Here is a 252,091-nt window from a genome sequence, read left to right on the forward strand (position 1 = left end):
GCCCGCCGGGGGTCGGCCCGGGCGCGGGGGGCGGCCCCGGGCCCAGCGCCAACGCCGCCCCCGCCCCCGGCAACGCGGCCGCCGCCGCCGCCGCCGCCGCCGTCCCGGCCCCCGCCGCCCCGGGGCCGCCCCCCGCGCCCGGGCCGGGGCCGGGGCCGGGGCCGGGGCCGGGGCCGGGGCCGGGCGCGCAGGCCGCGGCGGGCGGGGAGCGGGCGGCCGAGGAGCCGGGGGCGGCGGCGCTGCTGCGCGAGCCCGCGTACAACTGGCAGGCCACCAAGCCCACGCTGAAGGAGCGCTTCGCCTTCCTCTTCAACAACGAGGTGCTCTGCGACGTGCACTTCCTGGTGGGCAAGGGGCTCGGCGCGCAGCGCATCCCGGCGCACAGGTGGGCCGCGCCCCGGGCCCCGCCGCCGCCCCCGGGCCCCGCCCGCACCCCGGCCCTGCCCCCGCAGCCCCGCGGCCCCGGCCCCGCCGCGCCGCTCCCCGGGCCCCGCCCTCCCCCGACCCTGGGACCCCCCCCCCCCAACCATCCCATCGCGGGGACCCAACCGCTGCAGGGACCCGCCACCGCCGTGTCCCCTGAGCCCCAGCGCGCCTGGGACCCACCTTGCCCCAGGCCTGTGACCCTGCCAGGCCCGCCCTCGCCCTCCACCCGTCCGCCCTCTGATACTGGCCCTACCCTGGCCCTGGGACCCCACCCCCAGCCCCCCAGCGGACTCCTGCCCTCCAGACCCACCGTCCTGCCCCAGTGGCCTGCTGCACCAAGTCCCCCATCCTCCCCGGCTGGGGACCTTCAGGCCCCCACCAGACCCCCCCACCAGACCCCCCACCTCTGGAGCCCAGGAGCCAGATTCCTAAACCGCATAACCCCCTCAGTGATCCCAGGTCTGTGACACCGCAGCCCATGTCTGCCCCGGTCTCCAGGCCTGGTCTCTGTAAAAGGGACCATTGTTGGCCAGGGTCGGCCTCCCTGCCAGTCTCCTGGGTGCAGCCCCCAGACCCCCAGCCGGCCCGGGGCGGGGGTGGGGGGGCTGATGTCAGAGCCCTGTTCAGTCCTGGTCTTTCTGCCCTTTGCACTCCAGGGGGCTGGGGCAGGGATGGGGGGGGGCGGCTGGGAGGCCTCCGTCGGGGGAGGGGGGCGGGGGGTGTCTTGCCACTGGCCTGGAATGTTCCACAGCGAGCGGTCCTCCAGCCTTCCTGACATGTGGCCTTTATTTAACCTGGGTCTTTGAGATGTTTCTTTCTGGCTTTTTCTTGGTTATTTATGTGCAGCTGGATTTAGATTTCTGTCTGCAGAAGGTTCCAGGCCTTTGGTTGGGTCCCCGGGACCTCCTCCGCCGTGTGCGTGCAGCTACATGGGCCTCTCCCCTGCCTGGAGTAGGGGACTGATGCGTGTGCGGGTCCTTCCCAGAACCCCCCCTCCCGCCCCAGGCCTCCTGCATGTCCATCTGATCCACTCAGCCCGGTCTGGCCTTTAAAGCTGTTCCCCCCAACCCACCCAGCTTTGGGGAGCGCACAGAATGAGCAAGGTGGGGCCTCATGAGCTCCTGCCCGCCTGACCCACGCCCTTTGGGGATGGGGCCCCGTGGATGCAGCTGGAAACCCCACGAGGTGGGGGGGCCTCAGGGTTTCTGCTGCAGGGGAGTGACCGGCCGCCCCGCGTGCCCTTAACCTTAGGACATATACTCCAGGGTGCGTGGCTGTTGGTGATGAAGAAAGGATGGGGAAGGTGGGCGTGGGACCCCCAGAGGAGTCCGGGAAGGGTGTGGCGCGGCTGGAGCTCCACGGATGGGCTCTGGTGGGAAGGTCAGCCTTGTGTGGTTTCTGGTGAGCTCTTCTGGGAGCAGGAGGGAGTTGTGGCCCGGGAGAGGACGGGCGAGGACAGCAGGGATCCTAGCCCTGCGCGGGTGGTGCCAGTGCCCAGCGGGACGAGGGGGAGGGGAGGCCTGGGGACCAAAGGGGCTGGGCCTGCAGCAGGTGCAAGGGGGCGCTTTGGGCAGAGGGACAGCGGCTGCTTTGAAGGGGGGGCCTGGCTGTGGATGCAGCCTGCACGCGCTTGGTGGGGACCCTCGAAACAGCAGGTGCAGGTCCTCTCCCTGGAGGGCTTGGGGTGGCGGCTTGGTAGGGGAGGAGGGGGTGGGCTGCAGTGGCGGGTCCCTGGACCCTGGCTCCAGCATCCTGCGGAAGGACAGGTGTGGCAGGGATGCGTCCAGGGCCGAGACACCTGGCGGTGGGGGGAGGCGGCTGGAGGCCCTGTGGGTCTGGGGTCTGCAGCGTGCGGGGACAGAGCCGTGGGAGGGGTGGGGTAGCCTGGGAGAGGTGTGGGGTGCGGAGCGGCGTGGTGCTGAGGAGTGGCTGTGAGGAGCCACCCCGAGAGGGGTCTGGGCACAGGCGGGGCGGCAGGCACTCCCCTTCAGACCGGCCTCCCGCTGGACCGTGGCTTCGTGCACGGGCGGCCACACGAGTCCCGAGTCCCCAGGGAGCCTGGGCCCGAGACTCCCGGAGCCTGTGGGTTTGATTGCCAGCCAGGGTCCGGGTCCGGCTGACGGCACTTTTCTCGTCCCTGTGCCGTGGCACTGACGCCCCACTCTTTGGCCGCTACTGATAGAAGGTTCTAGTTCTTTTTCTTTCTTTTCAGCCTTTGGGTTGTGATTTTGGACGCGGGGGTGAAATTTGCCCGCAGTGATCATGTGGATCACTGCCCGGCGAGTGGCCCGGGGCGTTCTGGGCCTCGGTTTCCCTACCTGTGAACTGGGTCTGACAGCTCAGATGCCTCCACCCCGGGACTTCCAGGAGGACAGACTTGGTGACCCCACCAAGTGCTTATCGCAGGGGTCCAGGGTGAGCGTAAATAGAGGTGGGGACGTAATCCAGGGCGTGAGGTCAGCAGGCCAGGGACCCTGTAGGGAGGGGCAGAGGCTCGGTACCCCGGGGCCCCACTGGCGTGTGCCGGGGCTCCCCACCTGGGCCCAGATCCTAGGAGGTGATGGTAGCCTCATTGTGGGGAAACCTGGCACACCCCCCTGAGCCAGGGGCAAGGTCAACTTGAGTGTGATGGTGAGCGTCCGTCAGGGACTCCGGGTGGGTCAGGCCAGAAGGGCACCTCGCCTCTGTGTTCTTCCCCAGCGTTGTGGGTTGAATGGTGGCCCCCGAAAAGGCTTGTCCACACCCCAGTGCCTGGTACCTGTCAATGGGACCATATTTGGAAAAAGGGTCTTTGCAGATGTGGTGAAGTTCAGGGTGTCAGAGGTCACCCTGGACTGTCTGGTGGGCTCCAAACCCAGTGACAGGTGTCCTGGGAGACAGGAGAAGCCCCCGACCACCACAGAGGCAGGCACTGGAGCCCTGGGGCCCCCTGCTGCTGGAGGACGCAGGCAGGACCCTCCCCTGCAGCCTTCCAAGGGCCCTGCCGCCCCTGCACCGGGACTTCTGGCCTTCAGGACTGGGGGACGGTGGGATTCTGTTGTCGAGAGCCACCCAGCGCGTGGGAGACCGGGGTCTCCAGGCTGACCCCAGGACAGACCCCAACAGACCCAGATCAGGCTCACGCGGTGGGACGCCTGGCCAGGCGTCCTGGAGACTGTCAAGGTCACGAGAAGCAAGGAAAGGTGGAGATCTTGCCGCACGCTAGGGATGCCTAAGGGGGTGGCCAGACGCCATGTGGGTCGCTGGTGGTGTCCTGCCACAGAGGGCAGGTTCGTGCCCCTGCTGAGGCCCACGGCAGAAGGCAGACTGGGGGAGGGGCTTGTGCCAACCACGAGGAAGGCCCCTCGGGCTGGCCCACCCCCTGCCCCAGGCTCCGGTGGGCATGGGTTGGCCGGGGGTGGGGGACAGCAGGGCCCTGGGCCCTCGTCTGGGGGCTCTGCTTGGCCTTCACCCTGTCCCCTTCCCCTCACGTGTACATACAGTAGATGCATTCAGTAGGTGCTCAGTCACTGCAGGGCCGCTGACCTGCCCGAGTCAGAGGTCTCGTCGCTGCGGAAGCCCTGGGTGTCTCCTACTCCCGCAGTCGGTGGCTCCGATGCCCCAATTCCTCCCGTCGTGGAGAACGGAGCCCTGCAGGGGGTGCCCACGGGGAGCGGTGTGTGGGGTCCCGGGGCATCGACTGTTCTGCTCCCAGATCTTGGCGATGACTGGCCGTACCGTTTGTTTGGGGCACTGCCGAGGCCCTTGTCCTTTGTTGAGACTCTGGGCTGGTCTCCCCCTGACGCTGACCCTTCTGTCGCTGATCCCGGCCCCGCCCTGTCCCCCCCCTCCACCCCCGGCAGACAGTCAGGGACGCGAGGCGCCGGCGGGATGCACCCCTGGGCCACCGACACTCCGGCCCTGGCGCCGGCAAACTGCGGTGAACGGCCACACGGCCTCCGTCTCAGGTGCTTGCTTCTGCCCGGCGGGACAGGGCGGTGCGGGCAGCGCCATCCGTGAAGGGGTGCGGCCGTGTTCCGAGAAAACTTCATTTGCAGAAACGAGCGGTGGGCCGGTCTGCCGTCCCGGGCCGACTCCTGGTCCCTTGGGTTTTCAGCTGCCGAAGGAGTTCGCGGCGAGGCCGGGTGCACCGGCCGCACCAGGCTGGGGAGCGCGACGGTCAGGCTGGGCGCGTCTGGGCCCGGGAGCCCTCTCCGCTGGCTCAGGCCGTTGTCCGGGTTCGCGGGACGGCTGCGTGGTTTTCCACAACGACTTTTGCACATTTATTGCCGATTTTTGTTCACTTTTTTTTTTTCTCTGTCATGAATAATCTTCGTTATATTTTTCCAGCTGGTTCTTGCTGGGAATCATGTTTATTTCTGTCTGATTTGAGCGATGTCTGTCCGAGGCCTTGTTCCTGCTAATCGTCGGGCGGATTCTGTGGTCTGGCACCGCCGATAGGTTTTCCGGTGGTGACGGGCGCCCAGAGTCCCACTGTCCCACGCCAGCTGCCCGTGGCCGCCGAGCCTTTGAAATTCAGTTGTCGCAATGGAGGGATTGAATCTTTAATTTCTTAAAAAGATTTAATTTGTTTGTTTGAGAGAGAGAATGAGCAGGAGCAGGGGCAGGAGAGGCAGACTCGCCGCTGAGCAGGGAGCCCGACGCGGGGCTGGATGCCAGGACCCGGGGTCATGGCCTGAGCCGGAGGCAGAGGCTTCACCCACCAAGCCCGTAGGTGCCCCAGCGAAATCTTCAGATTTAAAAAAAAAAAGGTTTTGGGGGATTTCTCTACGCTGTTGTGTTCAGTACACTGAACCCTTGAGTCATGGCGGGGCGGGGGCTTGCCTGCCCCCGGCCAGAAATCCACGCGCCACTGTCCACCCTCCAAACCGCCCCTGCTGGTAGCCTAGTGGGGGCCACAGGCCGTGCGACGCCCGAGCGGACGCTTTGTCCGCCATGAGCCGTGCTCTGAGGATCGGGAGGAGAGAGGACGTTGGCAGCCCCGGCAGCGCTGGCCGAGGGACACCCGCCCGGGCGTGGGCCCCTGTTGGAGGCCCAGCGACAGCTCTGTTACCTGTTCTCAGGTTTAATTTTATTTGTTTATTTATGGACGGCAGAGGGAGAGCCTCCAGCAGGCTCCTCCGCTCCTGTGCCGCCCGGGGCGGGGCTCGATCGCATGACCCTGGACCTGAGCCGAAATCAGCCCGAGGCTTAACCCGGCGGAGCCCCGGCTCAGTCCGGGTGTGGCCGGGGTAACTCCGCAGCTACTGAATTCCGTGCGGGGGCAGACGGCGCCGCGTCCATGCCGGGGCCGCGTCCAGCTGCCCTGGCTTCTGCGCGGCCGGGCGCGAGGCTGCGGGTGGAGACCCAGGTTCTTAACTCCGGGGTGGACCTGGGAGCGGACAGCTGGGACTCGGGGGGAGCCCTGACGTTTGACAGTTGGAGAAAGCGCCCGCCTGGGGCTCCCCGGCTCTCCGCTGCTCCACTCGGGGATCCCCGGGTCGTGGATCGATCCGCGACAGGCTCCCTGCTGGGCGAAGTCTGCTTGTGGGGCTCCCTCTGCCGCCCCTGCGTGTGCGCGCTCTCTTGAATAAATCAGATCTTTCGTAGAGAAGGAAAGCGCCGGCCTGCTTCCCGGCGCCGCCCCGTCTGCCCCCGTGATCTCGGCCTGGTGGCTCCGTGGCTCCCTCCGGTCTGCGGGGGCGCCGGGGGTCGCCGTGGCTTCCCTTCAGGGAGGGGTTCGCAGGGGCTCCCCTCTGCTTGTGCGGGTCCGCAGCTCCTTCTCCGTCTGCGCTCGTTTGTTGGTGTAAAACCGTTCCGAACTTCATCTTCTCGAGGGTCCGCAGCGACTGCCCGCCTGGCCGCTGAGTCCCGCGGCTTGCGTCTCCTCCGGGGGCGGCGGGCTCACGAGGTCCGCCGTCCCCGTGTGCACCTGCTTCTCGCCTTGGGTTGGGTCGGCTCCGCGCTCGCTGGGCGCCGGGGATGGGCGCTCCCTCGCCGAGTCCCGGGCTTGGCCTCACGGACGCGCGGCCCTTGGTCCCGGCGGCGCCGGTCGTCCCCGTGGCCGGTGGTGGTCTCCCCCAGGCCGGCCGGGGGCCCTGCTCGGCGGCTGCGGCGGCCCTCCTCCGCCCGTGCGTCGCTTCTGGCGCTGCTCTGTTCCCAGCGCGTGGCCCTTTCTCGGCGTGGCTGTGGCTGTGGTCATCGGACTCGTGTTTGGAGAGCGCGCCCTGGCTGCTGCCAGCCCCGCCGTGTGCCCGACGCGCGACCGTGGCGTGTGCGCGTGGAGGCCCCCAGATACGCTTCGGTCAGGCCAGCCGTAGCGCAGTCTGCGCGCCGCTCCGCCAGCCTCCTAGAGCAGCCTGAAGGTCCGTCCGGTTGTCTCTCCGTCAGCGCTCGTGGTCTCCGGCGAGAGGCTCATCGGGACGCCCATCGTGCGGGCCTCCTGCGGCTCTGCCTGTGGCCTGTGCCTGCCTCACCCGCAGCCCCTCCCGCTGCGTCCCAGGGTGCTGGCCGGGAGCACTGTCCACTCTAGGGGCTCTCCCCGGGGGACACTGAGGCTCTGCACACACCCCGTGTCTTCTCCGTGCTGCCCACTGGCTGTCGCGTTGGGGGACGAGGAAGCCCACCAGATGCCGGGCGGTGGTTTTCCGTGGTCGTGAGCTGGACTTCTAAAGGGAGAGCCGTCCCTTCCTCCTGGCCGCTTACTCGGTTCTGTGCTTGATCTGTCTTTGTGGACGTGGATACGTGCTGTGTCCCGCACACGTACTCTGTTGAGGCTCACGGCGCCCCAGATTGGGCCGTCCCACAACCCCCGCTCCATGACCCTGTCCCACGTCCTTGTCCCGCTCGGAGCCTTTCTCTGCTTCCTGTCCCCACGAGACACTCGGAGTGTGTCTCGTACTTTCCCTGCTCCGGCCCTGGAATCCACCACGTCTCCGAGGAGCTGGTCCCGTTTGTCGACACCGAGCTCGGGCGCTGGGCGTCCCCTCGCTGCCGGGTGTCCGAGCGTGGAACCCTTCCCAGTGGACGAGCTGCGCCCCCGACCTGTGTGTGCGTCCACCTGCCCAAAGCACAGGGTGACCCAGTGCCCCAGGTCAGCACCCCAGAATCCGTCCCTCCACCGCACCTGTTGCCCCTTTATCCTCGGAGGAGAACCTGGCACACCCCTTCCATGACAAGCCCGCTTCGTGGCACAACCCCAGGACCCGCGGCTCTGCTCAGGAGTGAGACAGGACGCGCAGGGGTGCGGCCCCTCCGGAGGCCCCGCTCCTTAAGCGGCGCCTTGCCTTTGTGCGCGGCTCTCTTGGCCTGCACCCCCTTTCCCGAAACGGGGTTCCTCACGCCATCCGGGGGTCTTGTCCGTGTTCCGTCTTCTTTAAAGCTTTTCAATTGGGGTAGAACGTGCACAACACGAGGTCACCACCTGACCGTCTGTGCACAGCTCCGCGGCGGGAAGCTCACACCCCCACCCTCCGGCTCCAGAACTTTCCATCTCCCCACACGGAGGAGACTCCGTCCCCACGAAGCACGGACTCCCCAGCCCTGCCCCAGCCCCGGCTCCCACCCTCTCCTGTCTGTGCGGACGGGACTCCTCCGGGGCCCTCCTGGGAGTGGGGACCTGCGGGACGGGTCCTTCTGGGTCTGGCTCCTCTCGCTGAGCCCAGTGTCCTCGGGTCAGGCAGGGGTCAGGGTCCCTCCCTTCCTGAGGCTGCACCGTGTTCCCGTGTGGGGATGGGCCGCGCTGCGTGTGTCCTTCACACACTGAGGACACTGGGGCGCTTCCCCTTCCGGCCGCTGTGACCCACGCTCTGTGAACACAGGTGTGCAGCGTGTGTGGACACGTGTGCGGCAGGCGTGAAGCTGCTGGGTCCCGTGGTAGCTTGTGTCCAGCCCGCAGAGGGCCCACCGGACCGTCTCCACAGCGACCCTGTGACCCGCACGTCCCGCGTCGGCGTCTCATCTCGCTGCGGTCCGCGTGGCTCACCCCCACCCCGTCTCTGTGGGCCGCGGTGGCGTCCCCCGGGGGGGCAGACTGGCGCTTGGAGAAGGAAGGCCGGCGCGGTGACGAGGGGCTGGAGGCGCGAAGGCGTCTGAGCCCGGGGACGGGAGACGGGCCGACCCCCCTCAGACCCGGTGACCTCTCTAGGGCGCGTCTTGTGGCCGTGCCTGCTGGCAAGGGCGCGTGAGGTCCGGGGCCACAGGTGTCCGGCACGCAGCGTGGACACACGAGGTGCCGTCCGGGCCTCTCGCTGCGGCGCCCGACCGTCTCCCGGCCGGGACTGAGGTGCTTGTGTACAGCTGGGGCGTGGGAGCAGGAAGGCGCTCGGTCACAGGGCGCGGGAGCGCAGCGAGGGCCGGGGCCGCCGCCGTCGGGGACGTGTCCGAGGCCAGCAGCTGCGGAAGCCAAGCCTGCAGGCTGCGGGACCACAGACGTGTTTCCTGTCCCCGTCCTGGGAGCCAGACATCCGAGGTCACGGTGTGAGGAGGAGGTCCCTCCTGCCTCTCCTAGCTCCGGGGGTGTCCGGGTGTCCCCAGGCTCGTGGCCGTGCCCCTCCCATGTCTGCCTCTCACCACGGGGCTTCTCCCAGAGTCTGTGTCCCAAAGTCCCCCTTACAAGGACTAGGTGTGGGACGAGGGCAGCCCTGCCCCCCTGTGACCTCATGCGAACCAGTCACATCCACCAAGACGATTTCCAAGTGAGGTCCTGTTCCAGCTTTCTGGGGGACGTGACTTTTGAGCGAGCTGTTCTCCCCCGTAGACTCGGTTTCGCATCCGGTCCTCTGTCTCGGGTCCGGGCTCTGGATGGGCTCAAGCCCCGTGCCGTGTGGTGGCCCCTATGAGGGCCTGGGAGGTGTGGCCCGGGGTGGAGGGGACGGTAGGAGCCGGGGAAGGAGGTCCTTCTCCCCGTGAAGAGTCGGGGGCTGCCCGGCCTGGGACTCGGGGGGGTCTGTGGGCAGAGGCTGGAAGGGGGGTGTGGGGGCCACTCTGAGCCCCGCATGCGTCCCGATGGGGGCCCCAGGACTGGGTGTGGCGCGGGGGCCTTGGGGGCCTTGTGGGCCCAGGGCAGGCGCTCTGTGGCTGATGGGTGGCGGGGTGAGCCCTGGATGCTGGGAGTGGACAGCACAGAGCGGCGGCCCCGTGGACGGCTCCGGCTGGGGGTCACAGCTTGGAGGACGGCGGGGGTGCCGCGCTGCTTGTCCTCAGCCAGTGGGTCTTCCGGTCTTTATGCTGAGAAGTCGCAGGCAGGTGGGTCCCCCGTGGTCCCGTCACACTGGATGAGCCCTTCGGCCTCACAGCTCCCGCCTCCTAACGCCGCCCCTGCGTCGCGCGCCCTCCCCTGCAGCCTCAGCTCCACTCCCCTGCCCCTGCCAGCCTTCCTGGACCCTCGCTCCCACCCCAGCCGGCGTGCGTCCAGCCCCACAGTCAGGCGGTCCGTGCACCAAACCTGTACGTGCCTCCCTGCAAGACGGCCGGGACCCTAGTGCCCACAGCCCGAGCGGGGGCGTGTGGGGGGTGACGGAGGGACCCTGACAGCCCGAGCGGGGGCGTGTGGGGGGTGGACACGGAGACACTGACGGCCCGAGTGGGGGCGGGGGACGGGCGCACAGGGGGACAGAGCCTCAGGGCACGGGCTGCATAGCCTCCCTCCTCCGCCTCTCCGTTCGGGAAGCGTCTGCTCCCGCAGCAGCTCCTGTGGGGACAGCCGGGCCCCCGACAGCCCAGACTCGGGGGACGGGCAGAGGCAGAGCGGCGTGAAGCGTAACTGGGCTCTCCTGTGCCGCCAGGTTCGTGCTGGCCGTGGGCAGCGCCGTCTTCGACGCCATGTTCAACGGCGGCATGGCCACCACGTCCACCGAGATCGAGCTGCCCGACGTGGAGCCCGCCGCCTTCCTGGCGCTGCTCAAGTAAGACTCCCGGACCCTTCCCGGCGGGGCGCGGGCGGGGCGGCGCCGAGACCCCGACGACCGCGCCCCAGAGCCCCCCTTCCGTGCGTGGAGGGGCCTGGTCTGGGCGTGTCACACGCGTGGCCTCACACACCGCGGGGCCTCCTGCGTCTGGTCCCTTCCCTGCGCGTCATGGGCTCCGGGGCCGTCCCCAGGGCTGCATCCACGTCCCCGTTCTCACGCCCGGCCGTCAGCAGGGTTTGTGGAAAAGCAAGATAACGGAGAACCTTCCACCCGCCTCCAGTTGGCTCTGTGAGCCTGGAGCTCCCTCTCCACTGCGTCCACCTTGGAGCCCTGAGTGCTGGGTGCGGGATCATGACCTTCGCGGAAGGCAGAGGCTTAACCTGCTGAGCCCCCCAGGAGCCCCTAGGGCGCCTTTTTAAATGCAGTTCGTCTTCTCTCTGCGAGTGTGAAGAGAGCAGAGTCTCACGGGAAATCCGGGGCGGGGAAGGAAGAGGAAAGACTGGAAGTTCCAGCAAGTGTGAAGGACAGAGCACGCGGCCCCATCTGCTGTGTCCGAGCCCCGCGAGTGCTGGCCCAGCTCCAGCCCGCAGCCCCTCTGCCCCTTGGGGCCACCCTTGCTCCCTCCCGCTGCCCACCGCTCACGGACGCTCGGTCCCTGGATGCCCCTTAATCCCTGACTCGGACACGGTTGGTCCTTCGCGGGTCCCGGCGACTTCCCCACTGGCAAGCGGCACTGTGGGGAGCGATCTCATGGATTCGTCATCGTGTAACTTCTCCGATCGCTCAGCCCGGCCGGCGGGCTCGGTCTCTCCGTCTGCACCCACCCCCCCCACCGCCGCTGGGAGTGTAGAAGCAGCTGGGGGGGTGCCGTGTGCCAATAAAACTTTATTTACAAATACAGGTGACAAAACCATGGTGAGCTCTCACCCCGTACCTGGGTAACTATTATGAAAAACACAGAAAAACGCGAGAGCTGACAAGAAGTAATGGGGAGTGGGGGTTGGGACCCCCGTGCAGGCCCAGTGGGAATGTGAGACCTGGCTGTGTCCCCAGGAGACGCGCCAGAGGTTCCTCAGGAGGTTTCCACTTGGAGCCACCATGTGACCCAGCAGTTGAGCTGCGGGATGTCTGTGCGGAAACCGAGAGCAGGGACTCGGACGTGACCTGCGCACCCGTGTTCACAGCGCGAGTGTCCACCCGTGGGTGCAGGGGAAACACCACGTGTCTGTCCACACGCTAGAATGTTAACGCGGAGGGACCCCGAGGACACGGGTCAGCGAAAGCGGCCAGACCCACAAGGACCCGTCCTGCAGGACCCCACCCAGGAGGGCCCCAGAGGAGTCGTGTCCACACAGACAGGGCAGGGTGGGGGCTGGGGCCGGGGCTGGGGCCAGGGCAGGGGGTGGGGAGTCCGTGCTTCACGGGGACAGAGTCCGCGTGGGGGGGTGGAAGGTTCTGGACCCAGGGGGGTGGTTGCAGGACAGGGTGAGTGAGCTTCCCGCTGCTGAAACGTACACCTCAAAATGGCGCTGGGGTGGGAGGGGCCGCGCGGCCACCTGGGGCCACTGCTGGCCGGCGGGTCCAGGTGTCCTCAACCCCCCGCTGCTGGCCTGGGGGCCGCTGGGCGCCTGCCCTCCTCGGTCCGGGGCTGACCCTATGGGACCACAGCTGCTCGTGCATGGGGCTCTTCGGCTTCTGGCACATTCTTGGGGGACAGGGAGGGGGGCCGCACTCGGGCGCAGCCCCCCAGATCTGGCTCTTGGGGCTGCGTCCCTGTGCATCCGGCGGGCTTCGGCCAGTTCCGACCTCTCCATGCCTGGGCCTGCACCGCAGGCCGCACGTCCACGTTCAGAGTGCAGAAGTGGCCGCAAGGCCCAGAACCCAAAGCTCTGGCCGCCCCAGGGCAGACCCCACCGCGGGGACCTCGGGCAGAGTCAGGGGGCTTCCGTGCTGGCGCTCCGGCATGGGGCCGGCCCCGGGGCCGGAGGGGCCGGACTGTGGGTACGTAGCCCCTGGCTGGTCCAGGCGGGTAAGGGTCTTGGGCAGGTCGTGTGTGCAGGTCACGGGGTGACGACAGCCGCTCGTTCCGGAAGGCTCCTGGGGCTGGAGCGCTGCTGCCCGCCCGTCTGACGGTCCTGGTGTCCTGCCTTAGGTTTCTGTACTCGGATGAGGTTCAGATCGGACCCGAGACGGTCATGACCACGCTGTACACGGCCAAGAAGTACGCGGTGCCCGCGCTCGAGGCCCACTGCGTGGAGTTCCTCAAGAAGAACCTGCGGGCGGACAACGCGTTCATGCTGCTGACGCAGGTGCGCGCGGCGCGGGGTCCGGGGGGCTCCGGCGTGCGGGGCGCGGCGCGGGGCAGGTGAGGGCGCGGCGCGCGAGGGCGGGATGGGCCGGGGCAGGTGAGGGTGATGGGACCCGGCGCCGAGGAAGGCTCCCGGGGCCGCGGGAAGCGGGTGCTCGGGAGAGGCCGCGGGTGTGCAGGGGAGAGGGAGGCCGGGGGAGGGCGCGGGTGCAGGGGGGCTGGGGGCGCGAGGCCGGATCAGAAGGCCGGCGTGCGGGTGCCGTCCCGCGAAGGCCGGGGCGGGGAACCAGGTGAGGCCGCGGGTGTGCGGTAGGGCGCGGCGCGGAGGGCGGCGGGAAGTACGGACGCGGGGGCGCAGGGGTTAGGCGAGGACACCGTGCGGGCGCGTTAGGGCGCGGATGCAGAGGGAGGCGGTGAGAACGCTGGTGCGCGGGGGCGGGGCCGGGACCCTGAGACTGGGCGCGGGTGGGCTGCTGGGGGGGCGGGGGGCCGCTGGGACGGTGCCAGGACCTGGGTGGGCGGGGACGCTGGGACCAGGCGACACTAAGGCGCATGGGGCTGGGGGCGGCGAAGGCGCGGTCGGGGGAGTAGGTGAGGAGGGAGGGGCGCGGGGGCGGGGGTGCGCGGAGGGTGCGCGGGACGCGGGAGGGCTGGGCGCGAACGCAGGCGTGGGAGGGTGCGGGGAGGGCGTGGCTGGGGGCGGACCTGAGTGTTCCTTAAATATTGCGGCTGAAGGAGAGCTTTCCTAGGCTCATCCTGGCCTGGACCTTTCAGACAAGGTGCCTGCACGTGTTTGGCCAGAGATTTCCCAGCTGCCTTTTGATGCCCGTTTTCAGGGCTCAGGTGTGGGGAGAGGGGCTGTTACCATCATGAGAGCTTCTTGGAGCAGGTCCCTTTCAGGGTCTGTGGTCCCCGGCGTGGGGGTGTGGCTGGCGTGGCCACAGGGACTGGAGGCAGGGAAGGCCCTGGACCCAGGCGGGTAGGGGACAGGGCCGCCCCCTCCCTGGCTGGCCTGGGCTCAGCCTCGTGTGGGCTGTGGCAGGGCCAGAGCCAGGCCTGTCGGGTGGCACGGAGAGCCGTAGCGCTGTGGGTTGTGCCGACCAGGCCCCAGCAGGGAGAGCACGTACCACGTACCGGGGGCAGGGCTGGTGCTGGGCAGGAGCCGGGACGTTTTTGGCTCCGGTTCCCGCACCCTGCGAGCAGGTTCCTGACGGAGCAGTCTTGGCTGGTCGAAGGGCAAGGCTTCCCGGTCCGCTGGCCGTGTGTGGCCCTCTCCCGGGCCTTCGGCCTTCCCTGGGGCCTGGCCCGCCCGCGAGCCCCATGTCTGCCTTGGAGGCACAGGCATCGTAGAGCCCGAGTCTCTGCGGCCCCCGTGGCCCCGAGACGTGGAATTCAGGCCTGCGTCTGGGCCCGAGGGGCGTCCGGGGTTCCCGGGTCGGCCGTGTGCTGACGCCCGCCCTCTCGCCAGGCGCGACTCTTCGACGAGCCTCAGCTGGCCAGCCTGTGTCTGGAGAACATTGACAAGCACACGGCGGACGCCATCACCGCCGAGGGCTTCACCGACATCGACCTGGGTGAGGCCTGGTCGCCGGGGCCTGGGGCCGCAGGTCCGGGGAGGGCGGCGCGGCGACCCCCCGCCGAGCTGGTGCCTTCCCCCCACAGACACGCTGGTGGCCGTGCTGGAGCGGGACACCCTGGGCATCCGGGAGGTGCGCCTCTTCAGCGCCGTGGTCCGCTGGTCCGAGGCCGAGTGCCAGCGGCAGCAGCTGCCCGTGACGCCCGAGAACAAGCGCGAGGTGCTGGGCAAGGCCCTGGCGCTCATCCGCTTCCCGCTCATGACCATTGAGGAGTTCGCCGCAGGTGACGGGGCGGGGGCGGGGGCTGCCCGGCAGGAGCACGACCCCCCGGGTCCCCAGGTGTGACCCTGAGCCAGCTGTGGGAGCCGGGGTGGGGGGTGCTTCTCCACTGAGGACACCCTGGCCGGGTTCACGGGGACAGTGTGGCCCGCATGCCAATGTGTAAAGACCAACGGCCCCTGGACGGCACCCGCCGGGCATCTGGGCTCCCTCCCCCCGCGTCCCGTGTGTCCGTCCTGGACAAGCCCGCACTGGGCGGGAGGAGGCTGCCCCACCGTGTGGACATGTGGGACACGGAGCTGCCGGCCTCCCCTCCGGGGCTGGCGGGTCCCGGGTGAGGCTTCCGGTCCCGGCCGCGCAGCTAGTGCCGATCACAGCCCCGGGTCCCCGTGTGCCCCGCACCGTGCTTGGCTTGCCAGGTGGAGCAGCTGCGGTGAACTGTTAGCGCGCGTGTCACGCACGCGCGAGCCAGGACCGCCGTCTCCTGCGGAGTAGTGGTCTTGAATGTGGGGTTCAGGGCTGGCTGTGACGTCCGAGCCCGATTGCCCATCATCAAAGGCGTAGTGAGTGCCTCTCGTGTGCCAGGCACCGGCAGTCCGCGGTGACCAGGGGGGCCTGGGCGCTCTGGATGGCGCCAGGCTGTTGTCGGGTGGGGGTGGTCAGCGGGCCAGGCCTTGTCCCGTCCCCATACCTGCGGGAGCCTTGTGGGGGCTCCTCCTGCTGCAGCTGGGCTCACCCCCCCAAAACTGCTCTCCTGGAGGTCCCCCTGCCCACCGGGCCGCTGGAACCCCTAGGTGACAACCCCAGCTAGTGCCGCCCACTCCCCTGGGTGTGGGGTCTCGCTGCTTCCCGTATCCCTACCTCTCGTGAGGCCCCCCCAGGCCGCCCTGCTCTGCCTGATGCCTGTGGTCCCTGGGAATGATCTGTGTCTGCGCCCTGGGTCGGGTCCAGCCTTGTGGCCCTTTGTCGCTCAGCGCGTTTTAGAGAAAGACGGCCCCTGCTTCTGTGTCCCACCGGAAAACAGGAGACCAGAGACAAGTGGGGAAACACCGTGCCCGGAGACTCGACGGCCAAGCCCATCGCGGCCGCGGCCTGGTGTTCTTTTCCTCCTGCATTTCCTACGCAGAGATTAAAAAGAACCGTGTCAACTCTGTCCATGTTGTATCTTCCTTGCTCCCCCAGAGCTGTCCCCACGGGTCCCAGGGCTGCGCGCAGGCCTGTCACCACCAGACCAAGGAGACCAGCCCCGAGGCCCGAGGCCATGGATGGGACTGGGCCGGCTCCCCGCCCCCACCCCCGCCGGCTGGGGCAGACAGCGGCACCTCTTTAGCCTGAGCAGGGCGGCTGCGGCTCCCTGAACCAGGGCTGCCCCCCAGGGCGGCTGGTTGCCCGGCGACCCGGGGGCGGGAGGGGCTTGTGGCCCCGGGAGCCAGCGGATCGGAGGCCCCCGCAGATGCCAGGGCTGCCCGGACCCCCGGTGTCCTCACCTCTGAGGGCCCCCGCCGCGGCCCGACCTCCGCCCCCTGTGCCTGCAGGGCCCGCGCAGTCCGGCATCCTCGTGGATCGCGAGGTGGTCAGCCTCTTCCTGCACTTCACCGTCAACCCCAAGCCGCGCGTGGACTTCATCGACCGGCCGCGCTGCTGCCTCCGCGGGAAGGAGTGCAGCATCAACCGCTTCCAGCAGGTGGAGAGCCGCTGGGGCTACAGCGGGACGAGCGACCGCATCAGGTGGGCCGGCGGGGGCGGGGCCGGCGGGGGCGGGGGCGGGGCCGGCGGGCCGGGGGCGGGGCCGGCGGGCCGGGGGCGGGGCCGGCGGGGGACACGGCCGCAGCTTGACACCTGCTCTGTTCACTGCCCAGGTTCTCGGTCAACAAGCGCATCTTCGTGGTTGGCTTTGGGCTCTACGGCTCCATCCACGGGCCCACGGATTACCAAGTGAACATCCAGGTGCCCACCCCGTACCCCCCACCCCCCCGCAATCAGCCAACTCGTGGGGGCACAGGCCGACTCTGGGCCTCCGTGGGGTCTTGGGGGAGGCGCGGGGCGGGGGGGGAGGGGTTGGTGAGCAGCGCCTGCTCCCCCCGCCCCCCCAGATCATCCACACGGACAGCAACACTGTCCTGGGCCAGAACGACACGGGCTTCAGCTGTGACGGCTCCGCCAGCACCTTCCGAGTCATGTTCAAGGAGCCGGTGGAGGTGCTGCCCAACGTCAACTACACGGCCTGCGCCACGCTCAAGGTGTGCCCCTCCCAGACCCCAGACCCAGCCAGGGTCCCGACCCCCAACCCCCGTTGTGGGGCTCTAGGGTCATTGTGGTCATGGCCCCGGGCAGGGGGCTGCCGCCCCGAGGCCTCCAGTAGGACCCACTCCCTTGGGAGGGGCCTTGCTGGGGCCCCGGGGTGCCTGACTGCCGGAACCCCATCCACCCCCAGGGCCCCGACTCCCACTACGGCACCAAGGGCCTGCGCAAGGTGACCCACGAGTCCCCCACCACGGGGGCCAAGACGTGCTTCACCTTCTGCTACGCGGCCGGGAACAACAACGGGACGTCCGTGGAGGATGGCCAGATCCCCGAGGTCATCTTCTACACCTAGGCCCCCGGGCCCCCGAAGTCACCTGAGGCCAGCAGGCCGCCCCCCGTCCCAGGCCGTGCCCCCGCGGCCCCCATGCTGTGGGCGCGCTCCCTGCCACGTTTCTGGGCGTCGCGAGAGGGTCACTCCCTGAGGGGAGCCTGGCCGCCTGCTCCGAGGAGCTGGGCAGGAGCCGGCAGGCCCTCCTGCGGGTGTCGGGAGGCAGGGCTGGCCTGGACCCGCCCCGAGCGGAGGGGCTGCCGGGTCCTGGGGCGTGGGAGCCCTGCACGCTGTCCCTGCAGCTCGGGGCTGCCTGACCGACGTCCGTCCCCCGGGCTTCGGCCAGGACCCCGTCTCGTGTTTGTTCCGCCCCCCCCACCCCGCACACGGCAATGCATTCTGGGTTCCCATGCCTCGCGTGGGAGGCGTTCAGCAGGGGCGCCCCTAGTGCATCGGCTTGGGGTCTCGTGTTCCGGTCTGGTCACGGGATGCTCAGGCCACCCCGACCCCGGGCCCCAGCGCACTGGCCTTGGTCCCCCCTTGAGGTCCTGCGGGCTGGCGCTCTGCCAGGCCCAGCGCAGCCGTCCCGCCCCTGCAGCCACGGGCGCAGACCACAGGCCCTGTCTGCCGGGTGATGCCGTGGGTCTGCAGTGGGTCCGCCGCGGCGGCCAGGTCCCCGGCTGCCCCCCGCCCTGTACATAACGCAGCCCTGCTCCTCCTGCAGCCACCTCTGAGCAAACACCCTGCGCAGAGGTGCGGGGGGGCGGGGCCCCGCCCCCAAACCCTGCTGCACCCCCACCACGTGTTCCCACCCCGTGATTCCTTCTGGAAACTGTCTTCCCCAAAGCCATGGAAGGTGTGCCCTCCTCACACCGTACCCCCACAGGATTTTTTTAAATAAAGGAAAGAAACGTAATGGCCCTGACGCGTGGGCGTCTTCCTGCCGGAGGCGGCCTGGGAGCCCAGCTGGCCCTTCTCTGCAGCCGCGTCCCCACCTGAAGACTGGGTGGCTCGGGGAAGGTTCTGCCCGTGTCTGGAATCACGGTCTCCTGACACAGATGTCCCCGCCCTCCCCATTCCCTCTGTCTTCTGCACGAACTTCTGGTCTGCCCATTGGGGGACCCCAAAGGGGCTCTGCCGGAGCACCCTGACCACGCCTTGTCGTCTCTGCCCTCTGGACCCTGGAGCGGGGCGGCACACAGTAGGTCCCTAGGCTGTGCCATGCAGTGCAGGCAACCTGACCTGGGTCCCTTGCTTGGCTCTGCCCCATGGGTCAGATGATCCCCAAGAACAGGCAGAAAGAGAAGGGCCCGAGAGCGAAGAATTTTCCAGAATGAATACATGCATCGATCCCTGCATTTAAAGATCTCAGAAACTCTGAGATTTAAAAACCACACATACTCAAAAGTGCTAGAAACCAAAGGAAAATAGAGCAGGAGAGGGGCACCTCGGCTCCGCCGTTTAAGCGTCTGACTCTTGGTTTTGGCTCAGGTCATGATCTTGGGGTTCTGCGATCGAGTCCTGCGGCGGGCTCTGTGCTCAGTGCGGCGCCTGCCAGACATCGTCTCCCTGCCTTGGCCCGCCCCTAACGCGTCAGCAGGCGCTCTCACTCTGTAACATGAATAAATCTTAAAAAATGCACACAAAGGAGCTACCAAACTAGAAAATGCGCCCTTCAAAATTGAAAGACAAATGAACTCAAACAGCAAAACGGGACCCAAACTCTGTCAATTATGTTAGACACACACAGACCTCCACGGAGGAAGACGGTCAGGCTGAGTAGGAAACCGAAACTAAACTAGTTCCTGATTCCAAGAGTCTCACTTAAATTAGAAAGAAACAGAAAAACTGAAGATAAAAGGTAGTCAGTTTCAGTACACAGACCCCGACCTTGCCAGAAAGACGTCAAAGCCCTGAGGGCAGCAAGTGGCCCTGGAAGCGAAGCCCAGCGACGGGGTCCGTGCAGCAGGGAGGAGGAGAGGCTGCGCGCGCGGAATAAATGCGGAGACAGAGACGCAGTCGGGCCCGACGGGAGGCTCTAACACCAACGCGGCACCGGCCGGCACCGAGGGAGGCCGCCCTCCCACGGCAGGGCAGTCAGACTGGAAACCAATCCAGGGGGATCAAAGCTTGTTTCCATAAACACAGGCTAAAAAGCCATATGGAAATGAAATACTCTGAACTGAATGATACTCTGATCACACTAGAGCAAAATCGTAAGATCCCGTCAAAGTGGACTTGGGGAAATTTATATTGTATGCACAGGTAGAAAAACCAAAGGTCTAAGTTTTCATCTTAAGAAACTAGAAAGTGAACAGCAAACTTGATCCCCAAAGTGGGAAACAATATGCTGAGACCAAAATTGAAGCAGAAAACGTGAAATACCAACAAAACCATTAGCTGGTTTCTTGCTGGAATCCTAGCAAAACCCAAAAACTTTTCTTTTTTTTTTTTTAAACACAAAAATCCAAGAGCGATGTCCAGACTGAGAAGGAGACAGCACTTCGCACCCCACAGATCGTGAGGACACAGCACGAGGGGTGTTCTGGTTCGGGTACGGACCGTGTGCACGCCCGCATCCCGTGCGGCCTCACGGGCGCCACGGAAACGAAGCGTCCTGAGTGCAAGACGGAAGAACGCGTGTGCAGCGCACGACGGTATCAGCCCCGTCTCCTTTCAAAGGGAAAGTTCTGCCATTTGCAGCAACGCGTGGCCTCACTCACGCAGAGGCTGTGCGCGGCCCTCCGTGTGACGTCTGAACTACAGCCGCTCCCGTGGGATCAGGCTGGGCGAACGGGGCAGAGGCCGGTCGGCGTGTGTCTGAGAAGATCTGCACGTTCTCGGGGCGCACCGTGCAGCCCAGTGACGACCGCGCAGGCCGGCAGAGCTACTACAAGGGGCCCCGTGTCCTCACCATGCACACACCGTCAACTCTGGGAGCTGAGGGGTGTGTTAGTCACCCTGGCCCGGGGTGGGGGGTGGGGGGCGCTGCGCATCAACGTCCTCTTGTCTGCATGCCATCGGGTCACAGCGGACAGCCTGAAGTTAAAGTTGGAAGAAAACCTATCAAAGGCACACGGATGCGAGAAACCTAGAGGGGCTGGGTTTCAGGAAGAGACACTGCCCGGCAGGCAGAGGCCAGCAACTGACCCCCCAGAAGCATGTGCCGAGCTGGGCACGCCATGGGCAGGGCACACTCTGCCCGAGAGAAGCCAGCTGGGGCTGGCATCTGTGCGCCAGCAGAACCAACCAGAACCTGGAGGAGCTTGGAAAATGGTGGGTTTTCTCCCACGGGACTGTGCTTAGTGCTGGGCGTCTGGTGCAGGGTGGGTGGGGTGGAAATCTGCGGTCTCTCCCTGCCTGGAAATCACAGTCTGCAAGAACTCGGGGCTGGCAATAAAAACAAGCTCAAGACATGAACAAAGTTCAAGACCTGTGAACTGGAGGCGAGCCAAAGCCCAAGTGGAAACGCAGCCTGATGAGCCCGGCCAAGGCCCCATCCAGGCCGGCAGTCTGGGAAGGAGCGCCCCCGGCTCTGCGGTGCTCGAGCACAGTGTCTGCGACGCAAAACAATTCTGAAACGTGGAGGAGAAAAATGAAATCTATAATCAAGAGGGAAAAACCACCACAGCCTGCAGAAGCGGACCTACAGGGGCCCCGAATGTTGAAACGAGAGGTCAGGGGGGCCTGGGGGCTCAGTGGGTTAAAGCTTCTGCCTTTGGCTGAAGTCATGATCTCAGGGGCCTGGGATCGAGTCCCGAATCCGGCTGTCTGCTCGGCGGGGAGCCTGCCCCCTCACCCACCCACTCCTGCCTGCCTGCCTGCCTACTTGTGATCTCCGTCAAATAAATAAATAAAATCTTTAAAAAAAAAAAAAAGAATATATTGGGGGCGCCTGGGTGGCTCTGTCGGTTAGGCGTCTGCCTTCGGCTTGGGTCATTCATGATCCCAGGGTCCTGGGATGGAGCCCCATGTCGGGCGCTCTGCTCAGCGGGGAGCCTGCTTCTCCCTCTGCCTGCCGCTGCGCCTGCTGTACTCTGTCATATAAATAAAATCGTAAAACAGAACAATTAATAAATTGGATAGCTTAAGAACACACAAAGCACAACAAATAAGTCAGGACTAGTAAATCCAAAGACATGTCAAATTACCCAAACTGGAAGCACAAAAGAAAAACAGAGGAGGAGGAGGAGAAAACCGTAAAACAGAACCCCGCCGAGTATCAGGGCCCTCTGGGGTCAGGGAAGATGAGAACCGGACACCTGGGGGTGAGGCCCTGGGAAAGCACGCTCGCTAACAAGGACACCGGCCAGAGCTGATGCAGGACACAGACCCCCAGATCCAGGAGCCGAGCCGGCAAGCCCTCGAGACAACCACGTGCCACTGCCATGCGGCTCACACGCGCTGCTGCAGGCGGCCAAAGAGGTGCAGGAGTTGGAAGGAGCAACGGTGACTCACATCAGCACCAGCCGAACGACATCTGTGAAATGCTGGAGGCAAAAAAACCAAAATGCCCCCACAAAAACCTGAACCCACCTGCCCACCTGCAATCGCATTCCCAACAGCCATGCTAAGGCAGGCAGCATGTTCTCCGGCGGACACATGTGGAGACTTTGTTGCAGAAACCCACACTCCCAGCACCTTTAAACGCAGCTCCCCCGGCGGGAAGGAGAGGCCGAGCAGCGGAGGCAGCACACACGCGCGCGCACGGAACGCACACACATAAGCGTGTACTCACAATTACGTAACGGAAATATACCAGGGACCAGGACCCAGTGACTCTGCTCAGAAACACACAGCAGACACCGCACCGGAGGAGGGTGGGCGGGACCGGGCCCCCCTGTGCAGCCAGCAGCGCCTGCGCGACCCGCCGGCTCCATCCCCGGGGCCACAGGCTCTGACCCGACAGCCCAGGGCGCCGGCGGCAGGTCACCCAGACCAGCGGCGCCGCTCAAATCGTCACCGGGCCAGGAGATGCCTGGTCGGTGGCTGTTCTCTGCGTCCCCCGGGCGCCCGTTCAGTGTGGGGTTGGTGAGGTCTCTCCAGCAGAGGCTCTCCAGGTCGCTCCGACGTGCTTCTTCAAAGGCTCTGCCGACGCGGCGCTCCCTGGCGGCCCGGTCTTCCTCCCGGCGCCCCGCGCACTCCCTGTCCCGCTTCCAGGCCCTTCCGCGGAAGCCCGGCCCCGTGGACTCTTCCTCGTTCCTGAAGTCTTCTTCCCCCTCCATTTCCTTCTGAATTCAAGCTGTTTCCGCTCCTAGTTCTGTCCATTTCCGTCTTTAGTTTTTGAATTTCTGATCCAAGATGACTTTTCGCAGAAGTCTTCGAATGCGGTCGGGAGTGTCTCGCTGTCTTCACCGGCGTCGAAGTTACCTGTCCGGGGAGGCTGGGAGTCCCCTGGCCGAGCTCCCTGGTCTGCAGTGGACAGGGTCACGTCCTGGTTTCGCTAAGATTCACTCCCTTTGCTTTCGGCCACATCACTCCAAGACCCTTCACAAGGGCATTAGCCCAGCAGGGGGAGACCCCCCCCAACATGAGCTCACCGACCCTCACCACATCCAAAGATTCCGTCCCCAACAACGTCCCAGGCCACGGCGGGGTCAACCTGGTGAGCGCTGGGTGAACACGGGCAGCCCAGCAGCCACCGAGACCTTGTCCCTCTGTGCCGCATTCAAGGCACCACGAGAGGCTGTCCTGGGCCCCCACTTTGTCAGGTGTGTGGGGACCCCGTGCGACTGCCCCAGCCCCGCCACTTCTGCAAGCAGCCGCTTTGCCGGGGTTTCTGACATGTCGGTGTGAAGCCAGGCCCAAGGAGACCCGGCCCGTACCTGTCCTCCACGCTCATCCCGACGAGGGCAACAGCGGCGTCCCCAGCCCGCAAACACAGCCTCGCCCAGCTCCGGCACTGACCGGAGCTCTGACGCCCTCTTGGGAGCAGGGGGTCGCGCCCCGGGCCTGCCCCTGCTAGGGATGGGTGCACCTGTGCTGACTCAGCCAAGCCTCTCGCAAACACCGCACACCACACTCAGGACTGCTTTCATTTTCCTTTATTTTTTTTAAAAAAGCCCCTAAACTCTATGGCTTCCAGGAAGCGTCAGAGAAACCGAAGTGCCGTTTCTGTACACGGTGTAAAGCAAGGCCTAGACGCACACCCGCTGCCAGGCCGGCCCCACCGCTCCAGCCCAAGGGCCAGCACAGGCCCTCCGGGGACCTAGGGGGACGGCTCCCGCCAGGGCTGCCCAGCCCGGACGCGCCCGTGGGGCTGGGACCGGGCTTTAAGGCGCTTGTCTCCTGCCGCTGCACCGGGGCATGGAGCCCGGCCGCGAGGAGCCCGCGAACGCCCGGGCACAGACCTCAGCCCCAGCGCGAGCAGGGGCCGCCCCTGGGGCTCTGGGCCCTGGACTCGGCTCCACGAGCAGCAGCGGCAGGAGACCCTGCGGGGCTGTGCCCGCCCGCCCAGGCTGGGCTGCAGCATGTGGTCGGGGCCTCCCCCACCCCACCTTCCCCTGTGGCGTGGGGAAGCCCAGGGTGGGCTCGCCCCCGCAGCGATGCCCACGGTGCCCCCTCGAGAAAACGGCCTTTGGATCGAGGGAGACAAGCTGAACTTTATGAGACTAACAGGGCGGGCGGCGCGGGCGGCCCACTACTCACTCCGGCGGGCGGCGGCCCCGCCGCTTCTTGTTCCGCTGTCACTGCTCTCGGAGGGAAGGACTAGACATGGGTGTAGGAACGTTTGGCCAAAGTCTCGTGTGAAGGAAGTGAGCCCGCGAGGGGCAGGCGGGCAGCTGGCCAGCCCTGCAGTTTGTGTCCTGGCTGCGGCTGCGCCGCGGGGCCAGACTGCCCCCGGGGGGGGCGGTGGCAGGAGGGGTTGGGGCGCCTCGGCCCCAGGATCACTTGTGACGCTGCACCGCTTTTCTCTTCCTCCTTTTGAAGAAGCAGCAGCACCTGCACAGGGAGGGCAAGGGGACAGGGACATGGGGCATGGGGTGGGAAGGAGGCTGGAGGTGCCCCCGTGCCCGGCTGCTGCCCAGGGCCTTACTTGGTGTCGTCGGCCACCTCCACCTCCGCGGGCGCTGTGATGGGGGCGTTGGAGTGCCCAGCCGTGGGGTCGTCCGCGTTCAGCTCCCCGTTGGTGGAGTTCAACGCCTGGGTGGGGGCGCAGCAGGCGGGTCAGGTGGGCCCTGCCCCACCCCCTCATGTCGGGGTCGTCGGCCCCGCCCCTCACCTGGTTTTTGCTGTGTGGCTGGGCTTTGTCCCGAGGCTGAGGCTGCGAGGGCAGGTCGGAGTGGACCGTGCCGATGGGCGTGGGCTGCAAGGGGTGCGGGGCGCACTGCTGAGGCCGCCCACCACGCGCCCGGGCCCCGCCCCTTGCCCCCGCCCCGCCGCCCGGGGCCCCGCCCGCCGCAGGAACCAGGACTCTGGGCCCACGTACCAGGGGCTTCCCTGCCCAGTCGTACTCGTAGTCGAACACGAAGCCGCTGCGGTCAAAGAGGTCGGTGAAGAGCTTGCGCAGATAGTCGTAGTCCGGCTTCTCGAAGAAGTCCAGGCGCCGCACGTAGCGCAGGTACGTGGCCATCTCCTCTGTGGGGAGCCGGCGGGGGCGCGGGGTCAGCGGGGCGGGGTGCGGTCAGCCGGCCCGGGGCCGCGGGGCGGGGGCGGCCCTCACCTGGGAAGCTCTCGCAGAGCACCTCGATGGGCGTCGCCCGCTTGGTGTCCCCGATCTTCTGGTAGCGCTCCTTGAGCGTGTCGGCCTGCGGGGACAGCGGTCAGCCGAGCCCGCGCCGCCGGCTCCCGCCCCCGCCCCCACCCCCGTGCCCACCTTGAGCCCCTGCCAGGGCAGGCTGCCGCGCAGGAAGTACATGAACATGTGACCCAGCGCCTCCAGGTCGTCGCGGCGGCTCTGCTCTGCGGGGGGAGAGCAGGTCAGCGCGGCCCGCGCGCCCCCCCGCCCAGCCCGCGCGCCGCTCACCCTTGCCCAGGTGCGTGTTGATGCTCATGTAGCGCGCCGTGCCCGTGAGGCTCTTGTGCTCCCGGTACGGGATGTGCTTCTTGGTCTCCGGGTCGATGTACTCCTTGGCCAGGCCGAAGTCGATGATGTGGATGGCGTGCTGCCGCTTGCTGCCCGGCCGGCCCACCAGGAAGTTCTCCGGCTTCACGTCGCGGTAGATGAGGCTCTTGGTGTGCACGTACTCCATGCGCGTGATCTGGGGCGGGGGTGGGGGGCGGTGAGGGCCCCCCGCCGGCCGGCCGGAGCCCCGAGCCCTGCTCCGCCCGCCCAGGCGCCCCCAGCCCGCACCAGCTGGACGGCGATCATGAGCACAGTCTTGAGCGTGAACGTGCGGTCGCACAGGTCGAACAGGTCCTCTAGGCTCGGCCCGAGCAGCTCCAGCACCATGGCGTTGTACTTCCCACACGGACCGAAGTAGTAGACCTGAGGGACGCCCTCTGCAGCGGGCAACACAGACTCCTGTGGGGCCTGCGGGGCACCCTGGGCACCGCCCCGCACTGCGCGCGCCCGGCTCCGGCCGTACCTGCGGCGTTGAGCTGCTTGTAGAAGCGGTACTCCAGGTGCAGCTGGGGCGCCCGCGACTTGATGGGCTCCTGGGAAGGGCAGGTGGACATATGGCCAGGTGACCCCCACCACCCACGGTGTGCAACACCGCCACCCAGGACACCCACTGGGCCAGTCTGAGCTCAGGTGACACCCCCCTCTCTGCGTGCCCACCACCCCCCCCAGACTGAGCCCGGACCAGGCGACGACACAAAAGTCCCAGACTCACCAGTTTAATAGCCACGTACTCATTTGTGTAGAGATTCTTCCCTGCAGGAGAGACGAGCGTCAGAGCCGCAGCGCCCCGGCAGGGGGCCCAGCGGACCCAGGGGCCTCCGGGGGCCACCTCCGATTCCCCGGCAGACCCCCTTGAGCTTGGCCACGTCCTGGGAAGGAAAAGAACGCCTACCCGGCCCCCTGCCCCGCCGCCCCCCCATCCTCCAGGTCCCCCCCGCAGGCGGCCCTCTCCTCCCGCCACCAACCAGGCCCGCCCACTCAAGCAGGCCGCTCCCAACTCCTCTCTAGGGACTCCTTCCTGCCAGCACACCAGCTCGCTCCAATCTCTCCCATCTAAAAAGACAAAGAGAGAAAACGTAGACCCATGGTGACCCCAAGGCCCCTCTTCAGCTCCCACGGCAGCAAAGCAGGAGAGAGCAGCGTTCCCCTCGGCCGGTGCCATCTGACTGCCGCAGCCCCTCGGGGCTCCCGAGAACACCCCCACCCCTTCCCCTCTGACAGCGGCTCGGCCTCTCCCCAGGACCAGCCCCAGCGCAGGCCACGCCCCCGCCGGCCCGTCTCCTTCCGGCCGTCCCGCCAGCAGACCCCAGCCCTGTGGAGCACAGCCCCCTGGCAAGAAGCCACGTGGAGAGGCCTATCCAGGTCCTGTCTTGCAGGGGACTCACCGAAGGGGCCCCAGCCCGGCCACCGGCGTGGGGAGCTCCCTCGCGGTGCAGAAAGGAATGAGGCCCCAGGTTCCAGCAAGACCCTGCCCGCAGCGGCTCTGGCTGCCTTCCCAGCACACCTGGGGCTAGGGTCTGTGTGCCTCGCAGGTTCGAAAGAGCCTGGGGGAAGTGGTCTTCCCGAGCCCATCACTGACCCGCAGGACCTCCAGAAGCCCATACAGAAAGAGCCCACACACCCGACCCCAGAGACCTGCTAACATGTGAGTTCCAGAACCAGCCGCAGCCCAGGTTTCACCTGCTAGAAACCCCAGCTGGGGCTCCTGGAGAGCCGGCCTAGCCCAGCAGCTCCGGGCTTCTGCCAAGGCGTCCCGCACCCTGTGGCTCCGAGGTCGGGTGAGCTGCGGCACCACGGAGGGCTGCCCGGTGCTCGGCCCCACTCCCCAGCCCCTCCGGGAGCCACTGTGCCGCGGGGAGCCGGGCTGCCCTCTCCCACAGAGCAGCTCCTCCCGGCACGACCCTGGCCTATGCCCTCGCACCGGCCTCACGGGACCCGGAAGGCCACGAACACGGCCCCACACGCTATACCTGCTCCTCCGGGAGGCCGCGCGTCTGTCCCGCTGTCCCGGAGGAGGATCCGCTGTGGGGAGAGGCCCCAGCTTACTGCCCCCATCATGGTGTCACCCGCACCACGCTGTCCCTGTGAACCAGCTCCCAGGCTGTTGCGGGGGCTCCCCGGCCCACCAGCCCCTCCCCCAGGTCCCCGCCCCATCCCAGGCGTGCTCGCGTGGTCTGTGGCACCAGCGGCCTCCGCGATCCTAGGGCCCTGTTCCCAGGGGCGGTTCGAGAGTCCACAGGTCCACTTCCCTGACACGCTGCGCAGGCCCTCAGGAGAACCCGAGGAGGGGACACCGGACCCCCCAACCGCCAGCCGTCACGTGTGAGGTGACTTCTCACGGGGGTCTGCAGCTGTCACTGGGAGCGCGTGACAGCCTGTCCGAGTCACTCTGCGGCCCCGGCCGGCTTCGGCGCGCGGACAACCGGCAGCATGTTTCTGTTTTTCTTCTCCAGCTGTTGCCCAAAGAGAACAGCTCACTTCTGATGGCGCCTCGAGAGACCACGTGGCCGCCACGGGCCTGTGCCCGCGCCGTGCAGGGGCGCCCAGCCCGCTCTCTCCATGCTTTCCCGTCTTCGCCGTGGTGGGCCATGGTCAGGAAGGGGTGGACTGCAAGACCCCGTGTCCTCGCAGACCCTGTTCACACCGCAGACGACCAAGAGGCTTATCGAACGCTCTCTTGAAGCCCCGCTTCCTTGTTTTTGATGAAAACTAGCTTTTGCCTCTTATGTTCTTTCTTCAACGTTTTACGAGAAGTCTCAATATAAACGGAAGCGCCACGCGGGGAAGACCCACACCCTCAGGCCCCAGGTGACCTCAGTGAACCTGCTCCTTACCCCACTGACCGGCCGTGCACCTGTCACCAGATCATCTCCTTTATTTACTTATTTTTAAGATTTTATTTATTTGAGCGAGAGTGAGCACAAGCAGGGAAGCAGCAGAGGCAGGGGAGAAACGGGCTCCCCGCGGAGCAGAGCCCGCTGCGGGGCTCGATCCCAGGACCCTGGGATCATGGCCTGAGCCGGAGGCAGAGGCTTCATCAACAGAGCCCCCGGGCACCGCACCTTCCTTCCTTCTAGTACGAGCAGAGCCCTGCGAAGCAGCCGCAGCAGCACCCGCGGTGCCTGTTTTCACTGGAGGCATTTCCCGGGGATGCACGCACCCGCCGGGCCCACGCGATGCGCTCAGGCAGACATGGGGTGCCGCCGGCTCCACACGGACGCAGCAGCCCGCCTGAGGCAGCGACCAAGGGGCACCACTGTGCCCGACCCCCTTCCCGGCTCCAGCCGTGTTTCTCCGAGGACGCCGGTGGGCTCCCAGGGCGCTCTCCCACGCACCGCAGGGCTGGGTACCACGCCGAGCAGCCCGGCCCGGTCCGCTGCTTGTGCTGCAAACGTGGCGTGCGACTCACGTGGCGCCTTCACTCGTGGCCGCTAAGGCCGAGTGCCTTCTGCGCCCCATGGCGACTCTCTCCACGCCTGCCGTTTCTAATGTGGTGTCTCCCCGCCCTCCCAGCAGAACGGGGTTCCGGCTCATGGCTCCGGGTCAGGACTCGCACGCCCTGCCGGCGAGCTGGCTGGGCACCCCTCTCCTGCCCGTCTGGACTCCCGGCGTCTTTTTACACGTGTGCGACACCGGGACTCTGTCACACAGTGCTTGGCAGCACCACCTGTCTGTAGCCTGTCTGTCCACGCTCCTAACCGGCTTCCTTGTGAAAACACGGGTCTTTCCAAAGACTTCAAAGACAGAGCGAGCAGGCAAGCGCCCGAGTGGGGAGAGGGGCAGGAGAGTCCCCAGTGGCCGCCCGCGGAGCGCAGAGCCGGACGCGGGGCTCGATGCCACAGCCCAGAGATCATGACCCAAGCCGAGACCCAGAGTCAGACACTCAACCAACAGGGCCAGCCAGGCGCCCCTCACAGCAGGAGTCTTTAACTCTGAGGGTTCTGACCCTTTACAGTAACTGATCACTGGGTCTTGCTGAAGAAACTGGCGTCTGACCGCCTGCGTGAGCCCTGGGACAGCCAAAGTCCTTGAAGGCCAGAGTGAGTGGAAGGTGAGCGTGTGCCCACGTGCCCACTTGTGTCTCAAGTGGGGAGTCGCACACAGCTGGAGGCGGTCAGGGCCTTGGCCTCAGAGGGCCTCACCAATGTCAGCGGAGTCACTGGTGCTCCCGAGGGCGGCGAGCAGAAGGAAGATCCGTGGGGGCCACAGGAGGCTCAGCGGCCGCTGTCCGGGTGCAGAGGTCCCCTGAGCTCCCCCGACCCCTGGCTAAGAAGCCAGGACGCCCTCGCCACGGGTGACTCCAGCCCGAGTGAGGTCTGCTCTCAGCCGAGTGCCCGCCCCCAATGATGTCAAGATGAGCCTCCACGGCAAAGTGTCACACAGATGCCCAGCGCGGCGGAGAAGGCAGTGCCGGGGTGTGCGGGACGCGGCGAGCGAGGCGGGGACTAGGAAAGCGGAGCCAGAGGTGCTGGGTGCTCAGTGTTGAACAGTCACGAGGACGCGTGAGGCTCAAAGGACGAGACGCGGGACACGAACACGCAGATGGGAAACTCCGAGGGGGAAACGGGGCGTCCAGAGAAGTGAGAAACGCCGAGCGTGGAAGGAAACATTCACCCCCCGCGGCTCCGACAACAGGCCAGACGCGGCGGAGGGAAGGAGGGTGAACGGACAGATGAGCAAGACCGAATGGGACGGACGCAAAGGGGGGCCCCGGGCCCTGGGAACACCCGCCGCCAGCGTGAGCACCTCGTGCGCCGCCGGGTCGGGGGACGCAAAAGGCCGGAAGGCGAAGGCAGGAAGGAGCCGGCGAGAGGACCGGAGCGGCTCCGATGTAGCGGACAGGAGTCACACAGGTCTGCAAAGCGCACTCAGTCCCACGGACAGACACAAAGAAACCTGCCCTAAACCACGCAGAATCGCGGTCTGAAACCAGAGGCAAAGAGAAAACCTCCGAGTTGCCCGGAAAAAGGACGCACGACGGACAGGAGGGCAGGGGTCATCGGGAAGTGCACACGGAGACCAGCCGGCGCCCCCGAGCGCGCTCCAAGCAGAGAGGCCGGACAAGCCTGAGCTCGGACAGGGCCGTGGGACTCCCGGGCCCTCGGACGCTGCCCACGGGAGTTTAGAAATGTCGCCGTGCCTGCGGGGGCCAGTCTGGCACTTTCTCGTCCGCAACCCAGTGCTTTAACAAAACATCTGCACACGACTTGGGGAGGGCGCACGGAGCGCGTGCACCATAGCGGCGGGAATCTGTGTGCAGCTGCTCGTCCCCGCGTGGGAAGACGGACAGGGACAACGGGGCGTGGCCACAAAGACCGACAACCAGCTAGCTACACACGCAGCAGCAGGGACACGCAAGACCATGTGGGCAGAAAACACCAAGCCCCTCAATTTGGAAAAGGCTCGAAGTCCAAACCTGCGGCACCCCACAGCCCCGACGTGCACACCCGGACTGTGAGGCTGCCGACCCCAACACCCCAAAAGATAGGCCTGTGTAGCCCCTAGGCTGCAGGCCAGCACTGGGCCCGGTCTGTGTGAGCACGGGTGTGCACACACGCACACGCTAACAGGGCAGCGGGACGGGGACAGGGTGGCTCCGTCTGGGGTCGGCCGCGGAACAGACCGCAGGCTGTCGGGAGGGCCGGACGCCGCTGCCCTCTGCTCTCTGCCGCAAGCTCGGCGGCCTGGGTGCCCGAGTGGCTCACGCACCGGCCGTTCGAGCCCAGCACCAGCCCCGCCTGCCCCCTCAACCAGCACCCAGAGATCGGACCCCAGCCCCGACAGTCTGCTCGTTCACAAACCCCGAGCCCTGGGCTTCCTAGAGCCACAGACAAGCAGTGAGACTCCACGGCCCAAGCCCAGTGCTGATGCGAGCAGCTGCGCTGTGCCTCTGGCTCCGGACGGCCCCCCAGCCTCCCAGGGCCGCTGGCTGGGGGAGGGCTCGGGCTCTGCTGGCGGCTCCAGGGCTCAGCCCAGGGCTCAGCAAGAGCTGAGCACACATCTCACCGGCTAATGCCCCTGTCCCCGCCAGCTAGAAACTTCCACGTGGGCACACAGCTCCCCGACTGACAGAAACACAGGTCAGGTCGAGGCTAGGGCTCCATGCGTCCGGCAAAACCTCCCCCTTGGGGAGCAAATCTCACACTTACCTGCATTCCCAGGCCCAACCATCTGTAGCCCCGTCGGGCAGCCTCCCCCTCCCTGTGCCCCAGAACGTAACAAGGGGCTCACCTAGCCGGAGTTCCCCGAAGTTGCCACAGCCTATCTTCTTCCCGACCCGGAAGTTGGGTCCCACCATCAGGACCCCTGAGCTGGTCCCCGAGCTCCGGACGCCGTGGCTGGTCCGGCCGCCGGCCTTGGACATCCTCCGACCCTCCTCCGACTCCCCTTTCCCGCCTTTCTTGTCAAAATCCATAAGTTTGTGGTACCCTGGCCTCTCCACGGTGACTCTGCTGCCGTGCAAATCCCGGGTCCGGGCAGACCTGAGGCTGCGGCCGGCTCTTCGGGGCTAGTACACCATGGTGGCCCGGCGGGCTCCCTGCTAGTGAGACGCGGGCGCTTGCCAGGGCCCGGACGTGGCGCTCATCTCGGTGGCCTCGGGGTCGCATGCAGGGGGAGGACACATTCTGTTGACAGGTCCCGCCGCCTCAAATCTCGTAGCTCCCAGCTGGTAGAGAAACAAAGACAGGGGTTAGGAGGCCACAGGTGTCCACGACACAGTCCCAGACTGGCGAGGGGACCCACGGGTAGCGCCACGAGAGGCTTGGGCAGTGAACCCGCACGCTGGAAAGACTTCTAAAGGTGAGAGTGCGACCCACGACTTTCTGGGAGACAGGAGTACAGTGACTCACGCCCCTGTGAATGCCACAGGTCAGGTGGTGGGGGGTGGGCTCTGTTGAGGGACCCCAGCCCCATGACTCGAGGGCAGAGCCCCTGGCAGAGAAGGTGGCCAGTCACATGACTGAGGCCTCAGAACCCCAAAGCCAGCTATGGAGCCCCAAGCCTGGGTGCAGAGAGACCAAGGCTGATAGACCCTTACCACGGACCTCGGATGCCTCGGGGCCGTCCCACCGAACCCCCTGCACCCCACCCTGAGCTGTGCAGGTGGGCCTAACCACGCAGAACTGTGGCCTGTGGTCAGGCGGGGCTGGAGGAAACCTTGACCCTGGCAAGGCTTCACTCGGTCCGCAGCTGCCAAAGCCGGCACAGGCTGTGTGCGCCACTGGAGTGGGCCCAGCCTCGGCCGGAGGGACTACATGGGAGCCATGGAGGGCTGAGGAGGAGGGTGGGTACCGAGCAGCGCCCAGGATACAGGGAGGAAGGGGCCGGCCACCCAAGCTGGCTGTGGCAAGGGGCAGGTACCCACAGAAACAACCCCGGCCAGCGGCCTACAGCCCCGTGTCCCCAAGGCCCTCCCAGACCTGCGCCCACCCAGCAGACTCAGCCAGACCCGGCCTCTCTCTCCAACCCTGCCAACCGCTCACACCAAAGCCAAAGATCTCCTCAAAGAGAAAGCACCAACTCCGCCAGCCAAAGCGGCCCCCTCTCAAGTCAGGGTGGGGCGCCCGGGCGCCTCCGGGGGCTGATGGAGTGTGACCGAGGACACTGGGTTTCAGCCCAGGTCGCGATCCCAGGGTCGTGACCGAGGCCCCTGCGGGCGCCTGCCCTGGGGGCGGAGCCTGCTTGACGTGCTCTCCCCCACCCCGCCCTCCCCTCCCTCCCTCCCTGGCCTCTCTGCGCTGCGGCCTCCGGGCGCTACCCAGCTCACACCCATCCACGTCCAGTACTCAAGGCCTGCCACACCCGCCTGGAATGTCCACGCGCGGCTGATGGGACCAGGTGACGGAAACAAGGCAACGGGACACGGTGGGCTCACCGTGGAGGGAGGCAGCCGGCGTTTTTAACAGAGTGGGCAGGGGCTGGCAGGCAGGACACGGAGAGAACAGGCTGCTTCCCCGGCGCCAGCGCTGCTGCCAGCTCTCCCGGGCAGGGGCACCGGCGGCACAGATGCTGCTGCCTCTCCCTCGGGGGGGCCCCAGCACCCCTGCTCCGCGATGGCCCAGGGCTGTGGCGCGCACACACCCCCTTCCGGGCTCGCACACAAGCGTGCACACCCACATCACCCAGAAAGGCGAGCTGCCCTGGGAGCCTGGGCGGGGCCTGCTCGGGTCCCCTGCCCCCGTGGGAAGGAGCTCAGGCCGGTGGGGGGTGGGGAAGGCCCAGGGAAGGCCCCGCCCGCTCTGGGAACCCTCCCTCCAGCAGGCCCTGGAGGCCAGAACCAGCGGGGTGTGCTGGGCCCCCCAGTCAGCAACAGGGCCCAACACGAAGAAGGGGGCGTGCGGGGGTCCCCCGCCTCCCTGCTCCGTCAGTGGTGTCTCACATACCCCTGGGCAGAGCCTAGAACATGCAAGGGACGTGGGGTCTTGGGGACAGTGGCTGGGCTCCCCCAGGAGAGAACACAGCCATGTGAGACTAGCAGAGCCAAGCCGCTCCGTCGTGGGTGCCTGGAGACCCCGCAGGGGCCCCCCGAGTGCACCCCGGCTCCGCCTGCAGGTGACCCCACAGACACCGTCGCCCCAACTCTGCTATGAACACTGCCCTCGCGCCTGTGCCCCAGCGTCCACAGGAGCCACACTGTGGCAAGAACCCGGATGTCCCCCGACAGACGAGCGGGTGCACACGAATATCGCGTCATCGGGAAGTGTGCAAGGACGTGGACACAACTAGAGCCGGTTACGCGGAGCGAACTCGGCCAGACGAAGACGCCTGTCACGGGCATCACGGATACGAGCGTCCGAGAAACAGGACGGCGGCACAGGGGCACCAGGAGAAAATGAAACCAAGATAACACCAGACGCGGAGACAAACCGGAAGAAACTCTTACCCTCAGAAAACAAACAGAGCTGCTGGCGGGGAGGGGGTTGGGGGGCGATGGGGCACCCGGGGGACGGGCATCGGGGAGGGCAGGTGCTGCGGGGGGCGCCGTGAACTGCGCAGGACGGGAAGTCGCACGTCCTACGTCTGAAGCCAGTAATACATTAGCTGTTAATAAAAAATACTTATTTCCTATAAAAACAACAACAAAGCCCCCGATGGGCTCTGTCCTCCGCCTGAGCCAGACCCTGTCCCAGGCACGCCGTGGGGGCGCGGGAACCGCACGAGACGAGCAGGACAGCACCTCCCTCCCCATGAGAGCAGACGGCACCGCCCGTCTCTCGGACCTTGCTCTGCTGTCACCCGGATCACGGATATGACCCACACCCCATACTGGTCACCCTTGAAAAGCGCACAGTTGGGGCCGCCTGTGGGGCTCAGTGGGTTAAAGCCTCTGCCTTCGGCTCAGGTCATGATCTCAGGGTCCTGGGATCGAGCCCCGCATTGGGCTCTCAGCTTCGCGGGGAGGCTGCTTCCTTCCCCACCTCCGCCTGCTTCTCTGCTTATGATCTCTGACTGTCAAATAAATAAAATCTTAAAAATTTTTTTAAAAAAATCTAAAAAATAAAAAGAATAAGAAAGCACACAGTTCAGTGGTCTTTAATACAGTTACCCAACCTTTACCATGATCTCATCCCAGAACCTTCCGTCTCCCCAAAAAGCAACCCCAACCCCATCAGTCATCACCCCCGAGCCCCCTTCCCGTCCATGGAGGAGCCTGGTCTGGGCGTGACACACGCGTGGACTCACACCCCGTGGGGCCTTCTGTGTCCGGCTCCCTCCCCGAGCGTCGTGGGAGCGCGTCCGTGCCAGGGGCCGCGGGGCACGCGCGTCTGTCTCTGGGCGTTGAGAGGGGCGTCTCGGCGGACACGTGCGGCCGGGGTCCTGGGGGCGCCGCGGCCGGCCCCGACGAACATCGCACCGAAGCCGTCGGAGCAGCAGCCGCCCGCGTCCCGGCAGCCCCTAGCGCTCCTCCGGCTCAGCCCGCCCCGCCGGCACGGCGGCAGCGCCTCGGTCCCCGTTTGCCCGCACGCCCGCTCCTTTCTAGACACGGCCTCCTCCGCCGACCGAGACAGAGGCGGCCAGACCGGCTTCCCCGAGAGTGGCTGCGGCGGAACGTCGTCGTGAAAAGGGAGCGGAGGGGGCATGGCCTGGTCTGGAGCGGCCTGGAGGGCCGGACGGAGCAGAACCCGGCAGGACGCGGCCACCCGCCGGGGCAGGACTTCTGTAACAAACGCCTGTTCTCTGGTACAAAGTGAAGGGCAGAACGCCACAGCCACAGCCGCCTGGCGGCCGCACACCCCCCCATGGGCCCCTCACGCTCCCGGCGCCCGCCCTGCTCCCCCGGAGCCTCCTGGGGTCTGCACCCATGGGGCGCCCCAGCCCACCTACTGCCCTGCGAATGCTCAGACTCTCCTTCCCTCAGAGCGCCACCAGGCACAGGCCACCAGGCACAGGCCACCTGCGCACACGCAGGCACAGGCAGGCACAGACTCGAACACAGAGGCCCCGAGTCCTGCAGACGTAAGAGCTGCGGGAGTTTTCAAGATCGTGAGGGACACGGACCATTCTCGCATCTCACGACGGCCGCTCTCCTGACGAGGGGTGAGCTCCAGGGGTGAAGGGGCCCCGGGGCCCCCCGCAGAGGCAGCACGCTGGAAGCCAGCAGGGGGACCACCTGAGAGCCATCAGCTGGGGGTGGGGGGGAGGTCCCGAACACAGGCTCCACACAGACGGAGCCAGGACCACCGGAAAGACAGACACCTGCTCTCTGTCCTGGGGCCTGGCACGGAGCCCCTCAAACCCGGGGCACTTCCCGAGGGACCAGTGGGTCTTCAGAGGCACCAGCAGTCGCCGGGCAGGTTAGCGGGAAGACCTTGGGAGCGGAGCTGGGAGGCCGGGCAGGCAGGGGAGGCTGGGCCAGGCTCCGCGGTGCCCTCTGCAGGCAGGGACACCTGGCTCTGGATGCCACTCCCTGTGGACCTACTGGGACGGCTCTGCCCCAGGCACGCGGGAGGAGCTCCTCTGTGGGCCACACACCTCAGGACCTCAGCCCCCGCTCCTCCTGGGAGGCCCCCGGCCATCCCTAGCAGCCCCCACCCCAGATGGGCATCTCCCCCGGCCTTGTGACCCAGGCGCAAACCCTCTGGGCCTGCAGAGCTGCCCTCCGGAGACCAGAGCGCCAGGGAGACCCCTGTGCCTGGGGGTGGTTCTTAGGGTCCCCTCCAAGAGACCCATGTGCTCACCCCAGCCGCTGCCTGTGACGGTGGGGCCTGGGGTCTCGCAGCACGCCCCTCCCCAGACACCTCTTGCTGCTGCTATGAAGAAACCTGACCATGGGGCGCCGTGCTGGGGGCTTGGGGACACCGTCCACGCCCCTCACTCTCTCACCTAACCCTCTGCGGGGAGGGGTCCACCAGCTGGCCCACTCAGCCACAGGCTCCTCTGTGTGAGCCTCCCCAGCGGCCCCTGGCGGCCTCCCCAGCCAGAAGAGCCTCCAGTGGCTCCGGCAGATGGTGCAGACCGGGCGCCTGGGCGCGGATCGGGAAGGATGTGCGTGCGTGCTGCCCCACAGAGGCCCCGGCACTGTGCCAGCGGCCCGCACCTGTAGCTCTCCCAAGCCCCACGCTGGCCCCAGCTGGTCGGCGGCTGCCCCCCTCGCGGTACAGCAGGCACCGTGGTGGCAGGTGAGAAGCCCTTCAGTCTGACCCCTTCCCGGGAAAGCTCTGAGGATACCAGGCCCTCCTCACCCCCACGGAACAGGGCCACCTCCCCGCAACTCAGCAGGCGGCACGGACCTGCCAACGTTCTAGAAGGCAGCCAAACTCAGTGTGCCCTAGCAGGCCACCCCACCCAGCACGGGCCACAGAGGGGCATTCTGGGTCATGCCTTGGTCCACTCTGAAAGCCAGATGGGAACCACAGGGGACCAGCAAGAGCGAGTCACCTGCCAGCCCAGGGAAGCAAGGAGAGGAGTAGCACAGAGGCCTCACGCGGCCAGGACCGGGCAGGTGGCAGCCTGGCATGCCGGGGTCCAGCCGGGTAACCCGCCATCCAAGGGCACGGGAGTGTCTGCCGTCAGCCCCAGCCCTGCCCAGGCCTAGGTGCCGCCGCTAAGAGTAACCCTGTCGGGGGAAGGGGCTCCCGACCCTCCCTCAGGCCTACGATAAACCCAGTCTCTGCTCAACCAACAGGGCCTCCAATTCCTGACACAGGGCAGTTCCCCCGGGGCCCCCCGACCCAGGAAAGGCCTCAGCCTGCCCCCACCAAGAGGACCACAGACCGCGTGCCCAGGCGGCCCCCGTGTCCCCACCAAGCAGGCCTCGTGGAGACCTTTCTGGGGCAGGGCTGTGCTCCTCTGTGAGCACCCACCTCAGGTGAGTTACCTGCCGTGGTATTTTGGGGGTCCTCCATCTTGTCAGGGCCAGGGGCCAGCTCCCCTGGTGGAGGCCCCAAGAACCCCCTTCTCTGACCATGTCCACTTAGTGATGTCACAGTCCCTGGCTGACATCACCAGCGCAGCCCCATCCCAGAGCCGGGGCAAGTCTGGGAGCAGGTGTGCGCAGACAGCCTACCTCCTGAGATGTGGGGCCCTCTGAGGCTGCCCTGGGCCTGGGGCCCAGCCCACAAGCACCCACATCCGTGGGATCCAGGCTGCGCCCCACCCCAGCATCTCTGGACACGCACGTCCCTCCTGAGCCGGACCCACCCTTGTCTCACGGGGCCTTGAGAACGGGGAGGCCAGGCACCCCCCCAGGACCCCCTGTGCCACATCCCGGTGTCCACACAGCACTCCCAAGGGTGATCTGGACCCCGGACACGTGACCGACCTCGTGGTCGCAGCCCAGAAGTCCCAACTCACTTGCAAGGTTGTGTTATGACAGAGAAGTAAGTGCCCCAGGGTGGCAGGCCCCCCGCGACAAGGCCAGCGCAGTGTGTTCCGGGGAACAGGTCATGCGCTGCGTGTCCCAGAGGAAGGACTGCAGGTGACCAGCGAGGACACGTTCGGGGACAAGCGTTCTCAGTGGGTGCCACACACAAGCCACTGCTCAGCGAGCAGGAGCGGAGACCTCAGGCCCCGGTGCGCGTCCGCTCAGTGGCCACGAAGACACCCGGAGGCCGCGCTGCAAGGAGACGGCGTGGAGTCCTGGGGGTCGGACAGGGGCACTGCCGCAGCCACAGGCGGCAGCCACCAGAGTGTGCTCTCCAGCGGCTCGGGCACAGCCGACGCGGACCGCTGTGCAGACGTGGCCGGGTCTGGGCCCGAGAGCCCCGGGATTCACAGTGCCTGCCTTGCGACCTTCCGACAGACCGGGGCTTTCACACAATGAACCAGATCACACAAGAGAGGCGAGGCTCCGATGACAAGCCCCACAGCCGAGCCCACGCGGGGGCACCAAGCGGAGACTCGTAAGAGGTCGACCCCGAGACCTGGGCACCAGGGTCCCCGGCAGGCAGCAGGAGGACGCCCAGGATCTGCTTCGAAACGTCGCCTCCAAAAAGCCTGGCAGGACACCGATCCCTGGGGGAGCTGCTGGGGCCGTGGGGCCCCGCGCCCCGTCCAGGGCGTCTGAGAACAGCGGAGCCGGAGCCGAAGGGAAGCGGGAGGGCTCCAGGCCGGTGAGCGGGGCGCACTCCAGTCCTGCGACGGGGGACGGCGGGGACGTCCACAGGGCCTCCCCGGCCATGGGGGCTCCGAGGGGTGGGCTGGGCTGGGCCCTGCTGCTCAGGCAGCCTGCACCACGCCCCACACGTGGCCCACGGGGGGACCTCTGTCCAGCCCGGAAGTCACCAGTCACGTTCACAGAAGAGGAACGAGGTGGGTGCCAGGGGCCCAGTGGACGCCCGGGGCTGCCACACGCCAGCGCTCGCCTCTCCTCCGACCGTTCCCAGCCACCCGGGAGAGCCCTCGTCCGTAACTTTTCATAGAGCTAACCCCCTATCGCGGGGCAGGCGACCCCACCACACGCGACAGACCCCAGGGACCCCCATCCCGGCAGGCCCAGGGCGACCAAGACACTTGCTGCAGCCGTCCCTGGTGTGGGCACTTGTGTCCCTGGAGAGGCATGTCTGAAGCCCCAGCAATGTGACCCTCTGGCACATTAGGGTAGGCTGTCTCCTTAGACAAGTGTCCTCACGAAGAGAGGACAAAGATATCCAGGAAGGGCAGGCGCAGGCGCAGCCAAGGAACAGCAAGGACAGCCAGCAAGACCAGAATCCGGCAGGGGCAGGCAGGACCGTCCTGAGGCCTGCAGGGCGGGTGCGGCCTCCCCACACCTGGACCCCAGACCTCTGGGCTCCAGAACAGTGTGCAGCCCCGCTGGGGGACACCGCGAGTGGCCACAGGCAGGAGCTGCGTGGGCAGCCAGGACCCAATGGGACGAACGCAGCCTGGGGACGTCCTGCAGGACCCCCGGCCAGCCCTCCTGCGACCTCCCAGGGCACCACACGAGGAACAGTGGACTCAGGGTCCCGGCCCGAGGGACAACGGAAATCCCGTGGGGTCGGGACGGGGTCCGGGGACAGAGCGAGGATCTCAGCTGAAGGAGGGGCCAGGCCCGCCCGTCGCTGCGCGGCCGTGCAGCGTGAGCGGAGGGCCCGCGCGCAGGGCCCCGGGAGCTCTGTCCTGTGCGGGAACTCCGCTCACAGCTGCTGCGGATCGAGTCCCGCGTCGGGCTCCCTGCTCGGTGGGGAGCCTGCTTCTCCCTCTGCCTCTGCCTGGCCCCTGCTTATACACTGTCCCGCTCGCTCTCCCTCCAACAACTGAACCACCAAAACCAGGACACTGACTCATGAGGCCCACGAGCCACTCCGAGGCTCTGTGTGCACCTGCTCAGAGGAGCGTGGATGAGGGAGTCCACGGCCACGGGACAGCTGGGTGCCCCCACACAGCTGCTGCAGGAACCCCCGGGTTCTAGAAGGTATGGGGCAGACGCAAGGAGGCAGAGATGGCCCCGTGAGGGTCAGACCCTAACCCAGGAAGCAGCAACGACGCGAGAAGCCAGGATGCAGACAGTGACCACGGAGTCGGTGAAGACGGGGAGACCGGGGCCTCACCCACAGCGAGTGCAGAACACGGCAGCGGCCGCCGAGGAAAACCGCCAGCGGCTCCTCAGAGTTACTCACGGAGCCGTCAAGGGACCCAGCGACCTGCTCCTCGGGGTCCACCACAGAGAATGGACAACATGCGTCCACACAAAACCTGTGTGCCGTGCTCACAGCAGCCGAAAGGCAGACACAACCCCCACCTCAGTGTCCACCCACGGACAAACAGACATGCGTCCCCCGCCCATGGGCACGGCCTCGGCCCCCAGCAGGAGCGAGCACCCCCCCAAGCCCTGGGGACGGACTCTGAGCCCACGACACCCGGGGAGGGAACCAGACACAGGAGGCCCCACGGGGTGTGAGTCCACACGTGTGACGTGTCCAGACCAGGCTCCTCCACGGACGGGAAGGGGGCTTGCGGGGGTCGGGGCTGGGGAGGGGGTGACGGCCGACAGGATGGGGTGACGGGACATTCTGGAATGACAGGGAGGTGATGGTCCCCCAGAACTACGAATGTATTAAAAACCACCAAAGTGCACATTTCAGTGAATTTTTTATGGTTCTGTAAATTACATCTCAACTCAAAACAGAAAAGCACAGCGCGTGGCATCTCAATAAAGCTGTTTAAAAAGCCACAGGGCGCCTGGGGGCTCAGTGAGTGAAGACTCCGGGCTTGGGCCGGGGGTCGTGATCTCAGGGTCACGGGGCTGCGCCCCAGGTCGGGCTCCGCGCTCAGCACGGAGTCTGCCGGGGCTCTCTCCCCGTCGGCGCGCCCCACGCGTGTAGGCGCACGTGCGTCCTCTCAAATAAGTCCTGAGAAAGCACTGAAAATAAACACGAACCAACAGGCAGAGTGAGGGGGTGGGAGGGACGGGCGCCGACGGAAGGCGCACCTGCGAGCCCGCCGGGCGCCGAGGCCGCACCCCTGCCCCTGCGAGAGCAGCCGCAGGCGCTTCCGCGGAGCCGAGGGCCCGGGCCCACAGGAAGTCAACGCGGCAGAAACGGCCGGCCCGGGGGAGAGGGAGGCCGACGGGCTGACTCCCCCAGCGCGAGCGCTCAGCGACCCCAACCTGCGCGCGTCAACCCCTGGGGGGCCCCGGGCGAGGATGCCCCCTGCCACAGCCAGCCAGGACAGCCCCAGTCCACGTGGCCCGGGGAGCCTGAGCTCACAGAACACCCCAGCGCTCACCAAGGCCGGTCAGGGCAACGCTGCGGCCCCCACGCTCCCGCGCACCCCACTCTCCCGCGCACATGCAGGGCTCTTGCACCTCCAGGCTCACAGGAGCCCACACCGAAGGCCCTCGGGAGGCGGCCAGCACCCTCCCGCCCTGTCCCCACCACCAGAGACCCAGGCGGCAGTGGGGACCAGTTAGAGACCGGGAGCAAGCCGGAGCTACCCAGCCCCTGCCTCTGGCCACACACGTGGCAGCGCCTCCCCCCGACACTGGAACAGCGCCCAGCGCCCAGGAGGCCCCTCAGAACACACACGCAGCCCTGCTCACGACCCGGGATCCCAGCGCTCCCCAAGGGGCTGAGGCCAGCATCCGTGTGGGCTGGGAGCTGCCACTGCACCCTGAAGGTCCCACTGCGCACCCCGCAGACCCACCAGCCACCCACCCCACCCCGCAACAGCCCGGCACCGGCAGCCAGAACAGCAGATAAAAACACTAGGAGCTCCATTAACAAGGGACCTCGGTCAGCAACACGGAAGCGGGTGCGAGGACGTCCCCAGAGGACACGGGACACGCTCCCACGAAGTAGCTCTGTTTGTCCAAAGCTCAAGTCCTCGGGCCCAGCAGAGCGGACCGACTGCGTACTGGGCCTCAAATGTTTTCTGGTCAATTCTGTGCTACTTCTTTTTTTTTTTTTTTTTTATAAAGATTTTATTTATTTATTTGACAGACAGAGATCACAAGCAGGCAGAGAGGCAGGCAGAGAGAGAGGAGGAAGCAGGTTCCCCGCTGATCAGAGAGCCCGATGTGAGGCTTGATCCCAGGACCCTGAGATCATGACCTGAGCCGAAGGCAGCGGCTTAACCCACTGAGCCACCCAGGCGCCCCTTCTGTGCTACTTCTTAAAATCAAATATTTCCAATGAAAATTTAGCTCCCAGGGGCACCTGGGTGCCTCAGTGGGTTAAGCCTCTGCCTTCAGCTCATGATCCCAGGGTCCTGGGATCAAGCCCCGCACCGGGCTCTCTGCTGAGCGGGGAGCCTGCTTCCTCCTCTCTCTCCCTGCCTGCCTCTGCCTACTTCTGATCTCTGCCAAATAAATAAATAAAACCTTAAAAAAAAAAAAAGAAAACTCAGCTCCCCGAGAGCGATGGGCCACAAGTGTCAGACACACCAGCAGGAAGGAACTGACCGGCTGGGTCAACAAGGCTTCCCGCACAGGCGCCGGGGCTCAGCGGGTTCGGCCTCTGCCTCCGGCTCAGGCCAGGGTCTCAGGGTCCTGGGACTGAGCTCTGCACCGCGTGCTCTGTTCAGCGGGGAGCCTGCTCCCCCCCACTTGTGACCTCTGTTTCACCAAATAAAGTGAATTCCACTTGTTGCTTTTGTGCCAGGGCCGCCACCACGTGGCCCGAGTCCGCTCTCCACCTGAGATCTGGAGCACCTGTGCCTCCCTCCCAAAAGCCGAGGACCACCGAGACCACCTCGACGGGGACGCTGAGGCCCAGGGGGTGAGCGGGCCCTGGAGAGCCTGGGCGAGGGCCACGAGGCGCACTGGGAGCCTCGGGGCTGGGCCCCTGTGCCTCCGCCTTCCGCTCTCCCCAGCCGCCCAGCCCCTCCCGCCGGGCTGCAGAGGAGCTCCGCCAGCAGCTGAAGCCGGACTCCCGGCGCCAGGTGCAGCTCTGGACGTGGTCCCCATGGAGCCACCAGCCCGAAGCTCCAGGCCGCATCCCTGATGGCTCCTGGGGGACCAGCCCCAGAGCCCTCTCCCAGCTTTCGTCCTCAGACGTCCAGCTCCAGGACACAATGGAGGGCTGCACCGCACAGGCCCTGGGACCCACGGCCACAAGCCTCACGCTCGGGGAGGCCACTCTCAGCTCGGCTCCCAGCAGCGGCTCCCGGGCAAGGCTCTCACCGGGGACATCCTGCCCCCAGGAACCGTGGGCGACACCTGGGGACGTCCGCTCCGTCATGACTGGAGGGCTCCTGGCACCAACTGGGTGGGGCCAGGGAAGCTGTTCAGCCCCCACAGCACCCAGGAAGCCCCCCAGGGAGTGTATCAACCCCGGTTTCATGGCGCGGCGACAGAACATGTCCTCAGCAGATTTCCAACAGGCCCGTCAGTGCAGCCTAAGCAAAAAGAAGGCAGCCCCCAAGCAGGGGCCCAGTGAGCTCCCGCCAGCCTCCCCGCAGGTGTCAAAAGCAGAGAGGCAGGACGGAAGGCACGGCTGGGGCAGGGAGGTGCGCTCAGAGCCCCAGGGCTCATTGCCCAGGCTGATCAGCCCTCCTGGCCCCACGCTCGCATGCGGAGCTGCTTAGGGGGGTGGACTGGGGATTCGTGGGACACACAGCTTCCTGCACAGGAAAGACATCGGTCTCCGGTAAAGACATCGGTCTCCGGTCACAGCCCCAGAATTACACCCAAGACCATTCCTAGAAGCAGCGAGAGAGCCCTCAGGTGTCCTGTGTCCCAATGAACCACACCCACCTCTCCCGGAAGCCCTCAGCCTTCCCGAAGTCTCCATCTAATCTAATCTAATCTAATCTAATCCCTGAGACACACAAGTGAACCTGGGGAGACTGAAGTGTCCCAGGCCCTCTGCTGCAAAGCCTCAAGAGGTACCACCTCACCGTGGGGTGCTGTCCAGAGCCTCCAAGGCCACAGGTCTGCAGAAGGGCTCTGCTGGGCCCACTCTCCCAAGGCTCACTCCACGCCCACCAGCCGGATCCTGGGACCACAGCAAGCAGAGACTGAGGACAGGCACAGCCACGGGGCAGGCACTGCTCTCAGCCCCGTATCTGCAGGGGAGACAGGTACCTGCTCTCTGACACGGGGGCTTGGTCTCCAGACCCAAAAGCAGATGAGGTGTCCCTCACTTAGAGAGCGGAGACTACTGGATAGCTGGCGTCTCCCTTTACACACAATCTTCCTAGGACTCTAATATCACACACCAATGAGAAACCAGTGACAACGCAGTATGTCCCTTTCCGCCTCTTCAACAGGGACCGCCCACCCAGGGCCGCCTTGGATCATCCCAGGACCCGGCCTGGAGCTACCCAGGTCCTGGCAGGAGGGTCTGAGCAGCGTGAGAAACACAGGCACCTTGCCCACCTGCCAAGAGAGCTGCTCAGGACTTGGGGGGTGGGGGCTGCTGACGGGAGCCTCAGCAGACAGAACCCGAGGTCGACTCTGCACCCCAGGTCTGGTGCATCAGTTGATCCGACGCACGCCAAGAGCAGCTTAAGGAACAAAACTTCTGTCACGACGCTTAACCGTGGATGCTACCGAGCTCCCGGAAGAGAAAGGACCCGTCGCGGGGTGGGGGGCTCCCAGAAATGGGCCTCCAGCTGCCCTGAGGGTGAGCAGACCATGCGGGAGGCCGTCCAAGGGAGGGGACCGCAGACGGGGCCTGGACAGGGCCGGTGCGACAGCAGGGCCCAGAACCACAGCCCGCTCCTGTGAGCAGGAGAACTGGGGGTTTCAGCACAAGGACTTACCCCCCTGGGAGAGTGCCTCTGACCCTGTGAGTGGACCCCCACACCACAAGGGCACTGTGTGGAAGACGGGACGAGAGGGAGACACCAAGGCAGGCCAGCACCACGGGATGGTGAGGACAAACAATAGCCCCCAGCCAGCAGGAGCCCCAGGAACTCCCAGCACACCCACTCCTGCCCGGGCCAGTCCTGCCTGGCACCGTGAGCACCGAGGGGCACAGGTATGCGCGCTGGCCTCATCAGGGCCCAGGCCTCCATACCCAGCAGGTCACTCAGGACTCTGCTTCCTCGACTGCACAACAGGGACTCAGGAGGCTGCCCAGCATGGCCCCCCAAAAGGGAAGGGGGCAGACTCGAAGCCACGCAAGGTGGGGGCCTTCCAGACCCACCAGACCTTGGCTTGGTTCTCTCTTTCCCTAAGGGCCCACTGACTGCACCACGCGGAAAGACTTGACCCGTGGGAACATTCCCGAGCAATCGCCAGCTCTCCCCAGTGCGCCCTGCGGCCCAGTGCGAACCAGCAAGGCAGCGATGCTGGCCGCCACCCCAACCAGCACGCCCCGGCTCGTGCCTACAGGCGCCTGTCTCCCCAACAGAGCCGACCATGTTGACCTGCCGATGTCACCAGAGGCCTGAAGGCTGGTGGCCCCCAGCCCCCCACCTCTCCTGCTCCCCCCAGCCTTCTGCCCACCAATGGACCGAGGGCCTTGATGGACTTCACCTGCTCCTAGGAGACAGGGCCCACCTGGAAAGAACCTGCCAAGACAGAGATCGGCCCCACCCCAACCAGGACGAGGGACCCTGCTGCTTTTGAGGTGGCCTGGGGCAGCTCTAAGGGGGCTGAGGAGAAGGGGGAACTCCACAAAGTCAACTATGGAACAAGCGGTTACTGGGCATCCCAGGGGAAAGGCCACCACAGGACAGGGGGCCCCGCAGGCCTGTCCCGGTAAATCCCCATGGACACGAGTGACCCCGTGGGTGTCTGGAATGCCTACTGGCGGCACGCTGGCTTCCCCCGAGCTGGGATGAACAGATAGGGAGGCTTTCAACTTCGGGGAAAAAAACCCCTCACCTACTTCCTCTCGCAACCCAGAGGTAATGACTGTGTAATTAAAAAGAGGAGAAAAATCAGCTGGAACCAGAACCAGCAGTTCAGAGAAGCCTGTCTTCACAGGGGCTCTGTCATCAGAGCGGGGACACACCCAGAGCCACGTAACGAGCCACTCATCCCCAGTCCCCTCGAGAAACGAGAAGGCGTCCACATCAGACGCGAAACCCGTTTACGCAAGGTCCAAGCGCCGGCTAGACAGAAAGACCTGTGCCCCACGGCCCCCGCAGAGCCCCTGGGGTTCTGTCCACCCCCGGGCCAGGCATGTCCAGTCCACTCCTTTCAGACCTCCCTCCCCACCCACACCACACAGGTCGCACCTCCACTGGCCCAGCCGGCCCCGGACCGCGGCCCCCCGGCACTCAAGCACTCCCCGTTTCTGGTTCCGAGGCCAGGCCACAGAGCCCCCCAGAGGGTGAAGAGAACACCTGGGGGTGCCACAGCCCAGCCCCACCCACCAGCCTGCCCATCTGCCTGCAGGGCTCCCTTCTTGGGGCACAACTTGGAGGAGACACAAGCAAACAGAAAACGAACTACCAGCGAAGCCGCAAACTTCCCCCTTTCGAACCTGCCGGCCTGGCTCCCAGCCTGTCTTGTCAAGGGCCCACCTGCCCCAGGGACCAGACCAAGGCCCCGCGGACCTTACCCCCACACTGGAGCCTTTGTGTTCCCACTCGTCTCTCACACCCACGAGCCGCAGCCTGTGGGGCTGGAGACGCCAGCGGAGCCGGTCAGGTCCTGCAGGCGAGGACCGAGGCCCCACGCTGCGGAGGGCCGCCCTGCAGCGCCCCCGAGTCTGAGCAGTGACCAGAGCGCCCGGGGTAGGCGAGCCGGAGCCCTCCGAGGCACGGCCCACAAACACTACCGCCCAGAGGCCAAGAGCCCCCAGGCCCCCCCAGGAGAACAGCCCCAGCAACCCCCCCCAAAGCATCCCTGAGAAAGTTGGGGCGGGGGGGGGGGGCGGGCAGGGAGGAGATGGCGCGGCCACCGCCCCCGGCGCACAGACCGCGCACCCCCTCCCAGATCCAAAGTGTTTCCGGAAAACAAAACCGGGGGCGCGGGCGGAAAGGGGAGGGCACAGCCACACCGAGGCGGCCGCTCCTAAGCAGGGCCCCGCAACAGGTCACCGCGGACGAGACCCCCTGCCGCGGGCCCCGTCCCGCCGGCCCCGCTGTCCCCTCGGGGCCTTCCAGCCCACAAAGCCAGGGACGGCTGGGCCGGGGCAGGGGTCCAGGGTCGAAGGGGGGACGTGCGGGGTCACGGGCAGGGGGCAAGGGGCCCGCGCACCCTTGCCCCCTGCCCCCTGGGCCGCGAGAGGCGCAGTGGAGCGCGGGGTCTCAAGCCGGGACCCGGACGACCGCCGAGCCTGCACGGGGGCGGGGGCAGCGCGGCCGGGAGCCAGGCGTCGGGGAGGCCCGGAGCGCCGCCGCCAAGGCGTCGGCGGGAGCGCGAGGCCGCAGGGCCCGAGCCGGGGAAGGGGCCGTCCGGCGGGAGCGCGAGGAGCGGGGCGGCGGGGCCGTAATGCGGGGTCTGGGGGCGGGGGCCCAGGTGCGGGGCCGGCGGGCGGGGGTCCGCGGCCGGGCGCGTGGCCGTGGCAGCGGCGAGGGCGCGCGTCCTTACCTCGGGGACTCCGCCGTGGCCGTGGCCGTGGCCCCCGGCCGGCCGGGCAGCGACCCGGGCTCCCTCAGCAGCGCGGCGCGGACCCCCGCTCCGGGCCCCGCTCGCGCTGCGGCTCCGGCTCCAGCGCCCGCTCGGGCCCCCGCTCCCGCTCCCGCACCGCCGCCGCCGCCGCCGCCGGCCTCCGCATGTTGGCGCGGGCCGTCCCCGCGGCGCGGGCGCCCGGCTCGCCCCGGTCTCGCAGCGTCGCCCGCGGCCCGCGCTGACGCCCCGGCGTGGGGGGAGGGCCCGCCCGCACTGCGCAGCCGCCGTCGGGCCCGGGCGCGCGGCGCCTCAGCGCGGGGCGGGGCTTGGCGGCCGCCGGCGCCGCCGCACGACGGCCGCCGCGCTTTGCGGCCGCTCGGGGACGGGCAGACAGCGGCCCGCGGGGTGCTCCTGGAGGCGCGCGCCCCGCAGGGCTGGGTGGGGCGGGGCGGGGTCGTGTGAGGCGCGCGCGCGCACGTGTGAGGAAGGAGCTGGGCCGCGTCCACACTCCGGGCTCGGGGAGGGGGGGGGGAGCGGGACTCCCGCCGTTCGCCCGGGCCCGCCCGCCGTTGCCATGGCGACGCGTGGCGGCCGCCCGCCGCGCTTCTGTGACGTCACGGTCTCGCCACCTGACGTCACGGCGGGGCGGTGCCGCGGGGCGGGGCTTCGGGCGATGGCGGCAGCGGGGCGGGGCTTGCAGGGCTAGCGGGAGCCCTCGGAGAGGCGGCCGGGCGGGCGGGCCGGGGGGCGGGGCTTGGGCCGCTCCCCCTCCCCCCGCCCCCAGCAGGCTCCCCTGCAGGGTGGAGCGCTGACCTCCCGGGAGTCCGCCGGCGTGCTCGGGGGGGCTACGGGGACCGCGCGGGGCACAGTGACCCAGAGCTCAGCCCTGCGGGAGGACGACGGCATCGGAGCTCGGGCCGTTGTCCGGCCGCGGTGGCCAGGCGGGAGGCCGAGGAGGGGGTCCACGGCGGACCGGCGCTGCAGGGCCGGGGCGGAGGCGGCGGCCGGCCTCGCGGGGCCCGCGGAGCCGGCCGTGGTGACCGAGCACGTGCGCCGCCGTTAACCGCCGCAGTCCTCGCCGGCTCAGGCCAGAGACCCTGCGGAGCCCGTCCGTAGACCTCGCTGCACCCTACACGACCCGCGGGCCGCCCTCCCCAGTGGCCGTCGAGACGCCGGGCAGTGCTGTCCCCGCTGGGGAGACCGTGCTGAGCGCCCGTCCGCTGTCGGCCCAGTGTCCCCTGAAACCGTGCTTTGCCGCCGCCCCCTTCTCCGCCTTTGGATTTTGTCGGCGGCGCGAGGCCCAGCCTGGCCCCTCTGGGACTCCCCGAGCCAGGGCTCTTGCAACCCTGCGACCCATCCTTCTGTCCCACGGCAACGTGCCCGCCTCCAGGAAGCCCAGGTCACACGTGGCCGTGCTGTCCTTGCTGGCGGCGTCTGACCCCTGCCCAGCCTGACCCTGCAGCCTTGCTCCTGTGGGAAGCGACATCCCAGGCCGCTGAAGGAAGAAAGTGAGGCCGAGGCTGGGGCGGTGCCAGGAAAAGGCTGTGTGACTCCGCGCAGGTCGCCGGCCCTCTCTGGTTCTCCACGTCTGCAGGGTAGGACGCTCCATAACCCCCCGGTGCAGCGTGGGAATCACAAGCTCGAGAATAAAGGACCGTCCGCTGAACGTCTCTGTCACCACTTGGAGACTTTGAAAAAGCAAAAGGCCTTTTGTGCTTCCTCTTTTCTAACCCACTTTGAAGGTGGCCCGCAGGTGCCTGCCTCCTTTTAGCTTTGATCCTGGGGACACCATTGGGGAAAGCTGGTATGGGAAGGGGCCCTGCTGGAGCTCTCAGGGCAGTAAGAACCTCCTGGAGAGGTTGAGCCTGTCGCTCCCGTTGCCCATCACCCCACCGGGGAAAGCCGGCCGAAATCCCAGCCGCCCCTAAGTCCCAGACAGCTGCGGGATTTCAGAGAGGAGATGGGCGGGCAGCGACCCCTTGTGTTCTCCGACCCCTGGAGGAGGCAGGCCGGGCTCCTGGGGTCCAAGGCCAGCCCACAGGTCCACTTTTGTGGAACTGAGTCGGGTCCCGCTCCCTGCAGCCAGGCTGTGCCCCCACTATGGGGCAGGGACGCGGACTGGCACATTCGCATATTCCAGAAGCGGACACTGAGCTTTATTTATAAAGGGGAGGTGACTTGCTCGTGTCTGGGCCATGGCAGGAGTTCTGCAACCCCAGCTGGGGCGAGTCAAAGCACACTCTCGGGATGCTGTGAGCTCCGGGGGATCCCAAGGCCAGAAAATGTGTGAGGGGCAGCCCGTGAGCAGACACCCAACACCCCCTCACCCAGCGGGCCCCCATCCTCTGAAAACAGACCCCAGCCACCAGGGCTCTACCATGTGGCCCCAGGCTGCTTCTGATTGGCCCAGAGCAAGCCCATCTGCGGTGACTCTTGGGTTCCTGAGAGGAGGGGCCCCTGCCTGCCTGTGTCCATGCGACCCAGATGGTGGTCTCCTGCTAGTGTGTGTCTGCCTCCCGCAGTGCCGAGACACACTGGGGTGAGCATGCGCCGGGGCACCCAGGCCTCCCGGAAACCAGGGCAGGGGACGTGCAATGTGCCACGGCCACCAAAGATCCCAGCCGAGGAGCTCCTTCACTCCTAGGGGCCAAGGCCTGGGCAAGTTAGAGAATTGAGCGGTGCCACCCCCCAAAATTCACATCCACCTGGAACCTCAAATGGGACCTTATTTGGAAATAGGGTCTTTGCACTGGTGAATTCAGAGGAGGTCACGCTGTGTGAGGGTGGGCTCTATGTCAATGGCTGGTGTCCTCGTAAGACAACACATGGGGCGCCTGGGTGGCTCGCTCAGTGAAGCGTGGGACTCAGAGGGGGCTCAGGTCATGATCTCGGAGGCGGAGTCGTAGGATCGAGCCCAGCATGGGGCTCTGCGCTCAGCACAGAGTGTGCTGGAGAGGCTCACCGTCCACCCCTTCCCCACTCATACACTCTCTACATATATATATATTTTTTAAATGGAAGAGAGGGGCGCCCATGTGGCACAGTGGGTTAAAACTCTGCCTTCGGCTCAGGTAGTGATCCCAGTGTCCTGGGATCAGCCCACTGGGCTCTCTGCTGGGGTGGCGGGGGGAGCCTGCTTCCCCTCCCCAGCCCACCCCTGCCTCTCTGCCTACTTGTGGTCTCTGTCCGTCAAATAAATAAATAGAATCCTTTTCTAAAAAATGGAAGAGAACAAACAGCGGACACTGGAGGGGTCAGCCACAGACCGAGGGGCTCCTGGAGCCCCCGCACGGAGCATGGACCCGGCGACACCTTGATTTCAGGCTCTGGGCTCCAGAATTTAGGATGAGTTGTTTCGGGCCACACAGTCTGCGATACGAACGTGGCAGTCCCAGGAAACCCCTGTAGACGTGGACCCAGACTGGCCACTGTTAGGGATTGAACGGTGGTTCCCACAAAGGTATGTGGAGATCCCAGCTCCCGGCGTCTGCCGGAGACGAGGGGTCACAGGGCTGGCTCCTACTGGGGGAAAACCTGTCCCAGGTCCCCCAGCTTCTCAGGGCTTCCCCTGCCTGTCTGGGCCCACATGTCCCCTTCCTATTATCATACTGGATTGGGACCACGCTACGCCTTATGGCCTCACCTTACCTTGGAAAAGTACTCCTTCGGTGACCACTTCGAAAGAAGGTCACCTCCTGGGGTCCCGGGGGGCTGGGACTTCAACATAAAAGAACCCAGTTCACCTCGTCAGAAAACGCAGAGGCGCGCGCACAGCGCAGCACACACCTCGCTCCACCAGAGGGCAGGGCCCAGGCCCTCAGACCCCCAGACACAAGACGGACAGCCGGGGACCGGTCTGTGCCTTCCGGAGGGTCGCAGGGGACTGAGCCCCGCCTGCCCGCGGCCGTGACCTGCCCACTGATGCCTCCCCACAGACCCCCTCGCTCTGGTCTCCCTGACACCTTTTGTCCCCACTCTTCACGGTGGGCCCAAAGAGGTCCCAACAGAGAATCCAGCCGCCCTTTCCGTAAAAATGAAAAGAATGCCACTCATCCCTTTCTCTAAAAAACGTTATTTTTTAATGTTGAAGTATAATGAACATTTTTAGATGACATTAAGAAACGTTTTTAAATTGTCTTGAACACTAACCTAGTGTTAGGATTCGGCTAGGACAGGCAGGGAGGGCCCTTCCTTGGAGCTTGCCGTGGGGACGCCGCCCCATGGACACCGTCCTCTTGCAAGCCAGGCCCCCCAGACATGGGAGCACGGAGCCCCGGGAGCCGTGGTCCTTGGGGCACCAGCATCACCCCACTGCAGACCCCGGGCTCTGCCCTCCGGAAGGTGGGGGGAGGCACCCGCGGTTTAAGCCCTACCTGTGGTTCTGCGACGCGGTCACCCGCACAACGGGTCCCAGTCTCTCAACTCCAGCCCCAAGCTGCGTCCTTCCAGGCCCCCGGGAGCCAAGGGCGCACATTCCCCCCTTCTTGCCGTTGTCAGTCTGGTCTCCCCACCCAGCCCAGGGCAACCTGCTCTCCGTCCGTCCATGCACTCAGGGGTCCGACACATGGACAGGTGCGTCCCCACGCCACAGCATACCCCGGCACCCTGTTTCGTTGCCCTAGCATCTGCTGGGAGCCTCGGGAGGGCGTGGCCCCAGGAGAGTCACAGGGGTGGTTCCTGCTGGGGGAGAACCTGTGCCAGGCACCCAAGCTTCACGGGGCGGGGCGGGGGCAAGGGGGTCACTGGTCACCTTGGCATGCTGTAGAAGCATCAGCCCCGTCTCCACGGGGTTTCTCTCCTACATTGTTTTAGGGCCCACGTGACTTCGGGGTGACCTCACCTTAACTAAGTACCCCTGCAACCACCCCATTTCCAGATAATTTCCCATTTTGAGCTGCTGGGCACTAGGACATCAACACATAAATCTGTGGGGGGGGGGACAAGGCAGCCCAGGCCATCTGCTTGGGGCTCGGTGGGGTTCTCTGTGGATCTGGTCTCCTCCTGTGCTGGCGAAGTGTCCCGTGGAGAAGGACTCCCGCCCTCCCGCCGTGTCCATGCGGGGTGTCCACGCCAGGAGCCCCGGGAGGCTCTCCCGTTCCTCTTCCTGCCACGTCTACCGTTACCTTCTCTTCAAAGTGAGCGATGCTGGTTTCTCATTTTCTGCACAATTCCCTTTTCAAGTTAAAAGAGCGGGGCATAAAACAGCAAGTTGACTGAAACGAGAAGCACACGCACCATGGTGGCTCGCGGACCGCTGGGGTGCGGCTGTGCGGGGCAGGGTCCACAGGCAGGGGCGGCATGGCGTGGCTAGGGCAGCGGGCCGTGCACCCCTAACAGCCCCGCAGAGGCTCCGTGATGCAGGACGGACTACGGGACTGACTTCCAGGATCCTCTCCCGTAACATCCCCATTCCGGAGTAACAAAGGTGCCTGCGTGCGGGCTTCCTACCGTGGGCCACACCTGCTCCGCAGGCTACCCTGCCCCACGGTCAGTGCAGTGTGTGCCTGTCGCAGAGGCTGGCTTGGGGACGTTTGGGGGACACCCATGGCTTGAGACCTAAGGGGACCCAGGCCTGGGTGCATGTGCAGGGACCACGGCTGCCGTTGGACACCACGTGGTGCTTGGCACAAGGAGCTGAAGCAAGCAGGCGTGGGTGTGGAGAGCACAGAACGAGCCTGGCTGGCCGGGGCTGCTGGGGGGCCGGCGTCCGGCGCGGCAGTGTGTGATGCAGAGGGCCCCTGTCCTACCCCAGGGCGGCCAGCCAGGGGCCGAGGGGTAGCACTCGGGGTGCCTGGGGAGCCTGGCCAGGAAGGGCTGGGGGGCCACCAGGGCCTGTCCGGCCTGTCCGCACGCAAGGGCGCTGCCGAGATGCCCACGGGGTGCTCGGTCCTTTGTCTCAGGAGCTACAGGGTCAGAGGGGAGAAAAGTGACGTTTCGATGAGATTCCTCACTAAGGCACAGATTTCGCACAACTTCTTTCCTTCTTCAAGGCCAAGCTCCTGAGAAATTCCGCCTCCCGCTTCCTGCAGCTCAGGAGGGGCTGTGTGGCCGCAGGCTCCAGGCAGCCGGCCCAGGCGGTGGCCCCCATCCTCCCCCAGAGGGGTTCCACCCCAGGTTCCGGATCTCGACAGATGTCTGCTCCACGTTCGCAGGAGAGCCGCTGCGGGCAGGCCGGCCAACGGCCCTGCACAGAGCCCAAGGGGCAGATGGACAGACGGACAGGGGCTCAGACCACGGCACCCAGGCGGCTCATCGGCTCTGGCAGACTCCGCAGGACTGTGCACAGGAGCTCTCTGGCTGCAGGCGGACCGGGACACAGAGGACAAGAACACGGAAGACCCGGCCAAGCGTCGCCTGTAGGGACAGGAACGAGGGGACGAGAAGGGCCGAGGGGACGCCCAGCGGAGTCCCGCTCTGCGCCGTCAGCTCCAGAAGGCAGGCAGCGGGCCTGCTGCCCTTCCTCGTCAGGGAGGCCTGCAGTGGGCGCCGCGGAGACCTCCGGGGAGACAGCGTCCTCCTGCCGGGCAGCTTCCGGGCGCCGCTCACAAGGACGGCCGCTCCCGGAGGTGAGAGGCGTGCGTGTGGGTCTCTGGGTGCGCGCGGGCGCCGCCGCCCTGGCCGGGGAGGGGAGAGGGCAGTGGGGGCGGCCGGGCAGGGAGGCGGCGGCTCCTCTAAGGCCACTGGCTGCCGGCCGCCGGGTAGCTGGGCACAGTGGGATACTCGGGCAGGCTGTTCCCCGAGAAGTTGTTGTACTGAGCCTCCCGGGACGGTGGGTTCCGCCACGCGCCTGTGTTCCACTCAGTCTGCGCCTTCTGGAAGCTTCCGCCAGCCCCCCGGTAGATCCTGTGCACCTACAGGCACAGAGGCAGAGAGAATCCAAACTGAGTCTGTGGCAGGCGACAAGACCCGCTTGTGTTCACGGCAGGACCTCTCGCAGGAGTCACAGAAGCCACAGAAACAGCTCCCCGGACGCGTCAGAAAACGCCAGAGCCGACATGGCGGCCTCGGAGGGCGCCGGCCTGATCCACCGCCACGGTCCCCCCGGCTGCTGCCGTGTGTGGCCGCCAGCACTGCTCTCCTGCCCTGCTCTGGGGCCGGGCTCTTGGGCCGCCTGACGCGGGCGCCCTGCACCCCACGCCCTCTCTGTGGCCCATGGTCTCCTAGCCAGAGACCGCCAGGAAGGACTGACTCCCCACGACAGCGCAAGGAACGTGGGCCAGGGCTGGAAGCTCTAGAAATTCTGGAAAACTCCGCAGGCGAAAACTGGCATTTCAACTGGGTGCTCTGCTGACCGGTGGAGCGAACCCCGTCGCTCACGGGGGTGCTCCTGCTGCTCCGTGACTCTTAAATACCCTCTCTGCCCTCTCAGTGCGGGGGGGGACAGACAGAGAGCTCGCACAGGCAGCCGGAGCCCGCCCTCCGGAGCCCGCCCTCCCCACCGGCCACTTGCGAGGATGGCCCTCCGCGGCATCTGGAACCGGATTGCGGGCTCCGGCCAGCCTCAGCCACCCGACCCTGCTGGGGGGCTCGGGTCCCCGAACCGTCTGTGTGGACGCGAGGCTCGAGCTGAGCACCTGCTCCCCTTCCCGAGTCGGGGTTCCTGGCCTGAGCCAAGCAGACGGGCCCGCGAGACCGACCCCGCGGACAACCCGGCGCTGGGTCTCTGCCAGCCCCCGGAGACCACAGCACACACGCACGGCGCTGTCTCGTTTGGGGGGAAACTAAGTGTGTCCTGTGGGACACCCCGGGAGAAGGTTCTGGAAGCTCCCGCCTGGTGTCCCCGCCCCCCACACCCCTGGCCTGAGCTCATTTTGCTTCCTGTCCTCTGTCTGTATACGCCACAGCCATAGGAAAACCATCTGCTGCGCTCTGGGGACCTCCCGGTACACCCCTGCACCTGGGCCTGGGGACGGACACAGGCGTGGTGTCGCTGCTTAGGAAGAACACACTCTATTTGAGTCCATGAATCTTTCTTTTCTGTCCCCACAGGCGCCTTCAGTTAGCATCTACTTTCTAATTTCAGATGTTTGCAGCTGCGCGAAAGTCCCTGGTTGCAAACATCGCCCCATGCGAACTCGATCCCGGAACCACATTCAGGTTCACTCGCCATGCGTCTGCGCGCACACTCGTGGGTCCCACAGGTCCCTCCACACACCCCCGACTGTCCACACAGCTGAAAGCATTTGGGGTGCACACGGGGCGGGGGGTGCGGAACAATGCTTCTGTGTTCATTCTCAGACAGCCAGGTGCAGGGGCTCAGGCCTGGTGTCCCCCACGGCCGCGTGCCTGCCGGCTTCCACGGGGCTGCACGGTGACCATTCTGCCGCAGTCTCCGAGCGCCCGGAGCCGTCCTGCCCATGGGAACTTTCCGTGGCGGTGGAGACGGCCCACCAGCCCCACACAGCCGGCAAGTACCCGAGATGAGGTGGGTGTGGTAGGCGCCCGCCAATTTTTACTTTTACTTAATCTCAATTTAACTGTACTTGGCGGCCAGCATCCAGCGGCGGCCAAATTGGGCAGCGTGGAGCACACCCCGGGCCACGCATGTGCTGGGGACTCTGGCATATGGTGTCCCCGAAGGCAGATGCGGCCATCAGCGGCCTCCACTATGCTGTTCGCCCAAGCTTGCTTGAGTAACGGTCAGCTCGTTCCCGGACACTCAGTCTCTCGCTCCTTAAACGGGGATGAGACGAGCTCCCGGGGCTCGGGGGCTAGGGCGACGGCATGCGTGGGAAGATGCTAGAAGTCTCCGAACCCAGAGGACTTACCTTGATGATTGCAATGGCCATCATGGCAGCGGACATGGAGAACATGATGGCTGGGAGCAGCATGACCACAGCAGCCCCGACACTGGTCTGGAAGAACCCGACTGCCGCCAACCAACCACTACAAGGGGCCAAAGAGAGCGAGCATGGGTGCCAGCACATCCACCAAACAAGGAGCCCAGTATCCTCCATATGTAAAGATCACCAACAAATCAACAAAAAAAAAAATAAACAACTAACAAGGAAATGGGTGATTGGTATGGGGACTTGCAGGGAACAATGAACACACAAAAAGACGCTCAAACCCAGCAACAAGGAACACACGCTAGAACGGAGTCACTGCGTTCCCCTGCCACACAGGCAAGCGTGGCGTGTGCAAGGGGCTGTGGAGAGAAGCCCTGCCCTGGAGGGAGCGTGGCCCTATGCGGGGCAGCGGCAGTTACCACACTAAGCTCTACGCGCTCATGGCCGCACCCAGCTCTTGTGCTCCTAAGAATTTACACCACAGAATCACGAGTCACCATGAAAAGCCGGGGGGCCCTAAACGTTCCCCGGCTGGAGGGAACACAGATGCCTGGTGTGCCACAGCCTCACGATGGATGCTGAGGTGGTGTGCAGGAAGCGAGAGGGCAGAAGAGTTAAAGAGCCCTCGGTACAGCAGGACTGCGTGAGGCACGTTCTGTCCCAAGCACGTGTGGACACACATCCGCACCTGCCTCTAGGGCCGAGAGGCAGGAAATGACTTGCGCTTCAGGGACGTAGAAGACCAAGCAGGAGCCAGGAAGTCAGGACTCGTCCGCGGCTGCCAGCTACCCCACATGCCCCGTTCAGGCCCTCCAGCTGCTCCGCGGGCAGCCCCGTGTTCCACGGGCCAGCCAGCCAGGCGTGCCGGGTCCAGGCCCCCGCGGTCACACGTGCCCTGCCGCCTACAGCCCTGCGGCAGCGCTCCCGAGAAGCGAAAGGCTGCGTCCCGCCGCCCCCATACGAGCCTCGCCGTGCCCCACGCAGGAGGCCGAGCCCCGGGTCTCCAGAGGCCGCCCGCGCCTGTCGTCGAGTGTCCTTGCGTCTCGGGCAGCAGGGTGGGCGCTGGCGCAGGAACACGCGTGGTTTTCTCGGAAGCGTGCTCCGGGGACCGCGTCACGTTCTCAGCAAAAGGGAAGCCGCAAGTCCTCCCAACCCAAGTACGTGACACGGGGGCGGCCGAGGAGCCGGAGCCGCAGGCTCACTCTGTGCTGGGCACTAGGGACAGACCTGCCACCTGCTCCCACTCAGTAGGGGGCTGGGAAAGCCACTGGGGAGGGCACCTCGGCCGGGCAGGGGACGCAGTGTGGGGCCGAGCCAGGTGGCTGGACGGTCCAGGCGGGCGACAGGTGGTCGGAGGCTCCTGGGAGGGGCAGTGGGGGAGAGTCACCCTCGGGACCAGGGTCCTCCCAGCAGGTCTGCGGCCCGGAAAGAGGGGTCAGACAGGCGGGGTCCCAGCCTGAGGTCTGCGGTCTCTGGGGGAGGTGAAGGCACGCGCAGGCAGGAATGCGGGCCGGGGGACCTGCTCCACGGCCCCAGCCTCCCCGCAGGACCAGGACGGAGAAACATCTCATGTATGGGTGACCACCCAGGCTCCAGGGACAGTAGGGGACACACTGGTCTCCATCAGCTACAACTCAATGAACGACAGAGCCTGCCACGAGCCGTCCAGGTCAGGAAGAAGCCAAGGCGTCCACGGTGGCAGCGGGGAGGAGCCGGAGGGCAGGGCTCAGGGAGGGCACGAGGGGCGCCGGGGGCTCCCGCGGGGGGGACCAGGGAGGGGAGGACACGGCGTGAGAGACGGAGCGGAGACCCCCCAGAAGTGCAGCCCCGCCACCAGCACACACGCGAGACATGGAGACACGTGTCACCCCTGTGTCAACAAGGGCAGGCAGCTCACATAGAGCAACCCCCGACGCTGGTGGGCACGGACGGAAGCACACAGCATGCCCCCCACGCACAGCAGTGTCCCCGGCCCCAGCAGGAGCGAGGCCTCCACACGCTGCCCCAGGGACCGACCCCGAGCCCACGACGCTCAGGGAGGGAACCAGACACAGGAGGCCACACGGGGTGTGAGTGCACGCGTGTGACACGGCCAGACCAGGCTCCTCCACGGACGGGAAGGGGACTTGTGGGGGCCGGGGGCTGGTGAGGGGGTGACGGCTGATGGGGACGGGGCTGCCTCGGGGAGATGAAACCTTCCTCAACTAAACAGAAATGACGGGTGCACACTCTTGAGGGTGCACAAAAGCCACCAAGCTGTCCACTGTGAGAGTGAATTTCTGGCCTGTGATGGGGGGCTCACTACCGCCATTACTCTAAAAACCAAACTGCGGATTGGACAGCCACATGCAGAAAAATGAAACCAGACCATGTCCTTACTCCACACACGGAAACAGACTCCGAATGGATGAAAGACCTCGGCGTGAGGGAGGAATTCACCCCAATCCTTGAGAACACAGGCAGCGACCTCTTCGACCTCAGCCGCACCAACTTCTTCCTAGGAACAGCACCAAAGGCCAGGGAAGCCAGGGCAAAAAGGAACTCTTGGGACTTCATCGAGATCAAGAGCTTTTGCACAGTGGAGGAAACAGTCAACAAAACCAAAAGACAACAGAACGGGAGAGGATACTCGCAAACGACATACCCGATAAAGGGCTAGTGTCCAAAATCTGTAAAGAGCTTAGAAAATTCAACACCCAGAGAACAAAAAATCCAATCAAGAAAGGGGCAGAAGACATGAACAGACATTTCTGCAAAGACAGCCAGATGGCCAACAGACACATGAAGAAGTGCTCCCCATCACTCGGCGTCAGGGACATACAGATCAAAACCACAGCGAAGGGGTGCCTGGGGGGCTCCGTGGGTTAAAGCCGCTGCCTTCGGCTCAGGTCATGGTCCCAGGGTCCTTGATCGAGCCCCTCATCGGGCTCTCTGCTCAGCGGGGAGCCTGCTTCCCTCTCTCTCTCTCTCTCTCTGCCTGCCTCTCTGCCTACTTGTGATCTCTCTCTGTCAAATAAATAAATAAAATCCTAAAAAAACAAAACAAAAAAAACCCACATTGAGATGCCACCTCACACCGGTCAGAACGGCTAAAATTAACAAGTCAGGCAACAACAGATGCTGGCGAGGATGCGGAGAAAGGGGAGCCTCCTGCACTGTGGGTGGGAATGCAAGCCGGTGCGGCCACTGTGGACAACAGCATGGAGGTTCCTCAAAAACTTAAAAAACAGAGCTACCCTACGACCCAGCAATCGCACTACTGGGTATTTACCCTAAAGATACTAATGTAGTGATCCGAAGGGGCACGTGCACCCCAATGTTCACAGCAGCAAAGTCCACAAGAGGCAAACTACGGAGAGAGCCTAGATGTCCGTCAGCAGATGGACGGATAAGAAAGATGTAGTGTTTATACACAACGGACTCCCACGCAGCCTTCAAAAGAAATGAAATCTTGCCGTTTGCAATGACGTGGGTGGAACTAGAGGGTATTATGCTGAGTGAAGTCAGTCACTCGGAGAAAAACAATTATCATACGATCCCCCTGATGTGGGAAAGGTGAGAGGGACTGTGGGGGCCTGGGGGCAAGGAAGGAAAACATGAAACACGATGGCACTGAAGCGAGACAAACCATAGACTTTTTAAAGATTTTATTTATTTATTGGACAGACAGAGATCACAAGTAGGCAGAGAGAGAGGAGGAAGCAGGCTCCCCGCTGAGCAGAGAGCCCGATGTGGGGCTCGATCCCAGGACCCTGAGATCATGACCTGAGCCGAAGGCAGCGGCTTTAACCCACTGAGCCGCCCAGGTGCCCCTCATAAGAGACCCTTAATCTCACAAAACAAACAGAAGGTTGCTGGGCGGAGGTGGGGAGGGGGCGGGGGTGGGGTTTTGGACCTTGGGGAGGGTATGTACTATGGTGAGTGCTGCCAAGTGTGTGAGCCTGACCATTCACAGACCTGTGCCCCTGAAGCAAATAACATGTTATATGTTAATAAGAAATTAAAAATTTTTTTTAAATTTTAGGGGCGCCTGGGTGGCTCAGTGGGTTAAGCCGCTGCCTTCGGCTCAGGTCATGATCTCAGGGTCCTGGGATCGAGCCCCGCATCGGGCTCTCTGCTCAGCAGGAAGCCTGCTTCCTCTTCTCTCTGCCTGCCTCTCTGCCTACTTGTGATCTCTCTCTGTCAAATATATAAATAAAATCTTTAAAAAAAAAAAATTTTTTTTTAATTTTAAAAAAACAAAACAGCAAACCAAACTCGGGAAGCGCAGGGCAAGGAAGCCTCCGTTCCCACAAACGAGCTGGAAAGGGAGGGCGGGCGCGGGGCAGAGCCCGGGGAGGGCCGGCCACGGAAGCGCGCACACCCCACGGGCACAGGCGGCCGACCCGAACGTAGTTAAACCCCACGTGGGAACAGAAGGACACCCGTGGCCACGTGGGGCTGCCGACGACGGCCCAGCGGACGGCAGCGCTGCACCCGTGCGGGCCTCCAGCAGCGGCAAAGGCCTGTCCGAGGCCCACGGGCGCGACGGCCACAGGCGCACCATCCTTCTCTCCGCTTCCCTGGAAACCCCAAAGAGGCCCAACACGGAAACCCTACTGGGGGCGCCTGGTGGGCCCGGCTGCTCCCAGTCTTCGGGCTCCTTCCCACCGTCTCCCCCCTGTGGGGACAGGCCGGTCCCCTCCCCTGGTTTGCCCCAGGGCTCAGCGCCGGCCCCAGAGCCTCCCCCTCCGCAATCCTGGGAGGGGGGGCTCCCAGAGCAGTCTGGGGGGCTGGGGGCAGGGACAGGGCCCAGCCCAAGGGTGGACCCATCCGAACCCTACGGCGGCGCCCAGGCCTGGAGCACGCGCCAGAGACCCAAAGGACACGGGATGCAGAGCACACGACTAGCCTCTTTCAGCCTCCTCTGCCCCTCCGCGGGACGGTCCCGCCTTTCCTGACCTCGGCCAGGTGACGGCCAAGCACATGCAGCTGCCGCCCCCGAGGGGGTCCCCCCCAGGCTGCGCGTCAGAGGCGTGATCGCAAACCCCCTCGCCAAAGAGAGCACTTAGAAAAAAAGATAAACTATAACTTAAAGAGCTTTTTATAAAATTCCTTGAATTTAGAAGTGGGCTCCACGCCCCACACGGGGCTGGAACCCACGAGGCGTCGCAAGCCCCCCCGAGCGAGCCAGCCAGGCGCCCCGAAAACGCCGAGTAAAGGAGCAAGAACGAAAGCCAGAGGAGGGCGCGGAGGGGTCGAGGCCGGCTTCCCAGACACGAAGCAGCACCGGGGGCTTGGACAGACACGTACGAACGAAGGACACTCGTGTGTCTCAGAGTGCTTTTCCTCTCCAGGCCCCCAGGGAGGCGTTCGCAGAAATGTCCCGTGTGGGAGCGACAGACCCTTAGGATGCTGGGCAGGCAGGGGCGCCCCGAGACCACCCCCCGAGGAACACCGCACAGCTGGCCGCTGTGTGTCCCGTCAGAAGGCCAAGACCAGGGACGGCCACACTTGCAGCCGCAGATACCCGTCCCCTGGCAGTGGGCCACCAGGGACCAGAGGGGCGCAGTCACCCTGGGCTGGGCTCCCAAAGGGAATGTGGGTCGGCAGACCAGCACCCCAGGGTCCCCATTCCCTGCACCGAGCCCCGGGGAGGCCAAGGAGCTCGGAGGGATCCCAGCCACCCCAACGAACGTTCCAAGAAGGCAGAGCCAGGAGGACCCCAATGACAGCCCTTCACCACCTGCGCGGGCCCAGCGCCCAGCAACAGAACGGGAGCAGCGACAGCCGTCCGTGAGAGCAGGCAGGCCTGGAGCCGCACGCTGGGTGCTGTGCCCCCTCCCTCCCCCTCCGGTCCTTCAGGACAGGAACCGCTTCAGAGCGGCTCTCTGCCCCGGCTCCCCAGCTGGTTGGTCACCTGTCCCCAGCCCTGCCTGGCCAGCACTCCAGCAGGGACAGAGATTACCGTCCTCTCTCTACAAGCCGGGCCCTGGGGACAACGTGGAAACCGGGGTGGGGTGACACCGGACGGAAAAGAGCTCGCACGGAGGGCCGGAGCCCGCCCCGCCACTGGCCGGCTCGCGAGGCTGGCCCTCCGCGGCGTCTGGAACCGGACTGTGGGCTCTGGCCAGTCTCGCTGCTGGGGTCTCTGGTCCCTGAACTGTCCGTGCAGACGTGAGGCTCAGGCTGAGCATCTGCTCCCCTCCCCGAGCCGGGCTGACGGGCCCACGAGACCGACCCCGCGGAGAACCCGGCGCTGGGTCTCTGCCAGCCCCTGGAGACCACAGCACACACGCACGGCGCGCTCTCGTTTGGAGGGAACTAAGCGTGTCCTGTGGGACACCCCGGGAGAAGGCTCTGGAAGCTCCCGCCTGGTGTCCCCGCCCCCCACACCCCTGCCCTGAGCTCACTTTGGTTCCTGTCCTCTGTCCTCTGTCTGTATAAACCATGGCCATAGGAAAACCATCTGCTGGGCCCTGAGGTCCTCCTGGCACATCCCTGCACCTGGGACCCCAATGACAGCCCTTCACCGGTCCTCCAGACCCAGATCTGGGAGGAAGCCGAAACCAAGGGTCCACGCGGAGCTCATCTGCTCAGCAGGCAGGAGAGAAGCAACACCAGGAAGCCCCAGGGAGGCTCTTCGGGAAACAATCCCAGGTGAGAGCAGGTGACTCGCGGACTTTGTAACGGGGAGCAGAACACACAGGAGGGGACGGACACCAGGAAGGCGCTGAGGGGCAGGTCAGGAGGCCACGAACACCCCAAGGGATGCCAACCGAGAGGCCAACGGGGCACACCTGAGCAGAGACAGGCTTCCAGACCTCTGACAAGGCCGAGCACACACACCAGCAGCCTCGAGCAGCCCACGGGACACTCCACGCCAAAGACACGACCTGCGACCAGCTAGCAGCCCCACAGGCACCCACATTCTCGTCCTGGGAGCTGGGACGTGTCCCTTCCCAGAGCAGAGGGAACCTCATCAGGGCCCCGAGCTGGGGGTGACCCTGGGTTCCTGGGGCGCCCGGCGTCCTCACCAGGTCCTCACAAGAGGGAGGCAGAGAGCGGGGGTCCGGGAGACGGGCAGACCCTGCGCAGCGCAGGAGGCTGGAGGGGGCCGCGGGCTAGGAAAAGGCAGGAGCCGGGTCTCCCTGAGCCCCGGGGGGACCAGCCCTGCCAGCACCAGGGTTTTGGCCTCATGAGGCCCACGTCAGACTCCTGACCCCAGAATTGTGAAATGAGTCTGTTTAAGTCGCTAAATTTGTCCTAACTTGTGACGGCAGCTGCAGACCTGGGTATAAACCTTAAAAGACAAAAAGCCTAGCTCTCTCCTGACAGCAGGGTCACAGGCAGCTGTCCTGGGGGGCCTCTTGCTGTCCGCAGAGCCGCTCCTCCCGGACACGCGTCCAGGGACACACCTATCAGCCTCCCGGAGGAGCTGGGAGTGCGTCCCAGGACCCCCAGGGGCAGGCCCCGATGGGCACGGGCAGCAGACCCAGCCCCAGCCCTCCAGGGCCACCGGAGTACTCACACACCGTCCCTCACACCCTGGGAGGCTGGAGCCGCACCCGCCCCACGGGGACCGCGTTGTCACCCCCCGCCCCACGGGGACCGCACCACCCCCGCGCGGCAGCCCGCACCCGGCTCACCATGCGCCCCATCCCGCAAAGCCGACGGCCTGGATGACGGTCAGGACAAACTGGGCTCCGAAGATGAAGAAGAAGGCCATGAAGTTGAAGGAGCTGTCGGCGCTGCGGAGGGAGAGAGCACAGCCGTCACGCAGGCCGCGTGCGCACGGCGGGACCGAGGAGGTGCCGGCCCCAGCGCGCCAGCACACGGGGACTCCGACCGGGCGGGGACTCCACGGGCCACACCGGCCTCTCCGGGAAAAACTGCTGTCCCCGGACAGAGTCCCGGCTGCGGAGGAATGGAGGGGTTTCACGGTGAGCGACGACGGCCACAAGGTCGCTGAAGAGTGACCCGGGGAGGAAGCGTGTCACAGACTTAGGGCGCCCCGTAGGCTCTGCAGAAGACACGGACGGTTGCCAATGGGGCCGTGGCACAGGCGACCTCCAGGTCACTGAAGGAGCACGGGGCCAGCAGGACCCCCAGGGCCGTGGGAGGAGGCAGGGCGCTCCCAGGCCGTCCGCATGCCGCAAGCATTGCTGAGCGAGGCTGCCTGAGCTGGCCCGGAACCCGGAAGAACGGCTCCTTCCAGCTTCGGCAGCCGGGTGGGTCTCTAGTTCTTACGCCCCCACCCCGGAGGGCCTCAGGGCGCTGGCAGAGTCCCTGAGCCCGGGATTCGGGAACCATCAAGGGGCAAACACGGCAGGTCCTGAGGAACAGGGGGCCTGCTGGGGTGAAGGTCCACAGAAGCCTAGAGCTGCTTGCGAACACCCAGTGCATCCCCCGCACACCGGAGTGTCCCTTGGCCCCCGGCAGGAGTGAGGCGCCACCACGCACTGCCCCGGGGACGACCCCGAGCCCACAACACTGAGGGAGGGAACCAGACACAGAAGGCCCCACGGGGTGTGAGTCCACGCGTGTGACACGCCCAGATGAGGCCCCTCCATGGATGGGGACGGGGCTCGTGGGGGTGGGGCTGGGGTGATGGCTGATGGGACAGGGTTGCCTAGGGGCTGAGGGAATGTTCTGGAACTACACAGAGTGATGGTGCCAAAACCTTCTGAAGACACGAGCGGGTGGGCAGCTACGGGAACGGCCTCTCGATTCAATCCCTACAGGACAAACCAGACCACCCTTGCCGGCGTCTAGACGGCCACCCCGGACACAAGCCGTCCCCCAACCCCACCGGACGGTCTCAGACACGGACGTCTGAGGACGCAGGCCCCGAGCACACAGGGTCGCGCGTCTGGCCGTCCCCTGCGCCGGCCGGGCCCGCACTCACCGGAAGGCCTTGTAGGCCGGCCGGAACCAGCACACGTAGCCGCAGGGGGAGAAGAGCAGCAGCCACAGCAAGGCCAGGCCGAAGTTGGCTCCCGAGCCGCCTCCGATCCACCAGGCCAGGCAGGCCACGAGGTTCACCGCCAGCGTGGCACAGTAGACTGGGGAGGGGACGGAGAGTGAGTGGGCTCCAGGGCAGCGGGCCTGGGTGCCTCCCACCCCCGGGAAAGCGGGGCCGGGCTCTGGTCAGCACCGGCGTCGCAGAGCCAGACGAGGGCTCAGAGCACATCACTGTCAGAAAGGCGAGGTTGAGCCCCAAATCCGCGCTCCCTCCGCCTGAGGATGGGACCAAGTTCATGGTGGGGCTGTCCCGGCGGGGGTCAGAGGGGTGCAGGGAGGCCCCGCCCCGCCCCGCCCCGCCCGCTCACACAGCCACAGCCGGTAGATCCTCTTCACCAGGAGCTGGTGCTCGATGGGGATCTCGTCCGAGAAGTTCTGGTAGAAACAGGGCTTCAGGGGGATAAACCTGGGCAGCGGCGGGAAGTTGTTCTCCTTTTCTGCAGGGACACAAAACACCAAGGAACGATACCAGGCGGGGGGCCTCAGTGACCGCCCCAAACACGTCCCCATCCCTGTCAACCTGCAGACGTGTCCCCTGCCGCGGCAGAGGGGACCTCGTCAGGGCCGCGAGCCGGGGGTGACCCTGGGTTCCCGGGCGCCCGGCGTCCTCACCAGGTCCTCATGAGAGGGAGGCAGAGGGCGGGGGTCCCGGAGATGGGCAGACCCGGCGCTGCCGGCGGGGAGGATGGGGGGCCGCGGGCCAGGCAAGGGCAGGAGTCGGGTCTCCCTGAGCCCCGGGGGGACCAGCCCTGCCCGCGCTGGGGTTTTAGGACTCCTGACTTCACAACATGAGATGATAAATGTGGGTTTTTTGGGTTTTTTTTTAAGATTTTATTAGAGAAAGAAGCACAGGCAGAGGGGGAGAGGGAGAAGCAGGCTCCCCAGCGAGCAGGGAGCCCGATGCGGGGCTCCATCCCAGGACCCCGGGATCATGACCTGAGCTGAAGGCAGCCGTCTCACTGATGGAGCCGCCAGGCGCCCCGGTGAACGTGGTTCAACCCCCTCGGCTGTGGCGATCCGGAAGAGCAGCTGGAGAGACGCGCAGAGCCCAAAGCTGCCAGCACCCCACGCCATGGAACGTTCTGGCCCTCCAAAGGCACGCGCTTCCTGGGGCAGCTCAGACACATGCCCACCAGCCCCGGGTTCCAACCACAGCACTTTAGCCCAGAAGTCTGAGCTCAGGCTGTGGTGGGGCCGCGCCGCCCCGGGGGCTCCACAGGAGGGTCCCTCCTGCCTCTCCTAGCGCCTGGGGCTGCAGGCAGCCCTTGGCGTGCGGCCACATGGCCTGCGTCAGTGACAAATGGCCATCTCCCATGTCCTTATGGGAACACCTGCCACCGCATCACGGCTACCCTATCTAGTGTGACACCCTCCACTAACTACACCCACAGCGGCTCCGCTTCCAAACACGACCCTGCTTCACAGGTGTGGAAAGACGGGACGTGTCTTCCGGGGACAGGGTTTAGCCTGAGCACGGCATGGTCCACGCCAACCACAGCGTTTGGAAGATGTCACCTCTGTGGCCGGACGCCTCCTGAGCACCTCGGAGGGCCAGGCCGTGAACCAAAGCCAGAGGGGGGCTGCCTTCCTGGCGGGGGGACGCTGACAGTAATCACAGTGACTGAGCAAGAGGGGCGAGCCAGGAAATGCTGCGGGGGAGGGTGGTTAGCTGTGCTCCACCGGGAGGGCCGGGGCGCCTGGCTGGCTCAGCCCGCCGAGCATCTGACTCTTGGTCTCAGCTCTCGATCTCGCGGTGGTGAGTTCGAGCCCTGCACTGTGCTCTACACCGGGCGTGGAGCTCACCCGTAAAGAGCCATCAGGTGAGCCCCGCCTGCTAAGTGTCTGCCTGAGGCTCAGGTCATGATCCCGCATCCTGGGATCGAGCCTCACTCGGAGGAGCCTGCTTCTCTCTGCCCCTCTCCCCTGCTTGTGTGCTCCAACAAATAACATCTTAAAAAGAAAAAAAAAAAAGTTGGTACTTAAACAGAGACTCCAGGAAGTGAAAAGAAGAGGCCCTGGGCTCCGGGGGAGGGCGTCCGTGTGTGCGGATGGAGAGGCAGCGGGAGCCCAGGGACCAGGGAAGGGTGGAGAGGCGGAGGCGGAGGCGGAGGCAAACTGCACCTTACTGGCCGCAGAGCCCTGAGGCATGACCACAGGAGGCAGGAAGCCTCGGGTTCCAAGCCTGAGCAGAGAGAGGAGCTGATCCTGCTCTGAACTCAGCCTCTGTGATCAGGTGTGGGAGAAGGGCCCCAGCACGGGCCCCCAGCTTCCATGCCACAGTCCCTGGTCGCCACCCTTCACGGCTCCTGCCCAAGGCCCCAACAAGGACCCACCCGGCCCCCCGCCCCGCTGCTCCCTCGGCCACCAGCACCTCTCCTTCCTGGAGGTCCGACCCCCCCCCCCGCCTGCCGCCCACAGCAAGGACAGGGTGACGCTTCCCGTGGTCAGGCTGCGGCCCAGAGGTGAAAACCCCCAAATCACATCCCTTTGAAACCCTATTTTCTTGGCAAATAAGAAGCCCTGGGACACGTTCTGTGTAGACTCGGCCCTCAGGAGCCTGGGTTCAAATCCCAGTGCCACCAGCAGCCGGATGACCTCAAGCACCCAGCGCCCCACCCCGCCCTCCACCCGAGGACGGGGGCGAAGCTGAAGCTAACTCCACACACAGGGCGGGGGTGAACGTGGGCGGACGGTGTGCACTCCGGCCCCGCGCCGTGGCCTTGGGGCCCCAGGGCCCCCTCACTGTACCTGCACATCCCACCCCCCCTTCTGAGAGGGACGAGGTGGGCACGCCTGTGACAGAGTGAGTGACACACGCAGGCATGAACCCAGACGCCCAAACCTCACACCTCCCGGTGATGTCCACGACCAAATGGGCCCCGGGGCAGAGAGCCTGGGGCAAGCGGACAATCCCCACAGAAACCGGCATCGCCCTCCCGTCCGCTCAGAGCGAGGAACGGACCCCAACACCCTCCACGGGAGGAAGAGACCGGCGTGTGCCCCCGGGGGGGTTGTCAGGGTGGGTCTGGACACTAGGGGACCCCACCCACAGGACCCCCCCACCGCAGGACCTCTGGGTGAGACTCACCAGACATTTCCGCTGTGACAACTGGGCGGGACAGAAGCCTAGGGCCACCTAGAGGGGAGACAGCCACAGTCAGGAGGTCCCTCAAGGCTGCTGGGGGACCCCGACCCCAGCTGCACGCTCAGCAGCAACCCCGGCTAGAGGCCTCAGCTCCAGGCTGCCCCGGGGGATTCCGTGCTCTGGTCCCAAAGGGCACCCCAAACCGGTTAGGCCGGCCCCACGTGCTGCCTGCAGAGCCTCCCGGGCAGTGTCCGTGCTGGCAGAATGGGGGTCGGCCTGCTGCCCCAACACACAGCCGGCCAGAACCAACATGTTCCTGGGACCCCGTGGACCCACGCCACCTCCCTGTCCCCACCAACCCCCAAGCTCCCTCTTTATCCATGAACAGCTCCGAGCACCTCCTCAGCGCCACTGAGAACTGGGTCCACGCTCAGTGCTGAGTGACATCGCACGAGTCGCATGGCCTCTGTGGTCTGCACCCTTGCCCCTGCAAGCCTGACGGAGCTAAGGGCCTCGCAGCGACCTGAGGCAACTGGGGACGCAGCTGGCCACTGGCGGCCCTTCCTACACGGAACCAGGGGAGCCGGCATCACGGAGGAGCCTCGCGGAGCAGGCTGCCACCAACACGTACACCTGTGGGGACTCTGCCGGTCCCCTGAGGGCCCTACGGGTGGGCACGGCCATCACCAGGACAGAAGCTAGGCTCACGGGGCCATGCCCAGGGCCCACCCAGGCCTCACCGTCCCCAACACTGAGAACCTACAGACAGCTCCCAGACGCACTTTCGAGGTGACAAGGTTCCACTGACAGTGAGCTCCCACAGTCCACTCCCCACACACCCCCGGGATACCCTCTGGTCCGGCCCAGCCCAGCCCTCCGTGCCCACATTCCGGGTGGGCTCACAAATCCACGGCACTGCCCATCCGTGGCACTGGCCTGCAGGCAGACCCCCTCCCCTGCCCTGTGCCTGTGGGCTGGGCGGGGGGGGGGGGCTGGGGCAGACCCCCGGGCTCCAGGGGAAGCTCAGAGCAGGGATGAACTAGGCCCCACAGGGACCCCAAGTCTGCACACGCTGGTTCTACTAACTGCTCTGGGGAAGACCCCCAGCTGGCCCCACCTGAAGCACGGGAAACGGCACCGCGACCAGAAGCAGCCATTCAGGGAACGGAGTGCAGGCCACCCCCGCCCTGTGTCAACACCCCAGGGCCAGCTCCACCCTTCCAGAACCAGGACACAGGCCAGGAGGTGCCCCCTAGGCCAGCACGTGTCCCCCACATGGCTCAGGAGCTCCCCTTCCCGCATATAAACCCCAAACCTTGACAAAAGTGGTCACCTGATCCAAGGACCCTTGCCTACCACGGTCCCCGCCTCTGTCAACAGACACCAACCTGGTTTGGGGCTATTTATTTTCACAAGCAGAGCCGTTTCCAGACCCAGAACAAAGGGGATCCTGTCCCAGCGGACCCTCGGGCTTGGGGCAAGAGGTGGCTGGAGAAGGAAGTCCGAGGGCCCAGCCCCCTGCCCAGGCTGGACCGCACGAAGCTCAAGCCCGGGGAAAAGCTCCGTTGGGGCAGGAACGTGTCCCCACGCGCCAGCAGGACAGTGAGAGGCGGAGGCCTGGCGCTGCAGTCTGAGGGAGCCGAGCTGCCGGTGCCTAGGAGTCAGGGTCCAGCCGGCGGCACTGGGCCTCCAGGACCCCACGGAACACCTGGAAGCGGTGGTTGAGGTCGGGCCGGGCGTGGATGCGGAAACGGGTGCCCAGGGCGCCGTCGGGCGAGGGGGCGCCGTAGAAGACGCGCTGCACACGCGAGTGCACCAGGGCCATGGCGCACATGGCACAGGGCTCGCGGGTGACGTACAGGTCATAGCCCGTGCACACATAGGGGAGGCTGTCCGTGCACGCGTCCCCGTCCTCGTCCAGCTTGCGCACAGAGCCCACACGGACAGCCTGGGGGGCACCGGCCGGGGCGAAGGAGCAGGCGGGGAAGGGGCCGAGGTCATAGGCGCCACGGCCCTGGCCCTGAGCCACCAGGTCAATACACACCATGGTGGCGTGCAGCAGGGGGCGGGCTCTGCTGCTGCAGTCGTGGCCCGTGGCCAGCACGCGGCCAGAGGACGGGTCCACCACCACAGCTCCCACCGCCCTGAGGCCCCTGGCGGCTGCCTGGTGCGCTGCCCACACGGCCCGCTCCATGTGGGCCTGCATCGCCGTGCGCTCCTGCGCCGAGAACAGCCGCCCGGCCAAGGCGCGTGTCACCTGCCTATCCTCGTGGAAGGACGTGGGCCAGTAGGCACGCGCCTCCTCGAACTGGCCTCTGGTCAGGGGTGGCCGGGCCGGCACAGGCACCAGGAAGGGCTGTCCCAGGCCACGAGGGTCCACGGCCGGCTGCGGGAGGAGCTCGGCGAGCGACCTGGCCCCGGCGGCTGGCCCCGCCAGGCACAGCAGCATCTCGAGCGCATGCGGGCCGGCGCGGTGGCTGGGCCGCACCCTCTTCAGGTGAGGCTGCGCGGGCAGTGGGTGCACGGCTGACACCTCCTTGAGAAGCCGCGACGTTTGCCGCTTGTCCAGGATGGGCGCAGCGTAGGCCAGTACCAGCTCCACGTCCCTGGACTGCTGCTCGGACAGGACCGGGACGGCTTGCCACGGCTCAGGCTCGGGCTCGGGCTCCGGGCTCCCGGTGTTGCCGTCCACACGCTGCTCCCCAAGGCCCGGGGCTGCCTCCATCCTCGGCACGGCTCCGACTGTGGGAGACAGAGACCGGAGCAGACATTCATCCGTCGGCTGCAGAGGCCCCGGCAGAGCGCGGCAATCCGACCCTGGTCCCGGGAGCGTGCGGAATCCGAAGGCTCGTCCGAGTCCGCGCACACGGAGTGCACCGGTGGCCGCGCTGGGGCTCACATCCCGCCAAGTCCTGGTCTGCAGAACTCAGCCCAGCACTGACCTTCTGCCTCCCTGGGGCACGGGCCACTGTGGACATGCACGCCAGGTCTCACCCAGTGAGAAAAAGACCACGGACGGTCTCAGGACTCGTCTTCACGCCGGCCGGTCGCCAGGTCCCAGCACTCATTCCCCCTGCCTCTCTGCGCTTTGGGAACGGCAGCTTCTAGAACGTGTAACATCACGTCCGGACCTCGCATCGTGCCCCTGGTGGTCGGGACCGCCACGGATAAGGTCAGACCCCAATTCCTGGTCATCTCGACGCGACTGTGGGGGATCCTTGCTGCCCCCACGTGCCCACACCACACAGCCGGCTGGCATCTGGGGCAGACCGGCCCCCTTCTCTGTGGACAGGGAAGGGCTGGAATCCCCTCTGACAACCGGGGGCTTCCACGTCTCACGACACGCCTCCCAGCCCACTCCTCGGCCACCCCTAACCGCGGCTGTTCATCAGCCAGGCCCGCTGGGAGGCACAGGACAGCCTCACCCTCCAAGCTATGTCCTGAGCTCATGATACACGTCGGGTCAGCACGCAGAGCCCGGGTGCTGCCGGCAGCCACGAGGGACTGGAAGGCGCAGAAGGCCTCCCAGCACACGCACGGCACCGTGCCAGGCAGGGCCCACAGCAGGGCCCACGGAGCCGACTCTAAATCGCCCCCAGCACACGCCACGCTCAGGACCCCACAGCCCGCACGGACCCCGAAAGCTCCAGGTCTCCACAGCAAAACACGCGCCCCACCTGCCCCACTGAGAGTACAACTCTGATGAAAACAGAACAGCCGACAAGTAAAGAAGCCTACCCCGGGACGCTGCCAGCCGGGGTACCAGCCCCTAGGCAGGGTGGCAAAGCCCCAGCGTCTCTGTCGGACCTGTGGCTGCTCCACTCCACACCCAGCCATGCACCTGGAGCTCCGAGAACACACGTTCACCACGAAGAGCACACGAGGGCTCTCAGCAGAGCCTTCAGGGCGCCTGGAACGCGGACACGGCCCAAGCGTCCTTCGATGGATAAGTGGACACACGCAGTGGGTCCCCTACACACAGTGGGGCCCCCACACACGGGAGCAGCCCCTGGCCGCCAGCAGGTAGGTGTGAGGTGTCCCCAAGCACCCTGGGGACAGACCCCGAGCCCACAACACTCAGGGAGGGAACCAGACACAGAAGGCCACACGGGCTGAGTCGACACGTGTGACACACCCACGGACAGGAAGGGGCTCGTGGAGGGTAAGAAGTGACTACGAATGGGGATGGAGCTTTTCTGGGGGTGGGTGGAGTGTTCAGGAACAAGACTGTGATGATGGTTCCACAACCCCATAAAAGTCCTAAAAACCACAAATCGGTCATTTTTTTTTTTTAATTTTTTTTTAAAAGATTTTATTTATTTATTTGACAGAGACAGATCACAAGTAGGCAGAGAGGCAGGCAGAGAGAGAGAGAGAGAGAGGGAAGCAGGCTCCCCGCTGAGCAGAGAGCCCGACGCGGGACTCGATCCCAGGACCCTGAGATCACGACCTGAGCCGAAGGCAGCGGCTTAACCCACTGAGCCACCCAGGCGCCCAGATCGGTCCATTTTAAATGGGTGAACTGCCCCTCGGTGAAGCCACTAACAAAAAGGGAGGGGTGAGGGCACCGGGCAGTTGCCAAGTCAGCAGACTCCAAACAAGGCCCTAGGGCTCGGATGACAGCTGCTGGTACTGCAGCCGCCACGTGTCCGCCCAGTGACCCAGAAGGGAGCTCGGGGGCTGGCCCCTTTCTGCAGGACAAGCCGAGGCTCTGTGAGCTGGAAGGACTTCCTGGAGCCACCAGGCAGGGAAGGCGGAGTCGGGATCCGACCAGCTCTCCGACCAGCTCTCGGGCTGCCTCCGGGGCCCGTTCCACAGATAAGGAGTGAACAGCTTCTGGAGACAAGGTCCCCGCCTGAGCTCCCAAGCCCAACGTCCAGAGGGCAGCGCCAGTCCAGTGGCAAACAGGGTCCGCGCACCAGGGCTGTTTCAGCCAGCAGGGACGTACGGGCTGGAGGCCTCTGGGGCACCCGGCTCCTCTCTCATCCCCGAAGCTTGAGATCAAGGCCCGGCTCCAGGCACCCAGCCGCCTCCACACCCCCCGCACACCATCTGCTATGCTCACGCAGCTCAGTGCCAACCCTGGCCCGTCCGGGGGCAGCCACAGCCGGCTCAGAACCGACGATGCAGGGTCCCAGTGCCTCTGCCTCAGGCACTAAGTCCTAGACCAGGAGGAGGGAGCCTCAACTGCACATGGGAGCCCCACAGGTGGGCCAGGGACATAGGACCCTAACACAAGTGCCCGGCAGCTTAGGATTACCCCCCCCCCGTGTCGCCCCACCACAGAAGGGGTGCTCTGGAAGTCCCGAAGACTCTGGTGCTCAAGGGAATCAGGAAATGGCACTGATTCAGGCAGCAGAGTCTCCCTGCAGGCAACACCCAGTAAACTCAGGCTCGAGGCCCCGTCTCCCCACTGGATTAGGAAGGCAGGCCAGAAGCTGGGTGCGAACCCCGGGGCACCAGGCCTAAGCCCCAGCCTCAACGTCCCCCTCTGAAAAACGGAAATCCAACACCATCACGAGGGGCTGTCGGAGGCAGAAAGGGACGAAACCCACACGAGACCCCACACAGGCCCGGGTCCAGTGATGCCCGGGGGCGGAGAGGGTGAGTGGGCAGAGTCAAGGAGGGCTCCTCGGAGGCAGTGACCCGCAGCTGGCCCTGGAAAGCAGGCAGCCCTGAACAGGACAGCCAGGGCTGGAGTCCCAGGCCCGCCCGCAGCGCGCGAGGTGCTGGTTCGGTGCTGGTTCCGAGGGCGGAACCCGGGCGGCTCCTGGCCCAGCGGGGAGGCAGGGAGCTGCCATCTGCACCCTAACGAGCTCCCCACTGCTGATACGGAGTTCTCCGACGGCGGGGCGTCCGAGGGGGTCGGGCGCGCGGGGTGCAGCCGGGCCAGGCCAGGACAAGCCCCGGGCCACGCACGCTGTCGGTAAGCGCCAGGGCAGCGCCCGTTTGCAACGTGGAGAGGCCTGCAGGGGCGGGACGCCAGCACGCGCGGGACCCGGAGGCGGGGGCTGGCCGCGACGACCCCAGGCACGCGCGCGGGGGTTGGGGGGCGAGCGGAGCCGCCGGGCGTACGGGGCCTCCCCCCCGCGCCCGCAGGGGCGCGCGCACGCGCACAAGGTCGACGGCGGGGCAGCGGCGGCCGGCGGCCCGACCGCCCCACGCGCACGCGCAACGCGCCGATGCCCCCGGCAGCCTCCTGGCGCCGGGCACGGCCGGCGTCCCCCGCCGGCCGAGATACGCTTTCCCCCGCGCCCGTCACCACCCCGGCTCGCCGTCCGTGGGAGCCGGGGCCGCGAGAGCCGAAACCCCGGGACCCCGCGCTTACCTGAAGAACCGCACGCGAGCGCAGCGCCTCCCAAGGCTTAGCAACCGACCGCCTGCCCCGCCTCCGCCCGCGCCGCGGGGCACGACGGGAGCGTAGTTCCAGGGGCGGGGTCGGCGCGGCACAGGGGCGGGGACCGGGACTACAATCCCCACAAGGCTGCGCGCCGGGCCGCGGAGCACCGCCCATCTCCCGAGCGCCGCTCCCGAGACACGCGGGAGCGCGGGGAGAGCTGAGTTGAGGGTTCGAGACCCCACTGGGCGGAGGGGACAAGGGGGCGGCGGGGGCCGTTGGGGAAATCGGACGAGGGAGACTGAGGCAGAGGCGGACCCGACACCCAGTCTGCTGCTGCCGCGTGGCTTCAGAAGGGCTGTCCTCAGAGACCGGGGTGGGGGTCGGCTTCGCATAGTGGCCCGGGATTGGGCGATTCTTGGCCTCGGTGTTCCCGTCTGTACAGCGGGCCAAGCGGGCCTCTTGGCTCTTTTCGCCAAAACGTGCTAATTTCAGGAGCAGCTCCAGGTGTTCGTCGTGGTGCCCAGCGGTTCTGCACGTCGGGCGACGTCTGGGGACCTCCGCGGCGGCGGGGACGGGCGGGGGCGGGGATGCGCGCGCGGCGCCCGAGCCGGCGGCCGGGGGGTCCCTCGGCGCCCGGTGCCGCGGCGCGCAGGTTGGGGGACCCGGGCGGCGCCCGTTGCTGAGCCCGAGGGAAGTCCGGATCTCGAAGCGCCCCGAGGGGGGCATTTCCCGTGTCCTCCGTCTGCCTGTTTCCCGCCTGCGGGAGCCCCGGAGCCCCGGGTCGGCCGGGAGGGGCGGCCCCGGCGGCCCCCGCCTCCGCGGGTTCCTGCCGCCCCAGCCCGCGTCCCAGGCTCAACCCCGCAGGGCCCCCGTCGGCGGCAAAGCGTCCCCCCCCGCCCCGGTGTGTTCGCGGGAAACACGCTCGCTCCGGCCGGTCCCCTTCCTTTCCGTCCCCCAAATCCAAGTCCGAGTCACGTGGCTTCCGTTCTCCTCCGCCCTGGATGTGCCCCTCGCACCGGCCCAGAGCGCCTGTTCTGCTGCTGATGATGATTTTTTTTCCATTCCACGGTGCTTGGCGGGCATGTGGTTAGAAGCAAAGACTGGGTTTTCTGCATGTAGAAAAAAAAAGAAAAATCCTCCTCAATGTATTTTCTACGTATATTTTTAAAGATTTATTTATTTATTGGACAGACAGAGATCACAAGCAGGCAGAGAGAGAGAGAGGGAAGCAGGCTCCCCGCCTAGCAGAGAGCCCGATGCGGGGCTCGATCCCAGGACCCTGGGATCATGACCTCAGCCAAAGGCAGAGGCTTCAACCCACTGAGCCCCCCAGGCGCCCTAGAATCTGCCTTTTTTTTTTTTTTTTAAGCTAGCTTTACACCCGATGTGGGGCTCAGACACATCGGCCCAAGATCAGTTGTCGCATGCTCCACCAACTGGGCCAGCCAGGCGCCCCGGGCGCCCTTTGTCCCTCCAGTTTTTAGTCTCTCCGTAGGCGAAAAGACATACAGGTGGGCAGATCTCCCAAGAGAACAACCCCGTGGCCCAGCAATTCCAAGTCTAGATACACACACCGGGGAACGGAAAGCAGGGACCCAAAAGGATTCCAGCCCAGCCATGTTCACAGATAAAGGGTGAGAATTCCAGTAACGGGTAAATGGATAAACGGAACGTGGTCCATCCAGATCCTGAGATATGATTCAGCCTCAAAAAGGGAAGGATCCTGGAGCACCTGCGTGGCTCAGTCGGTGACGCGTCTGCCTTCGGCTCAGGTCGTGATCCCAGGGTCCTGGATGGAGCCCTGCATCGAGCTCCTTGCTTGGCAGAGAGCCTACTTCTCTCTCTGCCTGTCTCTGTCTGTCTGTCTGTCTCTCTCTCTCTCTGACAAATAAATCTTAAAAAAAAAAAAAAAAAGCAACGGACTATGACTCAATGGCACCAATGAGAATCAGCCTTGGGATTTTGCTTGAAATATAAGCAGACGGGCACCCGGGTGGCTCAGTGGGTTAAGCCTCTGCCTTTGGCTCAGGTCATGATCTTGATGAGGGAGCAGGTGGCTGGCTGAGGACAAAGCAAGAGCTGGCGCCTTGCACCCCCCCCTTCATCCGCTCCCCTCCATAGGTGTAGCATTCCTCAGGCACCCCTGACTGCCATAAAATGATAAATAGTTAACTTGCTGAGATTGCAATCCTGCAAAACAGGAGTCTCCCTTGGTTTGCAAAGGTCCTTGAGATTACAACAAAGGAGTTACCTTATCAATAGCCAAATTTCCAAAGACACAGAACTCAGTTCCTCAAGCCTAATGTCACCCTCCCCTCCATAAAAACCGAAGGAGGTGGAAGTAGAAGGAAAAGTAAATAAAGTTAAATTTCTTCTAAACCTAAATCTCATTAACAAGGATGCTTGATAGCAGGAATGTAACATTCCACTAGACTTCCAATTGTCTTTACTTGATAATAACTAAGCCTTCAATATCCTGATAGTATTCTTTGCCCCAATAGCCCTTCTGAACACCCCTTTGTCCTCACCTACCCAACTCCTGTGTATATAACCAACCACTCCTAACAACCCGGGGCGGCAGCCGTATCTCTGCCTGCCCACGGGCCCTGTCCCCGTGCTTTAATAAACCACCATTTTGCACCAAAGATGTCTTAAGAATTCTTTCTTTAGTCATCAGCTCCAAACCTCACCCCACCGAACCTGACTTAGGTTCTGGGACTTCATCATTTTCAGGGTCCTGGGATCGAGCCCCACATCGGGCTCTCTGGTCAGCGGGGAGCCTGCTTCCCTCTCTCTCTCTGCCTGCCTCTCTGCCTACTTATGATCTCTCTCTCTCTCTCTGTCAAATAAATAAAATCTTTAAAAAAAAAAAAAAAAAGAAAAGAAAAACACAAGCAGAGTCCTTCTCCTTGTGCTATAGGGTTGAAGCCCAGAGCTTCCTGCAGTAATTTTTACCACCCAGTGGTGGAGTTTGTCTGGGAATTAAACCCAAACAGAAGAGAGCAGATCCCAAAACACTGAGCGCCTGGGTCTAGCCCTGCACACATCGGGAGCCCCGGTGCTTTCTGTGTTTTGTTGGGTGTGGTTGTTAGGACCTTAAGCTAATCGGAGTTAATGATTTCAGTCCTTGATAAACCTAGAGCTTCCATCAATAGGGTCCCATCTGTTCATCATGTAGCACCTTCACAAGTCCCACGATACTCAAAACTCACAGCGACAGGCAACTCGGGTCCAGAACCAACACGTTGGGAAAACCTGGGGACTGGTTGCCCACTTGTCAGCGGAGTGGCCGCAGAAAGTGACCTGGAGTGTGGGGGGCCTGGGTCAGCTACGCAGGCTGGGTGCCTGGAAGCTCTTCCCTGTCCACAAGGCAGTCAACGAATGAGTCTGGGGAAGGGAAGAGCTTCCCACAGGCCTGCCCCTCTCTCCGCGGGGCTGGGGCGAAAATCAACGTTCCTCATGCCAAGCGGGGCGACGCTCACTTCTGTTGGTCATCACCCTGTCGATGTCCAAGGGCGCTCATGACGTTGGTGTGGGCCAGGTGCTTCCCACTCTGCGGGGGTCCTCAGACCAGACTCTTCCTGGAAATGTGGGGCAGGTGGGGGGAGCGCGTCCTTCAATGCTCAGGGAAGCCAGATCAAAGCCATTGGGGTTCCACAAGGAGGGAAAGTTGCCACATCCCGCTTCCTGAATATTCTAGGACACACGGCTGCCCCCAGCAGGTCTCTTCACAAGCAAATCGACCTCGAGAGCTCTGGGCCCCTCTGACGCTCCTGATCACACGCCAACCATCTGTCACTTCCCCAGGGGCCAGAAAACATTCGTTTCTGAAAAACAAACCACGTCCTGAAGTTCTAAAACCCAGTCCTTTGCTCACATCTCTTTAACCCTTACTTTGCACAGAATGATAGAACCCACCTGGTTCTCTGTGTTCCCAGGCCTCAGGGCTGAGACTAACAACAATTGGTCCTGATGCATATTTCCAGAGGGCATCCCCCCTCCAACACACCATTCGAGGCACTTATCATCTCCTTTCATGGCAATCCTATATGGCAGGGCAGAAGTATCTTCATTTTATTTTATTTTATTTTTTAAAGATTTTATTTATTTATTTCACAGAGGGCGAGAGACAGCGAGAGAGGGAACATGAGCAGGGGGAGAAGCAGGCCTTCCCTCTGAGCAGGGACCCCCCCAATGCGGGACTCCGTCCCAGGACCCTGGGACTATGACCTGAGCTGAAGGCAGACACTTAATGACTGAGCCACCCAGGGGCCCCAAGTATCCTCGTTTTATAGATGAGAAAACACCGCAGCCCCCGTCCTTTTGGTCATTTGACACTTATGATCAGGTTTATGCCTTCCCCGCTCACACCCCAAGGTGGGGTTTGCTGGCATTGAGGAGGTACCGTGTCCAAACAGGGCCTAAGTTCCACAACCTTGAAATGACCTCTTCACGATTCTTGGGGCTGGACATGCACCCCAGGGGTACACAGTTCCAATGAACCTTGCCCAAAGCCTGGCCACGTGGGACTGGAATGTCAGGAAAAGCCCTATTTTGAGGAGCCTACCCTTTGGTCTGATAGTCTTCCCAGCACTCGTTATTCCCTGGCCATAGCTTTTTTATCGAGAATGTCCACTCCACAAGACACAGCACAGGGGCGTCTACCTTCCCTGGCCCAGAGCAAGTTCTCAATATAGGGGACCACCCAATGTCACGATTATTGTTATTATTATTTTAACAAGGCAGACGGGATGGCCCACCCATTCCCCAAGGAGCCCCGTGCAGCCTGCCCAGCCGCTAAGGATCCCCCGGCACTGTTGTCACTTACCTACCAAAGGCAGCACGTCCCAATCCCCGGCTTCAGTCCTGATCAGCAGGAGGGACCTGGGGGAGTCCCAACACATCCACACCCATAGTCTTGCCCCCCCACCCCATCAAGGGACCCGGCGCCTGCTTCACGTCACTCAGAGAAGCAGGGGTGCCCTCCCAAGGGACCACTACAGCGCGCTCCCCTTCAGAAATGCAGGTTCTCGGTTTGCACCCTGCACTTGCTGAATCGGAAACTCTAGGCTGGGCTCCAGACATCTCTGTTTCAACCGGCCTCCCAGGGGGGTCCAGGGCCACCCCGCCCCTCAACTTCAAGAACCAGGCCCTTTGCTCCCCCACATTTGCAGTGTCTGGGGTCAGCAGGACTGGGGTGCTCCTGCCGCCAGGGGGTGGGGGCCAGGCATGTCTCTGACCACCCCCCCACACAGTGCCTGGACACTCCCGCAGAGTCTGACCTGCCCAGAATGTCAGCGGGGCCAAGGGGGACAAACCCTGCATTAATTATTTGGAAAAAAGATTGAGTCTGGTCCCTGCTCACGCTGGACAGGAGAGTAAATCCCTGGGGTCAGAGGGTACAAACCAGGGCGACCCCAGCGTCTGTGAGTCGCCCCCACTCAGCGTGTGTGGTGAAGCGCGTGCAGTGTCCCAGGACCTCTGGAGCCCGATCGCTGCAGAACGCAGTCTCCTGGGGGTCAGTGGGACCTCCTGACGCAGGGGTTCTCACCTGGGAGTGAGTCTGCTCCCCAGGGGACACAGGTGATGCCTGGGGACATTTTTTGGTTGTTTCAGCTCCAGGGAGTGCTCCCGGCATGGAGCGCGTGGGGGCCAGGGATGCGGCCAGGACCCCCCAGTGCTCAGGACGCCCCACAACCAAGAAACATCCGTTCCAGGTGTCAGTCCCGCGGAGGCCGACGAAGACTGCCCAGGAGCCGAGCAGATACACCAGCCTTGGTGGGGGACCCTGGACAAGGGTCTTGGGGCCCCAAGCCTCAGTTTCCCCACCTGTAAGTTGGGAATGAGGACAAGACCTGCTCGTTTTACGTTGTTGCATGGAGAGGGACGCGCGCGGCCAAGGGCAGACCCGATCCTTGGCTCCGGGGTGGGGGGTCTATTTGGGGACAGACCCCCCCAAAAAACGGAGCCCTTGTCCGACTAGGCGATATCTACCTAGGGAGATGGGGACTCTCCTTCAGGAGGAGACCGTGCCCCTGTGTCAGGGCCTAGAAGAATCCCCACGTCCCCCTAGGTCCCGGCTGGGTCCTCTAGGTACCCGGGCCGGCCCAGTGTGGGCCCAGAGCCGCGGGGAGGTACCGGCGCCAGTCCCGCCCCTCTCGGGAATACCAATTCCTATTGGCCAGAGGGGAGCGGCGGCGAGCTCTTATTGGGCGAGGGGAGCGTAGCGGCGAATGATGGACGTGCCGGGGCGGGGCCGGGGCGAGGCCGGGGCGGGGCCGGGGCGGGGGAGGAGGGCAGCGCGCCCCGCCCCCCGCGGGAAGGGGACTGCGAGGGCCTTGAGGTTTCCTGCTCCCGCCCCCTCTTTTCCTTTCTCAGCCGGGGAAACTGAGTCAGTGCTTCCTGCCTTTATCCAAAATGTTATTTCCGATACCGTGGGTGGCGGTGTTTTGTGGGGTTTTGGGCATTACTTTTTTTTTTTTTTTTTTAAGATTTTGTTTATTTATTTATTTGACAGACAGAGATCACAAGTAGGCAGAGAGGCAGGCAGAGAGAGAGGAGGAAGCAGGCTCTCTGCCGAGCAGAGAGCCCGATGTGGGGCTCGATCCCAGGACTCCGGGATCATGACCTGAACCGAAGGCAGAGGCTTTAACCCACTGAGCCACCCAGGTGCCCCTGGGCATTACTTTTGATTTTTAAATTTATTTCAATAAAATAGTACTTACCTCCGCGACTGTTGTTTTTTGGGATGTTTGGGTTGTTTGGGGTTTTTTTTTGCCCTTTCGTGTATTTTCGGTCCAACGTGCGTGCCTCACTCTCTTGACCCAGGTTCCAGTTTTACAGAAAAGGACGGGGCCAGTAAACTCAGTGGGTCCACAATATTGGGCCTCGGACGCCCAGGTCAGTCACTACCCCTAGATCCAACCTCCTGGGGATAGAGAGGGAGGCGACCTCGTCCTTACATTTAAAAACCGAATAATTGGGGCACCTGAGTGCATCAGTTGGTTAAGTGGGCAGCTTGGGCTCAGGTCCCGCCGTCTCGCTCTCTCCCTCTGTCAGATAAACAAGTAAATAAATAAAATTTTTTTAAAAATAAAAATTGAGGAAATCAATTAGGCACAGTTGTCCATTTTTAGAATTAGGGATAGAATCGTATGATATGATATATGAATGATAGATACAATTCACCCATTTGAAACATATAATTCAATGGTTTTGGTTTTTATTTATCTTTAAAGATATTTTTAGGGGCGCCTGGGTGGCTGAGTGGGTTAAAGCCTTTGCCTTCGGCTCAGGTCATGGTCCCAGGGTCGTGGGATGGAGTCCCACATCGGGCTCTCTGCTCAGCGGGGAGCCTGCTTCTTCCTCTCTCTCTGCCTGCCTCTCTGCCTGCTTGTGATCTCTGTCAAATAAATAAATAAAATCTTAAAAAAAAAAGATATTTTAAAACTTATTTGGCAGAGAGACGGAGCTGGCACACACGCAGGAAGATGGGCAGGCAGAGCTGAAGAAGCAGGCTCCCTGCAGAGCCCGGAGCCCGAAGCCGGACTCGATCCCAGGTCCCTGAGATCATGACTCCAGCCAAAGGCAGATGTTTCACGGACGGAGCTAGCCAGGCGTCCCTATTTTAGGACATTTTAATCACCCCATAAAGAAACCATATAGGCATTAGCAGCCGCTCCCCCCACAAGCCCCAAACACTCACTAATTCACCTGCCTCTATGGAATTGCTTATTCTGAATATTTCATGTGAGGGGGTCATGCAGTATCTTGTTCCTCTGTGTCTCCTTTCCCTAAAGGTGATGGTTTCAAGGCTCCCCCACATAGCGTGTATGCTGGTCCCTCACCCCTGTTTACAACTGAATAATACTCCAGTGTGACCGGGCCATGTTTGCTTTCCGCTGGTCTAGCCGTGAACATCTGGGCGGTTCCCACTCCTTGGCCATGATAAGTAACGCTGCTTTGAACGCACATGGACAGGTCTGCAGGTGGACATAAGCCTTCCTCTGCTACATCAAATGGTAACAGCACGGGGCGCCTGGGTGGCTCAGTGGCTCAGCCGCTGCCTTTGGATCAGGTCATGATCTCAGGGTCTTGGGATCGAGTCCGGCATCGGGCTCTCTGCTCAGCAGGGAGCCTGCTTCCCCCTCTCTCTCTGCCTGCCTCTCAGTGTACTTGTAATTTCTCTCTGTCAAATAAATAAATAAAATCTTAAAAAAAAAAATGGTAACAGCACGTCTAACCTCAGGAGGAGCTGTCCGCCTGTTTTGCAGGGCGGCTGCCCCATGCCGAGCTCCCGCGGGTCTGTGCAGGAGCGGCCCGACTGTTCCACTCGCTCACCCACGTTCTGTATCGCCTGTCCTATTGGAGACAGCGGCGGGAGCAGCTGAGAAGTGCCATCTCACGGTGGCTTGGGCTTGCCTCTCCCCGACGACTGCAGCCGTGGAGCTGACCGTCACTATGGACACCTACTATGCGCCAGGCCCTTTCCTGAGAAGACAGACTCACCTTTTGGCTGGCAGGTGACAGCCCAGGAAAACAGAACAAGGGTGACCGGCTCTGCGGAGGGCTAGAGCCAGTGTGGTCTTTATGGGGCTTGAAGTGGTCAGGGAAGGCCCCTCCATAGAGGTGACACTTACCCCGAGCCTCCAATCGTGACATGTTTTCTGTGGGGAGAGAGCAGGCAGCCAGGCAGAGGTCCTGCGGCAGGACCGAGATCCCTCTGGTTGAGGTTTGGTGAACACAGGGGCTCACGGAGGAGAAGCAGAGAGTCAGAGAGAGTTGCCACTTTGCAAAACCATCTGGCAGTTCCTCTTCTTTCTTTTTCTTTCTTTCTCTCTTTCTTTCTTTCTCTCTTTCTCTCTTTCTCTCTTTCTTCTTTCTTCCTAAGATTTATTTGAGGGAGAGAGAGCACGTGCAGGTGAGGGTAAAGGCAGAGGGAGAGGGAGAGAGTGGATGCCAAGCTGACTCCCTGCTGAGTCACAGAGCCCAACACCAGGCTCGTTCCCAGGACCCCAAGACCATGACCTGAGCCGAAGCTGAGAGTCAGTCAGTCACTCAACTGACGGAGCCACTGGGGCGCCCTGGCAGCTTCCATTAAAGCTAAACTCATAGGGGGGACACCTGGATGGCTCAGTGGGTTAAGCCTCTGCCTTCGGCTCAGGTCATGATCCCAGGGTGCTGGGATAGAGCCCCGCATCGGACCCTCTGCTTAGCAGGGAACCTGTTCCCCACTGCCCCCCGCCTGCCTCTCTGCCTACTTGTGGTCTCTGTCTGTCAAATAAATCAACAAAATCTTTAAAAAAAAGAGAGAAAAAGAAATCTGTGCGTATATCCGTGCTCATATGCTTAGATGTCCTGTGGTTCTCTTTCTCTGGGGAACCCTAACTAACGCAAGCTCCCAGGTGAGCTTCCTGGCACCCTCTTTTCTGCTTCTAAGCCCCACTCCTGAGGTGGGACAGGAGAGGCAGGTGGGGGCAGGTGGGTGAGGGGTGAGGGGTCTGGCTGAGCAGAGAGAGAGAGGAGAGTGCTGGGTCCCGAGGAAGGGCTTCCTGGGTGAAAGTCCCAAGCCTCCAGGGCCCGTCTCCCTCCAGGGCCACCCTCCCCGCCCACCCCACCCCCATCTGCCGGGCCAGCTGAGCTATTTTAAAATGCCCCCCACTTCCTTCCTCACCCGTTCAGGAGCCCACTTCCTGACTGGGTCTCACTGTCTCCTCTCAGCGTGGGGTAAAGACAGACTTGCAAGCTGGGGTGTTTCTCCACCAACCGCAGGGTCTCAGACCCTGAACTTGGGGTTCCCTGTCCGCTGTGCAAATCAGGAGGGGCCATATAATTGGCAGATCCCAGTTGAAAGTGAAAATATGGGGCCCCTTGTTCAGAACTTATTAGGAATTTCATGACAACAGCCACAGGGCAACAACCCAAGGGAGGGGCTCTTTGAAGCTCAAGGCTCTGGGTGACAGCACAGGTCCCAGCCCCTTGAAGCTGGTGCTGCCCTGAGCCCCGGGGCTGTCCCTATACCTCGTGGTTTCATAAACGTGTATTTATCTATTTTATTGTGGTAAAATACACATAACATAAAATTTACTGTTTAGCCATTTCTAAGTGCACAGCTCCCACCCTCTCCTCTGTCTCCGTGGACAGGACTCTTCTGGTGACCTCTTGGGAGTGGGGTCTTGCGGGATGTGTCCTTCTGGGTCTGGCTGCTCTCCCTGAGCCCCGTGTCCTCGGGTCCCTCTGCGTCATGGCAGAGGTCAGGGGTCTTACTTTGGTATCAAGTGCACCTGTTTGAGTCCCTCTCACTCTCAGGCAGACACTAAGAAGCAAAAACATTAATTTCTTCTTGTTGTTGTTTTGCTTTTAACAATTTTATTTATTTATTTATTTAACAGAGAGAGAGACAGTGAGAGAGGGAACCCAAGCTGGGGGAGAGGGAGAGGGAGAAGCAGGCTTCCCGCTGAGCAGGGAGCCCGACACGGGGCTTGATTCCAGGACCCCGGGATCACAATTTGAGCCGAAGGCAGACGCTTAACGACGGAACCCCTGGGCACACCGGACACATCCGTGTGTAACAGCGGTCTTCTTTAAGCCATTTGGTTTTATTCCAGCCTCTGCCTAATCCTAACAGGGAAACAAGTCCTGTTTCCACCGAGCCCCAGATAAACTTGGAAGACACATCAAAGGTGAGGAACCGTGAACAGTCCCCAACGATCTCGCCTCCCTGCACAGCTGGGCCCAGGCAGAAGTGACCACCTGTGCATGGTGGTTAAAAGCCCAGCTGCAGGGCACCTGGGTGGCTCAGTTGGTTGGGCAACTGCCTTCAGCTCAGGTCATGATCCCGGACTTCCAGGATCAAGTCCCCCATCAGGCTCCCAGCTCTTTGGGGAGTCTGCTTCTCCCTCTGACCTTCTCCTCTTTCATGCTCTCTCTCACTCATTCTCTCTCAAATAAATAAATAAAATCTTAAAAAAAAAAAAAAAAAAAAGCCCAGCTGCATGGGGCGCCTGGGTGGCTCAGTGGGTTAAAGCCTCTGCCTTCGGCTCAGGTCATGATCCCAGGGTCGTGGGATCGAGCCTCGCATAGGGCTCTCTGCTCGGCGGGGAGGCTGCTTCCTCCTCTCTCTCTGCCTACTTGTGATCTCGGTCTGTCAAATAAATAAATAAAATCTTTAAAAAAAAATAGAGTCTTAAACAACAACAAACAAACAAGCAAACAAACTAAAACCGAAACCCAAAGGGCTTTGCCCCAGGTTCCGGGCCCCAGGGCTGCGGTGGTCTGGCGGTCCGTCTGGTTCTGTCAGGACTCCCCAGTGGTCTCTGTACTCTGCTTCCTGCCGCTGCACTTTGAGGGTGTTTTCCCAGTTTTCACAATTCAAGACAACATGGGGAGAGACGGCTTCGGACAGAACTTTCTCTCCTCATTCCCCATTGTTCGCTTAGATCCTGAGAAAGAGAATTTCTTTTCCTACCTCTCCCTCCCTCCTTTCTCTCTCTCCATCAGCACTTATTGAGCACCTACTGAATATTAAGCCCTGACCTAGAAACACTGGAAGCACAATAGCGAACGAAACAGAGGCAGGGGCCTTTCTTCTTGGAGCTCGCCGGCTAGGCCGATGCTTCTAGAACTTTCTGGGTGATGGACACATTCTTCTACCTGTGTCATCTAGGAGCTACCGGCCCCATGTGGCCCTTGGACACCTAAAATGGGCCCTTGCAACTGAGGAACTGAATTCTAAATTTTATTTACTTTTAATCAATTCCTTTAAATTCGAGTAGCCACGTGTCACGGGTAGCTTTCCCAGTGGACAGCACATGCTAGAATTCATGGCTCCAGGGTAGGAGCATTTTTAAGGCCATCCATTCCTGTGGCCTGTTATCTTCCACAGAGGCTGGGTGTCTCAGGTCAGGAGAGAGGGAGAAACGCAGAGTCAGGATGGCCTGAGGTCACGGTGATGCCATCCACTGTTACAAACGCTGTCCTGTGGATTGGGGAATCATCGTCGTGCTGTTGTCAGGCATCCACCCATTGGTCAGACATCATGGGGGACAGCTGGGAACATGGGGGACGGAAGCCAGGGTCACTGCCCCAAGGAGCTCATAGAATATGGGGAAGACAAGATAAACAAAGGAACAACCCAATACAATGATTGGAGACAGAAGTCCTATTATGGGAATGTCTGCGTGGCTCAGTCGCTAAGCATCTGCCTTGGGCTCAGGTCATGATCCCAGGGTCCTGCTCAGTGTGGAGTCTGCTTCTCCCTCTCCCACTCCCCCTGCTTGTATTTCCTCTCTCGCTGTCTTTCTCTCTGCTAAACAAATAAATGAAATCTTAAAAAGTCCAGTGATGGCAATAAAGAGGCTGACGGGAGAGGGTCTGTGGCAGGGTCTCTGGCTGGGGGTGGTTGGGAGGTGGGGCCTCTCGGAGGAGGAGTGACGCTTCAGCAGGAGACTGAAGATGAGGAAGTGCTGGCCCTGGGGCTACCTGGGGATAGGGCAAGGCAGACAGGAGGCACAGCTGGTGCAAAGGCCCTGAGGTAGGAACAAACTGGAGAAGGCCAAGATGGCTGGGGCGGACAGAGCAAGGAGAGAAGGTGTAGAAGCGGGCCAGCAGCTGGACCACCCAGGACCTTTGGGAAGGAAAGGAAACGCAAGTGACTGTCCTGAAACATGGGGAGCTTATCCTTATCCTTATCCTTACAACAGTGCTTTTATCTTGGCAGAGTTTGCTCTGGTCGGTGGAGGGAGCTCAGTGAGTCAGGGCCAACTACGGGTGGGTGGGATTCGAGTCTTGTCTCCTGGGCCCACCCCCTCTTCCACTGGTATTTGCCAGTGTTGTCCTAGGGGCAGAGCGGTGCAGCTGGAGAGGAAGGAGGGCTGCGGAAGGAGGCTGTGGACAGGCCTCTTCCTGCTCAAAGAAGTCACAGGAAATCAAGGAAATTGGCAGGAGCCTGGCATGGTTGTGACCTTTGGACTCAGACGCACTTCAGCTGACGTTGGGAACCTTGGGGGGAGGCATCCGGGCAGAGGGAGCCCCCCTGGACAGCTCCCTGGCATGCAGCTGGGGCACGTGGCCAGAGGAAACCAGGGGAAACCACCCCTGGGCAGTCTCCCCTCCCCAGCCCCGGGCCTCTCCAGGCCCTTGTCAGGGGGACTGGGGCCCTGGGGGAGGGCTGCCTGGGAAGCCCAGAGTTTGGGGCTTATCTCTGTAAACAAAACTGAAGGTTAGAGTTGGGGGGAGCCATGGGGGTAGAGTTAGCGGGGAGGTTTGGGGGCTGGGGCTGCGGACATGGGTGGAAAAGGCAGGCGGGCCGGGAAAATGCGAGGCAGTGTGCGGGCCTGGAAGGGCAAGGCTGTTCCGCTCATTTGCAGTCCTGCCTGCAGGCTGGGGCCCGAGGGCCTCTGCAGACTCCGTCCCGGTCACCTCTTCCGCAGGCTTGTCCGACCACCGTCTCAGCGGAGGTTCATCCGCAAAGGCCTGGCGCACCCCCTTTTCGCTCCCAGCCCACATCCTTATCTGTCTCTTGTTCCTTCCTCGCTCCCTCCTCGCGGCGGGAGCTGAGGCCGACCCAGGGTGAGGAGCGCGGGGCACAAACTCAAGGGGCGCCGGAAAGCGCAGGTGCAAAGATTCTCCGTATTTTAATGCAATATTTAAAAAGCCGAAATTAACGCAAAATAATCCACGGCGAACAAAACATCAGGATTCTGGAAAAGGTCGGACCCGCCCCTGCACTCCGTGACCTTGCCTCCCTCCTCGTTGGGTCAGGGCCCCGTTCCGAGAAAATTTTGTTCTTTCTCGATAGCGCGTGAACATTCTTATCCCAACGACGGAGCTCTATGGCGCCTCTGTAAATTCGGCTTCCGCAGCGAGTGCCCCGCTCGCCTCTCCCCAGCCCTGGCCCTGGGATGAGCGAGAGAACGAATGAATGGCTGCGTCTCTGCGGAAAACCGCGGCCGCGACCCGGGGCTCGGCCCCCCGCACGCCGCCACGCCCGCCCGCGGGAGCCGGCCCCGCCCACCCCGCCATGCCCCGCCCCGCCAGCGAGTCAGCTCCTCCCCCAATCCCGGCTCCGCCAACCACGATCCGGCCCCGCCCACCCCGTGTCCGCCCCCGCCCCAACTCCGCCCCCTGGCCCCCGGAAGCACGCAGCGCCGGCGCCCGTCCGCAGCCTCTGGGCCCCCGCGCGCGTGTCGCGTCACGTCCGGGGCGGCGGCGGGATCGAGGCTCGTTTCCGCCCGTGGGGGTGCGGTGGCGGCGGCGGCGGCGGCGCAGGAGGCTGGGCCGGGGCGCCGAGGGACCGACGGACGCACGGGCGGGCGGCCGGGAGCCATGGAGCGCGGCCCCGGGGCCGGGGGGCGCGGGCCGCGGCGGTGAGTGCCCAGCAGGGGCGAGCGCGGCGCGGGGCGACCGCAGTGCCGCCCGCGGCCGTTTGGGGAGCGGGGCCTGCCCGCGAGGCCGGGACAGCCGGGTGGGACGTCCCCGACCCCTCGCTCCCGGGGAGGCCGCGGGCCGGGCTGTGGGGCCCGCGGATCAGGCCGGCCGTCGCGGACCCGCGTTCCGACCCCGCAGAGCTCCGCCGCGGGCCGCCAGCCGCCGACCACCGCCCGACCCCGCAGCCCGGCCCCGCGCGCACCGCAGCAGCCCGCGGCGGCGCCCTGCTTCCTGAACGTCTCCCGGGCCCCTTCGCCGGCCCCTTCGCAGGCGTCCTCCGGCCGCCTGGAGCACCCGGGGGGCCTTGCCGGCCTCCGCTTGCCGCCAGGGCACACACCGCAGCGCCGCACCCTGGGTCGGTGCTCGGCCCAGGACTCCTCCGGGATGGAGCGCGAACTCCGCCGCAGGGCTCACGGGCGCCGCCCGACCCAACCCTGGCGCCCCCCGGGACCCCTCTGGTCGCCTCTTCGGACCGGTGTCCACTCAGGCAGGAGACCAGCAGCTCCTGGGACCCGCCCTCACCCCTGGGGTTTTGCGCTGCCCTGTTCCCTCTCACTCAGCCTCAGCCTGCCCTTTCAGACGCACCTTCTTCCCGGCGGCTTTCCCGCCCCGACTGGCCGGGCCAGGTGCCGTCGGCGTCGCGCCTATGTAGGTCATCGTAGATGCTGCCGTTGCCGGGTTCCTTGTGGGTCCTCGGAACCCCAGCCGCCCGCGGGGCCTGGCGGGGGCGGGGGCCCGCGGCAGTGCGCTCAGTGGTGCACCTGTAGACCAGCGGCGGGGGCCAGGGGCCTGCGCCCAGTGAGCAAAGCAGTGGGTGTGCACCGTCTGGTGGAGGCCCCGCTCTCAGGGCCCCGCTCGTAAGTGGCACGCGGGAGGTCCCAGGTATGCGTGGCCCAAGAAGAGACTGTCCTACCTCCCTGTCAAGCCTCGCAGACTCCGCAGCTTCCCCTTTAGTCTTCACCTCCTGTCACTCGCCCAGTGGGTCTGCGGGTGAAACCGTAAATACAACTTCTGGTGAGTGCGGTGGAGGCAGACCTGGACCCGCAGAGCATAGCGCCTTGCCCTGCTTCGGAAGGCCTCTCCGAGGGCGCTGGAAGGGGGATCCAAAGGGTGGACAGGACAAGGGGCAAGGACCATCTAGTGAGACTGGGGAAGGGGTTCCTGGCAGGGCAGCCGCATGGACTCCGGCTTGTCTAGGGAGAGCCAGGGGAGTGGGTTCCACGGTGAGGGAGGCTGCGGGGGTCAGCCTGTGGCAGGCTGTGCCAGGGATTGGGTTTCTATCCTGAAAGTAGGGGAGGTCAGGGGCCTCCAGAGAAGTGGTGTGCTTGGGTGTGTGCTGGGAGAGCCGTGTGGGGGTGGGGAGCAAGCCGCCAGCTGGACAGCGCCGCCGCCCGCGGCAGAGGTGGCGGCAGGTGGACCAGGTGCTGGTTGGAGGAAGACCCGTCAGACCCCGGTGGAGGGAGGAGTCCAGGAGGACACCCGTGTTTCTGGCGTGGGCAGCGGGTGAATGAAGGTGTGCGCCTTCATTTCCTTAGTGGCCGGGGGGCTCCTGCTTGCCCACCTGGCTCTCAGCCAGGCCTTCCTCTCCACGCCGATCTTCACTGAGCCGTGCGAGGTGCAGCCCAGCTCTTCCTCCCGCCCAGTGCATTGGCCGTGTTTGGGTCTGGATCTCCGAGAATATATCGAAGCGGGCGGCCGGGTGGACTGGCTGACATCTGGGGACACGTCATTCCTTTTTGGGCAAAGGGAGGGCATCCTGTGCTCTGTTGTGTGTCTGTCAGCATCCCTGGCCTCCCCCGTGCAGTGCCGGGAGCACCCTTCCCACGTCGTCACGAGCCAGAATGTTTCTCCCTGGTGGCTAGTGTCCTGGGGGCGAACTCTCCTCCTCCGGGAGTGAGAACCACAGAGCCCTGCTTCTGAAACACACTCGCACGTGTGGGGCGCGGCCTGCCCGGGAGTTTTGCCAGTTCAGGGCCGCCTTGGCTTTCCCAGCTCCCGCCCACCGGTCCCGTGTGCCGCGGATCTGGGCAGTCTCCAGCCCGTGGTGGCAGGTCACACAGGTCTGGGGGCGGCAGGTGTGTCCTAGGGCTGTGGCCTGCTCTGCTCTGAGTCTGTGTGTCCCGAGTGCCAGCGCCCCAGAATGGCACACGCCAGGGTGCTCTGCCACTGCGGCGGACTCATGAGTGCCTCTCTCCGCCCCCGTCTGGAGGGAAAGGCCTACTGGGCCAGGTGAGGTCTTCCTCGAGCCTCTGGGTTTCTTCCCGTGCCTGCGTTGGCGGCTTGGTGTGGGACTGTCGGCTCTCGCGGCAAAGCTGAAGTCTGTCCCGTGCGCGGTGGGTGTCTCTGCTCCCCCCAACCCTGGTCTGCTGCCAAGTTCTCTACTCCCCCTGGGAGCTGAGATGCGTCTTTGCTGGTCAGCGAGGGCACAGAGGCCCAGGCGGGGAGAGAGCCTTGCCTGAGGCCACACAGCCCTGTGCTGCCCGAGCTGGGCTGGTAGTGCCAGGGCCGGACTCCTTCAGGCCCCAGGGCCCCTCCCCCAGGCCTGGCCCCAGCACGGGGAGAGCCATTGTCCCAGCTCAGCCTCTGGATGTATCCTGCTTTTGTTACCAGAGCCTTTGTTTGTTGTATGTCCCTTGCCTCTGGACAGTGCAGGCCTGCCCCGGGGCCTGGCCCTCTGGAGCACACTCCCAGGGCCCTCCAGGCAGCAGGCTGTCCTCACCTTGGCCACCTTGTGTCACCAGGGGGTGGCACATGAGTCCTTGAGAGCACAGAGTTGGGCTGGGGGAGAGTCTGGGCCGGCTGTGGGGATAGAGGCGTAGGGAGGGTGACCGCGTATGTGTGGACCCAGAGCAGGGGCTGTGTGGGGACAGCTGGGGTAAGCCAGGGCTCTGATGGCCCAGCCCAGCCTGCGGGCCGAGCCTGGGCTGACAGGTGGGGGCTCACATGGCGAGTGCTGGCAGCTGGACGCTGAGGAAGGGTGTAGCAAGCGCTGGTCTCGTCAGCTTTGGGTCCCACCAAGCCCCCTGGGAGGTACCTGGTCACCATGGAGGACGAGCTGGGCCCCCAGGCCCTGGGGTGGGGGGTGGAGCATTTGGGCAGAAGAGGGTGGACGGGACTGGGAGGGAGCCAAGAGGCTTGGTGTGGATAAGACTGGGTCACGCGCCTCCCGGCGCAACCCCGAGGGAACCCCATTTCTCACTCCTCCCCTGCAGGGTTTTCCTCTGCACGACGTGGAGATGCAAGTCTGCGAGGCTCCCAGGGGCTCGGCTTGGACCACGATGGGGCTGGGCTGCGGCCTCCTAAGGGGGCTCTTGTCTGGGGCGGTGGCCGGGGGTTGCCCTCCCCCCTGCCCGCGTCTCAGAGCACCCCCACCCCTCCCCTGCCACGCGAGGCCCACCCTGGGGCCCGGCGCCCGCCATGAACGGCCTGTCGGTGAGCGAGCTCTGCTGCCTTTTCTGCTGCCCACCCTGCCCTGGCCGCATTGCTGCCAAGCTCGCCTTCTTGCCGCCAGAGCCCACCTACTCGCTGGTGCCCGAGCCCGAGCCAGGGCCTGCTGGAGCAGGGGCCGCCCCTTCGGGGACCCTGCGGGCCTCTGCCGGCACCCCTGGGCGCTGGAAGCTCCACCTGATGGAGCGTGCTGATTTCCAGTACGGCCAGCGCGAGCTGGACACCATCGAGGTCTTCCTGACCAAGAGCAGCCGGGGCAGCCGCATCTCCTGCATGTACGTGCGCTGCGTGCCCGGCGCCAGGTGAGCCTCGGGGTCGCCACGTGTGCCAGGGGTCTGGGGCCACGTTGGGGGGCGGGGAAGGAGCTAGCGAGGGGGACCTGGAGGCTCCAGGTGCAGGATGTGCTCTGTCCTCGGGCCTCTCCTGTCCTGCCGGGGTCGTGCTGCGCGGCCAGAGCCAGGTGAGAGCCTGTCTGGCGGGGCAGGCGCCCTGGGAACACTCTGGCCAGCAGGGCGGCAGCTGACCTCCACTGAGGGCGGGCCTCTCTCCACCCAAGGCCCCCAGGACCGTCAGGCCGGCCGTCCTTCGAGGTGCAGGCCCTGTCTTGCAGATGAGTGGCCCGAGGCCCAGGGAGGCAGTTCTGAGCGACCATGTCACCTCCTTGGCCAGCGGCTGCCTGCTTCACGGTTTCGGCGCACACCTGCTCTGGGAAGGGCTCCTGGGGGCTGGGCCCTCAGTGAGGCCTTGGCATTTGCTTTGGGGCCGGGGCACGTGAAGCCTGGCAGGTGGCTCTGGCCAGGTCTGACTCCTCCTGCTGAGGGTGTCCTTGGGGCCTGGAAGTGCAGCTCTTCTGGGAGTACAGTAGTGGGAGAGAGGTGGGGCCTTCCAGGTGCTTCTGCCGTTAGGGCAGGCGGGGTTCTGACTCCCTATCGGAGTTCAAAGGGCAAGTGTTTACCTTTGAGCTAGGCTGGGGGCCAGGGGTGCTGGAGGAAGAAGGCTTGAGTCCACTGGCCAGGAGCCAGCCTGTCGGTGACCTGGGGCAGGTCCTGCTCTGCCAGCAGCCTTGCAGGGCGGACGTGAGTGCTGGGGTCACGCTCTGTGGGAGTGGGGAGGGTAGGTAGGGATCGGCTTCATTCCTTTGTGGGGGCCAGGGCCGTGCCAGCTGCCGGGAGGAGAAGCCGCTGTCTCAGTCTCCGGATAGGTCTAGGTCTGTGCGTGCCGTCCTCGGGCTGTGGAAGTCCTCTAAAAGGAGGGATCCCGCGGAGAGACAGCCATCGCCCAGAGGGACGCGGCAGTCACTATGCCTTCTGGGCCCGGGCCGTGGTCCACCCTAGGCCGAGACTGTGATCGGTGGTCCCCGTGGTTCCCTTGCACAGAGGGCACGTCTGCGGCCCTGCCGGCTGTCCTCTGCCCAAGACCCAGAGCCAGGAGGAGCCGGAAGGGGCGGCCTGCCTCCCTCATGACACTCTTGTCTGTGGCGGAGCAGGGGTGTGTCTTGTCCCTTTCCCACTGACCTGCCCGGCCTCCCTCCCTGCCGCAGGTACACGGTTCTCTTCTCACACGGCAACGCGGTGGACCTGGGCCAGATGAGCAGCTTCTACATCGGCCTGGGCACGCGCATCAGCTGCAACGTGTTCTCCTACGACTACTCGGGCTACGGCGCCAGCTCGGGCAAGCCCTCCGAGAAGAACCTGTACGCCGACATCGATGCCGCCTGGCAAGCGCTGCGCACGCGGTGAGCTTCGTGCTGGGCTGGGGGTGGCCGCCTGGGGACTCGGGCCTGGCAGGGGGGCCCTCGTGAGATGGAGCCATCCGCGGCCACGCTGGGCCACAGGGCGAGGCCTGACCTGTGTCCCCATGGTGTGACAGGCAGACTTGACATGCGGGAGGTGGGGCGGGCGCTCCTCTCCTCCTGGGACCCCCTTGCCGGGAGTGGATGTGGATGGGCTGGGGGTGTCCCTGGGGGAGCGGAGGCTCCGCCCGCAGGGCATGGCTGGAGGGTGGCCGGGGAGGACGCCCGCAGGCTGCCCGAGGACTCCGGAGAGTCCGGCTGCCCGGGGAGATGTGGTTTTCAGGGTAGAGTGGGGCTGCTTTGTCATGTTGCAGGGCCGGCCCATGAGGCATGAGTGGCCAGTGGCTGTGGTCTCCTTTTGGGGGTAGGGCTCCTCTGGACCTGGAGGGTTCTGGAAGGTTCTAGACGGTTCTGTCCGCTCGGTGTCTAGCACAGTGGGAGGGTAGCAGGCAGAGGCTAGGTCCTCCCTGGGTATGGGCCCCCAGCTTGAACCTGTGTGATTGCCTCAGGGCAGCTGAAGTTGGGGCCACACCTCCGTCCCTGGAGCCCCCCCCATGCTTTTCATCCAGCTGCCGGGCAGCCCGCTTCCCACTTACTTACCTGGTGTCTGAGAATCCAAAGAATCCTGCGGAAGGAGGCCGCCCTGACTACTTCTGGTCCTCCTGGAGGCGCTGCCCTGCCTGTTGCCTCCTCGGGGCTCCCTGTCTCAGTCCTGCCGGTCCCCCCTGCACCCCCCTTTCCCGCAGGGACCAAAGTCAGCCTGCCCTGGGGAGGTTGGGGACCCTGGTTGCCGAAGTGATGCACCAGGCAGTCCGGGCTGCAGGCCCCAGGAGCGGGGTCCCCTGGTACCACCCTGGCACAGGGGACCCATTCTGGGCGGCACGGTGCAGGGACGTGCTGCCCTCGGCTTCCTCAGCCCTTCCTGCTGCGGGTCCTGCTGGCTGGGCGGGGGCTGGCAGATCACGGCCTGCTCTGGGGCAAGGGCTCTGAGCCGTGTCCATCCCACCGTCTGTCCTGCTGCCGGCACTGTCCTCAGAGATCTGATCCCTCGGAAGGAGTCAGCAGGAGGGCAGGAGGCTCGACTCTGGTGTTGACGGGGGCCTGGGAGGGCTGCGGAAGACCCGTCGCGGCACCTGCCGCCTGTCAAGTGTTTCAGCGGGCGGTGTCCAAGGGTTGGGACCGGACTGCTGCTCAGGGTGGTGGTGCCTCCCGTGGTGTGGGGCGCTGGCTGCGGAGCTGTGGTCAGGGTGGTGGGCCGAAGGCCAGATGGGGTCCCTGAAGCCCGGGGCCAGGCAGCTGTGACCTGGAGTGCTGCCTCCCAGAACAGAGACAGATGGGGTGGCCCCTGGGTAGACAGGTGGAGTCTTGCCGCTTGGGGGGTTACACAGGTGAGACGCAGAGGGGCCTTCCCTTGAGGTGTCAGGGTCCAGGTCTATGGGAGAATCATGGAGGCCTCTTCCCCTGGGAGGGTGGTTGGTAGGTCCCTGTGCAGATGGGAATGGGCGCTTGGAGGCTGTGGAGCTGACTTGGGGCTCGGTCAGCTGTGCTGGGGGTGGGGTGTGGTGCTAGGGGAGTCATTGGGGGGAGTGGGTGCAGGGTAGAGGGAAGGGCTGGGACCCGGATGCAGGATGTGGTGCCCACCTACACACAGGAGCCACCACTTCTGCTCGTCTGGGTTGTGCTGAGCCCCTAACTGGGCCACACAGCGAGGGGCTGGAGACTGGTTGGTGAAATCAGGATACACAGCTACCGTGACTTCTCCTGGTGAAGGGCATGGATGGGTGAGGGGTGGTGGGAGGAAGACAGGTCCCCTGCCTGTGCTCTCAGGAACTGGGTGTGTCTCTGGTCAAGTGGGGGGGGGGCAGGAGAGGCCTCAGCGCCTGCCCTGTCCCCCCGAACCCCAAGCATGGCGTGGGGGCCCTCACCAGGGGCACCACAGGAGGGCACCCCACGCCTCTGATCCAGGTTGATGCTGTTGCTGAAACAGGGTTAGTGCTGGGTGGGGCTGCAGCCGCGCCAGCCATCTGTGCATCTGCCCAGGCCCTTCCTCCTTACTGAGTGCACTTGTTCGCTGTTGAGAGACAGTGCTGGGGAGTGGGGGGGATTGTGTCTGAGTCCAACCCCCTTGCCCAGAGCCACGCAGGGAGAATGGGGGGCTGCCCTGGGAGGGCAGGGCGGAGGGGGGGGGGGAAATGTGCTGTTTGCTGTAGCTGCTGCTGGCTGTGGCTGATCCTGCCGTCTCCCCGCCCCCCTCGCCCCTCCCCGCCAGGTACGGCATCAGCCCGGATAGCATCGTCCTGTATGGGCAGAGCATCGGCACGGTGCCCACCGTGGACCTGGCCTCCCGCTACGAGTGCGCTGCCGTGGTGCTGCACTCGCCGCTCACCTCGGGCATGCGCGTTGCCTTCCCTGACACCAAGAAGACCTACTGCTTCGATGCGTTCCCCAAGTAAAAGGGGGGTTTGGGGATGGCGGCCGGTGGGGGTCAGGGGAGGGGCTTCTGCGGGGCGGGGCACTGCTCAGAGCCTGGCGGTGCCTTCCCCTACAGCATCGAGAAGGTGTCCAAGATCACGTCACCGGTGCTCATCATCCACGGCACAGAGGACGAAGTAATCGACTTCTCCCACGGGCTGGCGCTCTATGAGCGCTGCCCCAAGGCCGTGGAGCCGCTGTGGGTGGAGGGCGCCGGGCACAACGACATCGAGCTCTACAGCCAGTACTTGGAGCGCCTGCGCCGCTTCATATCCCAGGAGCTGCCCAGCCAGCGCGTGTAGCCGGGCCCTGAGCCGAGCCGGACTTCAGCAATAAGGCGGCGCCTGGACCTCGCCCCCGCCCCGGCCCGGGGGCTGCATGTGACCCCCCCCCCCCCCCCGGGCACCCCAGTCCTCCGAGACAGCTGGGGGTCGGGCGTCGGGGGCCGGGCCGGGACCTGCCCCAGCCCAGGGGCCGTGGACGATGTACAGGCGCGGAGCTACGCTCTCCTTTGCTTTTGGAAGCAAAAAGAAGGAAAAACGTGAAAACAAATTAAAGATTTAAAATTTTAGGGTTCCTCTTTCTTTGTGGCTCATGCATGCCTTTCAGGGCCCAGTGAGTGGGACAAATGCAGGGGTCTGGTCACTGCCCTTGGGGAAGAGGAGGTGGCTTTGGGTCCCATTCAGAGTCCCACCCCTCGAGGCTACTGGTTGGGTGGTGATGGAGGGGTAGGGAGCCTGCCGCCCCAGGTGCCTGAGGCCTGTGCCTCCTGGGAGCGTGGTGGTCCGCTCCCCTGTGGTAAGTAAGGACACGAGGTCTGGGAGGTGCTGTCCCGCCCGTCCTCACCGCCCTCGCCTGCACGGAGAGCCAGGAGAACCCACCGTGACCCTAGCAGGTCCAGAGGCCCAGCGGGGTACCCCCTGGAAAGGGAGCAGGGACTGGGATGGGGGAGCACTTCCGTCTTGGGGCCATCAGCGCGTGGCCTCCCGGGGAGCCATTGAAAGCAGGGCTGAGCCAGGGTTTCCCTGGACCTCACCACCAGCCCCTGGGGCGTCCTCTGCGCTTCCCCAGAGCGAGAACGGTCCGTGGCGACTCAGCCCGCTTGGCGTTGGCGGGGCCCAGAGTTCAGTCCCAGGCCTCCTGGGTTCCGCGGCGCCTTTAAGGGCGGGGCGGTGCTTCGTCCTGGGGGCGGGGCTGGCGCCGTGGGGGCGCGGCCGGGGCGGAAGCGGAAGTGGCGGTACCGCGCGCCGAGGCGGCGGCGGCGGCGGCCCGCGGGACCCGGGAGGAGGGGTAAGTGGCCGCCGCTCGCACCCCGCAGCCCTCCCGGCGCCCGCTCCTTTGCGCGCCCCGACCTCCCCGCCCGCAGGACGGGCTGCCGTGGGGCGGGCCCGCGCGGACGTCGGCGTCGGAGAGGACGCAGAGCCGGGGTCGCGGCGGGGACTCGGGCCCGGGTGCTCAGGGGCCTGCGTGCTCGCCACGTGTCCGCGGGGCGGGCCGCGTGTCCGTGCCGCCCTGTCGCCGTGACGGGGCGGGGGCGCGCGCGAGGACTCCCCTCCCTCGAGGCCTGCCGTCGGGACTCCGCGCGCCCCCGGGCCCGGGGGTCCCGCCCCGCCCTTCTCCGACGCCGCAGTGCCCTTGCCTGGGGAGGGGCCGAGGCGCGGGCGGCTGGTGCCCCGTCCCTCCCGGGCCCCACGGGCGCCGGTTGCCGGGCGTTCAGGCCCGTTTGATACGACCCGGCGCTGAGGAGCAGCGCTGCACTCCGGAGAGACTGTCCCTGCCCGCCACAGGGCCTTTGCATGCCAGAGGTCGGTCGTTGTTGCTGACATGCCCTGCGTCCCGGCCTGGTACAAATGACCCCGGCGTGGCTCGTGTTCCTCAACAGGCCTGACTTTCTCCGTCTGCTGCTACAGTGTTTCTTCCCCGAAGCACACCCCACCCCCTCCCCGCTGCCCTGGGACCCCATCCGAGGGCAGGTGCCCCCGGAGCCGGAGTGCCACAAACCCAGTAAGCTGAAAACAGCTTGTTTAGAATTGGAACCGAAATGTTCTTGGATGCACAGAGTAAACAGTTCGGGAGTTTGGAAGGGCGTTGGGGGAAAACTGGCGAGCCTCCAGCCCCTGACCTCCAGGGCCCGGCTCCCCCCTCCTGGGCACTTTCTCATGCGTCAAGGAAGAAAGTCTGAGCGCGCTCATCCGATGTGTTGATGCAAAACTTCTTTCCCTTTACATGTAACCCTTTTGGCCAACATAGCTGTGGGGGGAGGAGCTCTCCCTGTCCTGGGCCATTCATTTCAATTGTGTCATCCTATGGTGTTAGCGCGGGATTTATTGTTTCCTGTTGGTAGAAATTTCGGTTCTTTCTAGGCTTTTTGTAACAAGCAAGGCTAGATTGATTAAGCTTGTACAAGTGTCTTTGTATCCGAGCGGGAACATTTCTGCAGGTCAGCCTGAAGCTCCGTTCTTTAGGGCGGGAGTGCTGGGTCCAAGGGCTTTTCACAGGTCTCTGGATGTGTGCTGATCTCTGTAACAGGCCCTACGGGGTTGCCTCGGGGTTGCCTCCCACCAAGCACCGAGGAAGGACGGGCCTAACGCCCATCCCTGATGCTTGCGTTTGCACATCTGGTTGGGGTAAAATAGTATTTCTTTTTTTTTTTTTTTTTAATATTTTATGTATTTATTTGACAGACAGAGATCACGAGGAGGCATAGAGGCAGGCAGAGAGAGGGGGGAAGCAGGCTCCCTGCTGAGCAGAGAGCCCGACTCGGGGATCGATCCCAGGAGTCTGGGATGGGGACCTGAGCCGAAGGCAGAGGCTTTAAGCCACTGAGCCACGCAGGCGCCCCTAAAATAGTATTTCATTATAGCTTTACTTACTTGTGTTTCCTAAAGGGAAATGAAACGTAGCAATAGTTTTGTCCAGTTTATTTTTTTTTTTTAAGATTTTATTTATTTATTTGACAGATCACAAGCAGGCAGAGAGAGAAGAAGGGAAACAGGCCTCCCTGCTGAGCAGAGAGCCCAATGAGGCTCCATCCCAGGACCCTGGGATCATGACCTGAGCAGAAGGCAGAGGCTTTAGCCCACTGAGCCACTCAGGCACCACTAGTCCAATTTAATTTTTGCCACTTATATAATCACTTCAAAAGTCTGTATCTGTTATGAATGTGTACATATGTAAAAGCCGCTTGTATTTAATATTCTTCAACCACTTTTCCATTGGGTTGTTGGTGTTATTGTTTTCTAGGAGCACTTTACATATGAAGGAAATTAACCCATTTCCTGTTTCTCCCCCCATCTATAATTTGTTTTTGACTTGGACTGCGTTTTTTTCCTCCGATTTCTAAAAAATTCATACCATTTTTGCTAAGCATTTAAAATCATTATTATTAATTGATAGCTGTTTTCATATATGGTTTCTGCATTTTATGTCATGCTCAGAAGTATTTTCTCTACTCCAAGATTATAAAACATTTGATGTGTTTTTCTGGAAATGTAATGGTTTCTTTTTTACATATATATTTAAATTTTTGGTCTAATTTGGGAAAGTGCTTCCGGGAAGGACTGTGGGAGCCCAAACTGCTTTTCCGAATAGGTTTCCCTGACTCCGTTTCCCACAGAAGCCACTCCTGCCCCTGTGGACAGTCTGTCCTTACCGCACGCTGGGCTCCGAGTGCGAGTGGGTCTGTTTCCAGCCCTTGCATTGTCCCCCCTCACCTGGGCGCCACCGTCTTCTTTACTGAATGCACCAAGACCCCGTGTCCCCTCGTTGAAGTCAGATGGAAATTGTCCTGTCAGAATGCACAGCTGAGGACGCCGACGTACTTTGTGTGATAGTAGTTCTGCATGACACTCAGTGACCGGAAGCATTCCGAAAGCATCACTGCGTGTCCCCCTCCCCGTCCCTTGGATAGTCACCGTGCCAGGGGTCACCTGGGTTGAAACCGAGTGCTGGTTGCTCCTACGGTAGCGCCCACTCACTGCGTGTAAGGGATAAACTGAGGCAGGCTGCTGTGGACCAAGGGCTCATCAGGCTGACCAGCCCCCAGGCCCTGTGCCTGGAGGATCACCTCTTTCTGGGTGGAGCGCCCCCTGCCCCAGGGCTCACCCTCAGCCTCGGGGGTGGGGGTCGGACCGTGTGCAGCAGTGATGGGGAAGCCAGTGGTACATTCCAGGATGCGCCCCCCCCTTTCCTTTCTGCTTGGTATGGCCCATGGGCCAGGCTGCCTGGGAGAAGGGCCAACTTTCGGTTCTCCATTTTGTGGATTTTCCACAACACACGTGTTCACACCCGGCAGCAGCGTTCTCCTGCTGCCCAGCAGGCCCACCAGCACCTGCGCCCTGGGCGGGCGCCCCCCGACTCCCCGTGACTCCTGACCTGCCACAGCTTAGACCCCCGGCTCCCATGGTCTGGGTATGTCCCGGTACCTAGAGAGCCCCGGGGACACAGCTGGGCATGGGCCCCTCCCTGGGGGTCAGGCCTGGGGCGGTGAGGATGCTGCTCACCCCGGGGCCATGAAGTCCAGACTGGACTTCGCATGGGGCCCCGCACCCAAGGCCAGGCCGTCCACCCTCCTGTCCTTCCGTCTGGGGTCCCAGCTCCCTGTAGACTGAGCTGGTGGGACCCGCTCTGCTGCCTCTGCCATCTCCACCTCCACCGGAACCGCAGGGCCCCCCGGATTCTGGAAGAGACCGGGGTTAGGGTTCTGTTCCGTCCAGCACAGTGGCCGCGGCTGTGCGCGGAGCCCTTGCCCGGCAGGGCCCAGATGTGAGATGGAGCCTCTGGTGGGTGCCGGCCCTGAGGACCCTGAGCTAAGGTGTGGGCGCTCCCGCGGGGCAGGGTCCCGGTCGGGGTGCGGGACCGGCCTGGGAGCTGTGGTACTGCATTGGAGGGGTGCCAAGCTGGCATCAGGGTCCCCTTCCCTGCCATTTCAGAGCTCCTATCTCCCTCCCAGTCAATGTTTGTGACAGCCCTGGGTCACCGGGTTGCTGTCCCCAGTGTCCCCACTTACAAGGGAAATGGCTCAGGCCAAGTTGCTCCCAGAGAAGAAGTCCCAGCGCCCCAGCCAGGCTTAGGCCCTGGGCTCCCCTGTGGCTCAGAGACTGGACACGGGGGTGCCCCTGCTGGATAGCGCGCTCTGTGCTGCCGGACCCCTGTGCCTGGTACCAGGCCACACACAGACCAGAGCCACCTGTGCAGAACCCATGCTGGTGAGACCAGGGGGGGTCAGGGCCTGGCTGCCCTCACTCGGCTCTGAGGGGCTGAGCCAGGGCCCTCCGTGTGGTGACCACCGGGCCCAGTGGAGCGCCGCTTGCCCCGTGCGAGAGAGGACCACCTGGCAGAAGGGTCTTCCTCTCCCTAGGCAGGGTGGGTGGCGACCAGGGGAGTGGGGAGGCTCTGCACCTGGGTCCTCCCATGCGGCCCCCTGACCTAGCAAGCCACCTGCTGGGGTTCCTTCTTCGTCCCCATTGGAAACCACACGACCACACACAGGCTGGGGTTGTTCTGGGGTACCTTTACAGGAGTGGCATTGGTGGGTCAAAGGTAGCACATCTACAGTTGGACAAGCAAGGGAGGTGCTGCCTCCAGGGAGTCTGCTAATCCCGTTACTGAGCAGGACTCCTGGGTTCCCTCTTTTGTTTGCTTGCTTCTTTGTTTTCAAGGATTTTCTTTCTTTATTTGACAGAGAAAGACAGAGATCACAAGCAGGCAGAAAGGCAGGCAGACGGATCGGGCTTCCCCGCCCAGCAGGGAGCCGGACGCAGCTGGGGTGCACCCTGGGGTGGCGATCCCAGCTGAAGGCAGACTCTTAACCCACGGAGCTGCCCAGGTGTCCGTCCACATTTATTTTATTTCTAACTGGGCTCCCTGCCCAGTGTGGAGCCCTACACGGGGCTTGAACTCAGGACCCTGAGATCCCGTCCTGAGCTGAGAACAAGAGTCACATGCTTAACCGACCGAGCCCCCAGGCACCCTTCTTCGTGTTTGTTTTAAAACCTCCATCTTGCGGGCACCGGGCCGGCTCAGTCGATGGAGCACGCGACTCTTGATCTCAGGGTTGTGAGTTTGAGCCCCTTGTGGGGCACAGAGATGTCTTAAAAAAAAAAAAAAAAATTAAGATGTTCGTCTTGGAGTACTTTGAGGTTTACAGAAGAGCCAGTATAGACTCTCACGGACCCTGCCGTGCCCCTCGTGTTGATACCTCCCATCAGCCGCCTCCAGACCTTCCTCCGACCTCCTGCGCTCTGCCACTAGGGTCCTTCTCTGTCCAGCAGCTGTGTACCCGTTGTGTCTCCTTACTCTCTCGAAATCTAGGACACTTCTTCAGTTGTACCTTGTTTTTCACGAGCTTGACAGTTTGGGGACTGCTCAGGTATTTTCTAAGAAGTCCCCTAATCTGGGCTGAGGGTTATGGGTTTTGGGGAAGAACACAGAGTTGAGAGAGAGTCAAGAGTAGTCAAGAGCACAGTTGTGTCTGGTCCTCTCCTGTTAAGGGTTCCCGATGCTCCCCGACGTCCCTCTGAGGTTGACCTTGATCTCCACTGCTAGGCCGAGGTAGGGGCTTCGGGGCCTCCCCACAGTCGGATTCCCGCCCTCCCCTTCCCTGCTCTGTTCTTTGGAAGGGAGTCTCTGAGTCCAGGCTACACATGGAGGGGGATTTATTGAGAAAATAATTTTTCGGGCGCCTGGGTGGCTCAGTGGGTTAAGCCTCTGCCTTCAGCTCAGGTCATGATCCCAGGGCCCTGGGATGGAGCCCCGCATTGGGCTCTCTGCTCAGTGGAGAGCCTGCTTCCCCCTCTCTCTCCGCCTACCTCTGTGCCTACTTGTGATCTCTGTCAAATACGAATAAAACCTTTAAAAAAATAAATAATTTTTCATATAGAAAAGCATAAGAAAGAAAGGATGCATGACCTATAATTGCACTGCATGACACCTGCTGACATTTAAAAAGAACAAAAGGGAGGTGCCTGGCTGGCTCAGTTGTTGAGTGTCTGCCTGTGGCTCAGGTCATGATCCTGGGGTCCTGGAATCGAGCCCCGCATCAGGCCCCCTGCTCGGCAGGGGGCCAGCTTCTCCCTCTCCCATTCCCCCTCCTTGTGCTCCCTCTCTAGCTGTGTCTCTGTCAAATAAATAAAATCTTTTTTTTTTTTTTTAAGATTTTATTTATTTGACAGATCACAAGCAGGCTTCCTGCTGAGCAGAGCCCATGTGGGGCTCGATCCCACAACCCTGGGATCATGACCTGAGCGGAAGGCAGAGGCTTTAACCCCCTAGCCCCCCAGGCGCCCCTAACAAATTAAAAAAAAATAATAAAAAGAACAAAAGGGGGCTCCCTGGGGGGCTCAGTTAGTTAAGCCTCCTACTGGATCTCCACTCAGGTCTCAATCTCAGGGTCCTGAGTTCAAACCCTTCATACTGGGTGTGGAGCCTACTTACAAAAATTTAAAAAAGAGGGATGCCTTGGTGGCTCAGTCGGTTAAGCCACTATCTTTGGCTCAGGTCATGATCCTAGAATCCTGGAATCGAGTCCTGAATCTGGACTCCTAGCTCAGCGGGGAGCCTGCTTCTCCCTCTGCCTCTGCCTGCTTGTGCCTCGCTCGCTTGCTCTCTCTCTCTTTCTCTCTGATAAGTAAGTAAATAAAATCTTTTTAAAAAATAAAAGGAATTAACATGCATGGGTTAAAAAAAAGTTGAATAGTATACAAAGTACTATTAAAGTTATTATTATTTTTTAAGGATTTTTCACTTTACTTATTTGACAGAGATCACAAGCAGGCAGAGAGGCAGGCGGAGGGAGAGGGGGAAGCAGACTCCCCACTGAGCAGAGAGCCCGATGCGGGGCTTGATCCCAGGACCCTGGGATCATGACTGAGCTGAAGGCAGAGGCTCAACCCACTGAGCCAGCCAGGCGCCCTGTTATTAAAATTACTAAAATCAAATATAAAGTCTTTACTGTCTTAAAAAAGATAGGGCCATCCCAGCATGTGTATATGCACATGTGTACACACACGCACACACACACATGCACACTGCAGCCTTGGTTCTGAGCCTGACCGGTTTGGGGCATCTTCCTGGTGGGTACACAGGGCTGGGGCATCCCTGCTGCGCAGGCCTCCGCTTGTTGTTAACTCTCCGCTCACCTGTGCCCCAGACCTGCCTCCCCTCCAGGGCCAGTGGCCTCCCCCTGCCCTGCCCCGGTCTAGCAGCCAGTGAGCGCCCTCCTGACCCCCTGAGTGCCATCAGAGCAGGGTAGAGATGGGAAGAGTGGAGGGACTGGCTGCTGGGAGTGCTCAGACCGGCTCCGTACTTCCCCCAAACCCTGTGCTGTCTCAGCTTTGCCCGTGTCTCTGGCCTCTGCCAGTCCTGATTTTCTCATCTGTGAAATGGGGGCGACAACTTGAAGGGTCTTAGGGTGACAAAAAGCAGAGGGGAGCATGGAGTCCAAGTGCGGTGGGCATCATTGGGCACTGGGGCTTGTGCACACAGTGGCGGCTCAGGGTGTGGGCACACACAGCCTGTGGCTGGAACACAGGCCCCGGTCCGGGGACTCCTGCCTGCAGAGTGGCCAGTGTGGCCCCAGACAAAGCCCACGGGTCCACTGGGAGGCATGTCTTGTGTGGGGCCCCGCAGCCTGCTGTGGACTGCCAGGACGGCAGCCCTGACCTGTCTGCTCACACCCTCTGCCCGTGGGAAGAAGGCACGACCTTGTCGCCGCCCCAGGTCCCTGCAGTGGCCCTGAGTGCTGCCCCCCGGCCATGTCTGCTGGAGGCCCAGGTGTGGCTGCCTGTGGCACACATGCCCCAGCCCCCCTTCCTGCATTGGGTGGTCCCGTGCCTACCCACCTATGCCCTTTCCTGACTCCCAGCTGCCCTGCCCTAGACCTTGAGCTCCTTGAGGGCACGTTGCTGGGTGCTCCTCTGGGCACAATAAACATTCCTGGAAACAACAAATGGGTCCTGGCCTCTTTCCTGTCCGGCTGCTTGCCTCCGTGCCTGGTGTCAGCTGGGGTCAGGGGTAGGCTCCAGGGCTGCCTGCCTTGTCTGAACTTGGGAGAGCTGCTTCTGTGTGACTGGGCAGTGGAGGGGCGGGGTGGGGGCTGTAGACTGGCCCAGGCGGCTCACCTAAACCTTCAAAGGCACGGGGGCGGGGCACAGAAATGATGACTGCAGTGCTTGCCAGGTGCCCCCCTGGATGGTCCTCGGCCCATCAAGGGGCCATCCTTCGCCTGGGCAGCCTTCGGTCAACACTGGGTCTCCGGCTGTCCCCATACAGCCACGTGCAGGGTGGGGGTGGGGGGCCCGGGCGGGAGCAGACAGCCGCTAGCGAGGTGGCAGAATGAAGAGAGGATGGGGCCAGGGTCCGGGCCGCTGTCCCGCACGCAGGCAGCAGCAGCTGTGCCCCCAGGAGGCCGCTCTGGCCATCGCTGGGCCCCCACAGCCAGCCTAGGAAGAGGCGGGGCCGTGGTCGCTGCAGAGAGGGCCACCCTGTTGTCCCACTTCCGAGTGACCCCGGCCTCGGACTGCCGGCTTGGCTGACCCCGGCCATCGGCGCCCTCCCCATTAAACTACCTGGCCCGGACGTCCTCAGGGCTTCCACAGGCCCCACTTTTCCCAGCCCCAGTCCCAAGGATCCGCGCCCAGCGGCGGGGAGCGATGTTCCAACCCCGCGTATCGGCAGGGCCGGTCGCTCTGCCTCGCCCAGCTCTTTGCAACCCCGCCCGGCTCCCCTTCCCGACCCCCAGACTCTGCTCCTCCGCCCGCCCACACCGGCCCTCCCCACCCCTCGTGGGGTGCGCACAAGTGACTCCCGAGGGGGATGCAGGAGGAGAAACGAACGCCGGTTCGCCGGACGCGGCTGGGCGGGGTGCCCCACTCGTCCCGTGCCCGGCCACGGGGCTCCGGGAAACCCGGGGCGACGGAGGGGAGCGCGGTCCAGCAGGGCCCAGGTCAGGGTGAAGGAGAGGGGGAAGGGTCGCGCACGTGGCCGGGGGGCGGGGCTGGCCGCTTCCGCACCCCCACCGGGCCACGTGGGGAGCGAAGCCCTCCCCCATCGAGAACGGGGGCGCGCCCGGGGCCAGGGTGGAGGCGTCCGGGGAAGGGGCGGGCTCCCGCCGGCCGCGCGCCCCGGCGTGGGGTGGGCGCGCCCGCGAGGGGGCGGGGCGCGCGCCGAGGAGGGCGGGCTGCGCCGGGCGGGAGGGGCGTGCCCAGATGGGGCGGGGCGCTCCCGCGAGGAGGATCGTACCGGGGAAGGGCGGAGCTTGGCGAGGTGAGGCGGGGGTACTCCGAGAAGGGCAAGGGGGCGCGCGCGGGCGGGGTCTCGGGCTGGGGGCCCCGCGTGGGGACGGCGCGCTTCGGGAAGCCGGCGGAACCGAGCTCCAGGGTCGGAGTGGGCGCGCCGGGGGCGGCTCCTGCGGTCCAGACCCCGCCCCCGGCGGCCGCGCGCGGCGGGCAGGGCGGCGGAGGGCGCGCCGGCGGGGGGCGTGGCCGCGCGCCCCGAGGGGGCGTCCTCCGGGCGGGGCGGGCCGCGGCCGCCCCCGCGGGCTCCGGTGCGTCAGGGCGCGTCAGGCGGGGCGGGGCGGGCCAAGCGCGGGCGGCGGCGGCGGCGGCGCGCGCCGGCCTCCGCCTCCTCCTCCTCCTCCTCCGCCTCCCGCACTCGAGCAGCCGCCGCCGGCCGGACGGGCACCGCTCCCACCGCCTCCTTTCAGCCCGCTCGGCCCGCGCCGCGCGCCCTTGCCCGGCATGTCGGCGGCCGTGGCGTGCGTGGATTACTTCGCTGCCGACGTGCTCATGGCCATCTCCTCGGGCGCCGTGGTGCACCGCGGGCGGCCGGGCCCCGAGGGCGCGGGCCCCGCCGCCGGCTTGGAGGTGCGCGCGCCGCGCCGCGAGGCCGCCCCGCCCGGGCCCCCGGGCCCGCCACCGCCGCCCCCCGCCGCCTCCGGCCCGGGCCCCGCCGCCGCCGCCGCCGCGCCCCACCTGCTGGCCGCCAGCATCCTGGCCGACCTGCGCAGCGGGCCCGGCGCCGCCCCGGGGGGCGCCTCGCCCGCCTCCTCCTCCTCGGCCGCCTCGTCCCCCTCCTCTGGCCGCGCCCCCGGCGCCGCGCCCGCCGCCGCCAAGAGCCACCGCTGTCCCTTCCCAGGCTGCGCCAAGGCGTACTACAAGTCCTCACACCTCAAGTCGCACCTGCGGACGCACACAGGTGAGCCCCGTCCTCCCGGCCCGCGCGCGCGGTCTCCTGCGCCCCTTCCCCCTCCGGGACCCCAAAACTGCGTGGCGCGTGGGGGGCGGGGAGGGGGGCGCGCCCGGGCGGCCGCCGCCGCCGCCGCCGCCGCCGCCGCGCCGGCCGGGAGGGCGGGGCCTCGGTGGGTGGGGCGCGCGCAGGGGGCGTGGCGGCCACGCGGTCGGGCGGCGCGCGGTTGGCGGGCGGGAGCGTGGCCGCTGCAGGGGCTCGCGGGGCGCGCGGCGCGACGGGGTCCGTGGGCGGAATCGGGGCTCCCGGACCGTCCCCTCCCCCGTCGGCCGGGTTTCTCTCTGTTTCCTGTCGCGTTCGCGTCCGGGGAGTGGATGCCGCGGCCGGAGCACCCGCTCGGACTGTCCTGTCTTCCCGTCCTTTGCCTCAGTTTCCCTATCTGTAGAGAGGGGGGTGGCAGCGACGAATCACCCCAGAGGGCAGCAGAGCAGCTGGCGTGGGGGCCGGGGTGGGGGGGCGCCCCACACGTTTATTGTCCCCCCTCGTGAGTTTTAATAAGGCGGCGGGGCTTGCTGAGCGCGCGGGTTGAGGCCTGAGTCTGGATGCGGGAGTGGGGGGCGGATTTGACAGGGGGACCCTCGAGGGCGTCAGGTCCTCACGCGTTAGGTGGCAGGGATGGGGTGAGGGATTCGTGACACTTGTCACCTCTCGCTTCTCAGCCGAGGGTGAGGGAATAGCTCGGGGAGTCTGAGGGAGGGTCACAGTCATCACCCCTTCACTCCTTCCCTTGTCCGTCTGGGGTCCCCCACCCTCCACCCCGAGAATGCTCTTGTCCAAGTTGGGAGTTTGGGTTGGGGTTGGGGGAAGGTGGGTGTTGGAAGCTGGCCTGGGCTTGAGTATTGAGAGTATTGGCGGGGGGTCCCTCCTGCCCTGGGGGGGGCATCTGGGCACTGCTGCTTTCTAGCCCATGACCCATCTTGGGGTTCAGTGTTTTTGCCTGTATAAAGGGTGCAGAATTCTGCCTTCTCAGGGTCTCGGTGGGGGTCTGGTGCAGCCAGGGCGCTGTGGACGCAGTCCCCTTGTGGAGAGGGCACAGGAAAGCAGGCCTGGCCCTGTGGTGTGGTGGGATTAGGGTGCGTGCAGCCCCAGGCTCCTTGTGGGACCTCAGATGCCCGGTGTTCTCCCTGCTTTTGGCGCTCCCCGTCTCCCTTGCAGTCCCCATCCTTGCCCACAGGGACCTGGAGTCTCTGCCCCGCTTGTTAGCACCGGCGGGATACCAGGGGCACCGGGCCGACGGGCAGGGTCTGCATTGCCTCCTGGAGCGGCCCCACTTCCCCAGCAGCCGCTGGGTGTTTATTCCTCTCTGGGTGTGGAGCTGGGGTCTGAGGAGGGCCCTGGATCATCCTAAGTGAGTCGGCCTGTTTGGGCAGCCGGGGTGCTGACGCAGAGAGACTGTCCGGAGAGGGACCCCGTTTTTCCCACTCTTGTGCTCCTACTCCTGTCCCGTTGTTGGACGGTGAGGCGCCGAGAGCCTTTTGGACCCCTCCCCCCAACCCAGGGTACTGATTTGATTTATTTTCTTTTCTGGGTCCTGTCCAGCTTCTGGGTCAGTGGGAGGCAGTGGCCAGGCCACCTCCCAGCACAGGTCCCAAGAGACAACTTCAGAACGGCCTAGAGTCCTTCGACCTGAGGCTCAGAGGCCCCAAGCAGTGGTGGTCGCCTCGAAGTCGGGGGACTCCTTGCTGGGCCAGGATGTCAGTATTGCTCTCCTCGTTTTAAATGAGAACTCTAGGTTCCCGAGGCCCAGCCGGGGTGGGGGGAGTGTCCCAGCGGAGCGGGTGAGTAGTGGGTTGGGGGCAGGCAGGACGCCATCCCTCACGGATCCTTAGCCCCCATGGGAGCGGTCCTCAGAGGCCTCCCCACAGTGCGGCGTGGGAGCCCGGAGGGCACGGCTCCTGGGCACACCGTCTGCTTCTGAGGTTGGGAAAGCCTGACTCAGGGCCCCTTGCTGTTCTGGTTTCCGAGGGTCTCTGTCACCTGTGTGCCCGAGACTGCTCATTCATGGAGTCGCCCCCCCACCCCAACCCTGGCTTCGTGGTTGCGTAAGGGCCTGTGAGTTTTTCTGGCTCTTAGTCGAGGGGGGCGCTGCTGTTACGCCTGGCTTGGGGGAGGGGAAGTCATGCTGGCCCTGGGTGTCCCCAGGCTAGCTTGGTGTTGCCTGTGGCCCGGAGTGGGCCTGGGGGGGGGGGGCGTCCCCCGGGAGAGAAGCCTGCCCTCCCCTGCCCTGCCTGAGGATCGCGCTCTCTCTCTGTAAGGAGAATCCCAGTCCGGGCCCAGCCCCATTCCCCAGAGGAGCAGACTGAGGGCCCGGGCAGGAGCCTGGCCAGAGTCCAGTGTCCCTGCTCCGCTTGGCACAGGAGCGCGGAGGCTGGGGAGGGCCACCGAGCGGCAGGGGCAGGGCTGTCCTGTGGTCCCCTGGGTCTGGCCTGGAGCCCCGGCACGGAGCTCTCCTACGTGGGGTGGGGAAGGACTTTGGAAGCTTCAGGAGAAGTTGACGCCGTTGCTATGGAGACGGAGAGTGAGAGGCGCGATGGGGCGGGGGCGGGAGGAGAGGCTGGCTGTCTACTCCTGCTCTCCCAACCTCCATATCCGGACTGTTCCCCTGCCCCAGAGTCCCCGGTTCCAAGCGGGCACGAGCTCTGCTCCTGCTGGACTCTCAGGCCCCCACCAGCAAGAGGGAGCTCACTCAGGAGTGGAGCTTCTAGGGCAAGGTTGGATCCCCAGGGGGCCACGGACACCACTCTCGGTGGTTGTCCAGGGCACCCTGGGGGGGTCTCGGCAGGATCCCTGGCCGCACCCACTTGATGCCAGTAACTCGTGTCCCCTGGGGTAGTTGCAGGATCACCCCCAGGTGAGACCCCCCGTTTTACTCTCGAACCCTGTCTCGGGTCAGGCATGGGAGGTGAGCGCTGAGCACGGGTGGTTCTGTGGGGCCTCCTCGTCCCTGTGTCCTCACAGCCTGGACCCTTGGGCAGGGGGTAATGGCCACAGCCATGCAGGAAGAGGTCTCTCTGCTAATACCTCGGGGTCCTGTGGGGCAGAAAGGGGTGTGTCCCAGGAGCAGGATGTCGGCGGCTGCAGGGCATGGGGACAGGGGCCCTGGGGCAGGAGTTGGGAGGCTGAGGCGGAGGTGTGAGGCGGGGAGGGTCAGGCCAGGTGAAGGGTTCCGTTTAATCCCAAGGGCAGGGGATGGAGGGTGGCCAGGAAGGCAGGCCCGGCTTTGCAGAGGAAAATCCGTTTACGGAGCTGGGATTAGGGTCCGGGAGAGGAGTTGAGGAGGGCAGGCGCCCCGCCTGGGAGCGAAAGGGGTGGGCCAGCCCACAGACGGGGTGCAGGGGAGAAGGCCCTGGACGTGGAGAGTCCGAGGTAGCCGGGGTGGACCCCAGTTATTCTGAGTAGCCCAAGGAGGGGGCAGGGTGGGGGTGGTGGGATTCTTGGCCGAAGAGGCCCCCGGGGGAGAGGCAGATGGGGACCCTGAGGCCCAGAGGGGAAGTGGCCACCATCCTCCTGGGGCTGAGTGGACAGCAGACCCTATCCCCCTACCCACCTCCCCTGGGCAGTGCCTTTGAGGACAGGTGGGGCTCCCCCTAGCTCCCTCCTCCACACATGCAGAGAGCAGCTGGAACTGGGGAGTGGGGGAGGGCCCCAACATTGCAGGGGGCGATAACCGCCCCCCACCCAGGCTCCCTGATAAAGGTCGCCCAGATGGCCCGGGAGCTGGTACGCGATACCATGCGAGGAGCCGGCTCCCTCCGAAGGGGGCCGCCCTGACTTGAACCTTCGCCCAGTGCCGTCCCTGAACAGTGGGTCTCCTGACCACACATGCTGGGGGGGGGTTGTGGGAGCTGTTAACGGCTCATCCCCTGGGCCACAGAGGCCCGTCTGGGAGGGAAGCGACCACGCAGTGCGGGTCTGCAGGGAGGAAGGAGGGGTGAGGGGCTGCAGTAGCCGCAGTGCCTCGGTCGGGGGGCGCGGGGGCGGACAAGAGGGTGAACGCCCCGTCCGCTGCTGCTGCACCGAGCTTGGCCCTCTGGCCCTCGAGGCTTCACCCAGATGCGTGGAGTGCCCACGGCGGGTCAGGCCTGTGCCCTCCACTTGGCAGTCAGGTGAAGGGGCAGGTCTCACACCTGGGAGAAGCCAAAAAAGGGGACAGTGGAGTGTACCTGTGGGGTAAGGAGAGGTCCATCTTAGGTGTGAGGGTATACACAGAAGGGGCAGAGCGACAGGGGAGAGTCTAGGCAGCGGGAACACGGTGTGTGAGCACTGAAGACGTCGAGGGAGGGTGAGGGGTCAAGGTAAACCCTTTCGGCTTTGATCGTGGGTCAGGGAGTAGTTCTGGGATTTGAAAGGCAGAGCACAGACTAGGTGGCTTAGCCCCAAGCTGATGGGCTACTGCACTAGTCCAGGCAAGAGCTGGGTGTACAGCCAGTGTGGGGTCTGGAGATACTCTGAAGGGGTTACTGATGGGATTTCCTGCCAGTTACTGAGCAGGCCAGGGACATGGCCTGTCTCCGCCTTTGGTGGCAACAATAGGACGACTGAAAGGGGAAGCCGACAGGAGGAGTGGGGATGTGGGGGTGGGTACGTGGTAAGCCTTGTGTTTGGGGGGCAGGGCCCAGGGGGCGCCTGGCCGGTTGCTCATTGGGGCATGTGACTCTTGATCTCAGGGTTTGAGTTCGTGCCCCACGTTGGGTGAGGAGAGTATGTAGGGGGTCTCTGTACAGCCATCCTAGGAGCTTGCTGGAGGCAGACCCCAGGCCCTGCTCTCCAGACCTCCCCATCCCGCTCCCTCTTCTGCTACACCTCCACAGCTGTTCTTTGGGTTCTTTCTGGAATCCCGGGGTGGGGGGAGCTTCAGGAAGCCCCTGGCGTGCACCCTGCTGCCTGCTGCAGCCCAGCCCTCTGGAGCTCTCCCGAAATTCTCTCACCTGGCCCAACTCCACTGCGTGTGCTGGGTAGGTGGGCATTTGTGCAAGGGTCAGCTGTCGGACACAGCTCCCTCCCTACCCAAGGGATGACCTCAGGAGGTCATGGCGAAGGTTAGTTGTAGGAGTCTGGGAAGGCCAGGCAGGCCAAGTGGTGCTGCTTGGCTCCGGTACCACCTTCCTGGTCCCCTCTATCTGGTCTCCAGGACCTCTTGGCCTCCATTTCTTCTGAGCCAGCATGGCACTGTGGTGACTGCAACTGTCCCCAGGTCACCCCAGCCCAGCCCAAGTCAAAAGGTCTTGTCCGCAGGGCCCCGCCCACCGCATCTCCTCCAGCCCAGGTTCCAGTCTGCTCTGGGGCAGCGGGAGGTGGCACCTGCGGCCCCACTGGCTCTGAGCTTCCTAAGCGCAGCCCCCTCCCCGCCCTGGCTAGTGGACCGTGGGAGGGTGACAGGGCCTGGTATCTCGCAGGCATTCGCCCGAAGTTGTGGGGGCGGGAAGCCTGCGCACGGGGTCCCGCCACCCACGTGTGCACGTGAGTTCCCCAGCAACTGGGTGTGGGGCGGGGCTGGCAGGCGTCCAGCCGGCAAGTCGACCCCAGCGGGGCCGCCCCCGCCCTAGCGGGAGCGGGGACCACGTGAGCGAGGCCGGCTGGGCTGCGGATGGCCCTGCCGCCACCGAGCTACGTGCGGCAGCTGTGTTCCCGGCGGCTGCACGCGTCCTGCCCCAGTGCGCGCTGGCACGGCTCTTGCAACCTGCTCGTTGCAAAGTGGAACTGCGGGAGGCGGGGAGGCGGGTGCCAGTCCCGCCGCCCGCCCGAAATGGGGAAGTGAGCCAACTGCGGGGCGCGCCAGCAGCGGGATGGCCCCCCCTTCCCTTCTGCTTCTCCCCGCCTGCGCGCTGCAAGATGGCGACAGGACTGCGTGCCCCTCGGAGGGGGCGCCCCCGGGCACCAGGACTGGCCTAGAGCCAGCAGCCCCGCCCCCGAAACCGGCCTCCCCTCCCGCAGACTGCAGCCCTGGGGGGACTGTCCGGTCCCAGCACTTCCACCAACCGGGTGGGGCCGGGGTCCTTTCCCGGGCTTTTTTGAGCCCCCCGGGTTCTGTAGAGGTTGGCTTTGCGGAGGTCCCTCCGCCTGCCTTTGGGATCGTTCGGGGGAGGGGTGCAGCCCCAGAAGTTTGTAGTCCGCAAGGTCTTGGGTACAGATGTGTAAGGCCCCCTCTTCACCCTGGGGTAGGTGACTAGCACACCTGGATTCTCCGCTGCTGGGAGAAACCCACAGATCTTCATGGGGGGACTTGCTGGACCCCGCTGCCTCCTTTGGTCTTGGGGGCGGCCTGGAAGAAGGGGTGGGGGAGGGGAGGGTTTCGTTCTCCTCTGGGACATGGGTGATGGCAGCGGCGCTCTCCCTGCCTCTCCTGTCTCCTACCTCTTCCCAGCCCGTCACCTAAGGACAGTTCCTTGGCTTTCAGAGCTGGGATGTCCCTGGCACAGGCTGAGAATCCCCACCCTGCTCCCCTACCGTGTCCGTCCCGTTGTCCTGTCCGTCCCCCCCTCCCCCCCCCCCCACTCCGGGTTTCCTCTGCCCTCGGCCACCATCTACCCTGTTGGGGGGGCCTTTCTCAGACCCCAGGCCAGGCACCCCCTTCTGCTGTGTTCGCTGACTGAGTCACCACAGTGCCCAGCCTGGGCCTGACCCCGCGGTGGCCCCCCGGAGTCCAGCCTCTGCCTTTTGCACCTGGAGCTCCATCCAGTGCCACAAAGGGTGTCACACGGGGGTGTGGGCGCCACGGCTCACGCGCCCACATTCTCTCCGGACCCGCGACACACACACCCTCCAAAACTGAACCAAACAACGGCTGGAGTCTGGCCTCCAGGTACCCCGCGCAGGGGCACAAGCTCCGGGTCCCTCAGGGCCCCTCGGCCTGGGGCGTGGCCGGAGTCCAGGGGGGACTCCCCCTGGGGTGGGGAGATGCTGAGAACGCTAGCTGGGGACCGGGCTGAACCGATGGGGAGCCGGCACCCCAGGCAGGAGGGGTGGGTGGCGACAGGCGCTAGGGGCTGGCGGCGGCTGGCCGGGGCAGGATGGGCGAGGCTAGCCTGGGAGGTGGGAGGGGTCTGCGGAGGAAGTTGCCTGGTGGCGGCCCGCCCCTCGCCTCCCCTCCCCTCCACTCCCCTCCCCTCTCCTCCCCTCCCCTCCACTCGCCTCCCCTGCCCGTGGGTTCCGTGGGGGCGGGGTAAGGCCGGTGGCCTCCGCCTCCAAGCCTTCCCCTTCCCGGCAGCGCGGTGACCTGCCAGGGGCCTTCTCTGCCCGGGCCTTGTGCCCTTCCCCACCCTGGGCTCTGGGGCTGCAGGTGGCGCTGCGTTCCCTCCACATGGCCCGCGACAGGGTCAGTGGGTGGGCTGGGGCATGGGAGGCCACAAGGGTCACTGGGTGGGCCGGGCACCTGGGAGCACCTGGGAGCCTCCGGTACACGCTCCCCCCCCCCCCCCAGAGCGGAGGTGGGGCGGCGGGACCCACTGGCGGAGGGAGCAGCCCCCGCGGGGGCGGGTGCAGACCTGTCCCCAGGCCGTGGGGCGGGCCTGGCAGAGCTCGGCCTCCGCCCGTTCTGCTTCGCAGCCACGGAAACTGCTCGTGGAATTACTACCGGGTCCTGGGGAGCGAAGGGCAGGAGAGTTCCTTAGGGGCTTCGTGAAATGAGTGGGGGGTTTCTTTACGTCCCCCCCAGAGTCCAGCCTCGGGAACCCGCGGGCGGCTGCGGCGGGGGTGGGGGCGGGGGGAGCCCCACGGCCCGGACCGCGGGGCCTGCGGCGGGGGCCCCGCCGGCCGTGTCCCCCCACCCCCGGCCCCGCGCTGACCGCCGCCGTCTGTCCTCTGCCCTCTCTGCCCAGGCGAACGCCCCTTTGCCTGCGACTGGCCGGGCTGCGACAAGAAGTTCGCGCGCTCCGACGAGCTGGCCCGCCACCACCGGACGCACACCGGCGAGAAGCGCTTCCCCTGCCCGCTCTGCTCCAAGCGCTTCACCCGCAGCGACCACCTGACCAAGCACGCGCGCCGCCACCCCGGCTTCCGCCCGGAACTGCTCCGGCGCCCGGGCGCCCGCAGCACCTCGCCCAGCGACTCGCTGCCCTGCAGCCTGGCCGGCAGCCCCGCGCCCAGCCCCGCGCCCAGCCCGGCCCCCTCCGGCCTGTAGGGCCCTCTCCAGCCCGCCCTGCCGCACCCCTGCTGGGCCTGGGCACGGAGCACCAGCAAACTGCCTGCTGTCCACAGCCAGGGGCGGGCCACGGACCGACGGCCCCGGTCCCCGACGGCCGGCCGGGGTGGGGGTGGTCCTCGGGAGCAGTGGCTGGGGCCCGCGTCTGTAAATAGCCATGTCGGATAATTCTCTTCCCACGTGTTACACAGGAACCCCTGGTGGGCGGCCAGCAGGCGCTCCCCTCCCCCCATCGCCACCTCCCTGCTTTGGAGAGGGTGAGTCTGGGGGGTGCTGGTGAGCGGCCCAGGAAAGGTGCACCTGACCGGTGCTTGGACCCTGCCCTCCCCAGCCCCCCTCTCCAGGTTGGGATGATGTGTGCAAAGAGCCTTAGATGAACCAGGGGTTACCGCGGCACCCCTGCCCACCGCGCCTGGGGCCTCTCACCCCTCTGAAAGCCATTGGAGATGTTCAGGGAATTGGGGCGTGGCCCCAGCCACCCCCATCCGGGTACTCAATCTCAGGTGTCCACAGGTTCTGCCCTGCCACCCAGCTCCCCGGCAGTGGGGGTGGGAGAGGGGGAGGCAGTAGGATCCAGGATTTGCTCCTAAGACTGGGGTGGGGAGGGAGAGAAACGGGTTCTTCCAAAGAGCATTTGACTCACACGGAGGGGAGGGGGTAACACGGCTGCGGCTGGGGTAAATGCCTCCTTATTTATTTTCCTCTGACTCTGCTGGTGGGAAGGAGGGGGGCGGGGAGCTGCTCCCCCTCTGGGTGGGTGTGTGCGTGTGAGTGAGGACTGCGCCTGTCAGAGTCCAGTCCCCGACTTTGGCCTTCCACAGCATGGTGTGACAATCAGTCAGTCCCTCCTGTTCGGGACCACGACAGCATCGAGCATAAAGCCCCCGTCCCCTGCACGTGGAGGTGTGGGGGCCAGCCGGCTCTGCCACTGGCCCTTCTTCCTGGCGGGAAGCCCCGGTCCCGGGGCCTCTGGAGCAGAGGCTGGGGTCCCGCCTGTGAGGGCGGGAAGCATGAGGGCTGAGCCCTGCACCCCATGGGATAGCTCGTTTTTTGGACCGGGTAGAATATTTTTTCAGGCACCAATCCCTTTCCTGACCTGGGCCCTGTGGGTGGTCTGCTGTCCTGGGCGGGGTGGGGGGGTGTTGGGGAGAAGGTCTGCTTGATCTGAACTTAGGGTAGGGAGGGGTAAGTGCTGTGTCCTCTCCTGGTGCATTCCCACCACAGCTTGGGTTGGGTTTCATTTTGGACAGGGACTGAGGACCCCCATCCTACAATGGGAGAGCACCCAGGCTCCCTGTCCCAAGACCCTGAAAGGACCTGCGTCCCACTGTTGGCTGCAGGAGGTTTGTGGCACCTGCCTGTGTTCCAGAACCTTTCTGTCTCCCCTTTAGGGGGCTGGGGGTTTGGATGGCATCGGTGTGGACCAGACCCGGCCTGGCAGCATCCAGGGATGGGTGCTGGGGGTCCTGGGGAGGAGGCCAGGGAAGCCCTTTCGGAGCTGGACTGGGAAGGGTCGTCTTGCCTGGTCTCTGGGTGGATCCTTGCCGGCCTGGTCCGCCTGTACCCTAAATCCTCCTCTCTGGCAGTGTTGGTGAGATGCCTTAGTCTGTGGGGGCAGGCTGGGGTCCCCTTTTCCCCGTGACCTTACGGGCATCCTCTTGGTTGTCCCATCCCTGGCTGGTGCCTCCCCACAGGAGGTGGGCTCTGGGTTTGAGGGGCCCGGAAGCCGGGGACTCATCCCTGGCCCCTGTCCAGTGTCCAGGGGCCTGGAGAGACCTGTGCCCCTCTGCCCCCAAGGAGCTGGAGGTCACTGGGACCTGGTTCCAGCCACTTAGCTGTGGCATCTCAAGGGGGGAAAGGGGGAGGGCCCCCCAGGGATTTGTGCTTTCAGGGGGCGCCCCCCTTCCCCTGTCCTGCCTGGCCTCTTCCTTGTATTTAATTAAACAAGCCCTTTTTTAAACCCGACTCTTGTGCCCGTGTGGTTTTTCCCACCCCTGGCCTTCAGCCGGTCAGCTGAGTGCCTGTGTCCCCCAGCCCCCCGCTGGGGACCCTGGAAAGACGCCACTGGCTGGGACACGAGATAAGGCTCCCTAAGGCCTGGGGAGGGGGCCGCTGCCCCGCCTCACCTCACGCGTCAGCGCGGCTGCGCCCCCTCCTTGCCGTTACCGGGCAACCGAGGCGCGGTGACACGGCGCCCGCCCCTTTCGGGCTCCGGGAGCTGGGGGAGCCCCTGCCCGTGGGGCTGCTGGTGGGCGTGACAGCGTTGATCCGAGAGGGTCCCCGGACCCCGCTGCCTCCACCGCCCTCCGTGGGGCGCCCGGCGGGTCTGCTCACGTATCGCACGCCTGCCGTCCGCCCGCTCCAGATTGGAGGGCACAGGGCCGGGGAGCCCCTTGGGGGGGACTCAGCGGCCCCGGGAAGCTGATGAGGGTCGTGCACCCCTTTCCTAGGGAATAGACGCCCAGATCCCCGCGGTTTGCAGGGCCCCGAGGGCGGGTGTGGCTCCGGTGGGGGCGCGCAGACCCTCCCCAGGGCCTTCCCCGAGTCCGCCCCGGGAAGGCGAAGGCCCCGCCATCTGGTGGCCGTTCCTAGCATTGCCCCGCCGGCTCCCGCCGAGCCCTGCCCCGGGGTCCTCGCCCTGCGGCCGCGCTGGGCAGGGGTCCCTCGCCCTTCCGCAAGGACGGCCTCCCTCCTGTATCCCCTAACCCCTGCTTCGCTTTGTCCCCTTTTCCCTGGCTCTGCCCCGCAGGCCCGCAGACATTGCTCCTTGGACCCCGGTCCCACTGCCCCCTTCCCACTCCACCTGGCTTTTCTGCCCCTTTGGGCAGAGTCCCTGGAATTCGGGGTCCACACACGCAGTCCTCCTGCCTGTCTCTCTTGGGACCCCATCCCATGTGCTCTGCACAGCTCGAAGACGTCCCCTGCGGCCTTCTGGACGCTTCCTGGTCATGTGGCCTTGGGGATCCCTGACCCCCTCGGATATCCTCCACCCCGGGCTCAGGACCACCTCCTAGTACACTCACATGCCCTTGTGTGCCCAGGACACTCCCTGGCCCCACGCCAGTCGGACCTCAACTCCAGACCGTCAAAGTGCCCATTCCCACCACCAGGTTGCCCAGTCCCACCTCCCCTTCAGGCACGGGCCTCTCCATCTTTCCAGGTGCAGGCCAGAATCCTTGGGGTCACCCTTGACCTTGAGCGTCTCTAACCACATCCATTCCATCCGGAAACCTCCCTGGAGCTCTAACTTCAAAGCACATCCAGCGTGGGCCCAGTTCCACCCCATCACTGGCCACCTGGACCACAGCAGGCCCCTCTACCCTGGTCTCCTTCCTGCCCCCCTCCCAACGCCCCCACAGTCTGATGTGTCCCCTCTCCGTGGCCACCAGAGGGCGCCCATGAGCACCTGCCTCGCGTCCCACTCTCTGCTTACAGCCCTCTGGGGCTCCTCCGGGAAAAGCCCAAGTCTTCACTGATGTCTCCAGGGCCCTGCACTCCTCCCTCTCTCCCCCTTGCCTACCCTGCTCCAGCCGCGTGGACCTCCTTCCTGTTCCTCCAATCGGCCAACCCAGTGCTGCCCCAGGGCCTTTGCACTGGCTGTGTTTGCTGCCTGGAACGCCCTTCCCCCGCGTTACCTTCTGCAGAACGGCTCAACCCCCACGGTCCTCAGACGACTACAGGAACCACCTCTTATCAGACGCACGCCTTGCCCTCACCCCGCACTTGGATCGTGCTGTCTCCTTTCCTTATGTCTTCTTGTCTGTCTCCCACACCTGGAGCACCACCTCCACCAGGGGGATCTTCCCGCTGTTCACCGGTGCTTCTGGCGCTGTGTCTGGCACGTGATGGGCACTTGGTGAATATTTGCTAAATGGACGTCCAAGGCCCACCCGTGAGCGCGGATGGAGACTAGGTGAGCTTCACTTCACACACCTTGTCGGGCCACTCTCGGGGGCCCGCCTTTCTGATCTTGGTGATGACAGGTGTTGACGGACCCCCGTGTGAGGGGCCCAATGGCTGAGGTGAGGACAGCAGGAGGCTGGGAGGGGGCCATCCTGGCTCACGGGGTCCGTGGCTATCAGCAGCTGCTGGACCTGGGGTGGCCAGTTGTTCATACGGCAGCTGCGGTGGGCAGTTGTGGGTGCATCTCCCCACGTTTTAAACATGGGCAACGGACACATTCACATCATTTGAAAAACTCCTACTCAAAACTCTGGGGCTCAAACACACACACGGAAAGCAACCACATGCGTGTCCAGAGCTGCACAGTTCACGAGGCACAGACGCCCTTCGACCCGCGGCCCGACACATGAAACCAACACACACACGCCCGCACTCAGCTGTAACCAGGAGCCAGGCACCCACGCGCTGCCCCGGGACAGGGGACAGACCCCGAGCCCACGACGCGCAGGGAGGCCACATGGGGTGTGACACGCCCAGACACGCTCCTCCACAGACAGGAAGGGGGCTGCGGGGGGCGGGGGAGGGGAAGGATGACTGCTGATGGGGACGGGGTATCTCGTTGGCTTCAGAATATTCTGGAGTTAGGTAGAGGTGACGGCTGCGCAGAACAGTGCATGTACAAATATGCCCCTGAATTTTCACTTCCAAAATAATTATGAATAATTGATAATTATTGATAATAATATTAAGTAATCAATCACGGGCGCTCTCTGGTGGCGCCGGGGTGGCCCAGTCAGTGGAGCACGTGACTCTTGATCTCAGGGTCATGGGTTCAAGCCCCACCGGGGGTACAGAGATCACTTAAAAACAAAATCTTAAGAAAATAAAATGATTGATTCTGTTAATGGGACTTTCCCCTAAACAAAAAAGGAAAAAAAATCCACCAAGTGGACTCAAACAGAGGGGAGAGCCCCCCCCGGGCGCCCTGTTGGAGACGCCTCCCATCTGCCTCTGCCATTTCTTGTTTTCATCACTAAAGTCTTACCCCAGGTGGGCGCATGAGATCCAGGTTTCTGCACACCCCCCCCCCCCCCACGAACGGAGGGCACGTTCACTCTTTCGCATTGCCCCGCTTTACAGATACGTGTTGCAGATTCTGTGTCCGGCTGGGTTCTGACCCCGAGATCCTCGGGCTGAGGAGGGCGGGAAGTCAATAATGTCCCGACACTGTTGGGCGCACGGGGAGGTGTGGGAGGTTGCCGTGGTGGACACCCCCAGGGACGGGGGGCTGTCAAGGGGAGAAATCCTTCACTGCTTCCGGCCCTCCAGCTCCCAGTCCCCTCCTGGTGTGCACAGCCTCCAGCTGTCTCCGGCCTGGACGCCTGCTCCGGAGAGTCCCACGTGGGGCGCCTGGGTGGCTCCCTCGGCGGAGCGTCTGTCCTCGGCTCAGGTCCTGGCCACCGGCCCGGGTGCTGGGGTCGAGCCCCGCCTGGGACTCCCTGCTCGTGGGAAGCCGGGTTCTCCCTCCGCACTCCCTCCGCACGTGCTCCCTCTCTCAGTAAGTCTCTGTCGAATAAATAAATAAAATCTGAAAAACAAAATTAGATTGTGTCGTCTGCAGAGTCATCTCGGACCCTTCCCATCCCAGCGGCCCTCCTGCCGTACTTCTTAATTAATGCGATTGTGGTAAAAATACGTAACATAAAACGTTGCATTTTTTTTTTTTAAAGATTCTACTTATTTATTTGACAGAGCGATCACAAGTAGGCAGAGAAAGAGGAGGAAGCAGGCTCCCTGCCGAGCAGAGAGCCCGATGATGCGGGACTCGATCCCAGGACCCCGAGATCATGACACAAGCCGAAGGCAGCGGCCTAACCCACTGAGCCAGCGCACAGCGGCGTGAAGCACACTCACCCTGTCCTGTGACCACCCCCACCCTCCGGCTCCTGAACCTTCCATCCCCCCACGCGGAGACTCTGTCCCCACGAAGCACAGACTGCCCACCCCTGCCCCTGCCCCCTCCTCTCCGTCTGCGTGGACGGGACTCCTCTGGGGCCCTCCTGGGAGTGGGGTCCTGCGGGACGGTCCTTCTGGGTCTGGCCGCTTTCGCTGACCCGTGTCCTCGGGGTCCCCCGCGTGTGGCAGGGGTCAGGGTCCCTCCTCCGTCTGGGCAGTGACACTCCGTTGCGTGGACGTGCCGCACGGTGTCCACTCTTCTGGCGGCAGACGTGGGCTGTCCCGGCGGCCGCTCCGGGGAGTCCTGCGGCTGCGGGCAGGGGCGTGCGGGTCTCTCCTCAGGCGCCCGCTTTCCTCCCCCTCGGCCGCGCACGCAGGGGGGCCGCTGGCTCGCGCGGCGGCCGCACCCGGCACTTGCGGGGACCCGCCACGCCGCCCTCCAGAGCGGCCGCCCCAGCGCGGAGTCCCGCCGACGCGCGAGGCTCGGCCCGACGACGCCGTGTTTTAAGGAACCCCGGAGCCCGCAGCGCGGACTCACGGCCCGGAGACCCAGCGTGGCCGGCGCTACGGCGGGGCCCGGCCGCGCCCCAGTCTCCCCACGGGCCGCGGAGACGCGGGCCTGCCCCGCCCCCGGGCCGTGAGCCTCCCCCGTCCCGCCCGGGCCCCCGTTGGCGGGCTCCCGCGTGGCGCCCCGGGCGGGCCCCGGCGGCCGGCAGGCGCCCAGAGGGGCCCCGTGGGGCTGGGCGTCGCGCTGCCCACGAGCAGGTGCGTTTAGGGGTGACCCGGGCGGGTCCCGGGGTCCCGGGAAGACGCGCCCGCAGGACTCGCCTCGTCCAGCAGGGGGCACTTCAGGGCAACGCGCGACTAAAACGCCAATTAAAAGCCAGGGACTGGCCGCTGGGTCCTGAGAGAGTTTTGTTCTTTTTCCCCCGATCAGGCGCGCCGTGGCCAGCTCGGGCGCCGTCGGGGCCTCGGGCTCAAGATGGCTGTGCCGCCGCCTCGGAGGGCCGGGCGGCCGCGCCGGCGACGCTCCGGGAGGCTGCAGGCCGGGCCGCCCGCGTCCTCTGCACGTCCTCCCGCGGCCGCCGGCCCCAGCCCGCGCGCCCGCGCCGCGCCGCTCTCCCTCGAGCGCCCGCGTCTCTGGTCAGGCGCGCCGCGGGCAGCCGCTCCCGAGGTCCCTTGCGGCGGCGTCCCGGGGGCCTGCGGGGGCCTCGGAGCAAGATGGCGGCCGCGGGGTCCGGGAGGCGCGGGCGGCGGCGACCGCGGCGCCAGTGAGCGGCCCGGGGGCCCGGGCGGCTCCGGGCCGGGGTCCCGCTTCGGGACGGACCATGCTACGCTCCACCGGCTTCTTCCGGGCCATCGACTGCCCCTACTGGGCTGGGGCGCCCGGGGGGCCCTGCCGGCGGCCTTACTGCCACTTCCGGCACCGCGGGGCCCGGGGCCCCGGCGCGCTCGTCGGCGGCGGAGCGGCGCCCCCCGCAGCAGGTAATGCCCGAGCGGGCTCGGCTCCCCGGCCCGGCCTCGACCCTGCGGCCGGCGCTGACCCGGCGCCCGGTTCTCGGCCCAGGCGGCTCTCCGCACGCCGGTGGGCGTCGGCTCCCGAGCCGGGCCCGGGACCACCGGGACCACCCACCCCCGGGCCGGGTGCACGGCGCGGGCTGTCGGCGAGCCTGCGCTTCCGGGAGCGGGCGGTTCAGCCGGCCGGGGCCGTGCCCTCCCGGAGCCGCCGCGGGCGTGCAGTGGGCTAACGCGGGCCGAACGCCGAGCGCGGCCGGCACCGGTCGGCGGGCCCTGGGCTCCTGCGTCTCCTCGCGCCCGGGCTCCCCCAGCGCCGGGGGCTTGCGGCCGCGCCGCTCTCCGCCTCCGCGCCTCCGGCCGCGGCCCCTGCTGTCGCCACTAGTGCCGTTAGGAGGGTCTTGGGAGCCCCTACTGTGTGTCCGGCGCGACCGGACGGGGAGGACGTGAGAGCCCCGGGACTGGGACGGGAGGGGAGGAGCTTCCGGGAATCAATTCCCTGCTTTCGGTTGCGCGGAGGTGTCGGTGGACGGCACGTCGCATCAGCGCGGTGATTGTCCTTGTCGTGGCGGGGCTTGCTGAAAGCGGGGACGACTCAGGCAGGCTTCCTGGAGGGCGGGCGCGGTTTGGGCTGAGACCGTCGGGACGGGGGCGTCGCAGGGAGAGGCCAGAGAAAGGATGAAGTGCTGTCGTTGCTTCGGAGGGAAACCCAGGCTCCCACCGGTGACCTCTGTCGTGCAGGACTGGCTCCCCCTTTCCGTCAGACCGCGACCTCCTCGCCCCGCCCGTGTCGAGTTTCGTCTGTGTTTCCCCCCGTGAGAAATGATTGCTACGGCACCTTCCTCCAACCAGGGCGCACTGGCTGCGGTCAGATAACAGGCCTAGTCTTCCACTTGGTCAGGAAAGGGAAAGTAGGATTTTCTAATTGGTCAGTAAATGTGCTTATCCGGCCTGCACCTGCAGCGCCTGTGGCCAGCCCGATGCAGGGGCTCCTGGGTTCCACACCCCTGGCGGGCCTGGGGCGTGCAGAGCAGGGGGACCTTCCAGTGTGGCTGCCAGGAGCCTGCTGTTGAGGAGAAAACACACCCGTGCCGGCTGGTACCGTGGAATCCGCAGCTGCTACTCCCGGCTCCTGCGGGGGCCGGCGGGCGGTGGGGGGAGCACAAGCGAGTTGGCGCCCGGCTCGCCCGGTGAGGGTCTTCAGTCCGTGTACTTACCTGTTGGCACTGTGCATTGCACTTTGCAAAGAGTCCCCTGATTTCTGGGTTCCTGACCGTTTACTAAGCGTTGGGAGAGGGCAGGACCACACCCCCATGCCGCTGACTTTCGACCTGGCCCCAGGTCCTCAAGTTGCCTTCCAGCCGCCTGAACTCTGGGGTGGGATTTCTCGCCTCCTGTGTTCTTCCCACAGTAAGTCGCTTTTTACGTTTCTTTCTGCCTCACAGGTGGCCAGTTGGTTTCTCAAAGGGAACCCGTTTGGTGATGTGTGCCCCGCTTGCCGTGGGGAAAGATGCAGCCGCCTGCCCCTTTCCCCAGTGGGTCTTCATTTTCCTTTGCAGGAAAGGAAAGGCCCGTTTCAGATAGAACGCTGCCTCCCCTGCAAGGGGCAGGGTCAGATCCCAGCTCAGCCTCTTTCTTGCTGTGGGGCCTCTGTTTCTTTCTCTGTGCCGTGCTGATGGGGCTGCTGCCTTCTGAAGAGGCCAGGGGAGAGTGGGTGCCTCGTCCTTTCCCTGCCTTTCAGCTTCCCCTGCTCCAGATTTTGACAAGTTTCTTTCCGGCGGGAAGAGGCTGCAGCAGTCCAGGTGTGCATGGTCCAAGCAGAGGTGCTCTGGCAAGGGTGGGCTGGGCCAGGTTTTCTTGGACTAATTTTTAAGCTCCAGAGCTGCTAAGGTGCTGGGTGAGAGCTGCCTGCAGGTGGGGTGTGGGGGTCCCTGTGAGGCCCAGCACCTCTGGTCTTGGGCCAGTGGGCGCTTGAGCCTTTCAGCGGAGTCTGAGTCCTGTGAGGGGGCTGGGCAGGGGGATCCTGTTGCTTCCGGCCCTGCAGGCCCAGCCCCACTGCCCACCCACCCGGTGTGGGCTTCAGGACTCCCACCTCCAAACTCGGGTGTGGCATTGCCCAGCTCTGGCAGCGCACACTCCAGCAGGCTCTCTAGAACTCTCAATGGTAGGGATGATTGTCCCCGTTTTACAGATGAGGAAACTGAGGCCCAGAGATGGGGAGCCACTCTCCCAGGTGCGCATGGCCGGTAAGTGGGAGATGGGTTTGAGTCCGGGCGGTCAGGCCCTTGCCGCACTCATCACCTTCCTCCAGTGCCCGCCACCCAGTACGCGTGTGTCCCTCACGCACAGCGGGGCCCTCTGTGTGTCGGGCTCAGCGCCCGGCCCCAGGGCTGGCCGGGAACAGCAGTTCTGGGAAGGACAGAGCTGCAGGACTGGAGCACCGAGACCTGAGGACAGGCTGGAAGGCGGGTGTGGTCAGGGCCGTGTGTGTGTGTGTGTGTGTGTGTGTGTGTGTGTGTGTACAGCGCTGCGTTGGTAGGGCCCTTTGTGGAGTGGAGAGAAGTCAGACCGCGGAGGGTCGGAGCAGGAAAGGAGTGCTTCCCCGCAGAGGGCGGGGTGTGTTTCCTCTGTGGGCTGACTTGGAGCTGGAGGGGTACAGCCATGGTCACAGACAGCCCCCAGGGGACAACGGCGCGGGGCAGGCCTGCCGACCCCACCACCCGTCAGCTGCTCCCTCTGGGGGCCGCGTGCCGGCGGGTTTCATGGGGGCCACTTCCCACCGGCATGTGCTGGTGTCTTCGGAGATGGGGGGGAAGGGCGCCCTGCTGCGTCCAGCGCTTCCTGGGCACAAGTGAAGGCGGGCGGCGGGGGGCAGGGGGACACGGGTAGGGGGACTTGTCTTTCCTGAACTGAGAAAGATCAGATCCTGAGAGGAAACCGTGCAGAGGGCAGCATCGCCTTTCGTGTCTGGAGGCCTGGCCAGGGTGTGCAGGGAGCCCGCGATGCCTTTGCTAGCAGGGGGCAGCGTGGCCTGGAGCCTGACCCATTGGGCCTCCGGCTTCGTCCGGGAGCTCTGAAGCTGGCTGGGGGAGAGTGGAAACTGGCCGTGGGGGCCAGTCGCGCTCTGGGTGGGGGTTGGGGGGGTGGGCGTGGGAGGGCGTGGGAGGGTGTGTCCCGGGCGCCGGGAAGCACGGAGCAGCCTCCCCGGCCCCCACTTGCTCTGTGCGGGCAGCACCCCCTGCCCGGGTCACGACAGCAGTGGGCGTTCCCGGGCCTCGCCCGGTGTCTCGGTCACCCGCTGCTTCTCGCGGAGGCCACCTGACTCTTTTTAAGCTAAGTGCCCCCCCCACCCCTCCCAAGGTGCGGCCGCCCCCAGGGACCCAGCCTTGCAGGCCTCCCGGAGGAGACGCTTCCACTGGTGGTGGTCCTGCTGTCGGCTGGTTCTGGCTGTCGGCAGGGCTGGGCTCAGAGGCGAGGTCCTGGGCTTCCCAGAGCCCTGGATGCGCCTACGCCGGGCCTGGCCGGCCTCAAGGCCGCGGCGCTCCCGGCAGCCCCAGCGGGCGAAGCCCCCGCGTTCTCTGTTCAGAGCCTTTTCCTCACCACTCGGAGCAACGTCTGACTCGAGTCAAAACCTCGGTGGTCCTGAACAGTCGGAGGAAGGGGGCTTTGTTAGTTGCCCACGGCAGACCCCCGCCCCACGGAAGAGGCCTTGGCGGCTCTTGTGCGTCGTGGTCCTGCCGCGCTGATGACCTTGGATTCTGTTTTCGGAGGCGAGAGGCCATCCTGGCGTCCTGCCGCTGGCAGCCCCTCGGAGGGCCTGAGACCTCCGCAAGCGGCCCTCTTCCCCTGACCTGGGAGAAGCCGCACACGTACCGCTGCTTTGGGGTTTTAAAGTGTTTTTCTCCACGCTAGCAGGGCTGTGGGGCTCCCCTGCGGTCCCGCCCCTGGGACGCTGGGCGCTGTCTGGGGAGGCTGCGCCTGGCACAGGGTGGGTGGGGGCTGGGGTTGCTGCTCAGTCCCCCACGGCGCCCCACGCGCCCCTCCCCCACACCCGCAGGCTGGAGCGCTCTGCTGCCAGGTGAGCGCGCGACGCCCGCTCGGCGCCCGGCCTGGGCAGGGGTGGCGGGCACAGCCTGCCGGGGTTTCGGGGGAGCAGGGGCTGCGCATGGTGCTTGAGCGTGCCCCACCCCGAGTCCTCCAGGGGCTCCGAGGAGAGGAACAGGCCCCTTGGCTGCAGCTGGGGCAGGGCAGTGCCACCGCAGGGAAGGCGGTCTGGCTTCACTTTCTGTTTTGCAAAGAGCCTGTCCTGGGGGGTTGCGGGGCGGGCCTGGCCCCCACCGGGTCAGCATCGCAGCCTGTGCCTCTGTTGGCCCTTCTGTAAAACGGGTAATGACTTGGGCCCTCCGTGGACAGTCGGTGTCGTGGGAACGTTCTTGTCTGCTTCGCCGTGCCCGCGCTCCCTCTGCACTCTGGGGCCTCTTGACAGAGCCACGCTTGGGGCCGCCGCGGCCGGCCTGCGGGAGCCTTCAGCTCTCTGCCGGCCTGTGCAGGGGGGAGGCCGGGTGCCATGGTCTGACGCACAGCAAGAGCCGGGTGCCGGGAAGGAAGCCAAGAGAGGGAAGAGGTGCCCGGGCCACTGAGGCTGGGAGCCCTTGGGGTGGGCTGCAGGCCGGGGGTCCTGGAGGGTCTCCTAGCTCCGCCCCTCAGTGAGCTGTGCCCTCCGCAGTCTGTGCTGTGCTTGGCCGGTGCCTTTCGGGGGACCAGGTATGCGTGCTCGCCATCTGGGGGCCTGTGGCCTGGTGGCGTTTCCTAGCTACAGGTTTTCTGGCAACGGTCGCGCCGAGGGCCTGGCCACGGCAGGCTGGCTGGGGACAGGCCCCGGGGAGCTGCCTACCACTCGTGGCTTTCATTTGCTGGAGGAAAACGGGGTGGGCAGCTGCTGGGGGGCCCAGAACCCGGGCACCCTGAGGGTGGGGCTTGGCCGTTGCACAAGCCGTGCCTGGGCCTGGACCCGTGTTCACGCGCAGGTGCACTTGGGCCCTGCTGTCTTCTGGGTGTGTCTGAATTCATTGCGCACCTGTGGGACGGCGCAGGGTGGGGGGGCATTCTGGAAGCCTAGGGTGGGTGTCCCCCGGCACAGATGCGGCCCAGGGTCCAGGAGAGAGCGCCGTGGGCCCTGGGATTTGCAGACATCAGGCAAGTCTCCCCCAGCAGGTGATTCCTGAGCTGGGCTTTGAAGGATGAGTAGAAGTTTGCCTGGTGGCTGGGAGCAAGAATGGGGATGATCATCTAGGAGATTGGGGCTGGGAGACAGGGCAGTGGAAGGCCTGGATTGTTCTGTTGTGTGGTGTGGAGGGACTGAGGTGGGAGGGAAGGGGGCTCGTTGCTCTCTTGCATTGCCACCACCCCCAGCGGCTCCGGCAGGGGTCCCTGACGTGTGATGGTCCTGAGGCTGCTGTGGTCCGGCCAGTCCACCCCAGTCCTCCCCAGTCCAGCCCAGAGACGGTGATGGAGGGCTGTGCTCAGGGCCCGTTGACTTTCCTGTGTGGCTTCGGGGGGCTGTCTGTGCCGCAGGGACTGTCTCCTCCGGCCACCACAGGGGCCTGTGTCCAGGGGAGCGGGTGCTCTCAAGGCACGGGGCCCCCGGGCCCGCGGTCAGGATTTCCTTTACTCACTTGCTCGCTCACTCCACGAACCGGCCAGCTCACTTGCGACCTGGGTGTGGAGGGGAGCCAGGCCGTCAGCGCGTGGAGCGGCTGGACAAGGAGGGGGCAAGGCCCAGGAATGGGACAGGGGTGGCGCGTCCGAGTGCCGCGGGACTACGTTCACTCCAGGTGCATCCTGGTCCTTCTCGTCCCTGTGTGTCCTGGAGGCCAGATCCGTCCCCTCCCAGGTCATGGGCACACAAAACAGTTGTTTGTCCCGAGAGATCTGTGTCCCCTACCCTAGCACAGTGGGCCGGGGGACCCTCAAAGAGCAAGGATGGGGGTATACTGTTCCTGGAAGCCTTTTCTGGAGGACCGGAAAGCCCTGGGGCCTCCCTCGCCGGGCACCCGTGCCCCGGCATTGTACTGGGTCCCTGGGGAGGAGCACAGGCTTGTCTGAGCAACTGCGTCCCACCCGTTCTGCAGGGAGGATCCTGGAGGGCTGCCCGGAGGAGTTGCGGAGACGGAGGGCATCGGGCTCTGGGCAGGAATCTGGTCCTGTGTGAAGGAGGGGTGGGGGTGGCCCACCTGGAAAGCCTTCCCTCGTCCCCCCACCCCCCAGCACCTACGTGTGGGTCAAGTGATAAAAGGCACCGATGCTCGCGTGTGGCCTTGGGGCGTAGGCTCTTCTTGGGGGACACCTGGCCCGCCGGACTAGGAAATGTACCAGGGCCAGCGCGAGAGAACCCTTGATGTTTTCCGTGTTGGGACCGTGCCGGCGACTTGGGGGCCCTCATGCGCTGGTGATGAGGGCAGCAGAGGGCAGCACCCCTCTGGCTGCGCGTATTTCCGAGCGCTCTTTGTGATTTCGTCCGGCCCTTGAGGCTTCCCTGTGGTTTTGCAGCGCAGCCGAGGTCCCCACGGCCATGGTTCCCTGCCAGCAGGCTCGGCGCTGGGCCTTGGCTGCCCCCAGGCCACTCTCGTTCTGGTCCTCCTGGGATCAGGCCTCGGGGGGGCGGGGTGGGGGGAGCTCCCTTGTGTGTGGTCCTTGATGGCCAGAGAGCGCCCGGTCAGGTGGTGGTCTCAGGGTTGCCTGGGACCCTCTTTCTTTTCTTTCCGCTGGAGCCCTTGCACTTGCTTTCGGGGGGGGGGGCAGCGAGGGGAGGCTGTCCGGGGCTCGGAGCTTTGAGCTGGTGTGTGGAGCCGTCCAGCAGCAGCCTGCCCTGGAGGCAGAGGTGGACGCCAGGCCCTGCTCCCCTTGGCGCAGACCAGCCTCCTCATCAGGCGCATAGCAGGGGCCCCCCGTGTGCCCTCTTGAGCACCCCTTCTGTTGGCTGTCGCTCTTTTCTTCCTAGGTGTCTGGGGTGCCCCAGGTGGCCCCAGAACTCCTCACTCTGGATGGCCAGGTACTTTGACCCTCAGCTTCAGGCTCCTGCCCTGTCCGGTGGGCACTGGGATGTCCAGGAGTGGGGGGTGAAGGCATCCTACCCTGGGGCGGGTAGGAAGGTCATCAGGAATACTGACTCTGGGCCCGGAGAGGAGTAGTGGTGGCGAGCCCCTCTGCGGCCCTGGGAGGGGGGCTGCTCTGGCCCCTTTTGGGGGCTGGCCAGAAAAGCCCAAAGTGAGGGGTGGGTCTCAGACCTTCTGGGCCCCAGTTGGCCCTGCCCTGCATCCTAGCCCAGCCAGGGCTGGCGGGTAGCCAGTGCCCTACCACTGTGGCCTTACCAGGGTGTCCCCGCTGCCTCTTCCGCAGCTCCTGGAGCCTGGGTGGCTTCAGTCTCTCTGCTGAGTAGCCCTGGCATTCTGCTTATCTCATGGCTGTGGGGACGGTCTCTTCCCTGCGCCCTGCTGCCCCCGCACGGGGTCCCCAGGCTCTGACTGCCCCGGGTTGGAGGCGAGTTGCGCTGGGGTCTTATCAGGGCTCGAAGCCCGGGTGGGACGGCGGTGCGGCTGTCCTTATCCTTGTTGGACCTTGGGCCGTGTAGGAGGAGGCTGGGGCCACAGCCAGCCCTTCAGAAGGCTGACGAGGTCGGCTGGCAGCCGCAGGACTGCTTTCCGGGCCGGGAGGACCGAGGCTTTGGGGTCAGCCCTCTCGCCAGCTGCCTGAAGCTTAGGGAGCAATCCGGCTCCGAGCCCCAGCCTCCTTATCTGTGGAACGGGCAGACGGGGGGCAGGACGATCTTGAGGGCGGGCCCGAGCGCCTCCTGGGGTTTATGGTGGGGCTCGGGGGCCTCCCCCAGTGGGGCCTCTGTGCTCGGCTGTCTTGTTAACCCCGCATGCCTCTGTAGGAGGGTGCTCCGTGTTTTCTAGAGCTGGGTGCGGTGGGCGCAGACGCACAGACGGGGCCCAGGATAGGGTGTCGCTCGGCAGAGGGGAGGTTGGGAGGGATCGGAGCCGGCTGCCCAGGACTCCAGGACTCGGGAGGCAGTACTGCCCTGTCTGTGGCCCTCTCTGCCCCTCGTGGTCTGCACAGCGACTCTCGGCCGGCCCTATGTGGGCTCTCGCACTCAGGGGGCCATGGCCCTGGACGGTGGGGCTTTGGCTTTCTCTTGTGGGGCTGGGGAAGCCCACCTGCTGTCCGGCGTCCTGGAAGCCTGTTTCAGAAGCGGGCGGTCAGAGAGTGGCAGGACACCAGAGCTGGGGGGGGAGAGCAGCTCTCTCTTCCGGCTGGGCAGGTCCTGGGGGGTGTGGGGCCTAGGTGGGCTGCGGTCTGGTGTGGGTATGGGAAGGGGTATTTGGCAAAAAACAGTCTAGTTAATCTTGTTTACCAAGTGCGTGCTTACCCGGCGCAGACCCTCAAGGGAACCACCCCTTGGCTTCCATCCAGATAAATCCCCTGAGAATTAGAAGGTGTGTCCAGGGCGCCCCACAGCCCTTCCTGACCTCTTGATGCCACCTACCTGAAGCCTTCCAACGTGCTCCCACGGGTCAGTGGGCAGTGCCCCAGGAACGCCCTGTAGCTTGTAAAATATTTTCTTGGGGAGCTTCTCCAGTTCCGAGAGGTCCCCCGAGGTCCCGGCCCTCCGAAGCAGGGCAGGGTGGGGGACTAGATCCCAGGAAGGTCCCCTCCCCGAAGCCTTAGATAACTTGGCTGGGGCTCAGTGGGCCGAACTCTGGGCCCCGTGTGCTCACTTTGAAGCCTGAGGCTGTAACGGAGTTCTTGGCAGCTGTGCTTGAAGCTTCTAGACCTGCCTGGAGCCCCTTGGGCTGCTGACAGAGTCTCATAGTACCGGCTGGGAACCTAAGGCCCCAGGGGGGCTGGGGCTTGGCCCTGACCTCTGTAGGCCCACTGAGTGTGGTTTCTTCTGCTCTGTGGCTGGGTAGGCCGCCTCCGGCTGGGGCTGACAACAGCCCACGTGGGCAGGGCTTCGGGGGACACGCACGTCAAGGGACTGAGAGCTTGGCCTGGGCTTAGCCAGGAGCTGCACCTGCTTCAGAGTTTGAGCTCCTGGGACCCCTCCCCATCTGAGAGGCCAGGCTGCCTGGAAGCTCGTGGGGGTGGACCCAGTGCGGTTGCCCTTGGGATGCCCGATACAGGCTCCAACGCAAGAGACTAGACAGCCCACCTCCGTGCCCCTTGACCTCAGGTGCCCCCACCCCCTAGTTAACGACGGGGTTCGTTAACGAGGCAGCCTTCGGGCCTCCGCAGACCCTTCTCTGTCCCTCCTGTGGGGTCTCAACCTAAGCACACCTCCGCTTGGGGGAAACCCTTCCGAACTGTGAGGTGGCCTGAGGTCTGAACTCTGATCTCAATTTCTTTGTTTCTGTTTTTTACTTTTTTAAAAAAAGATTTTATTTGTTTGACAGACAGAGATCACAAGGAGGCAGAGAGGCAGGCAGAGAGAGAGCGAGTTAGCAGGCTCCCCGCTGAGCAGAGAGCCCGATGCGGGGCTTGATCCCAGGACCCTGAGACCATGAGCTGAGCCGAAGGCAGAGGCTTTAACCCACTGAGCCACCCAGGCGCCCCTGACCTCATGACTTTGAAACAGGGTTGAGGGGCTCCTGGCTGATGTGCATTTTTAAAATTAAAAAAAAAATTTTTAAAGATTTTATTTGGCGTGCCTGGGTGGCTCAGTGGGTTAAAGCCTCTGCCTTCAGCTCAGGTCATGATCCCGGGGTCCTGGGATCAAGCCCCGCATCGGGCTCTCTGCTCAGCAGGGAGCCTGCTTCCTCCTCTCTCTCTCTGCCTGCCTCTCTGCCTCCTTGTGATCTCTGTCAAATAAATAAATAAAATCTTTTTTAAAAAAAGTTATATTAAAAAAAAGATTTTATTTATTTATTTAACAGAGATCACACAAGCAGGGGGAGGGGCAGAGGGAGAAGCAGGCTCCCCGCCGAGCAGGGAGCCCGATGTGGGGCTTCCTCCCAGGACCACCACCTGAGCCAAAGGCGGCCGCCTCACCAACAGAGCCCCCCCGGTGCCCCGGATGTGCGTAGTGTTCGAAGCCCCTCTCCCTGGCAAGAGTAGGGAGAAGCCCACCCATTCATCTGTGACCAGCCCCAGGGGCCGTATTCCCATGAGGTGGGCTGGAGGCCCCCTTGAGATCCAGCAGTGCAGCGCCTCCGTGCACGTGCCCAGTAAGTGCCCCCCAGCTTGTGGCCCACCGGGCCCCTCTCTGCCGGCAGCCAGGACTTCGGAGGGGAGGGCACTGCCTCCGTTCCTCAGGCAGTGTCGGGCCGGAGGGGGTCTCCCATTGCTGCCTTCGGGCCGGTTGTGAGGGAGGGTCGGCTGGGAGGGCGGCCCTCTGCCTCTGACGGGGTGGCTGTGAGTCCTGCCCCCCGGCTCCCCACCCCATGTCTGGGAGTTTCCGGCTGTGACGGGGGCACGAGCTGACCGCGCCCTGACGCCCCAGCTCCGGGACGGTGAGCGCTGACTTTCCTCCCTGTCTCTGACTCACAGTCCTGGTGTGTCCTTGGTGGTCTGAGCATCACTTCCTTTCCTGTAACTACTACCCAGGCCGGGATTCCAGGTTAAACGCCAGGCAACAGGCCTACCACGGCCCCTTCCTCCCTCGGGCCCCAGGCAGCCCGAGGCCCCGCACAGCTCCCTCTTCCCATGGCGGGCGGCCAGCGGCGGGTTTCTGTTCCCTATGCTCTCTCGCTCAGTGATGTGGCTTGGAGTGTGCTGGGGCCGCGGGGGCGCCTCACCACGGCCTGGGTGCCTTAAGACCCCGGACTCATCCTCTGACGGCTCTGGAGGGCCAAGGTCCAGAGTCGGTCCCCAGGGCTAACTCCAGGGGTGGCCGGTGGGCCCCTTCCTGTGGCTCCAGGGGAGAAACCGCTGCTACTTTCCAACCACAGGGCATGAGGTCTGGCCGGGTTTGCTTTCGGGGTGCTAGAGAGTCATCTGTGATTAGACTTTTTAGAAAGTTGTTTGAATATGGCTGGGACACAACACTACACTAGTTCCAGGCGGACAGCTGGGATTAGTGGTGAGTGATTTGCAAGGTTCATACGTGGGTCCCTCGGGGGCTCAGTCGGTGAAGCATCTGTCTTTGACTCAGGTCGTGGTCCCGGGGTCCTGGGACCGAGCCCCGCATCAGGCTCTCGCTGCCTCCTGCCTCCGCCTCCGCCTCCTGCTGCTCCCCCGGCTTCTGCGTGAACTCATGCTCTGTCAAATAGAGTCTTTAGGAAGAAAAGAAAAGTTCACGTTAGGGTTTTTTTTTATTTTAAAATTTCAGATAGGATGGGGCGCCTGGGTGGCTCAGTGGGTTAAAGCCTCTGCCTTCGGCTCGGGTCATGATCTCAGGGTCCTGGGATCGAGCCCCGCATCGGGCTCTCTGCTCAGCAGGGAGCCTGCTTCCTCCTCTCTCTGCCTGCCTCTCTGCCTACTTGTGATCTCTGTCAAATACATACATAAAATCTTTAAAAAAAAAAAAAAAGATTTCAGATAGGAGAGCGCCTGGGTGGCTCAGTGGGTTAAGCATCTGCCTTTGACTCGGGCTGTGATCCCGGGGACCTGGGATCGAGCCCCGCTTTGGGCTCCCTGCTCAGCGGGGATCTGCTGCTCCCGCTGCCCATTACCTCACTTGTGCTCTCACTCGCTCCCTCTCTCAAATAAATAAAGTCTTCAAAGGAACATAAATAAAATTTCAGATAGGATTTCCTTTTTTTTAAATTTTTATTTTTAAAGAGTTTATTGATGTGAGAGGGAGAATGAGCCAAGTCAGGATGGAGGGAGCGGGAGAAGCAATAAGCAGGCTCCCCGCAGAGGAGGAAGCCCGGTGCGGGAGCCCGGGTCAGGACCCGCGCCGGAGGCAGCCGCTCAGCCGACCCAGCCGCTGGGCGCCGCTCCGCCGGCTCCCCGTGATGAACTCGGGATTCCGGAGTGCTCGCCCGCGCTGTGTTTGTGTGTCATCTCTTTCTGGGGACGTCGGGCTTGGTTGGCTCAGCCTTTATGTAGCTCTGTGTTCCTGTCTAGGCGTGAGCGCGGCCCAGGAGCTTCCTGCACACAGCGGTGGTTTGCTTGTGCGGGGCTCCAGCACGGGGCCTGGAGCGCCGCGCGGGGCCCGGTTCTCTGTCCCGCAGCTGCCGGCGCCGGTGCGGACTCTTCGCGTGTGAACCTCACGAGGTTGGGACCCCAGGTCGGCTCCGTGGGAAGACCGTGTGACCCCCAATGTTGGGGTCACGAGTTCAAGCTCCTGGTTGGCTGTGGAGGGTACTAAAATAAACAATAATCGTAAACTTTTAAAAAACATTAAGAGGATGTAAGCTTGTGGTGCCTGGGGGGCTCAGTGGGTTAAAGCCTCTGCCTTCGGTTCAGGTCATGGTCTCAGGGTCCTCGGGTCAAGCCCCGCATCGGACTCTGTGCTCCGAGGGGAGCCTGCTTCCCCCTGCCCCTTCACCTGCCTCTCTGCCTGCTTGTGATCTCTGTCAAATAAATAAAATCTTGGATGTAAACTTGGCCGCACCCCACTCGGTGTTCTCAGAATGTGATTTGAACATACCATGCTTTTTCTTTTTCCCACCACGGGACCGTGGCTTGGAGGGCATTCTTCTGCCTCACCTTTCCCTGAAAAGCATTGTGGGGCTCCCTAGCCGTGAGCGCCCGTGTTCTCCGGGCATCTGCAGGGAGCCCTACAGGTGACTCTTGCAGGGTGGCCCTCCGCTCCCCCTCCCCCAGGCCCTGACTCTGGGGAGCTGTGCACGTCCTGCCCCCACGCCGGCTGGGTCTGTGCCCTGCCCGCTGGCCGGCCCTGCGCTGTGGGAGGAAGTGCCTGCTACGGCTTCACCCTGGGCCGGGCCCGCGGACTCGCCTCCGCACCCCAGCTCCCGGACGGCACTTGTCCGGTCCGTCTCCTCCCTCGTGCCCGTTCCACGACCTTTGCCGAGAGGTCTGTGGACCAAGCGGCTGTACCTCTGGGGCCCAGTTCTGCTTCCTCACTCCGCCTGCCTGCCGACGGGGGTGGGGGGCACTCTGGAGCCTTTGGCCTGTTGGCAGAGCCTCTCTGGGGGTTTGCCGGAGGCCCAGCCCCCCCAGTAGGTCCTGGTTCTGTGCTGGTTCGTGGCCCTTCGCTGTGGCGTCAGGGCTGGCGCACGGAGCGGGGCAGTGGCCGGCGTGGGCTCGTGCCGCGCTGCCGGAGCGGCCGCTCACGGCTCTCTCCTCCCGCTTCCCCTTTCAGGGCTCGGTTATGATCCGTACAACCCCGAGCTGCCCAAGCCCCCCGTGCAGAGGGAGAATGGAGCGCTGGGCCGGGGGGACGAGCCCCGCTCGGACATCCTGGAACTGGAGCTGGTCAACCAGGCCATCGAGGCCGTGCGCTCGGAGGTCGAGCTCGAGCAGCGGAGGTACCAAGAGCTCCTGGAGACGGCCCGCGAACACAGCTCCACCGAGGCCCCCGCCGTGGCGCCCCGTGGCCCTGCCACTTGCCCCACCGCCGGCCTGGACGAGGATGCCTTCCCACTGTCCTTTGATTACAACCCTGGTGGCCACCGCAGCCTGTTGGCCCCTGATGCCAGCTACCAGCCCAGTCCTCTGGCCGCTGCCACCGAGCCAGGTAGCAAGTACTCCCTGGCCTCTCTGGGTCGGGCGCAGGGCCGAGGTGGGGGGGGCGGTGGCACCCTGGAGTACGTCCCCAAGGCTGTGAGCCAGCCCCAGCGACACGGCCGCCCCGTCCCCAGCAGCAAGTACGTGCTGGACGACTCCAAGCCGTCCACGGACCTGGAGTATGACCCACTGTCCAACTTCTCTGCCCGGCTGCTCAGCAGGGCCAGCTCCAAGGACGACAGGGCCCCCAAAAGGCCCAGGGGCTCCCGGGGCAGTGAGCCCTACACACCTGCCCTCAAGAAGCCCTGCGACCCCTTTGCCGGCTGCGATGCCAGGTTTTCAGACTCCGATGACGATGCCGCCGCAACTCCGGCCGTTGTGCCTGTCACCACCAGCCCCCCGAGAGCTCAGGCGGGCCCTGAGAGCAAGGCGCCTGGGCAGTCAGGCTCCAGGGAGGGCCAGGACGCTGAGGAGGGCGGCCCGCGGGAGACCAAGGAGATGGCGGTGCAGTATGACGTGGAGGACCTCGGGCAGCCCCCCAAGGACCCTGGGGGGACGCCCGTGGCCAAGCCCAGCTCTCCAGCCAGGGCCTCCCAGGAGCCCAGTGGCTCCAAGCAGGGAAGACCCAAGAAGAAGAGTGGGGCAGCGGCCGTCCCCAGCCACAAGGACGGTGTCCGGAAGAAGGACAAGGACAAGGGCGGAGGCGGAGCGCGCGGGAGGCCGGCCGGGAAGCCCTGTGCAGACCGGAAGGGCCCGCAGGCTGGCGGCCCCCGGCATAGGACCGAGCCGCCCGAAGGGACCAAGAAAAAGCCATCTTCGGCCACCCTGGTGGCCAGCTCAGGGAAAAGCCGGCCTGACCGTGGGGGTGTCCCCCAGCTGCCGAACAGGACCGGCGGGAAGACCGCGTCGGGCAAGCTGGCGGAGCGGAAGGCCCGCTCCCTGGACGAGGGGCCCCCCCGGGACGCCCCGAAGCTGCAGAAGCGGGCCCTGAGCCACGCAGACCTCTTCGGGGATGAGAGCGAGGATGAGGGCCCGGGACCCGCGGCGCCCCCCGCCGCCCCGCCCCGCCTCAGCTCCACCTCCGACTCGGACTCCGACTCGGACTCCGACAGCAGCCTGGGCGGCTCGGCCGCTCGGGGCCCCCGCAAGCGCCTCAAGGCCCCCCCGCCCACCAGGCCTGCCCCTGCCTCTCCCTCCTCCTGCTCCTCGACCTCCTCCTCCTCGGGGCCGGGCGGGGGTGTGGACTACTCCGCCCTGGAGAAGGAGGTCGACTTTGACTCGGACCCCATGGAGGAGTGTCTGCGCATCTTCAACGAGTCCACCAGCGTCAAGACGGAGGACAGGGGCCGGCTGGCCCGGCAGGTGAGCCTCCTCCCTCCGGGGGCCTGCCCACTGCCGCCCTTCCCCGCCCCCCGTCTTGTCCACTGGGAGCAGGCTTAAGGCCACCCAGCAGGCTCCCGGGGCAGCGTTCTGAGATGCACAGAGACCAGGCTGGGCTGGGCTGTGTGTCACTCACCTCTCCCTCCCTCTCCTCCGTCCCCCAAACCCGACCTGGCCCCCGTCTTTCTGGGTTGGCTGGCACGTGTCCCCGTGCCGGCCGCCAGGGGGAGCTTGCTTTCCGCAAAGCTGAAACTCACGGCTTCTGGGAGGGTGGCGAGGTTCCGTTAGGGCCGCCCGGTCTTCTCCTGCCCTGCTGTGCTTACAGACCTTTGAGGTGGTGCCCCGTAGATTTCTCTGCCTGGTGCCTGTGTTTCTGGGCTGCCCCTGTGAGTGGGCGAGGGAGGGGAGCAGGAGGCAGTGGTCTGGGCTGGAGACCCTTTTGGCCAAGGCCCGCGTCACCCTTGGGCTGAGGTATGTCTGCCGACGATGTGCTGGGGAACCTGTTTCCTCCCCCTGTGAACCGGCAGGGCTTGGAGGTGAGGGCCCCACGTTGTATCTCAAGCCCTGGGAGCCCCTCCCTTGAGTGCGCCACTGCCTCCACCCCCCTGCCCCCACCCCCAATCCGGAGGTCTGGGAGCTGAGGTGGGGTGGGGGGGTGGGGCCCAAGGGGTGGAGCTTCGCTGAGGGCCGGGTATGTGTTTCAGACCCCCAAGGAAGAGAAGATGGAAGACAAGGGGCATTCGGGGCTGACCACTCTGTTCCCCGGGCAGAAGAGGAGGATTTCTCATCTCTCCAAGCCAGGCAAGGAGGTGAGCACCTGCTTCTGGGTGCTGAGCGGAGGTCGGCAGGACAGAGGAGGCCCCGTGTGCAGACACCACATCCCCGTGTTCTCCCGCTGCTGGGGGGCACAGGGCAGGGAGGGTGACGTGACGGGTGGCCCTGGAGAGGCCCTCCTCCAGTGGGGTCACACAGCCCAGCCTGGTGCTGGCTGGGGGATGTGCTGTGTGATCCCAGAGAAGTGGCCCCACCTTTCTGAGCCCTGGTTTCCGCCGTGAAGATAGGAGTGGGTGCTGGTGGCTAAGGCAAGCCAGCCGGCGGGAGGACGGGGCAGAGACTGGGGCTCCAGGCCGGGCACCTGGGAGCTCCGGCGGAGTCCGTCCCTGGGCAGAGTCCGTCCCTGGGCCCCTCCCCGGGTGAAGCCGGAGACTGGAGAGGACTGGAGCCAGCGGCATTGGACGGGCGCGGGGAACCCCCCCATGAGTGGGTGTGCCTGTTATCAGGGCCAGAGGCACGGCCTGGGCATTCTGAAGGCAGAAGCCAAGCGGGCAGGGCCACGAGGTAATCCGCTCCGGGACAGCTCGGAGACATGAATTTGAGGCCTAACATGCTGAGCTCCTTGGTTCCCGCCTGGGTATCGAAGGGCTCAGAAGAAGGCCCCAGGGTCGCCGGCTGTACCCAGGCCCCGGAGCCCGCGCCTTCCTGCCCTTGGCCGTGCCACCAGGTGTTCGCCCCGCGCGATCTTGTCTGGGTGCCCCCAGCCTACAGCCGCTCCCTGGGGTTTGTCGTCACCCAGGCGGAGCCCGTGAGGAGAGGCCCAGCTCCCCCCGCCCGGCCTCCCACCGCCCAGGAGGTGTGCTATCGGCGGGCCCAGCAGGCCCAGAGGGACTCCGCCAGCTGGCTCCAGGCCCCCCAGCAGCCGGCGGAGAAGCCCTCCTCCGTCCACATCTCAGCCCCTGGCGAGAAGAGGAGGATCGCGCACGTCCCCAACCCCCGCCTGGCTGCCGGTGAGTCCCAGGGCACAGTGGCTCTGCGCCGTGGGAGGGGCCCAAGGCTCCGCTTCTCCGCTTCTGGTGGCCTTGAGCAGGGCCCAGCGGGGGCCTCAGTGTGCTTCCCTGGGAGATGGGGATAAAGGTCTGTCCGACAGTTAGCGGTCAGGCGTGATGATGCGCCCAGTGGCCCTGGGCCTTTCCTGGCTTTGGTGCTGGTAGAGGGTCTGAGGGCTGCCTGCCTCCCATCCCTTGTCGGCTCACGGACCCAGAGCCTCCCTCTGAGGCCCCGAGCCAGAGGTCTCCCTGGGACTCTCCCTCTGTCCCTGCCCCTGGTCTGTGTGTCCTTGCCTCCCCCGGGCTTCTCGGGCATCGGAGGCCGCGAGCCTCCTGGGGGCCGGTCTGCGTGTGGCACTGGGCCCTAGACGGCCATGCCAGGACCAGGGAGCTGGCCGCGGGGTTGTGTGTGCGGTGTGACTGGAGGCTCTCCCCTGGCCTGGAGGCCTTGGGGGCGGTCTGGTCCTGTCCCCTGCTCTGCGGGGTGCGCTCCGCGCTCAGGAAGCCAGGTCACGGCTCTGTGGTCGCACGGGCGGGACGCTCAGTGGGTGTCTCTGGTTCAGCGGTGTCTGGAGGGGCCTCAAGGGGCCTTGTCCAGATGCGGAGTGCGCTTCTCGGGGGGAGGCCCTTGCTGTCTGACCGGCTCCTCGGGGGATTCCCTCGCTGCTGGGTCCGACACCCCCTTGAGGAACCGAGCCCGAGGGCGGCCCCGCGAGGTGGTTCTATGAACGCAGGTACCCGTAGCCACCCCTGCCTCTCCCTGGTTCCTGGAACCTTCTTCAGGATAAGCTGAGCGCGTTCGGATCCGCCCCCACCCTGAGCTCCCCCGTTAGGACCCAATGGTGAGAGCTGTTGGCTGAAGGTCTGTAGCTGCGGCCACGGGCAAGGGCCCTGAACCATGAGAGGCCCGGGCGGCGGCTCTCAAACCCACAGCTGCTGCCCGCGGCCGAGCTGCGCAGTTGGTTCTGGCACGTGGGCCTCGCCATACGCGCTGGGGGCAGGGGGCCTGGCATTCGGAGGCACGGGGGGCGCCTCCCTGAGTGGCAGTGGGACCCACCTGAGGTCTTGGGATTCCTGCCTGGTGCCGGTTTTCCTTTTGTCACAAGCCCGCGTGCCCCTGCGGCATTTCTGTCTCAGTGAACCCGAGAGCAGACTTGCCGACCCTGAGAAGTGCGTGTTCTCCGCTCAAGTTGGCAGAGGCAGACCCTGCTGTGGGATGGGCCACAGCCGGCTGGTGCTGCCAGCGTCCTTCCCGAGAGCCCGGGCCCCGGCCCCCTGCTGCCCTCATGTCCCCATTCTCCTGTCGTGGCTGGGCCCGGGAGCAGGGCTGGTCCGAGGCCCCGAGCACACGCACGCCCGCACCATCTGCCTGCAGCCCTCGGAAACGGCCCCGCAGGCGGGTGCCCCCCTCCGTGGGTGGGGGGGTGGGAGACTGTTTGGTTTGTGACCTCATCAAAGGGAGCAGCAGAACACACAGGCGGCGGCGGGCAGGCCCGCTGGTCACAGTGACCGGGCCGGGGGTGTCCCATACCCTCTGGTCCTCCGCCCAGGAGTCAGGGCCTGTCCCCCTCATAGTCAGCGCCTCAGCGTCGGGGGCCGGAACATGTGGCAGAGGCTCCCCGCGTGGCCTGCCACTCGCCGGACCCCCCCGGCGGCGACGTCGCCTGAGCCGGCCTCTGGAGCCTCGTTAGCGTTGCCCCCTTCTCGATGGACTTGCCCGGACGCAGATAGAGCCTAATGTCCTTCCACAGCCCGTGCCCCGCAGCCCGGCCCTTCCCCCTGTGCTCCGAGATGCACGTCCTGCTGGCGCTGAAGGACCGCGGCTGCCTGGTGCTCTGCCGCTCGGTGATGGGCGTGCTGTCCTCCTGCGCTCACGCCCCCTGTGCCCCGCCAGCCCCCACAGGTGCCAAGAGGGCCCTCGCCGCCAGCAGCAGCCAGCCTCCCGATGGCCCCGAGCCGGGCAGCCAGCCCCTGAAGGCGCGCACGTTGTCAGGCATGGCGTCCAAGACCACCACCACCATCACCCCTAAGCGCGTCGCCCACAGCCCGTCTTTACAGGTGCGTGTGCCTCTGCCTGCCCTGCGGGAGCCTCCCCCCGCCCCCTGCCTGGTTCAGAGACACTGAGCAGGGGGTGCGGCGCAGGTGCCCTGTGCCCCGCCCTCACCTGGCCTCAGTCTCCCCCCTCGTCCACACTGCCAGCGTCATCTGTTGGCACGGCGAACCAGCGGCCACCCTCCTGGTCACCGGAGCCCAGAGGGTCCGTCAGGGTCCACTGCGTGTGCGACGCCCTGGGGATTCTGAGAAATGCGTCAGAGGACCAGGTGGGGACATGCCACCTCCCGACAGATCTGTGTCTTCCCTAGAGTTTAAAGAAGCCCATTATCCCGAAAGAGTTTGGGGGCAAAGTCCCCACGGTCATCCGCCAACGGTATCTCAACCTGTTCATTGAGGAGTGCCTCAAGTTCTGCTCCTCGAACCAGGAAGCCATAGAGAAGGTGCGCGAGCCTGGCAGGGAGCCAGGGCCGGGGCCGAGGGGCAGCTGCTGGGCCCCAAGCTCGGGAGCCCAGGCCTGAGCTGTGTGTCCGTGGCCAGGCGCTGAACGAGGAGAAGGTGGCCTACGACCGCAGCCCCAGCAAGAACATCTACCTGAACGTGGCCGTGAACACACTGAAGAAGCTGCGGGGCCTGGTCCCCAGCTCCGCGCCCGGGCTCACCAGTAGGTCGGGCCGGGCGGCTGGGCGCTTGCGTCTGCAAGGGTCAGGCTTGCGCCTGCAACGCGGGACCCAGGGCCGGGGTGTGGGACACCGGCTGGCTCTCTGCCGCCCGGAGCGCCGGACACTGTCCCTGGAGAGGCCGTGGGAGGGGCTGGTGGCGGGTGCAGCTCTGGGCAGTGGGTTTCTGCGGAGACGGCCGGGGCCACGGGCCCGCACCACCGCCTCTCCTTGCTGTTGACAGCCCTCTGCAGGGAGCGGCTCTGGGCTGAGGGCCCCGCTGGTGGGCGGCCTCTTCAGGGGCGAAGCCGGGCCTGCTGTGTGCGTCAGCTCTGGGAGCCCCCTTGCCTCTCGGAGGCACATTAAGCCATTCGTGTGCTCGCTTCCCTGCTCCTCCGCCCCCCACAGCTCCCCCTGCACAGGGTGGGTCCACGGAGCCTCTGGAGGCCCGTAGGTCTCCCCTGTCCCCTAGGACTGCCACCAGCAGCTGGTCCCCGAGTTAAGGTGGGGCAGGATGGCTGCCCCCAGGTCACGGGCAGTCAGGCCTTTCCTGACAGGCCCCCCTGGAGGACGGGGTGCACTCGGGAGTCCGAGCCCAGTTTGCCCTCCCCCCACCTACAGAAACCAGTGGCCGGAGGCTTGTGTCCCATGAGATGGTGCTGGGGGGCAAATTGGCCACTAAGACCAGCTTCTCGCTCAGCCGCCCGAGCAGCCCCCGAGTGGAGGACCTGAAAGGTGAGCCCAGTCCCTCCCGCGGCCCAGCCAGGCCGTCCCGGGCGCTCAGCCGCGGCCATGGCGCCCGCCAGGCCCGCCCCTGCTCACCTGCCTGGCCCTCCCCGGCCTTGCTATGGGCTGACCACCGGTCCCGGCCGTCCGCAGGGGCCGCCCTGTATGGCCGTCTCAAGGAGTATCTGCTCACCGAGGACCAGCTCAAAGAGAACGGCTACCCCTTCCCTCACCCCGAGCGGCCGGGGGGGGCCGTCCTCTTCACGGCCGAGGAGAAGAAGCCCAAGGACTGTGAGTGGCCCCAAGCAGTGGTGCCGGGGCTGGATGGGGACGGCGGGCGGAGCGGCCTCTGGGCGGAGGGGCAGTCGGGGGCCTGACGCCTGCACCCAGCCCCCACCCCTGCCCGCCCCGCAGCGTCCTGCCGGATCTGCTGCCGGTGTGGCACCGAGTACCTCGTGTCTGCGTCCGGCCGCTGCGTGCGCGAGGAGGAGTGCTACTACCACTGGGGGCGGCTCCGCCGGAACCGGGGTGAGACCCCCAAGAAGGAGGCTGGCGATGCCCGGGCCTGTCGGGGGTCCCCATCGTGCGCGCGTGGAGGAGGCGCATGCTGGGCTGCCGCGGGCCCGGCCCTGACCGCCACCTCTCTTCCAGTGGCCGGCGGCTGGGAGACCCAGTACACGTGCTGCTCAGCCGCCATCGGCTCCACTGGCTGTCAGGTCGCCAAGGTAGGACTCGCGGCCCCCGCTCGGTGCTCTCCCTGTGGGGAGCGGCCTCGGCCCGGCTGGAAATGAGGGGCAGCCCGCGCCGGAGCCCTGACCCCCTTTCCTGTCCTTCGACCCGTGTGCCTCTGACGGCGGCCTTGGAAGGAGCGGGGCGTCCGCCGCCCTCAGCGGCCTTCCCCCCGCCGCCCGCAGCAACACGTGCAGGACGGCCGGAAGGAGAACCTCGAAGGCTTTGTCAAGACTTTCGATAAAGAACTTTCGGAAGACGCTCACCCCGGGATCTTCGCCCTCGACTGTGAAATGGTGAGTTGCGCGTGCTCGGCCGCCTGGCGCCCGCGTCTGCAGCCTGAAGCCGGCGTGGGTCTCAGGACAGAGCAGGTGAGGGGAAGAGCGTGGCCTGCGGCGGGTGCCGTCTCCCTGGTGGCTCGGGCGTGGAGAGCGGGCGTTTCCCACACCGCCACGGAGCGGCTCTGGCCTCGGCCCTCGGCTCGCCCCAGGTGTGCGGAGCGGCGCCGCCATACCCTGGGCCTGGCGTGCAGGGGGCTGCCGGGGCTTGTGAGGGCACCCTGGGTTCTCGACGGCTCAGGCTCCCAGAGCAGCCCCGGGAGCTCCCCCGGGGGGTGGGGCGGGGCGGGCGCGTTGTCATACGAGCCTCCCGGCTGCACAGTCCTACACCACGTATGGCCTGGAGCTGACGCGCGTCACGGTAGTGGACACGGACATGCACGTGGTGTACGACACCTTCGTCAAGCCGGACAACGAGATCGTGGACTACAACACCAGGTGAGGCCCCGCTGCCCCGCCCCCCTCCCCGCCCCCCTCCCCGCCCCTGGCTTGGGAAGCCCGGAACCCTCCGTCGCTACCCTCAGGCCCCAACTCTGCCCGCTGCAGGTTTTCAGGGGTGACGGCGGCCGACCTCGCCGACACGAGCATCTCGCTCCGGGACGTCCAGGCCGTCCTGCTGAGCATGTTCAGTGCCGACACCGTTCTCATCGGACACAGCCTGGAGAGCGACCTGCTGGCTCTGAAGGTACTGCCTGCCCCGGGCCGCGCTTGCCAAGGGTCTGGGAGGTAGCTGGGGCTGTCCTGGACCCCGGGCGCTCAGCACGGTGGGGGGTGGCGGCTGGGCGGGCCTGTGGGGCCCCTTCCTGCCCGGGCCCCCGTGGAGTGTGCCCGACCGCCTGCCCACAGGTCATCCACAGCACTGTGGTGGACACGTCCGTGCTCTTCCCGCACCGCCTGGGCCTCCCGTACAAGCGCTCCCTGCGGAACCTCATGGCCGACTACCTCAGACAGATCATCCAGGACAACGGTGAGCTGGCGGGCGGTGGGGGGGCGGGCCGAGCCGGGGGGCGCCCACCCTGACGCACCGCCCCCCCCGCCCCACAGTGGACGGGCACAGCTCCAGCGAGGACGCCAGCGCCTGCATGCACCTGGTCATCTGGAAGATCCGAGAAGACGCCAAGACCAAGCGGTGACCGCTGCCGCCCGCCCGCCTTCCCCGCGGCCCCGGCCCGGCCCGGCCTCTGCCCCAGCCTCTTCCAAAACAGTGCAATAAATCTCGAGAGCTAACCCTGTCCACGTCACCAAGACATGGCAACAGAGAGAGCGGGACGAGCCGGCGGCACGAGAGCCCCGCACGGAGACCACCTGGAGCCCTGCCCCCCACCCGGCCCCCTGCGCCGCCCCTGCCTTCTGTCCTCTGAGACTGCTGCTGACTCCCCGAGGAGGCCGGACAGACGTTCCCCGCTCCCCCCGGCCCCCGGGCCTGCTGCGTCCCTGATAGCCAGACCTGGCTCTCCGGACGGGCAGGCTTTTCGTGGGTGTGTTTGAGACAGGGGTTTTTTTATTTTGTATTGTTATTTTTATTATTTGTAACTTAAACCTGGCGACTCGCACAGTTGTCTTTTCCCTACCCGGAGAAGCAAGACCCTGGTGCTGCCTTCCCTGTTGGGGGAGGGGGAGAAGTTGGGGGGCTGGGGGCCAACAAGCTGGCACTTGGGCAGCCACCAGGACCAAGAGTCCAGCCTGGCCTGGGCCGGACGGGTGGGAACTGGACTCCATGACCTCTGGGAACCAAGCCAGCCCCCCCCCCCGCCACCCCCCCCCCCCCCAGGGCCTTGCCTTCCGGGCCCCTTCAGGGCGCCTCAGCCTCTGGACCCTGTCTTCCGGCCGAAGCCTCACCCTCCCCGGGGGCTGTCTGTAAAGGCCTGCAGCCTCCCCAGGGCCCTGAGCCCTTCTTCCCCAACCCGAGGCAGGGACAGAATAAATGTTTGTATGGATTTTAGTTCGTGTGGCATCTGGTGGTGGTCTTAGTGCCAGGTAAGCCTGGTGGTCAGGACCCGCCGCTGACCGAGAAAGCAGGAGCACATCCTTGTCCGACTTGCTGAGGACCCATCTCCAGTGCCTGAGCTGTCCCCGGGCCTAGAGATGCAGACGCAGATCCCTGGGTGGCCTGGCTCCCCAGGGGCGCCGTGATGGGGGAGGTGGTACCCCAGTCCTGTGAGTGGAGCCGCCTGGCTGGCCCGCGGGGGGCGGGGTGGGGGTGAGGAGACCCAGGGAGCCACCGTGCCTCGCCCTCGCAGGGCTGTGAATCTGCCGGGGGTCTGAGAGGGTGTCGCCCACCCAGCATGTGTGCCTGTCCGCTGCTCCCAGGGCATGCTCTGTGCACAGCACCCAGGGATGCGGTCAGGCTTTTGTGGCTCATTGTGCCTCTTGGGGGTGGAAAGGCTGGGGCTGTTCAGGTCTCTACTTTTAGTTCATTTAAAATGCAAAATGAAGCCAGAAATGACCTAGTGGAGGGGGCAGGTGCTGGAGTGTCCTAGGTCTGGAGGCAGGAACACACAGGTGCTGGAGGGAGGACCTCCTGGAGGAGGCCCCCTGCTACTCTGTCAAGCTTCCGCCGAAGGCCGGGAGAACAGGGTCCCAGGCTGAGGACATAGCAGTCTCTACCTCTGAGGCGTCCTGGGCCATCGCTGCCGAGGACTGGTTGCCCTCTGGATCCCGGGAGGCCCTTGGGGGGAATGTTGGCTGATTTGGGGCCCCAGCTGCTGTTGTGTCCCCCTGAGGTCCTTCTTGTGACTGTTTTGACTTTCTCTTCCACAAATAGGTAGTTGTTTGCTAAACCAGTGGCACAGGTTCTGTGTTTTTGTTTTTGTTTGGAGGAAGGCAGAGGGAGAGCGAGAATCTCAAGTAGGCTCCGTGCCTAGCACCGGCCGGACGCAGGGCTGGGATCCCACCACCTTGAGGTCAAGCCCTCGGCTGAAAGCAAAAAGAGTCGGACCCTTCAGCGACTGGGTCCCCCCAGGAGCAGCCCCCACCTCGTTTCTGTGCTTCTGGTGGTAACTGCTTCCTCCCCAGAGCATAAGGAGGGCCCCCAGGGAGGCGGGGGGAAGGGGCTGCAAGGTCTCCACTGCCCAAAGATGCTGACTCCTGGAGGCCACAGGGCCTTTGCAGATCCGAGGGAGGGAATGGGGCCTCGGACCAGCAAGGTCTCTCTGGAGACTGAACAGTTTGTGCAGTGCCCCTCCCCCGCCACCACTCCAGGCTCTTTCCCATTTACTACTGGGTAGGCTGTTGGGTGTTTGTTGAGTGAATGAATAAATGAGAGGTTTACCTGCCCTCCCCACCCCAGGCCAATGAGGATGTACAGACCAGGCTTTCAAAGAACAAGGAGAAGGAGGCAGGGGCTCCGATGGGGGAGGTCACATCCTGTGCGCTGTCCTCTCCGTGCCATGACTCATTCATTCATTCACCCAACATCTGCTCACAGGTGTTTCTATGAAGGGCCCCAGCCCCAGGCCTAGACGGCAGGCCGGGGCCTGGGATCAGGAGCGGGTACCAGGTCTGTTGGATCGGGAGTGGGCCAGAGGGAGGGATCCCAGGACCTAGAGGGAAGGGCGGTGAGAGTGGGAACGTGCTCCCTTCCTAGACACTGCAGGTGGTTTGGAAATGTGAAAATAAGACAGACGGCACTCACCAGTCTCTCCTGTCTGCTCCTCCCCTCGAGCGCCACGCAGGGGAGCTAGCTTCAGCAGCCCCTCCCATCCTGGGTCAAGTCGTCCACCTCTGGGCCTTGCCGCTGACCCCCCTCATGGCGTCTGCCACCCCTGTCACCTTCAGGAAGGGCCCTGGGGTCCTGCTGCTCGCTGGGTGGACATGCCCTGGGCTGGAACCTCACGGGCTTCCTCCATCAGCCTCCCCAGCCCTGCGCGCGGCACTGCACCTGTGCATAGCAGGGGCTTGCTAGACGGTACAGGATGAGTGGGTGCAAGCCCGGGCACACGGCTGGGACCTGTGATCACCTGCGCGTCTCTCCCGTGCTCCCAGCCCGACTCCGGCCCCATCCAACCTTGGCCAGGTCACCGGAGGCCCCGCTCCTAACTGCCAGCTCATTGGTACCCTGGCCCTGCTGTGCGAGGCCCCGCCCACTGACCCTCCCCAGCCTGCCCCTACCTTGGCACCCCTCAACTTGCAAAGCCCCAGCCCTGGATCTGGGCCCGCCCCTCCTCTGGGCCGCACCATTGCAGAGACCGCCCCAGCCTCCACCTCTGACCGGCGCCCCCTACCCTGGTCCTCTAGGTGAGGCTCCGCCCCCGAACAGGCCGCTCTCGGCGAGACTCAACCCTGCCTTGCCCCGGCCCCGCCCCTTGGGCCCGAAAAACTTCGCAAGTCCCCGCCCCGAGGACCACCCATGCTCCGCCCAGGTCCCGCCCAGCTTGAGAAGCCACACCCCTCGCCCTCCCGGGGCCGCCCCGCCCTCGCCCCTTGGGGCCCGCCCATTTGCCAAGCCCGGGGCCCAGGCGGCTCTGGCCCCGCCCAACTCCACAAGGCCCCACCCACCCCAGGGCCATCCCGGCCCCGCCCGGATCCCGCCCAGCTTGACAAGGCCCCACCCCCAGGGTCATCCCGGCCCCGCCCAGCTCTGGAAGGCCCCGCCCCCAGGCCGTCCTGGGACCGCCCCTCGGTCGCGCCCGCGCCGCCCGTTTCAGGCCGGTTGGCACCGGGCTAACAGCTGCGCGGCGTCCACCGCCCTGGCCACCCGCGGACCGCCCGCCCAGGCCCGCGCAGGTGAGCGGCGGCGCCCCCGCTGCTGTGCGTCCCCGGGCGCCCGCGCACCCTCTCTGGCCTCCGCCCAGCCTGGAGGTGTGAGGTCGCGGCGGCCGCGGCGGGGCGTCGCCGGAGGTTCGCGAGGGGCAGAGTCCAGTGGGGGTGCCGCAGCGCCCGGGGTGCTGTGGACTCAGGTCTCCCGTCCAGGGAGTGTCCAGCGCCTGGGCCACCGCCGCTGCGGGATGCTCAAGTCTTCTGGTGAGCGGAGGGTGGGAAGGCAGAGGGCAGCCAGCCCAGGGGGGCAAGGGGCGAGTTCCTGCCCCCGCATGACCTTGGAGGGCATTCTGGCCACCTATGCATTTCTGCGGCCCACCTGAACCCCGCTGGGCCTCCCCGCCTCTGGGTCCCGCTGGGCTAAGCCTCGCTCACTCTGGACCTCACTGTTCCTCATCTGGAGAATGGGCACCCGTCTGGCTCAGGCTCCGGGGAGCCAGGGAGCTGGCTCAGAGCCAGGTCCTCCCCCGCGGGGCCTGGGGACGCTGTTGACTCAGATGCCAGCGGTCTCTGCCCTGAACGTTTCTGAATTTAGCAGGCAGCCCAGACAGGGGGAAAAGCAGAGGAGAGAGGGGGCATCAGCCCTGGGATGGGGGACGCTCTAGGCAGAGGGGGAGCCCCAAGGAGCCGTCTGAACAAGCGGGGTCGGTCTGAGAAGTATGAGCTGAGACCAGAAGGGTGAGGAGGCCCCGGCCAGGCTGCCCTGCTGAGCTACCTACTCCTGGTGGAAGAAACAGCGGCAAAGGCTCGGGTGGGGGGTGCCGAGAGCTGGGTGGGTGGGTGGGGTCACTCGGGGAGCTGCCGAGGGTCCCCCGGTTAGACTCAAGTTCCTGGCATGGGAGGGCAAGAATCCAGCGTGAAGTGGGTGGCGGCAGCATTCCAGGCTCCGTGAAAGGCATGGTGTGTGCCCCCATCTCCCCCATCACGGTCAGCTGTCCCAAGACCACGGTCAGACCCTCTGCGTAGCTCAGCCCTCATAGACACGCTTCCAGATCCAACATGGGACCCTGGGGCCGCGGAGTCAGTCGGCAAACGGAGCAGCGCCCAAGTGGGCTGGGCATGTGGGGAGCGGGGGTTGGGGCGGGAGGGGGTGGCAGGATGGCCTGGGAGGGGTGGGTGTGGGCGCGCCAGGACGGGCGGCGGGGCCTCCTAAGGGCCGGGCTCTATGCCCGCTCGGGGGCTGCTGGATGTGAGGCTGTTGCAGGTATGGGGGTCAGCCTGGGCCCCACGGGACCTGAGGGTACCCGGAGAAGGACACAGCCAGGGGCTGGGACTTGAGGGCCCTGCGGTGGGACAGCTGGCGGTCATGGGAAGGGGCAGTTTAGAGGGTCCAGTCTCAGGCCTGGAGTTCTGGGAGGGCAGAGAATGGGGCAGTGGTCCAGCTCATCCAGCAAGGGCTGGGCCCCTGGTGTGACCTTGGTCTCTCTCCCCACAGCCCCACCAGCATGGGCAGTCTCGCCTACCGAGAGGACTTGGAGGAGGAGAACTCAGGTGCGCGTCCTGGGTCTGGGGGAGTGGGGAGGGGCTCCACGGAGCTTAGTGGCCGAGGTGGGGGACTGAGGAGGCCCCCCACACCGACACAACAGACCCAGCGTGGGGCTCTCCTCGGGTTACAGATGGTCCCACACCTGACGACTGAAACCTAGGGCCGCAGCCCGCCCCCTGGGAGCCCCTCCCTGGGCCTCTGTCTACCCCTTCTGCAGAAGGAGCGGGTGTGAAGGGGTCTCCCGGAGCCTGTTCTCGTAGCCTAGGGATTGGCCCAGGGTGTGGGGCCCGGCCCGCTCCTCAGATCCCGGCTGGCGTCTGGCAAGCTTCCTGGAGGAGGGAGCGAGTCGGGGGCTGCAGGGGCCGTCCTGCTTGTTTACCGGCTCCCTGGCCGCGCGGAGTGTGCCCCGTGCCGGGAGCCCTGGGGGCCCATTATCCGTCCCCTGGGGTGTCGTCAGCCTGTGTTTGTCTGAGGCCTCGCCCCCCGCGCTGCTCCCTCGGCTTCAGCGTTCACCTGGGAGGTGAGAGCCAACAGCAGGGCCTACAACAACCAGTTCAAGAAGAGCTTCCTGTGTTGGCAGAGGCAGAAGCATAAGGTGCGCGCCCCGGCCCTGGGCTCCCGCCCTCCCCCGTGGCACCCCGCACCCCCACTCCGAGCCTTGTGCCGGGGTCGCTGTCCCTGGCCGCCTCCGCCCCGCCCCAGCTGGAGTTAACATGAGTTACTCAGAACCCTCGGAAGGGCAGTGCGTCAGCGGGGCTCTACCCCGAGCCCCTTGTGTGCGTCTCACTCTGGGCAACCCCAAGGACGTGGCTCCCGCCCTGGGTCTTCACACCCGGGGGGGCTCAGAGACGCCGGCTGCAGCCTTGGGCGCTCAGTAAACTCGGGGTCAGGACCTTGTGTTCAGCAGCTGCAGGGTCGAGGCTGGGGCGGCCAAGGGGCGGGCGGGGTAGGTGGGGGCCCCCCGGCCTGGGCGGCAATGCTGTGCTGGCTCCCGTTCCAGAGCAATGTCATCAACACGGCCAAGTACAACGTCTTCTCCTTCTTGCCTTTGAACCTGTATGAGCAGTTCTGCCGCATCTCCAACCTCTACTTCCTTCTCATCATCATCCTCCAGGTGGGGTGGGGTGGGGGCAGCCCTCAGGGTCAGCCCTGGCTCACCCTGCCTCCTCTGGGGAGCCGTCCCTGACCACCGTTGCCCCAGGGCGGTTTAACTGTACTTTGCCTGTGGCTAGTGAGTCCATGTCCGGTGCCCCACACTCACCGCTGGGGCCCTACCACCCAGCCCGGGGCCTGGCACAGGGGAGGGGCTCTATGTATGTTGAATGATGACGGGTGCCTGCTTGGCTCCTTCTGGTCCAAGGAGGCCATGTCCCCCGCCCCCATGGACAGCGGACCTCTTGGCCGCAGCCTTCCTAGTCAACCCCAGAAGGCAAGGAGGAAGCAGGGGTCCAGTGCATGTTCTCAGAACCTGCTGGGCCACTTCCCACTGCCGGGGTGGTCCCGGCGAGGGGGGTTGGTGTCCAGCCGGGTCCTCTCCCTCTGTCAGAGGGTAGCCTGTATCCAGAGCACCCTGACCCTCATCAGGGTCATCTCCTTTTGTTCTGAGTAAAGATGCAATAAAAGCTCATTGAGCACCTACTGGGTGCAGGTCCTGTGCTAGGCATCGGGGACCTGGCAGTGGCTTCAGCACCTGGGGACTGGGGGTGACGTCACAGCACGTGGTGGGCGCCAGGGATGGGGACAGGGACTGCCCAGCCAGGCTGGTCTGTGGGCAGCTGGACACGGAGGGAAAGGACCGCTCTGGGGAGCACTCGGGGCCGGGAGAAGGGCCAGAGGGGCCAGAGGTGGTCGTCCTGAGGTCTGGCCCTGGCTGAGGTGGTCAGCAAATGGACCCGGGGCCCGGGTTGAGAGGCTGGCTGTGCTGGGTGTGAGGGCAGGGGAGACGGTCCGGGTGGCGCCGGGGGGACGGGCTGGCATGGGCATGACCCCCCTCCACGGCAGGGCTTCCCTGAGATCTCCACGCTGCCCTGGTTCACTCTTTTTGCCCCACTCGTGTGCCTCCTTGTCATCCGGGCCACCCGCGACTTGGTGGACGACATCGTGAGTGTGGCTGGGGGCGCGCGGCGCATGGGGGGGCAGGTGGGGGCGGGGGCGGGCACTCCCGTGGGCAGAGGGTGGGGGGCAGAATCCGCTTCCTGCTCTGGCCAGGGGCCGCCTGTGTGGGTGGCTTCTCTGCACGTGGGCCCTTACCGGGCGGCCGGGGGCAGGGGTGGTAGGGAGGGGTTGGGGCCGTCCCTCTGACCCGGCCCTTGTCAGCCCAGGGGCGACACAGGAGCGACAGGCTCATCAACAACAGGCCCTGCCGGATCCTGGTGGGGAAGAGGTGAGGCCCCGCGGCCCGGTGGAGGCGGCTGGACGGTGGGGGCGGCCAGTGGTTTCCAGCGCTGGGGGGGCGCACGACAGGGAGGAGCCTTTGGCAGAGCGCCCGGAAGCTTCGGCTCCTGGACGTCCTGCTCGAGTCCAGTGGTGCCTTCTCTGTGGCTTCTCAGCCCCAACTTCCCTGGCAGCTCCTGTCCCCCAAGCCTGGGTGGGCCCGGCAGTAGGGGTGGAGGCTGAGGGTCTGAAGGGGTGCGGTGTGGGGGAGGCCTGAGAGGGACCTGGGAGTGGGGGGTCAGGGCCGTCTGGCCGTCGGGAGGACCGAGGCCTGCTGGAGCCAAGACCTCTCTGAGCGGGGGGCGGTGGAGTCTGGGCGTGGGAGGCCCCGCCCCTGCGCACCTGCCGCCACCCCCACCCCCGCAGCTTCCTGTGGAAGAAATGGGCGAACCTGTGTGTGGGAGACGTGGTCTGTCTGCACAGAGACAACATCGTCCCGGTGAGCTGGCGGCTGGGGCGGGGCAGGGGCGCGTCCGGATCCTTTTCCTCCTGCCCCCCCGGCAGCTCTGTGTGCCCCATTCCCCCGCCCCACGCCAGGCCGACCTGCTCCTGCTGGCCAGCACGGAGCCCAGCAGTCTGTGCTACGTGGAGACCGCAGACATCGACGGGTGAGCAGGGGTCACCGCAGGGGTTGGGGGCTCCGGGGGCGAGACCGGCCCCGGCGGCCACGGAGTCGGCACCGCACGCCTGCTTGGGCCTGCTGGTCGCTTGCCCCGTGAGCATGTGTGGGGCACCTGCAAGCCAGCGGGGCCGGCAAGCAGCCGCCTTCGCACCGACGTCCCCGGGGCCCTCGCGTGCTCCGCGTGCCGCCTCGGCGCACGGAGAAGCAGCGAGGCCCTGCTCTCCGGGCCCGGCACCCACTAGGGGCTTAGCGAGACCCCCGCCTTCCGCCCGCTCCGCGTCTCATCTCCAGGGAGACCAACTTGAAGTTCCGGCAGGCCCCGCTGGTCACCCACCTCAAGCTGACCAGTGTGAGGAGCATGGCTTCCTTCCGAGGTGAGCGGCCACAGACCTGTCCGCCCCTCCCGGGCCTCCGCCTGCCCCCTAAGCGGTGGGTGCCCAAGTTCCCCACCTTGCTGGGTTCCGGGGATGTTGGGGGCCGGAGCAGCCTTCAAGAGGCGGGCTCGCCCCGGGCTGGTGTCGCGGCCCCGCCATCCGCGCGAGCACGGGGCGTTTCCCGTGGTGACGGCACGAGGGTGGCGTTGGTCGGGCTTATGACCCGCGGCCGCTGGAAGCCGAACACGTTCGGCTGCTGATGCGAAAAGGCAGCCGGTGGACATGGGCTAAGGACGTGCGTGCGGGTGGGAAGGGCCCACGGGACAGGGCGTCCTGGGCGTGTCTCCTTTGCTGCCTGGAAAGCAGGACCTTTCATCCCTGGGGGTACCGTTAGGGTTCGTCACACCCCAGCAAGGGGCGACTTTCCTTATCCCCGGCTTGCCGGAAGGAGCTTGCCACGGTGCTCTGACGGGTCACGGAGCAGAAGCTGGGTCTTGAGCTCACGGCCGGTCGGTCACCGCATCGGGAAAAGCCTGGCTTGTGTGGAGGGCGGCCGGTCGGTCACCGCATCGGGAAAAGCCTGGCTTGTGTGGAGGGCGGCTGCCCCTGTCCCTCCCTCGGAGCCTCCACCTGCCCCAGCCGCCCCAGGGGGGTCCTGCGAGGCATGGCCCAGCTTTCAGAGCGGGGAGACTGGGTTCAGAGAGGTGAGGGGGTCCCAGGCTTGCCCCTTGGCTCCCCTGCCCCCCGCCAGGCCCGCCAGTGGACAGCTCCCGTCTCCACTCAGGACCAGCTCCAGCTCTAGTCCTGGAGCAGGCCTGTGGCCCCCCAGCTTTCTCCTGCCGGGGTCCCAGGCCACCGCTCATTGTCATTTTCCCCTGCCCTGGGCCATCCTTTGACCCTCAGTTTATTTTCTCAAACACGAGTGGGGCTGGAAGCCCCGGTCTCTGGGCGGTGGGGACAGAACGGCCGTCTCCCACTACCGAGAACACTCTGCGGGACCCCCTTTGTCCCCTGTGGTTTCAGGGTGCTGGATGGAGGTGTCCTCTCCTTCTCCGCCTCCAGGTTTACTGAGCGGACCTTGTAGGCCGGGGGCTGGGCTGGGCTCTGGGGACCCCAACGTGACCAGGACGAGGCCGGTGCCCCCTCCCCCTCCCCCTCCCGGAGCTCCCAGACGTCCGTGGGGCCCGCCCCAGAGTGACGTCTCGTGACATCCCAGGGTGCTACCCGTGAGCAAGGAGGCTCCAAGGGGAGGGCTTCTGCGAGGGGGTGTGAGTCCTGTGGGGGCGGCGTGGGGCAGGGCCGGCCCGTGAGGGTGGCTAGAGCGGGAGGGCCGCCCGGCCCCGCCGAGCCCCGGCTCCCTGCCCCCCCGCTGCCCCCAGGCAAGGTGGTGTGTGAAGAGCCCAGCAGCCGCCTGCACCACTTTGTGGGGTGCCTGGACTGGGACGGCAGAAAGCACCCCCTGGACAGCGGCAACATACTTCTGCGCGGCTGCAGGGTCCGCAACACGGACACCTGCTACGGGATGGTCATCTATGCGGGTACGGCACCCGGCGGGGCCCGAAGCACCGGCAGGAGGTCGCACGGCCCGGCCCGGGTCCCTGCAGCGTAGCAGGGTCTGAGGCGGCCAGCGCCCTTGCCGTGGCTGAAGACGGGAGGGGTGTGCCCCGGACGGACATGCGGGCGGCCGGAGGGAAAGAGGACGAGTGGACAGGCGGGCGGGGCTGAGTGGACGCTGACCTCGCAGGCTTTGACACCAAGATCATGAAGAACTGTGGCAGGATCCGCCTGAAGAGAACCAAGATCGACCGGCTGGTGAACCGGCTGGTGGTGCTGGTGAGCCTGCGGCCGGCGGGGGTGCGGACCCGCGGCCCGATCCCGGCCCGGGGCTGTGGACCGGAGCCTTCCCGGAAGAGAAGAGCCAAGCAGGAGTGTCCTTAGGAAGGAAATGCTGATGGCGATGTTTTCCAGGCCTGCAGGAGGTCGCGATAGTCTTGCCTCCCTCCTCTGACAGCGGACGGCCCTGACTTTTTCCTTAATTATCTCTTTTGAAGTTAATTGAAGAAATCAGGGCGCCTGGGGGGCTCGGTCAGTGAACTTTCTGCCTTCGGCTCCAGTCATGATCCCGGGATCCCGGGATCGAGCCCCGCATCGGGCTCTTTGTTCAGCTGGGAGCCTGCTTCCTCCTCTCTCTGCCTCTCCCCCTGCTTATGTTTCCTGTCTCACTCTCTCTCTCAAATAAATAAATTTGACAGACAGAGATCACAAGCATCCGGAGAGGCAGGCAGAGAGAGAGGAGGAAGCAGGTTCCCCACCGAGCAGAGAGCCCGATGCGGGGCTCGATCCCAGGACCTTGAGATCATGACCTGAGCCGAAGGCAGAGGCTTTAACCCACTGAGCCACGCAGGCCCCCAATAAATAAAATCTTTAGAAGAAAAATGAAACCACAGCCACAGGGTCAGATGAGAGCCGCCCGGCGGACCCCCCCCCCCGCCCCCCGCCCTCCGGGCCCCTCTGCTGGGCCCGCAGGCAGGGCTGGCTGGGGAGGGGGCCGTCCCCCTGTCCCTGCTGGTGGGTCTCCGGGGGGACCCGTGAGCTGCCCGGGGCTCCACCACCCCCCTCCGTCCCTCCCTGCAGATCTTCGTCTCCCTGGTGCTGGTCTCCATGGCCCTGAGCTTGGGCTTCTGGTTCAAGGTGACGGAGTTCAAGGCCAGGCACTACTACGTGTCCTCCCGGTACCTGTACAGCGTGGCTGGAGAGACCTTCTTCATCTTCTGGGGCTTCCTCATCCTGCTGAGTGTCATGGTGCCCATGGCCATGTTCATCATGTGGGTCCGGCCACCGCCCCCGCCCCCCCCCCCGCCCGCCGGCGTGGGGGCTGGGGCGTGACCCCGCGTGCCTTGCAGGGTCGAGTTCATCTACCTGGGGAACAGCATGTTCATCAACTGGGACGTGGAGATGTACTACGCCCCGCAGGACCAGCCCGCCAGGGCCCGCAGCACCAGCCTCAACGACCAGCTGGGCCAGGTGCAGTACGTCTTCTCGGACAAGACCGGCACGCTCACCCAGAACATCATGACCTTCAAGAAATGCTGCATCGGGGGCGTCACCTATGGTGGGTGCCCCCGCCCCCGCGCCGGGACGGGGCTCCGCTCTGGGTCTTCGCGGCCAGAACTGGTGCGGACGGTCACGGGCTGCTCCAGGGGTCCCACGAGGTCCGAGTCTTCCCTGGGCTCTCGGAACAGGAGCGTCGTTCTCAGCTCACAGACCGCGGGGACCGTGCCAGGCGGGGCTCATCTGTCCTCTCCGGAAACCAGGGCCCGGGGGTGGCACTGGGGAGGTGACAGAGGACCTGCCCGGGTGGTCCATGGGAGACAGAGCTAGAAACCGCACCCCACCTTCAGCCCGGGCCCGAGGGGCGAGAGGGAGCAGCGGGGTCGGCCGTGGGCAGTATCTACCCCCTGCTAGGTCTTCAGATGTTTCTAGAAGGGCCGCGGACCCAGGTTTTCGTGTGGAACCGCCCAGTTTTTCCAAATCAGCAGCCGAGTCCAAGTTGTAAGGAGGGACCACCGTGCAGGGCCCTCGGTGCGGCGTGTGCTCTGGCCGCCCCTGGGGTCCCCAGAAACTGCGGCTGTGCCTGGGCCTCCTTCGTACAGAAGGCAGAGCAGAGGCTGGGGGTCCTTGGTGGCTTGGAGTGTGGGGTCCAGAGCCTCAGGCCCAGCTTGTCCGCTGTATCTGGTGGCCCCAGGAAGCCTGACTATGAGGCTGGGGGCTGTGGGGTCCCCGTGGACCTGGGGAGCTGAGGCCTGACGGGGGGGTCTTTCCCCAGGCCCCGATGAAGAGGAGGACACCCCACATAAGGTGAGCCCTGGCTGCCGGGTCACGCGGGGGTGGGGGGTGCAGCGGCGGGGGCAGGGATGCGCCCAGAGCCCACGCGCCGCGCTCCGGCTCCGCAGGAGAACCCCTACCTCTGGAACGAATTTGCTGATGGGAAGTTGCTTTACCAAAACGCTGCGCTCCTGGGCGCCGTCCGGGACAACAAGGACAAGACGGTGCGCGAGTTCTGGCGCCTGCTGGCCATCTGCCACACCGTGATGGTGCAGGAGGAGGACCGTGAGTGCGCCCGCCCGCTCCCCCGCCCGCTCCCCCGGCCCGAGAGATGGCCCGGCCCCACCGCCAGGCCCCCTTCCCCTGTCTTCTGGATCGCGGGGGGTCCAGGCTGTGACTTGAGAGCTGTGCTTGCTGTCCATGGTCACATGAGCCCGGGAGACGTCTGTGACCGCCTTCTGGGCCCCGCGCTCTGGAGACACCGGCGGGACCCGCTGTAGGGGTGGCGGGTCCTGGTGGAGGGCAGGCTCCCGGGGACGGCGCCCTGCCCAGCGCGCGGTTCCCTCCCTGACCAGACCAGCTGGTGTACCAGGCGGCATCCCCCGACGAGGAGGCACTGGTCACGGCGGCCCGGAACTTCGGGTACGTGTTCGTGGCACGCACACAGGACAGCATCACGGTGTTGGAGCTGGGGGAGAAGCGGGTGTACAAGGTTCTGGCCATGATGGACTTCAACAGCATACGCAAGCGCATGTCTGTGCTGGGTGAGTGCCGGCGCCCCGGGGGCGGCGGGCCACAGGGGAGAGCGTGTGGCAGCCGGGCCTCTCCCTCCGCAGTCCGCAGCCCCGAGGGCTCCATCTACCTCTACACCAAAGGCGCTGACGTGGTTATCTTTGAGCGCTTGCACAAGAGAGGCGTGAAGGAGTGGGCCACGGAGGAGGCCTTGGCTGTGAGTCTCCGTGGGAGGAGGGGCTGTGGGGGGGCGTGAGGGGACAAGAACAGAGGAGGAGAGTGTGTAGAGGAATGGAAAGTACCCTTGCTGGCCGTGTACAGTTGTCCAGGTTGCACACTTCCCAACCTCCCCCCAGTGTGAGCGTGCACATGTAGGCCTGCACACACAACGGACTGGGAAGGACCTGAACTCTCAGCTCTATCTGTCCAGAGGGGACATCTTTTTCTAAGTCACACAAGGACACCCTGTGGTTGGGTTTTAGACTGGACACTGCCTCCCTTCTCCTAGCCACGGCTGGGGTCCAAGACATGCGCAGCCCTCCTTGCCTCGAGGCTTTTGCTCCATGGGTGATGACCAAACTCCACCGCCCAGCCGATGAGGCTCTGCTGGTCTCTCTAGCCTGGTATCTCCTTGCCCCCAGGGGGTTTCCCAGGACAGTTTTTCCCCTTGCTCAGATGATACCTCGGGACCTTTGCACACCTAACCCCTCTGCTTGGAATGCCTTCCTCCACTCTGTGGCTCAGGATCTTCTAGTCCTCAAGTCTCAGACGTGATCACCTCCAGGGGGATTTTCCTGCCCCAGTCCTAACAAGGCTGACCTGTCGCGTCAGGTTTCCTCTCTCTGGCCCAGCCCTGACCCTGTAGGGCTCCCTAAGGGCTTTGCTAGGTCTGCGGCATCACCTGGTGCAGGGGCCAGTGGGGGTGTCCCTCCGCTGGGGGCTTCCCACAGAGCCCTGTCTGCTGGGAGTGGGGGGCAGTGTGGAGCTCTGCTGGGGGAGGGAGTTGGGGGGGCCTCTGATCTCTGACTCCAAGCCGGGGAAGCACATGCAGAACAGTGACGCCCTCGCACCGCTGCCTTGTGATGTGCGGGGAGCCCCTGTCGTGCCCCAGCCGGCCTCTCAGACCCACTTCTAGTCAAGAACAAATGCCCACTGGGGCAGAAAACCTGGGGCCGGGGGTGGGTGTCCAGACACTCCTAAGCAGGGAGGGAGGGCCTGGGGCTGACCGAGGCGGGGGGCAGGGAGGGTCTTAGGAATGTTCAGAAGTTGCCGTAGGAGGCGAAGGGAGGTGCTCCCAGCACGGGAGAGGGGAGGGGCAGTGCGCAGGCCAGTGGAGCGGAGCGTGGGGGGCGGTTTGGGGGAGAAGGGTGGTGACGGGGCGGTGCCGGCCCCTGGCCCCCAGTCCTTCGCTGAGCAGACGCTGCGGACCCTGTGCCTGGCCTACAAGCAGGTAGGGGAGGACGCGTACGAGGAGTGGCGCCAGCGACACCAGGAGGCCAGCGTCCTGCTGCAGAACCGGGCCCACGCGCTGCACCAGGTGTACGAGGACATGGAGCAGGACCTGCAGGTGCGTGGGGCGTGGGCGGCCGGGTGGCGCCCCCTCCGCTGCGGGGGCCGGGTTCCCGCTCAGGCTGCCCCCGCCCCCCAGCTGCTGGGAGCCACGGCCATTGAGGACAGACTGCAGGACGGCGTCTGTGACACCATCAAGTGCCTCAAGCAGGGGAACATCAAAGTGTGGGTACTCACGGGGGATAAGCAAGGTGGGTCCCAGGGCGGCCCGGCCCCGCGCAGAGAGGGGGGCCTGGTGGGCAGGAGCTCCTCCCCTGACCGGAGCGCCCCCGACAGCCTGTCCCACAGCCGGGCCCGGCCCGGCCCCCCACCTCATCCGGGGAAGGGAGAAAGGGGAACTGTTCAAAGTGCCGGGGTCCCCCTGTCCCGCCGGGAGGCCCTGCACGGTGCGGAGCCCTCCTGAGCGTTTGGCCTCCATGCCCCACCCCCTGCCACGGGTGGGCCGGGCAGGGCTCCGAGAACTCGGGGCACGCTGGAGGTTGCGCAGGGCTCGGGTCCTGAGAGCCCCGGATCCCCTCCTCTCCCCTGCGGGTTCTTTGGGGCCCGCTGGGCGTGCGCGCGGCCAGGCGGCGTCAGGGCTCTCGCGGGCACTGGACGTGGCGCAGACGGACAAAATAGTCAAAAGATGTCAGTTCGCGGCCGTGGTCCTATAAAGACAAACATAGCCAAGCTGCTGCTGCTTTTTTTCCTTCTAATTTTAAAAGAAATTAAACCATCTTTGTGGGTTCCAGGAAGTGCCGGGGGCCTAGGCGTGCCCCATCCAGTGACCGCGTGGCCCTGGCCCCAGGCTCCTTCCTGCCGGACCCTCCCCCCGCCGGAGACCGGAGTGGGGGCCCCTTTGCTCCCAGCTGTGGCCAAACCATCAGGGCCGGCGGCCGTTGGCGGCCCGAGTCCGTGCCTCCCTCTGAGCCAGTCCTCAAGGGGGGCCTGGGCAGGGGCATGATGTGGGGGGGGCTGGGTCTCCACCGCAGGGTGGGTGTGGCCGGCGAGCGGGGCCCAGTGGTGCTGAGCCGGGCTGGTTTGCAGAGACCGCGGTGAACATCGGGTTTGCCTGCCGGCTCCTCTCGGAGAACATGCTCATCCTGGAGGAGAAGGAGATCCTGTAAGACAAGGGGCGGGGCCGGGGCAGAAGCGGGGCTCCCGGGGTCTGCAGGCCGCCCTCAGCCTTGCCTGGCTGCACTCCCAGAGGGGGAGACCCAGGCCCAGCGGGAAGGGGGCGCAGGGAAGCCTGCGCCCGCCGCGTGGCTGAGCCCAGCTGGGCCCCTGCAGCCGCATCCTGGAGGCCTACTGGGAGACCGACAACAACGCGCCGCGCGGCAAAGGCCCTCGGAAGCACCTGTTCCTGCCACGTGTCAAGGTGGCCATGGTCATCAGCGGGGAGTTACTGGTCAGTGTCCGCTCGGGGCCGCCGGCAGAGCCCCCGGGACTGGGGAGGGGGCCGGCAGGAGCCGCCGAGAGGCGGTTCTCGGAGGGTCGCCGTCTGGCCTGGGAGGAGGGCCCGTGTGGGGCGCCCCCGGAGCGGAGGGGTGCGCGGAGAGTGATGAGCCCCCGCACGCCCCCTCCATGGCCAGGACCAGCTCCTGCTGTCCCTGCGCAAGGAGCCCCGGGCGCTGGTCCACAACGTGAACGAAGACGGGGACGCGTCGTGGCAGGAGCCGGACGCGCAGACGGCGGGCGTCCAGCCGGACCGACGCCTGTCCCTGATGTGGCGGATCCTCGGCATCCAGCTGAGGGCCACGGTCACGCCGCAGGTCACGGGCTCCAGCAGCAGCACCAGCGAGAGCCCCGAGGTGCGGCGGGAGCGGGCCTTCGTGGAGCTGGCGTCCCAGTGCCAGGCGGTCATCTGCTGCCGGGTGACGCCCAAGCAGAAGGCTTTGATCGTGGCGCTGGTCAAGAAATACCAGCGCGTGGTGACCCTGGCCATCGGGGACGGCGCCAACGACATCAACATGATCAAGAGTGGGTCGGGGTGGCCGGGGGGGGGGTCGGGGCGGCCGGCCGGGGTGGCGGGAGGCTGACCAGCCGCATGTCCCCGCAGCCGCGGACATCGGCGTGGGGCTGGCGGGGCAGGAGGGCCTGCAGGCCGTGCAGAACAGCGACTACGTGCTGGCCCAGTTCTGCTTCCTGAAGCGGCTGCTGCTGGTGCACGGGCGCTGGTCCTACATGCGGGTCTGCAAGTTCCTGCGCTATTTCATCTACAAGACGGCGGCCAGCATGATGGTGCAGATCTGGTTCTCCTTCTACAACGGCTTCTCTGCCCAGGTGTGCTTTGTGCAGGCCCTGCCGGGGCAGCGGCCACACGCCCCTTCTGGGCCCAGCGTTTGCAGGGGTCTTGGCAAATTGGAGCTTTGAAGTGGGGGCAGGGCAGATGCCCCCGTGTCCATCCGTCTAGGGGACCCAAGGGGAGAGCTGGGGCCCCGGAGAACAGTGTGGGGGCTGGGCCGCTGACTGTGAGGCTCTAGGCGGTATCAGGCGAACAAGACAGGTGTCCTCTGGAGCTCTACGAGGCTCCCTGGCACGGATTCGCCCCGCATGAAAGGACGTGTCTTCAAAGGGCCAGCTGTGAGAGGGGGTGAGCTCCCCGTCACCGAAACCCAGGGGCTTGGGGGGGCTTCACAGACGCACCCTGGATAAAGATGTATTGTTTATTCCTTTTACTTTTTTACTTATAGGTATTTTTCAGATGTTTCTATGAGTGGAATTCTTTTCTTAATTTGTTTTTGGGATTGTTCCTTGCCGGTGTCTAGAAACAGGAGTGAGCTTTTGATTTTCGGTCTGTGCCCGGCAGCTTTGCTGAATCGGGTTACTGCCTTTCATAAACTTCTGGGGACCCTTTTGGGACTTCTCTACATATAGAATTATGTCCTCTGCAAACACAGATAGTTTTCCTTCTTCCTTTTCTAGTTAAATAGCAATTATTTCTTTTTCTTACCTAATTGCTCTGGTGACGACTTCCAGTGCAGTGAGGAAAGCAGGATCTTTGCCCAGCATTGAGCTGTTGTTTCTCACATTTGTTAACGGGAAGGACTGCTGCTTACTCTTCTCTCTATTTTCCAATGTCTATTTCTATCAGTGTAGACGCGTGGCTGTTTCTCCTGCTGCATCCGTTGTGGCTCCATCGTCCCTGATTTGTCCCTTTGACACGTGCCTGCTCTTTTCCGAGTACAGCCCCGCTTTCGGGGGCCACGGGAGGCCCCACACTCCTGCTGCATTTCCCATAGGGAGACCTGGGTCCTGGTGGTCAGACCCCAGACTCGACGTGCCGGGTGCGCTTGCTGGGACTGGCCGCTTCTGGACTGCGCGGTCGGCAGGAGCTGCTAGTGCACGGGTGTCGCCCCCGTGGAGACACACACCTGTCCCGTGTCTTCTCCGTGTCTGTCTGTCCTCTCTGTGTGTGTACTTTGAATGCTGCGAGCCCCCGGCCGTCCATCTGATTCCGGGCCCGAGGGACGAGGCCCAGCCTAGCCTTTCCCATGGACTCACTGCGGGTTCTTTTCTCCAACAGTGAGGAACTTGGTTCTCGTAAATTTTCTTGTTTTTACTTACTTGTTCCAAACCAGAAGGCCCATCAGGGGTTTCCAGAGCTCGTGTTCTGGTAACCGGATCGGCTTTGTCGTCGGAAGGCCTCTTCCACACCGGGTTCCCCCAACCCTAAAATGACCCGAAACCCCACATCGTCTAGCCAACCCGTCCCCCCATATTTCTGCACTGGAGCCAGCCCATTAAAACAAGGCCCCAAAGGTGCAGTTTTGCAATAGTTCGACCCTGCTTTCCCACTCTGCCTCTCACCTTCCTGTCTTCATCCGGCCTCGGACAGCCCGGCCCTGGTCCAACACCAGCCTTCCTGGTAGCTCCGCTTCCCTGTGCGCCTGGAAGCCTCCCCAGGGGTCCAGCTGGCTTGGGTGGTGCCCTCGGGTAAAGCCTTGCTCCTCTCCCCTGGCTGACCGCGCGCCCCTCCATGTCCTCCCTGCCAGCCTCTGTATGAAGGCTGGTTCCTCGCCCTCTTCAACCTGTTGTACAGCACGCTCCCCATCCTCTACATCGGGCTCTTCGAGCAGGTGAGCGGCGCCTTGTCTCCTCCTTCCCCGGAGATGCTCCCGTGTCCGTCCTGGGGGCCTGGTGCGGGAATGGGGCTGCGCCCCTCTCCCCACCTGGTCCCAAGAGCCCGCCACTTCCCCCCCCGCCCCACCCACCCCCAGGACGTGAGTGCCGAGCGGAGCCTGGAGCTGCCCGAGCTGTACATCGCCGGCCAGAAGGACGAGCTCTTTAACTACTGGGTCTTTCTCCAGGCCCTTGCCCACGGCACGGTCACCTCCCTGGTCAACTTCTTCGTGCCCCTGTGGGTCAGCCATGACTCGGCCGGGCCCGTCAGCTTCAGCGACTATCAGTCCTTTGCTGTGGTCGTGGCCATGTCGGGCCTGCTGTCCATCACCATGGAGGTAGGCAGGACCCCAGCCGGTCCAGCCCCAGGGGAGCCTCAGATGCGAGCCACTGAGGAGTGCCCGCTCAGTGACCCGACCGGGGGGGCCTTAGCAGGTGCCATCCGTGGCCCCGGGGCACCTCCATGGGGCCCTGCCCCGACCGGCCCCTCCTGCCCCTTCAGGTGGTACTCGCCATCAGATACTGGACGGCGCTGGCCGTGCTCGCCGTCTTCCTCAGTCTCCTCTTCTACGTGCTTGCGACTTCGCTCAGCCAGAGCCTCTGGCTCTTCCAGATCTCCCCCAAGACCTTCCCATTTCTGTGTGAGCCCCCAGCAGGGGACGGGGTGGCGGGCCCTGGGGACGGGTCCATCCCCGTCTGTGCACCGCCGTGCCCCTCTCCGAGCTTCTGTGTTCTCACGGGGCACGCAGTGGTGCCATGGAGGGGGGTCGGTGCCTTCTAGGAGTTGGCACAGAGGTGTCCTGGGGGCAGAGGGAGAGGGGGCAGGCGGGCTGTCAGCAGGAGGGGGCACACGACAGGCTCTGGCGAGGCTCCACCCGGGGCTGGGCTGTGACCCTGACCTATTGCCAGATGCTGACCGCAACGTGCTGTCCCGGCCCTCCATCCTGCTGGTCGTTCTGCTGAATGTGTCCCTGAACACCCTGCCCACACTGGCCCTGCGCGTCATTTGCCAGGCCCTCAAGAAGGCGGGCCCCAAGGTGAGGGGGCGGGGGTCCCCTCAGCCAGAGCCTGTGCTGGGAGCCATAACTCCAAGACAAGGGGCTGGGAGTGGGAGGGATGGAGACCCAGGCACACGCCCAGGACCCTCGGGGCACCAATAACAAGACCCATCCCCAGAGAATGGGGGTTTGGGGGTCCAGGTGACAGAGCAACTTGGAAATGGTTTAGGGAAGAGAAGGGACATAGAAGTGCCCCAGTGTCCATGCACAAATGGAGGACACATGGCAGGGTCTGTCCCACGCAGGAACACGGTCCAGCCTCAGGAAGGGAGGGACCCTGACCCTGCCACACGCGTAGGGACCCCGAGGACACGGGGTTCAAGGAGAGCAGCCAGACCCAGAAGGACCCGTCCCACAGAACCCCACTCCCAGAGGGCCCCAGAGGAAAACCCCCAGATCTAGAAGGGCGGGTTGCAGCTGCGATGGGCCCTAGAATTGGCTGGAAAAACGGACCCAGACGTGGCCAGAACCTGCCATCCTCTGCCCGGGGGCTGGCCACGTGGCTGCCCCAGGCGCCCCTGTCCTGGCTTTGCCACCAGAGGGCACCCCAGGCCGCTGGCGGCCGGTCGGGGTTCGCTCCCAGGGAAGGACACGGGGTGCACCGCGGTCAGTCTCAGGGCTCTCCGGGTAGGGAAGGGTCAGTCGGTGGCGGCCACGGAAGGGCTGTGAGTGGCACGGGCTGCGGGCAGGTGCCCCGAGAGCGGGGGCAGCCGGTGACCTCGGGCTCCGTTCCGCAGGAGCGGGAGGAGGCCCCCAGCGAGGAGGTCGCGGCGGTGGAGCCCGGGCCCTACCCGCAGCGGGGGTCGCGCGGCCGCCGCTCCAGCTACGCCTTCTCCCACCGCGAGGGCTACGCGGACCTCATCACGCAGGGCACCAGCCTGCGCAAGGCGCCCGCGCTCGGCGGAGACGTGCTGGGGGCGCGCGCGGGGACCCCCGAGCCAGAGCCGGGCGCCAGGGAGTCGCTCCGGCCGCGCGCGAACACGTGGGCCCCGGGGAGGAGGCGGCCGCCGCCCCAGGACCCGGCGTCCGCGGAGGACGCGCCGAGCCCGGGCGCCCCCGAGGCCCGGCCGTCCGGGTCCGGCCGGGAGCCGCCGCCCGCGGGCCAGGCGGACAGGGAGGCCCCGTGGAAGGCCCCGCTCGCGTCCTGGAGGAGCTGGTCCTCCGGCTGGCGGCAGCGGCTGCAGGGCCCCAGGCGGCGCGCCGCGTCCCTCCCCGGCCGGACTCCCGCGCCCGCCGCGCGCCCGCCGCCCCCCGGAGGCCCGCGCGCGCCCGCGGAGTCCGTCCCCCCCGGGGACGACGCTGTCCTCGCTGTAGCGGCCGCGGGAGCCCCGGCACCGGCCACCCGCGCGCGCGGCCCTCCCCGAACGCCGGGCTCTGCGCCCCGCGCTCGCCAATAAAGCGGGGCGCGCCGCCCCTTGGCCTGCTCTCGGCTCCGCGTGTTCCTGAACCGGGACCGGCCTCGGCTTGGGGCCCCAAACACCGCCGTCTGGTGGCCCGATGGGGCCTCGCAGGGGGCGCCCCGCCCCCACCCCAGCCTTTCTTGGGCGGGCAGGGGCGGCCCTCCAGGGCACCGGTCAGGTCCAGCTCTGGCCCGCGCGACCTCGTCCCCACCAGGCTGCCCCCACCCCCTCCCGCCCCGTCCCCTGCTTCCCCCAAAGCCCCACCCTCCGCCCCAGGCCCACTCCCACCCCCCACCCTCCGCGCACCGCCCCCTTCCCCCCTTCTGCCAGCACACAAGCCCAGGTGACTGAGTAGAAAATAATTTATTGGAGAAAAACGAAACAACAAATCCAGCACAGCAATGGTTAACAATGACGATGATAGATATATATTTTTTAACTTTTCAGCCTGTCACGTGAGGGTGGGAGGGAGAGGGCTTCTGCGCCCTCTAGCATTCGGGGGGACTTTGCATGACCCGGACTTTGTGTCTCCCCAGAAAACAGCCCTAGTGTCCAGAACTGATGAAACACTCAGGGCCACACGGCGCCTTGGTCTTCCCTCACCTGGGCTGCAGAGTATCCACCCAAGGACCAGCCCTTGGGGGGAGCCCAGGGATCTGGGGGGTTGGTGTGGCTCACACTGCTTTGGTTTCAGGAGTGGAGCGGCCCCAATCCGGGCCAATGATGGGCTGGGTGTGGGGGCAGGTCCTGGAACATGCCCCTCTGTGCCCCCCCGATCTGGGGCCTCCTTCCTTCAGGGCCAGGGCCTCCCTTCCACACCCCGACCCCCGTTCCTGGGGCCTGCGGGAGCTCAGCAGCAGGGACACCGCCCGGAGCCCCTGTTGATGGGCACTTGGGGAGCTCTCTGTTCTCTGGGGTCCTGCCCCCCACACCCCAGGCCAGACAGGGGAGCTCCCTTCCAGCCCAGGGCCAGGGAGGCTGACGGTGTCGGTGGCGCTTGGCTGGGTGCCTGTGGGGGCGGGGGGGGGGTTGGGGGTGTCTCAGGAGGGCCCTCCTGACCTCGGGGAAGTTGGGGCACACCCTAGCCCCACCACCCTGGGCGACAAGACTCGAATTGGCTGATTGTCTCTCTCCTCTGAACAAGACACTTGGGAATTCATGCTCTCGTGAAACCAGCTGGGGTGGGGTCGGGGGTCCGAGGTGGCAGCGACACCCACTTGCACCCAAGACCGGGAGCAGGAGGCCCTAGATCTCCCACAGGCGGGTGGCGCAGGGACACCGGGAGGTGCAGACCGGGCTCTGGGTACCGGGCCCTGCGGCCTCCTCCATCTTCCTGGCCACCCAAGGCCCCGTCCCCCTCCCGCCGCCGGACCTTAGAAAGGGGGAAAGGAACACGGCTCGGCGAGAAGGAGCACCGACCGAACTCAGGCACGAAACACAGCCATGCGACACGGAACCTGGGCTCTGACCTGGCCCGCCCCACCCCCCGCCCGCCTAGCACATTAGTCATGCATCAAATCAAATTCCATTGTCCTTTTTTTTTGGATTTTTTCTTACTTTTTTTCTTAAATTACATTTGAACACAGAACACATAGAATAATAAATACTCTTATTAGACATGACTCCAAAAAACAAGGGACAGAACACGCCAGAGAACAGAAAGGTACTCTCTCTCTTCCTGTCTTTCCTAAAGGACTCGTTTGAGTAAGAAATCTGTAAACGCCGGTCTGCGCTCTGCCTCTCGCTCCGCTGCCTTGCCCTTGGCCTCTGACACGGGGCTCTCACTGCCCTGACATTCAATGTGTCTCCCACGGAACTCCTCAAAGAAATGACATACCATCGTCTGCAAAATTATAATTTAACGGTATAAAGCTTCAAGTCACGTATTCCAAAAACTAGCTAAGGATTTTTTTTTTTTATCACATAAACTATACATTAAATATTTTGAGGTATTTCAGAGAAAATTGTCAAAGGCTCGAAGGAGCTGTGCTGGAGGTGTCAGTCCCTGCGTGGAGAACGGTCTTTGGTATGTGACAACCAGCTGGGTGGGGGGGGCAGTGGGGGGAGATGGGGGGGTTAAGGGCCCCTGGAGGGGGGGGACTGGAGCTGGTGTGTGTGTGTGTGTGTGTGTGTGTGTGTTTGAAAGGGACCCTGGAATCCGGGAATGCAGCTGTGACTCTGGCTGGTGGGGCTTGACCCCATCTGCCCACAGGTCACCATAACTAGAAAGTTCCACAACCAGATCGGTCCCAAGCCAATTCCTAACTATCCAGCATGGGACAGAGTGGAGATCTCTGGCCTCTGACCCTTGGACCTCAAATGCTGGGGAGAGCAAGAGACTTACCCAGCAGGGGGTGTCCCCAAAGTCCCGCCCCTGCAAGCGGGCACTCAGTCCAGTGGGGCCAGGTGACCCTGGGAGGCGGAAGGAAGGGGTCCAGCCAGCCGGGCTCCTGCGCCCAGCAAGGACAGCAGAGTGTGTGAGTGTGTGAGTGTGCCTGCGTGTGAGTGTGTGTGTTTGAGCTGGGGTGGGGGCTGGTTGCTGAGCGGGAACAGGGACTCTTAGGACTCTGTCCCAACACCCAAAGGTTCTAGAAGCATCACTCAGATCGGCTGCTTAGGAAGCTGGGAGAACAGCGAGTCGATAAGGACAAGAGAACATTCCACACGCATCTTTGGTTCCAGAAAAAGGCACTCATCGACCTCAGTATCCTCTCTCCCTCTCTCTCTCTCTCTCTCTCCCTCTCTCTCTCTCTCTCTCTGCAGGGCAGGGCCGGCGCCCCTGGTCGCAGGCGAGGGAACTCAGCCTCCAGCACAGGTCCTGGGGGGAAATCTTTGGTATCGGGCGTGATTTATCCAATCACAGACAAGAACGTTTGCGTGAGGTAGCCTTTACCTGGGGGGGGGGGCATTTCACTAGAAATGTCTTTTGCATTCTCGAGGGGGCAGGGGTGACTACCTCCCTGGGAGGCAGCGGGGCGCAGGGGTTGGGGGGTGAGGTTCCTTCGAGCCTCCAGACCTTGAACCGCGGGAAGGGGGTTCTCAGGATCCAGCCGCCGGCCAGCCCTGGAGGTCACCTTGGAGGTCCCCAGGAAGGGAGGAGAGGCGAGCAGGGGTGCGCGGGCTGCTCATCTTCATTTCCGACCCTTCCTTCCCCCTCGTCAGTTTTGGGTTTTGGTTTTTTTTTTTTTCTTTTTCTTTTTTTTGGCAAAAGAAGAGCGAGCGGACCCCGCGCCCTCAGCGTCTTCTCTCCCCCGTCGGAGACTAGAGCCGCCGCCCAGGCTCGCCCCCGGCGTCTCCTCCGGCCCAGAGCGGCAGCCCCCGAGCGCCGGGAGGTGTGGGGGGAGTTCCAGAAGGTTCCTCGCAGGTGGCCCCGGCACGCAGGGATGGGGGCGCCCCCCGCGCGCTCCCGGTGCTGGTTTCTGCGCGCCGCATCCGGCCGGGCGTTCGGGTTTGCTTCTCTGCTTCCCGGGCCGAGTCTCTCCCCGGGGTGCCGTCGAGGTGCCCACGGGTAGAGCGGACGGACGGCGGCCCCGCGCGTCCCCGGCGGCCCCGCGCCGGACGTTAAGGCAGGCGGCTCTTGGCACGAGGAGGCCTGGCGGCCCGGGGCGGCTCTGCCGGCGGGGCTGGTCGCGGGGCGGGCGGGCGCGGCGAGGACCCGCGCGACGCGGAGGCTTTGGCGACTTCGGGGCGGGCAGGGCCGGGGGCGGAGGGCTGGCGCCGGAGGGCTTGCGCTCCGAATTCCTTCTGTCAAATACCCGGTTTAGATTTCTCGTATGTGCTTCTTGACCCGCGTTCGGGGACGCCGCAGCGAGCCCTGGTTCTCTCCGGGGCCCTCCGGGCGTCCCGGACGCAGGGAGCTGGGGAGCCCCTTCGGCCACCCCCTCCCGTCTGGGGGGGTGGAGGGCTCCCTTTGGCCTGGGGGGGACGGGAGGCGGGGGAGGAGGGGCCCTTCTTGTGCACTGGGCTGGGGGGCGCGGGCTGCACCCCTCCGGCGGGGCCCCCCGCGGGCCGGGCCGGGGCGGGGGGTGGTGGCGCGGGCTCAGGCCTTGGAGAAGGTGGCGGCGGCGGCGGGGCCCGCGGGGGCGGCGCCCGGCTCCTCGGCCCAGCGGTTCACGCAGCGGCGCCGCGCGTTCATGAAGAAGTTGCTGACGGTGTTGAGCTCCAGGCCGAGCTGCTGCGAGATGGTGAGCTGCATCTCCTTGGACGGCCGCTTGTTCTCCTTGAAAATGGCGACGAGCGTGCGGCGCTGCAGGTCGGTGAACACCAGGCGCTGCTTCTTGGGCTGCAGCGCGCGCTCCTGCCGCTGCTCCTGCTCCTTGCGCTTGCACGCTGCGCCGGCGGACGGGAGACAAAGACGGGGCGCGGCGTGAGCACTGCTCCACCGGCCGGCACCCCCGCGCCCGGCCCGCCCCCAGGGCCCCGGGCGCCCCGCGGGCGCGCCTCGCAGCCCCCTGGATGCTGCGGGAAAGGACGCGCGAGTTCTGTGGCTCAAGGTAGACGGGGTGGGAGGGGCTGGGAACGACTGGGGCGTGTGAGTCACCCCCGGAACCAGCCCCCCTCCCCGGCGACGGGAGTACTGGTCCTTGCCTCCTTCCCGGGGCTGTCGGGCAGGCCTGACCCACTTAGGGACCCCGTGTCCTGAGGCTGATGTGACTCTGAGACCCAGCTTCCCCCACCTCCACCCCCCACCCCGGAGGCTGAGGCCCTCACTTGCCCAAGGGACCCCCTGGAGCCGGCAGGATTTAAGACCGCGGCGGATGCAGGACCGAACCCCCCCTCCACCTTGCACTGGGAGAGGGGAGAAGGCTTCAGGAGGCTGCCCCAATGCCCCCAGCTGGCGGTGGCTGGCAAAAGGGAGCTGGCGGCACCTCAGGGCACCCGGCAGGACCCCAGGCTGCTCCACGGGGCCCCAGCTCCAGAGTGGAACCTGCCCTGGAGACAGTGGGGCCAGTGGGTGGGAAAAATGAGCTCCCCAGCCAGCACCGGCCCCGCCCCTCCAGGGATCTCTCAGGGTCTCCGCTTCCCCGCCAGGTGCTAGTCAGGGACTGCAGGAGGTAGAGAGTCCACGCTCCCACTCCCGTGCCTCCCCACCCCAGCTCCTCCTCGGCTGCTGGTCTGTCACCCCTACAAGTCCACAAGTCGCTGGTGCTGTGAGCTACACCAGGAGAGCCCTGCCCCCAGCCCTGGTGACCCACTGGGACTACACACCAAACGGGCTTTTTTTGGTTCCAGAAGAGTCTGAGCCAGATGGCGTGCCAGATCAATGTCCACACAGGTCTGCAGAAATAGATTAATGTTCCCTGTATTGTGGCTCATTTCTCAGGGACAAGGGGTTCTCCCGGGAGGAGAGGGCCAACACCCCACTTCACTCCCTGTCTCCCCCTGACCTGAAACACACGGCACTTCAGGGCTTTCAGGTTTTATGATTAAATAAAGGTGATATTTGGAGATTACTGGACAGTCTAGAAAAGCCTCTAATGAGAGAGAGAGAGAGGGAAGAGGGGGCGAGACAGAAGGAAATAGAGAAAGAAGGGAGGGGTGGGGAGGGGGGAAAGGGGAGGGAACAGGAGGGAGGAGGAGGGAGGGGGAAGAGGGGGGAGGGAGGGGAGGGGGAGGGACAGTGCGAGGACCGTAGGAGGAGAGGGGAAGACACGGGCAAAGCAGGCTAAGCTGTAGCAGACTCTCTGGGAGACGAGGGCTGTACCCACGAAACAAGAACAGGATCCGGCACGGTGAGCAGGACGGTGAAAAGGGAAGACGACGCTCTTAGAATTACACAGACAGTGGCTGGGCCAGACCGGCGAAGGACTGGACCCGGCGCTGAGCGAGTATCCCTGGCAGCAGGGCAAGGCAGGTGCTGAGATGGGAGACGCGAGAAAGGGAACAACGGAGTGTGGACCGGCCGGGCCTGTCCTCGGATTCGAAAACTGGAGGAAGAGATTCCCAAGTAAATAATGAAAAAAAAAAATCCATGTTTGAAGGACACGCGAGAGTCCCGCTTCAGAGCCTATGGCGTGTGGCTGAATGGGTGAACAAAGATATTCCCTGAGGCTCGTCCTTGTGAGACTTCTGAGACGTACAATAAAGAGAGGAAAGTAAAAGTTCCCAGAGACGCCAGAGGGTCTAAGAGTCCTGGTGGCTTTGGCTTCTCAAAAACTAGGAGGCAGGGAAACAATGTCTTCGAAATTCTGAGGGAGATTCGGTTCAGCTGGAATCGTGTGCTCGCCGGGCGTCAAACAGGAGGGCGGCCTGGAGACCGAGTCAGACTGATGAAAGTCTCCAAAAGTTCACTCCTGGGCACCCTTTCTCAGAAGACTCCTGGAGGATGTGTTTCAGCAAAATGAGGAGGTAAATTAAAAAAGGCAATTGTGACTTCAGGAAGTGTGATTTCCTTATAGGCAAAGGAGCAGATCCTCCAGGTGATGGGGAGGGCCGAGCCTCGAAGACCAGGGTCAGAGGCACCGGGATGGCCCCGGGGGTCAGCCCCACCCAGCACCAAGCCAAGGGGCAAGGGGACACAACCTAACGTGTGTGGAAAGTCCTGCTGAGTCTGTCTGTGTCTTGCTGGGGAGCGTGGGAAAAACCAGTAATCGGCAACTACTAACTCCTGGAAAAACAAAGAGTTGTACAAGAAAGAAAGACGCCGTCCTAGCACTCTGTGTGACTCGGAGGTGGGCAGCGTTCGCCAAAAGCATAATAATGTAAGCTGAATACGGGTTCAGCCAAAAGACTGTGTTCCTCTCGACACCGAGAAGCCCACGGAGGGAAGGGTGTGGTGGGGTGAGGTGGGCGTCCGGAAGGATGGCCAGGGGAGCGGGCGGGGAGCTGTGCTCCAGGGCCCCTTCGTGTGCAGAAGAGGGGACAAGGACCTGAGCTCTATTTTGTCTGCGTTAAGAGACGCTGGAAGTTGGGGCGCTTGGGTGGCTCAGTGTGGCTGGGCCTCAGGTCGTGGTCCCAGGGTCCTGGCATCGAGCCCCGCATCGGGCTCTCTGGTCAGCGGGGAGCCTGCTTCTCCCTCTCTCTCTCTCTGCCTGCCTCTCTGCCTATCTCTCTGTCAAATAAATAAATAAATCTTAAAAAAAAAAGAGAGAGAGAGAGAGACCCTGAGGGTCAGGAAGGGGCCTGATCTCCCATCTCTTTGGAACTTGGCCACCCTGGGGGGGTCAGGGAAGGGGCGAGGTCCCCCATTCTTTCAAAGAGAAAGTGGAGTCTCCGGCATCAAGTCCAGGGCAGGAGTCAAGACTCAGGCCTAGGCTTTGAATTTCAGCAGAGGCCCTGCCTGCCCAGCAGCTGTCATCTTCGGCTGATGTGCACATCCCTTGTTCCCTCACTTTACTCCCCAACTCATCGCACGTCTGCAGTGGGGACCGAGATACCAGAGGGACGCCTGGCTGGCTCGGTGCACAGAGCAGGAACTCTCCACCTCGGGGTCCTGAGTTCAAGACCCCCTGGGCGTAGAGCTTATGTAAAAAAAAAGAAAAGAAAGCAAGCTCACAAGAGCCTTGCATGTCTCTTGTCGACCCAGTAGGTGTTGTCCTAGTTCACTCAGAGAGGGTAAGGCCCTTGCCCAAGTCCAGCCGGGGCCAGTGCAAGAGCCACAGCGATGGGCCGGAATGGGAGGGCGTGAAGACCAGGTTCCCTTCTCTCCCACTGCTTCCACTTCTCCAATCAAGAGCCTAATGGGGGCCCCAGAGGCAGGGGCTGGGGGAGGGGCCGGGCCAAGCAGAGTCATGAAAAAACTTGGTGTTTTGTCGATTACAGCAAAAAGAGGCTCCCCCCACCCCCGTGCCCGTGTTCAATCTAATTACAGCTCCTCACAGCCCGAATCGATCTGGGCCCCGTCAGAGCTGTTTACCGGAGGAGCTTTTGTCCTGGCTTCCATCCCCCACAGCCCCCCGGAGCCCAGCCTGGAGGCCCAGGGGTGTGAGTGCCAGTCGGAGGGGGGCGGCCCCAGCCCTCCCCCATCAGCATGGCCACCTTCCCCTCAAGAGCATCCTGGCTGGTGCCCAAGCTCACTCCCACGGGCCCAGTCCCCTGGGCAGCGGAGGGGAGGACAGGCTGTGGGTACGAGCCCCTTTACAGAATTGACAGCCCAGGCTGGTAGACCGGGCCTGACCCAGAGCGGGGCTGGGAGAGCGCCTCGCGGGGAAGGGTGCACTCACCCGCAGTGCCAGCCACCGGCCTCCTACTGCGATGCCTCGGTGGCCACCTCTTCCAGGAAGACCTCCACTGGGGGCTGCCCCTGTGGCTTCCCCCTCCATCCCCCGCTCCGCCATCCCTTCCCCGCGCCCCCTTCTACCGGCAGGGCCTCCTCCATCAGTAGCTTCTGCCCACACCGCCCCCGCCCCCGCCTGGCCCCCCTTGCCACACCCCCACCCCCTCCGTCCCCCCCTGCTTGCATCACCCCCTCCCCTGCCACCACCTCCATATAGCCTCTCCCTATGGCTTCCCCGTCCCGCCTCCTGTTGGCTTCGCCCGCACCCAGCACCTCCTCCAGGAACCGGGTCCCGCCGCAGGGCCACCACCTATGTGCCCAGCTCAGGAGGACTCAACCCTGTGTCCCTCACCAGGGGCTCCCAGCCTGTGGTTGGGGGGCGGGGAGTGGCCCCAGACACAGACCCTCGCCACCCACCAGGGTTGCCAGGGCCCCTGGGGGAGCTACCAGACAAGCTTGGGGGACCAGGGGCAAGTCAGTGCCCCCCAGCAGGTCCTCCGGCCGGGGACGCTGCTCCCTTTCTTTCCTTTATGTTGATGGAGCACCGCAGTGACCCCTCCGTCCAGGGGCCCCGCGGACTGTGCGTCTGGGTTCGCCCTCTAGGCCTCCAGGGACTAAAACCCACTGACTCTGGGAAGCCTGGGGGACTCTGTGGGTGAGGAGTCTGCCGTTGGCTCGGTCATGATCGGGGTGTTGGGATGAACCCAGCAGGGAGTCTGCTGCTCCCGCTCACTCTGCCTGCCCCTCCCCTGCTTGTGCTCCGACAAATAAGTAAATAGAATCTAAAAACAAAAAAACAACACCCCACTGATTCTGAGATGCTCTGATCCTAGAATAACTAGCGCCCCACCCTCCTACCGCTCTAGCTCTTTCTGGAGTCTGGGGATGAAGAGGGTCTGGGGTGCGGCTGGGTCCTGGGGGCGTTCCCAGAGGCCCTGGGATAAGATCCCAGGTGCTCCAGAGGAGACCCGGGTCCCCCCCTCCCAGGGCCAAGCCCCTGATGGGCACCGGCAAGGGAGCCACGAAGGGCCCCGGCCAGCTGGCCACCCCGGCCCTGGGCAGGGGTCCAGGCAGGAGGGGCGGAGGTGCACTGGGGGGGCCTCAGGCTCCAGATGGAAACCTTCGCATGGCCTGGGCCTTCCCAGCTACGGGAAGGGATTGAGCCAGAAAAGTCTTGAATGTCATGGTGGGGCGGAGATGAGGTGTTGAGACCCATGGAGGGTCACAGGGCCATGACCCCCCACCCCCACCTCAGGTCTGGCCGCAGGCCTCTGCATCTCTCCCAGAATCTTCCCAGAGAGACACAGATGGAGACACTGCCCCAGCCCGAGAAGTCCGACCCACCTCTCAAGGTCCCCGCAGCGGTCACCCCAGAGGAGCCTGGCTCGCCGCTCCCCGGGGGCCCCCAGTCCTGACCTCCTGGGCTCAAGCCTGAGCCTGAGTCCCCTCTGCTGCCCAGCGCGGGGTGGGCCCCAGGAGACAGCTGGCTGGCAGCGTTTCTCCGTTTGTCCGTTTGTCCGGTGACTGGCACGTCTCCCCGCCCTCCTGGGAGGGGGTGGGAGCAGGGAGGGGGTTCAGCCCAGACTCGCCCAGGGAGACGCAGCCAGCCACTGGCCCGTGGGTGGGCCGCTCAGGGGAGCGGACCCCCCTGAGCGGACCCCCGAGCACCCCCAGCAGGGGGTCAGGGAGCCCACCTGAGGTCAGGGAGGGAGCAGCCGGGGCCTCCAGGCCACTCACCTCCGCGGAGGGAGAGGATCAGGTCCCTGGGAGGGAGCCGGTTGCACCTGTTCCCCCAAGGTCACCTAATGGCCACGCTGTTCCTTCCCCCTCCCCCCCTCCCCCCCTTCCATCTTCCCCTCTTTCCCCTCCCCCCCTCCCCCCCTCCTCCCATCCTGCCTCCCAGAGGTACACTGTCTGGGCCACAGAACCAGGCAGGAGCAGGTGCCTGGGGGCGGGGCAGTGCCGCTCCAGTGGGCTGCCCATGCGGGCATCTTCCTGTTCCCCTCATCCTGTGGGGTGTCCACGTGGGGCCACCACAAACACCTGGCGGGGTGGAGGGTGATGTGTGATTGAGGCAAGCAACTGGGACATCCTGTGCCACCCCAGCGAGAGCCATCGGTGCACGGTGCACGCGAAGGGCTGGGCTGTGCGCAGTGGCGCGGGTGTCTGGAGGGGTGAGGAGGGGAGAGCCCCGAGGGTGTGTGGGAAGGCCCGGGGGCCGGCAGACTTCTGCATGTCCGGGAGGCGCAGGAAAACCTGGCGGTGTGATGTGAAGAGGCTGGTGGCAGCAGAGATGTGCCCGGCCCCCTCCTGGCTCACTGTGTCTGAGCGGGGACCATGCGGACCCTCCGGCTCCGGGCTGCCTGCCCCGTCCGTGCGGACACAGGGTCTTGGCTTGGGGTCTTGCACGCACACTGTGCACACTGGTTTCGTGCTTTATCGGGTGAGCACGGGGACCCCGTGACCCCGAGGTCCCTGCAGGAGGGAGCCCCGGGGCAGGGGGTTGGAGCACCGAGTTGCCTTCCGGAGGAGCACCCAGGTGGGACCCTGGGCCCGTCCCTTCCTCCAGGCCTGCTTCATGCTTTTGTCAAGCAGCTGCTGTGTGCCAGGGGCTGCTGGGGACAGCTGGGGGCAGGGCGACCTCACTTGCCAGCCGAGCTCTGGTGTCTGAGAGGGGTCACTAATGATCCCAGGGACGAGGGAAAGCCGGGGCTGACCCAGCTTGGAGCAGGGAGTGGTGGAGGTGGAGGTGTGCGGGGGGCTGGGAGGGGCTGGGAGGGGCTGGGAGGGGCAGCCGGGAGCCCATCTGGGACGCTCCAGCAGGGGACAGAGCTAGGAGTGCAGGGTGGGCCTGGCTATCTAGCCCAGGTCTTGGACGGGGGCGGGGGAGGGTGTCTAGTGATGCCCCGAGGGCAAGAGGAATGAGCCAGAGCGGCTCAGGGCTGGGTTTGACATGGAGGGACAGGAGCTGGGCCGCAGCAGCAGAAGTCAGCCATGGGGGCACCTGTCCCTCTGTGTCCCTCCGTCTGTGCCATGCCCAGGGCAACACCTAGGCCCCTCTGCTTGCCCTCTCCCCTGCACCCCTGCACCTGGGCTCAGGATGGGGGGTGTGGGCGGCGCTGGTGCTGGAGCCGCTGCCCCTCCCCTTTGGGCCACCTCCTGTGCTCAACTTAGGCTTTGAGGAGCAGACAATTCAATACGGAGCCTGGTCTCCGGCTGGGATGATGACTGGTTTCCTTGGCGACGCGTCCTGCCCCAGCCACCAGCTGCCCAGGCCCAGATGTGGGGAGCCCTGATGCCCCCACCCTGATGGCTTGTCCCCACTGGCCTGAGCTGCCCTGAAGCCTGCCCTATGGCCTCCGCAGCCCAGAGATGGTGGGTGACTTGCCCAAGGTCACACAGCTAGTCCCTAAGGGGACCTGGAGTCGCTACATGGACCCTCTTTATCTATACCCTGTACCCCTGGGGGAGCCCAAAGGGGTCCCCATGGTGGGCGCGGAGTCATCTCCAAGGAGACAGGTGCACAGACAGACTCCTGCCCTCAGGCCTCAGCCTCCTCATCTGCCCTCACAGCCGTCCGCTCTCCCCCCTTCCTCCCCGTCCCCTCCCCTGTCTGCCCCCCCACCTCTCCCCAGCCAGTGGCCGGCCTTCCCCCCCTCCACTGCTCCCCAGATGGGATCTTAATGGCCACGTTTTCAAATTAGTTCTGAGCCTTTCAAAGACTTAGTGGAAAATGAACGTTTCTGCAGGAACCCCTCCGGGACTCCATTTCGGGGCTGCAGTGCCTGAGGGTAGGGGACTGGGGTGTCATCGGGGTGGCTCCCACTCGGACTGTGGGCCGTGGAGACCCCCCCATTCGGACACCCTCGCACGGGGAAGCAGAGCCGGCGCACGGACACACCCATCCCCAACCTGCACACAGCGTTTCTTTTTAAAAACCTATTAAGAAGCCACCGTGGCCAGCGGCTGGAAATGGATTTGAAAAAGATGACCGGAAAGGAACCCGTGATAAGAAAAGCACAGAGAGGCCAACCCAGAAAGGGGGGCGTGACCCAGCACCTCAGTGATGAGGAAAAACCAATCAACAGATCAACTCACAGAACTCGGGTATTCCCGGGCAGGTGGTCAGGGGCTGGCCCGGAACCGTCTGGAACAGCCTGACTGTCCTCTGGCTAGGAGACGGCCAGGGTAAGAGGGAAACGGCCCACAAGAACAGGACGTAGCCAGCACAAATGACCCTGGAGGCACTCTCTTTCCTGATGTGGAATGTTCTGGGTGAGAAGGAAGCAAAGCAGAACAGGCTTCCCGAGACGTTGTTTTACAAAGAGGAAAAGGAAAGCAGAAGGAACGGTGACTCTAGCTGCCCAGTCAAGTTGCAGCGGCTCCCGCTGGAGGGTCCTGGAGGCCGGGGTCTTGCTCCCCTTAAATCTGGAAGGAGGCGAATGTGTCCAGCACTGGGGGTGATAACGCAGCCTTGTCTAAGGAGGCAGTGGCTTGGCCCGGGCGCCCCTGCTGCTGGGGGCCTGTTTCTCTCTCCAGTCCCTGCGCTCCCACTAGGCCTGGGCTTCTAGTCTCCATCTGCGGAAGGGACCCGCGCGCGGAGAGGGGGAAGCGTTGGTCGCAGGCCTCCGACGCGCCACCACCCCAGGCTCACGCGAAGCACCCTCGCCGCAGTCCCCGGGAGCCCGCGCTTGGTGTCCGCGCTCGCAGCGCTGCGCCCCCGAGGCGCGGAGCGCACACCCCGGCGCTCCCCCGCCGCCCCCGCGCGTGTGCCCTACAGGGGCCTGCGGTCTCCGCACGTCCCGCCAGGCTGCGGACGGCGAGCGCACTGCTGCCTCCTCTCGGGTTTAGGGCATCCGCACGCCCGCGGAGGACAGAGGCGCGGAGTGTGGCACATCTCCGTGGCCGGTCTCCACGGCAATGCCCGGCGGCGCTCGCCTTTTGGGGGAAATCGAGGCCCTGACGCTTCCCGAGCTCGCGCGCGGGTGCGCCTGGCGTTCGGAGAAGCGCGGTTCGGGCTCCCCAGTCACCGTGGTCGGGTGCGACCCTTTCTCCACCCCAAGCACCGGGGAGTGGAGTCGGACAGTAACTAGAGGCGCGCGAGACAGGTGTTCCAGCGGGCCCAGCTGGGGGCGCAGGGATGACCCAGTCGCCTGCACGGGTCTGGGGGAGAGGGGGATCCCGGCCACCGACCCGAGGCACATGCGGCCCCCAACACGCCAGATCCAGATCGGAGCACAACGGATGGGCTTCCTGAGCCAGAGCCTGCGCCCGCGTGTCCTAGAGCGAACGCCGGTGCGTCTGCGGGTGCAGCCGCAGGGAAACGCCACCCGCCCCGGGCGCACCTGGCTTTGCTCCCCTGCAGGTCCCTTCCTCAGTCACCCGTCATGGACCCATCTCCTTGTCCCTGTTTCCATCTGCTGCGAATCTGTGACTTGTTGGGTCTAAGCCTCCCCACATCTGCCTGCGGGGGACCAGTCTACGGGCAGGGCGGTTTCCTAAACCCACCCACACCTACGCCTACTTAGCAGAGGGGAAACTGAGGCCGCAGCTGCCGCACACTGCCCAGGGTCCCACGGCAGCCCCTGGCTCCAGGCCTAGCCTCTCCCCTCCCCCGCTAGCACTGCCTTCCTTATTGATCAAGGGCCATATTTAATTAAAAACTTGATTCAAACCAGCTTGAGCTCCCCTGGTTAAGCTGAGCTTGCTGCTACACACAAAGACGCAGGCCAGCCGCAGGGGCGCATAGCTCCTCTTAGTCGCTCTGGGCTTCCCCACCTCCCATCCTTTGTGCTCAGGGGTCCACCAGCCAGGACCTAGGGCATCTGTAGCTGTGGGCAGGAAGCTTCCTCTGCCTCTTAGGATCTAGGGAGGCTACCCGGTGGCAGGATGCTAAGCACGGGTGTGACGGTGTGACGAGCTTTGAAGGAGAGGGCACGGGGTGGGAGTGGAGCCTGGAGGAGGAGGAAGAGGAGGAGGAGGAGGAGGAGGAGGAGGAGGAGGAGGAGGAGGAGGAGGAGGAGGAGAGGGAAGCAGCACCAGAGGTCACTCACTAGAGTGGTGATGGCTGACCGAAGCAGCCGGAACAGGAGAGAAGTTAGGGAGCAGAGCGCCCGCCCAGTTCTGGGGTGTTAGGCTAAGGGGACTTGGGAATCAAGGAAAACCAGCATCGGCCCCTCGCTGTGCGCACCTGTCCAGGAGCTTACCTGTGATGGGGGGGGGGGCGGCCGGTGACTGTCCCTGTCTTGCAGACACAGACGGGAAGGGGTTGCTGGGTGTGCGGCTCAGGGAGGGCTGGAAATCCAATGCTGAGCCCAGGCTGACCCTGAGGGCAGCTTCAGGGAGGAGGTGGTTGTCCAGGGAAAGCAGGGGCAGGGATGCTGGTGGCTCTGAGTCAGATGCGTGAAGCCGGGACCTGGTCCCCACACCCCCTCCCTGGGGGGGCTCACGTGGGCCCAGGATCCTGTAACCCTCCGAGGAGCCCCAGGGGAGACAAGCAGGCCTTGCCAGCCAGCCCCCACAGTCCACCTGCCTGAGGGTCCAAGCTGCTTATAAACTGGAACTCGCCATGACCTTGAGAGACATCTTCCTGTCCTTGGCCTCAGTCCCCTGAGGCCTCTTCCAGCCTTTGTCCCTGCTGGACCACTCGCCTGGACTGTCCCCCGTTTGCCGGAGGCGGGAACCCCAGCATCTGAAGCCTTCCTTTCAGCCCCTCCAGACTCAGCCCATGGGGCCTGCATCCCCCTCCCCCGGGGCACCCTGTTTCTCACTGGGGAAACTGAGTCTGTTCTCTCTCCCGCTGGAACTGGCTCTGTCTCACGCTGTGGGGGGAGGCTTTGGGAACTGCTTTCCGTTGTCTTGGTCTCAGCTTGCTGGTCTGTAAAGTGGGCACAATAATCACATCTAGCTTCAGTGGTTGTTACAGATGATTCCATCTCTCATTCCTGGTGGCTGAGCCAAGGAGAGGGGGAGGGCTTCGGGCACCCCAGCCAGCCCGGTCCCTATCTCAGAGCCTGCCCCTCCCCATCTCTCTGTCTGCACGGCGCAGCACAGAATCCCTGAACCTGGGCAGGGTCCTGGGGCTGTCCCAGCCCGGTTTTGCAGTTTGGAGGGAGGGCCTGGTTTGGGAGTGGGGGGACCCAGGGTCACTCTGAGTGTCAGCAGAGCTCACAGGGCTGGGACACACACAATCCCAGACCTGGTCCACCTCACCCCATGCATCGCTGTGGGGCCACCGGACCCCCTGTCCACTCTCCAGGCATCTCTCAGATCCCGGCTGCCCTGGGGGACGCCCTGAAGATGAAGAGAGGTGCGTGGGGGGGAGTGGTTAAGCGAGGTGGCCTCAGGGTGCAGGGTCTGGGACTGTGCCCTGAAGGAAGTAGGTGACCAGAAGACCTCCATAGGCACCTACTAGGGGGCGTCTAACTGGGTCCATTTCTCAGATGAGAAAAGTGAGACTCAGACCCTCACCTCCCACCCCACCAGTGAGTGAGGCAGCCCCGGTGAGGCCCATGTGGTCAAGTCCCCTGGTGGGACGTCTTGGGGGGATCTGTAAGATGCGAGGGCCCCCTGCCGCTCCAAGTGAGGTTTTTACGGAGTTCAGGGGCCCCTGGGCGGGCCTTAGGGAAGCTGCACACTGAGCCCTCCCAGGGGGCTGGGTTGACCCTGTGGGCTGGGCCCCTTCATGCTCAGACACAGCCCGCTGCCCCTGCCCCCTGGGATGGTGACTGCAGAGTGGGGAAGAGGCCAGAGGCAGGCAGTGCCGGCCTGACCCCGGGTGAGGGGCTGGTTTGCCTTTCCTGCTCCTTCCTGTCCCTTCCAGAGCCCCCAGCCCGGCCTGCCGCCCCCTCACCAGTATCTTGAACCCGGAGATAGTTCCCTCCGTGCCTCAGTTTCCATGACTCCCCAGCGAGACGAGGAGGAGGAAGACAACTGCCTCCACCTGGTATTAATTTTATATATATTTTCTGATCAGTTACAAAAAATACTTTTCCTCCAGAGTTGCAATTTAAACAATATTTGAAGACGGCCAAAGCGATCGACCAGCGGCAGTGATGAATTAGAGACGGTAATTCGAATTCATCGACCGCCCCGCCCCAGCCGAGAGTCCCCCCTCCGCTCCCCCAGCCCCTCTCCCACAATTCCTGCTTGAGCTCAAGCCAGAGAGGCTTCCGGGAGGAGGCGGCTGGCAAGCCTTACACTCCCGGGACCCTGGAGTGGGGTCGGAAGCGGAGGCCCCCAGTGGTGTTGGGGGCAGGGCCGCCCAGAATCTCAGAATGTTAGACCTGGAACTGGCTCCTGCCGCCTCCCCAACCGTTTACAGATGGGTAAACCGAGGCACAGAGAACAGGCAGGCACAGGGCCGTGGGGTGGACCGTGAGGTCTGCCCAGCCAGATTCCTCAGGTGCTTCACAGGAAATAAAGCCGCCCCTTGCCCCTGAGCCCCGGACTAGGGAAGGAGAGAGGCGGGGGTGGGGGGGGACCCAGGCTGAGGGACCCCACTCAGCGGCCTGGAGGTGGCTGGGCTCTTCCCCCCGGCGCCCGCCCTTCTCTGTCGCCGACTCTCTCCCCGTCTCTCTTTGTCTTTCTCCGTTCCTGCTGCGGCTTCTCTTTCTGTCCCCATCTTTGTTTCTGTGTTTCTCTGTCTCCAGTTTGGTCCTTTTCCTTTCTCTGTTTGTGTCGCCTTCTCCCTCCCTGCGGACCCCTGCTTCTCCCAGTCCGTCTCTCTGTGAGTCCCTCTGTCTGCGGGCCCCAGCGCGCGAGGTCAGCCCGGTGGCCGGTCCCGGAGCAGGGAGCGGGCAGGCCGGCGGCAGGCGAGGGCTGGGCCAGGGCCAGGGCTCAGCAGCCGCGGAGGGGTGAGCAAGGAGTCCTGCCGCGGGCGTGGGGGGGGCACGGGGGTGGCGGGGAACCTGGGGGCGCGCCAGGCCACGGTGTGGGGCACAGCATTGGGGAGGGGGACGCGCCCCGTTGCCCCCCGTAAGCACTACGATTTGCCGCCACTTAACCGCTTTTCATTTGCGCAGCGACCGGAACTAAAGGCCTCTGCGCTGCGCGGCGCCTAATTACCGCTCGCCTGCCGCCGCCCGGCCGCCCCTACCTCCCAGGCCCAGCCCCGTGGTGCAGCCGTGGCCCGGAGCGCCGGCGAGTTGCGGGGGCCACCCAGGGCCCGGGGCGCGGAGCAGGTGGGTCAGAAGGGACGCCCCAAGTGCGTCCCTGCCCGCTGGCACCACTCAGCCCGCCGCAGCCCGCCGCTCGGGACTCCGCGCCTGCCGTCTGGAGCCCCGGAAGGTGCGGCTGAGTGCGTGAATGGGCCGTGAAGTTACTGAAGGGGAGGGCGGTGAGAAAAATGGAAAGTGGCCTGTGTTCTCTGGGGGGCGCCCAAGTCAGACACCCTGTCCCCTTCGGTACCTGCACTGGGGACGAGGCCGAAGGTGGCTGCAGTGGTCTCGAAGAGTGCCACTTAGCGCACCAACCTTCCAGCTCTGGCCGTGGCCAGGGTACAGGGGTGTGTGCTCCGGTCCCTGATGTCACCTGTGTTGCCCACAGCAGGCTGTGGCCGCGTGTGCTGCTGTGACTGAGAGACCCCTGGGAGCACACCCAGGTCCTGAGACTGGGGGGGAGGGGCAGGACAGAACAGGTTTTGCCCTCACACAAGCCCTGTCTAGGTTCCTCATGCCATTTCTAGCTTGTCACCCTGGGTCAGCTGCCACGTAGGAGGGAGAAGCCTATAGGAGGCTCCGCTGGTCACCCCAACGGCCCACGGGGGAAACTGAGGCCGTGTGTGAGCGCAGGCTCCCCCCTGGTTGTCCGGTACGCGTGGGGGAGGGGAGGAAACTGCACAGACCCGTCTGCCTCCCTCGCTGGTCCTCCTCCCGCGCCACCCGCTCCCTGGGTGGACTCCAGGCTCCGATCCGTCCCTGCCTCCCCGCTCGCTGGGGGGGGGGGGGCGCAGCGCCCGGTTTGAGAGGCAGCACTCCAGCTCCTCTTGCCCCTGTGCGCAGACAAGCGATCGATCTGGCCACCGAGCCGGCTATTGTCCCCATGGCTGGGGCAGCCACAGCCCCCTCCCCCAGCGGCCAGGGAGAGACACCCCTCTCCAGGTCAGGCCCATTGTGGGGACGGCGGCAGGGGCTCTCCTGCACCCCACAGACACCCGGGAGAGGGGGGCCTGGCCAGGCGGCCTGACTGAGGGCAGGTGTGGACCCAGCTGTTGTCAGCTGGGAGGGGGGAGGGAGCGCGGTCCCCAGGGGGCCAGGGGCTGAGAGCCAGCCGGAGAGAGACGGACAGAGCACCGGAGAGTAGAAGAAAGGACGAGGAGCAGGAGCAGAACCAGAGCGAGGGAATGATAGACAGACAGCGGTCTGTCCCGACAGACAGGCAGAAATAAGGGAGACACAAAACGGAAAAGCCAGGCAGGAGGGCGCGCTCCCGAGCCAGAAGCAACCGCGCGCGCAGGGCAGCCGGCCGGGTGTGAAGGCCTCCGGGCCGCGGGGGCGAGGGTCCCCGGGGCCGCCCCTCCCCCGCCCGTTCTCGGGTGACCTTTGCCAGCGGCCGGAGCGGGGGAGGGGGCTATCGATCGCTGAGGCCGAGCTACAAAGAAGCGCGCGCTGGGGCCGAGGGCTGAGCGCGGGCCCGGCCCTGGCCGCCTCTGCCCGCGCCCGGTGCGCGGTCCGGGCTCTCTGCGGGGAGCTGGGAGCGCAGCCGGGGGCTCCTCGGGAGGAGGGGAGTGGCTCCCGGAGGGGACAGCAGCGGCGCGTCTGGGGCACAGCACCCCCGCGCCACACACACAATGAGCGACCTTGCAGGCTGCTTCGGGGATCCTCCCCACAGTGTAAAAGGAACCAGGGACCCCTCCCCGATCCCGAAGGGGTCGGGCGGGCTGTTGGTGGTGGTCGGGGGGAAGGCGGCACGATCCTTCTCTCCCTTTTGGCGACAGTACTAACGGGCCGGGGCACAGATCACGCTCCAGCCTCCCGCCAGGGAGTCCTGACCCAGCGGCCGGGCGCCCGGCCCCGGCCTGAGAAGGGGCTGGGGTGCCCCGCGGCCACTCGGCTGGGCGCCGGGGAGCCCTGAGCTGGAGCCCTAGGCTCGCCGCTGCGCGCGGCGCTCCTACCTGCGAGGCGCAGCGCCGACATGCGCTGGAACTCGGGCTCCTGCAGCCACTTCCACATCCTGCGGAAGGTCTCCCGGCCAGACTTGAGCTTGCTCCAGGGCTTGGGGTTGCGCAGGAGGTCGGAGAGCGTGCCCTGGGAGCGGCACAGGATGCGCTGCGCGAAGATGGCCTGCGGGATACTGTAGCGCTTCAGCTCGGCAGTGATGCGCTGCGCCACCTCCTTGGTGTTGATCTCCTCCGCCGCGGCGCCCGCTCCGGGGCCGCCGCCTCCCGCGCCCGGGCCGCCGCCGCCCGCGTGGGACCCGTGCGCCCCGGCGGCCGCCAGCCCGCCCAGCGGCGCCAGCAGCCCCGCGGTGCCCCCGCCGCCCGCGCCCCCGCCGCCGCCGCCGCCGCCGCCTCCGGGCAGCCCGCGAGCCAGCGCGTCCTCGGCGCGCCCCAGCAGTGCGGCGTGCGGTTCGAAGGCGGCGGGCGGCAGCAGCTTGTCCCCGGCCAGGTGGCCCGGCGCGCCGTAGGCGGCCAGCGGCGGCGGCGGCGGCGGCGGGGGCTGCGGGGCGCCGTGCAGGGCGGGCGGCAGCGCGTTGGGCAGAGGCGACAGCGGGGACCCCATGGCGGGCAGCTCCTTGCCGTAGGGCCCGTAGAGGTGGCCCACGGAGGCGAGCGCCGCGCGCTCGTCGCGCATGAGGGTGAAGCTACCGCTCACGCTGGCCGCCAGGCGCTGCGGCGGGGGCGGCGGGGGCGGCGCAGCCGCCGGGTGCGGGTGGGCGTGGGGGTGGCCGCCGTGCGCCCCGGCCACCGCCGCGGCCGCCGCGTGCTGGTGGAACTTGTCAGCCACGGCCGCGAGAGGCGGCAGGTGCTGCAGGGGCGTGAGCGTCGTGTAGGTGCCGCCCAGGCCGGGCGCCTCGCAGGCCATGCCCATGGCCGGGTGGAGCGGACCCGCCAGCTCCCCGCGGAAGTCAGCGCCGCCGCTCGCGCCGCCCGTGCCGCCCGCGCCCCCGGCGCCCCCGCCGCCGCCGCCGCCGTCCAGGAGGCTCGCCATGCCGGCCACCAGGCCCGGGCGCCCGGGCGCCACCAGGCCGCGGTGCTGCGCCGCCGCCGAGCGCGCGTGGCCCGGGCTCAGCAGCTCGCCCGCCTGCGCGTGGGCCACGCCGTGCAGGCCCCCCAGGCTCTCCAGGCTCAGCTCCATGCTCGGCCGCTCGCCTGCCGCGCGCGCTCCTCGGCGCCGGCCCGGCGCGCTCAAGGCCGCCGCATGGCCCCCGCCCGCTCCCCGGTGGCTGCGCGCGAGGCTGCCCGGCTGCGCGGCGCACCGCCCGGCCCGGCTGCGAGCGCGGCCACCAGGATGTGGCGGGGGAGCGGCCGCCGGCGCCCGGGCCCGGGTCTGACGTCAGCACCCCCGCCCACCCGCTCCCCTGGCCGCCGCCTCCCGCCGCCTCGCTCTCCGCCCGCTCCGGCCCCCTCGAGCGCCCGGCTGGCCGGAGTGGGCCGGAATCGGGCTTCTGGGGCTCCCCTGCCTCTGCGCCTGCCCGTGCCTCCCCAGGGCCAGCCGTGCACCAGGGCACAGCAGGCGGGGTTCCTAGGGCAGACTCCCCCGAGGTGGGCTGGGGCCCTCATCTCTGCCTCTCTTTTTCGGTGTCTCTCCCCAGAGGGTCAGGAAGGTTACTTTCCTGCCTGACGCCCCCCAGTCCGTCTCCAGGGAGCCCGTAGGAATGTGGCAGGGTGAGGGCCCAGGGTCCACCTGTAGTCCCCCCCCAGCACACTGCCCCCCCCCCCAAGGCAGGGCCCCTGCAGGCTCAGCTCCCCTGTCCGAACACTCTCCGGGAGCCACAGGCCCCTTCCCACCTCTCTGGGGGGGTCTGGGGCTGAAAAGCGGGGTCCTGGGGCTGGGTCTCCCCCCGTTTGCATGTCCGGATCTGCTTCCAGGTGTGGGCTCCTGGCCCTCAGTTTGCCCAGCTGCACACTGGAGCACCTGTCCTCAGGGGGGCCAGAGACACCTCCCACTTCCAAGTTCTTCTAGTTTCCTCCATCCCCAGTGTGGCAGCAGCTCAGGGGGTGACCCTTAAAGGGTCCGCGTCCTCTTCCAGAGCCCGGGGACAGAGGATGTGTCCTCCCACTTCTTAAGAAGCCCCAGCTTCCAACGCCAGGTTTTCTCCTGTGGGTGGGGGGCGAAGGCGCTCCTTTTCCTCACCCCCTGGAGACACTAGAGGCCCAGGGACCCCTGGGAACCAGGGGGAACAGGGAGCCTCCCACACTCAGAGCGAAGTCCCCTTCCGTGGTCCCTCTGCTGGGCTAAGATGCATCCCTGTGACCAGGCCAGACCCCAAAGGGCACCCCTGTCTCGAGGCCAGAGTGGGGGACGGAATCCCGAATCAACCCCCCCCTTCCTCCTTCCCCAGATCATCTGCCACACAAGGTAACCTCTGTGTGGGGGCGGGGACTAGTGAGGCCTCTGCTGAGCACCCCCCACTCCCATTTTGGTGGGAAGGATGTGGGCTGTAAGCTTCCAGGGGAAAGAACACCCCAGCAGGGAGCCCCCCACCCAGAAAACCCGCTGGCCCCTCCCCCACCCCTCCCCTGTGGATGTGGACCAGCTGCTGAGCTTGTCCCCCCCCCCCCAATGCAGAGCCCTTTCTGTGTCTACTTTCCCTTCCTCCATGGGGAGGAGAGGGCTCTCCTGGCCACCATGGTGGGGGAGGGAGGGGTGTTGGGGGGCCTGGGTGACCCGGACGCAGATTGCAGGGATCAGACAGTGGGATGGCCTGATCCACCTCCTGGGGTGGGATAGGGCTAAAGGGGACCCGTCAGTGCTTCGCGCTTAGGACTCAGCATTTAGTAGCCACCTACTGTTTACCAGGCACGCACTCTTTCCTCATCCGCCCTGAGCCGGTGTCCAGCCACCATTCTCCGTGTGCCTCAGGCCCGAGGTGGAGAGCACCATGGCCTGGATTGGCCTTGGTTCCCCCGTGTTGTGCAAGCGCTAGCGTGGCCTGGGGTCCAAGTCCATGGCCTTCTCCATCCTGGGGTTTCTGTGGGATTCCAGGTTACACATTGTCACACCCATCTTCTGGGTGGGAAGTCAGGGAGAGGGACAGGTCCAGACAACTTGACATCCCCCACCCCATGCAGATGGAGTCTAGGAGCCGGGTTCCACAGGGCTGAGCCCCAGCCTGAGCCCCCCAGTCCTACCCTCCAACTATCACAGATAATTAAAAATAATCGTGGGATCTAAAAATCAATCAGCCTCCATAAAATGATCGCATCCCAGGCCCAAGTGGCAGACCAGGCCGGGCGGAGGAGTCGGGGCGGGGAATACAAAGGTGGAAGGCAGGAGCCCCCAAGGCGCGCCCACGGATGCTCCACGGGGGGCCTGGCCGCGGGGCCTTTTGCTTCCTTCTCCCGCTCAGGAGCACTGCTTTTTTTTTAATAACAAGCATGTGTGGCTTTTGTAACGAAGAAAGCGTCCATTTTGAAAGAAAAGACGCCAGCCTGTGGCTTGGAGACTGAGCCCCCTCAGCTCTGCGGCCTCCGGACACCCAGGACTCCGCAGGGCCAGGGGCAGGGCCGCGGACCCCGCGCAGGCAGCCCCCCCACCCCCTCCCGCCTCCTTCACGCTGGCCTGGACTTGGACTCCCTCGGGGAACAGGGATCTGGCTCCCCACAGAGGCTGCGCTCCTACCGGGAGACTGAACAAAAATTTGCCGGCATCCAGCGAGGGAGGAGGCCCCCTGGAACCCCTGAACCAGCGTCCCCCACCAGCGGCCTTTTAGTAATTAGTAAAATAGAATTGAGCCGGCTTCGGGGCAGGAGGGTGGCTCAGGCCCTGATCGATCTTGGGTCATTAGGCAAATTGTGGCGGGGGAGGGGTGGGCCGGATGGGGGCGGGGAGACCCCCGTTCTCGCTCCTACAGGGACCTTAGCCACCTCGAGGATGCTCTCAGTATCCGCCCCCCCCCCCGGAAAATTGGAGATGGACTCTGGGACATCCCGTGTGCTGGCGCTGGGCTGCCCCCTGGCCGATGGCCACCCTCTCTGTGCCCAGTTCGGACCTTCTCCCCACCCGGAGAGCCCAGCCATGTCGCGGCTCCAACCACACCCCCCTCCCAAGCTCAAAACTCCATCCACCTCCTCTCTTCTGGTTCTGGCTCAACATTGAGGCTACAAATTGGAGGGGGTGTACCCAAGATTTTCCCTTGCAGAGGCTCCCCTAGATCCCTCCATGGTCCGTGGCTAATTTTGCAATTTGATTTGTCCCCACGGAAATGGAGGTCATCGGCCGCTGCGCACCCCTGTTTTTATTAGAGTAAGGTCTTAATAACTAGAGGCTACGAATATCCCCCTCCAGCCGCGCCCGAGCCTGACATCCGTGCCCGCCCCTAGTTCCAGTCCCGCAAACCTGCGGGCACCCCCAACTCCTGGCCGGCGCGCACCTGTAGGCCGGCCCCCTCCCGCCGGACTTTGGCGCCTTCGTTCGGGCGGGGTCATTGGACTTCATTTAGATTTTGGGGGGAGGGTGCTGGGCTTTTCAGCCCTGGCCGGGGGTCCTGGAGGGGCTGTGCGCGCTGCCCGGGGAGGTTCCAATTTCAAACACTGGGCGCGGGGACATTCCGAGGGCCGGCCCTGGGGCGCCACGACGCTGGGGCTTCGCCCCTGGCGGGCCGGACGTCCCGAGCTTCTCGCCCGCAGTCGGCGGCGCCCGAGGGCGCTGGCCCCCGGGGTGGATGCTCCCGCGGGCGTGTCAGGGACAGCTGCGCTCGATCGATCCCCGGCCCGGCCCGCTGCCCCCGCCGCAGCAGCGGCTCCATCGAATCCTCATTGCTCCCGGGCCGCAACGCCCGCCGCGCTCTCGGCAAACATGCTCTTGTTTGCGCGGGGGGCCCGAGCTGGGCCTTCGCGGGGCGCAGGAGCGTGTGTGTGTCCCTGGGGCCCCGGGTCCTCGTCCCCTCCCCTGCCGGCCCGGGAGTTACAAGAACACAGTTAGAGGAGGGACTCCCTCCCCCCACAGCATCACACTATACTCTGGGGTGGGCTGTCGACCCGGACGCGGAGGAGCCGCAGGGCGCCCCGACCTCCATCCCTGCCTCGGTTTCCCCATCTGGAGAGTGACCCGCAGGGGCTGAGGGATCCCAGGGCGCCTGAGGTCTGCCTGCTCTCTTCCCTCCGCCTCCACTTGCTTCGGCTTCCTCCGAGCGCAGCCTGCGCCGCGCGGGTCCCAGTCCGGCCGGGGGGCAGAGCCTGGGGCGCCTCCCTTGTAGATAGGGTAAGGCCCAGTTGGAGGGCCCGGGAGAGAACGCGCCCCACCCGCCGTCAGGCCCCGAACCCGCTTCTCTCCGGTCTGTGGAGGTCGCCCCTCCTTCAGGAGCTAGAGAGGAGTCTGCGGGTCTGCCCAGCATTGAGCAGTCGGGGAAACTGAGGCCAGGCCCGCTGGACGCGGGTTGAGGCCTCCAGGAGGAAGAGGGAGGGGACAGGGAGGGCCGGGGAGCGCGAGGGCGCCGCCCCGCCCCGCTGCGCCGACCGCTGGGGGCCCGGGCTCGGCCGGCGGCGGACTTCCCCGGCGCAACGAAACCCGCGTCGGGCGCGCGGCTCCAGAGAGGCCCACGCGCCACCCCCGCCGCCAAGCTCCCGGCCTCGGCCCCTAAGGGAGACCCCCGCCCCCTCGCAGCCCTCAGCGCCCTCCGGTTCTTCCCGGAAGGGAGGTTCCTTCAACAATTAAAAATGTAAATATGTATGTAGATTTAATCCACGACGCTCTCGGCCTTGCAGAAAGGGGTGCGCGGATCCCGGAGCCGGGGGCGCGCGGGGCGCGCCGGGCGCGGCGGGTGGGTTGGCGGAGGCTGGGGGCTGGAGGGGGCTCCGGCCGGGCTGCGCCTGGGCCGCCCTCGGGACGCTTTCAGGAGTCGCCTTGTCTGGGGTCGCGGCGCTGGCTCTGCGGACCCCAGCAGGCCGTCTTCGACACCCCGGGAGTATGCGGCCTCAGGACCCCCCACCCCGCCCCGGCTCCCCACGCGGAGGCCGGCAGGACCGGCCTGGGAGAGCGCCCACCTTCCAGACGCCGGAGGAGGCCCCAGCACGACGCCCCTCCTGCTCCAGGAGGTGGGGGGGGGGGCTCCGCCCCAGGTAACCCCGGGCGGCATCCGGCTGCGGAGCCTCGCCCTTACCTGGCGCCCCATTAACGCACCATTTATCTGAACACATGGCACCTTTCCGCTTGGCCAGGAAGTCGGGGGAGGCATCCCCACAGGGCTGGCTGCCCCCAACACCCTTGCTGCCTCCCTGGGTGTTGGGGGGTCCCTCTCAGAGGGATCCTGGGAAGTTGAGACTGGGGCCCCGGGGGGGGGGGGGGGGGCACACCCACCAGGCAGAACCTATGAGTCCAAGCTGGTGGCGGGGAGCTGGGCCGCTCGCTGCTGAGCAGACCTGGCAGCGCAGACCCACCACACTCCCTGTGCATCTCCTGGGCTTGGGGAGGGGCCAGACTACAGGGCCCTCCTTTCTTCTGAGTAAGGGCTGGGGGGAGGGCAGCAGCCTTCCCAGCTGGAGGACTTGGATGCTGGGTTTTGTGGGGTGTGTAGGAGTCCCGTCAGGTAGGTGAGTCAAGGAACGAAAGCCCGCTTGGGGTCTGGGGAAGAAGTGGCTGGGCTGGGAGCTTGGCCTTACCCGTCCCCGGTTCCTCACAGGCCAGGTTTCCTGCATTAAGGAAGTATTTGTTGAATGAGTCAATGAGATAAAGCGGGAGCAGAGTGGGGGCTGGTGTCGGACCGAGCCTTCAGTGCCAGCCAGGGGAGGCCAAGCAGAAGAGGGCCGGGAAGCCTTTAGGACAGCTCCTTCCACACTCGGCTGGCACAAATGGAGCTCATGATAGAGGCCGTGGGGAGAGAATGAACCTGACCTCCTGCCACGAGGGGGTGCGGTTGGGGGGGCGAACTGTTTACTCCTGAGCCCGGCAGGTGCGTCCCACTGAGGGGAGGAGGCCCTTCTCCCTTCAACCGCAGCTGCCTCGCTCCTTCCTGCCCAGGAGCTGGAGCGCGTCCCAGATTCCCCTGGGGAGTAAGGCACCGGCAGAGCCCCAGGTCCGCTGCCTGCCCCTTCCCCATTGTGACTTCTGCAGGCTGGGGGAGCTGGAGCTCTGCGGCAGCCACTCTAATTATACCCACTTTCCAGATGAGGAAACAGGGGCCTGGGGGTTCTGGGATCCGCCTGAGCCCCCCCCCGCCAGCCATGACCCAGGCACCATCTGCAGGACTGGGGGGCCCGGCTGCTGTCCCGGCTGGCCTTGTGGGTTCCAGCTACACAGAACATCCCTCTGACCTAGTCCTTTGGACAATCTCAGAGACCCCCATGCCCCACAAGTGTGGGGGGCAACAGCAAGAGACCAGAAGGGACAGCCCTCCCGCACTTGCGGGGGGCCCCTCTCCAGGACTGGGCTGCCCCCTGCCCGGATGAAGGTGGGGGGGGTCTGCGAAGGTCCTGGAGCCTCCCCTGCCCCTCACCAGCCAGTGACATGTGAAAGGGACCCAGAAAGGCAAGGGTCATCCTCCCCTCCCCTTTTCCTCCTGGAAAAGGCCACCCCCACCTCCCCCGCCACACCGTGAACGCTGGAGCCAGATCCTTGGGGGAGCCCCAGGCGGCGGAGAAGCAGAGCTGGGCGGGGGAGGCCGAGGGTGGCCTCAGTTTCTCCCACCGGTAGGGGAGGGGGAGCCTTGAGGCTCCTCCTGTTCGCCTCCCTTGCCCCTCCCCTCCCCCACTCTCGCCTCCTCTCTGGCCTCTCCCCTTCCCCCCTCCCCCTCCCCCGCGGCAGACAGCTGTAACTGTGGGGCCGCCCACCTCCCTAACGAGCACCGGTCCCCCTAGAGCCCCCCCAGAGCCGTCCCCCTGGCCTCCCTCTGTAATTGCCTCCGTAATAAATCCCGCACTTCGGCGGCAGGAACGGGGAGGGGGCTTCCCTGTCTTCCTCCCCCTCACCCCCCTCACTTTTAAAAAACACAAACACAACACAACATTCTGTTATTATCGAACTCGCGGGGCCTCAGAGGCGTGAAGACAGGCCTCTCTCGGCAGCCTCTCCGGGGACCTGGCAGAGAGAACTTCCTCCGGCCCCCGCCCCCCTCACCCCTGCCCAGAGGGGAGAGAGACAGCAGGATTACCCGGTGGAGTGAGAAACTGGGGGCATCGTTCGGGCACAGGCCCGGCCGTCAGGAGGGTCCCGCGACGCGGGGTGGTCGCAGCACCTGCTGGAAGGAGAGGGGCTGGGAAGGGTCGAGGGTCCCCCGGCGGACCCCTCGCTCGCCATCCAGTGGGGAAACCTCTCAGAGCAGGTGCCCCTCAGCTGCGCGGGACAACAGGGAAAACCGAAGACCGTCGGAGCGCAGGTGCGGAAGGAGAGGTGGGGTGCAGGTGGGTGTGCGTCGGCCGAGCCCTGGCCTCGCGCCCCCCCCCCCCCCCCCCGGCTGGCCAGGGGCTTCCTTCCCTCCCCCATCTCCTGCGTGGGGAGACTGAGTCCCACCTCGGCTGTTTTGTGGGGCTGCTGACCCCTAACCTTGGGGGTGCCATCCTCCTGCGGGTGCCGTGTTGCCCGGGGATGAAGGGCGCGTAGCCGAGCACCTTTTGGTTCCACAGCCTTCGCCCCTGCACAGTCCGGGGCACGTTGTGGGTCCCGGAGCAGCAGCCCTTACACGCATGCCTGACCGTCCAGAGGCTCCGTTTAGCTGTGAAATGGGCATAAACTACATGGCGTGAACCCGAGCGCACCTGCTGGATGATTAGAAATTGCCTGTGACAGGCAAGCCACCGAGCTGTGTCCTTGGCCCAGACCGAGGGAGCGAAACCAGGTGGGCGGTGAGGGCAGAGGGACCCAAAGGACCAGGGCCTGAGCCTGGGATACCAGCTGGGCCTGGGCGGTGGGCAGGGGCGGGGACAGGCAGAGGAGCTCCTCCTGCTGATGGCCTCTGAGCTATGCACTCAGAGTGTCGTGCCTCAGTTTCCCCATCTGGAAAACGGGGGTCACGTTGAACTGTTGTGAACCCTACAATTAGGCGCACAGACCCGGCCCTGGGGTATGCGAAGGGCTCACACGCCTTAGTCGTTCTGATGCAAACCTGGGTCTGAGTGTGGAAGGGTGCGCTGGGCCAGAAAGACGCAGCTCAGGAAAGAGGCTCCGAAGGGGGTGCTCTGAAGGGGGTGCTCGGGGAGTCTGCGGACAGCACCCCAAGTCGGCCCTGTGCTGACCCCACCCTATCCCGTGAGGTCTCCTCTGCTCCCAGCACTGCGGGCTCCCCTCCAGTGGCCTGTGGTTTCTCTCCCCAGCCTGGGAGTCCCTGGACCAGACTCCGAGGGTTTGGGGTGCCCCGGTGTCCCCCACATGGCGGGGGCATGTGCCTGGGAGGTCCGCTCAATTGCACCCGGGGCGCTGGGTCAGGGCCCATCCAGTTCACGAGGGCAGCTGACCACACAGCGTGAGAAAGCACAGGCTGCGGCTGTCCCTTTCCCCCTGGGACTCGGGAGGGCTGCTGGGCCAAGCCAGCCGGTTCCACAGCCGAGCGTCCTGGGCGGGCTGGTGCGTGGACTTCCCAGGCCTTCTCATCCTGCCTTTCCCTGAAGCGGCATCACCCTCCCCGCCGCGGGTCGGCGTGTGGGCAGAGGCCCGTTGTGGACGGTCATTCATGCCACATCCCACGACCCAGCTCTGGGTTCAGGACAGGGGAGGGGCCGCTGCCCTGCCATCTTCCTGCTGCTCCGAGCAACCTGCTCCGGGCCCCTTTGTCTCTGCGGGTGTTTCCACTGAAGGCGTCCAGTGCCCGTAGCCCGAGCTCTCAAACCCGGTCATCTGGAGTCCAGACCGGCTTCTGTCCTGGTTCTCTACTCCGTGCATTTGCTGGGTTCCTGGGCTCGTTCTCACAACGGCTCTGGGTGGCATCGCCCTGTCCACACCAGGGAGGGTTCAGCAAGCGTCCTTCTCGGTCTGCTTGGGGTCCGGAGAGTTGAGGTCGAGACACAGAGAGGCGAGGGCGCCTGAGAAACAAAGGAGACGAGACATGGGGAGACAAGTTAGTCCACTAAACCCACATCAGGTGGTGTTAAACCCTTGACACAGGTGGAGACAAGTTAGTCCACTAAACCCACATCAGGTGGTGTTAAACCCTTGCCACAGGTGGGCCAGGGCATTGGCTCTGAGCTTCCCGGCGGGCAAAGCAAAAAGAGAAACACTTGCAAATGTGTACATTTCCATGGCCAATCACACTTTTGTAGCCTTCTCTTGCTGGCCTTGCAGAGGTAAGCTGCCGTGGTATTCGGGGTCTGGAGGGAGCCACCCGGTGGGAGACGGCTGGCGGGTCCCCGTGACCGAGAGCGTCCCACTCCCAGACAGCAGCCCGGAAGGAAACGGGGACTTCAATCCTACAGCCATGGGAGTTGAACCCCGCCGACCACGATGTGAGCGTGGACAAGGCCCTGGAGCTCTGGAAAGGGTTTCCGCTGGACTGGCACCTGACTGCGGACGGTGGGCCAAGCAGAGGACCCCCAGACCATGCCCAGACCACCGACATCTGGAAACTAAGCCACGATAGGTGCGTGTGGCTTGACGCCGGGAGAGGCGTGTGTGTTTCTTACGCAGCAGGCGCTAGCGAGCACATGGGCACGGCTCTTGCTGGCTGCGTGTGGTCTGCCGGTGGCCGAGCCAAGTCCTCCTGCTCCTCAGTCAATCACACAGATGTTCTTTATGGACTCCTACATTCAGTGAGTGCCTACTGTGTGCTGGGCTCTGCACCAAACTTTTGACCTGGGTCTTCTCGGCTCACTCCTCTCCAGCTGCAGGAAGCTGGGATGTCTATCGTGCTGATTATCCAGATGGAGAGACTGAGGCGGAGGTTTCAAGGAGCCTTCCCAGAGCACAGAGAGTAAGTGGGGCGGGGACTCGTGTGGCTCCCGAGCCCCCGGCGGCCCTCCCCTGGAGGTTTGGGTCATGTCTGCATCTCAGCAGACAATTGGCCAGCTTCCCCTGTCGCAGGGGCTCTCAGAGTAAGAACCCCACCTGCTGAATCCGTGCGCCTCCGTGTGGGGTATGTCCAGGTGTGGGGGACTGGCTGTCTGGCCTTCCGTGAGCCGTCCAGGGGATCCCCACATGCTTACATTTGAGAACCACGGAGAGAGCACATTCTGCTCTGTCATGCCTCAGGACCTTTGCACAGGCTGTTCCTTCCAGAGGAAGGCTGAGCTTCTCACTGTCCCTCTTAGCAGAGGCCACTTGCCCTGGTCCTCTGGGTCCCGTTTGCCATCACCACCTCAGGGAAGCCCTCTGGCTCCCCTAGTCAACCAGCCCTTCGCTGTTTTATGATCTCAGCCTTCCGTGTTTCTCCTACAGTGGTCTTATCACGACTTGTGCTGCTGTACTTTTGTCCCGGCAGTATTTTGCTCAGCACCTTTCGCTCCCCCCAGTCTGTGAGCCCCAAGAGGACAGAGGCTGGGGTATGCACAAGTGGTGGCAGTGGCCCCGATGAATGGCACCCGGCCTGGTATGTGGTAGCGTGTGTCGTCACCGGGTGACACACAGTGAGAGGACGGACGGACGGACGGACGGGCCTCCCTACCTCCCTGCCTCTCAGTCTCCGGGAGAGAAAGGAAGGCCCGTTTCAAACAACCTGAAATGTATCTCAGCCTGGAGCCGCAACACCAGCTCCCCCCGCGGGGCGGATCGACCCACCGAGGGCAGCGAGTGTCTGGCTTTGTGCAGGAGGAGGTGGGGGGCTCGCGGAGGGCGGGGGCTGCGCCCACCCGCTCGGCGGCGCCCACGCCCCCCCACTCTCCGCAGGGTCTGGCGCTGGGGGCTGGGGGGCTGGTGTGCGGCTTGCACAGCAGCCAGGCTGGAAAAGCCCTCTCGACACACAAAAGCAGGAAAGGCACATTAAGCCCATTATCAATATTTTGCCTGGAAAAAATACAAAAAGCATTTTCTTCTCTGAAAAATTAATATCCTGGAAGGGGGGAGGCTGGGTTTGATGTCTGGTGAACGGAGGGAGGGTGACGCTTTGGTCCCCCCCGAGCGGGTGCCTGGGTCCGTCTGTGCAGCCCTTCCCCCCGGCGCGCGGCGACCCCCGCCCACTCCTCATCCTCAGGGCTGAGCCCGGCCTGGGCCTCCGTGCACCTCCTTCCTCCGCTGGAGCGGGGAGCCCTCCCGGCTCTTCATCTCTGTCCCGACGGCTGCTGTTCCCTCGTCCCCCGCCTGCCCCAGGAGACTCTTACCCCACCTGCAGAGCCCACACCCACGGCCCTTCCTCTGTGTACCTTCCCCTCCCCTCCCAGATGGGGCCCCTGCTGCCCGTCCCACCCCAACCCCTGCGCCGTCACTCCCCTCCAGGGACCCCCCCCCCCAGCCTGGGGCTTCCGAGAGCCGGGCCAGAGCTGGGGCTCTGGGACCATGGCATGGCCTCCCCTCTGCCCCGCAGGGTGGGTCAGTCCTTGGACCATCGTGGGTGACAGTGCTGCCCCACCAGAGGCCTTCTTCCCTCCCCGCCTCCCCCTGCCCAGGAGGCCCTCGGGCCTGGAGAGAAGGTTCTGGAATCTGGCCGCATTCTTCTCCAGTCTAGTTTCCCCTTTTGTAACAGGAGGTTGGGATCCGATTCGACATTTTGGAAACATCATGCCCTTGTGCCTTCAGCCGGCCCGGGCCCGAGCCCCTTCCCCGTGCAGACTTTGCAGGGCTGGCCACGCGGAGGAAAGTCGCCGCCCACACCCGGAGACTTGATCTGGGCTGCTCCGGCCTCCTCCCCAGCTCCTGGGGACGAGGCAGTGTTTGGACTTTAGTGAGGACACTGAGGCCCAGGAGGACCCAGCGGACCCCGCAGGGAGCAGTGGGGTCTATCCAAGGGACAACTGAGGTGGGGGGTCCTGTTGTGGACTCCCTGACCAATGGGGACCCCTCCAGAGCGCCGGAAAGAGCGGGAAGCTGTTCTTGGTGCTGAAGCCAGAATCAGAGGCTCCGGGCCTGGATGTTGGAGGTTCCCCCTCTCGCCGCGGGACTCAGACTCCATGGCCACCTCCCTGGGCAGGCGGGACGGCCCAGTGCAGTCACTTGGGGCCTGTCTGCAGTCCAGGTCATGCCTACTGCATCCCGAGGGGCTCCCTCCAGCCCTGCACGCAGGCTCGTCCCACCCCATCCCTACGGCTTCTGTGTCCTCACCGGATCCTGCCCGGCCCCTCACACCGGCTCAGCCCTGGCCCCACAGGGCTGGGGATCCCTGAGACGATCTCTCCCTCTCCCCCAGCTGGGCAAACAGAGGGGGGGTCTCTGCATCTGGACATTACCGTGGGACCCACACAGCCCCCGGGCCCTCTGTGTACTCCTGTCCCCCACCTCCAACCTCACGCTTTGGAGGAGCTGGAGCCGGGGCTCCAGTAATCTGGGAGGACTTCCTGGGAGAAGTGGCCCCGCCGGAACCTAGACAGGGAGCAAGGGGGACTGATTTACCTTCCACCCCCCACCCCCCACCCTTGAGCTGAGCTGGGAAGCCTGAGGAGGGGGCAGCGTCTCATCCGCACTGGGGAGGAAAGAGCGGAGCTCGTTAGAGGAGGGACGTAGCGCGCAGCTCCGCGGGGGCGGGGGGGGGGGAGGCACCGACAGGAGAGAATATTTTATCGAGGCGGCTGCGATCTCTCTTCCAAGGCCAGTGGCCTCTCAGATATTGAGTATCCCTGTCGATGCCGGGAGCTGTAAGTGGAGGGAAAAAATCGCTTAATGGGCTGCTTGAGCCTCACTCAGGTGGGTGGGTGCCGGGAGGCTGAGAAAAGAAGGTGGCGCTGGGTGCTTGTGGGGCCTCTGCTCCCCCTCCCCGGGCTTGGGGGCTCAGGGAGGGGGCTCCAGACGGCTGTAGCCTCTGTTTGGTTTCATCCTCTGCGAGATTGCTCCAAGGATCCTCGCTGCGCCTGCTGTGCACACAGGGCACAGGGGAGCTCACAGACTGCGGCGGCAGAGCTTACAGCACGACCCACAATAACAGCGGCTAAGGGTGGGGCTGGGGGCCGGAGAGGTGGGGAGGGCTTCCCTAAGAAGTCAACCTTTGCCCTGAAATCCGCAGGTGGAGCAGGCGTTAATTAAGTGAAGAGAAGTGGAAACAGCATTCTAGGTGGTGGCAACAGCATGTGCAAAGGCCCAGCGGTTGGAGGAGCTCGGGGTTAAGAGGGGCTGCACTATTGAGAGGGAGGGGCTGCCAGGACTATTATTTCCTAGTGAAAACAAGCGCTGTTTTCAGGAGAAGCAGATGATCACATCCCCGACAGAGGGGAACTGAGCTGTAGCTATGAGCTGCCCCTGCCTCCTTCCCGCCCAAAGATGTTGAACTAGGAGGAGTGGAGGCCAGTGGTCAGGGGTCTCAGGGGACAGGAGAGCCTCCGACAGGGTCACCCAAAGCCAAGATGGGGTGATGACCGGCCTTCCCTGTCACCGTCAGGAAAGCCGAATCACAAAATAGGGATCTGCACCTTTGGTTACATCTTCTGTTTTTGAGCAAGTGATCGGTGCACGGGGGACAAAATGTAAACCATGACAACAATCACACAGGGAGAAGTAAGCCTCCCCTGCGCCTCACCCTCCTCGGCCACCCCGTTCCCGCGAGGAGTACGAGCGCACGGGCCGCTGTGCCCGCTCTCAGATCCCGGCATTCTCCACATGCTTTTGGGCACCTGTGCCTGGTTTCGTTTCGTTTCTTTCCTTTCATTTCTTCCTTCCTCCATTTCTTTCTTTTTAAAGATTTTATTTATTCAATAGACAGACAGAGATCGCAAGTAGGCAGAGAGGCAGGCAGAGAGAGAGGGGGAAGCAGGCCCCTAGCTGAGCAGAGAGCCCGATGTGGGGCTCGATCCCAGGACCCTGCGATCATGACCGGAGTCAAAGGCAGAGGCTTTGACCCACTGAGCCCCCCAGGCGCCCCTCTTTTTAATTTTTTCAAAAGACTCTTCCTTTGAGAACAGCTTCGGGCCAGCGGCGTGTGGGGGCTCTCTCACGCTGTCCCCTCACTTTCCTCCATTGCTAACGGTGTGGCGCACTTGTCATAATTCATGAACCACTATTACACGACATTATTCATGGTTATGGTGTGAATTGTGTCCCCCACAGAACTGCCAACGCAGCCTGATTTAGAAAGAAGGACTTTGTATCTGACCGGGTTAGGACGAGGCCATTTGGGTGGGTCTTAATGTGACAGGCCTGGTGTCCTGGTAAGAAGGGGATGTTTGGACACAGATGCACACCTGGGGAGAAGCCATGTGACCATGTGGACAGAGACTGGGGGACGCGTCTGCAAACCGGGGGATACTGAAGGTGGCCAGCAAACCCCAGAAGCTGGGTGAGCCTGGGACGGCGTCTCCCCCAGGCCTCGGAGGAACCTGAGCCCGGCCCGGGACTCACGGCCGCAGAGCTGGGAGAGGGGGTTTCTGTTGCTTCAACCTCTCCTTTGCGGGCAGCCAAGTCAATAAGTGCCGCTCTAAGCCTCTGGGGCAGGTTTGCAGGGACACGCGTTGCCAACTCCTTTGGGACTGGTGGGCTTTTCACCAGGTAGGCTTTGGAATATATAGGGCTTCGCCTCTGTGCTGTGCCCGGCCTGTGGCTGCCCTCCCCGATGCCCTGTTGCTGGCGCTTCGGGGTGTTCCAGACGGTTGCTGGACCGCGAACACCGCGGGGACATGCTCTTCCGTGCGTGTACCCGTGGGATAATTTCTAGTGGAACACACGGGCCGGGGGAATTCATTTACCTTTTCTTGAGCACCTACTGTGTGCTCGGCCGGTTCTAAGGGCCCCGTGGAGAAGGCGGAGGAGGGAATGCTCTTGTCCTCGCCAACCTGGCGTCTTGCATGTGCCCGTGAGGTGTGTGAGGTGTTGGCACATGTGCCTCCCGGAAAGTTCCACTCCTACTGACACAGTCACCGAAAGCATATCGTTGTAATTGTGACTGTGTGTGAGACACGGGGCTCTGAGGGGGTCCCAGGGTCCCCTCTCCTCCTCGACTGATGGAGGTAGGGGTGGGGGCACCGGGCCCAGGTCCCTGGAGGGGCAGGAGAAGCCAATCAGCAAACATGTCAATCACTCGATCCGTCGAATTGGGTTAATAAAGCAGCCAGATGGGGAGATGACTTCGGAAATCCATGCGCCCAGCCGTGTCCAACGGGGACAGCGTCCGAGGGCAGCTGACCCCCCGTCTTGGCTGGCGTGGTGATGGTCTGAGAGACACACCCTGGGGTGGGGGCGCCTGCTGTCTCGGCCTCGGCTCCTCCCATCAAGGGGGCCTCCACACTGGTAGTGGTGTCAGGGTGCTGGGCACAGGCGGCCTGGGCGGGTAGCTCACGGCACGGGGACGCCTGTCCCGCTGTCCTGTCCCGGGCTTCCTCGGGCAGCATTCACCACATGAACGTCGGAGCAGAACCGCGGAGAGTTCTCCAGGAGAGGCGCCGGGGGACCCGCGAAGCTGAAGCTGGGGTCCGAGGGCAGGTGGGCAGGTGAGCAGAGGGCAGGGAAGGGCCACAGTCCCCCCGGTGGGGACAGCAGCTGCAGGAAGTGGGGAGCTCAGGCACACTCACACACACGTGCAAACACACACGTGTTCTCACATACGTGCACACGCACGCACACAGATGTCTACACCAGCGTGTGCCCCCACCCATGCTCTCTCACGTTTGTGCCACACTCACACACACCCTTCCATGTTCACGCACACACATACACACCTGCGAACACCAAAGATAAATACGGAGGCATCCGGGCCACACACACGCACCCAGTCACACCTTACACTTACACGTTACACACGCACAAACACGCACACACACCTAACACACACACAGGTGCGTGCAGCTTCCGCCCCCCCCTCACTCCCAGACACAATGCGTGCACCCCCACTCGGGCCCATTTGCCCACACGCACGCAGGCCCCCACTCCCGCGCACGCACGCACATGTGCACACCCTCACACTCGCAGTCCGCTGGTGCAGTCCTACACGGAGACGCACACGGAGTCACAGTCCCGCTCGGACACACTCACTCACGTTCGCTCAGACCCGCGTCGAGCCCTTCCCATGTTACAGACCCAAGCGGCCATTTTCAAAACAGCTCGTCCTTTGATAAATCTCAGCGTTTCCATCTTGCACACGAATTGGCTAACCTCCGCCTCCCTCCCCCTCCCCACTCAATAACCAGGTTAAAATAAAAATTGAATTCCAGCATCTGCTTTCCAAAATCCCCCCGCCCCCCCGCACCATCCACCGGTCAATGCAGCCTTCCTCAGCTGTTAAGAATTAGAAATGCGAAGGCCGCCGAAGGCCGCTGCACGCTCCTCCCGTGCGCTTGCATGGAAATAAAACAGGGGAAGTGCAGAATGCTGGCGGGGGTGACCTGGGGGCTCCAGCTCTGCACAGTTTGCAAGGGGCACCAAGGCCAGGGGGCACCCCGCCCGGAACGGAAGGAGCCCCGCTGAGTTCAGCCGGGCGGCCTTGGCCCTCTCCACTTTCTTCGGCGCGGTGCGGGCCATGCCCTGCGAGGTGCCCCTCGGCGAAACCCACAGGTGTGCCGGTGTGTGAGTGGGGGTAACCGGGGCCCGGTAAGTGCATCTCGCCGCCCCGCGCTGGGTGAAGTAGGCATCCAAACCGCTGTGTGCACTGATTAAAACAACGACACCCATTCATGGCGAGGAATTCGGTCTCTTTCCGCCCCAGGAAAGAAGCACTGTTTCCCCCACACAGGAAACCCTGGTGTTTTAAAAACGGCATCTTCATCTTTGCGATAAACTTTCCTTGGACCACATTCCCGTGTTCAGTTTTAGAAAACCCAGCTAGGGGCTGGAGGCTTTGGGATTTTGTGTTCGGACTGAGCTGGAAGGTTTAGGGCACCCCCCCCCCAAACCAAGGTCTTCCCTGAAGTCTGCAGCGGGGAGCCTGGGCCTCGCCCTCCCGGACTTCCGAGCGGGGCTGGTGCCCTTTGACCGCCAGGCCACGCTGGACTGGAGGCCGCCGTCCCCCCGCACGGGGCCGCGGGGCGGCGAGTGCGTGGACTCGCGTGCTGGCTTTCTGGGGGCGCGGGCTGAGTGGGGGCTCCGAGGCCCGGCCACTCTTCTCGGGGACTGTCCACCCCCCCGGCCTCGGGTCGCGGGGACAGGGACCAGCGCCTAGGCCAGCTCCGGCAGGGGCCGGCCTGCGCGGGGAGATGTCCGGGCGGGGGTCCTCGCCCCGCCTCGGCCCCCGCCTCGCCCCCACCGCGGGAGGCCCTGCGGCCCGAGATAAGAAACGGGTCAATAAACTTTCTTTCCGAGGCGGCCGGGCTGCGGCGTCCTCCCCGGCCCCCTTCCCGCCCGCAGCCCCCTCCGCGCGCCGGGAAAGGTCAGACGGGAGGCGGCATCGACCCGCGCCCGCAGCCGGGCCCCCGGCCACGCCGCGGCCGCGCTGACCGACTGACCACGCGCCGCCCGGGAGCCCGGCGCGCCGCCGGCCAATGGGAGCGCGCCGAGCCGCGGTTGCCGGGCAACGCGGGAGGAGGGGCGGGGCCGGCGCGGCGAGGGAGCCCGGGCGGCCGCGATCAATCGGGCGCCCGCGCGCATGCGCGGCCCGCGGCCGGGAGGGGGCCTGCAGCCGGCGCCCAGTGGCCATCGATCGCCGCGGCCCGAGGCGCTTAATAAGCTCGGAGAAGGGCTTCAGGGAGGGGCCCGGGTGCCCCCGCCGGCCGCCACCGCCTCCCCTCCCGCCGCCGTCAGTAATAATAACAACAACAGCGAGGGCGGCTCCCCCCACCCCGCGCCCGCCGCCTGCTGGACCCTCCCCCGTCCCAACAGCCCATCCGGGGGGTCCCTCGGCGCCCGGCTTCACCCCGGAGGTCGCCCGCGCTGGCATCCTGTCCCCACCGCCCACCAGCTGAGTGGCTCGGGCCTCCCGGTTCACCCTGCGTGGGGTCGCCCTGGGGGGCTCCGTGGGGACTCAGTGGGCATCCGGTGGGGAGGCCGAGGCCCAGCGAGGGCGAGTCGCTGGCTCAGGGACAGCGGCTGCCGCAGAACAGGTCCGCGCTCCCTCCTCTCCGCCTCGGATTCGCCTTCTGCCCGGTGTTGGCGGACCTGCGCATGCGGCTCCGCGCTTTGCGCGTGCTGACCGTGTTGGGTCTCGCACACCCCATGCGTCCGGCAAGGCATGCCCATTTCACAGACGAGAAACAGGAAAGACGAGGCCAGCGTGTGGGGACAGCCGAGGCGCTTCCTTCCCCTCCTCCTCCTCCGCCTGCCTTTCTCCTTCCCAGTCTTCCGAGGGCTTCTGGACACGGGCATAAAAGAGGGTCTTCGAATCCATTGCCAGACTCCACGGGCCCTCGCATGAGTGGGGCTGAGGCTGGGGAGGAAGTACAGGGTCAGCCGAGGGCCCTAGGGCCTTACTGCCCAAGCCCGCACGTCCTCTCCCGTGACAGAGGTCCTCCAAACTGGCCTGCAGGCCTTGTGGAGCTGCTGACCTGCCCCTTCCGATTCACCATTTGGCTTCTATCTTTATTATTATTATTTTTTAAAAGATAAAAAGGAGGCAGAGAGGCAGGCACAGAGAGGGGGAGGCAGGCTCCCCCCCGAGCAGAGAGCCCCATGCGGGGCTCGATCCCAGGACCCTGGGATCATGACCAGAGCCAAAGGCAGAGGCTTTAACCCCCGGAGCCGCCCAGGCCCCCTGGCCTCTATCTTTAAAGGCAGGTCCGTCATGGTGTTGAATGAAGAGTTCCGGGAGGCATGGGTGTGGTGGAAGCACAAGGAGGCCGGCACCCAGCACCCGGGGCTCCGAGCCCCTGGGCCACCACAGCCCTTCCCCGCACCTTCCACCTTCTCTTCCCTCTCCCGAGGTCCGTGGGGTTTTCTTGGGGCAGCTGCCGTGAGGTGTCGCAGTCTCAGTGGCTTGCCCAGCAGAGATGTATCTGGCTGAGACCCAGGGCTGGGACACCCCCACCCCCCACCCCCCCACCCCGCCCAGGGAAGGCTCCTTCCAGCCTCTTCCCGCTTCTCGGGGTCCTTGGCAGCTCTGAGCGGCCGTCGGCTTGTCGAGACCTCACCGGAGCCCTTTCTCCACCATCCCTGGTCGTCCTCCGTCCGTGTCGCTGTGCGTCTCTCCTCTTCCTGTAATGACATCACTCGCTGGACTTTGGGGTCCCCCTGGCGCGGGATGACGCCCTCTGGACTTGGTTACAGGTGCCGACGGTGTTTCCAGGTAAATCCATGTTCTCAGGCTCCGGGCGGATGTGAGTTTGGGGGACACGTGATTCAGCTTGCTGCAGATGGGCCCGGGGGAGGGGGCCGTCGGGGTGGTCCTCTCCAGGGTCCCAGAAGCTCTTGGGCACACCTGGGTCTGGGCGGGGACGCGGGGAGGACGCCGGCCGGCCGGGGGCTCGGGTGACCTCCAGCGGTCACGTGGCCTGTGCCTGGCTCTTTACCCGGGTATTTCCCGTCTTCCTCCCCCGCTGTCTTCGACAGGCACCAGCATCCCAGCCGCGCAAGAGGCATGGCTGTTTGTCCACCGCCCCGGGGCAGCAAGGCCAGGCCCAGCGCCCTTCGCCGTGGGAAATGGCGAAATGGCGTCCGCTGAGCGAAGCAGGTTGACCTCGCGTGGGGGGAGCGCGTGGGGATTCGAGACCCCCGGACCTGGGCGCCTCAGACTGGGGACCCAGCACGGGGGCGCCTGCGACCTGGGGAGCCAGCCTCGCCCTACCACAGGCAGGCCCCTGGGGGGGCGGGTGATGGGCTGCTTCCCCCGTGTCTGGTTTTCTCTTCGGTTCGGGTGAAAGCACACCGCAGGGACCTGGCCCTTCTCCAGGGCACGATTTGGCGGAGCCTGGGATGTTCGCAGGAGCTGCAGGCGTCACCATTACCCAACGTCTCATCCCCCCCAGACCAAACTGTTCCCCTCACGAGCCATCCCCGCCCGGGCCCCTGGCTCCTGGCGACCGCTGCCCCACTTTCTGTGGACGAGCATGGACGTGTCGCGCACGTGGAGTCACTCGCCGGGCGGCCTTCTGTGTCGGGTTCCCTCCCTGAGCGCGCCTGTTCTCACGGCCCACGCACCCCAGGCTCCTAGCGGAACTGCAGCTATGTTTGGGGGCGCCTGGCTGGCTCGGTCGGCCGAGCGACCGTTGATCCCAGGGCTGTGGGTTCGAGCCCCACACTGAATGCAGAGAGCACTTGAAAATAAAACCTCGATCTTTAAGAAAAGAATTTTTTAATTGTGGTAAAGTATACGTAACATTAAATTCACCTTTTAGGGGCGCCTGGGTGGCTCAGTGGGTTAAAGCCTCTGCCTTCGGCTCAGGTCATGGTCCCAGGGTCCTGGGATCGAGCCCAGCATCGGGCTCTCTGCTCAGCGGGGAGCCTGCTTCCCCTTCTCTCTCTGCCTGCCTCTCTGCCTGCTTGTGATCTCGCTCTCTCTGTTAGATAAATTTAAAAAAAAAATTTTTTTTTTACATCTAAATTCACCTTTTAGCCGTCTCTAAGCGCACGGCTCAGCGGTGGGAAGCACGCTCACCCTGTCCTGCGGCCACCCCACCTCCGTCTCACACGGAGACTCTGTCCCTACGAAGCACGGACTCCCCATGCCTGCCCCAGCCCCGGCTCCCACGCTCTCCCCTCTGTGTGTGCGGACGGGACTCCTCTGGGCCCTCCTGGGAGTGGGGACCTGCGGGACGGGTCCTTCTGGGTCTGGCTCCTCTCGCTGAACCCCGTGTCCTCGGGGTCCTTCCCTCCTGAGGCTGGACCGTGTTCCCACGTGGGGATGGATGGTGTGTACCCTCCATCCGTGGATGGACACTGGAGTGTTTTCACCATTTAGCCGTTGTGAATCGTGCTGCTGGGAACACGATGTGTCTCAGCGAGCCTCCATGCTGCAGGTGCGGGGGCGAACAGCTTCCACGTGGGGTCAGGCGCCTCACCCCACATGGGACTGAGCCTGGAGACCCCAGTTGAAGGGAAGATGCCGGCGGGGGTCCTGGGCAGGGTCCCGGGTGTGCGGAAGGACCTCCTGACTCTGAGCCCCAGCCTCGCGGCCTGGGCAAACCAGTTCCCGTGGTTTGGGCCCCAGTTTCCTCATCTGTAAGACGGAAGGCGCGAGATCCTTTACCTCGAACGCCCCGGCACAGTCTCTCTGCGACGCCGAGCCCATCCTCAGTAAAGGATTTTTGTTGCCGCTGCCATCATGATGTTTTTGAAACAAAACAGCGTGGCATTCTGACCGCCAGGCCCCGGGAAGCCTGCGCCCGCTCTCCTGCCCCTCGCCTACCTTCGGGCAGCCCCAGCCTCCCGCGGCAGACAGCACACGAACGCTGTAGTTGTTTCTGATTTATCCCGGGCCCCCGAAGAAATACATTTTCTTCAATTATTAATCATCGAGGTGTGAGAGATACCGAGGAATGAAATTAGCTCCCTGACCTTTGGGGGGAAGGACACAAGGGTGGGGAAGGGGCAGCCCCTGCTCCAGCAGAGGTCCCATGGGGTCCTGGGCTGTGGCCTGAGACTCCAGGGTCTGGAGAAGGGAGCTGGAGAGGCTCTAGCTTCCCTTTCCTCCCTCCCTCTTAGGGGCCACAGGGGTGCAGGGTCATGCAGCACGTGGGTGAGGGATCTGGGGGGGGCAGGACCCCCAGCTTCAGTTTCCGAGCTGCTGGAGGCAGATTCTGCCTCGGCCTCCCCCCGTCCCCTCCAGAGCACCCTGGTCTCGGCCACAAATGTCTCACTCCTCACCTCCTACCTCCTTCTCCTTCTCCTTTACAGCCCGCGGCAGACCCTCCCACGTGCCAAAGCCTCCTGGGAGGCCCCCAGCCCTGGCCTGGGGGACATGCCCGCAGACACACCTGGGCCTGAAGGCTTCGGGCGTGTAGGGTGGGGACAGACCCCTGGCAGGAGGACACAGCGCAGCGAGGACAGCCGCGCGGTGCTGGAGTCCGGGGCAGGGCTCGGGGGGATGGCTGGTGAGGCTAGATTTGCAGCTGGAAGGGCCACGGGGGATGGGGAGCTATGGGGGGCCTTCGGGCAGGGAGGGGTGGTTCAGATTGGACTTGAATGTCCCGAGGGGGAGAAGAAACAAGAAAAAAGAAGAGGAAGGTCCCTGGGGAGCCAGGGTGCGGTCAGCCGGCAGGGCCTCCTGAGGAAGGGGTCGGTGGGCACTGCGGGGGGGAGGGTCGGAAGAGGCCAGGCCGTGTGGGGGTCCGCACCAGGCAGAGCTGGGAGGGAAGGATGCTAAGTCACTGCTGCCGCTCCCTGCCCCGAGGCTCGCGTTGAAAACCAGACCTCACTCATGCCCACTCACCTCCCATTCAAGGACTGGTCACTGCCCGCCGTCCTCGGGGTCTCCTGCGTGTCCCAGGGGGCGTCCGGCCTGCAAGCCTGAGCAGGCTTTTCCCTCCGCCTGGGACCCTTGCCCCCGGCTGAGAGGGAAAGGGTCAAAGGAGACGCAGAACTGGTCAGCGCTAAGGAGGCCCGGCTTCCCCACCGGCCCGGCTACGGTGCCCATTTTACAGAGAACGCAACCGAGGCCCAGAGAGGCTAAGAAACGCACTGCGGGTCACACAGCCTGAAGTGGAGGAGCGGGGTTCCTGTCTTCATTCCGTGTCACCCCAAACCCCTGGAGCAGGGTTTGCAGTCCGGCGGCCACACACTGGGCCGGCAGGGGGTGAGGGGGGCTTCGATCGGCTCTGAGGGCGGTGGAGGGGCACGGAGCGGGGGAGCAGCTCTGCAGGCCCACAGTGGGGCGCTGAGGCTGGAGCCTGCGGGTGTGGGGCAGGTGCAGGGCGCGGTCCCGCGTGGGGCCCGGGCAGCCGCCCGCCCTTCCTCCAGGCTCGCTCGGCGGCGCCCGATCAGCACAGAGCGATCGATGGCGTATTGAGCACTTTTCAAGCTTCGGTGATTTTCGTGGATTCAGTGTAAACCGCAGCCTGGGCCCCCTCTCCCATCGACCTCGGGCGGAGGCGCCCCTCCCTGCGGATCTGGCGCTGACAGCTCCGGCTGCCCCGCCTGCGCCCCAGCACCCCACACAGAGAGAAAGACTGGGGGGTGTGCACTGGCCAAAGCGGGGGAGGGTCAGTGCAGGCCGAGCCGGGCAGGCATGGGGTGGGGGAGGCGGAAGGTGGGGGCAGGGGGCGGTGGCCAGCCCGAGGTGTCAGACGGTCCCTCAGGAAGGAGGCCGGGCTGGGAGAGGGCCGAGGCTGGGTCTCTGGGCAGAGGCATCGCTCCCTGCCTGGAACCCCACTCTTGGTCCCCCAGGACCAGGCCTGGCTGCAGCTGCAAACCCGGGGCTGTTTCTGCTTCTTGTGGTTCTGGCCTCGAGGTCTCCCCGTCCTCTTGGACCGAGCCTGTTGTCTGCCGACAGCACTGGCCGCTCCTGAGCCAGCACGAGATTTCCGCCCACAGCCTGCGAGGGGTTCCCACAGCGCGTGGGGGTTGCCCAGGAACCTGGGCAGAATAATCCCCCGAAGCGGCTTTGTCCCTCCACCTAACCGACCCGCACGCGCGCCCGTTCACCAACGCGCCCCTCCGGGCCTTCACCCGTCCGCCCACCTGCCCACCGGCTCCCACGCGGCCCGTCCACCTGCCTCGTCGCCGGCACGCACCTGTTCGGCCATCGCGTCGCCATCGCCCACACAGGCCCACGGAGGCGCGCTCAGCACCGCGGGCCACGACTCAGCCGTGGTCATCACTCGCCTACTCCCGGCTCTCCGTCCCTCCTACCCGTTCACCTCCCTGTTCACGTGGCCTTTTGGCCAACTACCCGTCCGTCCGTCCGTCCGTCCACTCATGCATTGATTCGCGCTTCCAAACTCTTACCGTCCGTCCGTCCGTCGGTCCCACACAGCGATCGGCACGTCCGTTCCCCGCGCACAGCCGTCCACTCTCCTGCCGCACTCAGCTCCCCGCCCGCCCCCGCCGTCCCGACACCCACCGGCCGTCACGCAGCGACCCCCGCCCTCACCAACACCCACGGTTCATGCCTCCATGAGTTCGTCCCCTCAGCCGTCACCCCCACAGCCGCCAGCCTGCATCCGCCGACACCCCGGGGCTCGGCCACAAGTGCGTCCGTCCGTCCGTCCGAGCCCTCATCCGTCCACCCGTCCGTTGTCCCCGCCCCCCGCGTGTCCGCGTCCGCGCACCAGCTCGGGGCCCGCTCCTCCGCACGCCCCTTTCCCTCTCATCCCCGCTTCTCAACCACCCAGCCGGCCGCCCTCGGATACATCTACTGAGTCATGCACCGGCTGTCCATCTGTCCTTCCGCCTGTCCGACCGGTAGCCCGTCCGTCCACCCAGCCACCCGCCCACCTGCTTCACACTCGGCCTGTCCATTCACGCCTGCCACGAGCATTTTCCGTGCTCATTTCCGGGCCGTCCGGATACTGCTCTCTGGGGGTCAAGGTGCGTGTGACCTGGTTCCACCCCTGTATTCCCAGACCAAGGTCATTGCACCCACACCTGGAGAACCAGGTTCCGACCCAACGAGGGCTGACACGACCCACCCCCTCACTGGGAGGATGCCCCGTTTTACAGCGGAGCCCATGGAAACCCGCCCGGGCAGGGAGGGGGATGCCAGCTACCGCCTTGGTGGGGGTCACAGCAAGGCTTCTGGGGCCACCCCACAAGACCTGACCTTGGCCGAGGCTCACTCTCTGGCTCTGCCTCTCTGCGGTGCCTCCCCGGGGCTGCCCCGCTCCTCTGTCTCTGCCTGCTCTCGCCCCCAGTAAGTCTGCGCTCAGACTCAGCAGGGGAAGGCAGGTGAGGCCCCACAAGGAGCGTGTGCTCTAGCCCGGGGGGCGGCAGAAGCCAGCAAGGAAGCAAAGGAATAGAATAACTTGCCGCCAGGCGGATCCCAGAGGCCTCTGCTCCCGGTGGACGGGCACCTGGGGACGCACTTCGTCCTCTCCCGGCCCTGGAGGATGCTGAACCCGGGGTCCCCCAGGCCCCAGAGCCGGGACGCAGCCAGGGGGAAGCGGGGATGGGGGGGCAGCTGCCATGTCACAGGGAAAGAAGGAGGCGGCGGCTCTGAAACCCCCTTTCATAATTAATAAATGAAGAATATGGTTGTTAATCGATGGAACTGTGAACAGAATATTGATTCCAGCCTCACGCTATTTTTTTTGTGCCGCTTAGATTTTTACTCCTCATTTAGAACAAGGCTTCCCCGGGGAGCTCTTAAAGCCCAAAGATATTTGCAGGAGTCCAGTGGGGCGGGGGGGGGGCATGTCAGGCCGGACTACAGAAGGGGAGGCTTGGGGGGGGGGGACAGCGGGTGGGGGCAGGGAGCGAGGCCGAGAAATATTATTTATCAGCAAAGTTGCCGAATCACTGTCTTTCCCTGAAGCGCCCATTTGCATATTTGATTAAGGATCAATTATTGCGGGTATCGGGAAAGGTCATTGGCCAAATCCCCCACCAGGCCGTGGGGGACGTTTCGGGGTTAGAAGAAATAAATCTCGTTATTAGTTTTTATTCCATAAACACTGCCTGTCCACGGCGCCAACGCTGTAGCAAAAATGTTGATAAGGAACCAGTGAACACGCAGAAAACCCGTCCTGCCGTTCCGGGGAGAAACCCTGGGACCCCTCGCCCGCAGGCGTGCACGTTGGTGTCGCGCAACTGTACTCGGATGTTAAAGGACGTTACAAACATGGCTTCACACGGCCCGACCCGTGTCAGAGGTTGGCAGGTCTTTCTGATTAAAAACACATCACCGGCGTCAGCAACGGTTGGCAAATACCGAAAAGTTTCACGGAAAAAATGCGATCAGTGATCATTTCGTTTCTTGGGGACGGTCGTTCTGGGTTTTCCTCCAATACACGTTGTATTCTGGAGTGATTGCAGGCGCACGGAAAAGGTTCGAGGACAAGGCAGAGCCCCGCCCCGCCCAGCCTCCCCTGGCACGAGGGTCTCCACGACCCACGACCCTCGGCGAGTCTGCCACGGGGGCAACAAGTTGGTCTCCATTTTGCCAGGTTTCTCAGAACCCGTGCAGGACGCCACAGGGCATTGCACCGGGATGGGTAGGGCTTTTCTCATGCAGATACGCGCGGGGGTATGAATGTGTCCATCTTGTACATAGGTCATCGAAATGCTGTTTTGCGACCTCTTTTTTTTTTTTCTAATTAGTGTCATATTGTGAACATCTTTAGGCCAGTAGGCAAACATCTTTCTCACAGCTTCCGATAGCTGTACTGTGTCTGCCAATATAACCCAGTTAATTTATTTCTCTTTTCCTTTTTTTTTTTTTAAAGATTGAGGTGAAATTCACATATCATAAAATTAAACTTGATTTTTTTTAAAGATTTTATTCATTTATTAGACAGAGAGATCACAAGCAGACAGAGAAGCAGGCAGAGAGAGAGAGAGAGAGAGGGAAGCAGGCTCCCCGCTGAGCAGAGAGCCCGATGCGGGGCTCGATCCCAGGACCCTGAGATCATGACCGGAGCCGAAGGCAGCGGCTTAACCCACTGAGCCACCCAGGCACCCCAAAATTAAACTTTTTAAAGTGTGCCATAGGGGCGCCGGGGGCGCTCAGTGGGTTAAGCCTCCGCCTTTGGCTCAGGATCGAGCCCTGCATCGGGCTCTCTGCTCAGCCGGGAGCCTGCTTCCCCCCTCTCTCTCTGCCTACCTCTGTGCCTGCTTGTGATCTCCGTCTGTCAAATAAATACATAAAATCTAAAAATAAATACAGTGCGCCATTAAATGGTTTCTATCAAAGTCACAAAGTCATGCAGTCGTGTCCATCATCAAACCCCAGAAGAATGCTCTGCGCCGGTCGGCAGTCTCTCCCTACTCTCTCTCCAGACCCCGGCCCCCCGAGCCCCTTCCCGTCCCTGGAGGAGCCTGGTCTGGGCGGGTCACACGCGTCGACCCACACCCCGCGTGGCCTCCTGCGTCTGGTTCCCTCCCTGCGCGTCGTGTGTACACACGAGCACATGTCAGAGCCTCGCTCCTGCCTGCGGCCGTCGGGTGCTCCGCTGCGTGCGTGGGCCACGCCGTGGGTCTCGGTCCAGCTGTGGAGGGGAATTGGGTCCCTTCCGCGTTTTGACTCTTGCGAGCCCTGCGTCTATGAGTATGTGCATGCGCATACTTGTGTGGAACCTGTTTTCGATGACTTGGGGTCTACGCCTCCATGTGGGTTTGCCGGCCAGACGGTGACTGTCTGGTTAACCGAACGTCCCGGGTGCCGTGCGCAGGCAGCTATCATGGAAGTCTCCACGGTTTTCTCACTGAGTGGAGCGCCCGGATGAACATCATTGTTCTACATCTCCTCTGACGGCTGCAAATTACCGCGTCGGCGACTGAGAAGAGGTCTTCTGAGATTGGGTTCCAAAGCCGCTCCCGGGGCTGTGGGTCCCCCCGCTCACCCAAGCTCAGGCGACACCAGTGCATGGGCGTCGTTACTCTGTTCCGTTCTGCAGACCTCGTCCTCGGCTTTATCATCTTATCTCATCGGGGCCACTCGTCAGTGCCTTTGTGAATTGCTTGTGCTGATGTTTTGCCCATTTTTCATCGGGGGTGCTTTGTTTTCTTCTTATTGTAGAGAATCTCTTTGTTTTTGAGGATATGAACTTGGCCATTGAGTTTTAAACACGTATCTTTTATCATTTTTTTGGTTTATCATTCGCTGCTATTTTTTTGCTTAAATCTGTCACGGAATTTTTAATTTTCCGCTTGAAACTGTCTGCCTTCGGTTTCCTGCTATCAAAATCTCCCTCCACCCGCAAATCACAGACATTCGGTTACCCTCAAACCACCGCCTGTCCTCTCTGGGTGGCAGTGCTTTCGCGACATAGGTCGGAAATTTGACTCCGCCTGGGATTTACTTATCTCCCGTCAGTTGTCTCTTGCGTGCTTCTCATCAAAGAATCCAAACAACACAGAAAGAAGTGCATTCGGTAAGCAGGAAGCTCGCAGGACTGCGCGCCCCGCTGCGGAGCCGGAGCATGACCTGTCATCCTCCCAGCGACGCCCTGGCCGGGGCTCACCAACTTGCCCACCTGCACGTCGAGGCACAGAGAGATCAAGCCGCTGCGGGAGCTCACACAGCCGGTTCGCGGGGCGCTGGGCACTGACCCCAGGTGGGCCGCGCCGAGCTTTCCGTCCGTCCACGCTCACTCCGACCCCCAGCTAAGGAGAGGGTGTGGATGTGCGGGACGTCACACGCGTAGGAGCCTCACACACGCGGCTCCACATCCTGCTTTGTTCCGTGGCAGCCGATCCCAGGCAGCTTCCTAGGTCCGGGCACAGGTGGGGCAGCCCCACTCTTCTCAGAGACTCCAGAATAGTCCGCATGCGTGTGCGTGTGCGTGTGCGTGTGCGTGTGCAAGCGGATGCCCTCCTGGGAGCGCAGCCATTTTGATGGCAGATGTCCTCCTGGACAGGTAACGTCTCCTCCTGCGCTCCCCTGCCCTCCCACTCTGCGCCCTGCGAGGCTGAGCCACGTGCCTTCGCGCTCCCTGGCTCCCGTGAGGGGTTTGGCCATCAAGGAGCTCTTGCAGGAGATTGGGGGGTGGAAGGAGGAGTTCAAGGATGGACCCTCGTGGCTTCTCATATCACCCAAACCTTTGTAAAACGCAAGGACTGAACAACAGTGATCCCTAGTGAACGCGCCTCCATTTCTTCGTGTGTGTGCGGCATCTCCCCCGAGCAGAGACGCTCGGGGCAGGACCTGCTGGTCCTCAGGAGCCTTAATGACGCCACATGACGTGGGCCTCCGTGCACAGGTCTGTGTGTGCCGCGGGCCTCCATGCACAGGTCTGTGTGTGCACTACACTGATGTACATGACGTGCACTGCTCACAAGACTGCTTGGTTTGCGGAGCTCCTCTGTGCTGTCAGCTGCCACAGACGGGACGGACTGGGGTGACGGTACGGCCGGCTCCTGAAACCAGAGGTGGCCTGCTGGGGCAGACACACCCTAGGCTGGTTCCCCGGGAGTCCTGGCCTTGTCTAGACCCCTCCCCTTGAATGCACCATGACCTGGGACGGGCTTTCCACACACAGAATGTGGAAAAGGCAGACGTTGACTTAATTAATGAAATGGAAGATTACCCTGGGTGGGCCTGACCTAATCAGGAGCCAGACTGCAAAGAGGGCCCAGGTGTTCCTTAAATCCCAGACTGAGATTCTGTCCTGGTTGCTGGGTTTGAAGAAGCCCTCTGTGGGGGCTCCCGCGGCCGCAAGGAACTGAACTCTGCCAACAGGAACTGGGAGGAGGTGGGTAGGCAGGAGGAGCAGGGCCGGCCAGCCTGGCTCCGCAGGGCCCTGATGAGAGAGCCCGGGCGTCTGGGGGCCCAGAATCCAAACTAGGAATACGACCTGGGAAGCTGCGAGGTCGCGCGCCAGGTGTCGTTCAGGGTGCCAGGTTTGCTGTCATTTGTTCCGTGGTGGGGGCGATCTCACACCTCCGAGCCCCCTGCGCCTCTCCAGCTGGTTCCGCCGCGAGGCTCACAGCCGCCGACGCACAGCGAGCGGAGCCCAGGGGCGGGCCAGCAGCCGTCCCTGTCCCCACAAAGCTCTCTCAAAACAAAATCCGAAGGTCGCGCCTGTTCCCCAGTTGGCTTGCTGGGGTGGAGACCCTAAGGGGCGCAGAGGCTTGTAGTCTTTAAGTCAAAGAGCATCTGACAGCAGTGTACGGTCGCGAGAGACCTCCACACCCTCGGCAATGGGTTTTCTTCCGCGTCATGAAGGAAACAGACCGCCGCCTCGTTCTCTCCACGCGCGCCCTCCCGGGCGGCCTCGCCACGGACAGCGAGAAGACCCCCCAGTTCCCGTGAGACTGACGCACGCTTTGCTTTGCTGTTAGGTCGGAGTGTGGCTCTGTGGTTATTGCAATTTCACAATATTTTCTTCTTCTTTGTTTTCTGCAGAAAATATTGCCCCCCAACATCACATGGCTCTTAAAATCTCGTCAACTCAGGGCGCGTGGGTGGCTCCGTGGGTTAAGCCTCTGCCTTCGGCTCAGGTCATGATCACAGGACCCTGGGATGGAGCCCTGCATCGGGCTCGCTGCTCAACAGGGAGCCTGCTTCGTCCTCTCTCTCTGTCTGCCTCTCTGTCTGCTTGTGATCTCTCTCTGTCCAATAAATAAATAAAATCTAAAAAGAAAAGGATTTCAAAAATCCCGTCAACTCCCAAGTGTGTTTTCTGCCACATGAACTTTAGAATAATTTGGTTCAGTTCTCCCTCACTGATTGGAATTTTGACTGGTGTTGAAATAAGAAGGCATGGATTAATTTAGAGGACCTTGACGTGTGCGTCAGGGGGTCTCTTCCCTCAACGTCTGGGCCGTCTCTGCTGGTTTCAGGCTCTTTTTTTTTTGTCTTCCGGTCACGGATCACTTTTAACATCCTGCCTGTGTTGTAACTGGGGTTGTTTTGGTTTGGTTTGTATTTCCTGAAGACGTTTGAGTTTTTATTCTCTCCGTCGCGGACGCATTATTGTCACAGTCTTGCCACCTACGTCCTCACTGGCTGCGGGCGGTCCGTGGGGGAGCCGTGGCCGGGCCCCGTTTATGCCGTGACCCGCTGGACTACTCTCCTGGTTCTTCGTCCATTCTCTCGGTGTTTCCGTGGCATGACGACACCCTCCGACAACAGCGAGGGGCGCTGGGTTGGTTTCCTCCTGGGGCCGTGACAGTGCGCGGACGTCGCGGCCTGGCTCGGAAACCCGCGGACTTGGCCGTCGTTAACCGGGACGGTCTCGTCCTGTCTTATTGCGTGGGCTAGCTCTTCCGGCGTGGCTTAAAGCCCAGCGCGACGTGGATGCCTGACTTCGGGGAGCAGGCATTGAGCAGAAGGCTTCCTGGAAAAGAGATAGAGGGGCCGACCCCATCCGGGGGACCTGGGTGCCCCCGTTTGGCGCTCACAGTCCCTGTTGCTGTGGGCTTTGGAGGCGTCGGGACAGCCACTTGGGGCGGCATCTGGTGCAGACCTCGTGTCCAGCTCTCCGCTGCCGCGTGGACACCGCGTCCCTGTCCCAAGCACGGGGGGGTCACAGGGGAGGAAGTAGGAAGTATTACTGAGAATCTCTTTCTTCATCATGTCGAGGGTTTCTCGTGATTAAGGACGATGCTGACTGATGTGCTTTTCTTTCTCACCCTAGGGCCCGGCCTTCTATTCCCGGCTTCCCTAGAATGTCTGTCAAAGGCTTTTGGCACCTGCTGAGGAAGCCTTTTGTTCCTCCGCCCCCACCCATTAAGACGGTGAAACATATGAACGGATTTCCTACCGCCTCCCACGAACTCCCGCCTTATTTGATGATGGTGGTTTTTTCCTTCAAATGTCTCTGCATTCGCCCGGACAAGAGCTCACTTTGTATTTCCGCGTCCTTTAATGGATGGGGCGGCCGGCACACTTCTTTGTCGTTTTATTTTGGGCGGGCTCGGTATTGGGGTTCGCTGGTTTTGTAAAACACCGTGGTCGGGGAGAGGGCTGTATTAATTCGGTGCGTTGCCCTAACCAAGTACCGCAGACTGGTGGCTTCAAGTAACAGAAATTTATTTCCTCGCTGCTCTGGGGGTTGGTTCTTTCTAGAAGCTCTGAGGGAGAATCCGTCTTGTGTCCTTCCGGCTTCTGGAGGCACGGTCAATCCTCCAGGCCCCTCGGGTGGTCTCAGCATGGCTTAGTCCTCTGCCTCTGTCCGTGGCTGTCCCTCGGGGTTTGCCCACAGCCTCCCTGTAGGAACCCCAGTCACCGGATTCAGTGCAAACCTCATCCGGTGCGACCTCATCTTAGTGGAGGACAGCTGTGAAGACCCCCTGCTTCCAAATCACGTCACCTTCTGGGGTTCTGAGCGGACGTGAACTGGGGGAACTGACTGACCCCGGTCCGGGGGCGTTTCTCCTTTGTCCAGGCTTCAGGAGGGCTGAATGGTGTCACGCTTGTTTCTCCTTTCTTTAACCTTGAAGAGCTCTGTCTGTGCGCTGGCCGAGTGGACCAGTCACTGGTCATTGGCCGTCCAGCCCAGTCTCCTGCCCGCAAAGTCAGGTGTGGTCCAAGGGGCTTGTTATGAATAACACAACACTGCTTCCCTTCTCTTAACACTTAGGAGATTCCATGGTTTTCTAAGCTCTGTCCTGGGAACAGGGCCAAAGACCAAATGTGTGTATTTCCAATTCTAAATAACAATGTCCCATCGCCTTAAAGAAACTCCATGCCATCAGCTGTCACCCCATGCCTCCCCAGCCCCCGGGGTCCCATGAGGCCCCTTCCCCTCCATGGACGAGTCATACGCGTGGACTCACACCCCACGTGGCCACCTGTGTCTGATTCCTTCCTGGGCGTCGGGGGCTCGGGGTCCGTCCCTGGGGCAGCGCATGGGGGCCTCGCTCCTGCTCGTGGCCGTGGGACGTGCGCGTGCGTGGACAGACCACGTCGTGTTCATCCATTCATCTGCTGATGGCCACCTGGGCTGTCCACCGCTCAGGCCTCCCGGGGACACGTGTGTGCCGGTGTGGACAGGACACGTCTTTCCGGCTGTTTGGCGCCGAGATGGCGGCGTCCAGGTTAGGAAGTGTCTCCCACGCTCTCCCTTTAGTGTTCGGCTTTTGGGGTCCTTTTGGGTAACTTAGGTTTTTCCTAGAAAATCACCCGTTTGATCCCGGCCTTCGAGTTCATTCGCGCGGAAGCCTACACCGTTTCATCTTGGTGCGTCTGAATGTCCCCGTGTTTACGGCTGCGCGGGCTCTCTCCGAGCCTTCATTTTCATCTGGGTCGCGTTCTCCGGTTTTCTCGATGGTACAAGCCTGTTCATCTATTTCAGAATGCTTTATTATTTTTTTCCAGAAAAGCAGCCATGGGATTTATTTATTAATTCTGCTGTTTTCCCCTTTTCTAAGCTATTAATTCTGGCTTTTATCTGTATTAATTTACTCTTCCGCTCCCATCGGTTCTGGCTCGGAGTTGCTGCTCCCTTCCCGAGCCGCCGACTGCGTCTCCGGCCGCTGTGTTTTCTTCCGCAGTGAAAGCATTTAAGGCCATGACGTGTGCTCCGATGTCCCCCGTATATTTTGGTGGGAGACTCCCCATTATCATTTTTAAAACTATACTCTAGAATTGTTTTAACCCGAGAGCTAGTTCTTTTCAAGCCTTTGGTTTTTTAGGGGCTCTCAGTCGGGAGAGCGTGGGACTCTGGATCTTGGGGCCAGGAGTTCAGGCCTCACCTTGGGCATGAGATGATTTGAAAAATAAAATCTTAAAAAAAAAAAAAAGAAAATACTATTCCTTTCGGGTGCTGCTCCTGGCGGCTGGTGGGCGAACCTGGCCAGGGCCCCTCCCATGCTCCGGAAAGGACAGGGTGTCCCCAGGGCCCAGGAGGCCACCGGCCTTGCGGACGGAGTCTCAGGAAGAAAGTCTGTCCCCTGTGCTTGCAGAATCCGAGGTGCTGAGTAGCTCGAGCCCATTAGTTAGACTTCGCTGGTCCTTGCTGGTCTTACTGGGCCACTCACGTTTTGGACCAGAGGCGAGGCCCACGGGTCCCGGGGTCTCCACGGCCGTGTCCTTTCCGGGGCAGCAGCCAACGCGGCGGGCATCGTGTTTGTGGCCACAGTGAACGGCCCTCCCTGGGGGTTGGGTCTTTTTATCCCGAGCCTGCTTTCGCCTGATGTCAGAACCGCGACCCTTTCTGCCTTTTCTGGCCCCTTTTGCTTTTATTTATTGTTTTTTAACAGCCAGACGTGATTTTTTAGAGCACTTGTAGGTTCACGGGAAAACTGAGCAGAAGACAGGTGCTGTCCCCACCCGCCACGGCCACCGCCCCAGCAGCGTCCCCCATCGGGGACACGTGGGTGACGCGCGGAGAGCATGCATGGACCCCCCCCCCCCGTCTGCCGTTGCATTCGGACTCACTCTTGCTCATGTCGGGTCCGTGGACTCCTGTGGGGTCATGTCACATGTCCCCTACTGTGGTCCCCCCCAGAGCAGCTCCCGGCCCTCGGGGCTCCACGCAGTCACCCTCCCGCACCTCGGCCTCCACGGTCCCGGCTTCTCCAGAACACCCCAGACTCAGCCCCACGGCATGTGGCCTTCTGGGCCTGGCCAGTCTCGCTCAGGGACGCGCCGCTGGCAGGTGCGGCGGGCACAGGCTTGGGTTCTCGAGGCCGCCGGACTGTCCGTCGCAGCGCGGCCGCTGCTGCCGGTGTCTCCCGTGCGGGGCCCTGCGGGCTGCGGCGTCCCCGGCGCTTCCGCCGCGTTTTCCCGGGACCCGGGTCAGGGTTTGGGCTTGTCTGGTGCTCACCCGGGCGACTGTGCCGGCAGCGCCGGCCCCGGGGCCTCGTCCCCCGTTTCCATCAGCTTGTTTCCTGCTGTTGACCTTCCGCCCGCTCCGTACCGTGGGGTCACAGTCCTTCATGGGGCCTCTTTTGCGAATATTTTCTTCCCGTCCGCGGCTTGTCTCCGCATTCTTCCGACGGCTCTCACGGCGCGAGCGTCCGTTCCGGCGGCCCTAGATCGCCCGACCGGCCTCCTGCCTCCCTGGGGATGTCGGGGAAGAGATCTCCTTACCCAACGGCATCTAGATTGTCTCTCCTGTTTTAAAGATTTTGTTTGTTTATTTATTTTACTTATTTGACAGACAGAGATCACAAGTAGGCAGAGAGGCAGCAGAGAGAGAGGAGGAAGCAGGCTCCCTGCTGAGCAGAGAGCCCGATGCGGGACTCGATCCAGGACCCTGGAATCATGACCTGAGCCGAAGGCAGAGGCTTAACCCACTGAGCCCCCCAGGCGCCCCAAACAAGCAGTTTTATTAAGAAAACAACATGCACCGATCCCACAGCGGTTCCTAACCTTTCGCTGCCTCCGGAGACTCTCAGTTCGTGCCGGCACCATGAGGGTTTCGTCCCCGTCCCTTTGCTATTGAATTCTTATGTTTGTGGGATCCCTGGGGGGCTCAGTCGGCAGAGCGTCTGCCTTCGGCGCAGGTCATGATCTCAGAGTCTAGAGATCCCCCTTCCTGCACCGGGCGCTCTGCTGGGCCGGCGGCCTGCTTCTCCCTCCGCTGCTCCCCTGCTTGTGCGCGCGCGCTCTCTCTCTCTAACAAATAAAATCCTTAAAAAATTATTACGCTTCTATTTTATACACCGTCTCTCGAAACTGACAGAACCGTCTGTTTCATAATGCCGGTTCCGACCGTTACCGCTGATCCAAATGAACGCTTACATGCTAGCGGTGTTCATCCCGGCCGCTGCGGGGGCGGGGGGCCAGGGCTCTTGGTTTTGTCTGTCTTGGTTCAGTCTGTCTGTCTGCAGCCTCCCACTCGTTACCGTTTGTAGGGGTGCGAATACAGGGCCGTTTGCCGAGCTCCTCCTGACACGCGAGTGGCAGCCGGCCGGGCTGGGCTGGGGTCCGGGACCCGCCGCTCGCCCGTTTTCTACCACGCGTCCTCCAGCTGTCCGCGGGCGTCGCCGACAGAGACCGTCGTGAGGCATGTGACGCGCGCTCCGTGGGGACGGGGACCGTCGCACCCCCACGGCCCGCGCGCCGCCCCACGTGCTCGCGGGGTCACTGCCTTTCCCGCGTGAGGCAGAGGAGGAAGCCGCCCCGCTCGCCTCGGTCTTCTGCAGGATGTTTGTCTCGGGAAAGCTTTGTCCGGGGAAGACTTCAGACGAAGGAAAGTAAGTAAACGCGCGAGCCGGTGAAGAGCGGTCCCGCACCCGCCGGTCCTGCCCGGTGTGGGGTCTCGGTCACCGCCGCGCACCTGTCGCAGCTCCCGCCCAGGCTCGTGCACAATTGATAACCGAGGTTCACGTTCTAGTCACAATCCCTCGCTTCCCCTAAACGTCCTCCGCCTGCCCCAGCGCCGCAGGTGCCCTCGGTCCGTGTGCGGCCTCAAGCGGCTTGGCCGTGACGGGGGGCGGTCTGCGTTTTCCTCCTCCTTCTGGAAGATCCCAGCCAGCCCGGGCCGCACACGCACACACACGGGGGCTCCGCGCGGCCGGCTCTGGTCCGTGCCGCATCTCAGGGCGTCTGGAACTTCCTCCGGCCATTCTCTGCTCCTGCCCCTCTTCCCGTCTTAGCCTCTTGCCCCCCCCCCCGCCCCCGAATCTACTCGCTCGTCTCTTCTCTGTAAAACCCACGGCTTCTTTCTGTCCCTCGCCGGGGCGGGGGCGGGGCGCGCAGGCCACTGGTCCTCGGTTCCGGCAGCCGCTCCGTGGCTGCTGAGCTCTCCAGGCCTGGGTGGGGCCTTTTCACACGCAGCGTGTTCCTTACTCTGTTCTCATTTTTTGTTTCCTGGTTTATTTGTTCATTTTTTCAGTCCTCTCTAGTCCCACACGGGGCTCGAACTCACGACTCTGAGATCCTGCAGAACCAGCCCAACATCCCTCTTACTCTTATTTTCACTTTTCCTGGAGGGAAGCGTATCCAGAGGGACCGCCCTTTGCTCTAACATGTCTTCTGGAGCGTCCCTACGGCTGGCCAACCCTCCTGGAGGGGAGGGAGAGAGCCCTGCTCCCTGGCCAGCGGGGTGCAAGTCGGCTCGACCACCGTCTCAGCTTGCCCTACGTGCCCCCAGCCGCACCCCAGAGGGTCGAGGGCTTCTGTCCACAAAAGAAGACGCGCACGGACTCGAGCCCAGCTCCGACCCTCCCAGACGGCTGATGCAGGACCATCGGAGGAAAGCAGAAGCCGCCCACGTGTCCGAGGTCATGGACGCATCTCTCAGACACGCTGAGAAGAAACGGAAGCCAAACGCAAGAGAACACACAAAGGCTCCACACACACGAACGTCAACAAGTGAAACCCCCATTTTTGGCGACGGTGGTCGGGCTGGTGAGCCCCTCTCTGGGGTATGGGCCGGGGACGTGAGCAGCCCTCTGGGACGAAGGGCTTCCTTGGGATGGAGGTTTCGCAGGTGTGACTGCACGTGAGTAGCCCTCGCTGGGAAGCACGCAGTCCCTCTGGTGGTGTGACCCGGAGCCTGGAACCCTTGTGCGGAGGGGCTGGTCCCACGGTGTTTTCCCTGGATGTGTGGGTTTCTCGCGGCTTCCTGTTTACCCCAAAGGTCCGCTCAGGCCTGGCCGCGTCCAGCTCCTGCCCACACAGCTGGGGCCTGCCTTGTCTCAGTGTGAGTGTGCCGTTGTGTGGTCGGCGAATACCGGCCCCGACGACGCCTCCATCACAGCCCCCCCGAGCCATGAATATGAAACGCACTGGCAGAAGGGACTCTGCAAGTGAAAGGAAGGACCCCGAGGTCGGGGTTCCCGGGCGCCCAGCGTCCTCCGCAGGTCCTCACGAGAGGGAGGCAGAGGGCGGGGGTCCCGGAGACGGGCAGACTCCGCGCTGCCGGCGGGGAGGATGGAGCGGGGGCCGCGGGCCAGGAAAGGGCAGGAGCCGGGTCTCCCTGGGGCCTCGGGGGGACCAGATGTGCCCGCGCCGGGGTTTAGCCCCGGGAGGCCCATGTCAGGCTCCTGACCTCCAGAAGCGTCAGAAAATAGATCCGTGTTGTCTCACAGCTAACTTTGTGGTGATCTGTTATGGAAGGAGAAAGAAATTCTCCTCTAGGGGTGCTCCTGTCGGGGGGAAGGCGTGTCTCGCTGTGGCCAGAACCCACGGTAGAGAGGGCACTATCAGCCACCAGCTCTGACCCGCGGGGCACCCCTCCTGCATTCTCCCCCGAGGGGCAGCCGCCGAAGGCTGTGGGTGGTGTGGAGGCTGTGGACGGGGGTCTCCTGCCCAGCCAGCAGATGCTGCTGCCTCACTCCACCACCATGACCAGGCGCCTGGGCTGCAAAGCTCCATCGAGACCGGCGCCGGTGTCCTGGGGAGTTGACCAGACCCAGCTCAGGGCCTTCCAAGCCAGGATGTGGGTGACCTTGCGGACCGGGCTGTGGCGGGGGGTGGGGGGGATGCCAAGTTGCTGGCTGCGGGGCGGCCGGCAGTATCTGTCTCCCAGGCCAGTCAGCGCTCTCCCAGCAGATCCATGAGGTCGATGCAAAATTAATTAGAGTAATCAACTCAGCCGCGCCACGGAGAGCACCCACGCAGGTTAGGCCACTAATTGGTAGGAGCTGACAGTGCGCCTCCCGCGTCTTCAAGGTATGAGCGCTCCTCCCCTGGCGCAGATGAATCACCTGTCTGCGCCCCCACCCCATTTACTGCACCCGGACCTGCCTTTTTGGGAAAAAAGAAGGCGGGGGGGAGGTGTAGCAGGGGAAGTGTCACTGACTCTGGGCCCCCAGGGTCCCCTCCTCCAGGTGAGCCTGTTGGGAGACAATGAGACCCAGAGGGCAGCAGATGGCTGCGTCCAGTCTTGGAAGAGCCCCACCTGCAAGCTAGCAAGCCCGTGGGAGTGATGGCCTATAGCCCAGTCAGATGTGGCCTCACAGGGACAGCCGTTCACCTACCCGTCTGTTCACCTGTTCATCCATCCATCTGTCCAGCCAGCATCTGTGCAGGCATTCATCCTTCCCTCCATCCGTCCGTCCGTCCGTCCGTCCACCCATCCGTCCATGCCTCTGTCCATCCGTCCGTCCATGCCTCCATCCATCCATCCGTCCGTCCATCCGTCCGTCCGTCCATCCGTCCGTCCATCCATCCATCCGTCTGTCCATCCATCCATCCATCCATCCGTCCGTCCATCCATCCGTCCACCCATCCGTCCATGCCTCTGTCCATCCGTCCGTCCATGCCTCCATCCATCCATCCATCCGTCCATCCATCCATCCGTCCGTCCATCCGTCCGTCCATCCATCCATCCGTCTGTCCATCCATCCATCCATCCATCCGTCCGTCCATCCATCCGTCCATCCATCCATCCGTCCATCCATCCATCCGTCCGTCCATCGGTCCATGCCTCCGTCCATCCGTCCATCCATCCATCCGTCCATGCCTCCATCCATCCATCCATCCATCCATCCATCCATCCGTCCACCCATCCTTCCATGCCTCCATCCATCCATCCGTCCGTCCATCCATCCGTCCGTCCATCGGTCCATGCCTCCGTCCATCCGTCCATCCATCCATCCGTCCATGCCTCCATCTGTCCATCCATCCATCCGTCCGTCCATCCACACTTCCATATACCCATCACCCTTAATCTATCCGTCCGTCCATCCGTCCATCTGTTCCTTCATACACTCTTATGTCACCCCTCAGCCACGGACCCAGCCATCCACCCATCATCCGGGCAGCGAGCCAGGCAGCCGCCCACCGTCCATCAGTCTGTCCATTCACAAGTCCACCCAACCATTTGTTTACATACGGACGCAGTCATGCGCCACTTACCGAACCTGCCTGTGCACTCACCTGTCTCCCGCAGCTTCATTCGTTCATCCGTTCTAGTGCCACCCAGATGTCCGCCCGCCCCACTGTGGGCTCAGCTCCTTCCCCAGCCCCACCAAGAGCTGACACTTAACCTGCTCACTCACTGTCTGCCGGGCGCTCCTCTGCTCCCGCACACTCTCCTCACCCTTGCTCAGCCGTCTGCCCATCCTCTGGGCTGCCTGTCGGTCACCTCTGTCCCTGCCCAGGCGTCTGTCTCTCCGGCTCCCGTCAAACACCACATTCCTCCTGGAGGCTCGGCAGGAAAGACCACCCTCAGGCCCCTCTCTGCCAGCGGTCCTCGGCTTGTGGACCCACAGCTCCAGCTTCCGCCACCACGTCGCCTTCTCCGTGCGTCTCCGGGTCCCTTCTTGTCCCTGCAAGGACGTCACTTCGGATTTCCTGTCGCGCTAAATCCAGGACGATGTCATCTCGAGATCTGCATGGACCCTATTTCCAAATGAGGTCATGTTCTGAGGTCCCAGGGGGACGTGGATTTTAGGGGACACCGTATTCAACCCACAACAGAGGGACCGGGTGATTTTTCTTTTAATCTCTCTGCTTTTATCAGCCTTTTCTGAAATGTCTACAATGTTAACATTCTACCTTGGTAATGAGACTGAAGTTCACATGATTTTACGACATAGAGCTAAACCACAGACTTCACCTATTACAGCAGAGGCTGAGCGGGCGCCCGGCTGGCTCCGTCAGTGGAGTGTGTGACCCCTGATGTCAGGGCTGGGAGTTCAAGCCCTGCATTAGGGTAGAGATCACTTAGAAATAAAATCCTAGGGGTGCCCGGGTGGCTCAGTCGTTAGGCGTCCGCCTGCAGCTCAGGTCGTGATCCCGGGGTCCTGGGACCGAGCCCCGCGACGGGCTCCCTGCTCGGCGCGGGGCTGCCTCCCCCCCTCCTTCCGCCTCCGCCACCACTGGTCCTCTCCCCTCCATCGCTCTCAGAGAAATGAAATTTTTTTAAAAATCTGGAAAAAATAATAAACAAACAAACACAGGCTGAGGAATGGACTGCCTTTCCTGGATGTACGGGCGTCTGGGTGAAGACTCCTCTTCCCCCGGAAACAAGAGCTGGAACTGTCCTGTTTGCTGCCCGAGTCCCCAGCATAGGAGAGAGGCTCTCCGCCCGGCGTCCGAGTCCCGAGCCTTCCCGGGGGGCTGCTGTGGCACTAAGTCTGGTGCCTGCAGACTCCCGGGGGTCCCGCCCTGGGAGGGGGAGCTCATCGGCCCCAAGCTGAGTGCCCCCCACCCAGACGATTCTGCTGCCGCTTTCCTTACCCTCCAGCTGAGCCCCTCCGCCGCCCACCCCCAGTGCCCTCGGAAATGAGGACACCCGTGGGGGGGACAGTATTTATTTCTGCTTTTCTGTATGGCTCTCTTCTCCAGCGGACGGAGACAGAGCTGCGAGAGCTGCTCTGTGTGTCTCTCGTGTCTCTGTCTCTGTCTCGCTGTGTCTGGACCCCCTGCCCTCCACCACCGTCCAGCTGTTCCCTGAACGGGATGGGGGCCAGGTGCCCACCTAGACGCCCCAGTGGGTTTGCCCCTCCCTGTCCACCTGTCTGAGAGACCCCCTTCGATTCTGGTCCCCTGAGTGTCGCTGGTGTCCTGCTGCCCACCGCCAACGGCCAGGCTGTGACTCTCCCTCTCAGACTAGAGTCCGGGCCAGTTAGGTCACTGGCCCAAAAGATGAGGCCACGGACCCCAGAGCATGGACCACAGGGACACACACGTGGGGGACACAGACACCCCAGTACACGCAGAACACATCCCAAGCCTCTGCACACCGCACAGACATCCCCGTGGGGCACGAGCTTGGCAAAATGTCTCCACAGCCAACCTTATGTGCCAACAGGTCCTGACCGGTGCACATGCGGAGCCGCACGTGTCTGCCTGTGCACACGCACACACACATTCCTGAGCCTCCTCTCTGTGTCCACACGTGGCCCTCCGCTCCCAACAAGAGTCCACTCGGGCTGCAAATGACCCGGAGCGTTCCGTCTGGACAAGTGTGATCCACGCACCCTCCCGGCCTCTCTGAGTCCCCCGAGGGGGGCCTCCCCACCTGCTCCAGGAACGCTGGCCCCACCCCCACGCCTGGGAATGTGTCTTGGTGCCACAGCAGGTGCCTAATAAATGTTGGATGGGGAGAGGGGATGTTGAGGGGGGACAGCCAGGCTGGGTTCCACGCTGACCAGATAAAATCAGGAGGCCGCCCCACGTATGAGTTCAGCTTAACAACTAACATTTAGTGTAAGTGGGTCCCCTGTGCTGGGGGTTCTCCTGTGCTGCAGGTCCCGCTGGGTCCAGGCCCCTTGCTAGAGTCACCTGCGGCGGCTGCCGAGGACCGCCTCTCCCGTCTAGATGGCCAGGACGGACCCTTGCACTAAAAGCCGCTGCTTCTCTGAGGTCCAAACCCGTGTCCAAATCCGTGAGGCCCGGGCGCAGGCTGAGAGCCCCCGGGTTCCTCTGCGCAGGTACTCCCCTGACCTGTGAGGTTCTCAAGACGCTCTTACAGACGGGGAAACTGAGGCCGGGGGCATGCCCCAGGTCACAGCTGGGGGCAGGCGCAGGACTTATTTGAACAGCACACAGGACAATGAAGGGGGTCCAGAGAGGCCTTAAGGAAACTCCCAGCCCAGAGGTGCCGGCCGGCCCCGCACATGGCCAGCCCCACAGCCCAGGGCCAGGCCAGAGCGAGGCTTCCAACCTGCCAACCTTCAGGCAGCAGGAGTCCGGGAGGGCTGCCTGCAGGAGGGCGTCCGTCTGAAGAGGACGGAGAACACAGGGGTGGGTGGGCCGAGAGGCTCCACTAGCCCCAGACGCTCAGGTAGCGCTCCCCTTCCCCTCTCCCTTCCTGCCTCTGGGGAAGAAATAACCCAGGGCACCCCCTTCGCTCCCCAATGCCACCCCCTATCCCCTCCACCTCCCTCCAGGAAATCACATGCCCCAGCCAGAGCCAATCAGAGCGGCCCATCCTGGGGCTGCAGGGATTGGGCCAGGAGTGACCATGTGCCCTAAGCTCGTCCAATCAGAGAGACTCCCAGGCCTTGAGTTGCTTAGAGGGAGAGGCGGAATGTGTCTCTCTGTCTCTCCTCTCCATCTCTTTCTCTGTCTCTGTCCTGCTGGGCAGGAGGGAGGAAAGGCTGTGGGCTGTGGTCTCAGAATTCTGGTGACCAGGCTATGCTCCTGGATCAAGCCTCACCTGCAGCTGTATCTGCTTCTTGGTTCCATGGTTGGTGCCCTTGGAACCCAGTTCCTGCTTCTCACACCCGTAAACGTCTTACCGGCCGAGGGAGCCCTGCTCATCTCAGGGAGCTGGAGGCATTTCCTGGGCCCCATGAGAACCCTGAGTCCTCAAAGGGTTGATTGAGAACTGAGCCAGGAGTGGGAAAAGGAGGGGAAACCGCAGGGCCTGTGGCACAGACCCCACCTCACAGATGGCCACAGTCCAGGGAAGCTGTGATCAGGGAGCCAAGAGGTGCCAGGGGACTGGGACCCCACCGGAAACAGACCAGGTTGGCCACGGTGGCCCACTGGCCAGAACTGGATCTTCCCATGGAAATTTCATGGCTTTTATGTGTTGGGATCTTGTTCAGACTTGAGTGAAAAACTGTAGCCAAAGGAGACCCAAGCGGGGCCAGCCAGGGTGGGGCCCCAAGACCACGGGAGGGGCGGCTGGCTCAGTGCCCTCCTGGGGTGGGCTCCCCTGTGGGGCTGGGCATTCAGGCTCCTGGGTGACGGTACTTTCTCGGGGAAATCGGCCTCATTCAGATTCCGAAAGAGAGAAAAAGGCAGACAGGAGAGACACAGGGAAGAACAGGGACAGAGAGAGACCCCCGGGAGGCTGCCCGGTGAGCCCGCTGCGGGCCGCCCCACCAGCCGCTGACCTCCTGCGGCCGGAGGCTGAGAACGGGCGGGCTCCAGGCAGAGGCTCAGTGCCGCCCTCTGCTTCCACATTATCAACGTTAGGGTTCTTTGGGAACAGTCACTACACCCGGGGCTAGCCCAGGGACCCTGACACTAGTGGGCAGGTGGGCCGAGGGAGACCCAGTGCATCTCTGTCCCTTAGGATGAGAAGTGGGGGCAGGGGAAGGCCAAGATCCTGGGCCCCCCGCCCTGACACCCTGTGACCGATCGAAAGGTGTCCACGGAGCCCCCCCAGATTCCAGGGAGTGGAGGGCCAGTGTCCCTGAAGGCAGGGAACAGAGGGCTCTTCCTGGGGCCTTGACCCTGGACTCCCCCCCACCGTGGTCTCCAGGGGCTCCGTGGTGGCAAGCTCAGGCCTGGGAGCCAGCACTGCTGGATCAGACACCTGGGAGGCCGCCGGGTAAGCCCAGCCTGCACTCGGCCGCAGGTGCGCAAGGACCTCCATGAGGCCTCTGTGGCCCATCTCCATCCTCAGGGCACGGCAGACCCTGCGGGAGCAGGGGTGAGGAAGACCACCCAGTCGTGTCAATCCGAGAGGCCTCGAGGCTGGAGGAGGACCCCAGCCCCCAGCCTTCCTCCTGACCACCCCTCTACGAGGCCAGATTTTCTTGTTCTCAGGTCTCAGGGGTGGGGCTGGGGGAGAGAGGAAGGCTCACAGGCGGCGGAGCTGAGACGGGGCCACGGTCCATGACCTGCCCACTCGTCCCCCGCCCCAGGGCCCTCGACCGCCAGCTCCAGTCCACGTCGGGCGGTGCCGTGGGCTGCTCTGCCCTTTGGAACTTCTCCACTGCTTCTCAAGGCCCAAGGTGCTTGGAACAGCCAAACTCCCAGGTGGAGCGAGTTGTGCCCGACCTGGGGCCTTTGTGACCTCCTGGTGATGGGGGACAGCCCCACCCGTGACTCCCCAGGGGTCGGGTCCCACCATCTTGTCTGCGGCTCTGGGTCAGACCAACCCCGCAGCCGCGTCCCGGGTGGAAGGTGGCACCACCTATGTGAGGGACAGGTTGAAGCCCTTGACAACACACGCAGGGGACAGGCCTGACCGGCCGGGAGAGGACCCAGTGGCGGCCCAGTCTGTAGCCACTGTGGCCGTGCGCGGGTCCGCACGCGCGCACACGCGCGCCCCATCAGGAGGGCGTGCGGCCAACCAGCCCGTGGGAGACAGACAGGACAAGGGCCCCCCTGGCCAGGTGGGGGTTCTACCACCCAGCCAGCCTCGGGGTCGCAGGACTCGGCTCCAAGCCACCCATAAAGCCTTCTTAATCAGCCTGTCTTGGCCAACTGTCATCTCCATTAATGCGTAAAAATCATTAGGCACCGGTCCCGAGACCCCGATCGTAAAGCAGCAGGTCCCGGGGGCCCGCGCCCGCCGGGCGAATGGCATCCTCCGGAAGGCTGTCGGGCTCCCCCCGCGCCCCCGCCCTGCCCGGCCCCCAGACGGAGCCTCTTCCCAATCGATTTTATGAAAGCAGCTCGGGGTTCGCCAACGTTTCCGCTAGCGCTTTATGCCCCTGTTTAAAAATTCTTAATTAAGCAGGTTTTTCTGTTTACACTTGAACTAATTACACTTTTAAAACCAACAATAAAACATTAGGCCCAGGCTATTAGAGGCTCCGGTGAAGGCCGGCGGCGCGGCCTTGGGAGCAATTCAGGAACTGGGTCCTTCGGCGGCAGATAGGGGCGCCGGGTGGCAGGCGGGTGCCCGGCTTCGCTCAAGAGGGTCTCTGCGTCCTGCCCGCCTTCCTGGAGGGTGGAGTGGGGGACAGCAGACGGCCACCCCGGTCTGGCTTCCGCCCGCCCCGGCGGCTGCCGCCGCTATCGATCAGGCTGCCCTCCCCATGGCCCATCCTTCCGGGCATCTTCGAACACCAGGGACTGTGCCAGGCAGGGCACGGGGAGCCCGAGGGCGGCCCGCAGGGGCCCAGACAGGGGGCTGTGCCGCTGGGGGGGCGGGGGCGAGGGCGGCCGTCCGGACAAGTTCAGGCGGCTGGTGCTGGGAGCGTTGACCGGACATAGTTGGGGCAGCTGGAGCACTTGGTGCAGGCACCAGGGTCCCGGTGTACGTGGGATGGAGCCCCCAGGCCTCTGGTGGTTATCCAAAGGGTCACCTGAGCTGGACCCGAGCCCCGTGGGCAGCCTGACACGGACACCTCGGCCCTGTCACTTGGACGTGACTACATGTCCTCAGAAAGCACCGTGGACAGCGGCTTGTGGGGCTCCTGGCCCGAACTTCAAGCCAGGCCGTCCCTGACTCAGCCTCAGCGCGGGCGACAGCTGGGTGGCCACCCAAGCACACAGCCATGCCGCTGTCCACCTTCCACGGTGTGGCTCCGGACGTGAGGGACTTCCAGGCCGTGGGGCCTCCGGGGCTGTACCCGCCCGTGGCCAGGAGAGCTCTGGCTACATGGGGCAGGCTGCCCTGGCGCTCACTGGAGGCCCAGACCCTCCAGGCCCCACAGAAGATTCCAGGCCCACAGTGACACCCCAGGCCTCTCCTGGGGGCCCTCTCTCTGTCCTAGGCCTGTGATTCGGCCAGCTTACTTGGCCTCAGAGTCCTTCTGTGTCCCCATCAGTGACCATCCAGCCATGTACCCATCTCCCAGCTAGAAACAATGTCTCCTGGCCCCCCAGCCCCCATATTCAGTCTCCAACCTCCTCCGTCTTGCCTTCGGTCCCACTGGAACAGGCTCCCACTGCAGCCCCCCAACGCCCCACCTCCTCTTGGGGCTCCTACCTATGCCCTCAATCCTCTAGGCTGCAAAGGGCCAGAGAGTAAATGTGTTTGGATCTGTGGCCGCACAGCCTATGTTAGGACTGCTCAGCTCTGTCCCTGTCGTGAAAGCACCACAGACAATAGGCGAATGAGTGGGCACGGCTGCATGTCAATAAAAATTTATTTATAAAAATAAGCCAAGGGGGACGCCTGGGTGGCTCAGTTGGTTAAGCGGCTGCCTTCGGCTCAGGTCATGATCGCAGCGTCCTGGGATCCAGTCACATTGGGCTCCTTGCCTGGCAGGGAGCCTGCTTCTCCCTCTGCCTCTGCCTGCCTCTCTGCCTGCCTGTGCTCGCTCTCACTCGCTCTCTCTCTCTCTGATAAATAAATAAATAAAGTCTTTTTAAAAAAATAAATAAATAAGCCAAGGGCCCGATTTGGCTTATTTGGGCCATAGTTTGCGGACTCTTGATCTAGACCACTGCAAGATCGATGTCAGGAGGTTCTTTCTCATTTGAAGACTTGTTCCGTATTTCCTCTGCTCTAAAACTTTTCTGTGCTTCTTCATTGCTTGGAGAAAAAGGTCCCACTCTCCCAGCTTGGCATGGGAGGTTCCTCAAGGATTTGGCGTAGCCTGACTTCAACACTGCCCCTTTTACAGCTGTGTTTCTCTCTCTCTCTCACTGATGCTGTTCCTCTGCCCTATACCTTTACCAGGCAAACTCCTACTCATCCCTCAAGGCCCCAGCCCTCAAACCCCATTCTCTAGGAATCCATATCTAGGTCCCAAGCATAATCTTTAGGCATATCTTCTCCTCTGCCCTTCCATCCCGCAACCCACTCCTTACTGTCTGGGCCGGGAAGTATGTGTCCAGCCCTGACTTCTCCCAATCTTGGTGATCCTTCCCAGTCATGTCTTGGCCATGAATGCGGGTATCTTACACAAGCCGGCCAATCCTATAGTCTCTCCTCCTCCTGGCGGTGGTGATTGGTCCAGAAATGGACACGTGACCCACACTGGCCAATCAAAACCTTCCCTGGGCTCTTCTGGTCAGCACCAACAAGGAGAACTCTCTCCCTCCGTTGCTGAGAAGCCAGAAGGCCGGGCAGGGAGGCTGGCCGGAGAGAATGAAGCAGGTCCCTCTTTTACTCAAACCCCTGGTCGTCAAGGCACCATCCCCACTGGCACATGGGAGGCATTTAACAAAGGTCACCAATGGATGGCGTCCGCTGCCGTTTGACTTTGCTCACAGGTCGTGCCGTCTTCCTGCGCACCTCACGCTGGAAATGCTCATGAGGTCTGCTCTGGCGCGGGTCTGTCCCCAGTTGTCTTCAGGATCCCGCGCACTGGGCCGGCCACGCCATCTGCAGGGCTCGTTGCAAGATGAACGTGCAGGAAAAGAGGGGAGGTTCGAGGTGCTGAGCTTGGAAGCTTTTCCCTCTCTCCCTGCACCCGTCTGCTCCCCCATGTCATTTCAATGACGGACGACGAACCGTTGGAACCACGCGACCGTTTCTGTCGTGTGCCGCCGACTGTAAGTGCAAAAACCCCAGAGCATGCCGCTCGCCCACACACGGCCCGAGAACTCGCGGCTGCGTCTTGTAGATCCTCCATGCCCGTGTTTCGTTCTTACCAGAACAACTGAAACGCGGCGGGAAGCCAACCCCCGTGTTTTCACGTCGCGGTGGACATGCGAACGTGCCGCTAACGCCGTGGAAGCCGGCAGGTGCAAACGGGGAAGCCAGGAGCTGGGGCCAGCCACGTGGGCCTGTGTCTTCCCCGTGTCCTGCTCCCTTGTCCCATCAGACTCCACCTACGGACATGAGCTCAAAGATCAAATTGGCAGGAATTTCTAGTTGGTGACAGCAGAGCATTAAACCAAGCATGGAGCCCTGGGCAGCTGCACCGGTCACGTGCCCACAAAGCCACCCCATTAGAGAGGTCTGGTATACAGCAGGCGCTTGATAAATGCTCATTCCAGAAGGGAGTGATCAGAAGAAGTTGGAGATCATCAAATCCTGCCGGTGCTCAAACTGCTCCCGCAGCCCCACAGGCTGTGAATGGTGTCCTAGGTCCAAGGCAGGATTGGGGATGAGGAGGGTTAGTGGCAGGGAGTGTCCTCTGTGATGGGCTGAACAATGGCCCCAAAGATATTCACTCCTCATCCCAGGACACGGGACGTGTTGCCTCATGTGACAGAGACCTTGCCAGGCCCCCGAGGTGGAGGTGACCCTGGGTTCCCGAGGGCCTGGCGTCCTCACCTCAGCAAGTCCTCATGAGAGGGAGGCAGGGAGAGGGCGGGGGTCCCAGAGACAGGCAGACCCACGCTGCTGGTGGGGACGATGGTGCCGGAGCCACGGGCCAGGTAAGGGCAAGAGCTGGGTCTCCCTAGGGCCCCCGGGGTACCAGCCCTGCATGTGCCGGGGTTTAGGACTTCTGAGCCCAGAACAGTCAAGGAATGTGATTTAAACCCTACGTTGGTGGTGGCCTGTCGCGGCAACCACAGAAGACCCCTGCGCCCCAAAACCTGTACCCCACTTGGAGGAGTGGGCCCTCTTTCATCCTGAACCACTGGTCCCCTGCGGATTGGTCCCTTGAATAAAGCCTCGTGCTGCTGCATGCAGAGACCTGAAAGCCTGGTCCGAGCAGCCCTCGGTCAGCTGGGGACTTGGAGGTCAGCACGCCCACCGAGGCCAGCCCCCTGGCTCGCAGCCCCGCGTTCTTGGTCCATATTCTAACCCAGAGGGTAAAGGTGAAATCCAGGAGCCCTCTTGGGGCCGCTGCCTGGAAAACTCCAGGTTCCAACAAATCCCAAATGTAGAGGCCACTCCCGGGCGTCCACGCCGAAGGTCGGGAAACAGGGCTCAGACAGAAGCGCGAGGGCGTCTGTGCGCAGCCGCGCGGCCACCAGCCGGGCGTCCGGACAGACCCGGCCGCTCCAGGGTCAGGCGGGGGCACGGACGCACCGAGCACCGCTGAGTCCTTCGCCTCCCTGGTTAGCTTTGTGCTGCGTCCGTTTCGCCTTGCTTTTGTAAATTGTTCAAGATTTCATTTTTCCAGCGCGAGCTGCAGGAGGGGCAGAGGGAGAGGAAGAGAAAATTCTGCCGCGGGCTCGCTGCTAGCTCGGGGCTGGGTCACCAGGCACCAGCATCTCCTCGCTTTTCAAAACATCCAGGGTGGGGGCGCCTGGGTGGCTCAGTGGGTTAAGCCACTGCCTTCGGCTCAGGTCATGATCTCAGGGTCCTGGGATCAAGTCCCGCATCGGGCTCTCTGCTCAGCGGGGAGCCTGCTTCCCCCTCTCTCTCTGCCTCTCTGCCTGCTTGTGATCTCTGTCAAATAAATAAAATCTTTAAAATAAATAAGTGAAAAAGTAAAAAACCCAGGGTTGCAGACTGAGGCCGCAGGCCCCGCCGTCTGTCCCAGGAGCCGCCGCGGGGTCCGAGACCGCTCCAGCCCACCTCCTGCCCATGCGTGCTCTGTCCTGGCTTTGGGCTGTCCACTTCCTACGGACGTTCCGTGGGTGTGGATCTGGTATTTAGGCAGAAATCGGGGAGCGGGAAGTGTTAAGCTAGGACAGCCTGACGTGTGGGGGGTCCCAGATGCGCCCATCCCGAGGGGCCGAGCATTGGAGAGGTGGGTCACCCCGTGGGAGACCCCAGGAGCGGAGCACAGCCCGAGGCGGGGTGACACTCCTTCTTTTCCCCCAGTGCTGCCCACGGTGCACCCAGAGCCCCACCGTCCTGCCGTGGCCAGCGGGGTGACAGGGCCGCGGGACGACAGGCGAGTCAGCGGTCCCTGCACAAGGATGAGCATCTCGCTCCTCCCGGGCCCTGGTGAGACGACACCCCCCGCCCCCGCACAAAGACCAGCCTGGAGCCTGGGGCGCCCTTCCTAGCCCAGACATTGAGGCGGCCCCACAGCTCCAGGGCTGCCCACCAAGACACCTGGGGGGCCCCCTGGGCTGAGCCCATTTCCTGGAGAGGGGACCCAGACATGTCCCACCTGGGAGGGGCGGCTTGTGTCCAGCGCCACCCTCGGACCTGGGGGGGTAGAGCGGTCCATTCCCAGTGCCTGGACCGTGGGTGAGGCGGCATCAGAGTGGCCCCCGGTGCTGGTGGTGCTGATGGCTGAGAATGCTGGCTTCACCTGCTTGGCAGCCCAAAGCGGTGAGCGTACCAGCGAGGGACGAGGTGAGCTCAGGACGACGGGGACACTGCGCTGGGGCACGAGTGGGTTCTGGGTGTGGACAGCAGGTTGGGGCCCCTTGGGGACAGGCAGGAGGGGGGTGACATGGCCATGGGGGGATTGTACTGCCTACGGGAGTGCTGTGGGGCACGCTGTCAAGGGCTGGCATCAGGCCGGTCCCACTCTCGGGCCCACGGCCGGCCGCGTTTCTGCCCAGACATCTTGCAGGGTCGGTGGCTGGGGGTGGGGGATATTTCTGAGAAGGCAAAGGAGTCCCTCAGGATCTCGGGGTTTCTGAGAACCATTTCCACCTCTTCTCAGAACTGCCTACTCCGGGTCCGTCCCCAGGCCCCAGCCTGACACACATCAAACCTCCACCCGAGGCTCTGGGGAGGGGGTGAGCCCCCTGTCCCTCGGGGCACGCAAGCAGCCTGGAGAAGGGGGGCCAGGCTGGGAGAGAAGCTGTGCTCAGAATGGGCGAGAGCATATTCCCGGCTCAGAGAGAGGCAGGCCAGGCTGCTGGGGTCATTTCGGGGTTGGGGAAACTGGGGCTCAGGGGCGCGAGAACTTCTGCGGGCTCGTGGAGGCACCAGTCCCCTCCAGGGAAGGGGCAGCCCTGGCCACCGATTCGTTGTTTGTTTGTTTAAGATTTTATTTATTTAGGGGCGCCTGGGTGGCTGGGTGGCCTCAGCTTTCGGCTCAGGTCACGATCTCAGGGTCCAGGGATCGAGCCCGGCATCGAATCGGGCTCTCTGCTCAGTGGGGAGCCTGCTTCCTCCTGTCTCTCTGCCTGCCTCTGCCTACTTGTGATCTCTGTCTGTCCAATAAATAAATAAATAAGGGGGGGGGGAGATTTTATTTTAAAAAGATTTTATTTTATTTTATTTTCCCCCTGAAAGATTTTAGGGGGACAAAAGATTTTATTTATTTATTTGACAGAGAGCGATCACAAGCAGGCAGAGAGGCAGGTGAAGGAGGAAGCAGCCCCCCACGGCACCCCTCCCTTCCCGGTGAAACCCAGTCCCCGCCCCAGCTACCTGCTTTTCCGAGCTGTCCGGTCCCTCAGTCCCTCTTTGCGATGCCTGCCTCAGGGCCTTTGCACATAGTCCCATCACCTAACCAGCTCCTTCTCCTTGAAAGCCCCATCCGTGGGGAGCTCCCCACCCCCCAAGCAGAGCCTTCCAACGCCTCTTTGGGGTCCTCCCCCAGCCCTGTTTCCCTCTATCAGGCCCCGCTGTGGCCCCACAAACCGGGAGGCACTCTGAGTCCAGTTCCAACGGCCACCAGCTTCCGCAACGTTGAGGTAGAGGTCCGTCAGGTCCCAGTTTTGTGCAAACACTCCCTGCGTAGGGGACTCCCTAAGCCCTGGTCCTCAAACAGGGGAGACCCTGCTTGAGGCCCACTTTTGCCCACGCCACGCCCCACCTAGACCACGCCGCCTGTTCTGTGTGCTGACACCCCTGCCTGGAGGCTTCCCCGAGACCACTCGGCGCACTCCCTTCCTCCCAGCTCCGGGACGGTTCCAAGTTCAGGCCTTGCTGGAGCCCCTTTATACCTCCCCCACCCTCCACCCGTTCCTGGTGACATTAATTTGCCCTTGGCCCTCCCCTCCCCTTCAGCCTTTCTCCTCCAAGTCTCAGCCAACCTCCACCTCCAAGAAGCCCTCCTTGAACCCTCCAGTTTTCTACTTAGATATTCATTTATTTGTCTCTACCGTAGAAAGAGGTCACTCCCATGTGGTCACAACCTTATTCCCAGCACCCAGGTCAGGGGTCAGGGTCCAGGACATATTTTTGGTACCTCTGTGTAGACACACCAGAATGCCAGGTCTCAGTCCCACTGAGCGCTCTGGAGACCTCTGCCTGGCTCCCTCGGGAGGGCAAGTCCGTTAGACGAGGCTTGTCCGAGGGGTGGCCCGTGCGCTGCCTGTACCACCCGGCAGGGATCCCACTGGGGACTCCTAGCAGCTGGCAGGTCCCACGACGCACTCAGAGCTCATCAGCTCTTCCTCTCCGGGCCCGTGGGCCAGCTCGCACCATTTCACAGATGTGGAGACCGAGTCTCGGAGAGGGGCTGCGGTGCCCCCAGGCCTCTCCGGCCCCCACGCCTGGGTGGAGGAGATAAAGTCGTGAGCCGTTACCAGCAGGAGGGACCTGACGGCTGAGCAGAAGGGCTCCTTGCTGTCCGGCTGCCCATTGATCGGGCGCTCCCGCCTCTGTGGCCGGCCACGCTTAATTTATGTGGGCCTGGAGAACACTAATTAAGTCTGTTTAAGAGGAAGTTAACTTGAACACCCTAGCTGCCCGCCTCCCACACCATGGGAGTGGGCCCTCTTGGGCGCCCCCGGGGAGACCCCGCGCTGGCCGAGGCAGAGCCGGCCGTGGCCCACACAAATCCTCGGGCCCCCGACGCCAGAGCCCAGGGCTGGCCATGCTGATGTCCCCTCTGTCAGCGAGGGCAAAGGCGGACGTGTGGGGGTGCTCGGTCCGCACTTGCTCCCACTCGCACCCAGAGTGGAGTCATAAATCTTGAGGCCACATCAGGGACGGGTCCCTCTTCTGCTTGAGACGGTCTGTGACTCCAGGGCCCTCCCGAAAGAGCACGGAGCCTTAACAAGCCCTGGAACCCACCCTCGGCCCGAGGCGCCCCCGCTCTTCCCAGCGCACTCCCTGGGCTGCCCACCATACCCCTGAGCCCGCGCACCTACGAGCCCTCGGCCCAGAATTCCCTTCTTTTCCCTTAGCAAGTACCCCCTCCGCTTCTTGGCAGCATCTCCTCCCGCCGCCCTCCCCGCGGGGCTGGGCCTCAGCCCGTCTCTGACTCCCCCCACCTCCCACCCCAGCCTGGGAATGTCTACACCCCCTGTGTCCAGGCCACCTGGCGCCGTGGCCGGGGCTCCACGGGGGCCTGGATCAGAGCGGCGCACGGGGGTGCGCCCATGAGCGAGCGGACCGCTGGCCGACATCTCACAACCACCCCACGGGGAGGCGTTATTCCTGCTGCCAGGCAAGCCGGCTAACCTCTGAGCCTCAGTTTCCCCATCTGTGAAACCCTGCTACAGGGGAGGCTGCCGCCGGGTGGGCCGAGAGAGCCGCTGGCCAGGTCACCTGGGGACCCCTCGCATGTGCCCGTGGAGGGGGTGAGCTGAAGCTCCAGAGAGGCGAGACACCCCCCTAGCCGGGCCTGGGGCGGGGCCTGAGCTCAGCCTGAACAGTGGAAGCAGGGGGGCGTGCCCAGCCGGGAGGGGGCCTGCGGGGCCTTGAGGGCCAGGCCCCGGGATCCGACTGTGTGGGCAGTGGGAGCCTTGGCAGGTTGGAAAGCAGAAGAGGCCCTGGTAGGTGGACGTATTAGAGATGGCCCGCGTGGGAAGTCACTCGGACCGTGAAGCCCAGCTCAAGGCTGGTGTCCGAATCCCGGCCTGCACGTTCCTGTGCCACATAATCCCCGGCATCACGCACCCGCTGGGGGCCCCGGGGTCCCCTTCTGTACAAAGGGGACGATGACTGTCGATGACCACGTCGGTGACTGGATGACTGCGGAAGTCAGGGAGAGGAAGAGGGAGAGGGAGGTGTCAGCCCTTGTCATGACGATGGCCACACTCCCCCCTTGTCCCCGCAGGCCCGGGCCCTGAGGGTGTGCTGCTTTCCACCTTGCTCCCCGGCCTCGTCTCGGGGTCCACCCCTCAAGGCGGATTTCAGGAAGGACCCGTCCGGTTTTGCACGGCGGCCTCCGGAGCAAGGCCGTGCAGCGTCCGGACACGCGGCCCTCCGACGCAGGCGTCTCCGTGGGGCTCCCGAGAGCCGAGCCCAAGACCGGGGTCCACTCAGTGTAGTGGGTTATCTCAAGGCGAGCGGTCGCTACCAAGGGCACGGGACTGGCCGTCACCCATCTGGTCTGGAGCGACACCGGCCCTCCCATCCAGCGGGTCCAGAAGCGGACTAGAAGAGGCGGGGGGGTGGGGGGGTGCCGCGGCCCGGACTCGGCCCCCACGGCGTGTGCTGCAGGGGAGGGTCATGCTGACCAGCACCCACACCCTGGGACGGCCGAGCCCCTCCGTCAGCAAGGGGAGGCTGCAGGGAAAGCAGATGGCAGAGGTCAGCAAATAAATGCCGGGCAAAGCGGAGAGAGGCCGTGGGGGGGCCCCTGGGACAGCGCAGGGAGGTGGGCGGAGGCGGGGTTTGCATCTCCCCGCAGGCCACTGCAGAGACGCCAGCAGCTCCTGAGCAGAGGAGGGATGGGGAAAGCCAAGCTTTGAGCATTTCCGGCGGCGGCCAGCTCGCTGGAAGGAAGGGGGTCAGGCCGGTGTGGGACCCATCCTCACAGAGGGCCCTGGCCCGTCTCCCCGTCAGTCATCCCCAGCCCGGGGGGATGCTGGCGTAGCCCTGACCTCCCAGGCCATGTCAGCCTTGGCTGGCTCCTGGCGCCCTGGAGACCCCCAGACCCCGGTCTGAGCCCCCGCCGTGCAGCCCTGGCCCGCCACCCACTGGCCTCCCCTCTCGGGCAACATCTTCATTACGGAGCCGAGTTGTTTAAATAAATGAATTAATATTGACGAAACATCAGTGACCTAATAAATGATTAGTTAAGGCGCACATACATCACGCCGCGGGGACGCCGGGAGCCCTTAATTACTGCTTCGGAGGGGCGAGCAGGGCCGCCGCCACTGCCCGGCACCCCTTCCCGGCCCTGGACCCCCTCCTGGCCCCTGGGCTCCCCCCCAGACCCCCAGGGCTCAGGGGCCGGCTCTCCCAGCCTCGCCACCTCTGCCCCGGGTCAGACCTGGTCCCCGCCTCCTCCCTGCCCCCAGCATCCCTCCCCCACCCAGCGCCCCAGCACCCAGAGGGCCTGGTCAAAGCATGACTCCCTCCTCCTCCCTCCCTTACTGTGGCTCCCCAGTACACCCCAGAGAAAGACCCAAGCCCTCACCACAGCCCAGAAGAGCTCACGGGGCCCAAGCCCGGTCAGCAGCAGCTGCCTCCCTCCTCATCCCGCTTCCTGCCTCACGGTCTTTGCCCTGCTGTTCCCTCCACCCAGAGCTCCATCTCTGCTCTGGGCCTAGGCAAGCTCTGCTCACCTCAGGCTGCAGCCCCTCTGCGGGGGACGGTGCCCTGGGGGACCTGGACAGAAACGGAATCTGACCGGGAGGGAACCTGGGGAGATCTCTGAGGTAGGGGTGCTCCCAACCCAAACCCCCCACCTAAGGCATCTCCACCATCCACAGGGCCTCTGGCCCTCCCCGGGCACCCCTGCCCTGCCTGTGCCTCAGTTTCCGCAGGAGGACGTGACGGGGAGAATGGCCTAGGAGGACTCGGCAGAAGGGAGAGGAGACAGAGGCATCGCCAGGCCTTTAGGGGGCCCCCACTTGGGACGCAGACTCTGCAACAGGCATGATGGCCCCAGGCTCTCCCTGGTGCTGGGTGGGGGGCCCCTGGAGAGGCCGCAGCTAATGGCTCCTGAGAGGCGGGGGTGGGGGGGAGGCGGGGAGGGGGAGCTGCCAAGCCTGAGCTGAGAAGTGGGGAGAGGCTCTGTGGAGCTGAGGGCCAAAGGAGGGGAGGAGAGGGGAGGGTCGAGGAAGGCAGAGAGAGAGAGAGAGGTGAGATGGAGGGGGCGCAGAGACAGGGAGAGAGAGCGGGGCCCCACCTGGCCGTGTGCAGGGGCCTCTGAGAGGGCCTGGCAGCAGCCCTCCTCCCTAGCCCTCCTTGGGCCCGCCCCAAGGCCTTGACCAGAGCTGAGCATGGGCAGGACCTTGCTCTCATCTGTTAAGCACCTGCTGTATGCAGGGCTCATCCGTCTGTCCAGTATGGAATCCCCGTGGGGGGCAGGTACATGCTCCCCTCCCGGGGCCGCCCTCTCCTGAGACCCCCCCTGCTACACCCCCCCCCCCCCGCAGATGGCCAGCCCCTGCAGGGTCAGGTAGGTGGCCCCCGGGGAAGTGCTCAAGGTTGTACTGTGTGGTTGTGGGCCAAACTGGGCTAACCGCCTCCTTCTGCCTGGAAGAACCTCGGCCCTCCCTGAAGCTCTGGGAGACCCTCGGGCCCCTCTGGGACTCTCCGCCTGTTTCCCCGCAGTCAGAGCCTCCAAAACCCACAGTCAAGCTTCCTCCCTCAGAGGCAACCTGACCATCAGACCCAGAAGGGTCGGGTGTAGGGTTTCGTCTCCTGGGTTCTGTGAGCAAGTTTGTGCCCTGGTTCTGAGCCTCTGTGCCCCCATCTGAAGACCAGGTCAGTCACATTTCCCGCCTGAGGGGGCTGTTAAGGGGGTGGAGTGGGTAGCTGGGGCACACAGCCTGCAGAGGTGTCCAGGAGGTGGCGCTGGGAGAGGAGTCCTCCAAAGCCGAGTCTAAGCGGCTGGGATTTAAACTCCTAGTATTACCATTACTGCTAAGTACTATTGTGTAGTCGATCGACAAACGTTCACAGTGGGGGCCTTAGGAGCTGGCCTTGGAGGTGCATCAGGGGTGAGTGTGGGCACAGGGCAGGAGTCAGCTTGCTGCCACAGCAGGTGCCCGCGGGCAGGGAGCGTTCTCCTGAGGCTTCAGAAACTGGGACAGAGCAGCCTCCCAGGCCCCCACCCCAACGGAGGCCCATCAGTTCCTCTCCCGTCCGCCCTCCCCGCTCACCCCCTCCTTAGGCCACAGTGGCCCCCCCCATCTGCCTTCAGCCCTGCCCACCCAGGTCAAGCACCTCCCGGAGGCAGAGGGCAGAGGGCAGGGATGGTGGGAGGGCTGACCCCCCAAAACCAGTCCTTCCCCTTCCCTCTCCAAGCGACCCAAGCAGGGAGGCTCCCCAGGAACCAGCCGAGGCACGCAGGCTCGGCTCAGCCACTCTGGCTCCGGCCTCAGTTTCCCTGACTGTGTAATAGGATCATAAACTCCCCCAGCCCACCCCAAGTGTTGCGCAGGGCTTGGCGCGACCGTGGGGGCCGGTGCGGTCTAACCGCAGGAACAGACTCGCTTCTGTTCTCCTGGAGTGGGTCTCGGTTTCCCGCACCCCGCGCCCGGCCGGCTCACAGGACACGCGCAGAAGCGCGGCCGGTCCCCCCAGGGCGCCCCCCCACGCCGGGGCTCTGCGCCTCGGGGTCCGCGCGCCCGGGCCCGGCACCGGCCAGCCACGCCCCCGCCCGGGAGCACCGGGCCAGCCTGCGGGGAGCCGCTTCCAAGAAGCCCCGCGCTTCCTCCGCGCGGCCCCCGCCAGCCCGCCCTTCGCTGCCGGATAATCTAATCGCGTTTCCAAGGCTGCGATCGATAACCCCGAGGCGGCGCCAAAACGAGGCTCTTAAAGGGCCAGCAGCCCCGCCCAGCCTCCCCCCCAGAGCCCGCCGCAGGGAGTGGGAGCCTCTGGGGAGACAGGCCCGCCCCGTCCTGGCAGCGCCATGTGGCCCCACCTCAGGCTGCGCCCCCCGAGCCAGCAGCCAGACCTCTCCGAGCTGAGCAGGGGGCCTCCTCTGGAAAGGGGACCCCCAGGAGGCCCCCCCGCGGCACACCTCCTCCACATTGGCATCCGCCCCTCCTTGTCCGGATGGGGAAACTGAGGCTCAGAAAGGTCAGAGATGAGGTGTCTTGTGCAGGCTGGCTCTCCCCTCTCCGCCAGCATCTCCACTCAGCCCCCCAAGGTCCCCCGAGGCCCCCTTGGCCCTGCTTCCCTCCCCTTTCAAGCCCAGGCTACCTGTCCCGGGATCTATACAAACGCACTTAGCAATCGATGTCCCTGCAGGGCCCTGCCAATCGACCTGAGGTGGGGCCCCCCGGGGGCCCCCACACTGCCCAGCTGCCCTGCTGAGCTGTCCCCACCGCGGCTGAGAACCAGTGAGAAAGCCACCTCCTCCTGGTGTGTCTGGGGGACCTTCCCCTGCCAGCCGCCTGTCCGCAGACTCTTCGTCCTGAAAGGGAAAACCCTAACGGCCCCTGACAGCTTCCCACCAGACCAGGAGCTAGAAGGTGGAGCTGCTCAGAACCGGAACGGTCGGTGGACTCTTCCAGAGGCCAAGATGGAGGACAATCCCAGAAACTGTGAGGATGGGCTGAGCCGGAAGCAGGAGCAGTGGACGGCTCAGTAGCTGTAATGGCGGAGTCTTTCAGGCCAGTGATGGCCTCCGGCTCTGGAGAGACCGGGTGGGCTTGCTGCCTGGCCTGGTGTGCTCCGGCCGTAGGGCTGGTTTCCAGCGACAGACCTGTCCAGTGCCTGTTCAGATGGCCTTGTTATCAGCTGAAAATTGGGACGAGGACAGGCTGGGGACCCTGCCTTGCACAAACCAAGGGCTCCGAAGAACTGGCCTGGGCCAGACCTAGAGTCTGGAAGTCAGAGGGGCCACGGCTTGGGGACACAGAGGCCCTGAGAGGGTCATGCCATCAGTGTGCCTAAGGCTCACTTGACCTCTGACCCTCCTGACTCTACCCCCAAGGACCCTCTTGCCCTCTCCAAGTCTCTCCACCCCCACTCTGCCCGAGTGACCCCCGTCCTAACCCCACAGCTTTCCCCCCCCTCTATCCCGACACCCAAGACTGACCCCACTTCCTTGTCACCTTCTGGGTGCAGGGTTGGGGCCACAGAGGTGAGAGATTGATCGGAGGGCTGACCCTGTGGCCACTGTTGCCAAGGAGATGGCCCATGGGGGCTGGAAGGGTGGCCAGGGCCAGGGGGTGACAGAGGGACAGAGAGAGGGAGGAGAGAGCGGAAGGGGAGGAAGAGAGGGACAGACGGAGGGAAGGACAGAGAGACGGACGGAGGGCGCCACTGTAAAGGGTCACAGTCTTCACAAATGAGCCTCCTGAGCAGCCAGCCAGGGACAGCGGCTGGGAACTGGTTCTCACCCACCCTTGAAAGTGCCCTTTCATGAAATGCTGTCTGCAGACATGGCCCGGAAGCCCAGATGCAGCGACGGCCACCCAAGGTCACCCAGCAAGCAGGTCTGTGAGCCGGGGAAGCCAGCACCTGCCTGTCCTCTGTTCACACCTGGGGAACCAGGGCAGGTGTCCTGGAAGAGGGGCCAGTAGCACAGGGCCCTGCAGGATGCATAGGAGTTCGTGGGGGTAAGAGCGGGAATGGTAAGGAGTGGGAAAGTTGGTGGTGGGGTGCCGGGGGTCCCTTCCCTGCTCGGCAGGCTCAGCAGCCGCGGGACCGTCGCGGACCGGCTGTCTTCGGCGGGGCTGCTGGAGCCGGGCCTGGATTTACCACAGCTGTGCCTCGGCGCTCCCACGCTGAGCGGCTTCCGGGGTGCCCCACCCCCCCCACCCCCGGGCACAGACACCGAGGGCTCTACCCGGGAGGACGCACTGGGCCACCAAAGCAGAGAGAGGGGGTGGAGGAGAGGACTGACCGACGGCTCTACCCGGAAGGGACCCACAGGCCTGAGCGTGCGTAAAGGGCCAGAAGCGGCGGACACGCGTGACCACGCTGGGCCGCCCAGGCAAACCCGCCCCAGACCACGCCTGCGCGCAGGTGGACGAACAGAACCAGGCCGCACACGTGCGGACCCGCAAATGCGCGCGCACGGGCACGGCCGGGTCAGGACGCGCGTGCCCGAGCCCGCCGGGACCCGCGCGCGCTCTCGGGGCCTCCCGCGCTGCACAGGCACGCGCGGGCGCCGATCGCAGGCGCGGGCGGCGGGCGCCCCCTGGTGGGCTCGGGCCGCGGTGCGGGCCCCGCTGAGCCTCCGGCCCGGTCCCGCGCGGACGCCGAAGGCTGGGGGTCCCGGCGAGAACCGCCCCGAGGGCGTTCGGACGGGGTTCGGACGGGCTGCCGGCTCCGGCCCCCATTTCCTTCCTCCCGGTCGGACCTCGCGGCCCCTCCTGTGGGCGCCCGCGCGCCCGGGTCCGGGGGAGTCGAGCCCGTCCGCTGCCCCCCCACCCAGGGGTCTCCCAGGGGTCCCCCGGGGCAGGGTGGGGCTCCGCGGGCGGGGGCTCCAAAGGAGGACCCGCGGCCTCACCCGGGGGCGCCGCCAGGTGGCAGCACGAGCCCGACGGCGCGCCCCGGGCCTGGGCCCCGCCCCGACGGCCCTCCGCGCCCTGTGCGGTCCGGGTCCCAGCCTGTCGGGTCCGTTTCCCGCTTCGCGATGGGGACGTGGAGGCGACCGGGTGGGACGCGTGCGTGGTGCAGGTGGCACGAGGGCCTCTCGGAGAGGGGACGGCGCGTGAAGGGAGCGGCGTGCGACGGCCCGGAGGCTGGTGGTGGGAGCCCGGGGGGGGGGGGGGACGGGGGGGGGGGGCTGCAGGGCCTGGGGCGCGCCCGGAGCCCGGGGGGCCGGAACTGGGGCGCAGCTCGCGGCGGGGGTAGACGGCGGCCCTGGGTTTCTGGCCTGAAGCGCGAGTCAGGGCCTCCGAGTCCTGAGGTTTAAGACACAGTCGGATCCTCAACTTTCCAGGCAGGGAGCTTAGGCGGGAGCCACCTGCAGAAAATTTCAGAATCCTGTTTCCCTGCGGATGACAAGGTTGATGTCCCAGTTTCAAGAGCGAGACCCTGGGACTCCTGAGGGGTGGGGTCCTTGGGACGCAAGGGTGGAGGCGACACTGCGGGCCAGGGATCCTGTCCCCAGAGGCCCACACTCCCAGGCCTGGGGAGAAAGGCCTGTCCTCACCGCCCGCCCAGCTCCAAGAGTCTCTGCGCCTTTAAAATAATGCGGCAAAATTAGCAGCTCTGCCTTCATTAATATGCAAAAATGCAAATCAGGGGGTGATTAAGCGGCAGGCCCCAGGATATTTCTGCTGTGACTGTTTCCAGGACTGCTGTGCTGGCAGAGCTGGGGGGGCTGCAGAGCTGGCCCACCTCCCTGCCTCCCCCAGGCACTCTCTTTCTTGCAGCAGCTCCCTGCACAGCCCCTCCTGACCACCTTCCCCATGGCCTGGCCCTGGAGGCCCTTAATGGGGAAGCAGTTACAGAGGGTCAGCCAGGTCAGCTCACTGTGTGGCCTGGGGATGGAGAGCCAGCAACTTGGCTGAGGACGGCCCTGGGCCTCAGGACCTTTGCACTGGCCATGAGCCAACCAAGATCACTCCCAGCCTCCACACCCCCTCCCTGAGACCCTCTCTGGCCACTTAGATCTGACCCTGAGGACAGCTTCATTTGCCTCTAAAGTGGTTCCTGTTTCTTCCCCAGGCCAGCTATGAGCCCAAGGGACAAGGACCTCCAGCCTGTGGTCCCACCGAGCGCCTGTGTCCAGCGAGCGCATCCAGTCCCAGGTGCCCACAGACACTCTACAGATGGGACACTGAGGCTCGCCAAGGGGAGACTTGCTCAGGGTCCCCAGGCTCATGAGAGGTGCCTCCCATCGGGGGAGGAATAGAGACCGTAATGAGGGCACAGAGGCAGGGACAGTCCTGTCCACTTGCACAGGCCGGGAAAGGTGAAGGGGGCTTCTAATGCCACCAGGTGGGCCCAGCCTTCCACCCTGACAGCCCGAGGAGGCCAAGTGCAGGCAAGGGGAGTTAGAGATAGGGAGAGGGAGGCAGGCGCAGGGACAGAAGGAGACAGAGAACGAGAGACAGACACACCGCGACAAAGAGAGTCGGAGAGACCTAGAGACAGAGAGACCGCCCCGGCGCAGGCCCCTCCCAGCAGAGGATGGAGCTGGCCCCAGGCCAAAACCGCCAGCTGCTGCCTCCCCTCCCCCCTACCCCCTCCCTCCTGCAGGCAGGTTGGGGGTTGGGCCCCAGAGGAGCCTCAGCTGCTGCTGCCACACACACCAGCCCTCAGGCTGCTGTGGCTGGCCCCACCAGCTGTCCCAGGACCCCCGCAGCCCCCCCCCCGGGGCCAGTGGAGATGCTTTTGCCTCAGCCAGGCGCCACTCTTTATCTGGCCTCAGGACGTCCCTCTGAGCCTCAGTTTCCCCACCTGTGAAATGGGGACCACCGTCCTCTCCAACCTCAATATCCCCCGAGTGCCTGCTGTGTGCAGGGGCCCAGGCTGGGTGCGGGGGATGCAGCAGCGGCCAGGCCGGGCCACCAGGCTGTCCTGGTGGAAAGGGGCGGGGTCCCAAGCAAATCAGAAAGCTGTGGATATTGGGAGGTGCGAGAGAAAAGCTAATGGACTAGCATACCAGGCTGGAGACTGAGGGAGGGGGGCTCCTGGCAGGGGCCCAGCTGTGCAAAGACCCCCAGGGAGGAGCGGGCAGGAGAAGTGCTGGGGGGAGCACGCCAGAGCACAGGCTGCGAGCTTGTCTCCAGGCCTTGCTGCTGTCCCTGGAGTCTCCCCTCTCCCTCCAGGCCTCCCCAGGCCCCAGCACTGCTCACGCAGCCAACCCACAGGCAGGGAAGGAATGGGGAGCCGGTGGGTGAATTTCTTGCTCTGTGCGCCCATTTTGCAGACCTTGTCAAAACGAGACACAGAGAGGTCAGGGGCCGGCCTGGGACCCAGAGTTCTGCCCTGCCCTGGGTCCCGCTGGGGGTGGGAGGAAATGCAGAAACTGTGAGGGGACCAGGCCCCTCCCCAGAGGGCAGGGCGAGGGCCAGACCTACAGGGCTTGGACTCCTCCAGCCTCGGTGCACGTTGGGAAACTGAGACTAGCGACCTTCACAGGAGAGGATCCTTGAGACCCTCCCCCCATGACCCAGTTCCTCCTGTGCAGGGCTTGGGGCTCTCCCTGCCCTCAGGAAAGGGACTGTCCCTCCATGCTCCCCCAGCACCGGCCCAGACGGAGGCCAGGAGGCTCAACCTCTCCTCTGGTGCTTGGCACGGGCTCTGATCCCCTTTAGCTGGTCAGAACTCGGGCTTTGAGGTGGGGGGGATGATCTCACTGGACCCGGCAGAGCCCCTCAGCCTCTGCTCACTCTTGGATGGCCCTGGGAGGGCCCCTCCCTGGAACACGAGGGTTTTCCCCCAGAGGATCCCTGGCCGCTGGAGACCTGCCCCCCTCCAGGGAACGCCCAGGGAGCCTGAAGGGCTTGGGGTACCATCTCCATTCTGCGACTCCGCGGGCTCACGGAACTTCAGCTGTGACGTGGAAAACTAAACTTTCTTTTAACTTAAAAAGTACAAACACACATACACACATGGAGAAAATAAAGGCCAACTTCTCAACTAATTCCACTTCTTAAATATAAATACAAAGTAAGAACTGAAAGTCTCCCCCCTCCCCCAGAGTAACCGCTGAACCCTGGGGACGCTTCCTCCTGCATTTTTTCGAAAAGCCCTTTTTTCCTTTACAAAATCTCTACCCCCAAAATGGTGCCGTGAGTTTCAAACTTGTATCTTTTCCGGCGATTCACCCACATCTTTCTTGCTCAGAATATGCGTGCAGACCCCCTTCACTGTAAGGGGGGGACAGCATTCCTCCTAGGACGGTGGTGTCATTTTCTTGTGTGACCCCTTTTGCTGGGCATGGGTTGTTTCAACGTTCCTGTAGTTGCTACGATGGTTATTGGATTTCTCTGTGTTAGGACTGGAATTGGAGGGGAAGTTCAAAGGGATATAGTAGATTTTCTTTATTGGAATACATACCCTCCAGTGGACCCCACACCCCGTTCCACCACCACAGAATATGGCCAGTCTTTTTTTTTTTTTTTTAATATTTTATTTATTTGACAGACAGAGATCACAAGCAGGCAGAGAGGCAGAGAGAGAGAGGAAGAAGCAGGTTCCCTGCCGACCCTGGGATCATGACCTGAGCCGAAGGCAGAGGCTTTAACCCACTGAGCCACCCAGGTGTCCCGATATGGCCAGTCTTTTACCATTTTGCCAACTGTGAGGTCAGTGAGTGTTTTCTTCCGGCGTATTTGCATTTCTTTCATCAGGAGTGACTTCAAGTTTCTTTTTCTCGGTCCCTTTAACTGCCATTCTTATTTCTTCTTGTATGAACTAATGTTCCTTTCTTTGCCTGGTTTTCTGTATGGTTATTTTTGTCATTGATTTGTAGGAACTCTTTGCATATGGAGGCTATACATCCTTCTGTTACTATGTTGTCAGTACTTTCTGTTGTCTAACCTCCTGTGTGTGTCTGTTTAATGCAGAAGTGTTGTGTTCTTATAGAGTCCCATATGAAGATTTTTCTTTTTATATGTCTTGGCCTTTGTGCCTTTTCCACCCCTGAAGAGGACAAAGGGATGGAAAGGGTATGCGACGCTTGCCTTTTCGGAGATTCCTCCAATTCTAGGGAGCTCAGATGAGCCCAAGCACTTCCCACCCGCGATCCCGACTCACGCACCCCCTGCCGGGGCCGTTGGAAAACTCCTGTCTGCACAAGGGCAAGTAACGGCCAGGCCTGGGCCCAGGGGCCTGGGAACCCAGAAAGGGCTGGACGTCACCCCAGAGAGGAAGAACCAGGGGCTGTCTCCCTCCCTGGGCCTCTTGGAGGACCTGTGTTTATGACCTTTTCATTTTCTCTGTAAATATGCAGTCGGGCATTTTGGGGGGACTCAGTGTTCTCTTCAGCAAAATGGGGCCAGTCACGGCCCCC

The 252,091-nt window shown here is 64.4% G+C and overlaps 11 protein-coding genes and 4 long non-coding RNA genes across 26 annotated transcripts; 7 read left to right on the forward strand and 8 right to left on the reverse strand.

Moving 5' to 3' along the window:
- Positions 1-8: 8 nt before the first annotated feature.
- On the forward strand, positions 9-17,965 carry BTBD2 (BTB domain containing 2; the record flags this gene model as incomplete). The annotated part of the gene is made up of 9 exons (XM_082750354.1): positions 9-385; positions 10,191-10,310; positions 12,466-12,622; positions 14,090-14,195; positions 14,284-14,481; positions 16,013-16,205; positions 16,337-16,424; positions 16,571-16,717; positions 16,912-17,965. Coding segments are annotated over 9 exons (1,548 nt in total), but the record flags the coding sequence as incomplete, so codon positions are not given.
- On the forward strand, positions 2,689-9,834 carry LOC309857629 (uncharacterized protein; the record flags this gene model as incomplete). Its single annotated transcript, XM_082750357.1, has 6 exons — positions 2,689-2,841; positions 3,127-3,267; positions 4,269-4,345; positions 4,523-4,643; positions 6,005-9,651; positions 9,749-9,834. The coding sequence occupies 5 exons, from the start codon at positions 2,689-2,691 to the stop codon at positions 6,935-6,937; spliced, it is 1,425 nt and encodes a 474-aa protein (XP_082606483.1). The 3' UTR covers positions 6,938-9,651; positions 9,749-9,834.
- A 5,113-nt stretch (positions 17,966-23,078) lies between the features above and the next one.
- On the reverse strand, positions 23,079-47,692 carry CSNK1G2 (casein kinase 1 gamma 2). 5 transcript variants are annotated; one of them, XM_082750349.1, is made up of 12 exons: positions 47,484-47,692; positions 31,346-31,781; positions 25,827-26,167; positions 25,578-25,647; positions 25,343-25,491; positions 25,016-25,250; positions 24,866-24,951; positions 24,713-24,797; positions 24,479-24,627; positions 24,272-24,355; positions 24,086-24,192; positions 23,079-23,991 (listed from the first exon to the last, which is right to left on the reverse strand). In XM_082750349.1, exons 2-12 carry the CDS (start codon positions 31,527-31,529, stop codon positions 23,937-23,939), a joined length of 1,545 nt encoding a protein of 514 aa, XP_082606475.1. In that variant the 5' UTR covers positions 31,530-31,781; positions 47,484-47,692; the 3' UTR covers positions 23,079-23,936. The 5 variants fall into 5 exon arrangements, with proteins under 5 accessions (XP_082606475.1, XP_082606478.1, XP_082606479.1 ...); XM_082750352.1 differs by having other exon boundaries at positions 25,827-25,867; positions 47,484-47,654; XM_082750353.1 differs by lacking the exon at positions 47,484-47,692 and adding an exon at positions 46,510-46,915 and having other exon boundaries at positions 25,827-25,867.
- A 3,868-nt stretch (positions 47,693-51,560) lies between these two features.
- Positions 51,561-71,398, reverse strand: ADAT3 (adenosine deaminase tRNA specific 3). Its single transcript, XM_082750355.1, has 8 exons — positions 71,376-71,398; positions 69,770-71,123; positions 68,385-68,432; positions 65,605-65,733; positions 65,181-65,337; positions 63,922-64,023; positions 56,273-56,390; positions 51,561-54,355 (listed from the first exon to the last, which is right to left on the reverse strand). The coding sequence occupies exon 2, from the start codon at positions 71,104-71,106 to the stop codon at positions 70,036-70,038; it is 1,071 nt and encodes a 356-aa protein (XP_082606481.1). The 5' UTR covers positions 71,107-71,123; positions 71,376-71,398; the 3' UTR covers positions 51,561-54,355; positions 56,273-56,390; positions 63,922-64,023; positions 65,181-65,337; positions 65,605-65,733; positions 68,385-68,432; positions 69,770-70,035.
- SCAMP4 (secretory carrier membrane protein 4) lies at positions 51,561-74,779 on the reverse strand. Its single transcript, XM_082750356.1, has 7 exons — positions 74,710-74,779; positions 68,385-68,432; positions 65,605-65,733; positions 65,181-65,337; positions 63,922-64,023; positions 56,273-56,390; positions 51,561-54,355 (listed from the first exon to the last, which is right to left on the reverse strand). The coding sequence occupies exons 2-7, from the start codon at positions 68,389-68,391 to the stop codon at positions 54,176-54,178; spliced, it is 693 nt and encodes a 230-aa protein (XP_082606482.1). The 5' UTR covers positions 68,392-68,432; positions 74,710-74,779; the 3' UTR covers positions 51,561-54,175.
- Positions 74,780-77,832: 3,053 nt separating this feature from the next.
- On the reverse strand, positions 77,833-79,821 carry LOC309857617. The gene is made up of 2 exons (XR_014307812.1): positions 79,550-79,821; positions 77,833-78,548 (listed from the first exon to the last, which is right to left on the reverse strand). It is a non-coding gene; the product is annotated as an uncharacterized lncRNA (long non-coding RNA).
- An 8,510-nt stretch (positions 79,822-88,331) lies between these two features.
- On the reverse strand, positions 88,332-89,867 carry LOC309857619. Its single transcript, XR_014307813.1, has 2 exons — positions 89,734-89,867; positions 88,332-88,617 (listed from the first exon to the last, which is right to left on the reverse strand). It is a non-coding gene; the product is annotated as an uncharacterized lncRNA (long non-coding RNA).
- ABHD17A (abhydrolase domain containing 17A, depalmitoylase) lies at positions 88,949-97,430 on the forward strand. Its single transcript, XM_082750344.1, has 5 exons — positions 88,949-89,087; positions 92,361-92,897; positions 94,136-94,330; positions 96,657-96,836; positions 96,936-97,430. Exons 2-5 carry the CDS (start codon positions 92,566-92,568, stop codon positions 97,159-97,161), a joined length of 933 nt encoding a protein of 310 aa, XP_082606470.1. The 5' UTR covers positions 88,949-89,087; positions 92,361-92,565; the 3' UTR covers positions 97,162-97,430.
- Positions 97,431-98,062: 632 nt separating this feature from the next.
- On the forward strand, positions 98,063-100,349 carry LOC309857622. 2 transcript variants are annotated; one of them, XR_014307815.1, is made up of 4 exons: positions 98,074-98,149; positions 98,742-98,863; positions 99,389-99,486; positions 99,820-100,349. It is a non-coding gene; the product is annotated as an uncharacterized lncRNA (long non-coding RNA). The 2 variants fall into 2 exon arrangements; XR_014307814.1 differs by lacking the exon at positions 98,742-98,863 and having other exon boundaries at positions 98,063-98,149.
- A 7,055-nt stretch (positions 100,350-107,404) lies between these two features.
- KLF16 (KLF transcription factor 16) lies at positions 107,405-116,364 on the forward strand. Its single transcript, XM_082750345.1, has 2 exons — positions 107,405-108,052; positions 115,921-116,364. The coding sequence occupies exons 1-2, from the start codon at positions 107,596-107,598 to the stop codon at positions 116,220-116,222; spliced, it is 759 nt and encodes a 252-aa protein (XP_082606471.1). The 5' UTR covers positions 107,405-107,595; the 3' UTR covers positions 116,223-116,364.
- A 5,192-nt stretch (positions 116,365-121,556) lies between these two features.
- Positions 121,557-123,432, reverse strand: LOC309857616 (uncharacterized protein; the record flags this gene model as incomplete). Its single annotated transcript, XM_082750343.1, has 3 exons — positions 121,557-121,734; positions 122,261-123,242; positions 123,303-123,432. 3 exons carry the CDS (start codon positions 123,430-123,432, stop codon positions 121,593-121,595), a joined length of 1,254 nt encoding a protein of 417 aa, XP_082606469.1. The 3' UTR covers positions 121,557-121,592.
- Positions 123,312-146,898, forward strand: REXO1 (RNA exonuclease 1 homolog). Of its 3 annotated transcripts, XM_082750346.1 has the most exons (18): positions 124,062-125,027; positions 125,177-125,421; positions 125,809-125,863; positions 136,885-138,611; positions 139,334-139,438; positions 140,203-140,413; positions 142,347-142,510; positions 142,816-142,947; positions 143,045-143,168; positions 143,785-143,898; positions 144,043-144,180; positions 144,304-144,417; positions 144,541-144,614; positions 144,804-144,914; positions 145,279-145,394; positions 145,503-145,641; positions 145,803-145,923; positions 146,001-146,898. In XM_082750346.1, exons 1-18 carry the CDS (start codon positions 124,931-124,933, stop codon positions 146,087-146,089), a joined length of 3,876 nt encoding a protein of 1,291 aa, XP_082606472.1. In that variant the 5' UTR covers positions 124,062-124,930; the 3' UTR covers positions 146,090-146,898. The 3 variants fall into 3 exon arrangements, with proteins under 3 accessions (XP_082606474.1, XP_082606472.1, XP_082606473.1); XM_082750348.1 differs by lacking the exons at positions 124,062-125,027; positions 125,177-125,421; positions 125,809-125,863 and adding an exon at positions 123,312-123,587; XM_082750347.1 differs by lacking the exons at positions 124,062-125,027; positions 125,177-125,421; positions 125,809-125,863 and adding an exon at positions 133,731-133,840.
- Positions 135,153-142,340, reverse strand: LOC309857626. Its single transcript, XR_014307816.1, has 3 exons — positions 141,510-142,340; positions 138,887-139,013; positions 135,153-135,923 (listed from the first exon to the last, which is right to left on the reverse strand). It is a non-coding gene; the product is annotated as an uncharacterized lncRNA (long non-coding RNA).
- Positions 146,899-149,545: 2,647 nt separating the features above from the next.
- On the forward strand, positions 149,546-167,330 carry ATP8B3 (ATPase phospholipid transporting 8B3). 5 transcript variants are annotated; one of them, XM_082750342.1, is made up of 28 exons: positions 149,546-149,681; positions 151,150-151,205; positions 151,707-151,795; positions 152,201-152,314; positions 153,202-153,300; positions 153,522-153,583; positions 154,000-154,072; positions 154,171-154,241; positions 154,547-154,629; positions 156,009-156,167; positions 156,374-156,462; positions 157,264-157,454; positions 157,533-157,741; positions 158,456-158,487; positions 158,583-158,739; positions 159,030-159,218; positions 159,291-159,403; positions 160,589-160,753; positions 160,835-160,946; positions 161,782-161,857; positions 162,025-162,142; positions 162,327-162,714; positions 162,794-163,017; positions 164,730-164,813; positions 165,045-165,194; positions 165,359-165,497; positions 165,766-165,893; positions 166,652-167,330. In XM_082750342.1, exons 2-28 carry the CDS (start codon positions 151,160-151,162, stop codon positions 167,309-167,311), a joined length of 4,020 nt encoding a protein of 1,339 aa, XP_082606468.1. In that variant the 5' UTR covers positions 149,546-149,681; positions 151,150-151,159; the 3' UTR covers positions 167,312-167,330. The 5 variants fall into 5 exon arrangements, with proteins under 5 accessions (XP_082606468.1, XP_082606466.1, XP_082606464.1 ...); XM_082750340.1 differs by having other exon boundaries at positions 160,637-160,753; positions 164,955-165,194; XM_082750338.1 differs by having other exon boundaries at positions 149,547-149,681; positions 164,955-165,194.
- A 4,023-nt stretch (positions 167,331-171,353) lies between these two features.
- Positions 171,354-187,825, reverse strand: ONECUT3 (one cut homeobox 3; the record flags this gene model as incomplete). Its single annotated transcript, XM_082750358.1, has 2 exons — positions 171,354-171,643; positions 186,643-187,825. 2 exons carry the CDS (start codon positions 187,823-187,825, stop codon positions 171,354-171,356), a joined length of 1,473 nt encoding a protein of 490 aa, XP_082606484.1.
- Positions 187,826-252,091: the final 64,266 nt, after the last annotated feature.

The sequence above is a fragment of the Mustela nivalis genome (assembly GCF_964662115.1).
Source record: "Mustela nivalis genome assembly, contig: HAP1_SCAFFOLD_979, whole genome shotgun sequence".
In the NCBI taxonomy this organism is placed as follows: Eukaryota; Metazoa; Chordata; class Mammalia; order Carnivora; family Mustelidae; genus Mustela; species Mustela nivalis.

Bases quoted from the DNA above. Each gene is read 5' to 3' on its own strand.
- ABHD17A (XM_082750344.1), top strand. From the start codon at position 92,566: ATGAACGGCCTGTCGGTGAGCGAGCTCTGCTGCCTTTTCTGCTGCCCA. The intron at 92,898-94,135 runs GTGAGCCTCGGG...TCCCTGCCGCAG, and splicing joins CGCTGCGTGCCCGGCGCCAG to GTACACGGTTCTCTTCTCAC. The intron at 96,837-96,935 runs GTAAAAGGGGGG...CTTCCCCTACAG, and splicing joins TGCTTCGATGCGTTCCCCAA to CATCGAGAAGGTGTCCAAGA.
- REXO1 (XM_082750346.1), top strand. From the start codon at position 124,931: ATGCCGCTGACTTTCGACCTGGCCCCAGGTCCTCAAGTTGCCTTCCAG. The intron at 139,439-140,202 runs GTGAGCACCTGC...GTCGTCACCCAG, and splicing joins TCTCCAAGCCAGGCAAGGAG to GCGGAGCCCGTGAGGAGAGG. The intron at 145,642-145,802 runs GTACTGCCTGCC...GCCTGCCCACAG, and splicing joins GCGACCTGCTGGCTCTGAAG to GTCATCCACAGCACTGTGGT.
- CSNK1G2 (XM_082750349.1), bottom strand. From the start codon at position 31,529: ATGGATTTTGACAAGAAAGGCGGGAAAGGGGAGTCGGAGGAGGGTCGG. The intron at 26,168-31,345 runs GTGAGCCCCTTG...TTGTCTTTTTAG, and splicing joins CTTCGGGGAACTCCGGCTAG to ATGGGAGAGATTGGAGCGAG. The intron at 25,251-25,342 runs GTGCGGGCTGGG...CCCCCGCCCCAG, and splicing joins TCATGATCGCCGTCCAGCTG to ATCACGCGCATGGAGTACGT.
- ATP8B3 (XM_082750338.1), top strand. From the start codon at position 151,160: ATGGGCAGTCTCGCCTACCGAGAGGACTTGGAGGAGGAGAACTCAG. The intron at 156,168-156,373 runs GTACGGCACCCG...CTGACCTCGCAG, and splicing joins CGGGATGGTCATCTATGCGG to GCTTTGACACCAAGATCATG. The intron at 164,814-164,954 runs GTGAGCGGCGCC...ACCCACCCCCAG, and splicing joins ACATCGGGCTCTTCGAGCAG to GACGTGAGTGCCGAGCGGAG.
- KLF16 (XM_082750345.1), top strand. From the start codon at position 107,596: ATGTCGGCGGCCGTGGCGTGCGTGGATTACTTCGCTGCCGACGTGCTC. The intron at 108,053-115,920 runs GTGAGCCCCGTC...CTCTCTGCCCAG, and splicing joins GCACCTGCGGACGCACACAG to GCGAACGCCCCTTTGCCTGC.
- SCAMP4 (XM_082750356.1), bottom strand. The intron at 65,338-65,604 runs GTGAGCGGGCGG...TCCCCTCCCCAG, and splicing joins GATCTACCGGCTGTGGCTGT to TCTACTGTGCCACGCTGGCG. The intron at 56,391-63,921 runs GTGAGCCGGGTG...GGCCCCTTGTAG, and splicing joins TTTGCGGGATGGGGCGCATG to TGGTTGGTTGGCGGCAGTCG.
- ADAT3 (XM_082750355.1), bottom strand. From the start codon at position 71,106: ATGGAGGCAGCCCCGGGCCTTGGGGAGCAGCGTGTGGACGGCAACACC.